This window comes from Coregonus lavaretus, assembly GCF_964263955.1.
Source record: "Coregonus lavaretus genome assembly, chromosome: 28".
Classification (NCBI taxonomy): Eukaryota; Metazoa; Chordata; class Actinopteri; order Salmoniformes; family Salmonidae; genus Coregonus; species Coregonus lavaretus.
In genome coordinates, this window is record NC_140015.1 from 22,756,334 (window position 1) to 23,044,691 (window position 288,358).

The following is a 288,358-nucleotide window of genomic DNA, read 5'->3' on the forward strand; positions in this document are numbered from 1 at the left end:
TGCAATGTTCCCATTTTCTCAAGAGTTCATATGGGGTAACTACTGAGTTGAAGACGTGATTGACACTACTATAGTACATTAATATGGTATGACAACACGCAGGCGTTATAACACATACAGAACAAGGTATTTTCTCCTGAATGTGGAATATGATACAATCATGTTCACAGTCCATCTCTCTCCTCATAATCGACATCTCTCTCTCACTCTACCTGCTCTAGTAATTCAGCTCTTCCAGAGAGATTTGGCCAAAATAAACCAATAAGACAATGCTCTGTCATTGTAAAGTGGGGGAACCCATTGGTAGTGTTGGGTGGGTATGCTTGACTTGGACTGAAAGAGGTGCCGGTACTCATTTTGGGTGCTGGTACTGTTTATATCTAGGTGCAGGAGCTCAAGCAGTAGAAAATCTGAGGTGCCGGTGCTCAGCTCCGGTAAGCTCCTGCCCAAGTCAAGCACTGATTATGTCAAGAAAATCTTAAATGAACAGACAAGCACTCTACTGATACAATTAGCTGTCAGATCAAATCACTTGTAGTGGTTTATCCTGAGGTACAGAATGTTTTTGTGCAATACTGAAAAGTGAATAGTTATCAGGAATTGCACTACTTCATAGATTAATCGACAGTGTAGCCTACTAAAAATAATGATTACCCACCTCTAAACGTCACATTCACCTCAGTTAATAATACATGAACATGCGAATCAGTGTGGAAAAAATCTGCCGGAAATAAACTAAGACATTGAATCCTTCACAATCCTACGTCATTTAGCCTAGAGTGCCATCACATTAGCGAGAGCTAGCCCAGTCTCAACCCCAGGTGAACTCTGACCCCTCTCTGTGGTGCAATGGCCCTCACTCTGCATGCTGTCACACCACATCACTGGTAGGACGCCAATTCAAGTGCATTAGGATACTTCAACATTACAGAGCAATCATACAGTTGACAGCGGCGTCTTGTGAAATAAGAATTAGCAGGGCATAATGATGTATTTGTAATGCTAATTGAAATACGATGTTTCGTTTCCTGATTGAATTGAATTGAATTCCAATTCAAGAATAGGCCAAATAACAGTGTATCTAATGCCCCAGCAGATTCTCATCCAGCTGACAGCCACAGCAGAAACACACCTCTCTAATCATGCATCATGCGTGCTACAGTAGGCTCACATTGGTTATGGTGACACAGCACCCATCTACAGCAGTCACATGTGCATAACATAACTTCTCTGAAAATCAATCAAAAGCACAAAATGAACACAAAACAAATCATAGGAGCAGACCAATGATGACATCAGAAAGGTTGTAGAAATCAGCTGTAGCGGGAGGGCGGGTGTCAGGGGGAGGGATCAGCATTGGGACCTGGAAGCTTTTAGTTTGAATTAGCACTCCACGAAGGACGAGGTGTTTGCTTGTTTGTTTATTTGTTAGATTTTTGTTTGTTGGGGGGTAATGTCTCTCTGTCTTTCTCTCTTTTTCTTTCTGTTAGTAGGGAGTGAAGCGACTGTACCCTCCTCTGTATAGGCTAGCCTGCAACATCAAAGATGAAAAAGGACCAATCAGTATTAAGGTGGCGACAGCTTGGTTGTTGAATTCTGTTTTTTCCACAAATTTCCTTCCTTTATTGGTTTTGTTAAAATGTCTGTGTATGAAGGACTTGGGATTAAATAGCATTTAATTGAGCTGGTTTAATCAAAGTAATAATAGTTATTGTTCAATAGAGAATGCATAAGTTGGGTATGTGTGTGTGTTATGAGGAGGGGTGGTCGAGGTGTTGGAGCTGGAGGATAAAGAACCTGGTAGTGATAAAGTATGAACGTGGTCTGAAATCATTTTGCTCTTTTTACCAGAGAGAAAAAACCCTTTCCTAGATATCATATTCTTCTTTTGTTATGCCACATGGAGAAGTGGGCCCCGCCCTCAAATGCAGTTTCCATGCATTAATTACATTAAGCAACAAATTGGAAAATACTGTGCTTGTTTCATGCTTTTGACTGTAGGAAAACATTCCTTATGGAATGGCTTTCCAGGCTACAACAATGTCATAGATCCAACCAAAGCGAATTAAGTTCAAAGGAGTTTAATCATAATTCTCTTTCAAGTCCAACCGTGGTGCCCACACCTTTCTGGATGTGTATTGCACCAGAGGATATTGCTCCCTAGGTTTATTGCAATGCTCTGGTTAACCAGGACAAACACACACACACACGCACGCACGCACACACACACATGTGCACACACACACACGTGCACACACACACACACACATATATCCCCTGTACTCTGAGCAATTCTGCTGCTTTTTGGACAACCTCCAAAGGCGAAGCCCCAAACCTTCAAAGGCTAATTTCCCTTCATTTAAGGGAACCCTCTTACTTGTATAAAACTTTCATCAGTATAAAAAAGCATTAGCACATTTTTTGCACGCCGGAAATCAGCAAAGAGAATTTTAAGCAACCTCGGAGGAACTAATTATTGAAAGGATTCTAAATGCAAAAATCGCTGTGCTCTCCTTCGGAACCATTAATCAAATAGGACTAAAGAATTAGTAACCAAACCAATTATTTTTTCTCAGCACTTCTGAATCTATTTCATGGTGTGTCTCTGCACTGTAAGTTCTGAACTCCTATTGTGTCAAGATGGTTAATTGACTACCAGGGTCTCGCACCTCACCAGCTTCCACCCCACCACAGTGATCCCCTCAACTTGCCCCACACACACAACCCAAGCTCAGACATGAAGGGCCAAATTCAGCCTGACTAAGAGTGGCAGAAAAGGGAAGGAAATTTGGAGGAAAAGAAGCACAGTTTTTAATTAAGTAAATGAAGAGGAAAAAAATTAATGTCTTAATTAATGAAAGCTTTTAGCTAGCAGCTGCACCGGGGAACTGTACGCTGTTTTTTATGTTGTTGAAAAATCGCATGCATGCCGGAATGGTAAATTTGAGTCATTTGTCTGGCAGAGAGCGCTCGTCCCATCAACCTTGTGGGCTGGAGGGGTGAGTGAGGGAACGCCCTCCCTCGAACCCTCCCTCCATCGCTCTCTTTCTCTTCCATGTCCCACGGCACACTGCTGCATGCGTTTGATGGTCGTTAATCTTTCAAATAAGTCTATCAGTCGCATGCCCTCATTGTAAAACAAAACATTGAGAAACTATCTCCCCATTATAGGATGGTCTTTTACTGATAGTATTTTCATCTTTGATGTTAGCTGCAAAAGCTAGCTAAAAACAGACATTAACGATTCAACTTCACCCCTTCAAGTTTAGAGTTTGGCTGAAAGAAAGAATGGAACAACTCATTTGGAGTTGAATAGTGGCAGGAATTGAATGATTATACTAGTGTATAAAATGCCCATGTGTTTGGATTGAATTAGTTGTAGTGATCATTCCCTATAAAATTAACATTGTATGAGGTGAGCTTGTGTGACATAACATGAAACAAATCCATTTCACTGAATTCACAATGACCACATGCCAGGGAATTCTGCTGCGCTCCACTAGGTCGTGCCAAACAGCATGACAAAGAGGGAATAAAGCCCACTGACTTGTCTTAGTTCAATGGTCTTTATCTCCGAGTGCTCCTGGAGCGACAGTACTGCGGCTGGTGGCCTCTGCTCTGTGTTAGTATGGCTAGCCAACAACAGGGTGCAGAGGAAAGTGAGAGTGGACTTACCATGGTCCCCACACTGTATGTAGCGGCAGGGCCGATTGTGTGGTGGTAGGGGTCTGCTGTTGCATAGACTCTGCCATAGCTGCAATGGAAAAGGCCAGGAGATTATGGTCATTGACGTAGAGTATATTTTCAATGCTTGTTTGATACTTGGCCCTAAAGTCAACACTTTCAAGTCTCTAAAACAATTATTTCCCTCTCTCTACCCCCTGGTTCAGAAAATGATACAAGGCTGAGTAGAAAAGGAGTTCAAAGGTGATTGGATCATTCTCTGTGAATACACATTGTCCTTTTCATTGTCACCTCTATTAGTTGGTAGGGATGGGTACTGAGGGGTGAGAGAAAGAGAAACAGAGAGAAAGAAAGAGAAAACAGAGAGAGATATAGGTGCTGGAGGGCTTGGACCCAGTCTGTGTGCGCTCTCTCACCCTGCTGTTGTTTACCCAAGCTGAACAGTGGGCTCACACCCCTGTCTTTTCATTGTTGCTGGTTTGGAACTAATCCTTCCAATTTCCTTCTGAGACAGGACAAGATGTGCGCCTTATTTATTTATTTACTCGACTTCACATATTCCTCTATTGACTTTTTTTTTCTTCAATGCTCGCTTGCAAATGAGGGTCTGTATGGAGCAGATAAGGCACTCCCAGCCAAGGACTGAGGGCATCAAATCAACCAGGAATAAAAACCAAGAGGCGAGAGGGAGAAATGTCATTTTCCTCAAGGAGACAAGACATACAGCCTACATGGCTTGAGCGGGGCGAGGAGGACATTATATAAGTTATATAAGATCTAAATATGGTGTGTCCCGTTTGAGTCCAACACCCAAGGTCAGTGAGCAGGACGTGGAGGGGGAAGGAGCTGGATGAGAAGGCTCCCTGGGGAGAAGATGGGAGAGGATGGGCTCTACCATGACATGGTCAGAGGTGGTCTCTGTGATACTCTTATCTACTGTGAGCACCAAACCCCAGAGGCCCACTAAGGCTAATCTATCTACAAAATGGGCTCTCACCAGAGTGGCATTGCTAACCACCTTGGGGTCAAACGGCCCCTCAGAACTTACGTCACGCGGCTTCACTACGCCGATTGGCCCCTGGCAGGGCCTCTGTAATACAAAGCAGGCCTGTGGGCACAAGCTTTTTGGAAAATGAATGTTTCATATTTTACGGGGATTTTACAAGCCTCTTATGATCCCTGTGACCTCCTTTCATGATTGGCTGATTGCTCCGCTGGTAAGTCTGATAAGGTATTGCTGAGACAAACCCCTATTGATCCAATGGGCATGACCGCTTATTCAAAAAGAAACAAACAGACAAGGGAAGCAAAACAAACCAAAACAAACAACTCGGGCGAATTACATTAAATCTCAGGGGGAAAATATAGGCAAGAGAAACAGGAATTAAATCACTCCCAGAGGAAAAAGCCGCTGTCCAATTTCTGCTTCCTCCGAGCACGGCTGCTCATAATTCGCAGCGCGGCGAGGCCAGATAAATCTTACATTATCGATATGATCTTCAGGCTCTCAGGCAGGGTGTACGTTATCACAAGTGACATGCTCAATCCCTCCCAGATTAGATTCCCAAACCAGCCCACATCCAGTCTGACAGCGACTTTGAAGGCCCGAATGAATCAGCCACGCCTCCTCAAACGGAGCACACCTGAACCCGAATGACATCAGTCAGAAGTGATAGAGTCCCTGCCCATCCATCCATCCCTCTCTCCCTTCCTCCTGCAGACCCCAGGCCATTCATAAATACAGTTGATATACCCGCTCACCCGTCAAAGGCAGAGAGGCATGGGATAGATCTTCTGTTCTTTTTTCATCTTGTCGAACAAGGTTACTTTTTTGTGTGCTTTAGCCTGAGGCCATAGTGGATCTCCTAATGGACAGTTCAATCTAAGGGAGGGTCACAACTCCAGAGAGAGTTTATCTTCACCCTTCTATGTGGGAGATACTTTGGAGATTGGGGAAAGGTTGAAGTCATTTGTCAGACCTTGTCACAACTTCTAATTTAATCCATCACAATATCAATGGTCTTTTCTTTTTTCAAGTAATATTAGTTATTCTATATGATGTATTATTGCAGCACGTGGAATGCACTCACCTGTCACTGTAGGCAGCAGCTGTGGTGGGCTGGGCGTATCTGTATGCAGCGTAACCCCCCTGTTGGAAACTCAGACAGTTAGACAACCCCCCACAACAGCATGTATATCACCAGTATAAACAAGAGGAGAAGAATAGCATTTACTAAAAGATCCAACATCGGGTTTGAAACATTGTCCATTGTTGGGAACATATCAGAACTGCATATTCTGTTCATTTTTCAAGTATTCATATGAAACCATTCAAAAAGTCACATTTCTTTAAATTGAAGAGTATGCACAGAGGCAACGCAAGGTGCAAGACTCCCAGAATACAGCCAGAGGGAGCTGTTTAATATTTGGTGGCTGAGGCAGCGGAGAATTAATGATCCCCTGTGAGACTGGGGAGGGGAGCCATGCGTTCCCTCTGGGGGACAGTGCGTGACAGGAGGTGAAAAACACGGTCCACATGAGACAGAAGAGAACAGTTGTGTGATAACGCTCCCCAAATTCAGTCCACATTCAGAATGGGGAAGCAGCACTGGCCTGCTGCATTATTGAAGAGACCCCTTTTTCTTTACACGTACCGTGTTGCACAGGAGCAAACCAAGACGTACAGTGCCTTCAGAAAGTATTCACACCTCTTGAGTTCTTACACATTTTGGTGTGTTAGAGCCTGAATTTAAAATGGATTAAATTGAGATGTTGTGTCACTGGCCTACACAAAGAGCCCTGGCCACAAGTGGAAGTTCAGACATTTTTACAAATTATTTTAAAATGAAAAGCTGAAATGTCGTCAGTCAATAAGTATTCAACCCCATTGTTATGGCAAGCCTAAATAAGTTCAGGAGTAGAAATGTGCTTAACAAGTCACATAATAAATAAGGACTCACTCTGTGTGAAATAATAGTGTTTAACATGATTTTTGAATGACTACCTCATCTCTGTACCACACACATACAAGCATCTGTAAAGTCCCTCAGTCGAGCAGTGAATTTCAAACACAGATTAATCCACAAAGACCAGGGAGGTTTTCCAATGCCTCGCAAAGAAGGGCACCTATTGGTAGTTGGGTAAAAATAAAAAAAGCAGACATTGAATATCCCTTTGAGCATGGTGAAGTTATTAATTACACTTTGGATGGTGTATCAATACACCCAGTCACTACAAAGATACAGGCGTCCTTCCCAGCTCAGTTGCCGGAGAGGAAGGTAACCTCTCAGGGATTTCACCACGAGGCCAATGGTGACTTTAAAACAGTTTGAGTTTAATGGCTGTAAAAGGAGAAAACTGAGGATGGATCAACAACATTGTAGTTAATCCATAATACTAACCTAATTGACAGAGTGAAAAGAAGGAAGCCTGTACAGAATAAAAAATATTCCAAAACACGCATCCTGTTTGCAATAAGGCACTAAAGTAAAACTTCAAAGAAATGAACTTTATGTCCTGAATACAAAGCGTTAAGTTTGGGGCAAATCCAACACAATACATCACTGAGTACCACCATATTTTCAAGCATAGTGGTGGCTGCATCATGTTATGGGCATGCTTGTCATCGGCAAGGACTAGGGAGTTTTCTAAGATAAAAAGAAACGGAATAGAGCTAAGCACAGGCAAAATCCTTCCAACAGACACTGGGAGACAAATTCACTTTTCAGCAGGACAATAACCTAAAAGTTGCTTACCAAGATGACATTGAATGTTCCTGAGTGGTCCAGTTACAGTTTTGACTTAAATCAGATTGAAAATCAATGGCAAGACTTGAAAATGGCTGTCTAGCAATGGTCAACAACCAACTTGACAGATCTTGAATCATTGTAAAAGTAATTATGTGCAAATATTGTACAATCCAGGTGTGCAAAGCTCTTAGAGACTTACCCAGAAAGACCAAAGGAGATTCTAACATGTGTGAATACTTATGTAAATATATATTTCTATATTTCATTTTCAATAAATTAGCAAATAAAAACATGTTTTCACTTTGTCATTATGGGGTATTGTGTGTAGATCTGTGAGAAAAAAATATATTTAATCAATGTTCAATTCAGGCTGTAACACAACAAAATATGGAATAAGTCAAGGGGTCTGAATACTTTCTGAAGGCACTGTAACTGGGGCTTAGTGTTTTGAATGTCAGGACCTGTGTATTAATTTGCCAGAGTGGGAGAAGGAATTAAAAACTTGATTGAGGAGAGCAGTCATTACTCCAACTGAAAAATGAAGCTGTTCACCTACTGTTTTTCTATTAGCGCCAATGGAGCGTTGGCCCATCTCCATCCTACATCCTATGGTGGGTATATAGGTGATAGTGCTGAGAGTGCTTTTTGAGGTCGGTTTGGTTTCGGGTTTGATTATTAAAAAATAATCACGGTTTTCGTATATATATTTTTAAACATTAAATGCATTACATATTATGTTGGTTGAATGCTGTAACAACACAATATAAAACAATTAATAAAAGTCCCATGATGGTAGTGACTGCCCATTACTGCTTATCACTTACTAGCAATAATTTATTTACATTACTATTTACTTTAATGAAACATTTCAGTTGTTGTGTATATTACATTTTGTTTTATTAGATGACTTTATTATTTCATTCCAAGTCATCATCTCATCTCTATAGAGCTGCTGTCTGACAAAATCACTGTTTTAGTAGTTCTTCAAAGTAAATAAGGCATACTTTTATGACTGCTGAATACCAACTATTAATCACTTAGATAATGTATTTTCAGGTAGAGATGCCTCCCGAAGCTACTGCTCTCTATCCCTCTCAGTGCGCCCCACACAGACCAGACAAGTAGGTAGTTAATTACCACGTTTTCCACGATAATCTACGTCAAATATTGGCCTGTTGGAAACTACAACTCCCTACTACATCGCACAATATAGAGAAACTGGGCAAAGTGCACATTGAGCTCACAGAAAAAAATCTAAATAAACGAGATTTCAGTTAATCACTCAGCACTAATAGGTGGCTGTTAATAATACATGTTTTCATTTATTTTTTAACTTGGGGAGGGGGGGGTCCAAAGACGAGCTACACTACTGTGGCCAGGGCTCTTTGGGGAATCAGGTCAGAGGCGCTGGGTTTGAGTCATCCCTCCTGCCCATGGAGGCAGGAAGTCATGGCTAAGGCCAGGCAGAGGAGTTCCTGTGGGACGGCCATGCCCTGAGACCGTGCTGCTGATTACAGCAACAGAACCCAACAACACACAGCCACAATAAATCACTTGCACACATTGTCAAATCCTGCACACAACAGTCCAACACATTTGTTATTGTGTCTCGCCCCAGTGTGTGTGCATGCGTGTACACGTCACGTGTGTGCCTGAGTGTGTATGAATATCAATACACCATTCCTAATATACTCCCTGTGAAGCAGGGTCTCATGTTGTGGTTGGATAAGAGCGTCTGCTAAATGACTTAAATGTAAATGTAAATGTGGTATCATCCTGGATGCTCTTTTTAATGGCAAGTGCTTCAGGACTGTTGAAATGAATGGAATTTGCCTAGGTAATGACAGTGACAGACATGGCTACTGTCTTCTAAATGATAGTGGAGGACAGAGAGGCTTGTGGGACTTGCTGTTGTTGTCACAGGAGAAACTCTGGGTGCACTTGGGCAGTCTGAAGCCGTTCAGTGTCCGTGCAGTGGCCACTGCCAAAACTAATGTCAGTAAAGCACAGGGGGAAAGGCTGACGGCTTGAGCGATGGGGCGAGATACCCCGGGACTGGTCAGAGGGCACTGAGACCCAGGGCTTAGCTGGAGGTGAGGAGAGGAGGGAGGGAGGGAGGGAAGGAGGGAAGGAGGGAAGGAGGGAGGGGTTTGGAGCCAAACACCCAGGGCCGACATGACCGCTTTAAGCCACTTCTCCTCTACAATGTTCACTCTATGGCCGCTGGTGTCGCTAACAGCCACTCACAAACAGTGCTACGACATGGGGCTGTGTTTGAGCCATATATCATTGTGGAGTCCAGCACTTTTGTTCCCAGACACTGGCCCTTTGCTCATATGCAGACAGGGTGAAAGTAAGAGGCAATCAGTAGCACTGTTGTCTGGGCCTGCTGTCATCTCCCTATTGCAGAGGACAGGGAGGGAGAAAAAAAACTACAGATACAAACAACAAATTACATCCCCCATAAACGTTTGGACTGCTGTCAAACTGGGGCAGCGTGGTAATTTCAGCATTATCTCCACAGCGTCCCCCTTTTCTCTGTCAAGGGCAGCGTGCGTTGGGGCCGGCCTGACGCTGTGTGTGCTGTGGCCCCTGCCTGCATGGACAGCCCCAGAGGGAAGCTTAATCCCTTTATCTGCCTCCGCTCCTCTTATCTCTCACACCGTGATGGCTGGGAGGCACACAGGCCCACTAAGGCCCCACGATGGCCCCCTGGGCCAGACAGAGAGAGAGAGGGCTGTCCACGCCCAGACACACAGAGACAGACAGAGACAGACAGGCAGGCATGCATGCTCGCAAACACGCACGCGCACACACACACACACACTCACACAGACAGGCACATACACAAACACACAAACACACAGACAGGTACAGATATAGGGCGGAGACAAGCCACCTCCAAAAGCCATTTTAAGGGGAGAGACGACCCGACTTGACACGGGACACTGAGCTGGGGTCTGTCTGTTTGCCAAAGTCTGACATCATAGGAGAGAGAAGGAGAGGAGGGAGGAGCTGAGGGGGTTTTACATTTTGTTGTCGGGTTTCTTGGCACGGCAGACAGAGGCCTAATCGACGCGGGCTTGGCAGAGAGGCAGGGGGAACGCTGGGGGCTGGAGAGATCGCATTTTAGTCTCCAGGGCTGGCTGCTTTTGTCTGCTTTACTTCTGTTTCATCTGAGCACGCAGAGAGAGAAAGAGCCAACGGTACTTACATAGATTTCTGCTCCGTAGAAGCCATCCTGGTACACCACTCTGTGAAATGAGAGAGCAATGGGGGAGACGCGTTAGTTAATCTGGGTTATGGGTGGTTTTATATGCAGCCAGATTGGATCGGCACACTGATGTTTTGATCCTAGCCTATTTCCAATGAGAGCAAGTCAAGCAGACATTTGCATGGCGTAAAACAAGAATGATGGAAGTGGGCTCTGCACGTCTACAGGGTCAGCTCTTAGCAGCTGCAGCACACCACAAATAATGAATGACATATTTAGGGGGGGAAATGCATCCATTTCACAATTCCCATGCAATATTCTGCTCTGGTAAAAAAAAAAATATTCCATTCACTGCAGTGTTGTCAGGAGGCTACGGTGGAGGGGAGGAGGTAGAAGAGGAAGAGAAAGGGACGGGGGGATGAAAAGAGAGAGCTCAGCAGGGAAGGAGCTCGGTCATGTGATGCTAACATATAAATCACTGGGACGTCAGGAGAGGAAGTAGGGAGAGGAGAGGAGAGGAGAGGAGAGGAGAGGAGAGGAGAGGAGAGGAGAGGAGAGGAGAGGAGAGGAGAGGAGAGGAGAGGAGAGGAGAGGAGAGGAGAGCCCCAGAGTGGGTGGGAGGTGTAGAGGACCCAGAGTCCTAGGACCCGTCCTCATCACTGGAGCCCTCTCCTCCCCTCTCCTCTCTTCCCCTCTACTCTCCACTCATCGCCACAGACAGGCCCTGATCTAATCACAGATAGCCAGGCAGCCAGGCTAGGCCCAGGGTTCGCTAGACCTCTCCTCTCCCCTACACTCTCATTGCCACCCAGACACCCAGGCAGGCAGCCAGCCAGGCAGGCAGTGTGCTGATAAGAGAGGAGTGTGAGGCTGAATGCTTCACATCAACCAGGAGATCATCACAGTCCAGTGAGACCTGCCCAGTAATATGCTATCTCTGCTTTCTATAGCTACCTATGGCCTTGATATTCATCCTTTGCAACACACATATACATGTACACACACACACACACAGATAGACAGACATACACATTCTGCACTTATGCACAAATGCACACACATGAAATAACACAATTGTTTGCAAATGCAGCCACCAAACATTTGAGAGTAGAACTGTTATAATAGCATGGTTCATTGTTGATGTTGTCAGTAAAGTGTACTACAGGTCCACAGATACTCACGCTCCATAGGCTGGAATAGGTGGTGGAGGAGGTGCTGTGCGGAAGGTGTTGTACACAGCCCGCCCCCGGCCTCGCAAGTGGGCACCCCTATAGGCCACCGTAGCCCCTGTGGCCGGGTAAGGGAAACCTGTTACTGTGAAAAAAACACATAGGAAGGAGGACTTCAGAGAGATGGAATGTTGGCATTGCTTACATTACTGACAGAACACATTATATAGAGACATGTGGCAGTGGTTTCTCCTATGACAGAATACATTAGGGAAAGACAAGGAAACAATAGATATAATATTTTCTGGGTGCGCCTCATCGAGCACTCTCCCCTTCCCCAGCCACTGCTATGTGCCGTACTCAGCAAGGATCCACATTTGCTGTACGCATCCTTCCTGCCACCGCCTGCCACCGCCTCCCTCGCCACCCAAGGGTAGCCTAGAAACACAACCTGGTAATGGATGCAATCCCACTAGTTTCACACCGTGGCATTCACCTGGTTTAGGCAACAGTATGCTAGCTGAGGGGGAGGGGGAAGGTTGTTCTAGGTTGTTGTAGGTAGGTAAGGAACAGTGTTGTGTGGTGTTGTAGGACAGACAGACAGGTGGGAGGTGAAGGTTGCTGTGCAGCCATGCTGGATGTGCAGGCCCTGTGGGAGCATGGAGCAGATGGGCTGGACAGTGGGACCACTGAGACCCAAACCTCCGGCTGACCCCATCCCAAACCCCATCTGTGACCCCCCTCAGCCTATCACAGTCCCACACCTGTCCTCCAGCAGCAGTTACCAGCCAATGGTGATGGGGGATGGGTGGGGGTGTTGGGGGGAGGTGCCAGGGTCAGCGTTATAAATTCCATCGTTACAGATTAGAGGACAGGCTCTAGGCTGGGAGATCCCCAGATCTCTCCTTAACCTTCATCAGTCCAGTCACTGTCTGATTACGATCTGCAGCGCTGCATACAAACACCTCTCTCTCTCTCTCTCTCTCTCTCTCTCTCTCTCTCTCTCTCTCTTCTCTCTCTCTCTCTCTCTCTCTCTCTCCCTCTCTCTCTCTCTCTCTTCTCTCTCTCTCTCTCTCTCTCTCTCTCTCTCTCTCTCTCTCTCTCTCTCTCTCTCTCTCTCTCTCTCTCTCTCTCTCTCTCTCTCTCTCTCTCTCTCTCTCGCCATGATTAACCTGGCAAAAATACAACACCTCCCCCCTCTCTCTCTCTCTGTCTCAACATGATTAACCTGGCCCTGTGTTAAGGTTCCTCCTGCTCTCGCCCCAGAATCCCCCTCTCCTCTCCTCTTCCAATGGACACTAAACACAGTGGAATCACACGTAGTGATTTTACAGTAAGTCTGCAATGGAGTTATATGATACCTCGTATACAGTGAGGGAAAAAAGTATTTGATCCCCTGCTGATTTTATATGTTTGCCCACTGACAAAGAAATGATGAGTCTATAATTTTAATGGTAGGTTTATTTGAACAGTGAGAGACAGAATAACAACAACAAAATCCAGAAAAACGCATGTCAAAATTTTTTATGAATTGATTGCATTTTAATGAGGGAAATACGACTGGAATGGGCTACAAGACCATCGCCAAGCAGCTTGGTGAGAAGGTGACAACAGTTGGTGCGATTATTCGCAAATGGAAGAAACACAAAAGACCTGTCAATCTCCCTCGGCCTGGGGCTCCAAGCAAGATCTCACCTCGTGGAGTTGCAATGATCATGAGAATGGTGAGGAATCAGCCCAGAACTACACGGGAGGATCTTGTCAATGATCTCAAGGCAGCTGGGACCATAGTCACCAAGAAAACAATTGGTAACACACTACGCCATGAAGGACTGAAATCCTGCAGCGCCCGCAAGGTCCCCCTGCTCAAGAAAGCACATATACATGCCCGTCTGAAGTTTGCCAATGAACATCTGAATGATTCAGAGGAGAACTGGGTGAAAGTGTTGTGGTCAGATGAGACCAAAATGGAGCTCTTTGGCATCAACTCAACTCGCAGTGTTTGGAGGAGGAGGAATGCTGCCTATGACCCAAGAACACCATCCCCACCGTCAAACATGGAGGTGGAAACATTATGCTTTGGGGGTGTTTTTCTGCTAAGGGGACAGGACAACTTCACCGCATCAAAGGGACGATGGACAGGGCCATGTACCGTCAAATCTTGGGTGAGAACCTCCTTCCCTCAGCCAGGGCATTGAAAATGGGTCGTGGATGGGTATTCCAGCATGACAATGACCCAAAACACACAGCCAAGGCAACAAAGGAGTGGCTCAAGAAGAAGCACATTAAGGTCCTGGAGTGGCCTAGCCAGTCTCCAGACCTTAATCCCATAGAAAATCTGTGGAGGAAGCTGAAGGTTCGAGTTGCCAAACGTCAGCCTCAAAACCTTAATGACTTGGAGAAGATCTGCAAAGAGGAGTGGGACAAAATCCCTCCTGAGATGTGTGCAAACCTGGTGGCCAACTACAAAAAACGTCTGACCTCTGTGATTGCCAACAAGGGTTTTGCCACCAAGTACTAAGTCATGTTTTGCAGAGGGGTCAAATACTTATTTCCCTCATTAAAATGCAAATCAATTTATAACATTTTTGACATGCAGTTTTCTGGATTTTGTTGTTGTTATTCTGTCTCTCACTGTTCAAATAAACCTACCATTAAAATTATAGACTGATCATTTCTTTGTCAGTGGGCAAACGTACAAAATCAGCAGGGGATCAAATACTTTTTTCCCTCACTGTAGAACCACTCCTATAGACCGGTATAGGATTTAGCCTGGGGGACAATGGCCATTACGGCTGGCTGTATGTAATGTAATGTAGTGTTAACCCTGCAGGTGGATGGGATTGGGAAGCGTCCTAATGAACAGTACACACCAGCAACCCTGCTGACAGGGAGACAGATTAGTGGTGGTTTTAAAAACACGGACAGCCAGGTTTAATGTCTGACGCCATTAACATCTCCCTCCATTAGGGGCTCCACACATATTCAACTCCTGTATCTCATTTGGGCGGGAAACGCCCCCTATTTCCTCCCGAGCAGCCAGGGCACTTTGTTTGCTGCCGAACCAGCAGCAATAAACTGGTAAGACTCACAAGGTGGCCCTTTTGCTTTGGTGATTTATAATGCTGACCTTGACATTTAAATTAGTCTCTTTTTGGAGAGTCTGACATATAAGCTCAGTTGCTAAAGGGCAAAAACAATCCTCTTTGATATTTTCAGGAGTTATTTTTTTCTCCCTTGTACAAATCGCTAGCATTTTTAGGGCTCCAAATCTTCTATTTCCTTCTTTAGGGTGGGTGGGGGGGGGGGGGGGGGGGGGGTTGTTTGCAATCTGCGTGCTATGATATATGATATAGTGAATGTAAACTCATAAGGAGTTGGCGATAGGCTACACTGCTTCAATAATAACCCATAAATCAAAAGTTGTTGTCACACTTTGGTAAACCCATGCAAAGCAACAACAGCTACAGCGGCGTATGGGAGCACAAACCTGGTCTAGCCACCAAAGTCAAACACCTTTCTGAGAGAGAGAGGATGGATGGCTGGGGGAAAATCGGAGTAATGTGCTGGAGGGCGGCAGGGTCACACCGCACCTCATATGTCATACGTGTCAAGCTGAGGGAGCTCAATACCTTTACACAGCCAGCCAGCCAGTCGGACCTAACCTCTCCTAATCCTGCTCTGTGCAAATGATTGGGTCAAAGCCAGCCTTGACATTTTTTTTCACAATGTTGATCTCTTTAATGCTTCCTGCTCAAATAAGTCAGTGGAATGAGCACTTAATCCAAGCACTGGGGACCCAAAACAGCTTAATCTATTCAAGTCACTGGAGCTTAATTATCCCCTCAACAATGAGAGGATCTGTCCAGATATATTAATATGACAATTAGCCTTTCTATTCTGTCATTTACTCAGCTGGTGGCTTTCAGACGGTCCACACCAAACTTCACCTTTGGAAGTGAAAACATCAGGAGCTCTACTCATCTCCTTCTATCCCCTTATGAATTAGTAGCAGAGAGAAGAAGTGGCTCTCTGACTCGTACAGTGCTTGTTTGAAATGGATTCCCTGGTTCAGTTAGTGTAGGCAGGCAGAGCGACTTGGTAGCTGTCAAATGTGCTGAAATTGACACACCATGCTATAGAAAAGACTAGGAAATACACCATTGAAATACAACCTACCATCATTCATGAGTTGAGGTATTACATAATATTCATATTTTCATAGTAATATACATTCCTCCCTGGAGATGTATTTAGACGAAAATACAACAAAATATCCCCCATACTAGACAATGCTATCTGTCTCTGCCCTAATATCTCTCACCCTCTACCCCCCCCCCACCCCCTATCCCCCCAGTCCATTTGAGTGGGAACCCAATGCGCCTGCTGTTCACAGGACCCCCTCCACAGCCCCCTTACGGAGGGCTCCAGGGAAGGCTTGGGTTGCAGTGGGAGAGGAGGCAGGAGGCAGCAGAGGACACGGGTCTGGGGGTACACACTACAGGGCTGGGGCTGGCGCCGCCACTACCCCAGTCACCGCCACGCAGCCTCCTATCAGTAGGAGGAGCCAGTGTACCCTGCAAGAGGTTAAGAGCAGGGAGCCTGCGTGAAGCTCTCATCCGTCATTCTCCTGAATGGGTTTTGAGGACAATAAACCTGTAGCGCCAGGACGAATGGAGACGGAGTGCGCTGTCACCACACCACGATTTATTGCTCCCAATTTCACTGATCTCCTGCACAGAAATGAGGACTGATAAACAGTGATTAATCACCTTTACATCCCATTTCACTCCCACCCAAAGTATATTAAATGTAGCCATGATTATTCAAGAATACCTCCATGGATGGAACCACTAAAATGTGTTTCTTCTTTCGGGGTCAGCTGTTGTTTAAAGGCAGACCTGTTGGCTCCCAGTTAGGGCTTTTTGTTACAGAAATGTATCTCTTATTTATGTTTCCCATGTCCCCAGCTGGCAAGCATATGTTGTCGTTTAGGCTTGGCAAACTTCAGCGCCATGTCAAGACGACTTGAGAAATTAGCAGCCAATAAATCACCATCGCCCCCCGCTTCCCCTGCCTTGAATGGTGGACCACACTCCCTCTGATTTATTACATGATTTGGGCTAGTGTGTTTGTGTGTGTGTTTATCTGTGTGTGTGTGTTTGTGTGTGTGTGTGTTTGTGTGTGTGTGTATGTGCATGTGTGCTGCATAGGTCAGAATATGTGTGTATAGGAATGTGTGAATCTATAAATGAAAAAATGTGAGTGTTGTGAATATATAAACATATCTTGGTGTGTATTCATTTGTATGGGATCTGCATGATTTTGAATGCATCTGAGTATTTCATGAGGAGTGTGTTTGTGTGTGTGTATTGGGAAAGGGATGGTGGTGTGTGTGTGTGTGTGTGTGGGGGGGGGGGGGGTGTAGTTGTCAAGGGAAGATGGTGTTGTTGGAACCGGGGGAGTGTTGGGGGGAGGGTAAGGGGGTTGAGGAGGAGGGTGAGAGGGTCTGGAGATGAAATGAAAATGATAGATGACTGCTTTCTGTCATGGACAGTTATTTAGAGGTTCGCCGTAAAGCTGTCCGGGGAATGAACAGATTTTAGTCTAATGAGCAGAAAGGAAAGCCGTTAAAGTGGTGCGATGTGCTCAGCACTTCTTCCAAATGAAATAGTACCATTTCCCCCTCATTAAAATGCAAAGGGTTCATATAACATACAGCAATAAAAGTGGCAGGGAGAGAGATAGGGAAAACCCCACTGAGCTTGTCTCATTCCTCCATTACCCTGACCATGAGGAATACCAGCCTTCGACATGGAAGGTGCCAAAAATATCGCTCACTCAATCTCCCTTATTTGGTTAGGTCTGTAAAAGTCAATCTGGTGCACTTGGCAAATCCATCCACGGCAGCAGCCTCCCCAATCTGATAACAGTTGCTGGGGCGGCTTGGTCTTAAAATCATTTTTTCGGCTTTACAGTGCACACCCCACAAACAATTGCTCAGGCTGCCTCCACTCTCTCTGTGAGGCTTGGATCATCCACTTCTTATCTGGCCCACAGTTCTATTCCAGATCCACTTTGATTTACAGAGAATTTTGTGTTGGAAGCAGGTTGAGACTGAGCCAGGTTCTAATAAAACCAGTGGGTAGACGTGGATTGGGTCTGTGTGATAGAAGCACTGCTAGAGTGTAGTAGAGCTATTATTATTATTATTATTATTATTAGCTAGAGTGGTGCTAGACTAGAGGAGTGGAGTAGAGAAGGATCTCCTACCGGCATACAGTTCAGGACCATAGACAGCTCCCACCACAGGGTTCAGCTTCCAGCCTATGGGGAGAGAGATAGAGAGACACAGAGAGAGAGAGATTGAGAGAAGAGAGAGAGAGATAGAGAGAGAGGAGAGTGTGTATGGGTTAAGCAGGGTTAAACAAAGTAAGAGAACCCCAAACTCGTGAATATTGTCCTTCATCTACAGTATCTGAACAAAGTTGTAGCTTAGACAAGAGGCAGATCTTACCATTTGTGTACGGGTTGGCCACTTTTTTGTTTGTCATCACTCTTGCTGTTGCATTGTTCACCTGTTCCCCCCAAAAACAAAATGGTGCCATAGTTATAAAATACCCATCCAAAAGGCAGGCCAAATGACTGGCAGAGAAATACCACACAAATTCAGTCTGAATTATGCAAATGACCATAGAAGTTCACAGGACTGGAGAGGTTCAATTAGCCAGAGGAGACAATGGCCTTGAATCACCTTTACATGAATGTATTCATCATTTACATTTTCTTTTGAGATGATTCTATTACTGTAGCAAGTGGGAAAGCATGCACCAATTATCTACGGATATGAAAGAGAAAAAGCCAAAAGCAACACAGGTAATTGGTTGGATAAACAAACGTATTCAAAAGAAAAACAAAAAGACATACCACTTAGATTCCCTCCATTTTGACCTGATGGGAATGACTGAATAGTGACCTTAATTTATAGTAAACAAGACCAACATGAAAAGTAAACAAAACAAAAAAAACAGGCAAGACCAATTGATGTCAACAGGGTGTGTTGGTAGGTAGGTAGGTCTTCTTTATCCAGATGTGACAGTGAGGTCCTTATGGGATGATGAGAGCATGCATTCCCTCTCCAGTCATAATGATGGACAACTGGCACGTCCATCTTGACATGTATGGATCTCTGGTTCCACTGAGTGCTTCCGACACATACCATTATGCATGCACGCACACACACACACACGCACACACACACACGACACACACACACACACAGCGGGCACATGCTTATATGCAGTTCTCTTGTGGGACAAAGGTGAGAGCAGGGGCAAGGGAGAGGTCAGCAGGCAGGAGGTAGAAGAAGAAGAAGAAGAAGAAGAAAGGAAACAGGAAATAAGGAAAAGCACCTCTATTTTGCGTCCCTCTACGATTGTACCGTTTAGTTTCTCCCGTGCACGGTCGGCATCTGTGCTCGTTTCAAAAGTTACAAACCCAAAGCCCTAAGAGAGAGCCACGTGTGTCACCAGGCCAGTAAGACAGACAGGGACAGGAAGGTAGACAGGATGGGTAAAAGATAGGGTAGGAGGGGGATTAAGGACACACAGAGAGGAAGGAGAGAGGGGGAAGGAGAGAAGGAGAAGAAGAGAGAGAAGACAGGACTAGGTGAGCAGCAGGAAGTAGAGTTGTATATAAGCAGTGTTATTAATTCTGTGGTTGTTAGCGAGACGTCAGGAGCAGCAAACAGAGAGATCCAAGGAGAGGTAACGATAACACAGCCTCACACACAGACACACCAACACTAACAAACCTGCCTGTTTTACCCAATTAAACACCACAAACCACCTCTGGAGAATGTCACTGAGCATCGCAGGCATTACACTCTGTTACACAACATTATAGTCTAATCATTATTGTGAAGACTTCAACAGTATCCTTAGGAAAAACAACCCCCAACCTCCACTGGAATTAGATGAAGTTGAGCAAGGAAGGAATATTCATAAATTCTTCAAGCAATTTAGTTTAATTTGATCATCAACCATTTATAATCCATTACAATAGCCAAAGTATGCTCTGTAGCAATTAAATTAAGCCATATGTTGGCTCTTTTTCTTAGACATATCATTATATTAGCATTCATCATTGTATTAGCTGTGTCTAAAATCTGATGGGGGCATTTACCATACTATCAAGGTATTGGTTGGTAATAAAGGTAGCTATACATATCACCAACAACATCTGTACATTAATAAATCACATGCTACCTCTAAGGAGGTGGAAGAAAAAACACTGGCTTTACAATGGGGATATCTCCTTTAAACGCACACCAAAATACCCTCCTCCCCATCCCCCATCCTCCACCCCCACGTGCCCCCTCCCCTGAGGCCTTTGTCACCAGCTTGAGTTATGGGGAGTGGGAGACTAGGCCTGAGATCCATCACCAGCCTTAAGATATGCTGGCCCAACAAGTCCCAGTCCTTTAGTTTCTATATATACATATAGAGGGATGGGAGGGAGAGGGAGCCACGGCCAGGCTGATAATTGCTTGAAGATATATAATACATGTGAGAGATGGAGAGCATTGTGATCTTGTATGCATACAAAGGATCTGCGAGCTCCTATTCCGAGCATAAATAACACGGTAGCTGTCCTTGGGGAGAGAGAGATAAAGAAATAATTTCAAAAAGGAATTGAGGGCAAAATTAATCCTTTGGACATTTCGCCTGACTATGGTTGGCCCCTCTATCTTTTTTTTTATCATGCACAAATAATTAGCTTACACGGAGGGAGAGTGGAGCCACCATTTTTCAAAGGAGACAAACATATTGAATGCAAATTGCCAAAGCTTCATAGAAAATAGATTGTTTATTAATGGCCTGCTAGGTTCATTATATAGCGCGCAGGGTGCAGGAGAGAGGCATCATGGGTAATGGCTTTGTAGGGCACAAACAATAAATGCTTCTTACGGCGGAGGAGGCAGCTTTATCCGGTGCTCAATCTTGTCTGGCTGTGGGGGCTGAGTTGGAGCAGAGTATAGGTTACCAGATGGGGGCTGGGTGCATACCTTACACAGACCCCAAACTACCAGGTGGGAGTGGGAATCGATCCCATTCATGGTTGAACACCCAGCTAGAGGAGGCTGTCTAATTTATGAATGGAATGCTCTGGAGCTTGGCACAGATGCTTAAATAAACAGTGGATGACTAGCACTGGGCAGTTTACACCAGAGGATGTTATATAGGACATGGTATAGAGCTACTGTACATGTATAGACACTGAGCCAGTTTTGGCGGTGATGGTTCTATTTTTGCTAAAGCACTTGATATTTGATCTGGGTTGACTATTAGACTCTCAAAACTAGAGGTCTGTATTCCTGGTCCGGAGAGCTACAGTACTGGATTAAGTGCATTTTGAAACAGCTCAATCACAGATTGATTGATTGACAGGGGTAATGATTCCCCAACTGAGCACAAAGCTAGAACAACAACCAAAGAGGCAGCAGAGAGAGGAGTGAATGCCTGAACGCAGCTCTCCAGCTCTCCAGGACCAGGCTTAGAGAGCACTAGTCTGAGCCAATGTACACACGGCACTAATGCCATCATTACTAAACAGAAGAAGTACATGGTAATGAAGCAGCTGGGGTTCTAGTTCACTTACTTTGGATCCTCGCTCATTAAAGATAATCTCCACATCTAGAATCTTTCCAAATTGCTGCGGTGAGAAAGGAGACAAGAGAGGAGAGATGAAGTTATGAAAAGAGTCAGAAAATGGTTATTGTTGCCTTGCCTTTAATGTTACAATTGTTATGCAATGATGTCAAATATATATTGTGAGCTTATCAAATTATATATATTTTTTATGCAAAATTAAGGTACTGTGTTATCTGTGTTATTTCTATTTCATGAAATCAATGATGTAAACAACTGTTAAAACAAATATTGTAAACACAGTAGAGTTAGAGTAACAGAAGATATTTCACACAGAGAAAAGCTACATCAACATATGGCAAGGTGGTTGTTTGTAAGGTTGTGATGTGAAGCAGCTCCTGAGGAAAACTCATTTTCTCAAATCCCTGAAACTGGGCTTTGACATGAAGAGATAGACCAGCAGGGCTTCTGCCTGCCCAACAAACAGGTGGCTTTCTTTCTATCTACACAGGTTCCTGCCATTTTCTCTCTCTTTCGCCTCCTCTCCTTTTCTCGCTCTTTGTTGGTGGAGTGTGTGTTGTTTTCCCAGTGAACAGGACTCGAGGGATGGTCCCAAGGGGTTAACATGCTCAAGCCTTTCGATTTAACAGGCTCGACTTCGGATCATTAGAAAACAGAGGAATGAAAGCCAATCGTAAGTTCCCCCTAATGAGTGGAGTGAGAGCCACTTTTAATTGCTGTCTACAATGGCCGTATTATTTCATTAAAAGTAATTACCCTGTCAAGCGGTCCGCATCGCCTTCATTTGGGCACAACAGGGAAGAAATAGGCCTTCCATGTGGTTGGCGCTCAATGGGAATGGATGGATCATTTTGACTGAGCCACTAATAGGGGTTAGGAAGAACCGGCTATTATCTGCCTGCTCCGGCCATAGGAGAGTGAGGAGAGTGATGAAGGGAGTGGGTCTGGTGGAGAAGCAGGGTTTATGGGCTGGCAAAACACATATGACATCCTTCATCCCCAAGGGTCAAGTGCTGACCCCCACAACGCCTGAGAAAAAAAGTCAGAGTTATTTATGACCTTCCCAACAGGCAACGGGCCACAAACTCAAGTACATCTTGTTCATCTGGGATTGCAATTCTACATAGGCCACCTCTCCACATCTGCCTCGTATGGCGCTCAGCTCCATTGATTCCAATGGTAGCGCATTACCGCACCCGGCTCCATCACACACAGAGGCATTTACATCCCAGCGTGGTGCCCCTCTTTGCATGAGATGACAATGCTTCCCCATGCAATGTGCAGATGCTAATTGTTTTAACCAAGAGTAATGGGCTTGTGGCGTCGATTAATTAGTTTCTGGGGAAGTCATCTTTCCCACATGGCACCGGGGATCTCAGCCACTCCGCTCCCACACTATCCTCCCTCCCTACACCCCTCCACGCCCCAGCTCAGCCCCAGCTCAGCGCAAACAGCTGCATCAGCACCACCGCCAATAAACAATGGCATCAATCGGAGGGGTCTCAGGAGACAGAGACAGAGCTGGGGGACTGACGTCACCTCCTTCCTCACCCCCAGATCAGCCATAGTAAACAATCAACATATCAATAAGGAAATTAGAAAAATCATAGGCGCTAGTTAATATTTGTATCTCGTGAACTCTTTTTTATGAGGCCTCGCTCGTTCGCTCCACTTCCTATCTGAGATGCAAATGCATTTCTACACTGTGATCAACTGGAATGCAGAGCTATCAACCACGGATAGGGTACCGTATGTATCCCTGCTTCTGATAGGCTACAACACTTGAATGCTGTGAGGAGGCTAGCTATCATTAACATAATACAGCATGGTGTAGTAGTGTAGAGTGTTGCTACTGTCTGGGAGTAGCAGAGTAGGGGCTGGTGAGATAGACTGGAGCTCAGTGTGAAAGCATGGGGGCCAGAGGTCTGATTGCCCAGAGATGTTTCTTCATTGAATGCCCTTGTCAAGCAGCCGAGAAGGAGTACTGTTAAAGAACCCAGGAGCAGAAGGAGGAGGACGCCCTCAAGCAGCACAGCATGGTGTGCTGCGCTACCCGAGCTAGCGCTAGCTTTGAGTGTTTTCCTTTCACTCCTCTAATCGCCCGCTCTCTCAAATATCACACTTTTCTAATCACTGATTAAGGTCCGCAGCAGTCGCCTTAATGAGGCTTTCATTCTGCGCCTCATTAGTGACTCAGAGGGTCATCCTTTGCACCCTTAACCCCTATGGAGGGGTAGGGTAACTCTCAGACCCTCCCTCCTTGTTTAGGGGCTAGCTAGCGTCTGTGTTAGCTCTCTGCTGGTGGCTGATGGAGGGTCCATGCTAAGCGTGCAAGTCACTGGAAAGCTAGAGAGAGGGGCTCTTCACACCGTGTGGGAGCAGATGGAGCTCCTGGGGGCTTGGCAGCAGCACTCGGTTCGGCTGCGCTGCGCTGGGTTCCACTGCTCCACCATTGGCACATGCACCATCTCACCGTTACCTTTCCCTTTCGCTTTCCTCTGCCTGCCTGTATGTCTGCAGGCTCTGCTCATGTGTAACGGTAATGGTGTATTGAGCCCCTGGCGGCAGGACAGCCATTAGAGCCAGAGGGATGGGGCTGCACACCACTGATCACACACACACAGAGTCATTGTGGAGGCCATGTCCAGGGGTGGAGCCGGAGCTGAGCGGGCACGTTAATACAGCACAGACATGCTATCTCCTCTCCCAACCAGCAACAGGCTCTGCCCACAACCATCAATCCCAGGACCCAGCCATCGACTGCCCGGAAAGTTAGGGAGGGGAGGGCTGCTTGGAGGGCCACTGCACACACGTCGGCCGGGCACACAAAGCCTCCGAGCTAATTACTGAGGCAATTTGGATTCCACAGGACCTGCTCCAGAGCTGGAAACAATAAACCCAACAATCAGACAGCACAGGAAGGAGAGAGTGAGAGAGAGAGAGAAAGAGAGAGAGAGAGAGAGAGAGAGAGAGAGAGAGAGAGAGAGAGAGCGAGAGAGAGAGAGAGAGAGAGAGAGAGAGAGAGAGAGAGAGAGAGAGAGAGAGAGAGAGAGGGAGAGGGAGAGGGAGAGGGAGAGGGAGAGGGAGAAGGGGAGAGAGCAGCCGTGTTGTCCAGTAATTTATTACGCCGTATCCAGGGCTCTCCTGTAATTAATATCATCAGTTTGACGTCGTCTCCATAATGATGAAAATTAACGCCTGTAGCTTATAATGACCTAAATTAGCGTGCAACATTCAAATTATATTTTTGGGCAATGCTCCCGATTCGGATCCATTATAATTCTATACTTTTTTTGTTGTGTTAATTTTTAGGACTGGTGTGAAATGCGAGACAGAGAAGTTACACTTCCAGGGAAAAGAGAGTACACCTGTTCAGGGATCAGGATGAATGTGTGTCTGGACTTTCTAGAGAGAGAGAGAGAGAGAGACAATACACACTCCAGGCAGGTACCATGACATGCGTGGGTGGGTAAAGAATGGTTTCTCCCAGTGAGTCTAGGGAGAGGGAAGGGATCTCACCCCAAACATTTGCCGCAGGTCGGGGTCGCGGAAGCGGAAGGGGATGTTGGAGACGTGTAACCTCTTGGGCTGCTGCTTCTCCGAGGAGTCCGAAAGCTGCAGCTGGAGCTGCAGGGAGACCTCTGATTGCGTCACGTCATCTGTCTGCCAGAGCGAAACAAACAGCAGAAAGACACAAGCAGCTCATTAGTTCCTACTACTGTACCTTCGGGTCACATGTTGAGGGGGAAGAGAGACAGAGGGGGACCGGCTAACTAACTTAGCTATTTTTAAATCCTGCGAGAAGCAGAATACGATAAACAGCTGATGAGTTATGGTTTAAAACCTGAGGTCATGCATTACAAATCTGCTTATTAATCTCTTGCACTTAGCTTCTGGAGCCACAGGAAAGAAAGATTGAGGGGTTTGACAGAAAGGCATGGATATATATCCTAGCGCTTCTGACACATCTAGACTTGAGACACATTATTGGTGGTGTTTGCTCAGTGCCGTAGGAGTGCAGAGGCCCAGAGCTCCTACGTTGTTGTCTCCATCATTATACGAATGCAATGCTGACATTGTGATATAAATGACATGTCTGATGTCTATGACAAATCCGACTTGTTTCTCCCTCAGACAAGAGTGATGAATTTCAACACGGCTGCTGGCTTGTTTACTCAAACCGACCCAGTTTTAGAGGAAGAGGGTTTCACAAGATTTGTTTTCTGTAAAAAACTTAACTGGTCATCAGAACCATTTATCCTCTCCATGGAAGGATCATTAGGGACCAACTCTGTCTGCATAACAACAAATTGGATCATTTAAATGTGTTTACCAAAATTAAAACCCAGACATCTTACAGACACTTCTGGTGTTATGAAATAAATGAAAAAACGATGAGAGGAGGGAGAAAAAAGAGAGAGAGAAAGAAAAAGAAAATGAGAGAGGGAACAGTAAGGAGCGAGGCCTGGTTTAGAGAGAGAGATGGTACAATAAGGAGCGAGGCCTGGTTTAGAGAGAGAGAGGGTACAATAAGGAGCGAGGCCTGGTTTAGAGAGAGAGAGGGTACAATAAGGAGCGAGGCCTGGTTTAGAGAGAGAGAGGGTACAATAAGGAGCGAGGCCTGGTTTAGAGAGAGAGAGGGTACAATAAGGAGCGAGGCCTGGTTTAGAGAGAGAGAGGGTACAATAAGGAGCGAGGCCTGGTTTAGAGAGAGAGAGGGTACAATAAGGAGCGAGGCCTGGTTTAGAGAGAGAGAGGGTACAATAAGGAGCGAGGCCTGGTTTAGAGAGAGAGAGGGTACAATAAGGAGCGAGGCCTGGTTTAGAGAGAGAGAGGGTACAATAAGGAGCGAGGCCTGGTTTAGAGAGAGAGAGGGTACAATAAGGAGCGAGGCCTGGCTTAGAGTGAGAGAGAGGGTTGAATATGTTTGAATATGATATGTAAACTCCAAGGTCCCCAGCGATGTGCTCCATGAGCAATGGCAAACACTCCATATTACACTGGCTGGCTGGAGTCACATACACAGACACCCCCCGAGTACACACACACGCACACACACCCACACAGATGGAGAGAGAGAGAGAGAGAGAGAGAGAGTGAGAGTGAGAGTGAGAGTGAGAGTGAGAGTGAGAGTGAGAGAGAGAGAGAGAGAGAGAGAGAGAGAGAGAGAGAGAGAGAGAGAGAGAGAGAGAGAGAGAGAGAGAGAGAGAGAGAGAGAGAGAGAGCGAGAGAGAGAAGGGGAAATAAGATAGTGAAGGACGAGAGGAACTTTAGATCTAGAAACAAAAAAGGCAGACAGACATGCACGTACAGACACACACACACACGGACACACACAGACATCTCTCCACCCTCCAACAACCCGCACCCTGCTCCAAGGCCGTCGGGTGGCTGCAGACCCCTGGGTGATACATCTCCCGCCATTTAGGAAATGGGCTAGGGATTTATTCATTATAATTCATCATCACAGTATTATCATTATCATCATGATCGTAATGATGATCGCCTTTATTATTCTCATTATCATAATCACAATCTCCACTGTAATGGCCCTCATTTATTTGCTTTTATGGCCCATTCGGAGATGGTGACATACATTGTTAACACTGACAGTTGTTTGATTCAAGGTCCCACTTAGTCTCCCCTCCAGCCATCCAGGTAGGGCACGGTGGTGATGGCAGGTCTGAAAGTCCTGTGTTCAGTGATGTTCAGTGATGTTTAGTGATGTTCAGAGGTTATCATGTGGAGAAGGGCACAGGAGCCAGTGGAGGGGTGAGCTGGGTTAGCTAGCTAACTCCAGTATCAGGCTGGTAGAGTAGTGGAGGGGTGAGCTGGGCTAGCTAGCTCCAGTATCAGGCTGGTAGAGTAGTGGAGATGAGCTGGCCTAGCTAGCTCCAGTATCTGGCTGGTAGAGTAGTGGAGGGGTGAGCTGGGCTAGCTAGCTAGCGCCAGTATCAGGCTGGTAGAGTAGTGGAGGGGTGAGCTGGGCTCGCTAGCTAGCTCCAGTATCAGGCTGGTAGAGTAGTGGAGGGGTGAGCTGGGCTAGCTAGCTAGCTCCAGTATCAGGCTGGTGGAGTAGTGGAGGGGTGAGCTGGGCTAGCTAGCTAGCTAGCTCCAGTATCAGGCTGGTAGAGTAGTGGAGGAGTGAGCTGGGCTAGCTAGCTAGCTCCAGTATCAGGCTGGTAGAGTAGTGGAGGGGTGAGCTGGACTAGCTAGCTCCAGTATCAGGCTGGTAGAGTAGTGGAGGGGTGAGCTGGGCTAGCTAGCTAGCTCCAGTATCAGGCTGGTAGAGTAGTGGAGGGGTGAGCTGGGCTAGCTAGCTCCAGTATCAGGCTGGTAGAGTAGTGGAGGGGTGAGCTGGGCTAGCTAGCTAGCTCCAGTATCAGGCTGGTAGAGTAGTGGAGGGGTGAGCTGGGCTAGCTAGCTCCAGTATCAGGCTGGTAGAGTAGTGGGTGACAGAGTGAAAAGGGAGGAGGGAGGAAGGGGGTCCTCAGTGTTCCATGTCCTCCTGTGCTAGAGGTTAATAGCCTGAGTAGCCATATTGGGTCCCAGGGTGACACACGGCAGACAGATGCCTGACTACTGTGGAGGGTGACAAGGCATTAGAGACCACGGGTCAATCTGTTTCATCGGTCACACATGACACTATCGACCTTTACCGTATGTTACCAGACTACACAACGACTGACTCACTATCCGGACTGGTTGAGAGAAGGTGAGATGGTTTCAGTGTAAAATAATGACATGCGTATTACCATAGGACAGGGGTCTACAACCTTTTCTTGCCCAGGGACCCTTTCCCAGGCAACCGGCGACCCAGGGACCCCCATCATTCGCTAGGAAATAAATAAATTTCACGTCTTGTCTTATCATCTGGGTAATGATAAAGGCAAGGAAAAGTTATCAACATTTAAAATTAATAGATTTGGTAGATAGTTTTTCATTATTTTGACCTCCCCACATTATAATTGGAAGAGGAAGTGTAAACTCTTGTGTGTAAACTTGTTGTGTGTATGTACTGACATGTATGTGTACTGATAGATGCACACACACGCACACTACATGTTGTTTTTAAATGTATGTAACTTTATTTGTCGGACCCCAGTAAGACTAGCTGTCGCAATTGGCGTCGGCTAATGGGGATCCTAATAAATCAAATCAAATCAAAAACTCTAACATAGCCTATTAGCTACAAAAGGTAACTCTAAACACATTTTCGCTAAGAGCAGTTGTTTAGCTGGTTAAACAAAGGTTAGCCATGTGTTGGCAAAAATGAATGCCCAAGACAAGAAAGCTTACCAGCAGTCAGTGGCACTTGCCACAATGGTAACCTATTCGCGGGTGCTTTTTCAAAGCCTATGTCAGATACTCCAATGAGTGGCTCCGATGAGTGTAATTTGCTCAATATTAGGAGTTGAAGAATAATGTTGACATCATTAGAAATGTGATATTCTCATCTGTTCTACTTTTTGTATGTAATTTAAAATGTATTTATTCTGTTGTTGCTAGCGATATTCATAAAAACATTGGGGGGAAAAATCCACTTAATTTAAAAATATATATTTCCACGGACCCCCTGCAATACCTCGGATCCCCGGTTTAATACTCCTGCCATAGGAGACCACGTTCAGTGGCACTTTACCGTCCCGGCGGCTGCTGTCACAGTCATGGCGAGGGAGGCTGCTGGGGGGAGGATGATGCAACCCCCGGCGTCATCCGCCACCCGCTGCCTGCCGCTACCGCCCCCGCCAAGCGTAGCTGTCATCTCAGGTGGCGAGTCACCCACCCTGCTTCCTGTTCACTCATTCCTCTAACAGACTCCCTCGCCGTTATTTGCAAATCACTTGCAAAGTGCTGTGCTCAGCACATCCCCCCTCCTCTCAGTGGTATTACAAGCACATAATTGAAACTATCTGATTGGAACGCTGCCAAGCAGGTAGATTACATCCGATTAAGTGGGGGGGATACCGAGTCGTCGCTCACAAGAATTATAATGCCTTCCTTTAATTCATTCCCCCCCCCACCACCCAATCCTCCATTGTTTGTTTCCTCTTCTATAAAGAAACTGCAAACACATCCCTTCTTCAGTCACCTGAAATAGCAGGGGGTGAGAGAGAGGTAGAGTAGAGCCCCTCCTCCTCCATCCATCCCTCCCCTCCTCCCTCCCTCCCCCTGGCCTGCTATTCATTTAGATAACACAGACATTCCCTTTAACTGGGTCCTATATACACTCATCATCTAGGCCCTGAGAGCCATAGGCTGCTAGAATCTCTTGCGAATCGCAAAATCTCTCTAAGAAAGATCGTCTGAGTGAGTGTGCGTGCTCTTCCATGTGCTTGAATTGTATGTGTGTCTGCATATGTATAGCCCATGTGTCTGTGTTATCACAAGCTCCCAGAATCCACTTTGGATAGTCCTCATGCAGCTGACACAGACTTAGAGAAATCTGGAATTGAGTGCAGTCCAAACGACACTGCCTTAATTTGTTATCTGAATAAAAATAATGATTACTCATGAAATCCAAACCCAACCTCTGACTATTTGAATGGCGCTTGCTAGATAACGAGCTCTGCTTTTTTTAAACAGAACTTGCTGGCAGCCCTCTTCTACAGTCCTATTCTCTCTCTCTCTGAGGATTTGGAGAAAGTTTGGCTGCCTCTTTCTATCCTCAAGTCACCCTCTTTCATGTGAGTGTCGTTTGAACATGGGAGTCCCAGAGCAGGCCCCAGAGGTCTGAGTCTGGACAACAACACCTCCCTGGAGTAGAGCAGGACTGACTGGAAAGATGAGGACAGAGAAGAGAGGCGATCTCTCATTAAACACACACTGCCAACCCTCTGCCGGGAATTCACACAGAATCCATACATTTCATTCTCTTCTCTTCATGACTCTTTAAAAGTCTATACGTTTTCAGAGACAGGCAGAGTAAAGCACTGAGGAGTGGGAGCCCAGTGAGTGCTGATCTGCTCCCCAATCTGTGTTTCTGCAGGGTGTCCTAATCAAAGACACCCGCGCCCTTCTGTGGCACCCAAAGCAAACAGGCTGGGTCTGTCATTAAAGCAGGGGAGCGCAGCACGGAGCAGCAGTGGTGGTGGGGGGGGCACAGCGGTGGGGAGCGCTCCCCTACACCAGCCGCCCCAGGGATTAGCCAGCCACTCTGTTTACAGCCCACTAATCTGATCCCTCTCTCCTCACTGGCAGAGAGAGATGGAGAGAGAAGGAGAGAGAGAGGGGTAGAGAGAAAGAGAGAGTGGGGAAAAGAAGGGGAGGGAAAGGGAGAGGAAGAAAGATAGTGAGAGAGAGGAAGGGAGCCGTGAAGGAAAGCAGGGCCGCCTCTCATCTCTCCATGGCCACGTCACTTGGCTTTCTTCACATCGGGCGGACAGATGAAATGAAATCAAATATAAAATGGCGAGAGCACGGAAGGCGGAGGAGTGAGTGGTGTGGGGGAATGAGAGGCAGCGATACGGCGGGGTACTGAGCAGGGGAGTGGAACCTCCTGCAAAGTCTCTCCTTACTCACTGAACACACTCCAGTGTATCTGCGTAGCTGCCATTAAGAGTCAGCCATGACGACGGAGTCACACACATCTTCAAATCAAACATGATTTCATTACAAAGCAATACTACAGTTATAAACATGGCCTTGCTGTATCTGTACCTGGACATCACAGCTGCTTTTTCCACCCATTATCCATGGTGCTTCAGTGTTTCTATGGCTAGGAAAATTGAGTTGTTAATGATCTTTTTTATGGGTGACTTGAATCCCTCAGGGGGGCAGCCTTGACCCCCAGCTGACCTATCCCAGCGAGTGTTTTCATGTGAGAGGAAGAGAGGAAGAGAGGGAGGAAAGGAAGAAAGGCTGGACTGAAGTCAGATTTTCTATTTTTATCAGGAGTTAGAGAGAGGGAGAACAGACTTCCGCTAAACCCTCCTCTCTGATCCTCGACCACCTCTAGAAAGGGTGAATCCCAGGTTATGGCATATTTTATATATGAAATATATTATGTATACTTTCACTTCATTTAAACCACATGTCAAAGCCTACCTAGTGGGCTCACATTGCTATAGTGTTTGCTCTGTCCTATTTGTCCAAAGTATAGGCTGCTGAATATGCTGATCTCAACATATTGAACTATGACAAAAACTAGCTGTCATATGTAGAATTTTATATATTTAACTATGGAAAGTATCTGTGTAATATTCTGTATTTGACATATCAAATTCTGAAAAAATACCACGTACTTCAAGATGTTTTAACCACATGGAAAAATAGCGATGTAATGTGCTGAATTCAACATATTTTACTGTGGAGAAATAGCTGTTTAATATGCTGAATTTGACATATTTTGCTATGGTAAAATAGCTGTGTAGTATGCTGAATTTGACATATCTTACTATGGAATAATAGCTGTATGCTGAATTCCCCATATTTAACTCTGAGAAAGTGTCTGTGGATAACCCTGGCTTAGCGGATGCTCCTCAGGAGGCAGTGCAATATGTTGAGGGACATTCTCAGAGGTTTATATACATTTACAGCTAATTAGCTAATTTGACCAATTAGGCAGGGCTTTTTGGCTGGCCTTGCCCAGGCCCCTGCAGGCATAGAGTGCATCTTTCCCTCCTATCCTTTCCACTAACTCCAAAACCAAATGGATCAGGAGGAGGGCTTGTACCCCTTTCACAGAGACTAAATGATTAATGTGTACAGAATGTTGAATCTCATTGGTGGAAATAAATAAAACACCTCAGGTTTCCACGTTTTCCAGAGAGCTTCTCAAAAATGCACTTTCATTTCGCCACAGCGTTTACAATTAAGTTCAATCAACTCCAACTCACGCAGAATCAGCTCCACGCTTTGACATCTTTATGTATTTTCTGACATCAAAGTCTACTCCTGCACCATTGAACACTCTGGGTAGTTGTGTAACGTTAACGTTAACGTTACCTAACCTAACGAGCCGTTGCACAACCTTATGACCGTAAAATGTAATATTCCATCACTTGCGGTCTTCCTGCTTCCAAGCCTTTATTAACAATCCTACTGTTAATTGTCTTAAGGCGAAGGTTCCTTAAACACCTCCGGTCATCAACCTAATTTAAGATAATGCCAGGTGTGTATTGTGTTGTTGAGCGGTACTGACCGGTACAGTCGTGTTGGCGGTGATGGCGGGCGTGTTGTTGTCGGTGCCGGGCGGCTCACTGTGCGTCTGTGTGGGGGTGTAGAGGGTCATGGTGTGCTCGGGCACCCTGCTCTGCCCAGTGTAGTCCTGTGTGGGGAGGGGGTGGGGCGCTGCAAACTCGGCCGGGATGCCATTCTGTGGAGGAGGCGGGTACTGGGCAGGGGTGTACGGCTGGGCCATGGCTTCTGGGGGGTTGGTGGCCTCTTGGTTACCCTGTTAAGACAAAGAGGAGAAGACAGAGTTACATTAATTGTTCCACATCACTCGTGATTAAAGTTACATTGTTAGAACAGCGGAGTACGTTGTTAGTAGTACTAGAGAACAACGCAGCATGAAAGCCATGCTGGTTTCCCCAGTGCTTTGGAAGTAGCTGGGGAGATGAAGAGTTGTCCTGCAAACTAAGTATCTCAGGGAAATATCTATTATATCATATTTCCCCCCCAGATTAGAGGATTCCTTGATCATTATTAATTAACATAGTTTATGGTGTAGAGCATGGTTCTCTGGTGGTGGGGCAGGAGCGAGGGGGAAACTAAATTGCACTCATGGCAAAGCGCAAGAGGAAAGATCAATTAATTGATACAATTTTGATTAGAGCCTTTGATTCAAATGACAGGTCGGTTATAGGAGCAGCCAATTCCTTTCTGTGTTCCACTTTTCTTCTTTGAACATCTACTACCTGCATCTTACTTGATATATCTGTCCTGTCCTTGGCTCTTCTTTCTCAGCCCCTCCCTCACTCATATCCCTCTCTCATTCTGTCCTACTTGTCTTGTTCTGTCTCTGTGCTCCTAAGTGACTTAAGTGATAGATGGTTGGTAGAGACGTGGCAGGCACTTTGCAAACCCCTTCTCTCATGCTGGTGCACATTGTTAAGCAGAGCAATGATAGGACTACAGGAGAGCATGTCTTATTGTTCCACTACATTGAGCCCTGCTGGAACAGATACCAGATCTTTACATTAAAAAACCCACAATTGTGTTTTAAAAAAGGTGAGACAATAACGCCAGAATCCAATAACACATTCCCACCAAATATCCTCAATCAAATTTGAAGATACAGATCACACGAGCTGAACGCATAACTCCTCCGATAAGAGAAGACAAAGAGGCTTATGGGTAAGGGGAAAAACAATAACAGTAAACAGATAGAGAAGTTTCTGTCTCTTCCTTTACAAGCCTTAACTGGCTAGGGATGGAGAGAGGAGAGATAAATGCTTTTTATTCCTTTTTTCTCACTTGTGTGCATTGCTGTTTGGCCTCCATGTTGCAGGCAGGCTTCCACAGACAGCCGTAACTAGTTGGGCTGGAGGAGAGGAGAGGAGGCCTGTGCTTTAATGAGGGATTGGAGCCGTGCAGCACAGCGCTGTAAATGTTTTGGAAAAAATGCTACACTGATGTGTTGCCAAACAAACCACAGTCCAAACCACTTGGCCAATTAAGGAAATGCCTCCATTATCTAAATGAAAAAAGAGAGGCCCTTCAGCCTTGAGAGATGAGGAGGATTGACCAGCTTCCAGAGAGGCCACAGTCTCAAGGCCTGCGCCCTTAACTCCTCCCTGACCTCACCTACCCTGCCTACCTCCATCTCTCTCTCTTTACCTCCCCTCTCGTTCCCCCCGTCTCTTTCTTCCCTCTCTCTTCGTGCTGAAACTTTTTAAATATCTCCCCCTGTGCTCTACTTCTCCTCTCCCTCTAGTCATGGTGTTATATAACCCACTTGCATTGCAGGGCATCCTTATTCAAGGCGACTCTTGATGTCGGCAATTTTAAACTTTTAAGCACCCATTTCAAGGAAGGGGGGTGGTTAGCTACCTAAAAAACGGAAGCTTCTCATGGCACAGCAGCAGCTGAGACCTTTCACATAGTGGTCTAACATCAACAAATCAATTTGGAGAGAAAGCTTGAGTCCAGATGACAATAAGGCATGTATGAGAAACAGTTTTCACACCATAAGGGAGATCAAAGCTGCATTAAAGCATTCTGTTAGACATGGCGAGGCACAGAGCACCAGTGTATTTGTGTCACGCCTATTGTTCTTGAAGCATAAAACAAGGGCATGGGACTGAAACGAGCCATGTGACACACAACACTGGGTAACAGCCTGAAGCTGGGAGGGAGAGCGAGAGCGAGAGTGAGAGAGAGAGAGAGAGAGAGAGAGAGAGAGAGAGAGAGAGAGAGAGAGAGAGAGAGAGAGAGAGAGAGAGAGAGAGAGAGAGAGAGAGAGAGAGAGAGAGAGAGAGAGAGAGAGAGAGAGAGAGAGAGAGAGAGAGAGAGAGAGAGAGAGAGAGAGAGAGAGAGAGAGTAGAGAGAGACATAGCAACCAAAGTGTTGTACTGCACTATACAGCACCACAGCACTGTTTCAAAGGGCAGCAAACCAAAAGCAAGGAGTGGGGGGCTATGGGGGGTGAGTAGAGAACGGGGCTCATTAGTGAAACACAAAGTAACACTGGCTCTCGTATGATCTTCCCCTTCTCTCTGATGTATGTGACAAACAAGTTATTCAACTAGAAATGAACTCGGAGAGAAAAAAGGGCCCATGCAAATCAGCAGGAGTAGCGTTGGTCCCTCTGCGACCACACGCCCTTTTAGCTGGTGCTGGCTTAGCATCATCATGATAATCCACAGTGCCTGATGAAAACCCCAACACCATATAAACCATAAAGCTCTCAGGCGCAGGTCGCAGTTCCCATCTCTCCCATCTCTCATGGCTCTGAGGGGGAGACGTTAAGTTATGGCTGGAGAAAAACTGTTCCTGGTCGTTTGTGTGGTGTTATCAGGCCCCGGGCGGCAGGCAGCGTTCGTCCACCTTCAGGCGTGTTAACGATGGGCGAGCAGGTCCCTCCGTTGTAATTCAGCGCCCCCGCACAAGGCCAGGCGGTGGGAGTTAGCTAAACCCCTCCTCCATCGACAGGACCAAGGGGAATACAGGAATCCAGACAAAACGGCCAGCCTGTATCGATCTCCTATCTTTCTCTCGCTCATGCTATCTCTTACTCCCACCTCTCTCTCTCTCCATCTCTCTCTCCTTTACCGCTCCACCCCTATTACAGAAGAGCACAATAAAAAACACTCTCTTTAATCTTAAGCACTCTCCCAGTGTAAAATTGGATTGAAACCCTTACTTAAGGAAATCACTTTTGGTAGCAGAGTTTTTGTTTTTACAGTCAGCATTAGGCAGCACTGTCTAAGGTGCACGGGGCGAGGAGGTTGGGCAGGCCCAAATGGCTTGGACTTCCAGACCTGATCGTCTAGAGAGAAACACAGGGCAATAGACAGGTGGAGAGAGATGCTACTGTAACTGCTAACTGGTGTTAGCTCCTTTGATGATGGAAGCTCCATTCTATCTCCATGGATACCATGGGTAGAGCTCTTGGCCAGTGGCCAACAATCTCTGATCCTCTTCAGCAAAGCTGCTGGGGACTTGCTCTCTGAGTCGGCCAGGCAGAGATGGGCTGATCACATACAGTAGCTGGGGAGAACTCATATCAGCAGAGTGGTGTCAGTTCCTGTACTGTGAATGGGAGGTCAGAGGGCAAAGCTAAGGCTAAAGACAGTAGGCGACTAATTGTGTTGCATTGAATCCAGGGGGAAATCACTCAAATGGGAGCCACTGATGATATCAGCTATGGACGTGTGATTGAGTGGGCAGCTTTATAGCTTTTACTCAGACACACCGAGTCAGCCTCTCGGACTCATTTGTTAGGGACTGGAAGACCTTAAAAGGTCTCTACCACACAGGTTAATCTGTCACCAGATCCAACATTAGACCTGTTACAATATTAGATGATCCATTTGAGATGTTGAGCTACAAGAATACCAGGTGAATATTGAGAAAATTTTCATTTCTGGGTAATTCAGCACATATTTGTGTTCTGTAGCCTAAATTAGTTACTGAACTAGCATGTTGACAGGAACCCTTTAAAATGTTTCAAGTTTACAGAACTTATCCAGTGCAGTGAGTCCAAAGGAGAGGAAGGGAAAGAGTGTGGAGTGTTTTCTAGCGACAGCACAGCTCCAAGACATAGAGAAGAGAAGCACTCATCTCACTTTAATGACTGCCTCACTGAGAGGAAGGCCAACTTGTGACAAATCCCATTGGGCCATTGCAGCAGAAAACAGAGTGGGGACAAACGGAGAGTGTCACGTAGCTCAACAGTGGCCAACGTAGAGCATGCAACACAAACAAAACACAGCAAGGACTTTCAGCGCATAAAAGCCCATTGTTGTTTTCAACCCCGCTACTGACACCCAGCTAATTGAACTCCAACAAACAGACAGGCAGAAAAGGCAGGCAGGCCAGTGAGGCAGGCCTGGGATGATTTTGAACATCAAGCAACTGGCGTTAGTTTTGTCTTAACAGGCACACATAAATAAAGCTTGAGTCTAGCTAGGTCCATTTTAATTTGGCAAAGCCATATTATCGTGCACCAACACTCCGTTAGCGTTAGCAGTGTTAGCAGCGCTAGCATCTCACCAGAGGCTGCAGCCAGCCAGGGAGAGCCTGTTAATTACAACCACCTGCCACCCATTCAAGGTGAGTCAGACAAGCCCAACTCGGAGGCAGAGGTAAACAACAACAACAAACAAATCCTCCAGTTGGGTTTCTCGTGATGAAGCAGATTTCCGGGCGCACCGGCTCGCTTTTCCCCCTCATTGTCTGCCAATTACAGCGAAACTTTGGGAGAGAGAGAGGGGAGAGAGCATGGAGAGGTGGAGATGCAGCGGCCCAATTTAATGCAGATTTGAAGCACCTGAGAAAAGCCTTTGCATCCCCCTAGCTACCCCCAGTGTTCTTCCACACCACTCTTCAGCAGGTTTGGGATTCCAAATAGCCTAGGCACGGCATTATTATTTCCCTTCATATTTCCTCTCTTGCCAACTCTCATCTCTCAGTTTTTCCACCTCATTTGTGGAAAAATCTATCCATGAAGATAAATACTGCATCTACACTCGGCCCCCTGGAGTGAATTGAGATTTTTTGCACGCCGTGTTTTTTTTCTTCAAGAGCCTTAATCGTTTTCACTTATGTTTCAATCCCTCTAACATGATTTTTCCTAATTATTGGGAGCACTTATTTGTGATTCATGCCGTGTTCACATGCTAGTCGGAACTAGGAAACTCAGAAATTTCCAACTTACTAACTGGTTGAATGCAGCACGTGTATAACTTGCAACCAGTTAGCAAGTCAGAAATTTCAGAGTTTCCTAGTTCCAACTAGCATGTGAACGCGGCTTCACCCTCGGACAGGGTATTAAAGGGAGAGTTAATTTCCCTCTATCCCTTGTTGATTTATTTATTACTTTGCTGCCGCACCGCACAACACCACACTCCGAGTCTCAGCCTGTGCCGATCGAGATGGGACTGCTCTTAGCTTCTGCTGTGCTGCGACTAGCAAGTGTTACTATACCTCAGAGACGACTGGAGCGCCACTTAATAAACAGAGCAGACAGAGGATCACTTTGAACTCCTGTGACATGTAATGAACCTGTCTGTCTCCTCCTCACCCACCCACCCACCCGCCCGCCGTAGCAGCCATGCATGGATCTGATCTGTCTGGGGCTGGAGAACGGCGCATTAAAAAGCTCCTAATAAACCAAGAGGCTCTTTAAAAACAACTATCATTTACAGATGATCAGACCCGCCATGCTTTCCCCACACCATAAAAGCAGATAATTGCCTCTTTCAATGTTGTTGCCTTTTTGTTGTGTAACAGATATTTACATCAGGGACTAATTATTCCAGACTTGTTGTCAGAATTTAAATAGACATGTGGGCTGTGTGTCGTTTTTTAAATCAACTAAGCCCGCAGGCGTTGCTTTTGACCTGATCAAATGTACTACAATAAATCTCAGTCCGATACACGATAGTCTTTTCCCCCTCTCAATCGTCCTTCTCATGTATCAAATTACATGAACAGATTGATATTGGTATACTTTTATTACACATGTTCTAAATTGATAAGACTCATCAATTTCTAGAAATTGCCATTGATCACTGAGATAAAGAACTATCTGAAATGAAAATTGATGATTGAACAGTTGATCAGGCACATTCTTTTGATTCTGGTCATACACATGTGAATCAATTCTCGTACCGTGTCGATCCACTGATCTACACTAGATCTAATTTAGCCGGCAAATTAGTATTTTTCTACTGTAATTCAACACTGATGAAGTGACACCAACATTTGGTTAGGAAGCAGCTGAGTGTCATTGTGATGTGGTCTCTCTTTGAGGGTTATGATAAGAGGCCAGAGTGCCTCATAAGGGACAAATGCCAGCGCTTAAACATGCAGGAATCTCAACATGACATTCGTTGACCGCTGTGACAATGGCAAACATATGCAAATGAGACAGTGTCACTCTCATTATGACCCTGTCACTGAGACACTGACACCTCCTACTGTAGAGAGAGATAGAGAGAGAGAGGGGGGAGAGCAAACACAGAAATAGAAAGATCCTAATACCGGGAAGCAAACAGGTAAAATGCACCATTTACACTGTCTAACTCTTTTCTTCCTTTACTCAGATCTGTTCTTCCTCCCTTTGTAATCCTTCTCTTTGGTTTCCCTTTGCCTCGGTGGGTTTCTCTTTGCTCTGTGGCGGAGGGCACGGGGAGCCATATTCTTTGAAGTGAACATGCCTACTGCTCTCCGCTGTAGCCCAAGCTCATCTAATCAGCAGCTAATTCCAGTTATTAAGATTTGAGAGATAACTTTGATTCATCACAGTCCATCTACCCCAATCGGTTAATCACTGTCGTGCTAAGCTCTTTTTTAGTCCTCCTTTTGTTTCCAGCCCCTCTGGCACTCGGTGATGGGAGAAAAGGAGAGGAGATATTAACAATATTAATGACCCGTGATCCTCGTCTCCTTAATGAGAAGGGTTATTAACTGTGATTATCTGTGATGAAATGGTGGTGATTCTTGAAAGCTTGGGAAAACTTGTACTATCGCTTGTCTGCTGATTTGCTCGTCTGATGTTGAAAAAGGGAAGAGGTGAGCGTGGTGCAGAGTTAGTGTGATGCAGTGGGGAGGAGAGGAGCGAGGGAAGGAGAGAACGGAGATGGAGACGCAGAGGAGGCTGGAAGGGATTTTAAGAGGGGTTCAAATCAGGGAACCGAGGATGGTCCTATTACAGACACATCTAAGACGCTCAAATCGGAGAGCTCTTCCACTCCAGATACATATGTATTTCACTGTTTAATAGGCCGCAGACAGAGACAGCTTTTCCAACTCAGGAAATGTGTCTGCTGAAAACTCTGTCACGTCTTTTGTCCCAAATTCTCTCCCCTCTTCGGGGCTAACTAGTGGGTGCACTCCCCAGACACACGTCTGCAGGTTGACATTGCTGAATGGCTGTTTAAATGCCTATACCGCTCTGCCAGATCCCTGATACAGCATTCCAGATTTTTCTCTTTCCAATTATAGGGAAGTAGTGGAGGGAGCTGGTGAAGAGAAGGAGTCTCTGTCAGCTCCATATGATTCCCTCTAAAGGGGGGAGGGAACCAGGGTGTCTACTAAATCATTGATGTGCAGTAAGACTGTTTCATTGTAGATGGGTTAGCAGCAGACAGCTAACAATGCTGAATTATTCATCCCTGTCCCGTGAAGAGAAGACCAAGACTAGGATAAGGCTCTGCTGCTCCTCCTCTCACTCCCCCCTCCCCTGGGACAGATTGGGGGAGAGAGACATGGAGGAGGAAGAGCAGACCACTGCACAGCGTGCTGCTAACTGACCACTTTAGACACCTCTCTTTAGCTCGGCTAACTCCTGCATGGAGCTGTGGCTGCTGCTGGTGCTTCAGTCTCCTTTCCACTCACAGTGTCAAGCTACAACTACACTGATAACCACAGAGGATTCTCATGTTATACAGAGAAAAAACACCCCCATTCGTAATGGAAAGCTTCAATGGTTACAGAAGTAGTTAGAGTAATAATGCTATTTAAAACAGACAAGGGGCCTGTTGGCTGTCCTCATCTGTTGGGTGTTGTTTAAAGGTGATGTTTTAAAGTTACAAACACTCCTAAAGTGATCCATCCCTAAAAGGCTGGCAAAGGTGAATTACAATCACCATCTAAAACCTGGCAGTGTATGGCCGAAACACCTGATGGGGCCATTTTAGATAATAATCCTGTTTAGACAGCCCAGTGCACCTTTCAGAGAGGGGAGATTGGATTGTTTGCATTAGTGACCTGTGGAGGAAGTAGAGGCAGTGTGGGGAAAAGCAATAGCCCAATAGCCCCTAGCCTTTATTAGATTCAATTCAGTCTTTCATAAACAATACCTTACTTTTCAAAAAGAAGGAAAAAATCTACTTAGTGTGGGTAACCCAGCACTTCCCGGACACACTCCATTTATTTTCCCCAATTAAATCTCTTTAATTGGATTGAGGGCTGGCACCTGGTTTACACTCTGTCAACCACGCAATCCACAGTAATTGATGCTGGAGCAGAGCAGAGCAGAGCCGTGGCGCGGTGCATTGTGTGTGTGGGAGGGAGGCCGACAGATGGGGGAGGGATTTAGAACATGTCTCAATACTCCACAATTTCACTGTGATCAATTTATCAATGGCTTTTCTCCCCTCTCCTCCTCGAAAAAAAGCCCACACCACTGCTAAGATGGGAAATGCCTTCACACACGCCCACGCACACACACACATACACACACACGTATGCATTCACACAAATGCATTGCACGCGCACATTCACACCCATACTGTGCATGTACACACACCCACACATTAACCCTCACACACATGCTAATAAAGTACATTAACTCTCACACACATGCTAATAAAGTACATTAACCCTCACACACATGCTAATAAAGTACATTAACCCTCACACACATGCTAATAAAGAACATTAACATTAACATACAGTACATGCACACCTACACAAACTCAGATCTGCCCTGAATACAAATGCACGCGCCCAAACATCGTACAGAGATACAAATCGGAGAAATGCATCCAGTTCAGTGACAGCACCTTAAAGACACTCTGAAACTCTCCGTCCCTGAATTATAACTCTACAACTATATGGATTCCAGGGAGAAAGAGAGAGAGGGAGAGGAAGAGAGAGAACGGGAGAGAGAGGAAGAGAGGGGGAGTGAAAGTGAGAGAGAGAGAGAGAGAGAGAGAGAGAGAGAGAGAGAGAGAGAGAGAGAGAGAGAGAGAGAGATAAAGAGGTAGAGAGAAGAGCCACCACAGTAAATAAAAACACAATTTCTTCCAGTGACATGCCCATTCTGTTGGAGGCCTGACTCTAATTATTCTAAGCACTTTGAAGGATGGCTTTCCACTGCATTAATCTACATATCCCACTCCCCCATCCACAGTCCATGCACTTCTAACTACCCAACGACGCCCCGCAAGTCTTCCTAAAACCAGGAGATATGAGATTGACTTTGTTCAGTCAGGTGAGGGGAAAATGTCCTTTAGCATGTATTTTGTCTTTCCTGTGATTTCAGTCTATAACACTTCTTGTATGTTTCAGTTGAAAATGGACTCCAAAAACAACTCCACACCACATCCTAATGAAAACAGCAGCAGTACCCAAAATAAATCAGTGTTGTCTCATTATGTAAAGCCCGAGCTAGAAGGAGAATGTGGTTTGTTTTCCTCTGGGCTCACCTCTCTCTCGCAGCTCATTTGGAAGCGAAATCAATCGATAAATCACCCGAGACCATCAATCAATCAATGAACCTATCAATATTCACCGGATCAGACCCCTCCCCTGCGAGAGGCCATCTTCAGTAAGAATATGTCAGGCAAATGGGCTTTTAACATAATAGCTCTGTCCGCTCCTGCTGAGTGCAAGATTGATGTGATGCAACGTATACATGTTGACACAAGCTGTAATGGTGATACACAGCTGGCCCCATGTTTCTCAGTAACAGAACCAGGGCACACATCTGATAGAAAAGCCCATTACGGTAAAAAAGTGGAACGGCTTAGATTCTTGATACGATAAGTGTATATTTGTCCAAATTACACACAGACAGATCAAAACTCTATTTCAAACAACATTGCTCACTGATTAAGGCTGAATTTTTGTTTTGATACATTTAAAACTTATCGACTTTATAAAGAAGTGCCCTCCGGTGCCTTAAAAAAAGTTTGATAAGGAGCAGGGGAGAGAATGCAATCTCTCTTCATCAATTAGTGCAGTGTTCTGGCAGAGTGGTTAGCAGAGCAGAGCAGCGACGCCTCCAGCATATCCCTCCCTCATCCGCTGTGGGGCATCATGGGTAATGCGGCCACAGGAGGAAGAGAGAGCGTCTCCATAAAAGGTGAATTGTGGGACATTCTCATTCCAGTAAGTGATGAGGCAGCCTATAGAGAGGAGGTCAGAGACCTGGCAGTGTGGTGCCAGGACAACAACATCTCCCTCAACGTCAGCAAGACAAAGGAGCTGATCGTGGACCACAGGAAACGGAGGGGCGAGCACACCCCCATCCACATCGATGGGGCTGTAGTGGAGCGGGTCGAGAGCTTCAAGTTCCTCGGTGTCCACATCACTAAGGAATTAACATGGTCCACACACACCCACACAGTTGTGAAGAGGGCACGACAGCGCCTCTTCCCCATCAGGAGGCTGAAAAGATTTGGCAAGGGCCCTCAGATCCTACAATGCTTTAAGAGCATATTGACTGGCTACATCACCGCTTGGTACGGCAACTGCAAGGCACCAGACAGCAAGGCGCTACAGAGGGTGGTGTGTACGGCCCAGTACATCACTGGGGCCGAGCTCCCTGCCATCCAGGACCTCTATACCAGGCGGTGTCAGAGGACGGCCCAAATAATTGTCAAAGACTCCAGCCACCCAAGCCATAGACTGTTCTCTCTGCTACCGTATGGCAAGCGGTACCAGTGCACCAAGTCCCTGAACAGCTTCTACCCCCAAGCCATAAGACTGCTAAACAAGACCACTAAATAGCTAATCAAATGGCTACCAGTACTACCTGCATTGACCCTTTTTTGCATTAAATATCTTGCACTGACTCTATCCACACACTCACACATTCTTACACTTACACCCCAACACACATATACACACATATACACACACACTCACACAAAACATGCGCACACACACACACAAAACATACGCACACATGCATACTGAAGCCACACACACACTCACCACTGCTCCTGTCTATTATCTATCCTGTTGCCCAGTCACTTTACTCCTATATACAGTGCCTTCAGAAAGTGATCACAACCCTTGACTTTTTCCACATTTTGTTGTGTTACAGCAGCGTTTCCCAAGGGGTAAACGTTTTCTTTTTTGTCCTAACACTACACAGCTGAGTCAAATGATCAAAGCTTGATGATTAGTTGATTACTTGAATCAGCTGTGTAGTGCTTGGGCAAAAAACTAAACATGCACCCCTTGGGATTCCGAGGACCGAGGGATACCCTGTGTTACAATTTAGATTTTGTGTAACTGATCTACACACAATATCCCATAATCTCAAAGTTGAATTATGTTTTCAGAATTTTTTTTACAAATTAAATTTTTAGTTTTTAACATGATTTTTGAATGACTACGTCATCTTTGTACCCCACATATACAATTATCTGTAAGGTCCCCCAGTCGAGCAATGAATTTCAAACACAGATTCAACCACAAAGACCAGGGAGGCTTTCAAATGCCTTGAAAAAAAGAGCATATATTGTACAATCCAGGTGTGCAAAGCTCTTAGAGACTTACCCAGAAAGACTCACAGCTGTAATCACTGCAAAATGTAATTCTAACATGTATTGACTCAGGCATGTGAATATTTCTGTAAATGAGATATTTCTGTAATTAATTTTCAATAAATGTGCAAACATGTCAAAAAACATTATGGGGTATTGTGTGTAGATGGGTGAGATTTTTTTTTATTGTATCCATTTTGAATTCAGGCTTAAACACAACAAAATGTGGAATAAGTCAAGGGGTATTAATACTTTCTGAAGGCACTGTATATTTACATAGCTACCTCAATTATCTCGTACCCCTGTACATCAACTCGGTAATGGTGCTCCCAGTATATACAGTGGCTTGCGAAAGTATTCACCCCCCTTGGCATTTTTCCTATTTTGTTGCCTTACAACCTGGAATTAAAATTGATTTTTGGGGGGTTTGCATCATTTGATTTACACAACCTGCCTACCACTTTGAAGATGCAAAATATTTTGTCTTGTGAAACAAACAAGAAATAAGACAAAAAAAAACAGAAAACTTGAGCGTGCATAACTATTCACCCCCCCAAAGTCAATACTTTGTAGAGCCACCTTTTGCAATAATTACAGCTGCAAGTCTCTTGGGGTATGTCTCTATAAGCTTGGCACATATAGCCACTGGGATTTTTGCCCATTCTTCAAGGCAAAACTGCTCCAGCTCCTTCAAGTTGGATGGGTTCCGCTGGTGTGCACCAATCTTTAAGTCATACCACAGATTCTCAATTGGATTGAGGTCTGGGCTTTGACTAGGCCATTCCAATACATTTAAATGTTTCCCCTTAAACCACTCAAGTGTTGCTTTAGCAGTATGCTTAGGGTCATTGTCCTGCTGGAAGGTGAACCTCCGTCCCAGTCTGAAATCTCTGGAAGACTGAAACAGGTTTCCCTCATGAATTTCCCTGTATTTAGCGCCATCCATCATTCCTTCAATTCTGACCAGTTTCCCAGTCCCTGCCAATGAAAAACATCCCCACAGTTGACGTGTACCTATGATGAAAATTACAGGCCTCTCTCATCTTTTTAAGTGGGAGAACTTGCACAATTGGTGGCTGACTAAATACTTTTTTCCCCCACTGTATATGCACACACCACTTTTCCATTATTTATTTGTTATACTTTTTTGAAACAAGTTATTTTTTTCATTTCACTTCACCAATTTTGACTATTTTGTGTATGTCCATTACATGAAATCCAAATAAAAATCAATTTGGCCCTGTGTAGCTCAGTTGGTAGCGCATGGCGCTTGCAACGCCAGGGTTGTGGATTCGATTCCCACGGGAGGCCAGTATGAAATAAAAATGTATGCACTCACTACTGTAAGTCGCTCTGGATAAGAGCGTCTGCTAAATAACTTAAATTTAAATTTAAATTACAGGTTGTAATGCAACAAAATAGGAAAAACACAAAGGGGGATGAATACTTTTGCAAGGCACTGTAGCCATATTGTTTTTACTCATTATTGTTATTTGTTATTCACTGTGTATTCATTCCTCGTCTCACTATTTCAATTTGTTAAAAAAAATGTATCTTTATCTTTAACTCTGCATTGTTGGAAAAGGACCCGTAAGTAAGCATTTCATTGTTAGTCTACACCTGTTGTTTACGAAGCATGTGACAAATAAAATTTGATTTGATTTGATTTTGATTTGATGCTGCAGACACATTGACACTGGCATGGTTAACCATACCATTTAGTACAAACACCTTCTCCTCAATACCATACCATAACGGCAAGGTGTGACAATTCAACACCAAGACCAATAACATCTATCACAACCTACATTTAATTTCTCCACATTTTTGATAAGATGAGATTTTGTCTGATGTTCTCCCTTTAATGTAAAGATACTAGTCTAGATCTCTTAGAGCCATCCTCACACAGATCACACTGCTCTCTCCTGACCGTGCTTTGAGAAGAGGTTTTTCAGACGGAGTGGGGGAGGATGCCACAGCACAGACACAGTCCCCTCTCTTCCTTTGGGGATCCAGAGCGTTGTCTGCTCTTATCAGCAAGGCATGGCCCAGGGCTGATTGGCACAGGGCTGATTGGCACAGACCTGAGGAGGCACATGTAGGAGGCTCACTCTCCTTCCCTGGAGGAAACACTACCTAATACCCTCCCAGCAAACAGCTTAGTGGACCAGCACACACACTAACAAACACTGTGTCTTTGTGTGTGTGTACAGTGCCTTCAGAAAGTATTCACACCCCTTGACTTTATTCACATTTTGTTGTGTTACAGCCTGAATTGAAAATGTATTAAATTTAGATTTATTGTCACTGGCCAACACACAATACCCCATAATGTCAAAGTGGAATTATGCTTTTCGAAATTGTTACAAATTAATAAAAAATGTAAAGCTGAAATGTCTTTAGTCAATAAGTATTCAACCCCTTTGTTATGGCAAGACTAACTTCAGGAGTATAACTTTGCTTAACAAGTCACATAATAAGTTGCATGGACTCACTCTGTGTGCAATAATAGTGTTTAACATTATTTTTGGATGACTATCTGTACCCCACACATACAATTACAGTATCTGTAAGGTCCCTCAATCGAGTAGTGAATTTCAAACGCAGATTAATCCACAAAGACCAGGGAGGTTTTCCAATGCCTCACAAAGAAGGGCACCGATTGGTAGATGGGTAGAAAAAAAGCAGACATTGAATATCCCTTTCAGCATGGTAAAGTTATTAATTACATTTTGGATGGTGTATCAATACACCCAGTCACTACAAAGATACAGGCGTCCTTCCTAACTCAGTTGCCGGAGAGGAAGGAAACCGCTCAGGGATTTCACCATGAGGCCAATGGTGACTTTAAAACAGTTACAGAGTTGAATGGTTGTGATAGGAGAAAACTGAGGATAGACCAACAACATTGTAGTTACTCTACAATAATAACCTAATTGAGAGAGTGAAAAGAAGGAAGCCTGTACAGAATAAAAATATTCCAAAACATGCATCCTGTTTGTAACAAGGCACTAAAGTAATACTGCAAAATGTGGCAAAGCAATTAACTTTTTGTTCTGAATACAAAGTGTTACGTTTGGGGCAAATCCAATACAACACATTACTGAGTACCTCTCTCCATATTTTCTAGCATAGCGGTGGCTGCATCATGTTATGGGTTGCTTGTAATCATTAAGGACTGGGGAGTTTTTCAGGATAAAAAAAGAAATGGAATGGAGCTAAGCACAGGGAAAATCCTAGAGGAAAACCTGGTTCAGTCTGCTTTCCAGCAGACACTGGGAGATGAATTGACCTTTCAGCAGGACAATAACTTAAAACACAAGGCCAAATCTACACTGGAGTTGCTTACCAAGAAGACAGTGAATGTTCCTGAGTGGCCGAGTTACAGTTTTGACTTAAATCTACTTGAAAATCTATGGCAAGACCTTAAAATTGTTTTCTAGCGATGATCAACAGCCAATTTGACAGAGCTTGAAGAATTTTGAAAAGAATAATGGGCAAATTTTGCACAATCCAGGTGTGGAAAGCTCTTAGTGACTTACCTAGAAAGACTCACAGCTGTAATCACTGCCAAAGGTGCTTCTACAAGGTATTGACACAGGGGTGTGTATTTAATTGTAATTTTCAAAACACATGCTAAAATGTCTAAAAACATGTTTTCACTTTGTCATTAAGGGGTATTGTCTGTAGATGGGTGAGAAAAAAATAATATTTAATCCATTTTGAATTCAGGCTGTAACACAACAAAATGTGGAATACATCAAGGGGTATGAATACTTTCTGAAGGCACTGGATGTGTATGTGGGTGAGTGTGTGTGTGGGGGGGGGTGTTTGTGTATGTGAGTGTGTGAGTGTGTTTGTGTGTGTGTCGCCGGGCCTGCTCTGAGACTTATCACAGGGTGAGAGAGAGAGTGATGCTGGGAAATGAGTGTAGCTGCGGCGGGGCGAGGCCGAGGGTCAGCGTTCTACCCGCCTGCAGACACCAGCCACAGGGGCTATCCATTACTCCCTGCTAATTGGAGTTTCCCTTCGGGTCAGCCGAGCTCACTGTAGTCCCTCCGCCGTGATGGGCCCCATATTATTTCTAACACTATGTCATTCCTGATGTCCTTTTTACCCCCTCTCCTCTCCTCCTTTAAGAAGAAGGGGATTAGGGAAGGAGTGCTAGCCGATCTCCCTCCACCACCACCACAGCTGGTTAATAAGAAAAGTCTGTGTCTCCTCCCTGGACCATTCATCACGTCAGATGGTAATATCTTCAAAGGTCAGGCTGAGTCATAAAGAAAAAAGAGCCTTGGCTAAACTTTCCTGAGGATTTTTTGAGGGTCTAATCACCAATCACCAAATCTGAAGTGTCTCCTTTGATTGGCTTGTGATGGGTTTCTTTCAAAGTGATTGATTACCTTAAAAGGGATTACATTCTGCCTGGTCTGTACTGAAAACGTAGGTCTTAATGCAATGTTTCAAATAACAGAGGATTGCTGACTTTCAGGTGTAAGAAAAATACATGACAGAATGGTGGAAAATAAGAACAGAACACAACACAGGAATAGATAGGGTACATTACATTTACATCATTTATCAGACGCTCTTATCCAGAGTGAGTGCATACATTATTTTGTTATTTTTCATACTGGCCCCCTGTGGGAATCGAACCCACAACCCTGGCGTTGCGAATGCCATGCTCTACCAACTGAGCTACATCCCTGCCCCGACACTGGGCCAATTGTGCACCGTCCCATGGGTCTCCCGGTCACGGCCGGCTATGACAGAGCGTGGATTCGAACCAGGATCTCTAGTGGCACAGCTAGCACCGTGATGCAGTGCCTTAGACCACTGCGCCACTCGGGAGGTGTGTCTAGGACAGACTGCAAAAAACAACAATTTGCTGTTTACACCAACACAAGCGTTAACAAAAATGATAAAAAGAGGCGAGAAGAGGAGAAGAGATAGTTAGAAAGAAAAATAAGAGAAGATAGAAGGGAAATAAAGCAGTAGAGGAGATAAACACTGCTCCTGTCTGACAAGTGTCACACTTGCGCTTCGATCCAGCCTTCCTCCTGCGCTAATGACTGTCAACATGACAAGCAGGGCAGTCTGAAGGGGGAGAAAATTACTCGCTGAAAAGCAATTGACTGACCGCCATCATTTCTCAGGGAACCAGTGACCTGTGAATATTTCATTATGGGGAAAGTCGTGCGGCCCATACAAATGGGTCCGGGGGCCCGGGGATGTGGCTGGCCCTGCCGTCCCCTGGCTAAGACCAGGCAATGAAGGGGGAACCTGGTGGCCATGCTGGTCTGTTTCTGCCTGCCTGCCTGGTAGTCTTTTCATTACCACTAGACAGTACTTATTTCAATACAAAGACAGGGGGTATATTTACACAGATGAAATGGGAGGCCATAGTTACAGTTTCAATAGTCGGTGTTGATGTGGTATATTAGGGGATTGGATGTGGAGTGTGTTAGGATAATACAGGTACTATGTCTACTGAGGTGATATTTGCTTGTCTTTGAGAGGGGAGAGAGAGCGAGGTAGAGAATAGAGAGATAGAGAGAGAGAGAGATAGAGAGATAGAGAGAGAGAGAGAGAGAGAGAGAGAGAGAGAGAGAGAGAGAGAGAGAGAGAGAGAGAGAGAGAGAGAGAGAGAGAGAGAGAGAGAGAGAGAGAGAGAGAGAGAGATGAGGGGTAGAGAGGAAAAAGTCTCATAGATGCCAACAGGTCTAACCCAGACGTTCTTTTACCCTCTGAGTGACATTCATCTTACATTGAGGGAACATCAGAGGTCTTCGAGTGGAGAGGGGCAGGAAGAAAAGAGAAGATGAGAAAATATGAAAGAAAATCAATCCAGCACCAGCTTGATTGATCGGTGGAGTTTTAGACAATTTCATCAGGAGACTCCACTAACCAGAGATGACACGACCCATATTGGAGGGAGAATGCATTGTGGAGATTGATACCCACATTAGAGGCATCAGGTCGGATAAACGCAGGCTCTGGCAGTAAATACACTGGGCCCGTGTGCCCCCTCAATGACGACTTAATGCCACAGAAATCCAGGCTGCCCACACTTTTCTTTACAAACTTTGACTGGACTGGATAATTGAGTCAATTAAGTACACCATAATCCTTAGCAGGGATCTGTGTCCTCAGCAGAAACATAACAGAGAAAGTTTGGGGTTTGTGTTATAGAGAGAACTTGAGATTTTCTCTATTTATCAAAAGGTCTTAGGAAAGAGGCTTACTTGTGATTCCAATCCAGGTCCTTGTGTTAAACATACATTTATGCTCTTCATCAAATACTTTAAGTATTGAAAATATACATATCCGTGTGAATCACTTACAAATTATACATCCCAGAAATTCACAATGCTCTACTCACAGCTGCCCTCAAAATGTATATTGAAATACATCTAAAATACATACTAACTTCCCTTCATTCTCAAGTCTACCAAGAAAAGAGCAAAATGGACTGATTGTACAACATCTATTTCCAACAATCCTGCTCTAATGAAAGAAACTCTACATTCACCAAGGTAGGTATATATGTCAAGACAGATAGAGTGGGGAGAAAATGGACAGGGTGAAATGGGGGAGCGGTAGAGAAGGACAGGGGGAATACTGCTGATCCAGAAGATCAGGCCAGAAAGCATGAAATACTACAGAAGAAGAAGAAAGGGACAAAAGGAGCCACCAGGGCCTGATCACATAGGGCTGACAGGAAGTAATGGAGAGTCACAGAGGGTCAAATGACTGATCCAGGGTCATTGGACAAAGTTACAATTTTGCCGCCTAGTAAATATTTCAGCAGCGCTTGGTCGTATAATGTAGGGCTCCCTGACACCCTCTAAAATACAATAGATAGACACCTGTAATAAAACACTCTCCACACAAACACACATATTATCCGGTGCACACACAAGAACCCTCTTTAAGACACACACACACACACACTGTGGAAAATTCTCAGCTCCAGATTCCAAATAAATACCATCACAGAGAGCTGTCACATAATCATTCTTTTGCCTTTAGCTAAATCACTCTAATATGGTGGGTGGCACAGAGCAGAAGTTACCTTAAGCAGGAGGAAGAGCGTGACCGTGACTGTTGGTGACATTTGCACTGATCCGCGTTTCAACTCTCTAATGCAACAAAAAGGCGTCTCTGATTCCTGTCTCATATCTAGTTTTAAATGAAAGCCCCAAAGATCCTGAAGGATTTTACAGCGTGACAGTGATAGATGAATAAATAAAGATAAACTTTGTATGCTCCAGCACATCAGACTGGCACTTCTCCAAATGAGAACTGGAGTGGCCCATTGATGTGGCACCAGGGCTGGTGTGACAGGGCACATGGATGCGATCCATATTTCATTGGCTGAACATCACTTGCACCAGCTAGTGAAATCAAATCCAACTCAACCCCTTTGTTGACTACCCAGGGAGGCCCTTCCGTTCGGTACATCACCATGAGTAACTAGTCAAAACACAGAGCCTGTCTCTGTTCCAGAACTTCTCCACTGAGGCCCCTGCTGTATACTTCGCTGCTGTTTACTCTGGCCCCAGAGCGGGTTACATGAGGTATTTTCCCCCTCTTACAGTGAGAGAGAGGAGGTATGGGGTGGGGGAGGAGTGTGGTGCGTTGGTGCCAGCTTTGGGATACAGTACATCTCTCATCCTATGCTCTACATTACTGCATGTCTGCAATAAAGTTGATTAAAGCACTGGTGCAGACGTGAACCTTTCACCCTCTCTGCCTTTCATCAGTGGCCTTCCCCTCTCCGCTATACTGTGCTGTGTAGACACACAGCCTTAACTATGAAGGCTATATTACAGTGTCCTCAAAGGATAATCAGAATCTCACCATGGGTAGAATAGGGGGCTTGGGGATGGGGATGGGGGTTGGAGGTTGGGAGAGGTTGCGTGGCAGCGTCTCATTTATCAAACACCTCCAGGATAGGATATCCTGCACCCCCTCCACCCCACCCACCCACCACCTTACAACGCCTTGCATGAGAAACTTCTCCTGCCTCCTCAGTGAGACCCTCTTTCAGAATGCATCGATGGATCCTGGTGCAAAGTCCTTGTGACAAAATTGCGTGACATGTAATGAGCTCGAATATAATCTTCACTACGGCCATTAGAAAGGCCCTGGGGTCCTCCGTAGTCTCGGTGAGTCTGTGTGAAAAGTAGTGCTATATACCTTGACGTGCACCATGTGAACTCTTGACCGCCATTCCCATCTACATGTTCCCCGCTCTCCCCCTCCAACACGTCTCTCTCAGTTCCCTCATCCCCAGCCATTCACCCACTCTGAAACAACTATAATGGCCACAATGACTTATTGGACTGGATTCAATAGGTTCTTTGAGAAAGGGGAAAACTGTTGTGCTCAGAAGGAATCAATCAGTGCTTTTCAGCGTAATTCAATTCTATTCACAAAGGGCCAGGGAGGCAATCTTAAAATGGAAATGCCACTTTGCTAGGGGCGAAGGGGAAGCAAGGAGGAGATGTGCGTAAGGAATAGTTTGCATGGTAAAACACTGCAGCTTTCAATCATGCTGCCATATATTACAAGCCATTACAGTATTTGTGCTGAGTGCAACAAAACTGGCTTAAGTGGGTTATCGTTTTCAGCCTTGCCAAATAATCATGGTGATATAGTGGGGATCTTGTACTGTCGCTAGTGGATCTCACACACCTCCCTCTCCCCTCATCCACACAGGCAGGCATACACTGCTGCTGCCGCTCTACCACTGCTGTGGCTTGTGAACATTTAACTTGCTCAGCTGACATTTTGCAAACTACAGTCATTTAAAGTGGCTACGATGGACATATGACACTCTCAGAAAAAAAGGTTCTAAAAGGGTTCTTCGACTGTCCCCATAGGAGAACCCTTTTTGGTTCCAGGTATAACCCTTTTTGGTTCGAGGTAGAACCCTTTTGGGTTCTATGTAGAAACCTCTGTGGAAAGGGTTCTACATGGAACCCAAAAGGGTTCTACCTGGAACCAAAAAGGTTTCTTCAAAGGGTTCTCCTATGGGGACAGCCAAAGAACCCTTTTAGGTTCTAGATAGCACCTTTTGTTCAAATAATGTAGATCATTTTTAAATGACTTTCTGCTTCTATCCAGAACCTCTGTTTAGTTTCTAGAACATAAAAACTGACCACGTTTTGGGAAAAACCGAGGCTTCAAAAGCTGTTTGATAAAAATAACATTTACATTTGACATTTTAGACATTTAGCAGACAGTCTTATCCAGAGCCACTTACAATTAGTGCATTCATCTTAAGATAGCTAGTCTACGTGGGACAACCACATATCACAGTCGTATTAAGTACATTTTCCCTTAATAAAGTGGTTATCAGCAAAGTCAGTGCTATTAGGAAAAGACAAGTGCAGGTAATTATTCTTTGTGTGTGTGTGTGTGTTTGTTGGGGTGGGGGGGGATACTCTTTGGTGGAGCCAGTTACTGTGACCAGCATCACAGGAGCAGAACACCTGCTGATACGGTATGAACAGGTGGAGCCAGTTACTGTGACCAGCATCACAGGAGAAGAACACCTGCTGATACGGTATGAACAGGTGGAGCCAGTTACTGTGACCAGCATCACAGGAGCAGAACACCTGCTGATACGGTATGAACAGGTGGAGCCAGTTACTGTGACCAGCATCACAGGAGCAGAACACCTGCTGATACGGTATGAACAGGTGGAGCCAGTTACTGTGACCAGCATCACAGGAGCAGAACACCTGCTGATACGGTATGAACAGGTGGAGCCAGTTACTGTGACCAGCATCACAGGAGCAGAACACCTGCTGATACGGTATGAACAGGTGGAGCCAGTTACTGTGACCAGCATCACAGGAGCAGAACACCTGCTGATACGGTATGAACAGGTGGAGCCAGTTACTGTGACCAGCATCACAGGAGCAGAACACCTGCTGATACGGTATGAACAGGTGGAGCCAGTTACTGTGACCAGCATCATTTTGAAACACAGTTAATTTAATGGCATTCACCTCTGTGGGAATAGATGTGAGCTTTAGAACATATTTCACAAACAAATGTTGCTCTTAAAAAAAAGGCTGCAATGGATTTGGTGCTTCTAACACCTCAGCAGTTTTAAGTATCATGTGAAAAATGCAATGTAACACAGAGCTGTCATGACAACTGTGGGATATTTAAAGGCACTTACGGTGCTGTACTGTCAATGTTATCTGTCTAAATAATTCTGAAGTAGCCACATGGTTTGTGGGTAAAGTGGGTAAAGCCAGAACGGCTAACTCTGCCTGTGTAGAATACGAGTGATCCGGGCCCGTTCGTTCCTCCCAGCAAACAGGATGTCCCTTATCTCTAGAGCTAAAATGTGGTTGAGGCTCCGGTCAGCTTCCTTAACCGCTATCTGGTTGTCCCTCCTGCGCCTCTCAGCTTTCACCCCCCCTCTCCATCTGCTGCTCTGGGAAGGCTCAGTTTCTCCAACCCACACTGGCCGCAGTCAGTACAGGATGGAATGGAGATGGAGTGGAGAGGGGTTTTGGGGGTTTTAGTAAATGTAGACAGGGGACATTGTTAGAGGCAAACCCACAGGACTGTACTGGGGCCCGGCTCTGTCTTGGCACAGAGGCTGGGTTCTGGATGCTGAATCATTCATGGAGTCGGTCTACGCCCCATGCAGATGTGCCTGCGGCCAAGGGCTCCCCTGCTTCCCGCAGCCCAATATGATAATGGAGGAGGCCCACCCTCCAGTAAGGCTGTCGATCATATCTTATGAACAGCATTGATGAATAATCCTCTCGAATGAGGAAGGAGCTCTCCTCACTTTAGGATGGAACACATTAGATTCCAATGCAAGGACTAAGACTTGCATAGACCCAAAGCTCTAAATGTGTTTCGCTGTATTAGACTTACATTCAATCAAACATGCACTGCAGTACATTTCATCGATCCTGTGCCATAAAAAATGCACATTTCAAGTACTGCAATTAATCAAACCAATTTAACTGGGTGAAATGAAGCAAAGCAAATTTTACATGTATGCAGTGCAGAAACAATGTGATTTTCCCCTTGTGCAGGTTTGATTGAACCCCTAAGTTTGTGTAGGGAAAAAGCTTCACTCTTTTACGACACCTATCTGAAAGTGAGGCACCATTATCTGTCAAGGACTGTTTACATGTAATGTGCACCTGAAGATAAAACCAGCGCTGCTTCTCTTTCATCTAGCGTAACAACAAGCATGTCACTATTGTTGTCTGCTCACATTTCCTGATCAAAGTGGCTCAGTTCCCAGACACTCAAATCACACTCATACTTCAGTCTACTAGTTGAACTCTCCGTTGATGAAATCAATACTTCTCTTTGATTTCGGCTGAAAATGACACATCTCTAAACACCACAACAGTCAGATGACAAGAACACATAAAACTGTATTTAACCCCTCGCGTTGTGAATAGATATGTTGGTGGAATGGCGTTAATGTGGGGTGTTCGTTACCAATTAACGTTTATTGTGTATGCCAATAAGTTTTGTGTATTTCATAACTAAAATGTTGTATTTGAAAGGGAACAACTCATTTGATCTATTCTTATATAAGAACAGTAAGACTCTACTCTCTCATGTACAATGCTTTCAGAAAGTATTCACACCCCTTTACTTTACATTTTGTTGTGTTACAGCCTGAATTTAAAATTGATTACATTGAGATTTTGTGCACTGATATACACACATTACCCTATAATGTCAAAGCAGATTTTTTTTGTAGAACATTTTAGAAATTTATAAAAAATGTAAATTTGAAATGTCTTCAGTCAAAAAGTATTCAACCCTTTGTTATGGAAAGACTAAATTAGTTCACGAGTAAAAATCGCATAACAAATCGCATAATAAATTGCATGGACTCCGTGTTCAATGGTTAACATGATTAACATAATTTTGTATAACTACCCCATCTCTGTACCCCACACATACAATTATCTGTAAGGTCCTGTCACAGTTTCGGCCGAGACTGCTCCTCCTCCTGATTCGGGCAGGCTTCGGCGTTCGCCGTCCCCGGAGTACTAGCTGCCACCGTTGTATGTTTCGTGGTGTGATTGCTTTAGTCTGTCTTGTACACCTGTGTCTGTTTGTGTTCTGATTACGTGTCCTATAAGTTCCCTGTTTTGTATTAGTTAGATTGTGTGTTGTTGTTTGCCTGTCGTGCGGAGCTGCGTGTTTGCGCTCTGTTAGTTTTGTTTATTGTTTTACGCATGTTGCGTAATTCCCTCGCCTCCGTTTGTTTTCGAGGTCGTGTATTGTTTTGTTGCACTTTGGACTAGTAAAGTCTTTTTGGACGAATCCTCTGTGTCCTGCGCCTGACTCCTCCACCACATCCACATCGGTACTTTTGACAGAACAACACACAACTATGGAGTCAGCAGGAGCAGCGGCGGCACCCAAGTCGCTGGAAGAGCGGATCAGCTATCAAGACACCATGATCCGGCAACTTGGGGCCGCCATGGACGAGGTGTCCAACACTCTGCGCCGGTTGGTGACTGGAGAGGTGCCTACGCCTTCTTACTCCATCCCATCACCAACGGCCAGTCCTCCTCTCTCAGCACCGGAACCCAGTGGCATTCGGCTCTCGCTCCCGAGGGCATATGACGGTTCTGCAGCCGGGTGTCAGGGGTTCCTCCTGCAGGTGGAACTCTACCTGGCTACCATACACCCAGCGCCCTCGGGATACGAGAGCGTCTCCGCCCTCATCTCCTGTCTATCCGGCAAGGCGTTGGAGTGGGCCAACGCCGAATGGAGGGGAATAGACGCCGCTACCATCACCTACGCGGAGTTCTCCCGCCGCTTCAGGGCTGTCTTCGATCACCCACCTGAAGGGAAAGCGGCGGGGGAGCGTCTGTTCCACCTCCGACAGGGGAAGAGGAGCGCACAGGAGTTCGCACTGGAGTTCCGGACGCTAGCGGCGGATGCGGGGTGGAATGAGAGGGCCCTCATCGACCATTACCGGTGCAGCCTACGAGAGGACGTTCGTCGTGAGCTGGCCTGCAGGGACACCAACCTATCATTCGACCAGTTGGTGGACATTTCCATACGTCTCGACACCCTGCTGGCTACCCGCGGACGTCCCGAGTGGGGGCCGACCATTCCACCCTCCAGCACCTCCGAGCCGATTCCCATGGAGCTCGGGGGTGCTGGCGCTAGAGAGAGGAGGAGAGAGAACCCGAGGGGGGCCACCCCCTGCACCAACTGTGGCCGTGGAGGACACACCGCGGCCAGGTGCTGGGGAGGGTCTCCTGGGAGAGGGGACAACAGGTCACGCACTGGGGAGTCATTTCAGGTGAGTAGGCGCCCCACTTACCCAGAGCTTTCTGTTGGTCACATGAGTATTCCTGTGAGATTTCCACAGGTGGCACCTCATTCCCAGCATAAGGCGCTAGTAGATTCAGGCGCAGCTGGGAATTTTATTGATCGGGCATTTTGTTATAGGTTTGGAATTCCCCTTCGGCCGGTAGAAGCCCCCTTTCCTGTCCACGCCTTAGACAGCCGGCCGTTGGGGTCGGGGCTGATCAGAGAAGTCACAGCACCACTTACTATGACGACGCAGGGGGGTCATGAGGAGATCATTCAGTTTTATCTGATTGACTCTCCTGCCTACCCCGTGGTGTTGGGGCTTCCCTGGTTAAGCACCCATGATCCTACCATTGCGTGGCAACAGAGGGCTCTTATGGAGTGGTCTGCCCAGTGTGTAGGGAGATGTCTAGGTGTTTCCTTAGGGGCGACCTCGGTTGAGAGTCCGAACCAAGTGCCCGCAATGCGCATTCCCCCTGAGTATGAGGACTTAGCACTCGTGTTCAGCAAGACGAGGGCAACACGGCTACCACCTCATAGACAGGGGGACTGTGCGATAAATCTCCAAACAGGAGCGGCTCTTCCGCGGAGCCGTGTGTATCCCCTGTCTCAAGAGGAGACAGCGGCTATGGAGACTTACATAGCCGAGTCCTTGGCACAGGGATACATACGGTCCTCCACTTCCCCGGTTTCCTCGAGTTTCTTCTTTGTGAAGAAGAAGGACGGGGGTTTGCGCCCGTGTATTGATTACCGTAGTCTCAATCAGATCACGGTTAAGTACAGTTACCCTCTTCCACTGATTGCGACTATGACGGAGTCATTACGCGGAGCGCAGTTCTTCACAAAGTTGGATCTCAGGAGCGCGTACAATCTGGTGCGCATTAGGGAGAGGGATGAATGGAAAAAGGCATTTAGCACCACCTCGGGTCATTACGAGTATCTCGTCATGCCATACGGGCTAATGAATGCTCCTTCAGTCTTCCAATCCTTTGTTGACGAGATTTTCCGGGACATGCATGGGCAGGGTGTGGTAGTGTACATCGACGACATCCTAGTGTACTCTTCTACACGAGCCGAGCATGTAGCCCTGGTGCGCCGAGTGTTGAGAAGACTGTTGGAGCATGACTTGTATGTCAAGGCAGAGAAATGCCTGTTCTTCCAGGAGTCCGTCTCCTTTTTGGGTTATCGGTTGTCCGCGTCTGGTGTGGAGATAGAGGTAGACCGTGTGTCGGCCGTGCGTAATTGGCAAACTCCAACCACTGTAAAAGAGGTGCAGCAGTTCTTGGGTTTTGCTAATTACTACCGGAGGTTTATTCGGGGCTTTGGACAGGTTGCAGCGCCCATTACGTCCCTGTTAAAGGGGGGTCCGGTTCGTCTGCAGTGGTCAGCTGAGGCGGACAGGGCATTTGTCAAACTGAAGAACCTGTTCACCTCGGCCCCGGTGCTGGCGCATCCGGATCCCTCTTTACCATTCCAAGTAGAGGTAGACGCGTCCGAGACCGGTATTGGGGCAGTCCTGTCACAACGGTCCGGCACGCCACCTAAGCTCCGCCCCTGTGCGCTCTACTCTAAGAAACTCAGCTCGGCGGAGCGCAATTATGACGTTGGGGACAGGGAGCTGTTAGCTGTAGTCCAGGCCCTAAAGGTGTGGAGGCATTGGCTTGAGGGGGCTCAACACCCTTTCCTCATTCTGACCGATCACCGTAACCTGGAGTACATCCGGGCAGCTAGGAGATTGAACCCTCGTCAGGCTAGGTGGAACATGTTCCTGACCCGGTTTGTTTTTAAGATCACATACATCCCAGGGTCCCAGAACGGTAAGGCAGACGCCCTGTCCCGGCGGTATGACACAGAGGAGAGGTCCATTGAGCCCACTTCCATACTGCCGGAGTCTTGTCTGGTGGCTCCGGTGGTATGGGAGGTCGATACGGAAATCGAGCGGGCACTGCGTGCCGACCCTACTCCCCCCGAGTGTCCTGTGGGGTGGAAGTACGTTCCGCTCGAGGTTCGTGATCGTCTTATTTATTGGGCTCATACATCACCCTCCTCTGGACATCCAGGTATTGGCCGGACAGTGCACTGCCTTAGCGTGAAATACTGGTGGCCAACGTTAGCTAAGGATGTGAGGGTTTATGTCTCCTCCTGCTCGGTGTGCGCCCAGTGTAAGGCGCCTAGACATTTGCCCAGGGGTAAGTTACATCCCCTGCCCGTTCCACAACGACCATGGTCCCACCTCTCGGTGGATTTTGTGACCGACCTACCCCCTTCCCAGGGGAATACCACCATTTTGGTCGTTGTGGATCGGTTTTCCAAGGCCTGTCGTCTCCTCCCAATGCCGGGTCTCCCTACTGCCCTACAGACCACCGAGGCCCTATTTACCCACGTGTTCCGGCACTATGGGGTCCCCGAGGATATTGTGTCTGACCGAGGTCCCCAGTTTACCTCCAGAGTCTGGGGGGCGTTCATGGAACGCTTGGGGGTCTCGGTGAGCCTTACCTCGGGGTACCACCCAGAGAGCAATGGGCAGGTTGAACGAGTCAACCAGGATGTGGGTAGGTTTTTGAGGTCCTATTGCCGGGACCGGCCGGAGGAGTGGTCCAGGTATATCCCCTGGGCCGAGATGGCCCAGAACTCTCTCCGCCACTCCTCCACCGGTTTAACACCTTTCCAGTGTGTTTTAGGGTATCAGCCGGTCCTGGCACCGTGGCACGAGAGCCAGATCGAGGCCCCTGCGGTGGACGAGTGGATTCGGCGCTCAGAGGAGACGTGGGACGCTGCCCATGTCCATCTGCAGCGGGCCATCCGTCAACAAAAGGCGAGCGCCGATCGCCACCGCAGTGAGGGACCGGTGTACGCACCGGGAGATCGAGTCTGGCTCTCGACTCGAAACCTGCCCCTCCGCCTGCCCTGCCGGAAGCTGGGTCGGCGGTTTGTGGGGCCCTTCAAAGTCCTGAGAAGATTGAACGAGGTGTGTTACAGGTTACAACTGCCTATTGAATACAAAAATATTAACCCCTCGTTCCATGTGTCTCTTCTCAGGCCGGTGGTAGCTGGCCCACTCCAAGAAGATGAGATAGGAGAGACCCCTCCGCCCCCTTTGGACATCGAGGGGGCCCCGGCGTACAGGGTCCGGACCATCTTGGACTCGAGGCGCCGGATGAGTGGTCTCCAGTATCTCGTGGAGTGGGAGGGTACGGTCCGGAGGAACGGTGCTGGGTGCCTAGGAGGGACATCCTCGATCCATCCCTCCTGACTGAGTTCCACCGTGGGCATCCCACGCGCCCGGGTCCGCGTCCTCCTGGCCGTCCCCGAGGCCGGGGTCGGCGCACGCCGCGCGTCAAGGGGGGGGTACTGTCACGGTTTCGGCCGAGACTGCTCCTCCTCCTGATTCAGGCAGGCTTCGGCGTTCGCCGTCCCCGGAGTACTAGCTGCCACCGTTGTATGTTTCGTGGTGTGATTGCTTTAGTCTGTCTTGTACACCTGTGTCTGTTTGTGTTCTGATTACGTGTCCTATAAGTTCCCTGTTTTGTATTAGTTAGATTGTGTGTTGTTGTTTGCCTGTCGTGCGGAGCTGCGTGTTTGCGCTCTGTTAGTTTTGTTTATTGTTTTACGCATGTTGCGTAATTCCCTCGCCTCCGTTTGTTTTCGAGGTCGTGTATTGTTTTGTTGCACTTTGGACTAGTAAAGTCTTTTTGGACGAATCCTCTGTGTTCTGCGCCTGACTCCTCCACCACATCCACATCGGTACTTTTGACAGGTCCCTCAATCAAGTAATGAATTTCAAGCACAGATTCAACCACAAAGACCAGGGTGGTTTTTCAATGCCTCGCAAAGAAGGGCAACGATTGGTAGATGTGTAAAAAATACACACACAAAAGAACAGACGCTGAATATCCCTTTGAGCATGGAAGTTATTCATTAGGCTTTGGATGGTGTATCAATACACCCAGTCACTAAAAATATACATGTGTCCTTCCTAACTCAGTTGCCAGAGAGGAAGGAAACTGCTCAGGGATTTCACCATGAGGCCAATGGTGATTTTAAAACAGTTACAGAGTTTAATGGCTGTGATATGAGAACTGAAGATTTATTAACATCATTGTAGTTACTCCACAATACTAAAATAAATGACAGAGTGAAAAGAAGGAAGCCTGTACAGACTACAATTATTCCTAAACATGCAACAAGGCATGTGGCAAAGAAATTAACTTTTTGTCCTGAATACAAAGCGTTATGTTTGGGGCAAATCCAACACAACACATTACTGAGTACCACTCTTCATATTTTCAAGCATGGTGGTGGCTGCATCATGTTATGGGTATACTTGTCATCGGCATGGACTAGGGAGTGTTTTAGGAAAAAAAGAAACGGAATACAGCTATAAGCACAGGCAAAATCCTAGAGGAAAACCTGGTTCAGTCTGCTTTCCAGACACTGGGAGACACTGGGAGACAAATTCACCTTTCAGCAGGAAAATAACATAAAACACATGGCCAAATATACACTGGGGTTGCTTACCAAGAAAATGGCTGTCTAGCAATGATCAACAATCAACTTGACAGAGCTTGAAGGATTTTATTGTACAATCCAGGTGTGCAAAGCTGTTAGAGACTTACCAAAAAAGACTCACAGCTGTAATTGCTGCCAAAGGTGCTTCTACAAAGTATTGACGCAGGGGTGTGTATTTAATTTTCATTTTCAATACATTTGCAAAAATGTCTAAAAACATGTTTTCACTTTGTCATTATGGGGTATTGTGTGTAGATGGGTGAGAAAAAATAATATTTAATCAATTTTGAATTCAGGCTGTAACACAACAAAATGTGGAATAAGTCAAGGGGTATGAATACTTTCTGAATGCACTGTATTTTCATAATGTCTCAAATTATTTATTTTGGGTGAAATGGAAAAGGTAAACAAATACATCATTTCTACACTGGCAATCTTGATTGTGATTTCGCTGAATAACTCAACCAAAACTCACCAGAACACGGCAGCGGATAAAAAGGACGACATTCCATTTGTGAGATTGTTTTGATGCAGTGCTTATCGGCCTCATTCAACGCTGAGACTGCTGCTGCATTGGCAATGCTAATCGACATGTGAATGAGGCGAGGGAGGGAAGTGGATTCACCGAGTGTATTGCTCTCCTCGCTGTAGCCCCTCCACTCTCAGAATAGCCCCCAGCTTTATCTTCAACTGCTTTGTGAGTGCTTGCCTGTAGCTTCAGCCTTCTGTATTTTTGCAAAAGGGACAACAAAACACTTGTTTCTTAGGCGTTGGGGAAAAGCCTGAATCTGAGAGGATTACAGTCACAATGGGGATCTCAGCAGTCTCTCACATACGCCGAGACACACACTCTTTCTCGCAGTGGTTGCCCGAGTGGGAATGAACTGCTCTACAAAGGCCAGGGCCTTGGCAAGGTAATTAACCCAGGGTGCTTGTTTCACATGGCAGAGTCCATTAAGTGCCATGTCACATTGATGTCAGGGTAAAGGGAGCAGGCACATACACACACACACATGCACACACAAACACACACACACGCACATGCATGCACACACACACAGTCCGAGGACGGACCAAAAGCAGAATGAGTAGTGGAGATAAGTGAGAGAGAAAGAGAAATAGAAACAGGAGAGGGTGAAATGGCAGGCTGCTAGGCCTCTCTAATCAGTAGTAGTCCCATTCCCCTCCAGGTTTGGCCATCGATCGGCAAGCAGGCAGCTCTACCAGCCCGGCCCAGCCCGGTGATGAGAGAAGAGGCAGGGGGAGAATGGATGTGATACCCTTATAAAGGCTCTAATTGCCCTGTCTTGGCTACCACCCCCCCCAGCTGTCCTAGCAAAATGGCCCCACACTGATGGACCCACAGTTCTGCTGGCACAGCATGGAAATGGTCTCTGATTTAAGGCCATTAGGCCCAGATGACCGCACAGAGCCATCAGAGAGAGAAGGCCAGGCTAGGCCACAACAGCAGCGTGGGTAGTAGGCATTAGCTAAAGAAGGAAGTGGGCACACTCATCTCCCTAAACCGCGACAATGAACAAACCACCAGGGCAGTGGGACTTTAACACACACACTCCTCTCAGAGTAGCGCTAGGTCTCAGATAACATTGTCCCCACTGAAGTGACTTCCACACACCCTAACTGAGGTTTATCTCCCACTTAACAGATGAGCCAGAGGAAACAAGAGAGCCACTCAGGGATGGAGTAGAGAGGATAGGAGCTATATAAAGATGGAGAGAGAGAGAGAGAGAGAGAGAGAGAGAGAGAGAGAGAGAGAGAGAGAGAGAGAGAGAGAGAGAGAGAGAGAGAGAGAGAGGGGGAGGGAAAGACAAAGCGGCCAAGTGAAACCATTCTAGCAGGAGTGGCATCGTTAGTGTTGCCGACATAGAAGGCGGTGGAGGCTGGGGTTGGGGGAGGAGGTGAGGGGGAGGGGAGGGGGAGGGGGAGGAGAGAGAGAAAGGGGAAATGAGGGCAGGCAGGTTTCTCCATCTCCCCTTAAAGCTGCATATGTAACTTTTTGGGCGACCCGACCAAATGCATGTAGAATTATGAGTTATAGGTCTTTCATTCTCATTGAAAGCAAGTCTAAGAAGTGGTAGATTATGTTCTATGTGCACTATTTCTATGCTTTCCGTTCTTAAGTTTTGTACACCAGCTTCAAACAGCTGAAAATACAATATTTTTGGTTAAGGAAAATATATTTCACAGCGGTTTAGATGGTACAATGATTCTGTCTACTATACTTGCTTTTTTTGTCACATAAACTGAAATTAGGCGAACTATTAGAATTTTTGCAACCAGGAAATGGCGAAGTGATTTCTGCATATTGCACCTTTAAGATGAGCGGTGGGCCATGGCGGAGCGTGCTGATGGATGGGTCTGCGCCCTCGGTTCTTTGAGCTACCAACATGACACACCGCCCAGAGCAGAGCAGCGAGAGACGCAATTAAATCAGGGGACTGACTGGACTGAGGCTCAGACAGACAGACAGACAGCCAGACCACACCACACCGCCCGGACTGACTGGACACTGTGCTGATTTGTGTACTGTCCTCAAGAATAGGGCCATGTATTTTTAATCAATGTCAAAGTGATGTAGTGCGTGTTTGCCTAAAAAATCCCCTGACAAACACTAATGCAGAAACACTAACCCCTAGAGGAGCTCGCAGCAGGCTGACACACACTGGACCCAGCCTTCCAGAGACTGACCTGAACATCTTACCTCAGTCTTACTTTAAGTCTACAACACAAAGAAAAATTCCCCAACCTATTAATTTTTTTGCACTATACGATACAGAAGATGGAATGCAATTCACCCAACCAATTAAGATTTGAATTATATTACAATATTAAATAGTTTAAAAAAAAAATCTAAATCATAATAATACAGTGGGGCTTCAGGCTGATAATTAGAGATTGGTGGATCCATTGCCATCCCTCAGGGCAGACACATGCTGACGTTCCTGCAGGTCATCTGGTATTGGGAATCATTCCTGAAGCATAAACAAGCCAGGGAGATAGGCTGGCTGCCCTCCAAAAGGCTGTCTCCTCACTTTACAGGCCTCTTTTCCCCTTTCAGCTAATTCAGCCCCAAATATCGACCAGCAGACAATGCCCAGTCAAAATCAGAGAGAGAGAGAGAGAAACGGGTGGAGAGAGAAGAGGGAAAGAGAGGAGGGGGAGGGAGAGAGACAGAGAGAGAAAGGAAGGAGGGAAGATGGGGTGAAGGTAGGAAATAGAAGCCAAAGAGGTAAGATACTGTATGTAGGTAAGTTGCAAAAAAGGTTAAGTATAAGTGTATTCCACTCACATGACCAGGGTCTGACACAACTCAAGGGGGAGACGGGAGACACAGAGAGAAAGGGAGGTAGAATGGGAGAGAGAAAAAGGGAGATCATACCTTGTTTCTCCTGCCTGCGAACAGACAGTTGACAGTGAAAACCATGGTACGAAAGATCATTAAGCCAAAGACCATTGACCTAGGGAGGATGCTCACTGATCCCTCACTGAAACATGGTGCATTAAAGGGCTTCTGGATGATTGCTTCAGAGTTATGGGACTACAGTACACGGACAGGCACAGGCAGAGCTGTGGGCGTAAATGAATTCAGAGCCACAGCTCTGTGAGAAGACATTATTCTCTTAACTTCGCTGGCGCTTTTATTGGTACATAAGACCGTTTACAGTCTTGGCCCCCATTTGGAACCAGTCACGTAATCTGACAACGAGTTCAATTTGATAATGATAAACATGATAGAATTATCACAGTCCAGATGCCAAACCACTCTCCTTTATCACAAGGAAATTGTCAAGCGCAATCTATATAAAAAGGTGTTATAAACAGGTGTGTTATAAACAGAAGACTTGAGAACGACCCCTGAACTCACTGGAGCCCTGTGATGGACAGGAGGGCCATCCATATTGAGGCGTCCTCGTGCCTCTGACGAGGACGCCTCGTCAGGTGGCCAGTCAACAGCCAGGCTCTGCATAGTTTAACACACTATAAAATATTAATTTGCTAAGTGGTACAGCATTTTGCCCTTTGAGAGGCTCATGCATTGTTTAGGCTGCCGAGAGGAGGAGGGAGGTGGGAGGTGTTGGTGGTGGTGGTGGGAGGAGGAGGAGCAGAAGTGCTCAGTAATGGGGCCAAACAGGAGTGTTGATTTATGCACACAGTCCCAGAGAGAGGGAAGGAAAGGAGATGTGTGTCACCAGTGCTCTACCTTAATACCAGTCCTGCTACCTCTACGCTAAGCCCCAGCTGCCTACCTGTGTCCACTCGGACCACATTGGATCGCAAAGTGGTCAAGAAACTTTGAGGGCTTATAGTGGATTGAGCAAACCCTTATCATTCTAGGAACTGATCATTGTGTCGTTTTCCAGAGCACTTTTTTCGTGGTATCTTTCCCATAATGAGTTATTAATATCATAATAGGTGAAGTAGGTTAGTCACAATGGTCCATCAGGAACCACACAGTACAGTACTGTAGTTTAGGCTCAGGTTATGAAAAACACTTTCTCAACTCTGCCACACGATACCACATCAGCCCTCTGCATGGTGCTCTGATCAGGGCTATAGCAAATGAAAGGTACTGCATTTATCCACCCGTACGAATAATGAGCATTCATTTTCAACTAATTGAAAATAACTTCAGGCTAATTTACCCTAGGGCTCGGACCATATCCGCAAGTGCTAAATTACTGCCAATTGACTGTGGGCTGATGGTTGCAAGACGAACCAAGCTGAAAGCAAGACCCTAGAGGACTGGCACGAGGCTTGGAGAATGGCACCTCTGGTCGAGCCCCATGACATTCTGGATAAGACATGGGTGGAGGTGTCACATTCTTCAAACTCCTAGTCCCGTACTACTAATATGATGCAGTATCACTTCCCTCCCTCTTATTTTCCCAGCCACAACCCACACTAATGCCTGGGCCAGCAGAGGTCACAGCATTCCCGGCAAACACAGCCCAATCGTTAACCTCGTTACATTGCGCATGATATACTTTGCAAGCGGGGGCCAAGGGTTTATCCATTATGAATGAGACCCATATTACTCCGGACATTAGCAATGTATGAGCTGGGCTTTAGAAACACAAGGTCTGGGCTTTTTCTGCCTCCTTGTTCTTCCCCTAGCACTCCTTCCTTCCCTTCCTCCCATCCACTAACACAGTGCTGTTGCTGGCTGGCTGTTCTCTCTTCCTTGCCACGTGCTCCGGCTCGAACACTGCCTGACTGGCTCCCATCTCCATCGCAACCTGCCCTACAGTAACTCTTCCCTGACAGCTCGTCTGGGTTGGGCCCCGCCTGTCCGATCCCAAGCTCCTCTTCTCAAAGGCTGGGACTTTGAAAAGGCAGGGCCCTGCCTGGGGCTGCAGCAGTCCACTGATCTCTGGTTTTGCTCACTCTCTCCATCACTCCCCGCGCTAACCCAGCCGACCCTACCCACCATCACTGGCATAGCCCTGTCTCTTTCAGTCTGATCTCGCATTATCTAATACCTTTGTGATGGTATATGATCTTTCAAAGTCCCCCAACTGACATTTTTATGAAATGCCACAAAAAAAACACAGAAAAAACATGAAGAGAGCAGCTCCTTATTCATCTTGATAACATATGATATATGAACACAGATCAAAATACACTTTTCATAAAACTGTGAATATGGTGTTTGTAGGGTAGAAAGTGGCACTGTCGGGGGGCAGCACAGTAACAAAGAGGCAGTAATAAACCATTTTCAGAGCCTATTGCCAGCTGAATCAGAAAACGAAATGATACATGCATATACCCCTCCCCCATCTACCACACGCACCAGCACTAACAAACAACTAATCAATTCCGTGGGAGCGTTAGTGAGGGAGTGGTGGTAATGGCGAAGGCCTCTATACTGCTTAGCTCGGTGATTCTGATCGTGAGGGGAGGGTGAGGTGGGCTGGGGAGATGGAGCATGTGCTAGTGCTCTCCATGGAGCTCTGGACTCCCCAGGGCTGCACCCCTCCCTCCTCTCCCCCTCCCTTCCCTCTCTATTGCGGGGGAACAAGATTACAGAGGCCCCCGGGGAGAGCCCATCTCCCAGCGTGCATCAGGATACCCTGCTGTTCGCCTGAACAAGAGACGCACTTCAAAATGTCTTGCTGCTCTGATCCAGCATTTGCCATGCTTTTAAAATGATCACAACAGCGGCTCAAACGATTAACCCTGACCAAGTGGCTCTAGGTTAGAATGGAAAATTGCCCGTGATGACCAGCAACATCTCTGGACACTGGGGAGACGAGACGAGATGTAAAGTCTGGTTCAGAGCAGTAATGACTGTGAAACCGCAGACTGAGCCATTAACGGACAAGGTAAAGTATGACCACTCATCCCTTGTCGTCCTCCATGTAAAAGGTAATAAATACAATCTGGTTGGTTTCAGCCACAACAAATGGCGGAGGACAGGAAGGATCGCAGTGTGGCGAGGGGAGCAGCGGAGCGACGAGAGGCCTGAACGAGGCCTATTATGACAGGAAGCTCCACTCATCAGCCATTCAGGGCGCTGTAAGAGGAGACATAAATCAATGGCATGCCAATTATGACACCACACTGAGCCGTGTGAGTGCAGGGAATTAGCCGCGCAAATCAGAGGATCAGGTTTAGTTAGATGGGCTCCTCTGGAGTGGAGGGGAGAAGAGAGAGAACCACCACAGGGAGGATGGTGGAAGGAGAGAGAGATGGAGAAAGAAACGGAGAGAGAGAGAGATGGAGGGAGGGAGAAAATAGAGGACAGAAGAAGGAAGAAGAGAGAAGGCAGACATCTGATGAAATGTGAAGAAGTTACTAAAAAAAATCGACCCTATCAAATCCATTCCTCTGCCTGTAGAGTTGGGGTATAAAACTAGCTACATCTGGGTAGAAGAAAGGTAAAGGGGCACTGTAAGCCCATTAACCAGTCTTCACTAAGCCTGAGAGGAGGAGTGAGGTGTCTGTGCTATGAGACCACAGCCGCCGCACGTCAACAACACTTCTCATATCTTACACTTTCACACAGAGATCTCTCCAGAATATACAAATTAATGTTCACCTGACCTCCCCCTGCAATCACGCAGGCGTCTCTGCCGATTGGGGGGAACCTGCACGCAGCATGCATGTTCTACACAGGTCGTGGCTTTGGGCCTGAACACGGAACACGCCGCCCCAACACCACTGAGCACAGCTGTATCCCAGAACTTTGATTCTGATTAAACAGAAACAGAACAGCCTATTAAAGTAATTCACATATATCTAAAGTATGCAGAGAGATGTATGCAGGGGGATGTATGCAGGGAGATGTGCACCAAAGGGTGTGCAGCATGCACAGTAATGTAGTGCATATCCTAAAGAAAGATCAGCAGACAGCACTTGAAAGAGCATATCTTGCAAAAGCTTATATATATTATTTATCACTCAGACATCAAAAAGGAGACTTTGTAATGACCTTTTTTAACATTTATATTCAAAGGTAATGCAGTTTCTGAAAGTGCAAATCTACCCAAAAGCGACTGTCCATTATTATACACGAGACAGGGCATGAAATAGTTATCTCTATCTGGGCCAAATGTATGTTTTATATAACACACACTATCATACACCATATTGATGTACTGTATATTATATCATAATGTCATAAAATATACACTACAATAAAACACGTAAGGCTTCATGAATGTTTCAGAGTTCAGTGTGATGGTAATATTAGTGGGACTGTGGTGTGATCTACACTGTTCAGTGTGATGGTAATTCTAGCAGGATTGTGGTGTGATCTACACTGTTCAGTGTGATGGTAATTCTAGCAGGATTGTGGTGTGATCTACACTGTTCAGTGTGATGGTAATTCTAGCAGGATTGTGGTGTGATCTACACTGTTCAGTGTGATGGTAATTCTAGCAGGATTGTGGTGTGATCTACACTCTTCAGTGTGATGGTAATACTAGTGGGACTGTGGTGTGATCTACACTGTTCAGTGTGATGGTAATTCTAGCAGGATTGTGGTGTGATCTACACTGTTCAGTGTGATGGTAATACTAGTGGGACTGTGGTGTGATTTACACAGTTCAGATGGAGAACAACAGAAAGTCCAGTATAGGAAACAGATATTTCTATTTTTAATTTTAGGAGAAACTCAACTATTATTAGTAAATCAAGCAGGAAACTAGATATGCTCATAATACAGCATTAACATGATCCGGTCTTGTCCACGGCTACGATGAGACATAAACAGTAGAGAATTTCAATACTCGGAAACACAAACATTAGCATATATTGAAGTATAGATTGTGTGTCAGCGATGCGATAGAGATGCATCCTCTGTGTGTCTAATCCCTCATCACCTCCACAAAATGAAGTACACACTCCGCAGCAGGAGAAGTGTAATTCTGGACAGCCATGTATCTGATATCCTCAGTGTGCCGGTCTCAGGTTGCGCATACACACACACACACACACACACACACACACACACACACACACACACACACACACACACACACACACACACACACACACACACACACACACACACACACACACACACACACATACACACACACACACACACACACACACACACACACACAAACACAATACAGACACAAACACACAATACACACACTCTCAGTCTACTGTGACTGTGTGGTAACCAATGCCTGCCTGGCTGTCAACCCTCTGTAATTTGGGGCACAATTCATCGAATGACAGATGAATGTTTTAATTGTACGCTGACCTTGATGAAATGAATGGATTGCTATTTCAATTAGGAGTCCAAGGGGTGATGTGGGGAGAGTGTGTGTGTGTGTGTGTGTGTAGCTCAGTTGGTAGAGCATGGCGTTTGCAACGCCAGGGTTGTGGGTTCGATTCCCACGGGGGGCCAGGGGGGCCAGTATGAAAATGTATGCACTCACTAACTGTAAGTCGCTCTGGATAAGAGCGTCTGCTAAATGACTAAAATGTAACATTTAAATGTTTGTGTGTGTGATGGTGCTGGTGGAAGTCTTTATCCACAGGTCTTTGGCTACTGAGTAGTCAGATTGTGTGTGTTAAATGTCCTAGTAGAAATATATATCTTAGAGCCTTAGTGGCGGTTTTCATACTGCCAAGCTGAAAATCCCTACTCTTCGTACAATCCTCAGCTGTTTACCAAGTCTAATTCCGAAGATGTACATGCAGTAGAAATTGAAGAGAGAACCTAATCTGTGCGTGGGCGCCACGGTATGCTTGCTCAGTATGGCTATTCATGGCTGGGACATGAACACCAAATCCCTAGAGAATACAGCTGCCACGATGAGATGTGTTTTTACAGGGATTTTGGTTTGGGATTTTTTGAATTGGATATGGGACCTATTGTCAAAAATAGTACTGAGGGTTTTTTGTTGAAAAAAAAAATGTTGTGGGGGAAAATTAACTCAATATACTTAAAAATTACTAAAACCAAATCAAAATTGTGTAGAAATGATAATGCACCTACATTCATACAGTTTCTTGACTGTGTCCATAAAATCATCAAAATAAAAGCTAGACAGTCAGGGGAGCATAGAAAATTCCAAAAACGATGGATAGAGGACTATCTTTTGCCAATTTTGCCAGTGAGAAAATATAACCCATTTTCAGTGCGGCCCTCAGGACATCGCTAAAGAGTGATTGCCCCCCTGCCCCGTCAAAATGAGTTTGACACCCCTGCTCTACGTTGTTGTCGCTCTCCACTGTACCTGAACACTGTCAACAATACCTCAGCATGGTGCAGTGGCTAGTAAAGTAGAGGTGGGTGGGGTTATATAAACAGAAATGATTCCCTTCATATTGGTGTTGGCAGAGCAGTCTCTCTCTCCCTTCCCCTTCTCTTCCTCGCTGCAGGTCTTACTGAGAGCGCTCTAATTTTTTTCTTCTATCCTTCACAAAAGGCTTAGAGAGTGGTCTCTTTAACACGTTAACAATGGGTTCTCCATGCCTGTAAATGCTGCTGGAGGATTCCTGTTTAGCTTGACCATGGGGGAAGCCTCTCTATCTATATAATGCTCAGCCATTCTAACTCAACATCCAGTTACCGACCATACCTGCTCATATGCAAGTCCATGAGTCTGAGGCGCCGACCTTTAGAATGGTACGCTGCCATTGTAAAACACCAGGCCCCAGATGGACTATGCCCTCAGCCAAATAACAGCGGCTGCTCATGTGTGAACCAGCCTAACTTCCTGCATCGGCTCGCCAGATCCCAATGCCTTAGAGGGCCAAGCGAGCATTCTACAGCCTGTTTAACAGTAGCTTCACAACAATCCCCCTGTCGCTCCATTCTCTCCGAGGGATTTTTCAACGGTCTGGATTTCGTTGTTGATTGCCTCTGAACGTGGTGTTGATTAAAATGTCAGCATTGTTCAGCCTTTCTTGTTTTCTCTTTCTTGTAGATCCTGGGAGTACAAACAGCTCAATAGGCTGCGTGTGAAAGTCTTCTCCCCCAGCGTCTGACGAGGGACGGTGCTGGAGAGAGAGGGCCTAGCGCACCGTGCGGGGCTCCTGGAATCCAATAAAGTGCTTTATTCCAGGGTTGGACTGGGCTGGGGCTGACGTGGAGCTAATCTTTGATCTGAACTAGGAAGCGGAGGGCTCTGGAGTGAGCCGCGCTGGCCCATTATTTATGGGAACATCAAAGGCCTGCGCTGATCACACTTGTGTCTCTTATCTGGCAAAGAAGAAACAGGCACAACAACTAAAAGTGACTGGAGGAAAGCATAATAAGGTGCATGTGTAGAAAGGTAGGGATGGAAGGGGCTCAGGGGGAGATCCCCAGATTAGGATTGATAAGACTGGGGTATGTGGGCCATCCGCCTGGGAACACCGCCCGCGGCTACGTCCGAGAACATATCGGACCTCAAGCGGATCAGAGCCGCTACTCCCCTCCTCTCTCCATTCCCATGGAAGTGAGATTTCCAATGTCAGGGAACCCCACTCCCTCCCTACCCCATCCTCCTGTCTCCCCCCCTGCCTCTCTCCCACTACCACCACCACCACCTCCACATCGCATCAGAAATGTGACTGGCCTCAAACTGCTGACTTGCTCACAGTCCATTGGGTTTCCTCTCCTTATCAAATTACAGCCACCTCAATAACCCACTCGCTGCAGCATGCCGGAAGAAATGAGGTTTCTCCACTGCCCGCTCCTGGCACTGCTCTCCTTCTCCTTCCCCCGCTTTCTTTCTTTCCTATTTTTCTTGAAAAAAATTACCGCAGATAGGGGGGAGGTGCATGTGTAGATTTGAGTGTGCGTATGAGTGTGTAGTGTTTGTGTGTGTGTGTGTGTGTTTGTGTGATGGCCCGTCGGCTGCACATTGCTGATTTGCAGACGTGGGCCATTGTCCAGATGGTAGGCGCCTGCCTTCTAGGGGACGTTTTTACTTCCACCCCGACGACTGCTCAGTCATGGCAGCCTGCTGAGACCCCAGCATCCCCCTCGCCTAGCGCATAGCGCCCAGGGGCCAGGGCTATCTGTCCTGGGTCACTGCCCCCTCTGTGCCACCAGTACCCAAACACCAAATACTGTACTGTACCTCCATCCCCCCCAGTGTAGAGCCTCTCCCTGCCTTCTCCATATAACAACAAGACTTCACCCGGTATTTACAGTTCCTCCCATGTGATGAGAGCTTTGGGAGACCGTCGAAACGGACCACGCAAGGTCATCCGTCTCACTCTGGCTTGTTGTGCGGCACCGAGCTGCAGTTATTACAAAGTCACAATGAAAAGACTCATCCCTTGGTCAGCTGTCTAACAGTCTGATGGATGTCATTTAACCTTCCATTGCAGCTGCTTCCAGCTTTATCCACCAGTAAATACACCACAGAGGAATGTTGAAAATAAATCCCCATAATGCCCCAGCTCCCATTTTCTCTTATCTCTCCATGAAGGTGACACATCGCCTTCTAACAGTTAATTGATATATTTTTTACATCAACAGCAATCATGTTTGCTTCTAATTGGCCCAGATTTATGTATGCAAATTAGGGTTGGGGCTACATTTACAGGAACCCGGTGCAGGGTCCCCTCTTCCTCGAATATGAATTAACATCAATATTTATCTTACTCCAATTATGTAATTTCCTCTGCATTCACATGCTAATTGTTTCAATTAGCATTAAATAAGAGCCCCAGTTCAGAGGGAATAACCTGCTGGTGAGCACTTACACTGATGCAGTGAGTAGTCACCTGCTCTCACACACACAGAGAGGGGGAGAGGGGGAACAAGAGGAGAGGAGAGGAGAGAGATCAAAAAGAGAAAGAGTGATTTCTTTCTCCAGATAAAACTCTTCTAACACTCTGATTTTATAGTTTTCAGCTTCTGTTCGAGGGGCTCTCCGGTAAACAAAATCGAAAAGACAGGTACAAATAAAAATAAACGTTGGACCTAAATAATTTGATGAACTCGCAAACAATGGCGTGTGCGGCGTGTAACATGAAAGCTTAACCGAGTGCCAGTGCCAGTTACCAGAGAGGCTGGCTTCGACATGATCTGCCTTCACCAAGTTTATTGGAGATGACGTGTGTGTGTCAGTGACAGTGAATGTCCATGTTGAGGGGGAGTAGATTAGATCAAGTCCCCTGTGAAAGAGCCTTGTCTGCTTCCATTGAGCATTCTGTCTCATTAAAGACAGAGGTATGCCTGGCCAATAAGCAGGTGTGCTGACATCAGAGGCATGTTGGGAATACCGGAGGTGATTGTAAAAACCTATAGAGTATTCTTCAAACACAAACCCTATTTGACTGACTTACAGGTATCATGGTGTATCCGTGGGTAAAGTCTTACATGAAGATCAAGTGAGTGATGACTGCGAACCTCAGGTCCACTGGTTCTACATATAGTACCAGGCTTGGTGCTCAGTCCCCTATGGGATGTTCTGTCTTTGTGTGAACAGACTGGTAGAGGGAGAGAGAGTGAGAAGATGTGATTGAAGATGGAACAGACCTCACTGGTTACAGCCACTACTTCTCCAGCCCAAACAAGAGGCCAAAGCTTACCCAATAAAGGAGTGGAGCTCACTACTTTAATTGAGTTGGGAAGTGCCATGGCCCTGGAAACCCACTCAAACTCTCCTCATCGAATCACCCCGCAACTTAGGGAAGTGAATTAGACCTTCATTGAAAAACTAAAACAGAGGGCTGCCGTATACAGTGTGGTCAAAACAACAGGGATAATTAAATAAATGAAAAAGTTAATAAATCATGTTTTCCCTATTCTACCACTCCTGGGCAATATCAATTTGTTTGAAATGCGAAGCTACAATTTGCCAGCCAACATCACACTTTGAGTGTAGAATAATGCATGTGAAACATAGACCAAATCAACAGCAGCAGCCAACGCCCTCAGCTAACTTACTCTATGCTGTAACTTAGAGAGTCCTTTTCCCTATATCGTGGTGGGCATAGCTCTCTGAGGGAAAAGCCCCTTCACACAAATCACACAAAAAATATGAATCTAAAATCCTGCAGCCTTTGATCTGCCTTCATACAGTATAATCAGAGGAGCCCATGACCTTTGCAGATACAGTAGTACAATACTTCACTACAACAAGGCCTTCTGGGGGTTTAGTAGTACAGTTTCACACACAGCAGTGCATCAGCTTGATGTAATGTAGTTACCATCTCTTCATCTCCTTCTCTTCATCTCTGCCTAATGGTACTGCCTGGACCCCCCCATAAAGAGCCTGAAACTTCATCTAGCACCAGTGGGAAAAAAATGCATGGCGAAAATCATCAGAAGCATTGTTTACAGACCAAATGAAAGTTAAAATTTAAATTCTCAAATGAGTGTTGCTAGCGCAGCCATCTATAAATCTAGCAGAAGCTCGGCTGCTGTCTTAAAGTGTATGGAGGGATCTAGGCTCTGAAGGAAAGGCAGGTGGAGATGGATACGGTGGCACACTGGCTGTCTTACGCACACAAACTTCCCTCGTAAAGTATGTTGAGGAATGGAGAATTTATGAGGCACAGATATCTCACTGCTGGCCTATCATTTCCATGGCACTGTCACCGTAATTCTCTGCAAAACTGCCCAAACCCATAGATAAAAATGGCCATCGCAGTCAGAGATGAAAGAGAGAGGAAAAAGGAGAAAAGAGAGGAGGGGAGAGAGTGAGTGAGAGAGAGAGAGAGAGAGGTTGGTGCTTGCCTTATCTATCTGAATGACCTACTATCTCACAGGTTGGAAAATACACAAGCAGAAAAATACACAAGCTCCATAAACAAGTGGGGAGTTGTGAATACTAGAAAATGTCCTGTCTATTTTGCTTACAAGGAATGTGAGGAATTTTGGTCAATTGGAAGATGAAGCAAATTGCTGTTTGTACAGCATAAGCTGTCTCCATCTTTCCCCCACTACCGGCACAACTCCTCGGCTTCACAATGTCTTTTACCTCTGAGATATGTGTGTGTTACAGAGGCGATTTGGGGAGCTTTTAGAACACTATCATAGAGTAGGTGGAGTACACTAGAGTGTATTAGAGAGGGCAGTGCTGCCCTGCGAGATTGGATTCTCACCCATGAAATGTAAGCACACAGAAAACTCTCGGCAGCAACAACCTCCAATTTACGCAGCAATTTTCCACTCGCTCTCGACAGAGCTAAATCGCATTTGTCTCCCTCGCATTGATACCACTCTGCCCTAGAATTGCATTCACATTCAGTTAATTAGCACTTCCTCTCCAAGCACCAGAAAGAGCAATCATTGGAAAAAATGAGCAGAGTAATTTATTACAGTTTATTACAGTTCATTGAGGGAGCCAGAATGCCGAGGATATTAGACTGATTACTCACGTTAGCGCTGATAGTGGTCTGGCTGACAAAAAAAGTTATTTACATTACAAAAACAGTTGGCTTGGTAAATTAGGCCTTTCTCCGCACTACAATATCTCCTCTGACTGTGCTGTTTCAACGTTTTCTTGGTAAAAGCGGTGTCTTTCAGCCTTTACTACCCTCTTTGAAAACCTTAATTACTACTCATTACTTGCTATTGCTAAATGCTAACAATGTGGAGTTACAATTCCGAGTCATTAAATTAGAAGCAAAGGTCTGAACAGTGGTGAGAAATGGGAAATATCTGCTGGTTCAGAGAGAGTGACTCCATAGTAGCTTAGCTCTCCTAACATGAATAGCATAAAGTAGAGAGTAGCCGTGAGGGAGATGACAGCTGGTACTGACCCCACCTCCAAGAGTCCCCTTGGAGACATGTAGCACATGATCACTCCTATATTCTCCCAAGGACATGCTGCACTAATATGGAACTCAGACACACACAGACTCTCTCTCTCACTCACATACTCATTTACATTAATCTGAATCGCATATGAAAACCTACATGGGTGCATTTATACATACATAAATGCATGTGCAAAATACCTATAGAGCATATGCACGTAGGCTTACACACACAAATACACACACACACATACATACACACACACACACACACACATACATACACACACACACACACACACACACACACATACACACACACACACACACACACACACACACACACACACACACACAGGGCGCGTGGAGGCAGTAATTTGTAAGTTAAATTTTTTAAGGCACCACAGCAGTGGTCCTGTGGGACCTAATAAAACCTCCTAAGCACATGGGGAGGAACCCCGAGGCAATGCTCTTTCCCACACAGCTCACCTTGATAGATGATTGGAGAGAAACACAGAGGCGTACTCCACTAACAAACTGCTGCAAGACAAAACAACCAGATTTAGGCTCCCAACGAAATGGAGACAGACGGGGAAGGAGGCCACTGATTTGGGGGAAATTACACACGCTTCTTCACACCTTTTGAGGTGATTATCCACCTAGTGGAGAGTAATGAACTTCATTCCTGTTCAGTTGCCCGCCAGGAAAGAAGAAGAGTGTGAGAATATGTTTTGTTTATTTAACACATAGCAGGAAGGTGTATAACGGCCCACTTGTTATTCTAATAACCATCTAATGGTGATTTGTTCTGTATGTGAGTGTTGACAGGAGGGGCAGAGATGTGATCGGAATTAAAGGTATTACTTCATATTAACTTTAGGCTTTAAAAAAGAATGTGGAGTAACTGAAAATTCAGTCCCACCTCTGAAATATATATAAAAAACACAATAAAAGGGCTCATTTGATTTGAAGAAACAAAAGCAATTATAAATGTGCCTGCTAGAGGTCATCTAGTTGGTATGTGCTGGGTGGTACCCTCCTCCCCCTCACTTTCATTTCCAAATACCTTTGGACATTTTCACAGAGAATTTAAAATCAATTTCAAGCCCCATTTAATTTTATACACCAGTATATGCTGAACCACAACAGTATAGTTCAAATATTGATCTTCTTTAGAGGATGACCCCTGGTGCCTTTTAATAGTAATATATACAGTTACCTGCTTCAAAATGAGAAGCTAGCCACGGCAATATTGCAAGTCGAGGCGGAAATAAATATAAAAAATCACTGAGAACTACTAAAAAGTGTCTCTGATAAGATAAATTATTTCCTCAAGCTGCAGTCCCACATCACACACTGGTGCTCGAGCAAGACTGATAATGACCTTTTGAAAAACAAAATTTCAGTGTTTGCCTAGAGAACTATTTTTCACGAGCCCCGTCTAACTGACAGAGGAAAAACAGCCTAGCGGGACGGGAAGGAGCACGAGGCGGAAAGGAGGAAACGGTAATAATCCTTCACTACTGCCATTAAGCAGGGTGGTGATAAAAAGGTGGTGGCTTTAATGGCTGTTGATGGCTGATTCACTTGTATGGTCACTCTGTTAACTCAGCACACAGGATATTATGTCTCATTTGAGAGGATCCAGCTGAGAGGAGGAGGCTTGAAGGACAGTATGAGAGTGACTCTACATTATAAACATAATAATCACAGCTGGCTAAGTTACTGCAGTAAAGAAATAATTGGAGTCAAGCTGCTTGGGCTGCTTAAGCATTTTACTGAGCCATTCAGAGAAACAGAAAACCTCAGGATAGATTCTATTTCAGTAAAAAGAGTCACCCTTACAAACATAGTTCTAATGGATTTTCACAGTGGGGTTATCATCCTCCCCGTTTGATCCCTGTGTGTGTGTGTGTGTGTGTGTGTGTGTGTGTGTGTGTGTGTGTGTGTGTGTGTGTGTGTGTGTGTGTGAAAGAGAGGGAGATAGAGAGAGCTCTCGCAGTGTTAAGACAGGGAGGTGTTGTGTCTCGTCTCTCGTCTCTTTCCCCTCTCGCTGCCCCCTCAGCCTGCTCCGCTCGCGGTCTCTCTTTAGCTAAAGGAGCGCTCAAGCGGACGTAATGGTGGCGATTGCAAAACCAAGCGGATATTCTTGAGCTGTATTAAATCTCTGCATAGAGAATGAGGCCACTGAGATACAAGGTTGACAACACTCAAGTTCACTTCCCTTTTTGATCACTGGCCTATTTCTGAACCCTGGCTGAACGGAAATACTCCTATGATATTTCAGAAGATTACAAAACAAAATAGTTGTAAAATGCACTTGGTGGCATGTATTGGTGTTGCCCCCAATAAAACATTAAAATACTGCATTATACTTTCATTAAATGAGGAGAAAAATGATGTTATGATCCCGGGACAGATCTGGGATCAGTTTTCCTGAGACAGTAAATATTTTACATGAATAGTGATTAAAAGCTCAATTAAATTGTGACATGCTATAAAAAAAAAATCTGGAAGAATACTGGAGGGTGAAGACATCCACAACTGGCACTTTGTTTTCAGGAAGTGGAGTATATTAGCATCAGAAGCACTGTGCATGCTAATCGCATGACACTGTAGGCTATGCATATAGTAAGCTTGGGCAACTCCAGGCTAATGCGTACCATTAATGACTGGGATGTTTAGCATTATTGGCAAAATGTAAATATACATTTATTAATGCACTGCACCCCACTCTAATGTTAAGTATGCATTCTCCTGTGAATCATCGTGAATCAACATAAATCCTTACCCCCAAAAAAACAGTACACTCAAACCCCCACAATACGGCTTTATGCATGTGTAAATCTATTTAACTGTTTGTGGCATTCTTCTTTGTGGGGAGGAAATGTAATTTAGTTCCATTTCCAGCGGTCTAACAGAGTAAGTCGGTAGGTAGCCTTAAGAGAACCACTAGCCACAGGGAGGGAGTGTGGCGTGACTGGCATCCCCTCTGAAGAACTAGCCCTCACTCTGCTCAGCTCACACACCAAATGAAATTTCAACATAAACGACTGAGCTGTGATTTACAATTCTCCTCCAGAGCGGCGAGGAAAAGTGAGAAAACATTTCAATCAGTCCCCTCCGCTTTTGTTCTGCTGTTATGAATTTGCTGTTTAAGGGACAAAACAGCTGAATGGCAGAGAGAGAGAGAGAGAGAGAGAGAGAGAGAGAGAGAGCCTGTATGAATAATCTTAGGCAAAATACACAATGAAACGTATTCCCTGCCAATGAAATAGGGTTTGAAGTTTTTGAATTGAGCTTGATTGAATCAAAGTGAATTGCGTCGCATCGAATTGACTGCATTAAGGAGTCAAGCCCAGCTTTCTTGGTGACAAAATGAAATCATTTCAAATGCTATGAATGCATTTCGAATTTATGAAACAGAAGTTGAAAATATAAAATATAAAATAACTTGTCAATGAATATAAAAAGAGGAGAAAGGTGTTGTAAACAGCCTTCACTTCTGCAGGCCTTCTTGTAATCTTCAAAGAATACCGGGTCCAGCTTCAACAGGAACCATTTAACGATAAAGGCCATTTACAGTGAGGGTCTCATTCAGCGTCGCGCCAAAAGAGACAACCATTCTCAGTTAACCTTTCCCGCTGAGGTCAGTGGAGGGGGAGAACCCAGCCCTCCTGCCTCCTCCACACTCTCATTCCAAAGCCCAAAGAGGCTGTGGCTCATTTCTCAAACCCATCTCCCATGCACCCACACAGCCCATGTAGGAACTGAAACCTATTAGGCCCCCAGTTACAGACAGCGTCTCCATTTACAGCTGTCAATAGTACAGCTTGGCCTACAATAATTATCCCCTAGAAAGGCCCTGTCTCTTCACCGTTAGAATTAGCCCTATCCCCGGAGACCTGGAACCTGAATCCCCATACTGTCAGATACTGTCCCCCCGTCCCCCCGGGTATAACAGCCTCTCACTGGCGAGGCAGTGGAGGATCAAGGCCTGAACCGAGGGGGAGGGATAGAGGGATGGATAGATAGATAAAGTGTGCGTGGTGTATTCCCAGTTTTCACCAAATCCCTTCCTCCCCGGCCTCTGTCTTCCCTCCACTCCCGGCTGTGTAGAAGGGATCACACTGTCGACGCAGGCAGGAGTCGGTTACACTGAGAGAAGAAAGATCAGTGGCACGCTGCTGTGGAGGAGGACACAGACCTCCCCTGGGCTGCCTGCCTGGTACACCACCGGCAGAGGAACAGGTGAAACCAGAAACCAGACGATCTCTCCCCATCTACAGACTCCTGAGTGGCGCAGCGGTCTAAGGCACTGCATCGCAGTGCTAACTGTGCCACTAGAGATCCTGGTTCGAATCCAGGCTCTGACGCAGCCGGCCGCGACCGGAGACTCATGGGCGGCGCACAATTGGCCCAGCGTCGTCCAGGGTAGGGGAGGGAATGGCCGGCAGGGATGTAGCTCAGTTGATAGAGCATGGCGTTTGCAACGCCAGGGTTGTGGGTTCGATTCCCACGGGGGGGCCAGTATAAAAAAAAAATGTATTCACTAACTGTAAGTCGCTCTGGATAAGAGCGTCTGCTAAATGACGTAAATGTAATGTAAATGTACACACGCATGAAAGCTCCCCTTAAAGGTTGACTAACCATTTAAGATGCTATTCAAAAAACGGGTGAGGGGAAATTAATAACGCAAAACACCCACAGGAACAATCAATATATATAACAATAAGGGTCAATATCAACACAGCAGAATGTAATGTAGTCCCCTGTAGCTCAGTTGGTAGAGCATGGCACTTGCAATGCCAGGGTTGTGGGTTCGTTTCCCACGGGGGGCCAGTATGAAAATGTATGCACTAAGTGTAAGTCGCTCTGGATAAGAGCGTCTGCTAAATGACGTAAATGTAAAATCCAATTACAAATCAAAGAAAGCAATTTCAGAAATGTGAGATCTCCAGATATGGCAGCAGGCTCAAACAGAGGGTCATATAAGACATAAAAACAACAGCTGATTTCCTCCAGAGCCTTAAGAAACTCCCTCTTTTTAATTGAACTGCTTCCTACTTAGATAATAGAGTTGCATTTACGACCACAGCCAGATGCCCACCCAAAGCCTGCTAAATAGAAAATCCATGAGATACCAACTGAGGCCCAGCAACTGTACAAGCCACGACTAAATACTGTGGGTTCACCTATCCCATCCCACCATTTGTAAACAACCATACTGTAATTCATTAATTCATATCTGACACCATAACTCATGGAATATTCTACTGTAAATACTGATCGACGGAGGAAAAAGATGACATCATCTCCGCAGACAGACGGGCAGCTTTTCACATGTAGTAGAGTCCCAAAATACCCTCTGAATTACAGCAGCGAGCGGTAGCATGATACTGCCATTCTGTAATCACAATAGCCGCATTTCTCTCATTACACCACGGGGAGTCTCTTCTTGTGTTAATGTAAACAAACATTTAGCAAAGATTAATATGCACAGCAACCCACTACAAAGAGCATCAAAGCCGCCTGCTGAGGTACAACAACACAGTGAAACTGCCGCAACGCAAAACAGGAAAAGGTATTGGTTCAGTAATCTTTTATGTAGTAAAACTCTGTACGCCTGTGATATCATACAGCTTCATGTTCCAACATAATACCCAAAGCACTCCAAGTCATTTTAATGCGGTCTCCCCTTTTTTGAATTCAAACAAACTGCTAGGGAAAAGGCTTTCACCTCAATCTATTCTCCTTATAGTCTCTGTGTGTTTCTTCCCTCACACAGGCGGCCGGTGCGTCTGGGCCGAGGTGCAGAGAGAAAGAGAGGTGCAAAGGATGCAATGACCTGTAGCCGTCTGAAAAGGAGCGATGGCCACGCATCAAATGAGGGGTCAGCACAGAGAAAAGGGGGAGAGGGGAGGGCTAGAGGCTGAATCTTGATTCAATTAATGGGTAATTTCCCGAACAATACTGCAGGGGTAGGATCGGCCCGGTGTGCCCCACATAACAAGGGAATGTGAATAATTAAATCATGTAAAAGCTTTGATATTTTGTGAAAACATCCTTTTTGAATGTTCTATTAATTCTGAGGTGTTACTCCATTTAATAAGGATATGGATTGAACAGGGCAGAAAAGTTATTTGTTTGAAGCAGGGACTAACATTATATGCCCCACATGTGACATACAATAAGTAATATATAATTTTTTACTAGAGTCAGTCACAAATCATATGGAGAGATACAGTACAGTATTCTTGTGTTTCAGAAAATGATGTTGTCGTTGTAGACCAGCCTCTCTATTTCCGTAAGTCAGTTATAGCAGTGGTAAAATTGAAGAAATTCTCAATTGTCATACATATCACACTTTGTTTCATACACAAATATAGACCCCAACCCCCATACACACCCATGCAAAAATATGGACACACACACACACACACACACACATTCCTGAGGCCATGAATAAAAGCAGTATTTCCTTGGGGAATCCTAGCCCTGGCTTCTCCACATGAAATGTGTGCTAGTGGCACCTAGCCGTCCACATGCCTGTCCCCCTCTGACGGCCTAGCCGTCGGGGTGGGCCCGAGCTGGACAGATGGGTGGGAGGGGAGAGGGCCATTACCCTGATGGGGGAGCAGGTTTTAAAGGGGGAAGCAGGAGGCTCCATCCTGCCAGCTTTAACATTATTTGCTTCAATCAATGCAGTAACACACTGTTTACTGCAACACAGGCTAGCGGTAGTAAAAACACAATTGAACAGGCGACCACCCCCCTTCACTGAATGAAAATGTTTTGAATAATTCAAGAGATGCACATGGGCCTGCTCTTAACAGTCACCTTGTTGGGTTGTTGTTTTCCTCTGCAGAGTCAATTACAGTCTCTTAAGATTTCACAAAGCAAGAGGGATCAGTGAAAAGGAATCAATTCAACAAAAAATCTATACTTCATATAATGACTCAAACAAATATCAATGCAGATGATCATGACAGAAAAGTAAGAGTGAAAGAGTTGCTTAATATATTACCCTCTCACAAAATGCACATGTGTGAGTGACTGTGTGTAAAAAAACTTCTCAGTGAAAAGTGTTGACACACAATGGAAAGTGACAGGACAGTATGACCATGAAATGAGCAGTACAATATGCAGTGTTACAGTCACAGCAAAATGAGTCATGAAGCCGTGATCTAAACAAACATGTCGTATCCCAGTCTCACGTCACTAATTCATGAATTCCCTTGTTCAAATCTGTACGGGGTGGATTAGAAGAAAAGAAAAGAAAGGAGGAAATTAAGGCTGAAAAGGAGAAAAGAGAAGAGATGACCCCTGGTTTGTGTTGGAAGGGTCAGGGTCGGGGTTGGGGAAGTACTCGGGGAAACACAATGCTATCACGTGCTGCCGAGCGAACGGAGGAATGAAAGAGATGGAGAGAGAGAGCGCGACAGAAAGAGAAAGAGAGAGAGGGAGGGAGATGGAGCGACTTACCTGGTGTAGGTAGAGGAAGGCAGGGGGACAGTGGAGGGAGTGAGGTAGCATCCCAGAGCCGGAGAGAAGCAGACAGCCTGAGTTGGCCATGGAGCTCAGCGTGTGGTAACGGGATGCTTTGCGCATTTAGCAGGAAGATCCTTCGCTCTCTTTCCTCGCTACTCTGTCTCTTGCTCTCTCTTGCTCGCTCTCTCGCTGTCACTCTCTCCCACTCTCTCTCTCTCTCTCTCTCGCTCTCGCTCTCCTTCTGGCACAGCGTACCACTCTCTTTTTTTCTCTCTCCAGCCCTGGTCTTCCTTCTCTCTTGTTGTGGTCTTTTATTCCCTCCTTTTCAATTACAATTTTCTCTCTCTGCTTTTGTGTCTCTATTGCAGTAGGTAACCACGGTAGCCAGCAGCACACTGACAATGTGCATGTGCCACCTCTCTCTCTCTCTCTCTCTCTCTCTCTCTCTCTCTCTCTCTCTCTCTCTTGTCCCCAGAGCGACTCTGTTTACTTTGGAAGCGATAAAAGCCAACATAAGCATTCAGACACAGAAGGGGAGGTTCTGTGCAAACCAGGGAGTGGGAGGGAGAGGGGGTTGTAGAGTCGACAGGGTGGGAGATGGGGTTATAAAAGCGGTGGGGTAGTGTTGGGGGGGGGGGGGGGGGGCCGTGTGAATAATAGGGGGGATGAAATGACATTAGAACAGCAGCTGATCCTGGGCATTACCACCTCACGGGATGCTGCGTACAGCCTTTTAATTGCAGACTCCCCCCTCAGAGCCTAATGCTGTCCACAGTCTCCCTCCATCTGCGCCAGAGCTGCGCTCAAGGACACATACAACATGTATGGCAAATATTAATTCACAGCATCCATAGAAGTCTGGCAAATGTATTCACAAAGCCCCGTTATTAGCTCTAGCTCCAGCCGTGACATCTCTCTTCATCTGTGAGCGTTTGCTGAGCATAAAGCAGTAAATATACATCCACCCTGACAGAGAGAGTCTATCGATAAATGATTTATGCTACAAATCTAAAGTCCCTTTTTAATCTTTTTTCCCTTCTTCTGTAGAAACAACAAGGGGCTTGATATAAAATGCAATGGAGCTCACATAAAGGCTGTGTGATGTTAGCCTTCAAACATAACCCATTTATGACACAGGGGTAGCTACAATAATATAATTGTGAATTTGGTCACTTTCCCACCCAGACACAGACAGACCATCATAATCACGTCCTGCTGTGGGAGACGACGCATGTCCACTGTGCCGAATTAACTCACTCTGGGACACTCCATTCAGATTCAATCAGCCCCATTCAGATAGCATGCAGGGGGGAAATTACACCAGGAAGGAGTTCAACTAACCCCTACTTCCTATTCATTAGCCCTAGACACTGGGACAGAGCACAGATTGCAGACAGATTAGGGAATACCCATAAGTGACACAACACAATGTGTAATAATGTAATAACATTGTGTCATTCTTGGCTGTTTTTTTACATCTAATTGTTGAGCTGAACAGAATGGAGGGAGAAGTTGGTCCTTTGCTAAATGAGCAATCAGCCTGATCTTAATTGAGACTTGGACAAGGCTGAGGCTGCCTGCACACGTTTTGTTCATGTCCAAGAGCCTGTGTTAAGTACAAGCAGTCGGCCAGTATTACCGCTGTATGCCACTGTACTGTTTAACCCCCTCTGATGAGATGACTTGGCTAGAGCCAGCAGGTGCTGCTACTGCTGCAGAGAGAGACAAATAGCTTCTCTCTCTCTCTCTCTCTCTCTCTCTCTCTCTCTCTCTCTCTCTCTCTCTCTCTCTCTCTCTCTCTCTCTCTCTCTCTCTCTCTCTCTCTCTCTCTCTCTCTCTCTCTCTCTCTCTCTCTCTCTCTCTCTCTCTCTCTCTCTCTCTCTCTCTCTCTCTCTCGCTCTCTCTGTTAATAATTCAAATTAGCTGTGTTAGATCACTCCCTTCAAAGAGAGAGTTGCTGGAATGTTCTCCACTGTGCCTTTCTTTGAGTCATGTAGAATCAAAGCTATCAAAATGTGCTGGAGATATCCTCAGTTAACTTCAGGCTTGATCCGCGGGCCTATTCTTCCAATGAAAAAAAAGAAACAATTGCTGTGACTGCTGGTAGAATACAGGAGCTGACTTCCAACATCCAACACACAATAACCACCATCATCACTGTCTTCTACCACCTCCTCCTCATCATCATCATCACCATGATCACCATTTCCACTGTGGCAACCTGATAATAATCACAATAACCATTATTATCACCATCACCATCCCCCTGTCATGTGTTTCTCCAGTGTGTTTCTAGCTGGCCCAGCTATGTGATTACTCCTCTGAGACAGGACTTACATAGAGGTGGGGGAGATGAGAGGCACAGGAGATTCAATCAGCTGATTTGAGGCATTACTGCTCTTAAAGCAGGTGATAATATCCCTTCAAAATATAACAGTGACACATCGGACAATAGATAAAATACAAACAGGAAATATGTTACAAATTTGGTGATTTTATTGTCATTTTTCGTGGACAGTGTGGTTTTAATGTAGTCTGTAAAGGGGGGAAAGCAGCAGTGATAGCAGTAAGACGCCATCCCAGCGCTCCCAACCCAGTCAGCAATAATCAGAAGCAATAGAGGCAGTGGCTAATGTGGCCCAAACAATTGGAGGCACATGCCTGTTTTCCACTGTTTACCGTATTGCCATGATCAGTAGTGACTACTAGCAATAATCATCATAAGAGATGACTGTTTATATATTTACCTCTGCTCTCTCTGTCAGCCTACTGCAGGGTTTCACTATGGACACAGCTCCCCCATCAGGAGGACAGAGAGAAACATACAGGAAACTAGTTTGTATAATATTGCTTTCAACGCATAATAGGAACATGATATGACCAAATGTAGACATGTTGATACATATTCAAAGATATTTTATCACTTGTTGTCACTGAAAATATTGATATATTCAGTTAACTGATGTTCCAAAAAGATCACTGATCTCAGAGTATGTTATTAGGTCCAGAGTAGTCTCTCTGTGACCCAACACCCCTTCACTCCCCTCCTCTTTCCGAGGAGACCTCTGGTGATCCTTTGAAATGAAAACAAAGCAGCAGCAGTGTTTTGTGCTGGGTAGATTTACTGAAGAGGCAGCGGGGGCCTTTGGAAGGGGCACCCTTGGAGTGCCCCTCTGACAAGCCTTCCTCATTATCTTGCATCGCCATGGCGCCTCGGAACCCCTCAGTAGATGAGGGGGCACGCGGACGCCATGATCAGCGTGTACTCAGGGCGTGCGGCGAGGCGAGGGTGGTGCTCTTGCTATAGGTCCACTGATTAAACCGCAGGCCCAGAGCGCCTGGGATCCCCACTAATTAAAGGTTGTGTCATAGCTGCCTAACATAACAAACTTCTGACTGCTGCTCCCTCTGGTTTTTCATAACAAGGACATTTTACAGACTTCCCCAACCACTCTCCCCGCCCCACCACTCTCATTTCGCCTGGCATCCCTGGCAGAGTCTTACGCCAGTTGGTTCAGGATGGGAACGGGGCGCCAGGAGGACAAGGCGGGCGTGTGTTTAACCTGCCTCTTACCCGTCTCAGCGTGCCAGGCTCTTTGTGGAAGAGTCAGCGCTCCTTTGTCTGGGCTCATAATTAAGGCAACAAGGTATCCACTCTCCCGTTCATTATTTCTTAACTTTGTGTGCAGGTCGGAGTCATTAGGAAGGCTGTGCCACGGGGGGCTGCTGGTGCGATCACACAGACAGAACACGGAGACATGAAGGAACAGGATTTGCTAGTCTTTCTTGCACCAAATTAGCCGCGTTTGTCTCTCACTTGTCTTTTAAATGTCAATAGCCGGCTACAGTTAAAGTATTGGTTTTGGCTCCCCAAAGCTGTCAAGTCCTAATAACATTGATGAAAGGATAGTTATGGGTTAGAGAAGGGGTGGGTGAGTTTGTCTGTCAGATCTAAGCCATTGTCAGACACTAGGATATGCTGTTGCTGTAGCCCCTTGATACAGGCTTCAGGATCTGGTAGCCACCACTGTAAATGGATTCTGAAACAGTGCTTGGCTTTTATATGATGTCATTCATCCTCATATGTTTTCACCCGCCGCATTTCACAATCACGACTTTCTTTATTGCAAACTAATGCACCCAGTGCTGGGATCAGCAGGTTGCGTCCGGCCATCACTCACCTGCCTGGGAGAGGTCAGGCTTTTTGGACTTTTGAGCACTCTTCCGTCTTGCTGCGACACTGCAGAAAGCCTGAGGACTTACCATGCTTCCCACACAGAGCTGCCGTATATCACCTCACCCTCCCCCGTCACCACCCCCACCACCACCCCCACCACCACCACCCCCTCTGGCTCTCAGAGAAAATGAAAGAGAGAGAGAGACGGAGGCTCACAGCAGACAGTCAACGTCAATACTAGGAAGCTTTTACTGGCTTCTCCTCCTCTCCTCTCTGTCTCCGGGCTAGGAAGTGCCCCAGCTAAGAGCGGGTGATAGCCTAGATCAGAACAGTGGGAGGGTGAAAGGTGGGAGGAACACAAGTGAGGGTTTTGTTCAGGCACAGGAGGGGTCAGCAAACAGGGACGGGTCAGGCTCGGTTAGCCCTGCAAGGCCCGGTGAACCGGAGAGAGGGAGATGGAGAGAGAGAGCTGACAGGGCAAAGGGACGGCCATGCAAGGAAATCACATCACATCGATGATTAAATATTTACTGGCCCTCAGAGAGACGCTCTAGGGGATGTTGTCACGTAGTGCATGCCTTGGTTTCACTGCTTAGTACGACAACCATGTCCTATCAAGGCGTCACTATCTGACAAAAAAAATGTAACGCACGCCTAACTGAAATTTCAGTAGGGTACTTTTGATTGAAAGCAAATAACAAGTAATACAAATAGAGTCATTACACATGGAATGCATTGAGCAATGAAACGTAAAATTATTCAGAACATTAGTCTCCTTATGACATTTTCAAACTCCCTGACCTTCCTGGACAACGCTACTGTAGCAACCGTTAACATAGCGGCCGAAGGCCCGAGGCAAGGTCAATTACAACGATTGGTGCGCTGACTCCAAGAGCATTCCATTTGGAACAGATTGGTCATGCCCAGTAATGTCCCCTATCCAGCAGGCATACCTCTCACCATCACTCTTTAACCGACAGCAGAGAGAGAAACTCCAGATGGGTTTCCATCTCTGCTGTGCTGTGCCACCGTCTCCCTCTCCCTGAGGGGTCAGGGGTTCAAACCCTGGCCACCACGTCTTCCTCAGAGGATCACAGGGAGACGGCTGATACATCAATACCGCCTCACCTCGCACTCCGCCTCAGATGCACATATCATAACAGAGTGTATGAAACCAGAGGTGTGACTGTGTGTGGTGTAAATACAGAGCGCCTGCTAGGCTGCCAGCCTCTGTCTGGCCGACGGTGCCCAGAGCTCCTGCTGTTGTAACCGGAGAGGCACCCACGCCGCACACACACCCTTTTAAATTCTCTCCACTTCACTGCCATCAAAACATACCTTTGGGGACATATGCACAGACACAGATTTACTGTGGACTTTGGTGGAACCGCAGGAGGAGGAGAAAGCCAATAGGTTTCAGAGATTCTGCCCAAAGGAGATGTGAGTGTAATATCTCTGTGTGGAAGTCTATGTCATGAATGTAATATCATGCTTCTTTTCCACTAAACCCAAATACTGAGGTATATCTGTTCAATATTTCACAAACGTCCTGCCTCCGTGCCAAACTGTTGAGGGCACGATGGAGAGGATATTCCATCAGAGAATTTCAAAATGTCAAACTCTGAAAGGCAGGAAAAAGAAAAAAATGGAAGAATAAAACGCTCCAAATAGGTAAATGTGAGCACAATACCACCTGAGAGAGGGAATACATTTGTGGGCCATGCATATCCATTGTGATCAGTCTTGGTCATGTTTCCATATTGCTCGTGCAGAGTCACTCTTGTTTCTGCTTTTTTCCCCCGTGCTAATGCTATCAGTCACCTGCTGTAGCAGGACTGATAGAGAGTTGTCTGTTGCCATTGTCATTACAGCAGGGGAGAACGCGGCAGAGGCAGAGCCGAGCCCACCAACTGGAGTAACCTTTCATTGAGACGGAGGGAGGGAGGCATCCACACAGAGACACCACCTCCGTCTACTTGACATAACCCTATTACTGCTCCCTTAATTTTTCTGCCTTGACAACACGGAGCGAAAGAAACAGTTAAAAGAATGAATGAACAAAAGCTGCATTTCGTGGGGAGGGATGGAGGGATGGAGGGAAATGAGAGGGGGAGATGATGGGGAGGTAGGCAGCGGAGGAGAGGCGAGACAGAGAGAGACAGAGTCCATGGAGCAGTGCATTCTGGGTACCCTATACTGCCCTACCAAGCAAAAAGTCAGTAACTGCTCATAGCATGGAACTGAGAAAAATGGCTTCAAAGTTTTTTAATTGTCCAGCCATATGAATTCTAAGGAGATCATTGGAGATATAGTGATCTGTTGTCTTACTATGAGTTAATTTTTTATTCATGTTGACCTTGACTTCTGACATGACCTTTGACCCTTAAACGGCAGTTACTGCCTTCTTCCTTGGCATGATATGTTACAAATTGCAGGGTAATACCAAAGCAAAGAGCAGTATCTGCCATTTTCATTTGTTAGTTTACTATACTTCTCATTTATGCTATTAATGAAAGAGCAGTGTAATTAACAGAGTTGAAACTGCATCCTTTGTGTGTCTTCCACTAAGATACCAGTTGCATTTACATGGAGATGTAGGTTCTGCGTCAGTCACATTACATACTGTGTTTTACAAGTAGCCCATGTCTTGTTATAAGAATAAATGTGAAAAGCAGCACTGCAATTGTTTGAATTACATTAAATGAGTACCTATCTTGTATTATATAATTATGTATTGGAACATGACAGAAGTATGACGTAGGGTAATATTAATTATAAAACATTAACATGAGATTGCAAATTACATTATTTTTATATATATTTTTTAATGACACTTACATAGACAATTTTGAATAAATAACAGCTTTAAGAATTAATTTTAAACATATTTACATTTTCATGTTCATAAGAGGACACAAAAGACACTTAGCTACAATTGATAAAATGCTGAATAGTTACATTTAATTTTTAATTAATATTTTTAATTTCATTTTTAAGTAAAACTTCTTCAGTGCTCTTCCATTTCACTCCTCACACTAACATTCAACTAAAATATATAGAGCAAATAATCAGGGACATGCATCCTAATGATTCTATTCTGTCATGGATGATAATAATTAATACTGACATTTTGTGGTGTGCAAACATATGATCATAATCCTTTTCAGTTATTCTATTCTATAATATAGGATATAATCAATGTGATTTTATCTTGTGCAAACATTATCATGTTAATTTTCACTGTCATAAATCAGTTCATCTATTCATTTCATACCTGCTCCCAAAAAGGCTCTTAAATTTGCATCTTTATTTACAGATCTAATATTAAGATCATAAGAATAGCACTCTTAATAGCCCTAATGCTTATTTAGATTGCATGGATGGACATTGACAGGAATAACACCTAGTATTGACATTGTCGTATGCACCCTCACATGGCAACTTTGATCCGCACAGATACTATAATCATCTACTTGGTGGAAGTAATTTTGGCAAAACAGTTTTTTCCCGCATTCATGTAATGATGGCACTGAAGCAGACACGTTGAGCACACATTTGGCATGCAAAAGCTTGTTGTACTAATTACTTACGCCAACAACAAAGGTGACGGATAACATTTTGGATTTTAACTTTCCTGACTGTGACAGTCACTCAATACTGGAATATAAAAGAAAACCAGAAACCTTGGACATGTGAGTAGATATATTATTAATGAGGTAGCAATGCTGTGTGTGTGCTTAACCGGAAAACGAGGGTGCGTGGCTTTTGACAATTCAGTATGGGGTGCATGTCCAACAGACTGTCAGCTGACTAGAGATTGTGTGTGTGTGTGTGTGTGTGTGTGTGTGTGGTGTAACGTTACTGATTCAAATAACCCATTATTAATTATAGGGATAATAGATTGACGCTAGTATAAATTGCTGATCTCCTCTTATGGGAGCAGGTAGCACAAATCTATTGCTTCATGTTAATGCTAGCTACGTAGGTTTTGACATTTTGGTAGGGGCACGTCAGTTCTAGCTAGGTGGCTGTCACTGGCTTGAAATCGTGTGTGGTGTACTGATTCAAAGAAACCATCAGATGACATTTTAGAATATAAATCATTATAGGACTAATAGATTGAAGTTAGTATCAATTGCTGATCTCCACTTATGGGAGCAGGTAGCATTGTTAGTCTATGCTCGCTAGCTAGTTAGCTAGCTTAGCTTGCGAGCTAGCTAATTAATTATGTTCTCAGATCTACTTAGCTAGGTAGTTCTTACCAGTGTCTGAGTTTCGGCGTTTCAGAGCAAGTTCAACCATCATTTTCCCCCAGCAATGCTGTGCCATGATGTTGTGTCCCTAGATTAGCTATGTGTGTGTGTCAGTGTCATACAGGTTCGATTGTATCACTATCAGAATAAAATGATATGATACCAAGGTAAAAGGCAGTAACTGCAGCCAAGGGCAGGTTGAAACCAAGCTAAAAGGCAGTAAGTTCAGTTACTGCCATTTACCTTGGTTTCACAGTAACCTTTTGCAGTTACTGCTAATGTGACCCCCATTTTCTCCAAAACATAATACAATAGAGGCAGGATACTTGTCCACATGATTAAGCGTGTATTTAATGTTACCACAGATACAGTACTATTACAATTTAATGTTTAACTCATTTTCGACCAAATTAGCAGTTACTGCCTTTTTGCTTGGTAGGGCAGTATACTATCTCTCCAGCAGCACACATCAATTATATGGAGGTGGCCTTCTTTGATTTCTCCTCCACCTAGCTGATCATTCCCCTGCTCTGCCCGGTGACACACACACTGACTCCCTCTAAAGGCTGCTTTACCTGCTACTGTTTTCAATTAAAGGGATTTGGTTCTGTATATGACACTGATTATATGAGAGTATATGTCAGCTTTACACAAATCTCATAGTTGAAAGGATATTTGACCAAAACACACAGCTTTGCTTAAAAGTTGATATTTCAATCTTTAATGTTTGTTTTATTCCATCTGTAAGGGGATGTAGTTGTATTCTAATAATAGTGATGTACTGTAAGGTATACCAATGTTTCCTTTTCCCTTTAATCTTTCCAAACACTTCCAAACAACCTTTCCAATTTTACAGGCCGTCTGTTTGTATACACCAGGATCAAAGCCAGATGTAGGCTGAGCAAAGCCCTGCACAAAATTATGTTTCACAAAATAACTACATGACTGGCAAAATAACTAACTCTGGAATAGCTGATAAATGCTGCCGGATAAGAACGTCTAAAAACATCAGATATTCCGTCAAATATGAGATCAAAATCTAGATAGAGTGCTATCTGATAAAAAAGGGTTGTTTGAGTAGTTTGATTTGGTCAAGGAATTTGCTAGACCCATCTACTGTGCTTCCAGGCAGCCTGCCTCACCTTAGTGTGGAGACCCCGTGCAGCGACCCTTGTCACCTGGACTGATCTCTCTCTCCCGCCTCTGATCTGGCCTGCAGCAGTGGCAGCCAGCGGCGGGTGCCGGTTCACCGCGTGACTGCGGTAGCTGTCTGTGTGGCGAGATTAAAGGGTCCATATCGATCCGCACTGCGCTCATGCATTTTGTATGAGGGAGACATTGTCAAAGAGGCAACTCGGATTTAAAAAAGGGTCGAGGGAGAGTTCCAGAAAATATGCTGAACTCTGTGAAAAATCCCCTAATGTTGAAGTGTTATGTATGTAAACTCCCTTTAATTTAGTAAATTGCCCATGAACTCTCATCAACCGTAGAGATATTAGTCGTTTTTCAATGCTTTTATTTTTCATTTGTTGCTTGCAATGATGCATTTATGGTTAAAAATGAGAGAGAAAAACAAGTCAAAAAAGAGAACAGGAACTGTCAGTTAGAGACAGTCTAATGGCGGCACTGAGTCTGTTGGAGAATGGGAACTGTCAGTTAGAGACAGTCTAATGGCGGCACTGAGTCTGTTGGAGAATGGGAACTGTCAGTTAGAGACAGTCTAATGGTGGCACTGAGTCTGTTGGAGAATGGGAACTGTCAGTTAGAGACAGTCTAATGGCGGCACTGAGTCTGTTGGAGAATAGGAACTGTCAGTTAGAGACAGTCTAATGGCGGCACTGAGTCTGTTGGAGAATAGGAACTGTCAGTTAGAGACAGTCTAATGGTGGCACTGAGTCTGTTGGAGAATAGGAACTGTCAGTTAGAGACAGTCTAATGGCGGCACTGAGTCTGTTGGAGAATAGGAACTGTCAGTTAGAGACAGTCTAATGGGCGGCACTAAGTCTGTTGGAGAATGGGAACTGTCAGTTAGAGACAGTCTAATGGCGGCACTGAGTCTGTTGGAGAATGGGAACTGTCAGTTAGAGACAGTCTAATGGCGGCACTGAGTCTGTTGGAGAATGGGAACTGTCAGTTAGAGACAGTCTAATGGCGGCACTGAGTCTGTTGGAGAATGGGAACTGTCAGTTAGAGACAGTCTAATGGCGGCACTAAGTCTGTTGGAGAATGGGAACTGTCAGTTAGAGACAGTCTAATGGCGGCACTGAGTCTGTTGGAGAATGGGAACTGTCAGTTAGAGACAGTCTAACGGTGGCACTGAGTCTGTTGGAGAATGGGAACTGTCAGTTAGAGACAGTCTAATGGTGGCACTGAGTCTGTTGGAGAATGGGAACTGTCAGTTAGAGACAGTCTAATGGTGGCACTGAGTCTGTTGGAGAATGGGAACTGTCAGTTAGAGACAGTCTAATGGTGGCACTGAGTCTGTTGGAGAATGCTCAAGTAGAGTGTCAATTATGTAGGATGTGTGGCTAGTATGCGCATTATAAAGTCATCCCACCCAGCAACACCAGGAGTATACCAGGAGTATACAGTACTACCATTCTCTTCTTTGAGATCTAGAAATCCTTTCTTGCAGCATGCAAAGATTTGACTTTAAAATAAGTTGTTTGGGGCCAACTGACCTAACCAAAGTTGTCAAAATCGACTATTTAAAATTCTCATACGGATTTTCAAATCACAAGCTGTTCTTTATCAAAGGTCTTTACCTTTACACATAAACAATTATGTAGATGAATTATCCTGAAATGCCCAACATTAAAACAAAAAAATTAGCTTGCAGATATGGGCCTTTCATAGTTGTTGATCTGTACATCCCAGGAATAACTAATGCTTGCATCTTGCTTTAATGAACAATTTTATAGTTTTTACAGTCAGCAGTTCCCTAATGCCACTGATTATTACTCTAACATCTTCTATGCTGGTTCTCCATGCATACATATATGAAGCATGGCCATGTTCTGGCAAAATGCCTGTGTAAAAGCCTTTATATTTATCATAATATCCCCACAGCACACGTCGATCTCACCTGAACCTCTGTGATAACAAGACAGATTAATCAATGCATGATATTCACATTGTGGGAGAGAGGGAGGGAGAAGAGATACTATCAGTGAACAACCAGGATGATTCAAACACACAGGGTTGTGTCTGTGACACACTGATCTCTGGGTGTAAAACAGGGCCTTCTGTTCTCACTGGCAGCTGATATGAAACTGAGCCACTGATATAGACCATCTATCAGAGGGCTCATTCATGCTTCTCTTTCCTAGCATGTCATAGGGACGTATCCAGTCACGCTGTAACTATGGTAAACACAGACACCTGCACACAAACGCGCCTTTGCACGTACGCACACAGGCGCACACACACAGACACACACACACACACACACAGACAGACACATATACACACACACGGTCTGATATAATGTCCTGGGGGAGCATTAGCACATATATCAAGGTAAAGTTACACATGAAGAGATAGACAAGAGGGGATTAATGGGCCTTTTACAGCATCAACAATCAAAGCATTTAGTAGATTGTACACCACCACGTTCTGGGAGCTGGATCTGGCTAATCTACAAATGGCTTCTTGTTATTAAACTGCTAATTCAGAGGATTAAGGGATCCATGAGAACACAATCCCCTTTACTGGGTTTTCCTTGGATGCTGAAGTTAGCTTAAATATTAATTAAGCACACACACACATGTGCACCCATATGCGCACATACTCCTACTTGCATGCTTGTCCAGACACAGACATACACAGATACTGTATATACACAGACACAAGGTTCACATGCTCTATCTGTCTCACACACACACACACACACGCACTTACGCACACACCTGTTTTCATATACAGTACAGCAGACTTCCCTATCTAACTGATTAATCCTTTCATTCTTTTTTGGTTGGTTCTCACCGTCATTCTTCCTCTTCCTGGGTCCCAAAACCTAATTTGAAGACTGAGTCTCTGTATCATGAATCACCGTGAGGAAGAGCTCTTAGGTAATGGCATTCAACATGATAGCAACCATTTTTCCAGATAAACAGACAAACTACACCTCTTCTACAGTAAATTGCAAATAAGAACAGTATATCAATGATAACTTGAGAATTCATCATGTGTTAATGGAGATTTTCTGTTATTGATTCTGGTACAATAATATACAACTTATGCATACAGTCTCCTCAGCTTCAGCTAATGTTTTCAGGCCTTTCGAGTTTTATTATTCAGAAATTAAGGTACATTTCAATATCTAAGTTATCTATAAAATGTTATGAACGGCACCTTTGAATGTACATTTCCCTGTTGGGTTCCGGTGGTCTAAGACAGGCTGTAAATTTACACAGAGCATCACTGTAAAAGTCAAAGAGTCAAAGCTGCAGCAGAAGCCAATGGAAAGGCACTGGAGCATTATGAAGAACTACTCCCCGAGGATTACAATACCTGACTTTTACACTGAAATAAGCACTGTAATTTATACTAACCTTTTTAGATCAGTATGAATGTGCTGTCCGTGTAATTTTAACTGAGGTCCTCAGCAGGTTTCCGGTGTAGAAATACAGACTCTGAAACCTGAATAGGTCCCCTGTGTTTTAATCAATGGGAGATACCACATATACAGTACTATTACAATACTAAACAAATACTGTAACACACCATTACTATTACTGCTTTATAAAAAAATATGTTTTATATTAAAACTTCCCTAACAATACTTCCAACACAGTCGATAATACTAATACAACTACTGACACTAATACCATTGCTACTAATGACAATAACAAAAATAGAAACCTATTTGAACTGTGACGAGTGTTTCAGGATTACAATTTGACTCCTAATGGGTTCTCCTGTAACGCTTTAATTCACTACCTATGCGATATCAATTCCATTATAATCTCATTAAACTACTGCACACTGAGGTGATTTCAAATGAATGTGAAACAGCCAACCGTACACTCCTTCCTAATTGAGCAATAATTTTAACTCATTATTATTGCCCATTATTAAATTAATGAACTTAATGGACTTATTTTCCAAATTGCAAAGACCCCTGGCAACATGTTTTTAATTCCATTAGCCGACATTTAGGAAGAAATTAGACACACAGAGGTGTGTATGCAATTAGCCTACCGCTGTGTGCCCATCTTATAGTGATTCCATGATGACCACTCTCACCATGCAAGACATGATGTTTCAATCTCCATATAAAAAAATTATAAACACTCCTGTCACTAGGTGTATCATATGTAGCCTACGTCCCGTTAACATTTGACAGTTTTTGAGTAACATTTTCACGAGTGGTTTAGGTGAAATTTGACCTTATAGAAAATACATGAATCATTGATAGCCACCTGACAAATTTGCAGAAAAGAAGAAAGCGAAGTATCTGCATAAATGCTAGAGGGCAATCGATACCCCACCAACCATAAATGACACGTGTTGATATGGTTATTGAATTCTGTATTTAATAAAACCATACTCCTGCGCTCACTGTCAAAATTCCACAGCTCCACTGTCGATAGTGTTAGATGAGAAGAGGGTTGTACAGTGATTTGTGTTCATCACAGCATGAGAAAAAGAACAAGAGAACTGGCCAGTGTGTCAGCACCACATCAATCAGTAATCACATTTCTGTTCTCTCCCCCTCTACACTGAAGGACAAAGGCACCACACAGACTCCTCAAAACCACACAGCGTCCTAACTTATCACATCAACAATTTAACACTCATATTAGATTTGAAGTATCCCCAAACCTAAGACTGTTTTTTTTCTCAACAGAAAGTCATCTAAGGGAAGGGCAGACAAATAGTTATTATGAGTTATTATAACGTCAACAAATTATTATCATTGTCAAATTATGCTTCGCAATGCAACTCAAATTAATTTAAATACTATTAAATGTACTGTAACCATATTGTATAAAAAAGTAATTTACGGTGAACTGCTTCGCTTTTTGTTTCTCCAACAACACAATAAAATGCATGTCCTTAAATCCTCAAAGTCTGAGGTTGACATTTGAAAACAAACAGCCCATAGGCTAAGAATGGGACCGTGGCATTGTAATTTGTTGAAGAAGATAGAATATGCAATTATATTGTAGGAAGTGTCTCAACTTTGTTTACTGTAAACATTGACAGTATCTCTACATCGTAGTGATAAAAAACAGCTGCATAATTTAAAACATCAGAGACCAAATGCTCCTCTGAGGTACAGAATAAGCACTACATGATATCCTATGAATATCAATGGGTATAAAACATTCTGCTCCCCTGAGAGACCAGCATTGTATTCAATAGTAAACCACTAGTTATAACTCATATAGATTTCAAACTGTCTCAATGCCTCTGTTTTTCCCCCTGCATTTTGCTGCACTCCAATGCAAAAGCAGCACGAAATGTCAGAACCACAGTACACTAAAGGGCTTTTAAACCAAGTTAGTGCATTCTGTACATAACCCATGCCATTAAGAATGGGGTCTGAATGAGAGAGACAGAAAGAGTCGACCTTGTGCAACCTAGGGGCTAAGGTAACTACACTTACACTACAGTATTCACTGCTCATTTGGAAGTCTTTAGTTGTCAACAGAATCTATTTTTAGACCAAGTCAAGTCTTATTGGGTGCAGGTCGTAAAATATTTAACCAGTATAGAGATCTGGCAAGCCATTGGTTTAAAAAGAAACACTGCTTTCAGACTAGGCTTCTATATATCTATTCAGAGAGAACCAGTGGTGATTTGTCTGCTCAGTAAAAATAATAGAGCAACCAAAGATTTGGCAAAACCGTTAAAGTGATTTGGTGGGATTGCCAGTTGAACCATAAAGTGCAATGAAAAATGACAAGCACAGTTTAAACTGTGTGACTGCCTTTATACTATTCCGAAACATGTATACACTTATATATTTTGGGGCAAAAAAATAGCTGTGTCTACAGCGTCACATTATACAGCATTTCAATGAGAATTATTTATCAGCTGAACCTCAGTCATATTTATGGGCTCCTCTGCACAGATGAACAGAGCCACCTCCACACTACTGAATATTTCTCTTTCTACTCTACTTTAACGGGGGCTTTGGCCAGCACACATCAAGGCTGTTGGGCATATGAAAAGACAATGGCCACTGGTGCAGGCTGCTGGGTCACTTCATGGGCAGAATGGACACATATGATATCCCAATCCTATCACACATGTAATTACATGTGACTAATGTGATTTACAAAACACATAAAGACAAACACACACATATTGTGCACGCGTGATTTCAATTTGATTTGTGTTTGTTTGTCTTTATGTGTTCTGTAGACACACACACACACACACACACACACACACACACACACACACACACACACTATCCCCTTTTAAATTCTCTCCACTTCACTGCCATATATATATAGAGTATAGAGTCCAATACTGACATGGGGTGAAATGAAGTACCTGTCCTCATCATCCAGGGCCTGTGTGTGCCTGACCTGAAGAGAGGAGGGGTAGGGGAGGTAGGCCCGGGGCATGGCCAGAGGAGGCAGGCTGAGAGAGTAAAGAGCCATCCACTGAGACTTATAAAGTCCCAACTACAATTTACAGGGAATGCTGAAATAGTAGTGGCCACTGGCGGGTCATGCTGTCGAAGGCACTCTTTTATTTGCTTCATTCCCTTTGACACCGCCTCTCGATTAGGGTCATAAATCCCTTGAAATCGGTCAATAACCTATAACACTAATGCCACTCTCCTGACATTAATTTTACTGCCTGGGTGCCACACTGTTTCTTAACCCTTTGCACGTGGCAGAGGATTTTATACTGGCCTGGATTGATTGAGAAGAGTATATAACAAGCTTTATATAGTGTGTTTGTGCTTCTATATAAAATAACATGAATATGGAGAGGGTCAAGACAGGAGAATATTCTGTTCAATAGCTTGTTTTATTGGATGTTCTCTAATATGTAAAGTTAGCAGGATATCACAGACGTAAGATAACCCTCAAGCAACTGGTAACTCTAAGTCTGCATATTATTTTGTTTGAATTTTATGAGTACATAACCTGATAATTCTATTTGAATTAGTGTATATGAAAGAGTGGAAACACCACCCAAATAACATATTTTTTTCGGGCCGAGAGAAGGGGGAGAAGTGAAGTGAATTCCTTATCACGCGTGGCAAGTTGCCAGTGGATATGTTTTTGCCATTCTCACTGGGGCCTCTCCTCCAATCATTTTTGTGTGTGGGAACTGACACTTCAGGGCATATCCATGCCACAGACGTGTTAGTGATGTGCATGCCTTCTGTTCCAACACTGGTGGCAGGATGAAGAATCGCCATATGAGACATACTCATGGAATTACCCAAAGTGCAACAGGGAAAAACAAGAGGAATTTATGAGGCACATGCGCTACTCGAACGAATTGTATGTATAAAACATACATTCTGAACACAAACGGAAAGGGATTTCAAAATAAGCTTTATGGTGTACCCGTATGTTCGTATGTGCCGGGAATGAGTTATTTCATGATCAGACAGACTGCGGTAAAAGGTTTAGACTCTGATCAGACAGACTGCGGTAAAAGGTTTAGACTCTGATCAGACAGACTGCGGTAAAGGGGTTAGACTCTGATCAGACAGACTGCGGTAAAGGGGTTAGACTCTGATCAGACAGACTGCGGTAAAAGGTTTAGACTCTGATCAGACAGACTGCGGTAAAGGGGTTAGACTCTGATCAGACAGACTGCGGTAAAGGGGTTAGACTCTGATCAGACAGACTGCGGTAAAGTGGTTAGACTCTGACTGTGTCTCGTTTTAAATGACTGAATCCTCTAAATTGCCCAGAAATAAATCCTGTCTCACTCTTAAGTCTAGCTGACACACAGTATGAGCCCAAAGCCTATGAGTTATCTTTCCAATCAGTGTTCAATCATCCATGATGTCTTATCTTATTGATCAGCCTTAAGTATATTGTGTAAGACATCATAAAAGGGGGCAAAATGGTTGAACCTTTGTTCCAGTGTCTCTATAGATCATCTTTTTTTTGTTAAGTTGGTGCCATAAGCCTCCCTCAATATTTCATTCTCCTAGTCCTTGAGCACAGCGGGGGGTGAGCCGATGCTGCAGGTGAAATGGGGGCTGGGCTTTGGCGTCGTGTATTATTCTCCAGAATACGCTGCGAGGTACAATCTAACACATTCGTGTTCATTCACTGACTCAAGGCCAGGAAACTAATGTACAGTATATCATCCTATCTGATGTAATATTACCATGCTAACGTCTTTGCTAGCGTCTAACATATGTGCATTAGCCAGTTTCCATTTTACTACCGAGCTGGCTCCTCTGCTGTTCATTGTTTCCAGGCAGTTGTTAAAGCTGCAGTTCCTCTCTGTCTTTCTCTATCTCAGCCTCGTGAAAAAAAAGCCCCTTGAACGATCTGGCCTTTAATCACTAAAACAGATTTTATTTTTCCTCTCTCTGGAATGGCTGGAGCTGAACTGACGTGTACCCTCCACAGCACCGAGGCAAAATGGCCGTCCCAGTAACGCCTCACCAGCCCCTGGACAACCTGAGGCATGGCCATCCAATCCCACATCATTAAGGCTAGAGTCCTTTATTGTGTTGGAAGGCATTAAACGGTGCGCTGGCTATAGCCCTGAAGTCACACTCCACTAGGAGAAAACAGCAGAAAAATAACAGCACAGCTGGATAATGACTTTTCCCTGGGAGGCTGACCATGTGTATGAAAGTGTTAATGATAGCAGGTACAATAAGCGAGCGCAAGGCTTTTACTGCGTCCAGATATATTTCCCCCATGTAGGTGTTTTTCTGTAGTTTAAGAAGAGCCCCCCATTCCTCCCCCCTCTCTTCCTCTCCCTCCATCCCTCTCCCCCTCCATCCTCTTCCTTCTACAGTATCTAATCTCCTTATCAGCTGTACAGCTAATATCAAAGAGGACTGCGATGTGAAAATCCTGCGAGTAAAACCCGCTGTCGGAGTCTAATTACAATTAGCTGGGCTCTAGACCCATTAGGCCCGAGGGGGAAGAGTGCAAAAGCGCAGAAAATTAAAGCTACTGATCGCTAATGATCCCACAGACTAAAGGAATGGGTTCAGATTTGGGATCTCTGAAATGTACCTCGTCTCTTCAGTCTAAAGGCTGATCTCCAGGCCTTCTGCAGTCTTTCAAATGCTCTGAGGGAATGTGCAAGTACGATGTTTCCACAAAGTTTTGGAGGCTGAAAGTTGTTCAACTGTTGGATTAACACAGCCTTTATTGTCTTGATGTTAAATAAGACAAACCATATCCTGCTAAAAACAATGAGAATGTAGATGAGAATACTTTCTTCGCAAAGCTTTATAGCACACCAAAGTTCATGCCGTTTATAGCATGCCATGACACTAGCCCATGTCTGTGTGCCATGTGAGCAGTAAAATGTGCCTATGAAAGTTAATGAATGGTTATTAACAGCCATTATCCCATGTTACGAGTAACTTCATATTGATTTATGTACCTCACATCTTCACAAGTTCCCTTCAACTGAAGCACTACTAAAATTCACCTTAAAAAGGAAATACCTCTCGTTTGATGATGTAAGCCCCAAGTTCTTCCTGGCGGCTGTGTTTTGGACTATCCGGGGCAGGGAGATAGAAGCGTCCAGAGTTATTAGGGCATCAGGTAAGTGTGTGGCGACAGCGACAGCGGCCTGGGATGGGGGTGGAGGGAGAGGCGGCTAGCACCAGCTAATGAAAGCGTCTCAGGGAGTACTAAAGAGTCTACGTGACACTACTCCTAATTCGTCTGTCTGAGGACACAGATCAATTAATACATTAACAAACGATCACAGACACTTCATCTTGCAATATGAAACCAGCAGCCTGGACTTGCTGCCCGGCCTCCTGTCCTGAATGGCTGATCAGCTCAGCTTCCATACACTGCAATCCTCCATGCATCTCAATAGCCTCCGCTAGTCAGACAGATAAAGACCCCAAACAGTAGTTTGTTCTGATTTCTTTTTCAGATTCCTGATAGACTTTTCTTTGCATTCTGACAAAACATAGTAACACTAACTTTTCATAATGGATTCATTAAAATACTGAATCACAAACATTGGGACAGAGTATTCCCAGAGTTTATTTTATTTAATTTATATCTAATACAACCAATCACCTCTTGGCTCAGCAACGTGATGCCTCGCCCCAACACATTAGGCATTGTCTAGAGCCAATCTTTATCCCGAAGTTACGGATCTGACTTGCTGACTTCCCTTACCTACCTTGTTCTAACATGCCAGAGGCTATCCATGGAACCCCATGTTGTTTCAAACACACAAACAACCATTAAAATAGGTGAAACATACTGAAAGATTCAGTGGATTCAGTGGCGGGGACTGGCACTGCCACTACAGTCATTTTGATCATCCTGTTGCAGGAGAACTTTCCTGCAATGCAGGAAATGTAAAACTTGTAGTGTATTTGAGGTCACTTTGACATTTGTGACTTGATTTGCCCTAACAAAAAATGTATCAACCCCTACAAAAATGTCCATGAATTATAATCCACATAATAATTCCCATTTCCTGTTGCTGCAGGATTATTTTCCTGCTATAGCAAACTGGCTCAAATTAAGATCCTACATCTGTAGCATGAGTGAGTGTGTTGGGGGTGTGTTGGGGAAGTCAACAATAAACCAATTCTCCATGCCAGCCAAGGCAGCCATATATCCACTCTGCTCTCCCCCCATTACCAGGCTCTCTGCTCAGCAGCCAGGGCCCTGCCCTGCTCAATTATTCATGGCATTCAGGGGAGGACAGAAACATGCATATTTTCTCCCCTCCTCACCTCCTCTTCTAATGCAAAGGTTTAAACGAGTGGAGAGAATGATATACAGGCCACCCCTCCATTCCTCCATCTCTCCATTCTACCATCTCTCCATTCCTCAATCGTCCATCTCTAGGATTATTCCGGTTTGCTCCACCTCTAGTGACAGAGGTGGAGGTGGTGGTTGGGGTGAGGAGGGCAGTAATTAACACTGACCAGACGGTCTGTTGCTGTTTGGAGACTTTACTTCTGGGAGGAGGAGGAGATGGCGGTGGGTGGAACCCAGGAGTACGCTGCATAACCAGGGCCTGTCTTTGGATACACATTCATCTATATCAGGGGGCAACAGGGAAATGTAAGCCAAAGGTAATTGCCCCGGATAAGAACATCTGCTTGGTGAATAAATATTCTAATGAGGGGAGCTCGCAGGTTCCCCAGACTGATCCAGTGCTGACAGGCCTCCTGAGGGACGACAGGTAATGCTCAACACCTGCACCTCAAACAGGAGAGAGACGCTCCCTCCCTCCCCTGCCACAGTAACTAAATGCTGGGCGACAACAACACACACCACAGCATCGTGTAAATCTTCCCTCAGATTAACTGGGTTAGATAAAGATCACAGAAGTGCCAGCCAGGCCCCCTCTGTGCCACACTGTCCTTGCCCAGGCAGGCCACCACACTGCTGCCACCCACCACCGCCCAGCATGCAGCAGTGTGGCCGTCGCACAGGAAGGGAACGGCTAAGATGTGGCGATGGAAGAGGAGGGGTAGTTAGGAGAGATTGAGCAAGGGAGCCCCGTGGCACACACACACCTTCAAAGAGGCCTGCTCGCTCAAAGACATGGAGATGCCTTTCCCAATTAGCATCAAACCCCTGTTAGCACGTAGCAATTCACAGGAACACTTAATTGCTTTGACTGCTGGGTAGGCATGTGTCAGCCAGTTGTACTCTACCTAAACTGCAGTACTATAGAGGGAGTAGGGAGTAGGGGAGCAGCTAGGGCTCCACTATATGTCATGTTTTTGATATATAACATTCTGTATTATTCATGCACTTGGCTGTTGCTTTTTATGGAAAATAACAAATAATTCTGAGGCTCAGAATGGACTGTACTGGAGGCTGGTAGAGTCGAGTAGCTTCCTCCACAGCCGATTCTCCCATCCCTGAAATCCAAAACTGACAATTGATAGCCACAAGCACGCTCTGCGTTCCCACTATGCACCAGAAGCAACCCAAATTCCACCACAGCTTTATGATCAGAATGCCAAAAATTGGAGGGAAAGTATTTCTTTCAAATCATTAAGTTTGCTGTGACTTGGTACGGATGGTAGTGACAAAAAGCAGAGAAGGTGTGTAAATTGATATGGATTGCAAGGAGCTGCAATCTGCATTACTGTAAACATCTCAATGTAGAAGGGAGGAATAGCAGAGGGTATTGAGTTGGGATTGTTGTGGTGGGGAGGGAACAGAAAACCACACAGCAGACACAACTGATCTGACTAATCACCAATGATCTCATACACAATTAATTAGCGCCTCTGGATAAAGCACTGTACATACTGTATGTTTTATATTACTTATTTATGGTAAAAATATTTTGGAGTGGAATAAAAAAGGACTAAGCTATGGGTGAAAAAATGGGAAATAAAACCCCTTTAAAATACGTTCAAAGAAGATATCCGTTAACAGTGAATCCAAAATGTGGCCCCCGAAAGTGCCAGTTCCAGCCCCAGCCCCAACAGTTTGAGGAACTGCTCAAAACAAACAGATATTGCTTCAAATGGTCCATACATGCCGGTTGGTTTAATTGTTAACTACGTCTGCAGAATATGAACAGAGGGAGAATTATGGTAAGGTGAAAATAACATCCAGTTAAATACATCTTTGGTGAGGAGGTTGAATAAATCTTGGGTGAAAAGGGAGAGAAGTTGCAGGCCTCTATAGAATATGGTTAAACAATCCAGTGCTCTCCCATCAATAAAACAACACATGAAAGTTGAATAACCATCAGCTCTGTTCATGCATTTGGGAGGTGTGACACACATACCCCACCATAAGAAGAAGAGAAATGGAACCATTGTAGATGTGTGCAAACACATTGCGACCAACTGCAACAAAACTGCACTAATGAAATCACCACCAACCGGGTAGTTTTGCAACGTTCCTAACACATCTATACATACAGGCACATACACACACACACACACACACACCAATGCATCTCTGAGCATTCACACACACACTCTACCTCCCTCTGCAGTTTGAGGCAACACTATGGTAAACAAAAAGAGAGCAATTCTCCGTGGTACAGTACTTACCCAAAAATACATCATCATTTTGGACGTGGGACAGGTGAGGGTGCAGGCACGGCGGAGTGTGGGGCTCAGCAGTGGGACAAGTCCAGCCAGTTTTGAGTGTCAGGAAGAGAGGCGAGTCCGACCGTTTGGAACGAGCGCTTTACTGGTCCCTCTTCCACTGGGGCAGCCCTCCCTCTCAACTGTTCAATGGGGCTCGACTAGCTTTCCCCTCTTCTCTTCTCTCTCTGGCAGCTGCTTCCTTTTCAAAATACCCCTTTTTCCTCTTCTTTCAGCCCCACAGAGAAGAAGCAGACAGGAGAGAGAGGAAAGAAAGCTTGGGAGGTGTTGTAACCTCTTTTTTCTTTTGATACTCTTGCCTCTCCACACCACTCACTTCGACTTCTCTCTCTCTCTCTCTCTCTCTCTCTCTCTCTCTCTCTCTCTCTCTCTCTCTCTCTCTCTCGTTCTATCCTGCTCTCGCTCTCTCTCTCTCTCTCTCTCTCTCTCTCTCTCTCTCTCTCTCTCTCTCTCTACTCCCTCTCCCACTCAGTTTTCTCTCACTCTGTCTTGGCTTGTGCTGTCTCTTATTGGTGAATGTGGAATCAGTCAGCACATCGCGGAGGCTCAACTAGAGCAGGAGAAGCCTGCGCTTGACAGCTGCCTCCAGCATTCCTCCACTGGAGCCGTGTTCCTCTGCATAGAGGAGTGCTGTGCTGTGCGCCGAACAAACCGGGATCTCACAGACGGTACTGTAAAATTCAGCATCCCAGGGAGGGGGATGGAGGTGGTGGGGGATGCAGGGTGGGGGTGGGGGTTGGTGGGGGGCTGGTGATGGAGAGAGCAACAGGGTGGGGGGAAGGAAGAGGGCTTTCTGTTGATGATGATGCTATTGATGGTGGCGGGTTATCTGAGGCGGGAGTGAGAAGATCACTCTCCTCTTTTCACTTTCTGACTGACTGAGACGATGTACTTAAGTTATGGCAGCTTTAGCTGTCTGAGGAGCAGAGAGAAAACACTGTAGAGAGCACCAATTTAGACTGAATGGACTGAAAGTATGCCAAGGGGAACTAGGAGGATCAGCTTATTCTCACTCTTCTGTACTTTTCTGCAAAGGTTGTGTGTGTGTGTGTGTGTGTGTGTGTGTCTATCTTGTTTCAGCTAGGATCAACCAGAAAGTGGAGTGGTCAAGAAAAACCAAGGGGGTTCAGATGGACCAAAGTAGTAATATGCAGTAGCATGGCATTATGAAAGATGAATTTGGTTAGGGGTGTGAACGAAGCTCTGTGCTGTGCGGTGGGTGGGTGTGCTGAGAGACCTCCATTACATTACATGCTTTAGTGTGTTCTCCATCTGGCGGCTGTTAAGGGGAGAGAAGGGAGGGAGGAGGCTCGCCTATCTTTTAGACAGCATTGTAACAATGAGCCTGCCTCAGCAAATTTCTAAACATATCATCAATACACGACTGGGAGCTAACGCTTTTAATATTAACCCTGTGGCAACCAGGGCAGACTGTGGAGAGCTGGAGTGGTTTCTGTGGCTTCCTCCAGTGCTGGATCATCCAATAAAATATGTCCTGCGGGATGAGCTAATTTGTTGTAGGATCCTAAAGAACATTTGCCAGCCATAGAGAACATTGTGGTAATGAACAGAAGAGATATATTCAGGTTATGTTACCCATCAGTAATTGCCACATAAGGAGGCTGAGTTAAATTTGCAGTTTGCAGCTGGCTTTGAGCGAATTGCGTACACAAGGGGCCTTGTTCATATGGCGTTACTGTCATCTTAAATTTATCAGCAGTTTTTTTTCTTACCCCTTTTGTTTACAAATAAAAACGAGGAATTGATCGTTGAAATGTAAAACACCAGACGGTTATTTTAGGAACTCAAAATATCCTGTCAAACATTTGTAATTTAAAAAAAAATGCATGGCAGTTATACTGCCGGTTAATTTTAGACATAACTATATTATTTTACTTCTATAAAATAGCTCATGCAAAAGTAATGCATTTCTCACTACTTTGTTATTTTCTTATTGCTAGATCACAAGAGAGCCTCTCCACCACTGTGTACACACGATCTCTTATTGTGGGCATTAACATACAAGTCATCCATATCTTTTTACATGTCCACCAGACTCAATGGATTTACATTAGCAATCACAGTGGGTAAGCGCCCCACTACTCCATCAATCTCTGATGGGAAATAAAAATGAAATGCACTTCTCAGGCAACTCGGATTAAGGATCATGCTTTTATCAAATACTGAAGTCTATTTCAAGTCCTCCTCATAAATAACTGAGGGGAAGGAGAGAGAGAGAGAAGGAGCGAAGAGAGAAAGGGAGGGAGCAAAAGGAGAGACAGAGAGAAAGATGGAGGGAGGGAGGGAGGAGGGGGAATGAGACAGGCAGAGGGGGAGAGAGAGAGAGAGAAAGATGGAGGGGGAATGAGACAGGCAGAGGGGGAGAGAGAGAGTGCATCACGGACTGAAGCTAATACGCAGAGCACTTGGGGTTTCAGGGATTAGAAAAAAAGGTAGAATGGAGAAAATAAAATGAGAATTTGAAGGAATCAAATAATCCCCATGTCTCCTTTCCAGGGATCTCCAGCCCTCAATTACCGATGGAAATAGAAATAGAAAGGGAATTGGGAAGAAGATGGAGCGTCTGGGCCTAGACATGTTGTTTTTCTCCTCTCCTACTTCTATTCTCTCACCAGCTCCATTTTTCCATCCTCTATAGTGTTTACCAGGATGCTAGTGACTTTCCCGCCCATTTAGATTTCCCACCAACGTCTAGACTCCCCCAGGGGACTCGGCTGTCCATTATGGAGCCAAGAGCCTAAAGCTTTCAGAGAGAAAGGAGGAAGTAAAGGACTTAAATGCACTTCCTTCAGCCCTAAAATGGCCACCCTCAGCTCAGCTCAGGATCTCCCCCCTCTTAAAGGAAAAATCCACCCAATTATCTTTTCGTATTTTTTTCATTAGTCCACTGTTGCTACAGATGATGCAAAAACGCATCATCATGATGATGCGGCAAGTGACACTTTGCTTCTTGAAAGTCCAATATCTTGAAACCTTGACTGCTGACATGCGAAATAATGTGGGACTGTATCAACAGTGGACTAATTAAAAAATACCAATACATATTTCATGGTAATCCCAGTGCCTGTTAGCAGGAATAACCCCATATCTGCTGTTGGACCATGCCCTGTTCTTCTCATCCGATCATATAGAGACCTTTACAGTGAGAGCATTGAGCTGTGGTCCCCTGAGCACTCAGCCCAGGCCCCAGCCAGCACGGGGTCCTAAGGGTCTCGGTATATACTAGACATGGTTCTCTCACCCCAGCCCCATCCCCATTTCTCAATTAGTTGAGTCTATGGTGGCTGGTCTCAGCTGCTTCAGCTAATGGGCTTTGTGCTGGTTGACCCAAAGACAGGAAGAAAGGATTCTCCATCCTGTGTCTCGTAGAAGGACTGTCTTTAATGAAACTTCACTTTAAAGCGTTTCAAGAACAGCTGGTAAGGATCCACAGATGTACTTGATCCACATGTAGATATTGATATTTCTATATGTGGAGGATCAGGCTCATAACTAAGACTTCTGAACAGGTGGAACCATCCTCAAAGGTTTTAGCGCTGGGGAAATAGGCCACTGCAGAAAGAAGGATTTTAAGGAAATATACTTTAAAAGTATATCTCCTGAGATTCTCTGAAAAACGTCAGTGGGTGCTCTACTTTCGAATTGCAGCAAAACATATTGTCAATCCCAATATATGAACTAGTCTTTCAAAATGAAAGAAAATACCCAACATCAAACACATACAGTACACATACACTGAGTACAGCAAACACAGCAACACACACAGACTGTACTGTATAGTCTATCTAATGTTAATAATGCAGTGTTTACGTGGCGTCTGGGCTGTGTACTGGCAGTGTTCAGCAACAGAAACTAGGGGTTGTGTCAGACCGAGGAGTGCCATGCTGATATCACTCTGGGGCCAGACCTGGTGTGTCTGTCTGTGTGAGGGGCAGGCACACTGAGTACCGTAGCGCACACTGCCAGCCACACCTTGCTGTCACAGTGTGAACGGCAACACAATACAACAAAACACAGCTCGTAATGAACAAGTGGTCCTCAGTGTTCCTCTGGCCTCAGAGCAAAGCACTGCAGAGTCAGGTCAACACCACAACAAGCAGCAGCGGAACAGACAGCAGGAACGACATGGAGAAAAGCTACACGACAGGGTGGCTATTATCTTCATTACCTACCTACCTGTGTGTGAGTGAGTGAGTGAATGAGTGAGTGAGTGAGTGAGTGAGTGAGTGAGTGAGTGAGTGAGTGAGTGAGTGAGTGAGTGAGTGAGTGAGTGAGAGAGAGAGAGAGAGAGAGAGAGAGAGAGAGAGAGAGAGAGAGAGAGAGAGAGAGAGAGAGAGAGAGAGAGAGAGAGAGAGAGAGAGAGAGAGAGAGAGAGAGAGAGAGACAAATCGTTTATAGTATTGTAAATGCAACTTACAATACTACAATTGTAAAATAGGTATACTTAGTGAAATTCAGAAACTGTGAATATTTTGTAGGATAAATATTGACCTGTTAGTGATATTTGAAAGTATGAAGCCTCAGTATTATTGTTAGTGACTGGTGACCCCTGAGAAACGGTTGTGTTTTTCCACTCTCCCCATTGGCCAAGAACAATAGAGACACATGTCCAGTGCATAAAACCGCCTTTAAAATGTAAATGAAAGCCACCTCCCAGACAGGTAGGCTGTTTGATGACTTCCTCATCCTTCAAGGCTTCACCTCAGCACAAGCCACCATACTCTGAATCATTTATTAAACTTTTTTTCCTTTTGTATGTACCCTCATTTTTTGTTTTACATTACTTTTACATACCATGCTGACTTTTTGTGGTGACCACATAGGACCACATCCATACAGATAATAGGATTCCAATTGGACACATGGTGTAGCAAACTGTTAGAAACACACACTTGGAATGAAAATGATCTCCAGCATTGTGTTTGCCCTGGAGCCATAATATTTGGTTCATAGTTCTCTCATGAGGATGGCTCTAGAATCCCTCACTTCCACAGTTTTGGATTCCTGCCATTTTGGTAACAAAAACAAGCCAATCCCGAGTGGCGCAGTAGCTCCTGAGTGGCGCAGTGGTCTAAGGCACTGCATTGCAGTGCTAGCTGTGCTACTAGAGATCCTGGTTCGAATCCAGGCTCTGTCGTAGCCGGCTGCGACCGGGAAACCCATGGGGCGGCGCACAATTGGCCCAGCGTCGTCCAGGGTAGGGGAGGGAATGGCCGGCAGGGATGTAGCTCAGTTGGTAGAGCATGGCGTTTGCAACGCCAGGGTTGTGGGTTCGATTCCCACGGGGGCCAGTATGAAAAATAAAAAATAATGGATAAGAGCGTCTGCTAAATGACTAAAATGTAATATACTGTGCAGTCATGCAATTTATTTGCGCTCATAACTTACAGAAGCATGATAGATCTGTCCAATTGTACGCATACATAATAACGTTGTAACTGAATAGAAAATCAATTAACTTATAACGTATAACAAGTTACCCAATCTTGAGTTGGCCAACATTTCTTAGCCCTGTGTGACACTACCGAAAGCCTGTATGCCAACTGACATCAGCAGATTCCATAGAACGATTATATCTAAGTCTAAACCGACATTACATTTTCTTTTGACAGAAAGGGGTAAATACTTATCATTAATTCTTAACCCAAGCATCAACTTGTACTCTCAAGCCCTTAATTATAATCTTGTAATTTTCGCTTAGGCTATCTGCATGAAACTACATTTCATGAATTATTTAGCTGGTTATGCTCTTTTTTCCAAAGGAAACTAGACTCTCTCTATAAGAACCTCAAAGGCAGAGAAAAAAATAACCACATATGCCTTCACCTCTGTATCTAGGGCCAGAGAAGACTTTGTTGACATCTTCACTTGTGCTCACATGGGGCTTTCTTAGCTTTAGCTCAAACCTTGAGAGGAACCAAAGCCTTTCAAAATAATGAAATAAAACATAAGACTTAGATGTGGTGGGGATTCCTTGACTTAAAACATACTGTGCAGGACTTTCATATCATGGAACATATAAAAACTTCAGATAACAAGATGTCAACAGTAGGGGCATCAAACCCAGCCACAAGAGACTGCAGGCAGAGATTCATCCACCTGAATTCTCCCCTGCACCACAGAGCCACGTGAGGCGCTCAGTACAAAATGGAGGTAAGTGTAAGCAGTAAGTGTGATGTGTGGGGCCAGAGCTGCTCTTACCAGTCTTGTGAAGAGGGGAACTCCTAAATGCCAGAGGTGCTCGTTGAGCAGCCCGCTGTACACGACGTTCCCGAAGACAGCAATGCTTCCTGATTTACACAATGTGTTTCCTACAGGGACACAAACAGAGAGGAGAGAAAACACAGGCATTAAAATGGACAACAACCACAAGGCACTAAACTTCAGCAATGTACTAGGCTTTATTATCAAGATTGGAAAATTAAATCATAGGAAATCATTGCACAGCCACAGGAATTGAAATAAAAGAAAGAAAGAAATATAATAGAGAACACCACATTGATTGTTATGAATATTGATTTCAGAGGTTTATGATGAACAGGGAAACGTAGCTGCTGTGAAATCGATAGCACAAGTAGATGTGTTCCAACTGCAGATGATGGAACCTCCAGCTAGCCTAATGAGATGCTTACAGTGATAACATCAGTGTGTAATGATCAGAGGTGTGCTGAAGGAAACATCTGTTATAGAAAGTCTGTACCAAGCTGCCCATGACTATACCCTATACAGTATGTTACATACAGCTCTGGTTAGTCCTTGTTCCATCGACACAGGAAATCAAACTCCTTGACCCTCGAACTCCCGTTCCCTCCATCCTCCACCCCCCTTAGTCACATTACCACCCCCATTAGCACAATCTCCATGTGGGGACAGTCAGCGGCACCGCCACACGCCTGATGCCCAGACCACAACATTGGCACACTGTCAAGCCTGTATGAGACATGTAACCCCAGCCCTCAGCCCTCCTCCTCCAGCCCTGGCCACAGTGACACGGCTGCTGTGTATGAAGAGCTTCTGCCTGGAGAGAAGAGAAGCGCTCTTAGTTAGGCCCCTGCAGCAGCTGAAAAGCCAGCCCACACACTAACACTAAGGTCCCCACAACATATGATTTACACATACAGTATACACTATTACACGTCCCCAAGTATGATGAATGCAGCTTATAGAGAGCCAGCCACAGGAAAACACAGGTCCCCATTGTAATATTCTGCACAAAGGAATTCTGCAAAGGGGAGGTGGGGGAAACTGGAAGTAGTGCTGACAAGCAACACATGCATTATTTAAAAACAAAAGTAAAAAATGCCCATTAAAGTGTCAGTGGTGCTCTCGGCGGGTGGCGGTGGAGGTGGCTAGGGCGCGGTGTGTGTATTACTGTTATTAATGGACCAGGCGTGGGGGGCATTGCTACACTGTGATTGCTTTGCTGTTGCCATCCAGGGTTCACACTCATTCTTTCACCCATTCTTTTTCAAGAGCATGTGTGCAAGTGTGTGTCTGTGAGTGAGTGAGTGAGTGAGTGAGTGAGTGAGTGAGTGAGTGTGTGAGTGTGAGAGTGAGAGTGAGAGTCTGAGTGTGAGTGAGAGAGAGAGAGAGAGAGAGGGCGAGAGATACACTGCAGGCCGGGAGCAGCGTCAATGAGCTCCTACTGCTAATTAAGAGAGAGGGACCTTCCCCAGCGAGTAGCAGCACAAGTGCTTCTATCATCCTCTGATACAGTGTCATGTTCTTCCTAAATACAGTGTGCTGGGGATGGGGTGGACATATTGGAATAAGTACATAGCACTTCACTATGCAGCATGAGATAAAGGGGTCACTGTTACTGACAGTATGATGTAACTCCACATGTTGTAATTATTACTACAGTCAACCTTTAACTGCCTCAGTCTTCAAGACATGTTACAGTATTACATTTGGAGTACAGAAAGATGATGTAATACTTGTCTGAGAAGAAAGAAGACGACATTGTGGTCATGTGACTGAGTGTTGGCTCTCTCTTCAGTTCTGACACCACTTCACTACAGAGGAACAGACATGTTGTCTTCCAACACTGATTTAAAGTGTAGGGAAAATAAAGCAATTAAGCAATCAATACAATATCCCTCTTGCTACATATTCATCAACAGAGGAAGGCTCGAGGCAGTTTATGTCACATTCTTCTCTGTAACTGCCTCTGAAATGCAGCCAGAAAGTAAGGTACTAAAAAGACATTTGATTTCAAATCAGCATAGTTGCACTATTTAAAAAGAGCATTTAGAGCATTTCTTCCATTTAATAACATTTGTGCATTCTTTAATCTGGTGACATTTGGTTATTGGTCTGTCTGTGATAAATAGTTGATATTCTGTTTTGACTGTTAAGCCCATGTCTTTTTTCTGTTAGGTCCTCTCAGCAGTTGTGTGCTTCTATCTTATCTGCAGACTCAACAGTATCGAGGCCAACCTCTGATTAATTATTAAATGTGTGATTAAAATGTAGAGGAGGAGGGGGGTGTAGGAGAGAGGCAGGCAGGGAGGGGTTGCATTGCAGCCTGTATCCTCTCTACAGCATCGTTGACAGTCTCCACAATGTTATTATCCAGACCTTCAAATTACATTTTTCGTAGCTATCTTTATATATATATTTTCTACATATCAGAATAGGGCATTTGACAGAGCGTAATGGCCAAATCACAAGGCACATGTGATGGTGTGGGGTGGTGGGTATTGTTTTATTAAGTGAGTGATGCCGTCTCTTCGACTGTCTCTGGCGTGATCCTCCTCTGGATCGGTATGTGACTCACCCTTTTATCTAAGTCAGTGGGGCGCAGAGTCACACACACCAGAAAGACATCATGAGGGATTCCCTGTCAGACTACAAGTAGCATCAGCCATGTGTAGCTTACTTCACCAAATGAGGACCCCAAAAACAAAATCCCCTAAAAATGTGTACCTCTCCCTGTAAACCATATGCAGTGCATGCAGTGTAGTGGTAGTCATTTGTAGCACAATACAAAGCATTGAATGAAGAAAAGAAAATGGAACGAAAATGTATCTGTGTCAATTATTGTGAAAAGTTTTTGCAACAATTTAGGTGTTGGGTGAGATTCATTTTTTTAAATGAACCAAATGTGCAGTGTTTATCTGCCTATGAGTGTGTGAGTTTGTGTGTGTGAGTTTGTGTGTGCGTCCTTCCCTGGCCACTGCTCTCACATGTGCTCCCCTGACAATGCAGATGAAGGTGGGGAGCTGGAGCACAGAGCTCCAGAGTGATGCAGCTCAGAGCTTGTTGTTTCTAGCGACAAGGCACATTGCTGCAATGCAATAAGGGCAAACAACACTTTTAATAATTCAGGGCATGATACCGTGAGGGGGGGTGGGTGAGGGAGAGATGCCTTAGAGTACCGCAGAATGGCTCATTTAGCCCCTGCCACGCATTATTAAAGTTGTATCGAACCCCCTTCTGAGTCCTTCCTCAAGTCTTTTCCCCAATTCCTCATTCCAAAAGCCTGCGAGGTAACCAATAAGCGCTAGCAACATTTATAAACAACAAAGTACCCTGCACCTTGGAGGAGGTAAACAATGGTGTTCCTCTTAATCTCTTTTTTCCCCTGTCTCCGTGCTCTCCATGAGTCCTCAGGTCCAGAATTTGTCATTGCTTTATCCTTTTTGAACTGTAGTACACGGAGCCTTCTCATTCCGGATTATTTTCTGCCTGAGCTATGCCCATGGATGCATAAAAATGTGGGGAATGAACCTTGCATGGAATCAGTTGGAGTAATAAAATAGTGCTCCTGTGGCAATGATGGACGTATGATATTATTGCTCTGGACATGTTCAAAGAGCGCTAATAGTACTAAATAAGGAAGAAGATTTCTGCTCCAATGTGCTTTCCCTATTCTACATTAAAATAAATTCACACTGAGATGGATAGGCTTGTCTACTCTGTACACTACAAAATTGCTCCAAAATAATACAGTTGGATTCAGACTAAAAGCAATGCATTGGAGAATTTTAAACAAAACATGTTTTCCTTTTTTCATGTCAATCACATAAAATAAGTATTACAAAATGCTAATTGCTACCATGTAATTACTAATTAAATGCCAGAGAACAATGCACAGGCTATAAAATAATCAGATAGTGACAGGTGCAGTATACACTGCTGCAGGGTCCTCTTAAGTCATAACAAATGTTTCCTGAGAGTGCAACAGACACTGCCACATATGTAAAATGCAGCAAACCAGCGAGCAAAAAAGAAAACTGCCCATGGAAGTCAGCGGCGTTATGGTGGACATAGAGTTTGATGATATACCTTGTAAATCAGTGCAGCTAGTGGAATAGCCAGCCAGTCAGCCAGTCAGTCAGTGGGCCTCTTTCTTTCTCTCTCTTTCTCTTCTCTCTCTTTTTCTCTCATTCTCTCTCTTTTTCTCTCTCTCTGCCTGCCATTTTAGTTGCTCTAAACACAGGTCCCATTTTCTTCAAAGATATGTAAATTAGCCACGTTGGGCTCCTGTTGTTGTGGAGGCTGTAGGGCTGATCTGGTCTGATCCAAACAGTGAAACCCACCTACGTACTGAACTGTACCACAGGCCTCCCACCACCCTCCCTCCCTCCTCTAGGAACCCAGCAGTCGGAAGAAAGAACGAGGTCCCTGAGGTATCCCTCCTCTCATAACACCATCCCTGCTAATAGAGCAGTCATTACATTCAAAGTGAACAATTATTTTAATACCATAACATATTAAAAAAAGAAAAACAAATAAAGGCAGATATATAGGCTGCATATACTGTAGCTTGTATAGCGCCGATGAACATTGATCGGAGCTAATGTAGTTATTCTGTCATATTGAGGTCGTAGGGCCAGCGGAGGGAGGGAGGCTCCAGTTGTAGCGTGTTCTCCTCAGATAGCTCCAGCTACAGTAAATGGTCTGTCCGGACAGCCATCTCCTCTCCTTTTCCTTCCCCTTTGCTCTCCTCTCCTCTCCTCTCTTCTCCTCTCCCATCCTCTCTTTTCCTCTCCCGTCCTCTCCTCTCCCGTCTTCTCCTCTCCTCTCCCGTCCTCTCCTTTCCTTTCCTCTCCCCTCCTCTCCACTCACCCCTTCTCTCCTCTCCTCTCCTCTCCCATCCTCTCTTCTACTCTCCTCTCCCGTCTTCTACACTCCTCTCCTCTCCTCTCCCGTCTTCTCCTCTCCTCTCCTCTCCTCTCCTCTCCTCTCCTCTCCTCTCCTCTCCTCTCCTCTCCTCTCCTCTCCTCTCCTCTCCTCTCCTCTCCTCTCCTCTCTTCTCCTCCTCTCTCCTCTCCTCTCACCCCTTCTCCCCTCCTCTCCTCTCCCATTCTCTCCTCTCCTGTCCTTGTGCATTATGAATGGAGCCATGTTCAGTCACGGACTCGCTGCACTTTCTGAACTTTCTCTGAGTGAGTTCTACTGGCTCCCCTACTCTTTAATCATTCCCCATTAGAGCAGAGGCCTGTTGACTTCCAGTATGGAGATGAATAAGGCTGTGGCACCAGCATCTGCCGTATCTGGCTGCAGGCAGGAAGGAAGGCTGGGGGATTCAAAGCACTAATAACAAGCCTGGGCCCCAGACCCAGACACAGCTGATGAAGAGCACTGGATCTGGGGAGGAGGACGAGGAGGGGGAGGAGAGTGTCTTTGATGGTGGATGACATCAGTGTCATCAGCACTGGAACTGTTATTGATTTAGTAGCCTTCAAAACTATTACTGACAACATCACCATCATCATCAACATTATCACCCTTTGTCATCTGAGGATAAGAATTTACTTGGCAGCCAACAATAAAATGAATAAATAAATACATTTACTATTACAGTGAAACGATAAAGCATGAAATATTTGATTAGCATTCTTGAGGTCCTGGCAATTGGAGAGAACTGAGAGAGACAACAATGGATGGAGATGCAGCACATCGCTCTATGTCTCCACTGTAGCCTGTGTTAAGGTGGACTGGTCCACCCAGTAGAATGGAGTTATGATGAAGGGCCTTTAGGATTACATCAGACTATTGATTGCTAGCAGCACTGAGAGACGTGGTTTACCATCGTTATAAACAACCTTTTTGTGAAGTACAGTTTGGGGCAACAAATTATTTTATTTAGTAGATTTTTGGATTTGACTGTTGAATAATTAATGGTTACACAACCCTTGGCACGGGGAGTGAGAAAACCCCCACAAAGAGTACATTTCAAATGCTATCATATACAGCCCTGCATACTTGAACGCTTTCTCTTTCCAATAGATTTTTTCCCACTCAACCTACATCGGCTCTGCTTTGTCAACATCAGTTGAGTGAGAAGTCCCGAGGGCCAGCCAATCTCCTGTAATCTGCCAGACTTTTCTTCCATGTCTGGCACACTTGTTTTCCTATATCCCTCTAAGTGTTATTGAGTCTGCAAACTCTGACATTGTTTTATCAATTTGGATCCAGTATCTGGGTGAAATGTACAGTTGGGCTGTTTTGAATTACATGAGCTGTGGTGAATATTATGCCAGATGTATTCCTCACCCAAATGCTCTGTATTAATTGACGGATAAATGACAGAATGATGGTTATGTAAACAATTGCATGTATTTTCATTTGCCCAATCACATCAGATCTTTTCACATCAGATCTTTTTCAGAGCTGATCTGATTAGTCAAAAGACCAATTAGTGAAAAGAAGATCAGAATTGGGCTACCTGTGTAAACGCAGCCTATTTGGTCTATTTATGTCCTTGTCAGGGGCTGATGACAAGCGTCTGTTTAAGAGACCTTGTGGCCAAAGGTGGATAGCATCAGTAATCCTGCACTGAGGAAATACTCGAGCAGCAGCTCACACAGTGGGGGAGGTGGAGGAGGAGGAGGTGGAGGAGTTGGGGGGTCTATAAAATTTCAAAGCAGATCGATTAGCCTGACCTCATACCATATCCATGTTCTGCAGCGAGGGAGGGAGCCATACAGGGTCAAAACAAGTCAAGGGACAAAACAAAGCGCACCTAATTATATTTTTCAGATATCTGGCATCCATTACTTTTTAATAATGATAGAATAAATCATATTTTGACCTATTTTGTGGGAAAATTTGCATTATTGCCATTCCCACTTGTACCGAAGACAAACTGTGAATGCTACAGTGCCGCAGCAGTCGTTCGCTTCCTGAAAAATAAAAAATTATCACCAGGGATGATGGCTCTCACATCGTGTTCCACATTCGTGTTGTCTAGTAACGGCTTTATAAAGACCATGGCCCACTCAACTGCACCCCAGAGGCAGAAGCTTACTAACTGAAGAGAAACCAGGTCAACTGATAGGGGAATTGTATTGTTATCTTTATATGTGTGCCGCAGATACAGTGGCGGAACTCTTGTTAGAGTTCCAAAGCAATCAGGCTGGGTTATCGACACGGGAGGAGCAGCGCTAACCTACAGTAATCCACTCCATGTTTGCTAATGAACGGCTGCGCGGCTTGGTGCCCTGGCTATAGCTATGCTACGGATGGAGACTGAAGATGGAGAGAGCTCCAGAAAAAACAGGAACAGGGGAGAGGGTGGAGGGACAGGGGTCGGGGTCATGGGAGGGGGAGGGGGAGGAGGGGGGATGTTGCCCTGGCTTAACATCTCATCATGAGACCCCTTGGCTGGGCCCGGCCGGGGAGGGGAGGGAGGGAGGGGAGGCTTGCTGCTGCTTGCTGGCGATGCAGAGTCTGTTTGCTGTGCATCCATCAACCTCTGTGTCCTGCAGAGGAGGCGATCGATACTCACCACAAAAGCTCATTGATGACAGACAGCTCTTGACAAACATATAGCATTTTTTCTGTCTAGTATAGCAATAATCTCCAAGGTCAGTGTGAGTCATTCAAGATGGTGGTGACACAAGGATCTCATGCGAAGTGCCGTGAAACGGCTTCTTACGGGCTGAAACAACGGGATTGCGCTGATGTTTTTTAGTCTTTGTTTTACTTCTTGGCACATTGTTAGGCTCCACATTATAAAGAGAAGGAGAGGCACTGTGAACATCACAATTGGCAAAACTGTCAAAACCCCAAGGACACTCCACAGACCAGAAAGCTAATGGCTCCAGATCATTGGTTGCTGTTGCTTTGAACGTGACATTCTGTAAACCATCGGAACCCGCCACTGTTGATCTAAAAGGAATTTATACCTTTCAAAATACACATTTGTCTCACACCAAATATAATATACATACAGTAACAGTCAAAAGTTTGGACACACCTACTCATTCAAGGGTTTTTCTTTATTTTTACTATTTTCTACATTGTAGAATAATAATGAAGACATCAAAACTATGAAATAACACATATGGAATCATGTAGTAACCAGAAAAGTGTTAAACAAATAAAATATATATATTTTATATATTAGATTCTTCAAAGTAGCCACCCTTTGCCTAGATGACATCTTTGCACACTCTTGGCATTCTCTCAACCAGCTTCATGAGGAATGGTTTTCCAACAGTCTTGAAGGAGATCCCACATATGCTGAGCACTTGTTGGCTGCTTTTCCTTCACTCTGCGGTCCAACTCATCCCAAACCATCTCAATTGGGTTGAGGTCGGGTGATTGTGGAGGCCAGGTCATCTGATGCAGCACTCCATCACTCTCCTTCTTGGTCAAGTAGCCCTTACACAGCATGGAGGTGTGTTTTGGGTCATTGTCCTGTTGAAAAACAAATTATAGTCCCACTAAGGGCAACCCAGATGGGATGGCGTCTCACAAAGACATGGCGGTTGGAACCAAAAATCTCCAATTTGGACTCATCAGACCAAAGGACAGATTTCCACCGGTCTAATGTCCATTGCTTGTGTTTCTTGGCCCAAGCAAGTCTCTTCTTCTTATTGGTGTCCTTTAGTAGTGGTTTCTTTGCAGCAATTCGACAATGAAGGCCTGATTCACGCAGTCTCCTCTGAACAGTTGATGTTGAGATGTGTCTGTGACTTGAACTCTGTGAAGCATTTATTATTGTTAGATTATAGGAGTAACTCTGGTAACCCTAAAACATTCTTCCCCATCTCAAGCTCAACAGTCTGAGTTATTTGGAGCTCCTGTGCACACTGCCTTCATACTGTATCATAGGCCTGCAATATAATAGGCTAATAGCCACACCACACCAAACCTTCACAAAAGTTTCTCAACTTTATTAGGGTAATATCAAAAGTAAGTCAAGCCATTGTTTATAGGCAAAATACTAGTAGGATATCATATTGCGGCAAACACAACATTACAGTTGGAACCTAATTTGGCGAAAGAAAATGGCTCAAAAGAATTAAACAAAAACTTCTGAACTGGTTTAAACCTTCACAAAAGGTTTGAACAGGCTATATTGCAGCAATAACCAAGAAAGGCTAGTGCCTACCATACCCAACAAATGACAGCAATAGGTTGATTATATTTATTTTACAACTACTTATAACCAATCTTAACCTAAACATAGAGCACACAATTTTACGACATTTAGCATATTTAAAGAACTGGTTTAGATTAATAAATAAGTCTACAATAAGTTCCAAAATGTCATCATATAGTTCCTGAATAGCGAGTTGCACAATAGCCTGCTTTGGCCGCGCCAACATTATTCTCATCTTTGTCCAATACAATATTAAAACTTGTCCATACGGAGGACATTCCCCTTGTAGCAGGGCTCCAGACTAGCATTTTCCCCTGGTGCCACTGGTGCCACTAAGTTTTTCAGTTGGTGGCAACAGCCCATGATTTGGTCGCACCAATTATTTTTGTGGCATCACTTCCATAGAAAAAATTAGTAGGCTTATCATCTTATGATGTCATTCACAGTGCTTTATTAAAAAGTGTAATAGACTACTGAGATGGTATTGAAGAAATAAGTTATTTCATCATAATGAGCAACCTAATCCAGTGATTGTCATGCATTTTGGGTCGACAATGTTAAATTAGAGGTCCAGAATTTGCAGATTTTTTTTTTCAATATAGATTTGACTGCATCTTTATGTTCTCTAATATCATAGACTCATTTATTTCTGGCTAATTCACCACCTGAGTAAGTGGAAACTCAAAACACATTAGCTAGCTCACTAACTCTAAAGATAATACCCACTCATAGTAGCAATGTATTAATCTAACTGCACATTTGGATTTTAAAATTGTATACAATCAGAACACTTTTCTTTCTCCCGGAGCATTTTCTTCCCCCAGGAAAGGAGAGAGAGAGCGGCTGGCTTGACACAGCAGCAGGCCCCAGCAAAGCAGGTACAGGGGCAAGCATGCAGACACTTTCATTACAGGAATCATGAGGATAATGTACTTCACTGTTTGGCCAAATCATGGTTTTAGCCTCCTAGAAAATAGGACGTTTTTAGTGAGGGGAATGAATGTGCAGTCCGCACCGATGCAACCAATACATTTTTTTACTCCCACAGCCAGGTGTCCAAAGGTTGGAAAATGTGACTAAATGGTCGCAGTCTGGAGCCCTGCCTTGTGGGATTTTCTGCCTTGAGGCATACTCTTTAACTTTCGTTTTACTTCAATGAAAAGGGCCTCCATCTTCGCAATCAACAGTAGCCTAGGCCAAGGCTCCTCTCTCTGTCCTTTTTTATAGCCTTTTTTCACTTTCACTTACTTAGCTAGCATCGAATGCAGCTAGCTAGTTTAGCCTACTCAAACACCTGGCTCAAACAGAGAGGGATGCTATGTTAGCGAACTGGCTATGTCTATCCAACACTGGAACTCTTTCAAGTCAAGGTAAGCTTTTGGGTTTATAAATGTATTGCCACCAGGTCCCACCAGTGTAACTGCTAAACTGCTTGCTGCTGTCTGTACACTGTACACCTTGATTCTCTCGACCTGTGCACCTACGTTGTAAACTTTCATTCATAGGCTAGGTTGTGCAACCTCATGATGGGTACAGGGAAAATTTGAGTATCATGTAGTAGCCTAAACCTATCGATGTTACATTGAGCTGGGTGAATGGAGTATGAATGACAGTCATCCAATATGCTGTTATAGAAATAACGGCATCTTAAACGGCACTGACCGCCACTGCCCCATACACACACCCATTGTGCTGACACAGAGCAGTGGAGATACAGATTTTGAGCCAACCTGTCACTCAATCATTTGAACTTTTTTCTATTTTTAAATAGGCACATAAAACTAAAACTGAGGGGGCTCCAATTTGAACTGAGGGGGCTAAGCCCAATTTTTGCACCCTCGTGGAGCCGGGTACGATTCCACTATACCATAGTTATTATGGGGACTCAGACGGATAGAGAGAGAGCCACACATACATAACATGGGGACCTACAGGTGTTAAGATGGAGACGTCCAGTCATAATAGGAGGCCAGGCTTCCCCCCCAGGCCATCCTGCCAGCTGGCCGGAGTGAGTGAGAGTGATACACGAGCGAGGCAGCCCCATTAGTGCTGCCTGGTGGTGAGCTGAGCTGAGCGCTAGCTAGGAGCGGTGCGCGGGCCGGGCAGGCTAGCTCAGATAATTAAAGGCAAACCCAGGCAGGCAGGCAGAGCGGGGGCTCCCAGATTTATGCAGCTCAGTAATGCACACACTAAAGTCAGCCCGCCATCCAAAGGCACACTTTACTGCCAATCTTATGAAGCATTAGCTACCTCACCATGCTGATGTATTCCATCATTCTTTCACTCTCTCTCTCCTACTCTCTCTCCAGCCTCTCCTTCCCGTCCCCAACCCCACCTTTTTTTCCTTCTCTTAATTCTGCCAATTTACATTGTAGGGCTTTTGCTTCTTTAGTCACATGGAGTTAGGAGCCAATTGCAATGGAAACCTGTGGAAGGGGAATGAAATTGAATGCCAGAGCGCCTACATTCCTTGATAATTCATACTAACTTTTTCAATAGGTAGATGTATATAGTTATTTTTTAACAACTATGTGTGAAATAATGCTGTTTCCTACAGCAGTAAGTAATTTTGACAAGCAATGTGAATACTGTCAAAAAGTCAATAGTATGATCTTACAAATGAAGCTCCCAAGAGCCAATCTTCAAAATGAAGTAAGGTGCATGTGAGGCTATGGTCTATCAAACCTGTCAGCCAGTATATCCATATCCTGTAGGTTCCTAAGATCTGAATGGTTCACACTGCCCACTACATTGGAGTATGCCTGGGCACTAATGTGGTCTCCAGTCCCACACAACCAGACTGATCAAGCATCAGAGGCCCTTTGACCGTGGATGGCTCCAGTCAAACAGAGATAGAGACAGAGAATGGGGAGTGAGAGATGGGAGAAACAGAGAGAGAGAGAGAGCAGGGAAGGGTGGTGCACAATAGCCACTCCCCTATCAGCTCCTATTCCATCAACCATCTCCACAGATTAGACACACAGACATATCAGATGGACAATAGTTAGATAGTCCAACAGAAAAAACAATCATAGAGACAGAATGAGAGACAGGCTGACCAGTCCTCCAGAGGGGCACCAATGAAAAGGCAGGGATGGGCAGACAGGCATACAGTAAATCATGAAGAAGCTAGTCAACGGTGTAGCTCTATGGAGTATGGTGGCCGGGTCGGGGAGAGTTAGCCGCAGTGTGCATCAGCTAGCGTAATCAATGCTGACAGGCAGACAACCCGTTTATAGGAAAAGGAAAAAAAGCATCAAGAAAATCCTGCTCTTGTCTATCCCCAATTGAATTACAGCTGTGATCTGAGAGGGCCAGGATAATATCCTTTGACGAGAGGGACCGCTGTATATCTGGACAGTGTGTCCCCCAGGTCTCACATCCCACAACTTTGCCCATCTACTTGTATTTGTTCCCCGTGCTTCTAGTTAAAGCACTGCAGCAGCCCACCAAATGGAGAGAGGGGAGTGGGGGCAGGGGGAGCAGAAGGGGGTAGCTGGGAGAGGTACTGCTGGGAGAGGGCAGGGCGTAGATCGCATGACCCCTGTGATGTTGGCTGAATACTAATGTTGCACAAAGTTCCCCAGCAAAAGATATAGGGAACAAAGTGCATGAAGGAGTGAGTGGGGAAGAGACAAACAAAAAGTCACATTCATGCACGTATGCACACACACACAACACACACACATACATACATACATACATACATACATACATACAGTATCTCACAAAAGTGAGTACACCCCTCACATTTTTGTAAATATTTTAGTATATATTTTCATGTGACAACACTGAAGAAATTACACTTTGCTACAATGTAAAGTAGTGAGTGTACAGCTTGAATAACATTGTACATTTTCTGTCCCCTCAAAATAACTCAACACACAGCCATTAATGTCTAAACCACTGGCAACAAAAGTGAGTACACCCCTAAGTGAAAATGTCAAAATTGGGCCCAAAGTGTCAATATTTTCCAGCACTGCCTTAACCCTCTTGGGCATGGAGTTCACCAGAGCTTCACAGGTTGCCACTGGAGTCCTCTTCCACTCCTCCATGACGACATCACGGAGCTGGTGGATGTTAGAGACCTTGCACTCCTCCACCTTCCGTTTCAGGATGCCCCACAGATGCTCAATAGAGTTTAGGTCTGGAGACATGCTTGGCCAGTCCATCACCTTTACCCTCAGCTTCTTTAGCAAGGCAGTGGTCATCTTGGAGGTGTGTTTGGGGTCGTTATCATGTTGGAATACTGCCCTGCGGCCCAGTCTCCGAAGGGAGGGGATCATGCTCTGCTTCAGTATGTCACAGTACATGTTGGCATTCATGGTTCCCTCAATGAACTGTAGCTCCCCAGTGCCGGCAGCACTCATGCAGCCCCAGACCATGACACTCCCACCACCATGCTTGACTGTAGGCAAGACACACTTGCCTTTGTACTCCTCACCTGGTTGCCACCACACACGCTTGACACCATCTGAACCAAATAAGTTTATCTTGGTCTCATCAGACCACAGGACATGGTTCCAGTAATCCATGTCCTTAGTCTGCTTGTCTTCAGCAAACTGTTTGCGGGCTTTCTTGTGCATCATCTTTAGAAGAGGCTTCCTTCTGGGATGCCAGCCATGCAGACCAATTTGATGCAGTGTGCGGCGTATGGTCTGAGCACTGACAGGCTGACCCCCCACCCCTTCAACCTCTGCAGCAATGCTGGCAGCACTCATACGTCTATTTCCCAAAGACAACCACTGGATATGACGCTGAGCACGTGCACTCAACTTCTTTGGTCGACCATGGCGAGGCCTGTTCTGAGTGGAACCTGTCCTGTTAAACCGCTGTATGGTCTTGGCCACCGTGCTGCAGCTCAGTTTCAGGGTCTTGGCAAGAGCAACAATTATTTTTTTCAGATCCTCAGAGAGTTCTTTGCCATGAGGTGCCATGTTGAACTTCCAGTGACCAGTATGAGGGAGTGTGAGAGCGATGACACCTAATTTAACACACCTGCTCCCCATTCACACCTGAGACCTTGTAACACTAACGAGTCACATGACACCGGGGAGGGAAAATGGCTAATTGGGCCCAATTGGACATTTTCACTTAGGGGTGTACTCACTTTTGTTGCCAGCGGTTTAGACATTAATGGCTGTGTTTTGAGTTATTTTGAGGGGACAGCAAATGTACACTGTTATACAAGCTGTACACTCACTACTTGTAGCAAAGTGTCATTTCTTCAGTGTTGTCACATGAAAATAAATACTCAAATATTTACAAAAATGTGAGGGGTGTACTCACTTTTGTGAGATACTGTACATAAATAACACACATAGCATCCCCTTCCCAAACAAACACATACACACAGAGAACACCATGAAACCCACAGGAAAACATGTCCACCAAAAGAGACCCTTTGGGCACCCTCCAAGTTGACATGAATTTGGATGAGCCAGGTCTGGTTCCATCCAGTTTGGCCAAACACACTGCATCGTCATCTCACTCAATGTGCCTCAACCAACAGCCAAGAACCACAACTCAGGTGACATCCAAACATCCCCATTTTGTGGGCTGATTGCAATCAAATCAACATGACAGTAACAAAGTATATCTTTGTTGTCTTGCACCCAGACACATGGATCACTAACCACACTAACCACTGTATAGAATACCTGAGCAGAACCTATCACAGTGAGTGAAGCCCAACAAAAACGGTTGTATCTCTGTTGGAGACTCTCTCTCAGTGGCCAGGCAGTCAGGGAAGGGGAAATGATGCATTAGTATCAAGGATTTACTGTCACATATGGCTGTCATCACATGGAGGTGCATTAATATGATATACACCTCCAATCCTCAGGTCCCACTGAATGTCTTTAAAACTCTGCATTAAGCCAAATCCCTGCAGAGGACCGGTGACTGTCATTTGGGGATTGAAAGGTGGTATTTCTCCAGTCACAATTGCTCATTACTGTTGCTACTCAACTCAATGGTATTCCCAGGCAGTAAGGATGTCTTTGTAGGACTCATTTTGCGGACAGAATGCTCAACTCAGTAGGCTATTCAGCTATCTTTTCAGGACATTCCTGTATAATAATGTTGAAAACAGGATTGCGAGGCAGGATTCTACATGATTGGCCTCATTATTATCTATTTCTTCAGTCAACACCTCAGTGCTGGAAATTGATGACATACTATAACAGGTTTGATACAGTACCTGCACAAAATGGAATCCTCGAGGACAAGGAATATTGGTGGACCTGAGATACTTGGAAAGGAAATAATGGTCACCTGTTTTAAAACTTTCATTGAGTGTGAATAAAAATATTATTTGTAATATTATTTGTATTCACACTCAATGAAAGTGTTAAAACAGGTGACCATTTTGAGTTGGACGAGCCATTTAGCACTGAGCTGCTAACCCGTTCGCATTAAAGGGGACAGGCTGATATGAATTAGCCAATTGAGCACATGCTGCATAGCAAATCCCACACATTTCTGTACGCCATTGATTTCATTTGACCATTATCGTCAGAGGTTGTGACCAAAATTAGATGACAGTCGGCAGCTAATTATCCCGCTTCAGAAAACTCCTGCCACCACTCGGCTCGCAAGCTGGTCATGTTACTGCCTGGCTCCGTGTGGAAGGAGAAGCATCCTGTTAGTTCCACTGGAGATATAATATCATTCACTGTATGAGGAAAACAAACAAGGAAACAGAGCTAAACAGGACCTGGATGGCCTCCGTCTCAAAGCTCAGCTGGAACAAAGACTGTTGACTGTTTTCATGTGAACTTCTCTCTTGACCATATGAGAATACCACTGAAATAACAAACCCTTAACCATACTGTGCATCCCCCCATTCAAACCAATGACCATGAGATAATGTGTTATGATGAAGCCTGGCAAATTAGCTGGGATACTACACTGAGGGTCAAAAATGTCATTTGATCTTTAGATTGGAGATGATTGGTGTGGAGATGTCAGCTGACATGGGTCAGAGAGGAAGAGGAGGAGGAGGTGAAGGAAGAAGAGGAGGCAGTTAGGGTTCAGAGGTCAGCCTGACAGCTCAGTGTCAGATTGACTAATTACCCAGGAGGCACTGCCTCCACAGGAAGGACCAGACCAGCTCACTGCTCGGCTCACACTCAGGGCCAGACTCCACTGCACGCGTGCACACACACACACTACACACACACACACACTACACACACACACACAGAATCCCTGGAACCTCTGATCCATGACCCTGGAAGTTGTCTGAGAGGAAGACCCCAGCAGGCAGTAGGTGCCAGCAGCTTCATTCAGCCAGCTCTCAGTAAACAATCTCTGGTGTTTCTGTGAGCGATGGGCACGTCGTTTGTTTTGCTAATGGGTGTTTTTCTCCTTCACACTCCACGGGGAGTGCTATCTAATGAGCCGCCCACCCGTGCTCTCTCCCTCCCGCAGCCAGTGTGCCCTGAGTGTGTGGCTTTAACCCCGGTGCAGGGGAGGATGGATCACAGAGCCCCCAGACTGCCAGGGCCACGGAACACTCACACACAAAATGTACACACACACACACACACACACATGCACACACACACTTTCTGTCTCTCACAAACAAAACGACACAAACCCATAAAAACACTTTCACAAATACACAACCAAAAGTCCATTTAGGTAAGCTAAGCTTACACAAATCATCATATTATTCACATTCACCTATTAACAAACACAAGTACGTACAGATCTTTAGCTATACTGTACCTACACGTGTCCTTTGAGCCCCCTGGGTACATGTGTACCCATCTCTAATACCCGTTCACTAATTCATCAGAGTTGTGTTAAATATACATGTGAAGCCATAAGGCCAGGGCATTAGCTTCTTAGCGTCCTATCACACAGAGTATGTCAGGGAATGTGCTAGACAAGGGGCTGAAAGGCAATGATCAAAGATGGGATCTAATTATATGAATGTTAATGTTTCCTCAGTATCATACGCTTTGTTAATTAGTCCAAATGTACAGGGAAACACTGGTGCAGCTGGAGTAGAAACCCAGTTGGTAAGATACCAAGATACAGTAACCAGCTGGACCACTTTGGAAGTGGGTGTTTACATGTATGTATTCTTCATTTTGCTAAACATGGGCTACTGCAAGTATTTCTGCCTCTCAAAAAGGAAATTGAGGTCAACAAGTGTAAAAACAACATCTTAGCGAACATACTCCCATTTGCTACTTCCAGAACTCTCCATCTCTACCACCTTCCAGAGCATTATGTTAGTTACTGGATGCAGAGACCATGCTTTATTTAGATGAGCGTGACATCTCCTAAAATGCCTGTAAATGTGAGAACCATCTGGCTTCATCAGGAAACAGGTGGATCTCCTGAGTGAAGATGCTCCCTCACCTTCCATCTCCGCACCAATGAGGAAATACATCAATTGTGAATGGTGCTACGGAGGAACTCACCACATCACACCGCCTCAGAAACATCCCACATAATCAATCTACTTTACATAAATATGGAAGTGCTGGTTTTTCTCTGCTACGCACAATTACGATTGTATTGTTATTTTATCCCACTGAGAAAGACACATCTCACAAAGAGGAATAATGTAGAAAATCTACCCCATGTTACTCAAATAGCCAGAACCGGTGCAATTCCATGGTAACGGAATTACGCTAAGACTCAGATGTATCACTTTAAAATGTATACCAAACCAAACAAAAATGATTTCCAAGTTTAATAAACCATAGCACTTTATGTAGGTAGAACTGTGTATATACAAAGTTTGGTATTGAGGGATATTTTACCGTATTTCTGTTACCAAACTTTGCATCTACAAACAGTTTTTTTTTTATTGTGTAAATTGTTCAAAGTAGTCATCGTGCATAGAGTTGTATGGTTTGTTAAACTTTGAAATCAATGGTTTTTGTTTGGCATACGTTTTAAAGTGAAAAACTGTAGTCTCAGCATAATACCATTACCATGGAATTTCCCTCCTACTGAGGGTGTTCATTAAAAGATGGCAGCCCACCAGGACTCCCAACTTGGCCATATCCATGTGTCAGATTATGTACAGTATAGCCTATATATCCCTGCAACCATTAAGACTGAGCGGATATAGATGTCAGGAGGAGCGGTGTGGGGAGAGAGGAAGAGAGAGGAAGAGAGGGGAAGGGAGAGGAAGAGAGGGGAAGGGAGAGGAAGAGAGAGGAAGGGAGAGGAAGAGGGAGGAAGAGAGGGGAAGAGAGGGGAAGGGAGAGGAAGAGAGAGGAAGGGAGAGGAAGAGAGAGGAAGAGAGGGGAAGAGGGGAAGAGAGGGGGAGAGAGGAAGGGAGGGGGAGAGAGGAAGGGAGAGGAAGAGAGGGGAAGGGAGTGGAAGAGAGAGGAAGAGAGGGGAAGGGAGAGGAAGGGAGAGGAAGAGAGAGGAAGGGAGAGGAAGAGAGAGGAAGAGAGGGGGAGAGGGGAAGAGAGGGGAAGAGAGGAAGGGAGAGGAAGAGAGGGGAAGGGAGAGGAAGAGAGAGGAAGGGAGAGGAAGAGAGGGGAAGAGAGGGGAAGGGAGAGGAAGAGAGAGGAAGAGAGGGGAAGAGAGGGGAATAGAGGGGGAGAGAGGAAGCGAGGGGGAGAGAGGAAGAGAGGGGAAGAGAGGAAGAGAGGGGAAGGGAAGGGAAGAGAGGGGAAGAGAGGGGGAGAGAGGAAGAGAGGGGAAGAGAGGAAGAGAGGGGGAGAGAGGAAGAGAGGGGAAGAGAGGGGGAGAGGGGGAGAGAGGAAGAGAGGGGAAGAGAGAGGAAGGGAGAGGAAGGGAGAGGAAGAGAGAGGAAGAGAGGGGAAGAGAGGAAGAGAGGGGGAGAGAGGGGGAGAGGGGAAGGGAGAGGAAGAGAGAGGAAGAGAGAGGAGGGGAAGGGAGAGGAAGAGAGAGGAAGGGAGAGGAAGAGAGAGGAAGAGAGAGGGGGAGAGGGGAAGAGAGGGGGAGAGAGGAAGACAGAGGAAGAGAGGGGAAGAGAGGAAGAGAGGGGGAGAGAGGAAGAGAGAGGAAGGGAGAGGAAGGGAGAGGAGGAGAGGGGAAGAGAGGGGAAGGGAGGGGGAGAGAGGAAGAGAGGGGGAGAGAGGAAGGGAGGGGGAGAGAGGAAGAGAGGGGAAGAGAGGGGGAGAGAGGAAGAGAGGGGAAGGGAGGGGAAGGGAGGGGAAGAGAGGGGAAGAGAGGGGGAGAGAGGAAGAGAAAGGAAGAGAGGGGAAGGGAGAGGAAGAGAGGGGAAGGGAGAGGAAGAGAGAGGAAGGGAGAGGAAGAGAGAGGAAGAGAGGGGGAGAGAGGGGGAGAGAGGAAGAGAGGGGAAGGGAGGGGGAGAGAGGGGAAGAGAGGAAGGGAGGAGAAGGGAGAGGAAGAGAGAGGAAGGGAGAGGAAGAGAGGGGAAGGGAGAGGAAGAGAGAGGAAGAGAGAGGAAGAGAGGGGAAGAGAGGGGAGAGAGTGGGAGAGAGGAAGAGAGGGGAAGAGAGGGGGAAAGAGGGGGGGAGAGAGGAAGAGAGAGGAAGAGAGGGGAAGGGAGGGGAAGAGAGGGGAAGAGAGGGGGAGAGAGGAAGAGAGAGGGAGAAAGGAAGAGAGAGGAAGAGAGGGGAAGAGAGGGGAAGGGAGAGGAAGAGAGGGGGAGAGAGGAAGAGAGAGGAAGAGAGAGGAACAGCTTCCCAGGGACTGGTTAGATATACAGCCCTTCTGTAAACAGTGGCACAAAGGAAGGAGGGCTTCTTTCTGGACCATATGCTCCTGTTCCACTGAGGTGGGAGCTTTTGAATGGGAGATGAGGGCCGGAGACACAGGCACTCCAAGTAGAGCAGGTGTGCAGCTGAAGCGTTCAATCACACACACATCACTGTTTACCCTCCGTAGAGTCATAAAGAAACATACTCGCTCCTCGCTACTCGCTGCTTCACTGTGTAGCGCTTTGTCCAGATTGGCCACCTCTGTTGGGTTCCACAACACTTTGTTGAGTTAGATTCACTCAGTGCTACTTTGTAAAAGCAGTAATGCACTAGTCCAACTCTATGACTTTGACCAGTTGATTGGACACCATTGGAGAGAAGGGACTGTGTAATTTAATTGTTTTTGTACTAAGTTGTATCATTTTGGAGTGGTACAAACACGGCGATCAGTTTCCCTGATTAATCACTTTCATTAACTACTACTGCTACTTTACTGCTGCCACTCAGCTGATATTAAACATTGGAGCCTCCAACTCATGCAGAGCACTACAAGGAGACTGCACAGGATAGGACTGGTGTACTGTGCACACAAACCACACACCTATGTACAAATACATCAAAATACAGACATGTAGCGGGTGCATGCGGGTGCACACACACACACACACACACACACACACACACAAACGCACACATTAATGCATCCCTCCCCTCATCTCTACAGAGACCGTGTGCAGTATTAGAGAAACCCCAGTCTGCTGACAGCCCTATCCATCATCGTGCCTAGCCAGACAGACAGTTGAGCACGGCCTCACACAGCACACAGCACACAGTCCCACATTTACATTTGACCACCTTCATTAAATTCGGCAAAGGTAGGACTAATTTAGACTCTCGCAGGCAACTTGATCTATTCATAAAAATATATATAAAACATCTCCAAGAATTGTCCTTTAATGGAATTAAAAGTAAAGGGCATAGTAGTTGAGTGATTGAGTTACTCTCATGACAAGCTGGGTGTGTGTCGTTATATTAAGCCGATAGTTCTCCTTGAGGGCGAGAGAGTGGATCATCTTCATAATCATTGCCTATTCATGGACCTTAGAGGAGGAGGGTTGGTAACCTTAACCTTAAAGTCAGCCCATCAAATAACCTCAAATCTTTTGAACAATGATTCTACTCTGCTGCCCACAGTATAACGTCACCTCTATCTCAGACCTCTTGCATGTTAAAAGCACAACAGTACACATTTAACAAGCTAGACACTGACCCTGAGATAGAATAATATCTTCCTCCTCTGTTGGCCTGTGACTGTGGCAGAGTGTGTCTTTAACATCAACCAGTCTTCCTCTGTAACTTCAACCAGTGTTTCTTAGTGGCAAACTAAAGCTCTGTAACAAATGAAATGTCTCCTCTTGGAAAACACAGCTCCACTCTGCCATGCGTGCACTCTGTCGTCGAGCTGAATGCACAATGCCACAGTGTTAAAATAATCCAGCCCAACCCAGTGTGCACTGTGCAGTGTGATTCTCGTCAAATATTTTCCACCTATTCTCCCCTGAATAATAGTTAAGTGTGGCCTCACAGTACGGTATAATAGGTCCTCTAGTGAGACATGCTATGACACAGTGTAATTACTACTGAACAACACAGATGCTAAGAATAGATGCTACGTTTTCACCCTTTTTCTCTCCTTCAAGCATGTATTAATTATACAGCTAAAATACTCTAGCGGTGCTTCCTGTATCACAAACTTCTCAAACGCAAGTGAACTGAATTAGACAATCCATATGGCTGATTGTTGAAAGTCATGGTCATGTTTGAAGGATGCTAACATAGCAAAAAAAACACCAGCAACAAAAATAACCTCCTTGTGTGAGTCACTATCAGTGAGAAGGGATGTGGAACATGTGGGCTCACTCCAATCTCACTCCAATTCAGTGATAAAACAGGGATGGTGGAGGCCTCTGAGATTACGATATGAGAGATAGTTTGTGTGTGTGTGTGTGTGTGTGTGTGTGTGTGTGTGTGTGTGTGTGTGTGTGTGTGTGTGTATGAGACACGGATAGAGAAAGTATTTCTTTAACTGCCGGATGAGTTATCACTTCTTTCACTACTTCAAACAGCATCTGACAGCAACAGAACCTTCCTTCCTTCCATCCAGCTCCTATCCACAGGCCCATCAGCCCAGGGAGAATCAGCCTAAAATGGAGGCTGTGTGTACCAACACTGACTGCTAGTGGGGACAAACTCCAGACACATAGTTACTTCAGAGGGAAGACCTACTCTACTCCAGTTATTTAAAGCAGGTTGGAGAGAGCAGAGAGAGCAGAGACCAGTTTAACAACCACTCAGGCTTGGTTTGAACTCCTAACCTTCTGTTGTTAGGACAGATGCTCTGAGACCTGACCAGGGTAAAACATGCATAGTGTGAAGAGAATCACAAGAACAATCTGGTCATTGCTACAGACGTGTTTTCTCGTTCTCACTACAATATATCTGGATGTTGTTTACATGGTGATAGAGTGTTCTTAGATTGCCATTGGATTGGCATGTGTTGATGTGTGATCATTGAGATTAGATATACAGTATATGATCATCACATCTGGTTACAATGCCATGGAGCGTACAGTTATGAATATAACTACTGTTCCCTGAAGGAGGGAACAAGGTATAACATACTATGGGGAGTCAACGACCAATCATATTCACGCCCAACGGGCCAATGGATGCCGAGCCCGCCCTCGGAAGCCCCGCCTTCCTGGCTATAATACCGGGGCACGCATCCATTTCCTCAACTCAGTACCGCTCTTCAGAGAGCCCATGTGCAGGGCCAAAATACGTTATACCTCGTTCCCTCCTGCAGGTAACAGTAGTTATATTCATAACTGTACATTCCCTTTCAGTCGGTCACACACTATGGGAACATACAATCACGACCCAAGCCGGCTCAGAGGGTCCCAAATTAGGATGCCCATAGCAGCCCAAGCACACACAGGTTCCACCGGTTCCAAAAAAGGGTTACAGAAGCAAACTTTTCCCCTAATACTTACCCAAGAAGCCTGAACTGTCAGAGCCCCATATAGGGAACCAGAACCTGCTGCAACTTGGTCAAATGAAATCAATGGCGTAAAGAAATGTGTGGGGGTCCCCTTTAATGTGAACGGGTTAGCGGCTCAGTGCTAAATGGCTAAAAGGAATTCGCTCTTGAGCATGACCTCGTCCAACTCAAAATGGTCACCTGTTTTAACACTTTAATTGAGTGTGAATACAAATAATATAAAAAATAATATTTATATTCACACTCAATGAAAGTTTTAAAACAGGTGACCATTATTTCCTTGCCAAGTATCTCAGGTCCACCAATATTCCTTGTCCTTGAGGATTCCATTTTGACACGCTGCCACTGCAACCCAAGTCCATAGAACCTACAGTTCAAAGAACAATATTTACCTTGCAAGCCTGAAATGTCAGAACTCATAAAAGTCAAAAATAATAGAACACCTGTCGTGACTTGGTAAAGCGCACACGCGCACTGTCACTAGTGTAACACAGTTTCTCTAGACCCCTCTTCAAGGTCAAAGTTAGGGCCCCCTTCCCCCCTCCCAAAAAATAATAAAAGTATAGACTACCAATCACTGTCCATGATGCTGAAATTGCGACATGTCTATGCTATACACGGTGTCGCAATGCTGACATTTTTTTTACTGCTGGCTGGTGGCAATAATGTAATTATTTGTTTAGTAAATGAAGCTGGAAATTCAAACATTGCAGATTGTAAAATAAATAAAACTAAGCTAACATATGGAATTGTTTTAAGATGGTCATACCATGGATCATTTAGCTATTTGGTTTTGAATTTTAGGACCCCTTTAGGTATTCCCTAAATTATTTGATCAAATATTGAATGTGGCCTTTACTACTATAGCCTGTAGAAATGCATTGAATAACACATTCATAAATGGCAAAAAATACAGAAAATAAATAAATCATAAGGAATAAGGTTTGGAAGTGTCTGTCCTATATCTGGGAGATATAAGAAAGCTCAGGAAATATATATATATATATATATATATATATATATTTACACATATTTAACCCCATCTTTTTTGGAGCACAAAACTACCTCCAAACTTCCATTTGTTTGTATGGGTTACCTTCAGGCGAGTCCAGTGACACTTGTGGGGGTTGTAGAGCAAAACAGAGAACACCATCGTGTTCGTGAGAGTCACCCCTTTCCATAGTGGGGTCATGTAGCTCAAACGGTTTGGATGCTACAGACAGAAGTTGGCACATCAGCGTTACCGACTTCAGACGAGTCCCGTGGGGGTCGTAGAGTGGTCATAATAGTTTGTAGACTAAACCGTTCGGACGCTACAGATGTTTTCGTGAGAAGACCAATTTTCTGGATGTCTCATGATCTGACAAACACTGCTGTAGCTCGGCCACCTTCCACTCTAGCTTAAACTGACAGATTTTGATGGGTATTTTTTTCTTATGTTACTTAGATTGACGCACGGGTGCGTCAATAGACTCTTAGGGATTAAACAGTCTTGAATGATGCATGCCAAGATATACCAGAGATAAGGGACTGTTTATATTGCAACCACACAACTCAAACGCCGGTTCACCAGTATGAAAGAAATCGCAAATCAGTTGTTTTTGTTCAAGCCCTCAAGAACTGTTGTCTGCTAAAGATGATAATCTGTTTGCATCCGCCAATTTATTGGCTCTCCAGTATCCAGACGACCTGTCCCCAGAGCTTCATATAGAGTTAATCTCTTTCCGTACCGTTTTGAAGCCGTCAATTAAGGAGAATGAGAGGCTCAATTAAAGATGTTACAAAACTGCTGTATTTGAATCACAACTCCCTTCTCCCAGTTTCCCTGTAACTGTCACTTCTGTGGAGAGATCGTTTTCTAAACTAAAACTCATAAAGAACTACCTAAGAAGCATTGGGCTCTCGGTCTGATATGCACTTTTGAATACCTGAGTAAGCGTCACTCACTGCACTGGCGCCGCCGTAGCCTTGACCAGAGCATTTGTTCACTGATATCCCCTTATACTTTCAATCATCTTCTTTTTTATTTTTCACTTTTTCAGTCACATTCCTGAAGCCCAAGAAACAAACACTTAACTTCCTAGTACATATGGAAATTAAAAAAGGTTTATGAATGAATTTTTGGAGGGTTATTGTCAAAATGATTTATTCAATAAATAACAAATAGACATCGATGACAGGTGAATGGGCTCCCAGAGCTTGTGGGCCCCACCTTTTTTTAAATTATTTTTTTATTTCACCTTTATTTAACCAGGTAAGCCAGTTGAGAACAAGTTCTCATTTACAACTGCGATCTGGCCAAGCACTAACAGACACCTAAATCGGAGCCGAATCTTGCAGTCTTCGTGAGCCCCGGTATTATAGCCAGGAAGGCGGGGCTTCTGAGGTCGTGATTGCAGTTTTCTTCCGGTGACTTCCCATAGTATGTTATACCGAGTGACCAACTGAAAGGGAACTTTGTTAATCCACATAGCCTAAATTCCTGACAGTTTAAAATGAACATTTCAACCTTTAGCTTGGTAAAAGAGAGACAGAAACAGGGAATTTAACTGAGATAAATGGAGTGAATTCCAAAGACGGGAAAGAGAGAAAAGACGTAAGGAGACATAGAGAGAGAGAGAGAGAGAGGGGGAGAGAGAGAGAGAGAGAGAGAGAGAGAGAGAGAGAGGGGGGAGAGAGAGAGAGAGAGAGAGAGAGAGAGAGAGAGAGAGAGAAACGGAGTCAAACACAAAAGCGTGGCCCTCCTGGGTTGGATGTTGACACCAGTGAGGGATTACTGAAGGGAGGAGCATGACCATATGGCTGCATGGCAAAGTGGAACCCACAGGGAGACAGCGGGCACATTAGCTTGCATGGGGCCTTCCATCGCTTCCTCTGCAGTGCGGTTTGCGGGACGCACAGGAACATTCACAATGACATCAGGTGCTCTCACCTCTACTGTGGCTCCTGGATCCCAACTGACACCCCTGGCAAAAGGCCAGGAGAAGAAAAATCACCTGCTCCGGCTCCGCGAACACAGAGTTACTTATGCCATTCAATAATGACACGGAGACTGACGTAAAAACAACAAGTCAGCGCAGCGGCTGCTTGGCCAAGAGAGGGGGGGAAGGCAGGAGAGTGAAGGCTTTCACCGGGTGCTCGACGTCGCTGGCCCTTTTCAAACAACAGTGGAGAGAGTCATAATAGCATAGCGTTTCACACCAAAAGCGCCACTGTCGTTAAATCAATAAGTCATTACCTTTAATGGGATAAGCACTTTGAAAACTAATTGAAAACAGCTCCATTTACTCCAGCCAGACCCTTAATGCAAACAATACTGTTGTTGCGGCTGCCGGGAGAAAAAAAAACAAGGGAAAAGAAAACCATTTGGAGTGGCTGGGGATCCCATATGTGGTCATTTGGTGAACTGTTTCACCCTCAAAGCCCCTCTTTTCTCAAGCTCTTGAAACCAATACAGCCATTTAACCAGATTGGAAATAGCCCTGTAAAATTAGAAAGCGAAAAGGACTGGGAAATGGCACTGGACAATGGTGGATGCATTCAACTTGGGAGAGTATTCAAACATGGGGCAGAAAAAAATCCCAAACTTCTTACTTAGCAAGGTAATACGATTAAGTCTGAGTGGTTCTTAAGTGATTTGTTGTTGGGGATTTCACCAACTGACTAATCTGTCGCCATACCAAATGTGTCAATTTTGGAACATTTCACTAGTGTCCAGACCCCATTGAGTAATAGCGAGTATCAAAAGTGTGTTGTGGCGGTTTTGGAGAGTATTGATTTATATTAGAGGAAATGGTTGTGTGAGTTCAATCTCAATCAAAAGCTTTTGTGGCAGCCAGCCAGCTAGCCAGCTAGCCAGCTCTGTAACTGGGTAAAACACACTGTACGAAACTTAAGGCAAGACCCCCAAAAAAGCCTCAGTGAAAACACATGGTGGAAAAGCAACACAAAATACATTCTAATTTCCACCTGTCCTCTTAGCCATGATAGCTACTGTAATACAGATACAATGGGTTTGGTATCGTAGTTATGGTGATACATATTTAGACTCCCAAAGACCCCATCAGTAATTTTAGCCCCAAGGGACTGTGTCTGATCAGTGGTGTGTTTATGTTGCTCCATGGATCACATGGACTGATAACTACATTACCCATTAGGCTATTGGAGTGAGTGGGATCGTGTCCGCAGACTGACACTATGGATTAGCTAACAGGTGGGAGAAGTGGGGCTAGTGACCCCAGGTTAGCCAGCCATGGAATTTTCCACTGATCCCCCCACACACAACACACATCACACACTCCTCTCTTTTCTTCTTGGACTGACATGCTCACATAAATGGGTGAATCAACGTACCAACGTATGAACGGACAGGGCACCATCTGGTAGATCCCAGCTGTAATGCAGCAGATCAATTACACTTGACTTTCACTGGACTGACCGGTACGACTGACCGGGACGACTGACCGGGACCAGACGACTGGCTAATGTCCTGTGAACTGTTTATGCCTGACTCCGGACACTGGTCAGACATGTCACAGTCCGAGTGTAAAACACCCATCTAGGGTCAAGTAAGGCCAAGGGGCTCACATGACACGTGTCACTTCCTGTTCTCATGGGCTTCCACAGGAAGTAGAACATGCCATGGGAGGGGGGGTGCTTTCGTTCATTCGTTCGACACTTGTTGTTCTATCCTTGAACGAGGTGCTCACACTAAATTGGCTGTGCAAATGGCTAATGTGTATAATGGAATTGAGAGTTGCCCTGCATAAGGGCGTCTTCTAAGCAAATAAATAATTTAATGCAAATCCCAGCATCGTTCCTCCTGCCAATTAAGCTAACCCGTTTTAGCTGTAAGTGATTTTATTACATTAGCATGCCGTAGCTCTGAATGCATTAGGGAGGGTTTAATCAGTCTGTAATCAAATTAGAGCGCAAGACAGAAGGAGGAAGTGCCGCACTTCCAAAAAGCACCTTGCTGCACACGCACCTACTGGTCTCAGCTGAGAATTCAATATTTTAAATGCTTTTCATACATGCGTCATACATAGCCGTAGCCATAACACGTTATATACCTCAAACACAGACATGCCCACGCACACACCCACACAGCCACATACCTGTGTTTGCACACACACAAACACACACTGCACAGAACATTCCTTGTGCTTAAATACATATTGCTAACATACAGACCTCATTATACAGTATGTCTTGCCTTGTGTGTCTATTATTAATAATGAATGAACAAACCTAAAGATGATGAATGCGTCTTCTTTTTGCTCCGACATATTCACATATTATCTGGTGCAGAATGCCACTGAATTCAGTAACATCCTTTGTAATCATGCATGTACATTATAGCTGTAGGTTTGGCACTGCCTCAAGCCTCTCCAGTGTTCTTTACTATTCATGCTATATAAACAGGTTCCATATTCAACTTCCTGTTTAAGCAATAAGGCACAAGAGGCAGTGCTGTATCATGAATAAAGTCACAGGTAAATGGAGTTGTTCAAAATAAGGATATTCTTAATGACAGTAAGGAACACCCATTGGTTACATGGGGATCCTTTAACATGTCAATGTCACTATGTCACAATGTCAACTAGGCTACCGGTCAATTGGTCCCAGTGGAAATTAACTGTCACATATATTAACATTACAACTAGTATCATCATTACAATTGTTTCATCACATTCAAAGCAGGGGATTTGCAGATGATCTATCTATGGCTAATTCATACATTCAATTTGGAGGAAATTCACTGAGAAGTAGTTGTGCGTAAGCTGTCAACCCCAAACTGGAGCAGCCTTGCAGAGCTTGATCCATCTGCCTCCCCGAGTTAGAAATCTGAGGACTGCCAAAAGTGATACCTTATCTTCTTGTTTTCAGCCTTTTGTTGTTTCTTTTACTTATTGGAAGTGTGGGGGGGTTTGCCCTGAAGGGGGGAAGAGTGAAGACGGTCTTTAAAGATTCATCAGGAAGGGCTGACGGATGGTACTGAAGCTTGACAAACAGACAGACAGACAGATAGCGTCAGTCTCACTCTCATGAAGGAGATGATACTATACTGGATGTTGGAGATGAGTTCACTCATGTTGTTCACCTCCCTCCTTCCTTCCTTCCCTCCCTCCATCTCTCCCTCTTTCTACTGTACAGCAGAGTACACACGCACAGTTACACAAATCAACTACTCACACATGCGCTGTATATTTGTACACACGTGCACACACACACAACATTACACACTAACCGGGGAGAGTTCAAGTGGCCTCCCTCCTTCCTGCTTTGCCTTGATACATTAAATGAGAGGAAGAAATCTCACATCTTGAGACGCTTATCATCTTGTGTCAAAAATGTGGTGTATAGAGTTCATCCTCTTGGCCTAATTAACTGTTGCCTCTACTGTCAGCCTATAACAGCTCTAGCACTAATGATGATCTTTACAAGGAGGGGAATATACAGAGTTCTCTTTAACCTGGCATATAGGATGACATTTCTCTTCCCCATGAGAGAAGAGAAATGGAATGAACAACTTAAAATGGCCGCAAGTGAGGGAGAAAGATAACTGCAGACAATCTATATTCTCTACAAGAACTGTAGGCTTTACTGGATGTACTCTGCCACATCCATATACTGTATATATTTTTTAACTGACCGTAAAAGCCTGTCTTTTCATCCTTTGTAGTCGAACAACAGTAATACAATATTAAAGGGAAACTTTACCGCTAGACACTATTTGGGGTGTTTTTCCAGTCTCCCTACATAATTCTGATTGATGAGAGGGTGTTTCAGACATAATTATCCACTATATGTTTTTATTTTTGCGCCAGAAGAGTTCAACCAATGACGTCATTGGTTGATTGAGCATGCTGTCTGATCTAAAAATGAATGGTCATATTTGTTTTTGCAATTATTGTGGCCTTTGTGTTTTGCCGATTGCACGATCACGCTAGCAGCGAGTAGATATTGTTGTCCTTGTTCAATAGAGCCATTGGACTTGGCTCAACAATGTTCCTATTTGCCAGGACATTGCAGGATATCTAGGTTGACTCATTTTCCCTATCTTTGTAAAGACTACAGCCTGACAGAAGCCTTACATCCTTGTTCCCACCCTCGAAGGCAGGCTTTTCAAAATGGGGGCGGTAGTAGTTTACAGGTTCACAGGACCTATGTTACCGTGCACTGTCTATTCGAGATCGCTAAATAATTAGCTACAATGGCTGCTTCTGATGATTCCTCTTTCCAAGAAGAGCTGGACGACTAAACATTTTTTGACATTCTTTTACATAGGAACATGCAGCCCTATATATTTGAGCGAGAATACACTGAAGAGGAGTTCAGACAGAGAGAAAAAGAATTGCGAGACCAGCAAGCAGCGGTGGCAGACTAGACCAGCTGGACCAGGACTCAGGAGGGCAAATTACAAATGAGTAAGTTGTTTTGCTGTCGGTAGCTAGCTAGCAATATAACCTCTCTTTTTACATGAGGCAGTGTTGCTCAGTACAGTACAATTTGTTGATCGATTCGGACATAACAGGGCTTGCTAGTACCACTACAAGTCAAGATAGCCATGTTTAGCTAGCTGTGTTTGTTATACCTAAAATGTACTGTAGTCTAATGTTATAGCTAGTTAGCTAACTAGCCTAGCTAGCCTCAATGCCTCTCATTATGAGCAAAACTGGAGAAATGTTTTGATGATGATGGCAGAGAGTAAAGGAATGACTTTGGCTTTATGGCTCATATTAGTCTTGGAGTAACTATACCTGCGTGTTGTAGCTAACGTGTGTCTGTGAGATGTCTGGTATTTCTACACATGCTGCTACAGTAGGAATACAGACAGTACACAACGATTGCCCATGAATGTCTAATAGTGTTTTCGTCTTTCTTTCACAGACACAAAGACGTTGATGACTCTCAAGAGGAGATGTGAAAGGTCCCATATCAACAATCTTCCCTTGTATCAAAGTGACTCTGAATACCTCACTGCACCACCCAAACACACCATACTGCATTGTAGAACTGTAGTATTTATTATAAGCGTTAGTGGTATATTGTATATATGTCATACATTGCCATAACTGTTCCTGCATACTGCTGTGTAAACTCACCTCAGTCTCCTGAACAAATACACTTTGTCTTGAATACAAGCCATGTCTACTTATTTGCTACATTGACAGACTAATCTACTGTTTTATTGAAACATGTTTATTTGCCAACAAATTAAAGTTTAAATGATACACCAACTCCCTGCATCATTGGTTTTAGAAGTAAGATTGAAGCTAGTTTATCCAAATACATTTCATGAATATCACAATGAATTGATCCAGAAGTTGAAGTCAACACTTGGTTTCTGATGCAGCTGGAATCATTTAGTCACTTGTCAGTACACTTTTAAAAATATTATAATAACACCATTATATACAGCATGTACAACAGCTAGCAATATCTATACCACAATGCAGTTGTGAGCGTACTAGGCATTCTATATTATACTATAACATCAGTCTAACTGAATATGGATGTTGTGTTGGTTGAATCCTGCTGCCTCCACTCAGGACTCCTGGCCTTGCAGTTTGTGGAGTTGTTGGGAAGAGGGCAAGGCAGAAGAGGAGGAAGAAGAAAAAATCAATCGGTAGCGTCTCAATTAATCTGCGGAGTGGCGGATTGATTGCGGCCCTAAACTGGGTAAACAGGATTGTCTATTTAAAGGGCATGATCCCTTAATCATCACTTTAGCTCAAATAGACCAGGATGGTCACATCCGCTATCCCTGGATACCAGGAGCTCCCCTCTGGCCCCCAACCTGCCCCCTATCCTCTCCCCTCCCCTGACCCACGTTCCGCCTCAACCCTTATGGTGGTCAGGGCACATGGCCTGAAGCACTCGCCTCAAATTGCAGACATGGGACTCAACCAGCAGACTGACCAGTACAGCACAGAGGTTGATGCCGAGGCCTAGTTTGACAAGCCTAGGAAATGGCCACCTCCAGGTGTGAGTACAAAAACACTTAATATTACGTCTCACTCAGCTCGCCATGAGGACCATATTACAGGTTCTGGAGCACAGAGGACACATACATGCCAAAGTGTATGAAAACTCTTGCCTTTCCTTGAATTACAATGGGAGTTATTTTATGGTGGCGGCGGCAGCGGCAGCGCTGTGCTGTGTGGAGCCGGGAGGACCTGAGTGTGTAGAGGAGTTTCAGCCTCTCATGAAAAGACAAGACAGCAGCAGCCAGATGGATGGATGCTGCACATCTCTCTCAGTGTAGTCATCATCATAGCAGGTCTATGTTTCCCTCCCTCCCTTGCTTTCTCCCTCCCTCACATTCTCCCCACCCCCCTCTCTCCCTCTCTTCCCCCCCCCCCCTCTCTCTCTCTCTCTCTTTCTCTCCCTCTCCCGCCTCTCTCCCTCTCTTCCCCCCTCTCTCTCTCCCGCCTCCCCCCCCCCCTCTCTGCCCCCCCCCCTCCCTCTCTTCCCCCCCTTCTCTCTCTCTCTCTCTCTCTCCCCCCTCCTCTCTGTCTCATTGTGTGGAGGCTCCACCAGCAGATCTTCCACCAGGCAGGCTCAATTCCTCCAGTCTGATTGAAGAAGCTCTCCTCTCCTCCTCCTCACCGGTTTGATTTACTTAGGCTATCTGTGAGGATTGGGGTGGAAGCCTCCTTATTAAGAGGAGACTGTCTGAACGGTTCCTCTGACTGATTGTGCAATTGAAAGAGAGGCACGTGAGCGGAGATACAACAGCTATCGCTATCTCGCTCTGACACACAAACACACACACAAACACACACATAAACACGCACATAAACGCACACACGGCCAGACCCCAGTGGTTTATGTATGAGGCCTAGCAGGCACATGTCTGTCAGGATGAGGAGGAGACAGTAGCTCAGTAGCTCCTGTCCAGTAAACCTGCAAGATCCCATATCTATAAAAGGCCCTTAAATCGCTCCCCAGTGGCAACTAGCTCCCATTCCATTTGTGCCTCCTTCACATGCACATCCACGCACTGACACGTGAAATAAAACATACACACAGATATGCTTTCAAAAACTCTTCTGTACGTATGTATCTGCACAAAGACAATTGCACATTTCCAGATGAAACACACGTGCACACACTCACAGACATTCTCCCCAACCACTCATGAACACCCCCACACGAGAGAGATAGAGAGAAACACGCTCAAAGAGGAGAAACAATGCTTGAGGGAGTGAGGCGAACAGTGAGAGAGAAAGAGAGAGAGAAAGAGAGAGAGATTCCGGTTTCTGTAGTCACCCAGCCCTGCGGTCACGTCGACTACCCCGTGTGACTACAAAATGCAGCAAATTCCACCACGCTCACTTCATCTGAGAGACCAAATAAAGCCAGAGAACAAGAAATCTGGTTATGGAGGAGAGGGAGCAAACTAATTCATCAAATTATCTCTGCCCATTGACGGCTGTCTGTGGCTGGAGGCCCAGGCTTTCCCATATGCAGCACTGAATACATTTGTGCTGAAGACACCTCTTTAAACAAAACTTCTCCTTCCTCCCCGCATTACTCTGATACCATTGTCTCCAATACACGTCATGGCTACTTGATGACCCCAATTTGCTTCAGTCTCTGTATTGTAATAAACAATCATTTTTTTCTTGTCTCTCTCATAAGCCGGTGATTTTCCTCACAATCCAATACCCCAGACATTGTTTTAGCCACAACTGATATAAATGGATTGTTGGGTATAACTATGATTGTATTTGGAATGATTGGTAAGGATACAATAGGGGTATCAATAATGCTCCATATGATTCAGGGTCTACTGTATATATAGGGTCTACTGTATATATAGACCCTGAATCGTATGGAGCATTATTGATACCCCTATTGTATCCTTACCAATGATTCCAAATACAATCATTATATATATATATATATATATATATATATAAATATATATATATATATATATGCATTCAGACCCCTTGACTTTATCCACATTTTGTTACGTTACAGCTTTATTCTAAAATTGATTAAATTGTTTTCTTCCCTCATCAATCTACACACAATACCCCATAATGACAAAGTGAAAACAGGTTTTTAGAAATGTTAGCAAATGTATATAGATTTTAATTTTAATTTTAAATACCTTATTTACATTTACAAGTACTCAGTCAGACCCTTTGCTATGAGACTCAAAATTGAGCTCAGGTGCATCCTGTTTTCATTGATCATCCTTGAGATGTTTCTACAACTTGATTGAAGTCCACCTATGGTAAATTCAATTGATTGGACATGATTTGGAAAGGCCCACACCTGTCTATATAAGGTCCCACAGTGCATGTCAGAGCAAAAACTAAGCCATGAGGTCAAAGGAATTATCCGTAGAGCTCCGAGACAGGATTGTGTCGAGGCACAGATCTGGGGAAGGGTACCAAAACGTTTCTGCAGCATTTAAGGTCCCCAAGAACACAGTGGCCTCCATCATTCTTAAATGGAAGATGTTTGGAACCACCAAGATTCTTCCTAGAGCTGGCCGCCTGGCCAAACTGAGCAATCGGGGGAGAAGGGCCTTGGTCAGGGAGGTGACCAAGAACCCGATGGTCACTTTGACAGAGATCTAGAGTTCCTCTGTGGAGATGGGAGAACCTTCCAGAAGGACAACCATCTCTGCAGCACTCCACCAATCAGGCCTTTATGGTAGTGGTCAGACGGAAGCCACTCCTCAGTAAAAGGCATATCTCAAATATAAAATATATTTTGATTTGTTTAACACTTTTTGGTTATTACATGATTCCATATGTGTTATTTCATAGTTTTGATGTCTTCACTATTATTCTACAATGTAGAAAATAGTAAAAATAAAGAAAAACCATTATAATAACACATATGGAATCATGTAGTAACCAAAAAAGTGTTAAACAAATCAAAACATATTTTATATTTGAGATTCTTCAAATAGCCACCCTTTGCCTTGATGACAGCTTTGCACACATGAGGTAGTCACCAGAAATGCATTTCAATTAACAGACGTAACTTCTTAAAAGTTAATTTGTGGAATTTCTTTCCTTCTTAATGCGTTTGAGCCAATCAGTTGTGTTGTGACAAGGTAGGGGTGGTATACAGAAGATAGCCCTATTTGGTAAAAGACCAAGTCCATATTATGGCAAGAACAGCGCAAATAAGCAAAGAGAAACAACAGTCTATCATTACTTTAGGACATGAAGGTCAGTCAATACGGAACATTTCAAGAACATTTGCAAAAACCATGAAGCGCTATGATGAAACTGGCTCTCATTAGGACCGCCACAGGAATTGAAGACCCAGAGTTACCTCTGCTGCAGAGGACAAGTTCATTAGAGTTACCAGCCTCAGAAATTGCAGCCCAAATAAATGCTTCACAGAGTTCAAATTTACATTTACGTCATTTAGCAGACGCTCTTATCCAGAGCGACTTACAGTTAGTGCATACATTATTCTTTTTAATACCCCATGGGAATCGAACCCACAACCCTGGCGTTGCAAACGCCATGCTCTACCAACTGAGCTACCTCCCTGCCGGCCATTCCCTCCCCGCCGGCCATTCCCTCCCCTACCCTGGACCAATTGTGCGCCGCCCCATTGGTCTCCCGGTTGCGGCCGGCTACAGCAGAGCCTGGATTCGAACCAGGATCTCTAGTGGCACAGCTAGCACTGCGATGCAGTGCCTTAGACCACTGCGCCACTCGGGAGACAAATAACAGACACATCTCAACATCAACTGTTCAGAGGAGACTGTGTGAATCAGGCCTTCATGGTCGAATTGTTGCAAAGAAACCACTACTAAAGGATACCAATAAGAAGACGAGACTTGCTTGGGCGAAGAAACACGAGCAATGGACATTAGACCGGTGGAAATATGTCCTTTGGTCTGGAGTCCAAATTTGAGATTTTTGGTTCCAACCGCCGTTTCTTTGTGAGACGCGGTGTGGGTGAACGGATGATCTCCGCATGTGTCTTTCCCACCGTAAAGCATGGAGGAGGAGATGTTATGGTGTGGGGGTGCTTTGCTGGTGACACTGTCTGTGATTTATTTAGAATTCAAGGCACACTTAACCAGCATGGCTACCACAGCATTCTGCAGCGATACGCCATCCTATCTGGTTTGGGCTTAGTGGGACTATCATTTGTTTTTCAACAGGACAATGACCCAACACACCTTCAGGCTGTAAGGGCTATTTTACCAAGAAGGAGAGTGATGGAGTGCTGCATCAGATGACCTGGTCTCCACAATCCCCCAACCTCAACCCAATTGAGATGGTTTGGGATGAGTCGGACCGCAGAGTGAAGGAAAAGCAGCCAACAAGTGCTCAGAATATTTGGGAACTCCTTCAAGACTGTTGGAAAAGCATTCCAGGTGAAGCTGGTTGAGAGAGTGCCAAGAGTGTGCAAAGCTGTCATCAAGGCAAAGGGTGGCTATTTTAATTGTTTAACACTTTTTTGTTTACTACATGATTCCATATGTGTTATTTCATAGTTTTGATATCGTCACTATTATTCTACAATGTAAAAAATTGTAAAAATAAAGAAAAACCCTTGAATGAGTAGGTGTGTCCAACCTTTTGACTGGTAGTGTATATATACAGGTAACTGCCAAAATAAAGGAAACACCAAAGGAAACATAAAGTGTCTTAATAGGGCGATGGGCCACCACAAGCCAGAACAGCTTCAATGCAACTTGGCATATATTCTACAAGTGTCTGGAACTCTATTGGAGGGATGTGACACCATCCTTCCACAATAAACTCCATCATTCAGTGTTTTGTTGATGGTGATAGAAAATGCTGTCTCAGGCACTACTCCAGAATCTCCCATAAGTGTTCAATTGGGTTGAGATCTGGTGACTGAGACGGCCATGGCATATGGTTTACAAAATTTTTATGCTCATCAAATCATTCAGTGACCACTCGTGCCCTGTGGATGGGGGCATTGTCATCCAATAGGGGCATAGCCATGGTAGCCAAAATAATGGCCTGCCCAGCATTTTTATACATGACCCTAAACATGATGGGACGTTAATTGCTTAATTAACTCAGGAACCACACCTGTGTGTAAGCACCTGCTTTCAATACACTTTGTATCCCTCATTTAGTCAAGTGTTTCCATTATTTGAGCAGTTACCTGTATATTCTCAAGAGATAATTAAATTAAGGGGCTGCCATATGAAGAATGGTATTAGACTGACTGACCACAACATGACAGATAAAGGCACACACAAACATTTACATTCATACGCCCCTTAAAGATGAACCTTCAACTTAATCAATTCACTCAATTATTTCATAATTCCAAGAAATTAATATTCTAAATTTTTCTGCCCAGATTACGACTACATAAATAAAATGCCTGCGTAATTCATATTTATACTTTTTTTGTTGATGAATAATGTTGTCTGTTAATTCTAATAAATTGGGTTCTAATGATCAAACAGAATTACAATTTATGACAGTTATGGTTCCTTCCTATGATCCTGTGAATTAATAATGAGCAGCTATTGATTGGTTGCCTTAAAAAAGGGAAACCGGTTAATTCCATAAGTGCTATAGTGTAGATTGGTGTGCGTGCTCACCCTCCCTCTCTCTCTCTCTCTCTCTCTCTCTCTCTCTCTCTCTCTCTCTCTCTCTCTCTCTCTCTCTCTCTCTCTCTCTCTCTCTCTCTCTCTCTCTCTCTCTCTCTCTCTCTCTCTCTCTCTCTCTCTCTCTCAGTAAGGCCAGGGGCAGGGTCTTTCCTGTAATTCCATTAATGCTGCTCCTGTGGCGGCCCGCGGCCCTGTCCTCCCTGAGGAGAACTTAGAACCTCTCCGACTGTGTGTGTGGGCCTTTGAGTCTCTGCTACTGTACAGTAATGGTGCCACCTGGACAAAAGACTCTGGGCTACAATGATCAGTGATTACAGTGAATACCTAAGTGTCAGTATGCGGTTGTGAAGCACTGGGTAGTGAGTAAGTATGATGACAGAACACAATGGGTTATTTCAGTGGTGTGTGTGGCGGTGGGGGGATAAGCTGGTCCATGCTGTGGCAGGCAGTGTGATGGGCTCTGTGATGGGCTGGAGCTAGCTCTCTACCTCTCTCTACCTCTCAACCTGGGTTGGTGTACTGTACAGATGACTTTGTTACAGGCTTCCTGTCATGAGCTGTGCTGGTGAGAGGGAGGGAGGAGCCTGAGAGAAGAGACTTTGTAAAAAACGAGAGCGCTCATAATCACAAGAACACAAACACTTACCATGCCCATTCAGCCGGCGCTGACAGACAGCGAGATAAGCACCAGATCTCATCTACAGAAGAACCCACTGGGTTTCCCCTTTCGTCAACAGGGACAGACAAGACAGAGCCAAGCTCAGTTGAAGAAGACTGGGTGACTTCATCTCACCCATTTCCTCCTACTCTGAGGGTGTGTGGAGAGTGAGGGGTGAGAGGGGTGAGAGGGCGGAGGGAAGAGGGCAGGTCAAGCGTGGGCTCACCCAATAAACCCACCCACCCCTGATCACCCTCTCCTCCCTTCCTCCCTCCACCACCTACCTCTGAGTGCATAAATCTAGCCTGGCTGACAGTTGCAATCAACAAGGGCCGTAGTGAACCATGCGTAATGGGCGGGTAAGACAGGGGCGTAGGGGAGCAGCAGGATTTACGGCAACAATTATAGCCACCATACAGTGAGCTGCCTGGGGTGGGGGTGGATCTGGAGGGGCCGTGGCCTGCAGTGGCCGGGGGCGTGGCGCTGGAGTGGAATGATGCAGGTACGTCTCATGATAACCCCGTAGAGTGTCACTGGCCGCCGGAGCCTGCATCGGAGAGGTAATACGTTTGAATCTTGAGCAGAACATTGTATTGGTTGAGTCTCCCGAGACAGTGGGGATGGCGGAGAAGCCTGGCGGCTGGGCTGGAGAGGGATAGCGAGGGGCAGGAGGAGCAGTGTAAAAGATGTGTGAGATTAATAACGGTGAGTGTAGGGAGATGGCCCTAAACCCATGGATAATGCCATGCAGAGTTACTGCTACACTGTGAGAGGGGCTGGCGGTGAGTTATAGCGCAGCAAGGGGGAATTTCAGTATGAGAGGACCGACAACCCCTCCTCCAATCCATCCTATTCCCTCTTAAACACATAAGGTATTACAAACAGCAAGCAAAAGACCAACCAGTGATATTCACTACAATCCTTCAATTGGATCTAGACAGCCAGGCTTCCTTTCTAAGTGAGCTCAGATCTATCCATATATTTGCCTGACCTACTCCCCTATAATCCATGTAAACATGGAGCTCTATATGCATCACTCCATAACAAATTGGCCTACACCCCATTGGACATGACCTGAGGAGGGACGTGGGCCTGGCAGTGGCATGGCGAAGCCTTTTAACGATCACTCATTTTAATCAACACGCGTGACCTTTTAAAAGCCATTATGACAAACAGATCACCCATGAAAGCCAGTGACCCGGTGGGTGCCCCCCACACACACCCCCTCAGCCCCCACACACACCCCTTCCCTGACAGCTCAGCCAATGAGTGAGTTTACAGAAGAGGACGACCACTCCACCACCAGCTAATGACTAATACTACTGGTCACAGCTGGGGTTAAAAGGCAAGTCCTTCTTTAGGTAGCAGAGGCTTATCCACTCAAAATGGCTAACGTTACTCATTAATGCCACTTTGTTGTTAGAAGTAGCCTTTTTTTTGCAGAGAATAGGAGATAAAATATTTGCGGAAGAAATGAAAAATACTCTTTAGTGTGTCATTATAAAAGACAGACAGAGGACAGAGACACATAGGCTCCTGTATTTGCATGGACAGTTTCAACCATATTACTGTTTAATAACGAACACATTCATTATATTGAAATTACACTCACTGCAAAGCAAAAAGTAGTGCTACTGACCACAGAAGAAAAAACACCAAACCTTTTTAAAAGGGTGCAATGTCAGTTAGGTTCACTGAAAAGTTTCTATCAACTTGAGGGAAATTGTAATTAGACACAAAAAATACTCTGAATAATCAAATCAGGTTTTGTATTGGGGGCCTTTGGAATGAAATTAACTCAGTTCATTTAGTGGTGTATCTCTGAACCTATTTTCTGCCTCTAAAATGTGTTGCCGGAACACCAGTCCCCTAAGACTTGATAGGAATCTAATTAACATGGATCAATATTACTCTGAAATGTCTCTCTGTCTCTCTCTCAAGCTGGCTGCTCGTGTCTCCATTGCTTTCCTGTCTGAAACGCAGATGAAATTCATTTCTCTGAATGTGCCCTGTCTGAGCAGGTCAACACGCTTACCAGGCCCTCCCTCTGGCCCCAGGGGCCCCGAAACCGCCCTTGCTCATATTAAGTCAGATCTGCAGTGGCCAAACTCACACCATCCAGTCAATAAACAGATCAAATGGAACCTATGCGACAAAAACATTTATTTTCTTCTTTCTCCGCCGAAGCGAATCGGTCTCCTACGCAAACGTCCACAAATGCCACCGAGGCTTTCAACCTAACGCGCTTGTTTGGACCCTGTCACAGGGGCAACGCTGTCACCACCGCCCAACTCCTGGGGGAACACCGATTTGTTTTCTCTTCTCTTTTCTCTCTTTCACATTTTATCCCCACTCCTGCAGAGGGAAAGGAGATCCACCCCTTTATTCTGCTGAACCACCATAGCAGGAAAAGAGACAGGGAGATGGATCATGGAGAGGGGAGTGGAACGCCCTGCCTGCTGCAACGGATGGATAGAAAAGATATGTATATGGTAAAAGAGTGATGACGGAGCAAGCAGAATCCGGCAGAGCAGCCTTACACAGCACGACCCGGCCAAGGGAACCAGAAGTGCTGATTCAAGAGTTGGGCCTGAGATTTGGTGCAGGGAGAATAGGATCCCAGCCATGTGTTGTATATAGATCAATAGTTGGCCTTTTCTACACATGACGGTTCAGATTAATTACGACTTGAGATCGCTCCCCATAAATCATACGGAGTATAAAATAATCTAGTAAAATATTATATATATGGACGGCACCAGCAGCCCTATGTACAACCCCATTATCGCCTATCTTCAGAGTGGAGGGAGAATGAGATAAAACATGAGACTCCTTATAAAACCTTTTCTCTACACTGGAGCATAAATAATTACTTAGCCAGTAAAATAGAGGTGACGCAGGGCCGTTGAGAAAGAGACAGAGAGAAGATATGGCCATTGTTTAAATGGAAGTTCAAATCCACTGTAAAATGGGGATTTGAGTGGTGAAAACCTCTGTGATGCTCGCACAAACAGACGAGTGAACATAAAGGCTGTCTATCAGCCAGATAGGTTAGTTTGAGCCGCCTGCACCCCAACTGGACACACATCCTCTCTGTTATAGATCTGGGGAGGAGAACAGGGACAGGCCCTCCATCAAGAGTCAACACCTGTCAACATGCCCACTGGAACAGAGTGTGTGTGTGTTTGAAGCATGTGTGTGAAGCCTGTGCGTGCATGTGCCAGTGTGCACATCTGTTGCATGCTTCCCGGTCTAAACAGTTTGAGTATATATCATGAAGACATTTTATGATGTTTTTCTTCGTTTTGGTGTTCGGAAGGTTTTTTTCGGCTGTTCGTGCACACACATTTGTTTCTTGAGGCAAGTCGAAGTTCAGTAGCCGAAGTCTACGCCCCTTCGTTGGTGATTGGTCAACAGTACTACTCCTAGTAGGAGTGGGAACATGAAGTGTTTGATGTCTTTCAACTAGAGACGATTCGTTTTCATGCACATTTTACTACAAGATGTAAAACATCTCCTCTGCAAAACCGTCAAAATTAATCACAGATTTCTTGATTTATCTTAGATTAATTTGGACTATTTTGAGGAAGTGTTATGGCTATGTTGTTGCTATGGTGGCTCAAGATGGACAGACAAAAGTAATATTGCCATTTTTCAAGCAAAGGTCTTTAGGGAGGATGCGAGCACAGACGTTCACTTTGCCTAACCGAGTTCTACTAGGAGCAAACCGAACCTATGTATGCGGATGCCTTAAGATAGCTCAGCAGGGAACCCAGTGTGCTCCACCTCGATGAGGTATCCTGCAGTTCAGTGTGATGGTAATCCCCCGAGAGGCCCTCGCTCTGCAAGACACACTTACCTATTTATGAAGGGCCATCATGGCATGAATTAAGCCTTCCATCTTCTTTCTCATTTAAAACACAAAAATGCTCACACTTAAGTACACACGCACACAGGAACACACACACACACACACACACACACACACACACACGCACACACACACACACACACACACACACACACACACACACACACACACACACACACACACACACACACACACAAGTAAACTCACACACACGTCGTGTTGAAGTCTACTATGTCTATACCAGAGACAACAATGTAGTCCAGGGAAAATACACAGCCACGGTCTTTGTTTGTGTTTGATCATGTAGACACATCTAATGCTACATTATATAGGAGTATGTTCAGACCAAACAATTCAGTGCCATGTGTTTACTCCAGTGGTATTTGCCTCACCGATTAGAGTTCCTTTATAGTGTGCTATAGTTTAGCGATATTTGCTGGTAGAATGTCAGCCAAAACTCAATCAACAATGGCATAGTAGTGTGATATCTTGCAGGTATTCACTAGCCATTACTCATTTGATAAAAAAGTGAGACTGTTTTCCCACTAAGCTTCCGATGATTCAACGCTGTCTGCATAACCAGCTGCATTGTTAACAAAAGCCTCAGTCATAATAATGATTTCTTTGTGTCAGTTACCACCACACCCAAACTCATGCATTTGTGATGTACACCCAAAAATGTGAGGGCCTTTCATTTTCTCTGAGTTTGATGCATCAGGGGGATTGTAAAACATTTATTAGTCATGGTTTCCGTCCTGATGAGCAGAGATTCAAGCGCCAAATTTTTTTTTTAAGCAAAGATAAGAAAAAGTGTGGAGAAACAGAGAACATGGACTCCTGCCTAAGCTCCCATTCTCCCAGGACAATAGGGTGGACTTAACAATCTTCAACGGAGGAAGAAAGTAATTATGTCTTTACATAACAGCCACATGTTGTCCTCTCTTTGTGATTCTCTTAAGCGTCTCACAGAACAGATAAAAGCACCCAGGCATCAATCAGGCAACATCCTATCAAGAGCCTCTGGGTATGGTTGGTTTGATTTGTTCCAGACCCATTGTTCTAGGAGAAGAAGATACTCTTATTTCTAGAATCTAAGCATCCCACCAATACCCCCCTACACCCCCTCCACTATCTACTCCCTCCTACCTCCTCTCTTAACTGGGAGTCTGTGCAGATCTGGTGCGTTCAGCACATTCCTCCACAGTGGATATTTGAAATGTCAGGACATTTACTCTGCTTATGTGGTGGTAGATCAGGACTCCATACCGCCAGGCACATTCCCCAGCCTTACCACATGTATTATTCATCCTGGGATGTATACAGGGCCAGTGCACTTGACTTTGTCAACGTTCTGTAAACACATGCACTAAATTATTGAGGTGTCTAAAGTAGGGTCTGTTGCTGGCGGGGGCTGGCGGGCAGGCATGCAGGCAGGCGGATGGCGGGCCCCGTGCCATGACAGTTTGGATGGGCAGTAACGAGGCGCTGTGTAAGCACCCCTGGACTTGTATAAAAAATGCACGAGCTGCCATCTCCCTCTCGGCCCCACCCCTCACCACCCCACAACGAGTTCCACATGCCAATTCAGGCCGTCATCTGTCTGGCGGACATCACTGTCACCTCCATCAGGAAGGAAGGGACAATACAGACACAGACCCATTGTCACCAGGACAGCCATTCCCATCATTCCCTGACATTGATTGCTACATCCTGACAATGATGGTCATCCCTGTCACACTGACGGTCATATTCTGAGACAAGCAGGCATGTTGAGGTTATTCCAGGTCGTTTACAGCTTACAAATAATATCAACTGACAAAGGCAGCAGAGTTGATAAGCTATCATACCAGATTGATTGCTAGATGTAGTCTATGCATGGTCAGACAAGTATTAGTAATCTGGTGCCATGGAGATGCTGGTAAATTTTTCTGGACGATAACATTCCAGACGACTGTTTGTTAAGTAGATATTCAATAAGATTTGTTAAAACGGTACACAATCCAATAAATAGTCATTTCCTGTTGGTCTAATTGGTCCCAGGAGGCCTTTAGTCTTAATCTATTATGAATAGACCCACAGGACCTGGGCTTTATTGGATTTATGACAGTTGGGAGAAAAGATACAAAAGGTATTATTTATTCACATCTTTTTTAATTAAGCTTTGTGATCTCTGGCACTGTGGACCCATTCTAAGGAAGATTTCACCCACAATAGAAACTAATGCTACATCATTTTGAAATTAATACGTATAGTGAAGAGGCCTTTTTAACAGATAATTAGACATCGGAAACTCTACAGGACAACGATACACATGTAAAATGTTTCACAACTACTTCCAAAGCATCCACTACACATGGACTAATGGATAGTACACATGAACATTATGTCTTGCCTTTCCAATCCACAATACGACTTTCACCAAAAATAAAACAATGATATAATAAATCAAATCTTCTCTTCATCCTCTATACGAGCGCCAGTGATAGCCGGAGCACTTCCCCAGGAGACAGTGCTGCTGCTACAGCTCCCAAAGGCTCCACCTCACCCTCTCATCCACCCTGGTTTGCATGAGTGAGGAGCAGAAGTCTAGGCAATTAGAGCCACACCTCCTATCCTCCTTGGCTGCTAAACTCACATAGAGCAGGCCTGTGCCTCCCTGCCCCAGCGCCACAAAGTCCCAAAGGTGCACCATTTAAAGCAAAAACACTATTAACTCCGACACAATTAGGGCCGGACATTAAGCCAATTTGTTTTGTTAAAGGCTGGGAATCATAATAGATGTGTTTTTAAAGGGGTAGTTAAGTAGTTTTCCACATCCATCTGGGAGGGCATTATAATTTCAAAAGCATCTGGGAGATCAGGGCTGAAGACTGGCTCAGATTATTGCATTGGTTTTCTAAAAACATGACAAATGGAAATAACTTATATTTGTTCAACTTCAGGTGGAACATTGGCCTCTGCTTACTCCATTGCCATTCTGGAATTCCAGCTCCATTCTAGAGCACAATGCTGTGTTCCAGATGGGGAGGTGGGTGTTGGAGATGACTCTCTGAGAATTGTCAACAGCTGCTGAAACTATGGATCAAGAAATCAGTGTTACTTTATCAGCACGTACATTTCTAATGGGTTTGTAAACTGATAACTGTTTTGATGGAGGACAGATGGTTTTACCATGATTGGGTAATTATAGGACTGGTCAATGGTTGATAAAACAAATACAATATATATACAAAAGCATGTGGACACCACTTCAAATGGGTGGATTCGGTTATTTCAGCCACACCCGTTGCTGACAGGTGTATAAAATTGACTACACAGCCATTCAATCTCCATAGACAAACATTGGCAGCAGAATGGCCTTACTGAAGAGCTCAGTGACTTTCAACGTGGCACTGTCATAGGATGCCACCTTCCCAACAAGTCAGTTTGTCAAATTTCTGCCCTGCTAGAGCTGCCCTGGTCAACTGTAAGTGCTGTTATTGTGAAGTGGAAAAATCAAGGAGCAACAAAGGCTCAGCCATGAAGTGGTAGGCCACACAAGCTCACAGAACGGGACCGGCGAGTGCTGAAGCACGTAGCACGTAGCACGTAAAAATCGTCTGTCATCGGTTGCAACACTCACTACCGAGTTCCAAAACTGCCTCTGGAAAACAACGTCAGCACAAGAACTGTTCGTCGGGAGCTTCATGAAATGGGTTTCCATGGCCGAGCAGCCGCACACAAGCCTAAGATCACCATGCGCAATGCCAAGCGTCGGCTGGAGTGGTGTAAAGCTCGCCGCCATTGGACTCTGAAGCAGTGGAAACGTGTTCTCTGGAGTGATGAATCACACTTCACCATCTGGCAGTCCAACGGATGAATCTGGGTTTGGTGGATGCAAGGAGAACGCTACCTGCCTGAATGCATAGTGCAACTGCAGAGTTTGGTGGAGGAGGAATAATGGTCTGGGGCTGTTTTTCATGGTTCGGACTAGGACCCTTAGTTCCAGTGAACAGAAATCTTAATGATTCTGTGCTTCCAACTTTGTGGCTACAGTTTGGGGAAGGCCCTTTCCTGTTTCAGCATGACAATGCCCCCCTTGGACAAAGCGAGGTCCATACAGAAATGGTTTACATTTACATTACATTTTAGTCATTTAGCAGACGCTCTTATCCAGAGCGACTTACAGTTAGTGAGTACATACATATTTGTATTTATTTTTCATACTGGCCCCCCACGGGAATCGAACCCACAACCCTGGCGTTGCAAACACCATGCTCTACCAACATCCCTGCCGGCCATTCCCTCCCCTACCCTGGACGACGCTGGGCCAATTGTGCGCCGCCCCATGTGTCTCCCGGTCACGGCCGGCTACGACAGAGCCTGGATTCGAACCAGGATCTCTAGTGGCCACTGCGCCACTCGGGTTTCTGCTCTGACATGCACTGTCAACTGTGAGACCTTATATAGACAGGTGTGTGCCTTTCCAAATCATGTCCAATCAATTGAATTTACCACAGGTGGACTCCAATCAAGTTGTAGAAACATCAAGGATGATCAATGGAAACTGGATGCACCTAAGCTCAAAGTGAAGGGTCTGAATACGTATGTAAATAAGGTATTTCCGTTTATAAATTTTTAATTGTGCAAAAGATTCTAGAAACCTGTTTTCATTTTGTCATTATGGGGTATTGTGTGTAGATTGATTTTTTTTAATTATTTTTTTTAATCCATTTTAGAATGAGGCTGTAACGTAACAAAATATGGAAAAAGTCAAGAGGTCTGAATACTTTGCGAATGCACTGTATATACACATACATATTTATATATATATACAGGTTTGTCGAGATCGGTGTAGAAGAACTTGACTGGCCTGCACAGAGCCCTGACCTCAACCCCATCTAACACCTTCGGGATGAATTGGAACGCCGACTGCGAGCTGGGCCTAATCGCCCAACATCAGTGCCCGACCTCACTAATGCTCTTATGGCTGAATGGAAGCAAGTCCCCGCAGCAATATTTCAACATCAAGTGGAAAGCCTTCCTGGAAGAGCGGAGAACTGTTATAGCAGCAAAGGGGGGACCAATGAGATGTTTGACGAGCAGGTATCCACATACTTTTGGTCATGTAGTGTAGGTCTCCGAAAAAAAATAGTAATATTTATTTGCATACATTCCAGCGAGGTAGATGTAATTGTGTGCACTAGTTACATCATTCACTTAAGTCTATAAATACATTAGTACACACACACACACACACACACACACACACACACACACACACACACACACACACACACACAGGGAAGCAAACAAAGGCCAGCAGATGCTCCCGCCACAATGATCAGTGACCTCCCAGGCTTGCGACACTGTGCTAAATGAGCAACTTTCCTCTGCGGAGTAGTCAATAACCACACAGCCACAACGATCGTGTCAGCGTCCAGCCTGGCTAACACCCCCCGTAATTAATGAGTTCATGTCTCCTGGGGTCCTCGGCTCCTCGGCTTAGAGAGAGAGAGGGAGACAGCACAAGACATATATAGTAATCTATTACATGTGCTATCCAGAGGTCACTGCCCTCGCAGCAGGAAACCGCCCGGAGCCTTTGACTGTGGCCATTTCACAAAATACATTTTTGGGGGGTTGAAAACCATGCCCGTTGGCCGTGGTGTCAATCAAACACAATTTGATTTATATCAATCAGCATTAGAAGACAGTGGATCTATAAGCGAGAGGATGGAGTGTTCAGTAGCAACATTAGTCAGAGTGCACATGATCTATGGATGAGTCATAGAGTCTGTCTGCGTTGCTGCTGAGAAGGGCCGGCCTACACAGAGGAAGGTCCCAAACCGTTCAGTTTGATAGGGCATGACTCAGTCAGTTTGATAGAGCATGGCCCGGTCAGTTTGATAGAGCTTGGCTCAGTCAGTTTAATAGAGCATGGCTTGGTCAGTTTGATAAGGGATGGCTCGGTCAGTTTGATACAGCATGGCTCAGTCAGTTTGATAGGGCATTGCTCGGTCAGTTTGATAGAGCATGGCGCGGTCAGTTTGATAGGGCATGGCTCGGTCAGTTTAATAGAGCATGGATCGGTCAGTTTGATAGGGCATGGCTCAGTCAGTTTGATAGGGCATGGCTCAGTAAGTTTGATAGGGCATGGCTCAGTCAGTTTGATAGAGCATGGCTCAGTTAGTTTGTTAGGGAATGGCTCGGTCAGTTTGATAGGGCATGGCTCAGTCAGTTTGATAGGGCATGGCTCAGTCAGTTTGATAGGGCATGGCTCGTCAGTTGGATAGGGCATAGCTCAGTCAGTTTGATAGAGCTTGGCTCAGTCAGTTTAATAGAGCATGGCTTGGTCAGTTTGATAAGGCATGGCTCGTCAGTTTGATACAGCATGGCTCAGTCAGTTTGATAGGGCATGGCTCAGTCAGTTTGATAGGGCATGGCTCGTCAGTTGGATAGGGCATAGCTCAGTCAGTTTGATAGAGCTTGGCTCAGTCAGTTTAATAGAGCATGGTTTGGTCAGTTTGATAAGACATGGCTCGGTCAGTTTGATACAGCATGGCTCAGTCAGTTTGATAGGGCATTGCTCGGTCAGTTTGATAGGGCATGGCTCGGTCAGTTTTATAGGGCATGGCTCGGTCAGTTTAATAGAGCATGGATCGGTCAGTTTGATAGAGCATGGCTCAGTCAGTTTGATAGGGCATGGCTCAATCAGTTTGATAGGGCATGGCTCGTCAGTTGGATAGGGCATAGCTCAGTCAGTTTGATAGATCTTGGCTCAGTCAGTTTAATAGAGCATGGCTTGGTCAGTTTGATACAGCATGGCTCAGTCAGTTTGATAGGGCATTGCTCGGTCAGTTTGATAGAGTATGGCTCGGTCAGTTTGATAGGGCATGGCTCGGTCAGTTTGATATGGCATGGCTCGGTCAGTTTAATAGAGCATGGATCGGTCAGTTTGATAGGGCATGGCTCAGTCAGTTTGATAGGGCATGGCTCAGTCAGTTTGATAGGGCATGGCTCAGTCAGTTTGATAGGGCATGGCTCGGTCAGTTTGATAGGGCATGGCTCGTCAGTTTGATAAGGCATAGCTCAGTCAGTTTGATAGAGCTTGGCTCAGTCAGTTTGATTGTGCATGGCTCTGTCAGTTTGATAGAGCATGGCTCGTCAGTTTGATAGATCATGGCTCAGTCAGTTTGATAGAGCATGGCTCGGTCAGTTTGATAGGGCATTGCTCGGTCAGTTTGATAGAGCATGGCTCGGTCAGTTTGATAGGGCATTGCTCGGTCAGTTTGATAGAGCATGGCTCGGTCAGTTTGATAGGGCATGGCTCGGTCAGTTTGATAGGGCATGGCTCGGTCAGTTTGATATGGCACGGCTCGGTCAGTTTGATAGGGCACGGCTCGGTCAGTTTGATAGAGCATGGCTCGGTCAGTTTGATAGAGCATGGCTTAGTCAGTTTGATAGAGCATGGCTCGGTCAGTTTGATAGGGCTTGGCTCAGTCAGTTTGATAGAGCATGGCTCGGTCAGTTTGATAGAGCATGGCTCGTCCGTTTGATAGGGCATGGCTTAGTCAGTTCGATAGAGCATGGCTCGGTCAGTTTGATAGAGTATGGCTCGGCCAGTTTGATAGAGCATGGCTCGGTCAGTTTGATAGAGCATGGCTCGGTCCGTTTGATAGGGCATGGATCGTTCAGTTTGATAGAGCATGGCTCGGTCAGTTTGATAGAGCATGGCTCGGTCAGTTTGATAGAGCATGGCTCAGTCTGTTTGATAGGGCATGGCTCAGTCAGTTTGATAGGGCATGGCTCGTCAGTTGGATAGGGCATAGCTCAGTCAGTTTGATAGAGCTTGGCTCAGTCAGTTTAATAGAGCATGGCTTGGTCAGTTTGATAAGGCATGGCTCGTCAGTTTGATACAGCATGGCTCAGTCAGTTTGATAGGGCATTGCCCGGTCAGTTTGATAGAGCATGGCTCGGTCAGTTTGATAGTGCATGGCTCGTCAGTTTGATAGGGCATGGCTTGGTCAGTTTGATAGACCAGGGCTCGGTCAGTTTGATAAAGCATGGCTCGGTCAGTTTGATAGGGCATGGCTCAGTCAGTTTGATAGAGCATGGCTCGTCCGTTTGATAGGGCATGGCTTAGTCAGTTCGATAGAGCATGGCTCGGTCAGTTTGATAGAGCATGGCTCGGTCAGTTTGATAGAGCATGGCTCGTCCGTTTGATAGGGCATGGCTTAGTCAGTTCGATAGAGCATGGCTTGGTCAGTTTGATAGAGCATGGCTCGATCAGTTTGATAGGGCATGGCTTAGTCAGTTTGATAGAGCATGGCTCGGTCAGTTTGATAGAGCATGGCTCGGCCAGTTTGATAGAGCATGGCTCGGTCAGTTTGATAGGGCATTGCTCAGTCAGTTTGATAGAGTATGGCTCGGTCAGTTTGATAGAGCATGGCTCGATCAGTTTGATAGGGCAGAGCTCAGTCAGTTTGATAGAGCTTGGCTCAGTCAGTTTGATAGGGCATTGCTCGGTCAGTTTGATAGAGTATGGCTCGATCAGTTTGATAGAGCATGGCTCGGCCAGTTTGATAGAGCATGGCTCGGTCAGTTTGATAGGGCATTGCTCGGTCAGTTTGATAGAGTATGGCTCAGTCAGTTTGATAGGGCATGGCTCAATCAGTTTGATAGGGCATGGCTCGTCAGTTGGATAGGGCATAGCTCAGTCAGTTTGATAGATCTTGGCTCAGTCAGTTTAATAGAGCATGGCTTGGTCAGTTTGATACAGCATGGCTCAGTCAGTTTGATAGGGCATTGCTCGGTCAGTTTGATAGAGTATGGCTCGGTCAGTTTGATAGGGCATGGCTCGGTCAGTTTGATATGGCATGGCTCGGTCAGTTTAATAGAGCATGGATTGGTCAGTTTGATAGGGCATGGCTCAGTCAGTTTGATAGGGCATGGCTCAGTCAGTTTGATAGGGCATGGCTCAGTCAGTTTGATAGGGCATGGCTCGGTCAGTTTGATAGGGCATGGCTCGTCAGTTTGATAAGGCATAGCTCAGTCAGTTTGATAGAGCTTGGCTCAGTCAGTTTGATTGTGCATGGCTCGGTCAGTTTGATAGAGCATGGCTCGTCAGTTTGATAGATCATGGCTCAGTCAGTTTGATAGAGCATGGCTCGGTCAGTTTGATAGGGCATTGCTCGGTCAGTTTGATAGAGCATGGCTCGGTCAGTTTGATAGGGCATTGCTCGGTCAGTTTGATAGAGCATGGCTCGGTCAGTTTGATAGGGCATGGCTCGGTCAGTTTGATAGGGCATGGCTCGGTCAGTTTGATATGGCACGGCTCGGTCAGTTTGATAGGGCACGGCTCGGTCAGTTTGATAGAGCATGGCTCGGTCAGTTTGATAGAGCATGGCTTAGTCAGTTTGATAGAGCATGGCTCGGTCAGTTTGATAGGGCTTGGCTCAGTCAGTTTGATAGAGCATGGCTCGGTCAGTTTGATAGAGCATGGCTCGTCCGTTTGATAGGGCATGGCTTAGTCAGTTCGATAGAGCATGGCTCGGTCAGTTTGATAGAGCATGGCTCGGCCAGTTTGATAGAGCATGGCTCGGTCAGTTTGATAGAGCATGGCTCGGTCCGTTTGATAGGGCATGGATCGTTCAGTTTGATAGAGCATGGCTCGGTCAGTTTGATAGAGCATGGCTCGGTCAGTTTGATAGAGCATGGCTCAATCTGTTTGATAGGGCATGGCTCAGTCAGTTTGATAGGGCATGGCTCGTCAGTTGGATAGGGCATAGCTCAGTCAGTTTGATAGAGCTTGGCTCAGTCAGTTTAATAGAGCATGGCTTGGTCAGTTTGATAAGGCATGGCTCGTCAGTTTGATACAGCATGGCTCAGTCAGTTTGATAGGGCATTGCCCGGTCAGTTTGATAGAGCATGGCTCGGTCAGTTTGATAGTGCATGGCTCGTCAGTTTGATAGGGCATGGCTTGGTCAGTTTGATAGAGCAGGGCTCGGTCAGTTTGATAAAGCATGGCTCGGTCAGTTTGATAGGGCATGGCTCAGTCAGTTTGATAGAGCATGGCTCGTCCGTTTGATAGGGCATGGCTTAGTCAGTTCGATAGAGCATGGCTCGGTCAGTTTGATAGAGCATGGCTCGGTCAGTTTGATAGAGCATGGCTCGTCCGTTTGATAGGGCATGGCTTAGTCAGTTCGATAGAGCATGGCTTGGTCAGTTTGATAGAGCATGGCTCGATCAGTTTGATAGGGCATGGCTTAGTCAGTTCGATAGAGCATGGCTCGGTCAGTTTGATAGAGCATGGCTCGGTCAGTTTGATAGAGCATGGCTCGGTCAGTTTGATAGGGCATTGCTCGGTCAGTTTGATAGAGTATGGCTCGGTCAGTTTGATAGAGCATGGCTCGATCAGTTTGATAGGGCATAGCTCAGTCAGTTTGATAGAGCTTGGCTCAGTCAGTTTAATAGAGCATGGCTTGGTCAGTTTGATACAGCATGGCTCAGTCAGTTTGATAGGGCATTGCTCGGTCAGTTTGATAGAGTATGGCTCGGTCAGTTTCATAGGGCATGGCTCGGTCAGTTTGATATGGCATGGCTCGGTCAGTTTAATAGAGCATGGATCGGTCAGTTTGATAGGGCATGGCTCAGTCAGTTTGATAGGGCATGGCTCAGTCAGTTTGATAGGGCATGGCTCAGTCAGTTTGATAGGGCATGGCTCGGTCAGTTTGATAGGGCATGGCTCGTCAGTTTGATAAGGCATACCTCAGTCAGTTTGATAGAGCTTGGCTCAGTCAATTTGATTGTGCATGGCTCGGTCAGTTTGATAGAGCATGGCTCGTCAGTTTGATAGATCATGGCTCAGTCAGTTTGATAGAGCATGGCTCGGTCAGTTTGATAGGGCATTGCTCGTTCAGTTTGATAGAGCATGGCTCGGTCAGTTTGATAGGGCATTGCTCGGTCAGTTTGATAGAGCATGGCTCGGTCAGTTTGATAGGGCATGGCTCGGTCAGTTTGATAGGGCATGGCTCGGTCAGTTTGATATGGCACGGCTCGGTCAGTTTGATAGGGCACGGCTCGGTCAGTTTGATAGAGCATGGCTCGGTCAGTTTGATAGAGCATGGCTTAGTCAGTTTGATAGAGCATGGCTCGGTCAGTTTGATAGGGCTTGGCTCAGTCAGTTTGATAGAGCATGGCTCGGTCAGTTTGATAGAGCATGGCTCGTCCGTTTGATAGGGCATGGCTTAGTCAGTTCGATAGAGCATGGCTCGGTCAGTTTGATAGAGCATGGCTCGGCCAGTTTGATAGAGCATGGCTCGGTCAGTTTGATAGAGCATGGCTCGGTCCGTTTGATAGGGCATGGATCGTTCAGTTTGATAGAGCATGACTCGGTCAGTTTGATAGAGCATGGCTCGGTCAGTTTGATAGAGCATGGCTCAGTCTGTTTGATAGGGCATGGCTCAGTCAGTTTGATAGGGCATGGCTCGTCAGTTGGATAGGGCATAGCTCAGTCAGTTTGATAGAGCTTGGCTCAGTCAGTTTAATAGAGCATGGCTTGGTCAGTTTGATAAGGCATGGCTCGTCAGTTTGATACAGCATGGCTCAGTCAGTTTGATAGGGCATTGCCCGGTCAGTTTGATAGAGCATGGCTCGGTCAGTTTGATAGTGCATGGCTCGGTCAGTTTGATAGGGCATGGCTTGGTCAGTTTGATAGAGCAGGGCTCGGTCAGTTTGATAAAGCATGGCTCGGTTAGTTTGATAGGGCATGGCTCAGTCAGTTTGATAGAGCATGGCTCGTCCGTTTGATAGGGCATGGCTTAGTCAGTTCGATAGAGCATGGCTCGGTCAGTTTGATAGAGCATGGCTCGGTCAGTTTGATAGAGCATGGCTCGTCCGTTTGATAGGGCATGGCTTAGTCAGTTCGATAGAGCATGGCTCGGTCAGTTTGATAGAGCATGGCTCGATCAGTTTGATAGGGCATGGCTTAGTCAGTTCGATAGAGCATGGCTCGGTCAGTTTGATAGAGCATGGCTCGGCCAGTTTGATAGAGCATGGCTCGGTCCGTTTGATAGGGCATGGATCGTTCAGTTTGATAGAGCATGACTCGGTCCGTTTGATAGAGCATGGCTCGGTCAGTTTGATAGAGCATGGCTCAGTCTGTTTGATAGGGCATGGCTCAGTCAGTTTGATAGGGCATGGCTCGTCAGTTGGATAGGGCATAGCTCAGTCAGTTTGATAGAGCTTGGCTCAGTCAGTTTAATAGAGCATGGCTTGGTCAGTTTGATAAGGCATGGCTCGTCAGTTTGATACAGCATGGCTCAGTCAGTTTGATAGGGCATTGCCCGGTCAGTTTGATAGAGCATGGCTCGGTCAGTTTGATAGTGCATGGCTCGGTCAGTTTGATAGGGCATGGCTTGGTCAGTTTGATAGAGCAGGGCTCGGTCAGTTTGATAAAGCATGGCTCGGTCAGTTTGATAGGGCATGGCTCAGTCAGTTTGATAGAGCATGGCTCGTCCGTTTGATAGGGCATGGCTTAGTCAGTTCGATAGAGCATGGCTCGGTCAGTTTGATAGAGCATGGCTCGGTCAGTTTGATAGAGCATGGCTCGTCCGTTTGATAGGGCATGGCTTAGTCAGTTCGATAGAGCATGGCTCGGTCAGTTTGATAGAGCATGGCTCGATCAGTTTGATAGGGCATGGCTTAGTCAGTTCGATAGAGCATGGCTCGGTCAGTTTGATAGAGCATGGCTCGGCCAGTTTGATAGAGCATGGCTCGGTCCGTTTGATAGGGCATGGCTCGTTCAGTTTGATAGAGCATGGCTCGTTCAGTTTGATAGAGCATGGCTCGGTCAGTTTGATAGAGCATGGCTCAGTCAGTTTGATAGGGCATGGCTCAGTCTGTTTGATAGGGCATGGCTCTGTCCGTTTGATAGGGCATGGCTTAGTCAGTTTGATAGAGCATGGCTCAGTCAGTTTGATAGAGCATGGCTCAGTCATTTTGATAGGGCATGACTCGGCCGTTCCATTTCTGTCTCCCTCTTTGTCTTCCTTCTCTCTCGGCACCAATCTCTCTCCCTCCTCTACCCCATCAGGGGCATGGCATTTCTAACCCCCAGACCCTCTACGGAAGCCTCATATCACCTCTCTGGAAAACAAGTCACATCTCTAGGTGGGGAGATCCCTCCCTGACCGTCCTTTCAGACAGAGTGGGTGCTGGTAGTGGTGGTGGTGGTGGTAATGGGGTGTCTCAGCTCTCCCTTCACTCACACCCTGCTGTTTTTTCAGCTTTGCACTGAGTCAGTATAAAACTAACTCCAGACAAAAAACAACACACCCTGATCCCCGAGCGTTCAGCTTTATTGATCCCAAACCAGCCCAACCAGGAAAAAGTACACAGCACATCTGTATCAATCTGTGTATTTCTGTAAGTTGTGCATATTGAGCATCTATGTTGTCTGTCTGGGGGTAGCGTTTTAATCAAGGCCCGCACATCAGATTCATGGAGAAATTTGATAAACGTCTCGTATTCGCATCTAAATCTTGCCAAGTCATGATTTCGGATCAGAGCAATGGGAAATGAAGAATTAGAGTGGAGACGGAAAGTGCATACAGCTTTTTTGAAGTAATCTCTTTAAAAAATGACTTTTAATCCGAATTAAAACCGTCCGCAACCTTTTTCTGTGATGATTTCATTAGTGGGGAATCAAGGTGTCATCGGTTTTGAGGCATGGTCGTCCAAACTTTCTCCTGCAGGTGTATCATGGGTGGCTTAGCTTTGTGATTCTAGAGCAGCAGCTGGTAGAGGTACTAGTCAGTCACTGATAAGACAGGTCTCATGCAATATTCAGTTTGCCTATTTCTCAATTGAATTTGCACACCGTTAATCTTTAATTAAGCATTCCCAACAAAGACTAATTGACACCCCCTGAGATAACAGATTTAAGGATATATAATTGAGTCCACCACCCATACCTCTCTGTGGTGAGTAGGAATGCACAGAAACACACACAACTGCCAGTGTATGCACATACACATTCTCACACACAGGGAAGAGCAAAAATTACTAAATACAATTACAAAATACAGATACAAAATACCATTAAGATCAATGTATAAAGAAATTATAAATACTTGTATTTTGTATTTGCAAATGTATTTAATTAAAATATATGTATTTAGTATTTTAAAATACAAAAATAAATTTGCAAGTAGCCGGCCTGAACAGCAACCACATTCTCAGTAACGGTTACAAAGACGTTTTACTTGCTATGACTGTGATATGTTGTAATTTATCTACCTATTTGAGAGTGTCTGCTAAATGACCAAAATGTATATGTGAAAATGAACATAACAAAATCAACTGCAAAGCACACTGGGTATTGTTTTGGGACGGATCTCATTAGAATAATACTCAGCATGCTTCGCAATTTTTACATATACATTTATATTTAGTTCATTTATCACTCTTTTATCACACCATAGTGCTATCAGACTTCTGATACCAATGCAGGGTGAAAGGGGGGCCACAAAATGTGAACCGCTATAACAAAAAAAATTGTATATTGAAAATACAAATAACAGTGTTTTGAAAATACAAAATACAAAATACATTGGAGTGTAGTTCAGCCCAGTGTAATTCAAATGACAAAATATGTATTTCAAATACATGGAAGATAAATAATGCCCATCTCTGCTCACACACATTCACTGGATGCACACACGTTCATGGCCTACATACAGACCCTGCAAAGTTACATTTGAGGAAAACACAGGCGAGAGCCTAGGGCAAGGTATAACAAGGGCAAGCAATGGAAAGATCAACTTGGTAATACACTCTCTCATTGTGTACACAAAGCATACCTTCATTTTTCATTACGCTAAAATGACTGGTGCGCAGCAACCTCAGACAGCAAAGTTTCATATCAAACCTAGATTGGTTGTTTTCTTGTTCCTTTTGACATTGTCACAGTCCTAGAATAATATTGATGGTGAAATTATTCTATTTATTAAGTAATCTTTGTGAGGCAGCTTTTCAATAGCATGCCGGTTCCATAACCGACCAAAGTGGCACTTTGCGGGCACATTGAACCGTGTCAATGCTAAGCGAGGCTGACACATTGGGAGATGAAAGTCTTGTCATTCATTTGCCAGTGACAACCTGTGTATGCTAATGTCCAAGCATCTTTAGCTCAAAGAGGGGGATGGCTCTGCTGTCTGCACACAGCAAGACCTGGGAGACCAGTGCAGCCACACGGTCATGGGTTAGTTAAGGTCTGGTGATACTAAAGGAACCAAGGTAATGGGAAAGTTATATAGACTAACAAACAGATCAACACCTTCTGACCAGGTTCTGGTCCTGTAGTCTTGCTGAGGATGAACAGATCTAGTCCTGGACACTTGGTAACCCTGCCAACCACTAGATCCCATAAACGTTGGGTCTCAATGGAATGCACCTTTGAGGGTTATTGACATACAGTTAGCTTTTCAAGTGTTCACAGAGGCTATTTAGAAGGCAATAATTGCATAGTATGGATCTCTGTTTACTCAATGAATACTTGAAGGGAAAAGGGATTGATGCATTAGACTGCTCTATGGTATAATTAGTGATTAATGCAAAGCTCCGGTTTTGCAGTGAACATTGAACCAGCCTCAGCCACCAAGAACAGAAAGCCATTTGCTGTTTAATTCTTTGGGGCCTTGGATTTTATTATAATAGAAGTCTATCTATTTGAGTTTAGGTAGTGCGGCTAAAATGTCAAAAGTGGCAACGAAAATCCATCACAATCTCTACACATATGTGGTATGTTGGCTATATCATATATATTCCCTATTCTGTAAACTAGTTCATTTGAACCGCTGCTTGTTACTTTGGTTCAGGGAGATCTATATTTGATGTTGTGATCAGATGTATGACATTAGACACCTGACATGCTGATATTAGTTCCCCGGCAGCTGTCACAGGTGTGTCTGAATGATTGACTCCTAGCAGATCTGCTCTCAGATTAATATTTCACCTTCCTTAATAGAAAAACAGATGTTCTACACCTGCCTATACTGGGGAATAGGCTACTAGTAATGTATGCAGTACTTACAGCTAACAAAATTTAGCATTAAATATGCATCTGACAGATGCCCCACAATCAAGTTTCACAAGTCTATAACGGAATATTGACAGATCTCATTTGAGCAGGGTAGACTGACCTCATTGGGGGGAACTAATACAACTTCTTGCACATTCAACCGGAAATATGCTCTGGCTGTATTTCAGTGTAAGGCGGGCAGCACTCTGGATGCCCTTTAAAGCGTTGACCTCTTCAGGGAGTAAAGGCTCCTATGTGATTAATACAGCTAGGCATTTATTGGCTCGCCAAGGCACTTTTACCAATAGGTCACCTGCTTGACCTCGGCGCAAGCGTGGGGATCGAAACCAAGTGGACAGGAACCTATATGGCTCAGGGTGGTAACAGCAGGCAAATGCTAAAAGGGTGGTCAAACTCCTATCCCTCCCACACCTATACTATGGATATATGAAGACTAACACACACACACACACACACACACACACACACACACACACACACACACACACACACACACACACACACCAATACACACACAATGCTCTTTACTCTCGCTCACATTCACTGAGACCCACCCACACAACACACAAAGCCCAGGGCACAAAAGGTTTCTGCGATCGGAGCACAAACAAACTCATTTGTTACCTGCCACACGGCACCTTCCAACTAACACACACACACAGACAAACACATGTACGCAGGCACGCACACACACACACACACAAACGCTAAGTCAAGCAACTTTTGCCCTGTGAGCAACAATGGATCAGACTGGTTATCAGATCCTCTACAGATGAAACACATCTACATTGAAATAACAATTAAATTGTCCATTAGATATCAAACATTTATTTTAATACCTGTTGATACATTTCAACAGGGACATTAGTTCAGGCTTAATCATTGTCAACATTGGTGCTACAGACCAGTTGTGGAAAAGGTACCCAATATTCATACTTGAGTAAAAGTAAAGATACCTTAATAGAAAATGACTCAAGTAAATGTGAAAGTCACCCAGTAAAATACTACTTGAGTAAAAGTCTAAAAGTATTTGATTTTAAGTATACTTAAGTATCAAAAGTAAATGAAATTGCTCAAATATACTTTAGTATCAAAAGTAAAAGTACAATTATAAATAATTTCAAATTCCTTATAGTAGTTTCCTGCAGTCAAATGACCAAATCGCCCTCTAGTGGCCTCATGGGTGGAATGTTATTAGTATTTGTCATAATTTCATAATTAATCAACATTATTTCAAACCCTCCGAAAATCCAGTGTTTCTATGTCAAACGGTTTTGCTATATTTCAGTCTTCTGTGATGTATAGAAAGTGTAATATTGGGATTCAAACTCAAAATGGAATACATTTCAACTCTATATCTGACATGGTACAGGGTCTTCTTTTTTAAGCCCATACCCATGTGTGTGAGGTATATACTTTTGTTTCAAAGTCAATTTGTGACCCTGATTTAGCCCACTGCAGTAGAAAGGTTGTTAAGCAAACCAGACAACATATTTAATTGTATTAATTGTTTACGGATAGCAAGGGGCACACTCCAACACTCAGACATAATTTACAAACAAAGCATTTGTGTTTAGTGAGTCCACCAGATCAGAGACACTAGGGATGACCAGGGATGTTCTCTTGATAAGTGCGTGAATTGGACAATGTTCCTGTCCTGCTAAGCATTTGAAATATAACAAGTACTTTTGGGTGTCAGGGAAAATGTATGGAGTAAAAGTACATTATTTTCTCTAGGAATGTAGTGGAGTACAAGTAAAAGTTGTAAAAAATATGAATATTAAGGTAAAGTACAGATACCCCAAAAAACTACTTAAGTACTACTAAAAGTATTTTTACACCACTGCTATAGACTTAAGTTACTTTTGGACTGAGTGGCATTGAACTAAAATGTAAAATGTAAAAGCAAGAGAACGTTTTGATTCCGATACCTAGACAATTATGACAGAGAGAGAAATTGTAAACAAATACTTTAAAACCTTTTTTCTCATTTGAGTGTCAAATACTTACTGTGAGAAATAATTTCCTCATTTACAGTGGCATTTAGAGCCAAATATATATCTCATTCTCAATTATCCTTCAAGGATTCCGTGCAAAACATTATGAAGACAAACATGGAATTAAATAATGGTAGCCTACTCACTAGCATACAGTGGGGAGAACAAGTATTTGATACACTGCCGATTTTGCAGGTTTTCCTACTTACAACGCATGTAGAGGTCTGTAATTTTTATCATAGGTACACTTCAACTGTGAGAAACGGAATCTAAAACAAAAATCCAGAAAAAAACATTGTATGATTTTAAAGTAATTAATTTGCATTTTATTGCATGACATAAGTATTTGATCACCTACCAACCAGTAAGAATTCCGGCTCTCACAGACCTGTTAGTTTTTCTTTAAGAAGCCCTCCTGTTCTCCACTCATTACCTGTATTAACTGCACCTGTTTGAACTCGTTACCTGTATAAAAGACACCTGTCCACACACTCAATCAAACAGACTCCAACCTCTCCACAATGGCCAAGACCAGAGAGCTGGGTAAGGACATCAGGAATAAAATTGTAGACCTACACAAGGCTGCATGGGCTACAGGACAATAGGCAAGCAGCTTGGTGAGAAGGCAACAACTGTTGGCGCAATTATTAGAAAATGGAAGAAGTTCAAGATGACGGTCAATCACCCTCGGTCTGGGGCTCCATGCAAGATCTCACCTCGTGGGGCATCAATGATCATGAGGAAGGTGAGGGATCAGCCCATAACTACACGGCAGTACCTGGTCAATGACCTGAAGAGAGCTGGGACCACAGTCTCAAAGAAAACCATTAGTAACACACTACGCCGTCATGGATTAAAATCCTGCAGCGCACGCAAGGTCCCCCTGCTCAAGCCAGCGCATGTCCAGGCCCGTCTGAAGTTTGCCAATGACCATCTGGATGATCCAGAGGAGGAATGGGAGAAGGTCATGTGGTCTGATGAGACAAAAATATAGCTTTTTGGTCTAAACTCCACTCGCCGTGTTTGGAGGAAGAAGAAGGATGAGTACAACCCCAAGAACACCATCCCAACCGTGAAGCATGGAGATGGAAACATCATTCTTTGGGGATGCTTTTCTGCAAAGGGGACAGGACGACTGCACCGTATTGAGGGGAGGATGGATGGGGCCATGTATCGCGAGATCTTGGCCAACAACCTCCTTCCCTCAGTAAGAGCATTGAAGATGGGTCGTGGCTGGGTCTTCCAGCATGACAACGACCCGAAACACACAGCCAGGGCAACTAAGTTGTTTCTCCGTAAGAAGCATCTCAAGGTCCTGGAGTGGCCTAGCCAGTCTCCAGACCTGAACCCAATAGAAAATCTTTGGAGGGAGCTGAAAGTCCGTATTGCCCAGCGACAGCCCCGAAACCTGAAGGATCTGGAGAAGGTCTGTATGGAGGAGTGGGCCAAAATCCCTGCTGCAGTGTGTGCAAACCTGGTCAAGACCTACAGGAAACATATGATCTCTGTAATTGCAAACAAAGGTTTCTGTACCAAATATTAAGTTCTGCTTTTCTGATGTATCAAATACTTATGTCATGCAATAAAATGCAAATTAATTACTTAAAAATCATACAATGTGATTTTCTGGATTTTTGTTTTAGATTCCGTCTCTCACAGTTGAAGTGTACCTACTCTTATATGTTGAGTCAGGGTGTGTGTATTCTTTGTTTGTGCATATTCTATGTGGGTTTTCTAGGATGTGTAGTTCTATGTTGGCCGGTGTGGTTCCCAATCAGAGGCAGCTGTCGCTCGTTGTCTCTGATTGGGGACCATACTTAGGCAGCCTTTTGGCACTAGTGGGTTGTGGGATCTTGTTCCGTGTAAGGTATGTTTTGTGTTCTACCTTGGACTTCACATTTCGTTTAGTTTGTTGTTTTGTCGTGTTGTTTATTAAGTTAAAATAAACATATACGCATATCACGCTGCGCCTTGGTCCGTCCCGTCAATCAACGAACGTGACAGAAGATCCCACCAGACCTGGACCAAGCAGTGTGCCGAGGAGGAGCAGAGAGGATGGACTTGGCAGGAGATAAGAGAGGATCTGGCAAGAAAGATGGAGGCCCTGATCAGGGTGGAGAGGCAACCCCAATAATTTTTTTGGGGGGGGCACACGGTGTGGACGACGAGGCAGCAGGAGGCCGCGACAGGGCGGATCTGCTGGTTAGGAGAGGAGGCCACCAGATTACGGGGGCTATTGGTTCAGAGGGAGCAGAAGGAAGGTGTAGAGGCACGGCGAGAGGAGCTGGTTAGGCAGCAGAAGGAGCGGGGGTTAATCAAGGAACCCAGTCCTGCTCCTCGCACCAAGCAAGTGGTGCGTGTCGCCAGTCCGGTCCGGCCCGTTCCTGCTCCCCGCACCAAGCCAGTGGTGCGCGTCTCCAGCCCGGCCCGGCCTGTTCCTGCTCCTCGTACCAAGCCAGTGGTGCGCGTCTCCAGCCCGGCCCGGCCTGTTCCTGCTTCTCGTACCAAGCCAGTGGTGCGCGTCGTCAGCCCGGCCCGGCCTGTTCCTGCTCCTCGCACCAAGCCAGTGGTGGGCGTCGCCAGCCCGGCCCGACCTGTTCCTGCTTCTCGTACCAAGCCAGTGGTGCGCGTCGCCAGCCCGGCCCGGCCTGTTCCCGCTCCTCGCACCAAGACAGTGGTGCGCGTCGCCAGTCCGGCCCGGCCCGTTCCTGCCCCTCGCACCAAGCCTGTGGTGCGTTTGTCCAGTCCGGCACGGCCCGTGCCCGTTCCACCGGTGCCTGGTCCGGCACCGGTCAGCTGCTCCACTCCGGAGACAGAGCAGTCCGCTCGACCGGTGCCTGATCTAGTTCCGGTCAGCTGTTCCACTCCGGAGCCAGAGCAGTCCGCTCCACCGGTGCCTGATCCAGCTCCGGTCAGCTGCTCCACTCCGGAGCCAGAGCAGTCCACTCCACCGGTGCCTGATCTAGTTCCGGTCAGCTGTTCCACTCCGGAGCCAGAGCAGTCCGCTCCACCGGTGCCTGATCCAGCTCCGGTCAGCTGCGCCACTCCGGAGCCAGAGCAGTCCGCTCCACCGGGGTCCAGTCCTGCTCCGGTCAGCGGCTCCACTCCGGAGCCAGAGCAGTCCGCTCCACCGGTGCCCAGTCCAGCTCTGGTCAGCGGCACCAGTCCAGACCATGACATCAGCCCCTCTCCAGGTTCGGGGTCTCCCACACCAGGGTCCAGACAGGGCCTGGAGTATCGTGGGAGGAAGGAGAGGGGAAGTAGCGCGCCGAGGTCCAGACCAGACCAGGGGCGCAACAGGGAGGCGGAGAGTGAGAGGTCGTCACGCCCCGAGCCGGATCCGCCTCCGAGGCGGAATGCCCACCCGGCCCCTACCCTGTTATGTTTATGTTGTGCGGTCGGAGTCCGCACCTTTGGGGGGGGGGGGTACTGTCACGCCCTGACTCAGGGGACTCTTATATGTTGAGTCAGGGTGTGTGTATTTTTTGTTTGTGCATATTCTATGTGGGTTTTCTAGGATGTGTAGTTCTATGTTCGCCGGTGTGGTTCCCAATCAGAGGCAGCTGTCGCTCGTTGTCTCTGATTGGGGACCATACTTAGGCAGCCTTTTGGCACTAGTGGGTTGTGGGATCTTGTTCCGTGTAAGGTATGTTTTGTGTTCTACCTTGGACTTCACGTTTCGTTTAGTTTGTTGTTTTGTCGTGTTGTTTATTAAGTTAAAATAAACATGTACGCATATCACGCTGCGCCTTGGTCCGTCCCGTCAATCAACGAACGTGACAGTAGGAAAACCTGCAAAATCGGCAGTGTATCAAATACTTGTTCTCCCCACTGTATATGACATGTACAACCCTGGTATGGTGTACATGTACTGTAAAAAACAGCCGTATGTCTACCTAGCCACTTAATCATACTGTTGCATGCACACACACACATGCACACACGCACTCATTCTCACACACATTTTCCGAGACCAAAGGAAGAGCTGACTGCAACATTTTACTCCACTTCAAAAAAGTAGCCGGTGTCAAAATGATAAATGAGGGATCATGAGGGAGAGCTGCATACTTACATTAGACTGCACAGGAGCTTCAGGAGCTCCAACACTATGGACAAACCATGCAATAGTTTCACAGCTATACCTCTTCAGTACAGGGAAAAGCCTTCTGCACAATATGAGGATTTTACACATAACAATGAATGATAGAGATTAATCAAATGAAATTCGTATTATGAAATTAGTAGAATCTGCATCCCGGGGGTATTGATGCTAAGATACATACATAACCTGATGAGGGAAATGCTGTGTTCCTGGTACAGGTGTTTGCTGGTGAAAGTTTGATTAGTTATTTCCCTAAGGTGACTGCAGCACATACACATGCGCACACACACACACACACACACACACACACACACACACACACACACACACACACACACACACACACACACACACTCACACACACACACACACACACACACACACACATGCACCTATGCACGTACATACAAACACACACACACAGAGATGTATATGGATAGCATCAGAGAAGCCATTAAACTGTCAACAGCGAAAAATGTGGGGATTTTTTTAACCATCATTTATAACATCATTTCAGCATCACTTCTAAAATGGCTGAGGGAAGATTGATGGGTGGCGATAGCTGGTTAATATGCGTGATTTGAATGATACCATGCCTGGTTGTTTGTTGTGAGGGGGTTTGGGCTTATACTGCAACAGCAGGTCTCGGTAGAAAAGAAAAAACATACATTCCAATAAAACAGCTATTGACATGTATGCATCACTGTCAGTGTTGTTTTTGTACATTATGATTTCAAATGACCGTGGGTTAGTAAACATATTCATTTTTCATATTCACTTTTTTACTATACCACTTTGTATGACCTTCTAAAAAAGGACTCAATCAAACAGACAGGAGTTCATTCATTCTCCACTTCAATATTTCTTCACTACATTTCCGGAAGATTGGAAGAAAACACACACATACAAACTGTTTATTTAGAGTAACAGTATCACCGATAACACAGGGAGACTAGACCATGAGAAGTTACTGCACATGCACTGTCCATGTCCTTAGATCAATTACAATGTAATTACACTAGCAGACAGAAATACAACCTGGGCTGATGCTCTGTCTTTCCTGATAAGTGATAGATAAGCACCTGAGGGATGGAGAAGAGGAGACCTGGGCTGGAATACATCTCAGAGACATCCATAAATTACACTGTGGAGACCATTCCTTCAAGTGCCTTCTAACACTAGGTACCTTCTTTCTAACGCTATGTACCTTCCTTCTAACACTACAGGTCAGAGGGGTAACACACTTATCCAAGCCTCTCTGACATCCAGCTGGCCGTGGAAGAAGAGAAAACAGTGTCAAGTAGTTGTTTTGCTGTGCTACCACAAAAATTCATTCCTCATTATGAGCTCCCCCGTTGTGCCTGATTAGTTGGCATTCTGGCTGCCTCCAGACCTGTGCTAACCAATTAGTCAGTTCAATTTTGAGCCTCTGATCTAGTCTAAGCTTATCAAGAGTCACTGAGTAGAGGAACTTAAATGTGTGACATCAATGTAGATGTGCGACTGTTCCTTGGTCAGGGGGAGAGAGGGGAGCAGCGTGGCGGGTTCTGACTGCAGAGAGAGAGAAGCAGCATACAAAGACAAAGAGATCAGCGATAAGACAGAGAAGTGCACCCATATCGACTGCTGTCAGTTAGGAGCATGTTAAGGAGTGTATTAGGGATTATAGGGGATTAGTCATATCAGATCACTGGAGGGTTATCAGCGGTCACAGCAGCTCCTGCAGGGAGGAGTTCCCTGTTACCTCCCAGCCACTCCAAAATGAGCCTCTGATGCCTTTCCTACCAAGCCTACTGCACACTGCAGAGAAATGCAAAAGATGAACACATACAGTCGCAGGATTTATGAGTTTGGAAAAGCAATTAAGCTTGTGATTTTTATTAGAGGCTTGATTGAGTGCACCCCAGTCTCTGGGTGCTACCTAGGTTGAGCCCCTCTCAGGAGAACGAAACGGGGGCCCCACTCCAAAAATTACCATGATTTAAGATGCAAAACCAACACACATTAAAACAGCTCAGAGCTTATTGCATGCTCGCTTCCACACAAAACCAATTTAGTTTCCATTGATCGCTTTTCAAGCAATTAGATTTCCATTGATGGGAAAAGTAAAGGGTGCTTGTATGAAACGCGGAGGGTCAGTAGTTGGCCGCTGTGATTTGAACATTTATTCAAGCCATTTGACCACCTCCTCTAACCCCTGACAGATGGCTGGCTGGCTCCCTGCCCTCCGCCCCACCCCCTGCTTCCGGACAACAAATAATTCACCCGCCATGAAAAAACGCCTGGTGTCAGATTATATATCCGTCTTTATTTCCGATATTGCCTCTTTGTTTCTGCAAACTTGGCTGATTTTCTAAATTGTGGAGTATTGACTGTTTCAGAGCCTGACCAAGCGAGTCTGATGTAACACATTGGAGGTAATGATATCCCAGCCACGGAAGGGAGAAGCAGTGGCTGCATGGGGCAGAACTGGACTCTGGCCAGACCCTAGAACCATTAGTCCCACCCAGAGGCTTGGTTCTGTTCCGGCATGACAGGCTCACTATCACCATAACGGTAACCCAACTCAACCAGGGTTGCCACCAGATCACTCCCCCTGTGCCCAACACAGGGAGATTCCATCTTGAATCACTTCCATTCAGACATTCAAGGTCATTCCCCACTTTTCTGTGGGTTTTCTAAACATATCTCATTTTCAACTGTCACAGAGAGCAGTGGTAGCAGTGGCTATAAACCTGAACTGTGTGTTAAATAACGGTTCAATATTCAAAATACCCGGCAAAGGCCAATGGGTGAAAGTAGATTCAAGAAATAAAACAGGGAACACTGAATGGCATTAATGTGAAAGTAGGGAGTAATTCCCAGCATGCTCCCAGAGGAAATCCACCTTTCGCCAAAGCTGGGGATTTTGACAAATGCCTTTCTCAACACGAGCAAAGGAGACAAATGTTACATTTAAACAGAAATACTTAATTTCCACTTTTGGTGACTTGCGGCAGATATCATTAATCAACAGAGGCCTACCACGCTCAGTGAGCCTGCTAAGAACCAGATGATCACCCTCTTCCACTCAATCCATCAACTATGATTGGAGAAAGAAAAGGTTCAAAAATGTTGAGTCGCGCCCACGCTGGAAGAGTAATTACCCCTGTGCCAGTTGCTGAGGTGTTCCAGTGACACCTCAACCCTCTGTTTAGCATGCACCAGATTACTCATGGCGTGTCAACATACTTCCAGTGACAGAGCTAGCATCTCCACCTTACTAGGCTCCTCTCGCTCACTGCTCACTGTCGTCTCAGGAAGAAGAAGATAAATAGAACATTATGAGCCTCCCAACTTCTAATGAGCAAACTTATCACCGGATCGGCCGAAGATAATGCCCTTCATGTTTCAAGGGAGCAGCATATGGAGAATTTACAAAGATAATTTTAATGTTTAGCCTGATATCAACAAAGTTCATCAACATTCACTACTTAATGTGACCATATAACAGTTTTGAAATGTGTAAAGAAATGTTCACATTTCTAGGTAACTTTCTAGGTAAGATGATGTTTTTTCTACTTCTGTAAAGTTGGGTAAAAATATATAGAGAAATGTGTGTTGTGATGAGTAAAAATATATAGAGAAATGTGTGTTGTGATGATAGAACCCGAGGGTTGTTTGAAAAGGACCAACATGCAGAGACAATAACAATAAAGCAAACAGGCCTTTGCACCAGTGCTTCTTGCCTCCCTAGTGATACATGCCAGAGACAACAGCTTCATTTCAACCTCAACACTTTTACTGCAGTGTCCAAGGCATTCATTGTGTCAATGTATCAATGCACCGCCATGCTAGTCACTCTCCACTGCGACAACTCTCAATTTCTCCTATGATAGAAGTCCTGAGAGGTAGCATGCTTTAGCTTCCACTGAGCCCACCTTCCACAAGCATTTCGCTACACCTGCAATAACATCTGCTAAACACATGTATGTGACAAATAGCATTTGATTTGATTTGTGATCTGACTTTGGTCTTTGGAGACCACTGGTGTGTGAGGGGACGGGTCAGAGGGCCAGATGTGTGATTGAATCCTTCATAGCGGGACGAATGAGGGGGTTGGATTTCTCTTCGCTGTGATTCTGCTGTGGCAGCACGCTCCTCCCTCAGCGAAGAGATCCATCTCCTCATTCACTTTCAAAGGCAGCTAGGTGTATTATGACACGATCCAACACTCAAAACAACAAGAGTCCTCTGATACCTCTACATATAGGCCATGAACCAGAGAGAAAATACATTTACAAATTTCAGACCATGCCAGTTGTTGTCATTCAATACACCAGCCAAAACAAACAATAGCCTATTCAGAGGCTATTCTCTATCAGTTCACTTTCATTATCAAGCTCACAATGTAAACAGGAAGCTTTCCATGTTGGCAGCGGCTTCCCCTGGTAAAGCTGTGTGTGGTAGAGCCTGACTCTAACATGGGTGGGGGGCGCTGGATAGGGGGCAGGGGGCACCAGGCAGGTCAGAGCGCTGGACTGTGATTAACACTGACATCAGGGAGGTGGTGGCCCGGGGTGGTAAGGGCACAAAGCGACACAGGCATCACACGGGCACCATAGGAGATCCACCTGGTCAGGGGAGTCCCGCAGAGAGGGGAGCCACATCACACACCACCTACATCTGTGGGGGGTCAGGGGGCGTAAAGGCCAACTGTTCAGAGAACATGGCAGAAAGAGAGACAGAGTACAGATCTCTACCCTACATTCTCAGTTCTATCTGTTATGATGAGGAACACTAGTTTGGGTGAAATGACATGTTTTTATTGTGTGCTTAAAATGATATAGCTTAATATTCAATTTTCTATATCCAGAGGAAGTTGCACCTCTTTTGCATTCACGGCACCACTGTCTGCAGTGTTATGACAGCAGATCTTCTGAGCTCATGCATCTTACACATGAGTAATGATCCTCCAACTTAAAAATAACACCAGTATTCTTACGCAGAGGAAGAAGACAGTGGAGCGGATATCCACAGGCAAGTTTCTTCTTATCCTCAGGGAAGTCAGAATGAAATGTGCTTTTATCATGTGTCATAAGCACTGCTCATGCACCCCACCAACCCACCCCCCTACTTCCACCCCCCTCGCTCATATCCATGTTGAACCCCCCGTCAAAAAATATTGGCAAACGTTGTAATTACGTGTGGAGTATCTCACAGCCCTTACATGGCTCGGGGGTTCAATCAGTGGCGGGCCTGATATTCCAGCTTTATCATATTTTAGTTTTATTCAAGGACGGTGGCAGCAGCAGGCCTCCAGTCAGACATCATTGAAACGAGGGGAGGAAGGAGGAAGATGTAGAGCTTCTATGCCCCGCTCCTTGTAATCAAGCCCTTACTCCTGTGTGCTTTGCCCATTTTTCAAAGTGAAATATACTCGCAATCTGTATCGTAATACGTCACCAGTCGCTCCTTCATCCAGCCCAAAGCCTAGGGGTAATTAGGCATGAGAAAGTGTGCTTTTGAGATGAGGAAGAACCGAGCATTAAGGCTGTTCTTGTAACACAACTGAGCCATGGATGTTGCCTGGCGTTTATGCAAAACATTCAATTAACAGGTTTACATGATGAGGCACATTAAATTGTCACACTCTTATATTCGCTCTGCATTATTCCATCATTTGGCGCTCGGGCAATGTATTCTGTTTGACTCTCTGCATTATCTGTTCAGCTGAATTCCATGTGAATGTGATATGTGGCTGGTTGGATTGGGAGGGGGAGAATGGTGAGAAAGCGGCGCCGGGGGACTGATGGAGAAGTTGATGTATGATCCCTGGTGGCTGGGCTTATTTGAGGCGTGGAGCTGGGCAGGTGATTCAGAGGCGCCGGCTCTTTAAACAGTGTAATGAGCCAGAGAGGATGCTGCCTCTCTCTCCTTCCCTCCATTCCTCTCTCTCTCTCTCTCTCTCTCTCTCAACGCACTGCTCCACATCAGTCGGCTGGGGCTGGGGGTTTTACGAGGGTCAGTCCTCACCCTGCCTGGCCACGCTGCTCTCAGGAAGTCCCTGCTGCTGCCTCTGCTGCTGGGCTCTCTAGGGAATACCTCGCCAGACGGCGCTTTGCCACGCAGAGTGGAGCGGTGCCGAGCCCAGTGCATGCACTCACGCTGTCACACAACGGCAGAGGTAAAGGGTCCAACGAGCATTACCACAGAGCAGGACACAAAGGCAGCATGGCAGAGGAGGACCCCCTCCGGCAGGCACACTGACACACACCGGGGAAGGCTGGTGTGTGTGTGTGTATTTAAGCATAATGTAAATGTGTGAGCACATAATTAGTGTAGGTGTGCATGAAAGTATAAGCGTGTGTGTTTGAGTACCTGTGTGCTGTGTTTTATGTGATGTTCAGCATACTAAGGCCCCTCACAGCATCACACAGGCAGGCACCCAGATGGGGGTACGGAGAGGAGAGGGGAGGTCTACGACACACAGCTTTTCATTGATGCTGATAATACATAAATGCATGCACACATGGATGCTGCTCGTAAATAGACAAACACATACATCAATTTCCAAATCTAACGCATTTGAAATTCAAATGCCTGAGTCTCATTTCTCTCGCCATAATCTAAAAGGAGGACTGCGAAGAAAGAACAAATTATGTTTGGAATTTAAGATGATGTATTTGGTTTGTGGCGTGTTGTTGTTGTTTTTCCCCTCTCCTGTAAATCACACGTGTGTGGAGGGACTGAGGCTGTATCCCAGGGCTTGTTGCTGGTGACAGGTTCAGTGTTTCAGGACTTCACTCCTTTTCAATGACACTTCTGAATTGAGAAGCAGAGGGAGAGAAAATAGGTTTCTGGTGGAGGTTGAATTAAAGAGGCTCTCTCTCCCTCTCTTTTTTTCGGTGGCGTTTAAAATCAATTCATTCAGTGGACTGCTGACACAGCCAGGCCCGGAGAGCCTAGGATTTATGGCTCCCTCTAATGGGCATGCTCTGAACCAAAGCCCTGCCGTCAGCACAATCCAGCTAGCCGCCCGCCCGCCGCCTGCTCCCTCGCTCCTCACTTTTAAAGACGCAGGCACCCCCCTCCTCCTCTCCCCCATCCCCTCCACTGTGGAGGAGCTCTTACGGCCATGCGAGGGGGCTGAGGAAAACACTGCCAGCGGTAACACAGGAGGAATTTAAAAAATCTGTGAAATCGAAAGTATTAATCACAAAGTAAGCTAATTACATGTGAGTGAGAGACCAAGAGGACGATGGAGAGAAAAAAAGAGAGAGAATGGAACAGAGGAAGAGATACATAAAATACCGTACAATTACATTTTGAATTTAGAAATGTATTGGGTGTTTGCTTTGAAAGGACCATCATTTTACACAGTTTGAATGGCATTTTCTGATGAAAACTGATGCATTGTTATTGGTAAGGTATATTTAGAGTTGAAAATAATTTCAAATGTAAAACCTTGTCTGCCGGGCTCTAACGTCAATAAGAAGCCCTCGGTGCTGTCTATCTACCAATTCCACAAGTGGTATTTCTTGTGGAGTGGTCTATAATTTGGTTCTTTATCCATTAACTTGTCTGACTTGTGGGGTGTATGTGGTCGGTATATATTCATATATTCATAACCTAGTATAGTGTCAGAGTGTCAGAAACAATTTATGACTGAAGGAAAAAGAGGATTGAAAACACTAGCCCATGAGCCCAGCCAGTGGGAGATGTATAAAGCAGATCATTGCCTGAATTGTGATGACTAGCACAAGTCATTCCCTCAACCCTGTCCATCATCAACACAGTGTTACATCCAGGCGTGTGTGTGAGTGTCTGTGATAGAGAGAAGCGCTGTATATAAAATAGAAAGAGATGGAGAATCAGAACCCAATAGAAAAAAGGAAGAGAGGTAGAAATAATATGAGATGTGAGGAAATGTGTTGATGTACAGTGGTGGTATCAGAGCAGAATAGATGGTGTTCTGCCGTGGGGCCTGAGGAGGAGAGAGTCCCTGTATAACCTACAAGTTCTCAATGTTTTCAATGTTCATCTGCCAGTACAGTGATACCAGAGAGAGAAATAACAACCTTCACAGCAGCCCCACAGCTCCTGATCCACATCTACCGGATAAAGTAATCCTTCTACCCCCCCCCCCCCCCGTCCCCTTTACTCCAACCCCCCCCCCCTTTACTCCAACCCCCCCCCCCCCCCCCCCCCCCCAAAAAAAAAAGAAACAACATTGTAAAGTGGTTATCCCACTGGCTATAAGGTGAATGCACCTATTTGTAAGTCGCTCTGGATAAGAGCGTCTGCTAAATGACGTAAATGTAATGTAAATGTACCACTAGCTAACTTTCCTATGAGGTGAATGTATTATTGGCACTGAGTTACTCCTCATGTTACTCCTATTCCCCAGCTAACACTACAGTTAGCCATAACTGACCATTTGGCCGGCTTCATTATGAAGCCATGCATGGAGAAGCCAGCTCAGTCTCTAGCCGTCACATTCAATTTCAAAATACAATTCACCCCCCAAATCTCCACCGTTTCTCCCTTAGTTATGCTCAACCTTCTCCTTGTTTCATAAAATATGATGTGATTAAAATAGATTACACACCTTGTTAGCGGAGCGTTTCATATTTGATACGGCGGTGCTTTGAGACAGCCAACCTCGTCCATGATTCAAAGCGATTGTGGCCTTGTTCTGTGGCTATTTGTTTAATAAGCCCTACTACATCAGTGGACCTTTTAAGTGAACAGACTCCCCTGCAGCAAAGGCAAAGATCAATACCCACACCTGGGAAAAAATCACAGCCAAGGATTTTCTATCCAGGCTCCTTTTATACAGTGAAATAAGAGCAGGAAGATAATCACTGTGGCTGTAACAATCATAGCTGCGAAAACAGACAGAGGGGAACTGGCCTATTTGTGAAGGAATCACACAGGTCAGCCACGCAGAGTGAGATGTTGAGGAACGGTTAGACCACCACGGGCTAAATTCCTCACACCAAGCCTAGCTAACGTTGAATGAGTTACTATGGGAGGCCTACTATATTATCTCTTGAAGGAATATTAGAAATACAAGGAGAAAGTCTTTGTGGCTAAATGAACTCATTGTTATCTCCATCTCCTCTGCCTGCTGATTGAAAGCTTCTAGTGTGATGGCTGATTGGAGAAGCCTTCCATTGTACCAACATAGCACACTGGGACTTCACATCCAGGAGTAATATTGAGTCATATTTTCTAGAAATGAGTGAAAAGAAGCTCTTCAGAGGTCTGCAGACACACAGAGAAGAACAAAGTGTGCAGGAGGGAAAAAATCTAATATTGTAGTCAATGAGCTCTGTTTGACAAGGGGCGAGACTCGAGCTGCCTTGAAAACAAATTTTCTTTATTCCTATATTGTGATTATATAAGCAAGTCTAACTAGAGGCCAAGGTAAATTAGAGCAAATTAGCACCATATTGCCTGTTTAAGCAGAGGCAAATGAACAGGCACTAGAACTCCAGTGTTTATTTCATAAATCATTAGAATGTTGCACCTGTTGAGAATGCAAATAGATTAGGCTATTTGATTAAAATCTTATAGCAAAACATTTGGGGAGCCTTTTTGTTTATACTTGTTTTTTTTATCAGCGTAAAGCTTCATTTTGGCTCCTGTTTCGTGTGTGAGCAGAGTTAGCAGCATTGTGTGAGGGCAGTCTGGGGGGAACAACACAACACCCAGCAGCTAGCACAGGGGCACGGGAGGTCCATCATTACCACACCACACCGCTGATCACCGCAATAATATAGAACTATAACCAAGCAATTAGACTAATGAAAAAAAGCACTCTTTATCCCAGTGTGATGTGGTGAGGTGCGATGGGCGCTCCTCTTGGGCCTCACCAGTGGAGGCTAGGTTGTGGAGTGGAAAGGAGGTAATGGCAGAGAGAGAAGAGAGAGAGAGAGGCAGGGGGGGGGGGTGAGGAGAGGAGGTAATGGCAGAGAGAGAGAGAGAGAGAGAGAGAGAGAGAAAGAGAGAGGCAGGGGAGGTGAGGAGAGGAGAGGAGGTTATGGCAGAGAGAGAGAGAGAGGCAGGGGAGGGGAGGAGAGAGAATGTAATGGCAGAGAGAGCGAGAGAGAGAGACAGGGGAGGGGAGGAGATAGAATGTAATGGCAGAGAGAGAGAGAGACAGGGGAGGGGAGGAGATAGAATGTAATGGCAGAGAGAGAAAGAGAGACAGGGGAGGGGAGGAGAGAGAATGTAATGGCAGAGAGAGAGAGAGACAGGGGAGGGGAGGAGAGAGAATGTAATGGCAGAGAGAGAAAGAGAGACAGAGGAGGGGAGGAGAGAGAATGTAATGGCAGAGAGAGAGAGAGACAGGGGAGGGGAGGAGAGAGAATGTAATGGCAGAGAGAGAAAGAGACAGGGGAGGGGAGGAGAGAGGAGGCCCATTGATCCTCAATGCCACCTGCTGTATGGCTCCTGCGAGGCCAGCCAGGGGAGCAGGGAAAACACACATGGGTACCTGCCTGGGCCACGGCCATATGGATGAAAGCCTTGTGGAGGAGCCGAGCTAGTCTTCCGCTATCTAACCACATCAGGTTGATTGACTGTCTTGAAGTTGGTGTTTTAATGACAGAGGATACACACATGCTGAGAAACAGGTACAGAGAGAACGAGTGTGGGTGTTTGTTTGTGTTTGTGTAATAGAGAGAGTATACAGTAAGAGTGTGTGTGTATGTGTTTGTGTGTGTGTGTGTGTGTAATAGAGAGACAGAGCAAGTGTGTGTGTGTTAGAGAGAGAGAGGTAGAGGGACGTACCTGCCCAGCTGGGGGTCTCCATGTACAGGTAATGCCGGATGGGCCAAAGCTGGGTGATTCACTCACTGCTGACACAGGTACTAACGAACCCTGTAGATACAAGGCAACACATCCTCAGTTTAGACAGGAGGACCAAGGCAGACAGTTACATACATTTACATTTCTCAGACATTTTCAATGAGTCAAATGTTTATTTGTTTGCGCGTGTCCCTGCCTGCCTGATTGCGTGCATGTGTGTGTGTGTGTTGTTTCAGTGTGTAAGTGCTCTCCTACTGTGAATGTTTCTGCTGAGCTGTGTATCTGAGCAGGCCTCAGGTTGGCTGGGGCCCAGCAGCCCAGCCGGTGAACCACCGAGAAAGCTGCATTGATTTCATCCCCCCAGATATCCCATCTCGCTGAGCCCGCCTTCTCACCCCGCCCCCCTCCCAATTAAGCATTTGCAGGGAGCCATGCCAACACAATTTGTCATTTATCAAAAGTAATTAAAATCAATTTCTTCTCTCTTGTTGATTGGGAATTGACTAATTGTTGAGACTGTACAAATGGGGATAAATAAAACAGGGAATGGATGAATTTTACATAAACTTGGAGGAAAACATAAAGGCAGTAAAATGAGTCCTCGACATCTGGCTCTGTGATTCCTCTCAACATGATTATGACTGCAAAAACTGAACCAGTTGTTCACGCCGTTCTGATATACAACAACTCATAGCCAGTAAATAATATATTAGAAACAACATATTGACTAACTGAATTAAAGGGGTGTCAGAGTTCTGCTGCTAGAAATAGAGAGGGGCTGGTAAGAACAACTATGGCTGGTTTTCTGTCAAGACGAGACATATCCCACTGGGCACAGACATCAATTCAACATCTATTCCACGTTGGTTCAACGTAATTTCATTAAAATGACGTGGAAACAATGTTGATTCAACCAGTGTGTGCCCAGTGGGATGTTTCCTCGGATGGACCAAAAAATATACTTAATTTGGTAAATATCAACATTTCAGCCCGATATTCATTAAAAAAAACACAAGATAGCAGGCGAGGCAACCTGGGGAGGGAAAAAAAAGTTGAACACCAAAGACCATTCAGCAGCAAAGGTTAGAGTTCGTCTGTTCAGTGAAACCAAGCAATACCATTTCAACATTATCGGTAACAACCCCTGAATGCACCATTACCTTCTATAAGGGCAGAATTAAATGTCAGAATTGATTTGGGGAGGGAGGGCTGAGATATAAGCGGGCAGCTATGGCGGCCATTTTGTTCCGGCGCGGCCCTGTATTTGGTCTCCCTGGATCATTAGCAGACGAAGCAGAGAGAAGAGCTGGAAACACATGAAGGAGGTGTGGGCACCCGTCACAACTGTCTCCAGTGACAGGGGATTAAATAAAAAACAGGGAAGAGAAGAAGAGTGAGAGAATACAAAATGAAAAAGGAACCATGCACGCAGAATGCCAGAGGAGTTGTTTAAATTTCCCACTGCTTTGTAAATAAGTTAGTTAGCTACACAAATACCTGGCTTTGTTCTGAGCGGATCACTTTTCTAACCAATGCTTCTTTCGGTGCCAACAAATGGAGCCGTTGCTTCAATGAGACGATTTGATTATCCCTTTGAAGGCTGCAGTTGGACAAGCAATTCTATCATTGCCTGGGAACACAGAAATAATTGGGCAACAGTGGGAAAAGTGTGATATTCACACCTCTACTGAGACTGAACCATGCCTGGAATATCTAATGGAGCCTTTCACTCTCTCCTGTCTTGTTTAGATTCCCATTCATCATGAAAAACTCAATTACTTATGTTCCCTAACATGCATGGTTATTAATGTTCTAATTATGCTTCTCCATCTAATCTTTTGCCTTGCAATTTGGGTGATATACTGTATGTGTGAACAACATGGCAGGTCCCATAGAAGTGAGAGCTGAATTAGGAATTGTTGTGCTATAAAGCACATTCCCTTGGGAGCCATCGGCGCGATAGAGAGAGCCTGTCATTGGTTGTCTATACATGGGGATTTATGTAAGCCCACTGAGCATGTGTATGCATATGTGTTCTCCCTAAGTATGTCATGTATGCACAGGGCTGAATAATCAGTTAATACAGTTACATACTAATATTATATAGCTAACAGCTCATAGCATTCCAACATGATTACATGATTTAATCAAACCCCAAACTAGCCCCCTATCGCTTCCTCTGGTTCCTATTAAGTCGGCCCTGACAGCTTTAGAGGGGTGAAATAATTTGGGAGGTGTTGAAGATGCCTGTGAGAGCCTTGGGGAGCCCCTGCAGAGTGGCTGTGGAGGCCTTGTACTGCCTGCAGCCATGACTGTTCTTCAAGGCTTCTCCTCTGAGCATTTTTACAACAGCACAAATTAGGAGGAAGGAATGCCTCTGTCAGTGCAGCCCAGACAGACAACTTCGGCAGAAACTTGGATGACAATGAAGAAACGGAGGGAGTCATAAACTGCGGAAAATAAGCTCTCACTTTCAAACGTTTACGGCAGCTCAAATATCTAATGATACCTCTCATAGCTTTTAATCTTTAATGTGAAAAATTAATCATCCCATTCATTATTTTAATAGCTGTCATTTTTCTCTCCCTAAAGTGATGATTTATAACCATTAAGCCCCGCGTCAGCTTGTGTGAGAGGGATTTATAGTAATGTTTGCACCAGGTAGCCTCCAACCATATTTCATTACTCTGACAAGCCATTAAAATGCCCTGATGATTAAACAACAGCTCTGAGGTCAGTGTGTATGGCTGTTAACTTACACTGTATACTCCAGGCTGGGGATTGAGACAAACCCACAGCCTCTCTCTTCTCTCTCTCCCTTCAGACTGTGTGTGAATGTATGGATGTTATGGATCTCATTCTATACAGCGGGGGGTGAGAGATTCGCTACCACTGAGGGAGATCAGTATAAAGATACGCCAGAGATACAAAGGTATTGCTGTGTTACTGGGAGACTACAGCCGTGGTGCTTTTTGCTAAAGAGGTTTTGCACCATGAATGACAATAGGTAGATATTTTAAAGGAACAGTGGAAGCAAAACATTGAGTCATTTGTTTATTTGGTGATGGAGACATGGTTGCGCTTTTGAGTGGCGTAGACCTAACTCGCCCATGTTACTTGGGAAAAAGCAGCCCACAAAATGGATCCCCTTTGGATCTAGGAGGGGAGGGGATGGGAGGAGAGGAGAGGAGAGGAGTGAACAGCAGGCCTTGAAGAGCTAGCTGGGGGAGGATTTACCTCCCCTGCATGTACTATCATACATACACGTCTAATATCCAGGGTCCAGCGGTCACAATTGATCATGGATGCTGTGTCTGACACTGACTGACAGTGGCTGTAATTGCTATGTTTGCTTTGGGAGTAGAGCAGGGGAACGGAGCAGGGCTGAGCGGTCCAAACACACTGGGCTCCCTCCTCACTGCATTACTACAACCCAAAACCCCAGGAGCCCCACTCTGGACATTACATCATAGATTGGACTACACATGGCTGAGGACAAGGGGAAGGAGTCTGATACTGGATGTGTGAAAAGCATACAAGGACATTGTCAAAACTTTGGTTGTGATGTTGGATGACTCCATTTTTGATACACGTTTATCTAACAAAATCTCATATTGTACATTTTTTTTATCAGATGCCATTTAAAATCCTGTGTTGATATCTTTATGTCTAGGCTACATACAGTGAGGGAAAAAAGTATTTGATCCCCTGCTGATTTTGTTTGTTTGCCCACTGACAAAGAAATGATCAGTCTATAAATGTAATGGTAGGTTTATTTGAACAGTGAGAGACAGAATAACAACAAAAAAATCCAGAGAAAGGTATGTCAAAAATGTTATAAATTGATTTGCATTTTAATGAGGGAAATAAGTATTTGACCCCCTCTCAATCAGAAAGATTTCTGGCTCCCAGGTGTCTTTTATACAGGTAACGAGCTGAGATTAGGAGCACACTCTTAAAGGGAGTGCTCCTAATCTCAGTTTGTTACCTCTATAAAAGACACCTGTCCACAGAAGCAATCAATCAATCAGATTCCAAACTCTCCACCATGGCCAAGACCAAAGAGCTCTCCAAGGATGTCAGGGACAAGATTGTAGACCTACACAAGGCTGGAATGGGCTACAAGACCATCGCCAAGTAGCTTGGTGAGAAGGTGACAACAGTTGGTGCGATTATTCGCAAATGGAAGAAACACAAAATAACTGTCAATCTCCCTCGGCCTGGGGCTCCATGCAAGATCTCACCTCGTGGAGTTGCAATGATCATAAGAACGGTGAGGAATCAGCCCAGAACTACACGGGAGGATCTTGTCAATGATCTCAAGGCAGCTGGGACCATAGTCACCTTGAAAACAATTGGTAACACACTATGCCGTGAAGGACTGAAATCCTGCAGTGCCCGCAAGGTCCCCCTGCTCAAGAAAGCATATATACAGGCCCGTCTGAAGTTTGGCAATGAACATCTGAATGATTCAGAGGAGAACTGGGTGAAAGTGTTGTGGTCAGATGAGACCAAAATGGAGCTCTTTGGCATCAACTCAACTCGCCGTGTTTGGAGGAGGAGGAATACTGCCTATGACCCCAAGAACACCATCCCCACCGTCAAACATGGAGGTGGAAACATTATGCTTTGGGGGTGTTTTCTGCTAAGGGGACAGGACAACTTCACTGCATCAAAGGGACGATGGATGGGGACATGTACCATCAAATCTTGGGTGAGAACCTCCTTCCCTCAGCCAGAGCATTGAAAATGGGTCGTGGATGGGTATTCCATCATGACAATGACCCAAAACACACGGCCAAGGCAACAAAGGAGTGGCTCAAGAAGAAGCACATTAAGGTCCTGGAGTGGCCTAGCCAGTCTCCAGACCTTAATCCCATAGAAAATCTGTGGAGGGAGCTGAAGGTTTGAGTTGCCAAACGTCAGGCTCGAAACCTTCATGACTTGGAGAAGATCTGCAAAGAGGAGTGGGACAAAATCCCTCCTGAGATGTGTGCAAACCTGGTGGCCAACTACAAGAAACGTCTGACCTCTGTGATTGCCAACAAGAGTTTTGCCACCAAGTACTAAGTCATGTTTTGCAGATGGGTCAAATACTTATTTCCCTCATTAAAATGCAAATCAATTTATAACATTTTTGACATGCGTTTTTCTGGATTTTTTTGTTGTTATTCTGTCTCTCACTGTTCAAATAAACCTACCATTAAAATTATAGACTGATCATGTCTTTGTCAGTGGGCAAACGTACAAAATCAGCAGGGGATCAAATACTTTTTTCTCTCACTGTACATGGCAGTCATGTTTTCAGAGAATAGTTTTTGTCTATCAGTTCTCTCATTTAATGTCTGTGGTACATGTGCTGTACGTCTAGCTCTCTAGATCCCTTTACAGCAGTGGTATTCAAAGTCGGGGTCGCTGGGGAACTGCAGTGGGGTCACCCCCAAAAAACATTATTTAATGGGAAAATATACAAATGTTTATTGAGAACGATACAATTATATAGAGTAAATGTTTTTATTGGTTTCTTTTCATTTTGATAAGAGATTAACATGTAATGAATTGAAGGTTATTTATTGATGTAAAAATATTTTCTGGTTGTATCATTAGATTTGGCGTGGGGTGGGGTCGCGAGAAATTCTTGCAAAAAAGTTTGAATATCACTGGTTTGCAGCCTATAGCATAGTATACATGTAGAAGAGAATATATCAGCTCCTCTCAAATGAGTTAGAGAAAAATACTGTTGTTTTGTCCCTAATGAATAGCAGAGAATTGCATCTAATTTGTAATGGTTAATTACCACTGCAAATTCAACAGTGGTAAACAATGAAAAATGTTGGTAAAACATGAACACTTTTGTCTACGTGCAACAGGATGTTTAGCACCCAGCTGTGAATACTTGGGGAAATGGTACTTGTAATGCAGAGTATTTTATTTTGCAACTTTGCAAGTTTTTCATCTATCGGCAAGGCACATGAAATCCCAGCTGGTCAGACTCTACATTTTACATTTTATATTTTAGGCTCTAGGCTCCTGATGCTTGGCTTTAGTCATGAAACAAACCACTGCTGAAATTAAAGCAGTTTAGAAGGCTGCCAAGATTCCACTCAAACAAGTTAGTGATTAAAAACACATGTCAAAATAATATTTGTGTGAGAACCCAAATTCTTCTTGAAATTCTAATGTTCCCGGCAATGACTTCAAAGGGGAAATTAAATATTAAGGCTATTATCTAAGACTCTCTTAATGTTATCTAAGGTTAGGTTATTTATATAATGCTGACCTTCACAACAATTGTACGTAATTAGAGTCCAATTTTGGAGGAGGAACATGATCAAGGGGGAACTGATCCGGTATGTAGCCTCACAACCTATGTGACATCCTCCATTAATTTCATACAGTGAGGGAAAAAAGTATTTGATCCCCTGCTGATTTTGTACGTTTACACACTGACAAAGACATGATCAGTCTATAATTTTAATGGTAGGCTTATTTGAACAGTGAGAGACAGAATAACAACAACAAAATCCAGAAAAACGCATGTCAAAAATGTTATCAATTGATTTGCATTTTAATGAGGGAAATAAGTATTTGACCCATCTGCAAAACATGACTTAGTACTTGGTGGCAAAACTCTTGTTGGCAATCACAGAGGTCAGACGTTTCTTGTAGTTGGCCACCAGGTTTGCACACATCTCAGGAGGGATTTTGTTCTACTCCTCTTTGCAGATCTTCTCCAAGTCATTAAGGTTTCGAGGCTGACGTTTGGCAACTCGAACTTTCAGCTCCCTCCACAGATTTTCTATGGGATTAAGGTCTGGAGACTTGCTAGGCCACTCCAGGACCTTAATGTGCTTCTTCTTGAGCCACTTTTTCGTTGCCTTGGCCGTGTGTTTTGGGTCATTGTCATGCTGGAATACCCATCCACGACCCATTTTCAATGCTCTGGCTGAGGGAAGGAGGTTCTAATCCAAGGTTTGACGGTACATGGCCCCGTCCATCGTCCCTTTGATGCGGTGAAGTTGTCCTGTCCCCTTAGCAGAAAAACACCCCCAAAGCATAATGTTTCCACCTCCATGTTTGACGGTGGGGATGGTGTTCTTGGGGTCATAGGCAGCATTCCTCCTCCTCCAAACACGGCGAGTTGAGTTGGTGCCAAAGAGCTCCATTTTGGTCTCATCTGACCACAACACTTTCACCCAGTTCTCCTCTGAATCATTCAGATGTTCATTGGCAAACAGACGGCCCTGTATATGTGCTTTCTTGAGCAGGGGGACCTTGCGGGCGCTGCAGGATTTCGGTCCTTCACAGCTTAGTGTGTTACCAATTGTTTTCTTGGTGACAATGGTCCCAGCTGCCTTGAGATCATTGACAAGATCCTCCTGTGTAGTTCTGGGCTGATTTCTCACCGTTATCATGATCATTGCAACTCCACTAGGTGAGATCTTGCATGGAGCCCCAGGCCGAGGGAGATTGACAGTTCTTTTGTGTTTCTTCCATTTGCGAATAATCGCACCAACTGTTGTCACCTTCTCACCAAGCTGCTTGGCGATGGTCTTGTAGCCCATTCCAGCCTTGTGTAGGTCTACAATCTTGTCCCTGACATCCTTGGAGAGCTCTTTGGTCTTGGCCATGGTGGAGAGTTTGGAATCTGATTGATTGATTGCTTCTGTGGACAGGTGTCTTTTATAGAGGTAACAAACTGAGATTAGGAGCACTCCCTTTAAGAGTGTGCTCCTAATCTCAGCTCGTTACCTGTATAAAAGACACCTGGGAGCCAGAAATCTTTCTGATTGAGAGGGGGTCAAATACTTATTTCCCTCATTAAAATGCAAATCAATTTATAACATTTTTGACATGCGTTTTTTCTGGATTTTTTTGTTGTTATTCTGTCTCTCACTGTTCAAATAAACCTACCATTAAAAGTATAGACCGATCATTTCTTTGTCAGTGGGCAAACGTACAAAATCAGCAGGGGATCAAATACTTTTTTCCCTCACTGTACTCCTTTGTTGATGACATTTTGCATAGAATGTTCTGCATACGATATGTAATATGTAACATCCTGCATTTCTCTGCTACTGGCAGTCTCTATCTGGCATGATATTCACAGACTAGGCCTGGTGCACCAACTTCATAATGATTACTTTCACCTTGTAGCTGGAGATTTGCTGTTTTGAATGTAAAATATCATTCCAGCCACTGCACCAGATACCATAACCTCAATCACTACTGTTTACCCATCTGTAAAATGGTAAATAACGAAGCATTTGAGCGAGGTTAGTGTAGCCGGAAAGCGAGTTGAAAGCCTGGGCTCTGATAAATTTGTCTGAAAAATGCTCCTGGAGTATTTGTTGTCGACTGTGCATCAGTGAGGAGCTGGCCTGGGATTTGAGTCTTGCTGAAGCCAAGCAAAGCATGCCAGATCACTAATTGCACAATTTAAAACCAAAGTCCCTGGCAGCTTGTCGTTTGCAACAGAGGGAAGAGCCATTGCTTAATCAGTGAGCTCAACACAGATCTACACAGCTCTCTGTTAAGATACTAGAGATGTATGATGGAGAGTCCCTCCAAGCTCTGAGTCAATACCAAGAGCTAAGACAATATATATACAGTAACTGGTGTCAACTCCGTATTGACGCCCTGGTGTCAACTCCATAATGACAGCCTAGAACGTACTTCTAGGTGGTTATGGCTGTAGAATGACTGAGATGATGCACATGAATCGATAGCAGCTAATCAGGTTGGCATCAGGTGATTGGCTGAGTGTTCATTAAGGGTTGTTATGGAAACTGGTAATCACCTGAAGGTAGAAAGTAACGATTTTCATAACCCTCTAAATACTGTAGATGGTTTATGAGCTCATAGGAGTCATAATCTGATCAGAATAATGATGTAGTTATTTTTCGTAACGGACATAGACATTGATCATTTCTGAGGTGGTGAGATCTAAAACTCTGTCTATGTCACGCCCTGGCTCTGGGGACTCTTATATGTTGAGCCAGGGTGTGGATTTTTCTATGTTATAGTTTTCTATGTTGTGTTCTAGTTCGTGTATATCTATGTTGGCCAGGGTGGTTCCCAATCAGAGGCAGCTGTAGCTTGTTGTCTCTGATTGGGGACCATACTTAGGCAGCCTGTTTGGCACAATTTATTGTGGGATCTTGTTCTGTATAGTTTTGTGTTGGTGAACCTTTAGACTTCACGTATCGTTTTGTTGTTTTGTTGTTGGTGTAAAGTACTCATTAAAAGATGTACGCCTATCACGCTGCACCTTGGTCTGCCTCTTACAACGATCGTGACAGAAGATCCCACCTCGACTGGATCAAGCAGCGTGACGAGGAGAGAGGATGGACCTGGGAGGAGATGAGTGAGAGTCTGGCAAGAGGGATGGAGGCCATGAGCACGGGGGAGAGACAAGCCCAAAAACATTTTAGGGGGGGGGGCTCACGCCGTGGACGACGAGGCAGCAGGAGGCCGCGATAGAGCGGTTCAGCCGGTTAGCAGAGGAGGCCGCTAGGTTACGGGGGCCACTGGTCACGAGGGAGAAGGAGAGTGTGGAGGCACGGCGAGAGGAACTGAGTAGGCAGCAGAGGGAGCAGAGGTTTATGAGGAAACCCAGTCCTGCTCCTCGCACCAAGAAAGTGGTGTGTGTCACCAGTCCGGTCCGGCCCGTTCCTGATTCCCGCACAAGGCCAGTGGTGTGTGTTCCCAGTACGGTCAGGCCTGTTCCTGCTCCCCGCACTAAGCCTGTGGTGCGCGTCGCCAGCCCGATCCGGCCTGTTCCTGCTCCCCGCACCAAGCCAATGGTGCGCGTCGTCAGTCCGGTCCGGCCCGTTCCTGCTCCCCGCACCAAGCCAGTGGTGCGCGTCGTCAGCCCGGTCCGGCCCGTTCCTGCTCCCCGCACCAAGCCAGTGGTGCGCGTCGTCAGTCCGGCATGGTCCGTGCCTGTTCCACCGGTGTCTGGTCCGGCACCGGTCAGCTGCTCCACGCCGGAGCCAGAGCAATCCGCTCCACCGGTGTTCAGTCCAGCTCCGGTCCAGCGGGGCCGGTCCAGACCAGGGGCGCTACGGGGGGGTAGAGATAGAGGGGCGGTGGATAGATCCGCCTCCGAGGCGGAATGCCCACCCGGCCCCTACCCTCTTGTGTTTGTGTGGCGCGGTCGCAGTCCACGCCTTTGGGGGGGGGGGGGGTACTGTCACGCCCTGGCTCTGGGGACTCTTATATGTTGAGCCAGGGTGTGGATTTTTCTATGTTATAGTTTTCTATGTTGTGTTCTAGTTCGTGTATATCTATGTTGGCCAGGGTGGTTCCCAATCAGAGGCAGCTGTAGCTTGTTGTCTCTGATTGGAGACCATACTTAGGCAGCCTGTTTGGCACAGTTTATTGTGGGATCTTGTTCTGTATAGGTTTGTGTTGGTGAACCTTTAGACTTCACGTATCGTTTTGTTGTTTTGTTGTTGGTGTAAAGTACTCATTAAAAGATGTACGCCTATCACGCTGCGCCTTGGTCTGCCTCTTACAACGATCATGACAGTCTAGGGCCTTATCAAAATCAGTACTGGCGGTTTCCAGTTAGGCCACAATAAAATATGTGTTGCACTATACAAATGCTTTTTTGGATTAATTTGATCCATAAAACAATGTTTTGGGGATAACAGTTTAAATATGCTTCTTTGCCGCTTTCTTCAAAAGGGCCCCTGGAGTTAAATGAATTCCAGTAAGCCAAACAAATATACTTCTCTGTAAGAATGCTTAGAAGTCTGTAAATCTAAGTGCTAAATGCATTACTGTGGTACACTGTTCCTGCAACTTCATTGTCGAGACAAACTGTTAACACTTGTAGCAACACTGGCTACTGGAGTTGAAAGTGTTCTGGCGGTGAGGACATTAGCTAGCTGTGAAAGAGAGAGTGACAGGCAAGCCAAGGCACACACTATTTTCCATGAGAAGAGTTTAACTAGCACTAGTAAGGCTACTCCAATTGCCCTATAGAGGCAGACATACTGCCACTCTGTTGTTCAGATGGACTTCTGCTCTGCTCTGAGCTGGGCCTAACGACATAACACACTCCATCAGCGACAGAGCTGGAGAAACACTGTCCCTCATGCATCACACACACGCATGCGTGCACGCCCTCACACAAGCACACATACACACAGCCTCACGCACAGAAAACAGCCCCGCAGTCAATTCCTCAGTGAAGCAACATCCGTCTCATTTTCACTCTGTCCTCTCTCTCTCTCTCTCTCTCTCTCTCTCTCTCTCTCTCTCTCTCTCTCTCTCTCTCTCTCTCTCTCTCATCTCTCTCTCTCTCTCTCTCCTCTCTCTCTCTCTCTCTCTCTCTCTCTCTCTCTCTCTCTCTCTCTCTCTCTCTCTCTCTCTCTCTCTCTCTCTCTCTCTCTCTCTCAACAAGAGTGATGCGGCACTGAGGGCCTTGAATTAAAAAGCCAATATGTAAAACTATAGAGGGATGCCATTTTGAAAAAGTGTTTCATCAATGGGAATCATATTAACATGATAAAGGACAGATTGGGAGGCGAGGGGCATTGATTCAGATGACGCTCCTCCAGTCCACGCCGCCATGTCCACTTCAGACATGTTAATGAATCACAACATAACGGAGGGAGGAGAGAGAGAGAGAGAGAGAGAGAGAGAGAGAGAGAGAGAGAGAGAGAGAGAGAGAGAGAGAGAGAGAGAGAGAGAGAGAGGGAGGGAGGGAGGGAGACAGAGAGAGAGAGAGAGAGAGAGAGAGAGAGAGAGAGAGAGAGAGAGAGAGAGAGAGAGAGAGAAGGGTGGGTTCAAAGGAGCAGAGGAAGAGAGGGGAGGTGGAGAGGTATGTAGCATCACTTAGGTAGGGGGCATTTCTGGACACTGGGTTTGATGTTAGGCAGTCAGGAGAGAGGGCTGCTGACATGGCCGTTCTGAGTTAACTGAACCAAAGTCTGGTGTAAAGAGGTGTGGCTGTGGCAGAGTGTTACAGAGACTACCCTACATCCCCTGTTGACCAGGACTACACACAGGCTGCCTGGGGGAGCCAGCATCCAAGGGTTCACACACACACACACACATACACAGCATGGGCTGCGACACAAAAGTGACAAGTCCATCGCTGCCAGGCCAAACAGGTGAATTACTTATCAGAGAACACACGGTAGACAGAGAGAGAGAGAGAGAGAGAGAGAGAGAGGCCACAACACACAGACAGCTGGGTCATTATCAACTCACCTTCAATTAACTGTCCTTGGCACACAGAACTCCAACCAGCTATGAGACATATTCATACCAAATAAACCCATTCAAAAGGACTCCTCACTAAGGTGGATCCTTTTGAGGAGCCCAAATAAAACTGTGTCAAAATAAAATACGTTCTTCATCAAAGGACGGAATCAAACGGATTATGTTCAATTGCTTGCCATGCTACAGAGAGGAGGGACTGGAAGAAGAAGAAGAAGAAGAAGAAGAAGAAGAAGAAGAAGAAGAAGAAGAAGAAGAAGAAGAAGAAGAAGAAGAAGAAGAAGAAGAAGAAGAAGATCTCGAAAAGGAGTGCTGGGAGAGGAGGAGGCCTCCTTCGGAGTGTGATGGCGCAGCACCTTTGTTAAATATGAATAATTAAGTGGGAAAATGAAAGTGTTTCATCTTCATTAGGATCAGAAAATAGGACTATGATACATAATTGAGTGTAGTTCCATTTTAATAGAATGAACAGAAGTCATTTGGTATTGGAATGTGCAGGGGTGATTTAGCCAAAAGAAAGTGTATTATTAGGTTTAATAGAATACCTACACATGATCAATGCCATGAGTGGAGCTGGTAGTTTGTCTCGGCTTCTCCAGATGATTAGCGTAATAGAATAATGGCCTGATGAATTCACGTTGCTCCGGCATTGATTACAGAGAGCGCCACACATTTTTCATGACGAGTGCAGCTACACAGACCATTCATTACGCCTCTAATACATGTGACATAACAGCTGCATGACACATTATGCAGGATGTAGACTGACTTTGCAATGGTTGGAACATGCTCTGCCAAATCAGGATTAGGGCAGCAGGTACCCTAGCGGTTAGAGTGTTGGGCTAATAACCGAAAAGTCAATGGTTCGAAAACCCGAGCTGACAAAGTGAAAAATATATCGATGTACCCTTGAGCAAGGCACTTAAACATAATTGCTCCAGGGGCACCGTACAACTATGGCTTACCCTGTAAAAACAACACATTTCACTGCACCTACATATCTGGTGTATGTGACAATAATATACACTACCGTTCAAAAGTTTGGGGTCACTTAGAAATGTCCTTGTTTTCCATTAAAACATACATGAAATTAGTTTGAATAGGAAATATAGCAAAATGCATAGGAAATGTAGTCATTGACAAGGTTAGAAATAATGATTTTTAATTGAAATAATAATTGTGTCCTTCAAACTTTGCTTTTGTCAAAGAATCCTCCATTTGCAGCAATTACAGCCTTGCAGACCTTTGGTATTCTAGTTGTCAATTTGTTGAGGTAATCTGAAGAGATTTCACCCCATGCTTCCTGAAGCACCTCCCACATGTTGGATTGGCTTGATGGGCACTTCTTACGTACCATACGGTCAAGCTGCTCACACAACAGCTCAATAGGGTTGAGATCCGGTGACTGCGCTGGCCACTCCATTATAGACAGAATACCAGCTGACTGTTTCTTCCCTAAATAGTTCTTGCATAGTTTGGAGCTGTGCTTTGGGTCATTGTCCTGTTGTAGGAGGAAATTGGCTCCAATCAAGCGCCGTCCACAGGGTATGGCATGGAGTTGCAAAATGGAGTGATAGCCTTTCTTCTTCAAGATCCCTTTTACCCTGTACAAATCTCCCACTTTACCACCACCAAAGCACCCCCAGACCATCACTTTGCCTCCAAAATGCTTGACAGATGGCATCAAGCACTCCTCCAGCATCTTTTCAATTGGTCTGCGTCTCACAAATGTTCTTCTTTGTGATCCGAACACCTCAAACTTCGATTTGTCTGTCCATAACACTTTTTTCCAATCTTCCTCTGTCCAGTGTCTGTGTTATTTTGCCCATCTTAATATTTTCTTTTTATTGGCCAGTCTGAGATATGGCTTTCCCTTTGCAACTCTGCCTTGAAGGTCAGCATCCCGGAGTCGCCTCTTCACTGTTGACGTTGAGACTGGTGTTTTGCGGGTACTATTTAATGAAGCTGCCAGTTAAGGACCTGTGAGGCGTCTGTTTCTCAAACTAGACACTCTAATGTATTTGTCCTCTTGCTCAGTTGTGCACCGGGGCCTCCCACTCCTCTTTCTATTCTGGTTAGAGACAGTTTGAGCTGTTCTGTGAAGGGAGTAGTACACAGCGTTGTACGAGATCTTCAGTTTCTTGGCAATTTCTCGCGTGGAATAGCCTTCATTTCTCAGAACAAGAATAGACTGACGAGTTTCAGAAGAAAGTTCATTGTTTCTGGCCATTTTGAGCCTGTAATCGAACCCACAATTGCTGATGCTCCAGATACTCAACTAGTCTCAAGAAGGCCAGTTTTATTGCTTCTTTAATCAGCACAACAGTTTTCAGCTGTGCTAACATAATTGCAAAAGGGTCAATTAGCCTTTTAAAATGATAAACTTGGATTAGCAAACACAACGTGCCATTGGAACACAGGACTGATGGTTGCTGATAATGGGCCTCTGTACGCTTATGTAGATATACCATAACAAATCAGCCGTTTCCAGCTACAATAGCCATTTACAACATTAACAATGTCTACACTGTATTTATGATCAATTTGATGTTATTTTAATGGACGAAAACAAGGACATTTCTAAGTGACCCCAACATTTTGAACGGTAGTTTATATTTTTCTTTTTTTTATGTAATGGTCTTGCCCAGTGAGACTGAGGATTATGCTAAATGGCATTAAGTGCAGAGGTGGTGCACAGTGGAACAAACATCTAGCATACAGCTGCTGTGCAGCTATAGCTTGGACGGATATTCAGGGCCTTCCAGGAAAACATTAAAGAGTTTAACTCCAGTAGCAATGTGACCCCTGAGGTGTGCTGTACACAAACAACACAGCCATTTTATAAACATGAACCCATGACAGCGTACTGCCAGTCAGTCCATATTCAGGGGATGGCTGTCTAGCAGAAAGAGAAGGGTCTTTATCACTTCAAAGGCGACCGTCCCTCCGGCGTCTTTGGGTTTCCGTGACTGGTAATAATAATATAATAATATGCCATTTAGCAGACGCTTTTATCCAAAGCGACTTACAGTCATGCGTGCATACATTTTTTTTTTTTTTGTGTATGGGTGGTCCCGGGGATCGAACCCACTACCTTGGCGTTACAAGCGCCGTGCTCTACCAGCTGAGCTACAGAGGACCACCGGTGCTCCGCTCCCCCGCTCCCCCGCTCCCTCGCACGCCCCTCTTTTGCTGCATTTGTCCAATCTTGGAAAGCCCGGAGTCAGGAAACACAAGGTCTTTTCAAAGTTAGTCAACAGGCCTTTGATGGCCAGCCAACGGAGTCAGCAACCCTGTGACAAGGTGCCGGGCCATTATCATTCAATAGACAGGCGGGATTTTGCATATTTAACAGGAAATTTCACTTTGCTTTTTTGACACGGGGCATTATGCAGGGTCTCTGTACATTAAACCCATCAGCACCTTGCCAATTTGTTGTTTGGGTTTTTTCATTTAGGTGGATTTTTGTTTGTGCTATGCACAGTACATTCAAAACATGCAGAGAAAAAAAATGGTTTGTCTGTTTGTAAATTGAACAAACGGTTTAAGTTAAATGTTTTCTTTCTTTTCTCATATTTTGCTATGAACCTCATAAAGAAAGAACATAAAACTGTCCCATTCTATTATCTTCTATAATAGTGGAACCAATATAGGTAGAACATTGAATTCAGACAAAGGCATATTATTAGCTTGGTCAGTGTCAAGAGCAGCAGCAAGTCTGTAAAGATCCATGTCTGACATTCTGATAGGGACACCTCACCCCACCACCACAGTGTCTCCATGTCCATTCTGATAGGGACACCTCACCTAATCACCACAGTGTCTCCATGTCCATTCTGATAGGGACACCTCACCCCACCACCACAGTGTCTCCATGTCCATTCTGATAGGGACACCTCACCTAATCACCACAGTGTCTCCATGTCCATTCTGATAGGGACACCTCACCTCATCACCACAGTGTCTCCATGTCCATTCTGATAGGGACACCTCACCTCATCACCACAGTGTCTCCATGTCCATTCTGATAGGGACACCTCACCTAATCACCACAGTGTCTCCATGTCCATTCTGATAGGGACACCTCACCCCACCACCACAGTGTCTCCATGTCCATTCTGATAGGGACACCTCACCCCACCACCACAGTGTCTCCATGTCCATTCTGATAGGGACACCTCACCTCATCACCACAGTGTCTCCATGTCCATTCTGATAGGGACACCTCACCTAATCACCACAGTGTCTCCATGTCCATTCTGATAGGGACACCTCACCTCATCACCACAGTGTCTCCATGTCCATTCTGATAGGGACACCTCACCTCATCACCACAGTGTCTCCATGTCCATTCTGATAGGGACACCTCACCTCATCACCACAGTGTCTCCATGTCCATTCTGATAGGGACACCTCACCTCATCACCACAGTGTCTCCATGTCCATTCTGATAGGTACACCTCACCTCACCATACACAGTTCCAACAGTCCACATAGTGTTACAACTTTCACTTCATACTTGTATTAACAGTATATTTTGAATGTACTGAATGCACAGTACACTCTCCTATTGCTCTGATGGCTAACTAGAGCTGGAGCTGCTGCTGTTGGGACTGTGGTGGTTGGGGACTGTTCCTGTTCAGAGGATTCCACAGTGGAGCAGCCACCCCTAATGAGTGACAGGCGTTCCCCCTTCTCTCCCCCCTCTGTTGGCTGGCACCCCTTTGTCCCCTACCTCCCTCCACTCCCTTGGCACGGGCAGCCCATGCAGAGTCCCCCAGCAGCCCCCAGGAGGGCAGCTCCAGAGGACCAGAGGACCAGAGTCCCACGGCGAGCTGCTAATGATCCATATGATGGCCAGGGCCAGACATTGTTTAGGCTACATTACCTAGAGAGGGCCAAACAACCATTTGCAATGTCACTTGATAATGGCCCAAAAAGCAAATCTTGCAGACCTTCATTCTTCACAAGGGTAATTAATTTGCCTCTGCGTCAGGGCACTTCGTCTCTCTCCACATCTCTCTTTCTGCCCTCCTTATACTCCCGAAAAGATTTCCAATTGCTGGCAGACAATGGTTTCAGAAGGCAGTAAAAGGCCATTGATCTATTTGAAAATACCCGTCCCCATGCTGCGAATTGCATCTTGCTGTGTTGCGTTAAGCAATTCCACATTTTAATGGGCAGACTATTGATGGCTGATGCCAAAAGAGTATGGTATTGACGCACTCAAACGTATCCACAATGAGGTCTAGGGGGGATAGCACCAGCTCAGCACAATAAAGAAAGAAAGGGGCATCAAACTGAAAAAGAAGAGTTGCATAATGTTGCAGAGCTCTCATAAAACGTAACTGTAATGTGTGCCTGGCGATTGACCTTCATAATCGATGGTAGATCCAAAAGTATGCAGCAGAGCTGCTGCCAATAAACATGTTGAATCCATACCGGTTGGGCCAGACTACATAGTAATTGCCAATTAGGAACATGTGCATTATTATATGTAATTAGGTGTTGATTAAAATTGCAACATTGCTTGCAACAGTTCCAATGAGAATGATCATAGCTGACTTATGTCCACTTTCATTACCCAGACAACATCAGGAGCACAACCAGATCAAGACAAGACTTCTGCTCATTTCTGCAGTTCCTTTGCACGTTATACTGTGCATGTAAAAAAGTAACGATCTTTGGATGAGATAGAGACAAGAAGAGAGACAAGACAAATGTTTGTGCTTACATCAAATGTCCTCAGACGAGAGACAACCCAACCACACCAATAAAGAGATCAATGCTAACGTAATCTCTCCCACCACAGTGGCACCCGCTTGCTGTTTCTCAGAGCCAAAACGAAAGAGGAAAGTTACCCAGAAAGACTTAAATAAATCAACTTCAATTCAGTCGTATTTTCTTGCCACTAAGGCAGACTTCACAGACACGCTCCAAACATCTATGCTGTATAAATGCTGCACAAAAAAAACAGTTTGTATGCTATGTATTCAACAATGCTGAATAGAAACAGACAAGGTCCTAAACTGAGAGGATTACCTAACACAGTCGTTTAATAGAGTGTGTGTGAGTGTGTGTGTGTATGACTCATCTGTGCCAGGGTCAGTGTGAATGCCCACTGGTTGTGCCAGGGTGCACAGGGCAGGCTGGGAGTGGAGCGGAGCAGAGCCGGCCCAGTCAAAGGTGCTTTGGGGGATAAGCCGGGTGCCCTGTCTCAAATGGGGACACTTCACTGGGTAAAGCCTTCCTTACAAAGAACACTTGTTCCCCACTCTGAATCTTCATATCTCCATCCAAGCAGAACTAAGGGTGCTGCTCACCAAGATACAAAAGGGACAAACTCACACACATGCGCTCTCGAACAGCTCCAAACACACACACATGCGCATGCACACACACGCACATGCATGCAGTCGGGCACATGCATACACAGTCACACACACACATGCATGCAGTCGGGCACATGCATACACAGTCACACACACACATTCATGCAGTCGGACACACACACACACAGACAGGCACAAGACTGCTCCCTCCTGGCCACACCCTGTGGCTGCACAGTGTTGCGTGCTCATCACAAAGAGACAGAGTGAGGCTGGATATCATCCATCTACAGTTATAATTTCACTAATGCTCACTCAAATGTCAATGCCTTGAATGACAAAGGATTCTTAATCCTTCATACAAATGTACAGCCCAAAGGCTGTGGGATAGGTAGCGTGTGAGGCCTCTACGGAGGGCTGCATGACAGAGCATATATTACAGATGTCTCGTGTCTGGGCTTTATGGCAGCCTTCTAAAGGACCCAGCTGATATTTAAAACAATGGGCAGAGTGAAAGTCCAACAGTGATGAAGTGGCCCTTTGTATTGTCCTTGGGAGAAACATACAGCTGTGAACACTCCACTGCACATAGAGAGACTGTGTTGATACTTTACACAATGTGTAAACAGTTAGAACTTATTTAGGTGATTAGAGAATGACTGTCTATCATCCCATCTCCACATGAAGTTACTGTACATCATTAGGTCAGGTTAAGGGAGTCAGTAGTAGTGGTCCTCTGTAGCTCAGCTGGTAGAGCACGGCGCTTGTAACGCCAAGGTAGTGGGTTCGATCCCCGGGACCACACGTACACAAAAAAATGTATGCACGCATGACTGTAAGTCGCTTTGGATAAAAGCGTCTGCTAAATGGCATATTATTATAGTAGTAGGTTAGGAACTTGGTAGGCTGACACACACACACACACAGGGACCACTTCTCCCCTCTAGCATTAGCCCCTCATCAGAAGGGATAGCTCCTGCAGTTTCGGCACCAATTTGACTGCATGTCATAATCAAATCCCTTTAAAATGGGAACAATTCAGCTATTGCCTGGCGTAATCAAATTAGCCCAAGTCTTTTTGGATTTTCAATTATCTCCAGTCGGAAGAGCACTTTATCCGGAGTTCTGGCTCTGCTCTGCACGGTGACAGGGGCTGACAGCAGCATCCTCACAATTACAGGAAGTCCAGGCTAATGTGATGACAAGCTTGCCTGCCTCCGTTACTTAACCTTTCATTTGTGCCGGGGCTCCTCTGCGACCCCTCCACCGCCATCATCAGACAGAGCCCGACGCCAGGCCCACTGGGCTGGCCAGCCCAAAGCAAACCTCTCCGCTAGGCTAGCCCCGCTCCTCCAGGCTCGCCGACTGTGTTGTGTTTACTGCAGCACTGCAACAACAGGAGAGTCCAGAGAAAGAAGGCACAACCCTGATCCTTTGGAGTAGAAACTACTCATAGTATTCTAAAACTTCACTACTGAGAATGTATGAGTTTCACTAGTGTTGAACGCCTCTTAGTATCAGAAGTGACATGTAGATATTTTAAGGAAAGACAGAGGAATATCTACAATGGTATGACTAATACTAGCTACCTACTAAGTAGCTTGAATCAATGCTGACCTTTTCCTGGTGTGAATTATTATAGTTTAATTCAACACTAATTCAACCCAGGGACTACAGATGAAAATCTAGCTAAATCTGGTGCAATGGCATGTTGCACATGATCCCTGACTAATAAACGAATAAATAAATAAATAAGTGTTTTCACTTAATTCAACACTGTGTATTAATAATATTGTTATTAAATTTGTAACACTCATAATAATCTCAATGTGATTAAATGAGTGATTTGCATTCAAATCATACTTCCTTGTTTGAACGGTACTCTGTGTGTTGAAAAGCAGATGTTCTGGGGATAGCTGGGAAAAGCTTGAGCGCCAAATAAATGAATAAATACATTTTTTATCCATCAGCCAAAAGAGGGAAATAAACTAATGTAAGGACGAGGAGTATGACAGAACGAGAACAAAAAAAGCTATATTGTCCTGTTTCAAACAAGTGGAGAGAGAAGTGAGAATTAGCCGGTAATTAATTTGTCAGTCTGTATCTCAAAGCCATGTGTGTTCTTCTTAAGATTAAGAGGGGGTTTTAATAAACAGGGATTCTGCCTATTTCCTCCTGAAACAATTAGGTGGGTGTTTATTCAGTGGAAAGCTAAGGACGTGTGGCTGATGCAGGCGTTGGTTGGGGAAGTCACTCACTGCATTGTTTACTGTTAATTTCCTCAGATGATTGAGGAGCATTACGTATTATTCTGTACGTAAATCCGAGGCACACATTTAGTATGATATGTTATGAATTACAATTCGTATTACATGTTATAAATTTGCTAAATGTACATTATGTTACAATTTAGCAAAACGTACTATATGTTATGAATTTGCAAAACATATAATACAGTATGTTACGAATTCTAGCTAGGTGCCTAAGTGGTTAACGTTAGCTAGCTGGCTAACGTTAGCTAGGCTAGGGGTTAGGGTTAGGGGTATGGTTAAGATTAGGGTTAAGTTTAGGAGTTAGGTTAAAGGGTTAGTGGAAGGGTTAGCTAAAAGGGTTAAGGTAAGGGTTACTTTCGTTTTTCCTTAAGTAACCATCTGTCTTATGTAACCATACCGAACATAACATATCATACTAATTTGAGTGTCCCGGATTTACTTTTACTATGTTACATCTAGTCAATGAGACCAGGCTGCCCAACCATGTGGAAGAGAAATCTAACATCGGAATTAATTATGTAAAATACAATAGATTAGTCCAGTTCTACTGAAACACTGGATATACCTGTAGGAGCAACATGCATTATGTTGATGTAAAAAAAAATTGCTAAATAACATGACACTACATTTAGTGACAATCTTAGTAATAGTAACCTAATAATAGCCCAACTATGCATACACTGAAATTCATACTGTATGTATGTTATTCCAACAATAACTGGAGACCAAAATATTGTGTTACATTTTGTAATATCTATGTAATATCTGTTATGAGGAAGAGAAATGAGCAAAGTTGGAATACAAAAAGCACATTTTCTTAGATACACATGTATAGGCTACACACGGTCAAAACTATTACATTCCTAAGAGCAAAATAGTTCATTTTATTAAGTGCAGTTGAATTAACGCAATTACATTTTACATTTTACATAATCTTTCTATTTAGATCTGCGGCTAATAATATAATATAAAAAACTGTATCTATATCCCTTATTCTCATAGACACAGTGCAAGGGTGTGTTTCTTTTTCAGTTTGAGCACGATAGATACATCTCCAAGCCACTGCCGCCATCTGCTGGACACTGTGACCTAATGGAATAGAATGGCGTGAGCGAGAATGAAAATCCAGCCATAGACCTCATTTAAGACAATGCTGCACCTCCTGGAAGAAGCTTTGACGTCTTCCTGTGGTAATGAAAACTGTAAGATTGTGATTAGCCAATGTAATTTAGTCATCGGCTGCATTATTGAATCTTACTGCTTTTGAGACATGTTTTTGATGCATGTGATGAGGGGGTTGGAGTGTGACTGATAATCTAGCAACACAGAGAAAGGCTGTGCAAAGGAGCTCTTGCTTACTTGTATTGTTGTGGCTGGATCAATCATGTGTTGAACCTTCTATTTTTCCTTCTACTATTCTAGTAGGATAGTGTTAGAAAATATATGTGATAACATCTGTACTAAATGTGTACTAATTCCCATAGTATATTTTAGGCCTAGTTGACATATTTTAAAATGGTTTGTTAATGAATTATACATTCCAACATAGACTAATGTGTAAAAAAAGAAAATAAACATTTAGTACATGTACATATGTTTAGTTAAATCAATATATTGTGACTCTTCATGGGGAAACCATTCATATACCCAAGTAGCATACAGCCAACAATGCTTCACTTTTTAGATATACTCGGCTGGAACATGGCATAGTACAAGTATGCAGCTTGGTCTGTTTTGTATGATATTCAGACCCAAAACTGCAACCAAGGCTTTGCCCACAAGATGTCTCTGCACTGACAGGAATGTTGTGGTCTCACACAAATCCTCCTGTCCTCAACCGACGCCAGCCCAGACAGCCCAAGCTGCAGTCCTGCTCAGCCTCCCGCCAGAGCCCCAGAACCACTTTGTCCCTCTCTAGAAACAGTCAAAAGCAAACATGTCACATCGGGATCTATAATGCGACCCTCGCTGCACATACAGCATCATGCAGGCATTGACACAAGCCCAGCGAGGAGCAGTGTCCAAAATGGCACACTAACACACACTGTTTCCTGTGTCCTTCACTAAAATGACCTAAATCAATTGTCAAGCAACACAACGGGATAAGAGCTCCCTTCTGGAGCGTGACCTTAACACTTCTCCTCTAGTCAGTCGGAAAAAGACCCAGCTGTAGAAGATATTAAATCAGACAGACAGAGAGAGAGAGAGAGAGAGAGAGAGAGAGAGAGAGAGAGAGAGAGAGAGAGAGAGAGAGAGAGAGAGAGAGAGAGAGAGAGAGAGAGAGAGAGAGAGAGAGAGAGCGAGGGGGAGGAAGAAGAAGAAGAAGAAGAGAGTGAGAATGAGAAAGAGAGAGAGAGACAGAGACCGAGACAGAGAGAGACAGAGACCAAGAGAGAGAGACAGAGACCAAGAGAGAGAGAGAGAGAGAGAGAGAGAGACTGAGAGAGAGACTGAGAGAGAGAAAGACAGAGAGAGAGACAGAGAGAGAGAGAGAGAGAGAGAGAGAGAGAGAGAGAGAGAGAGAGAGAGGAACAGTGAATAATAAATGGGGGAGATGAACACCATTGGAAACAATAGTGGCCCCGGTGGCCATTCTGCAGCTGTTCACATCACTCCCAGCATGCTGCTCACTCCTGGGCAGCTGATGCTTTATATCCTCTAACACACACACACCGCTGGGCCAGCGGAGAGCCAGGCCACACAGCCAATAAAAGAAATATGAGCAGTCAATAGCACACATACAACAATTATTTTCCCATAAGCACAAGGGTACACACTCATCCTAAATAAGACAACAACACAAATGCACACACTATAACTTACACAAGAACATACAGACATGCACAATCTCAGCTTCTCTTTGTCTCTCCCCCTCCCTCCCTCCTCCACTCCCTCTCCATCTCCCCCTCGGCAGAACTGACTAAAAGTAATTATACATGTTTAATAACTTCAAGGACTATAAAAAACGCTGTCGGGGGAGCATGGAAGTCCAGTTTAACGACGGCGATGAAAAAAGAGGGGCAGAGAGAGAAAGAGAGAGAGACGGAGTGAGATAGACAGAGTGAGAGAATAGACTTGAGGAAGGAAGGAATTGAGGCCTCGGAACATCCAGGGAAATGCATTACATGCCCGTCTCGGATTTCAATGGGGGAGTAAACTCTATTGGTATTAGAATAGCTGAATGTCTCTCTCCTCACTAGACGGACCACTCCACTCACTCCTCTCATCCTAGGATAGACTGTAGAAGACCCTGCTAGCTGTAGTTCAATCTACCCACTAAAGCCCAGCCGCGCCATCCAGGCCCATATTCCTCAGGAGTATAGTCTTTAAAAGTCAAACAGACAATGGCGATGAGGGAAAACCTGTTTCCGAGGCACTGGACTGAAGAAAATCCCTCGTAGCTTGTATCCAGCATGAGACAAGCACTTGTGGGCCGACATGTATTCGTTTGAATTCCAGGAGACAGAGATGGGTGAGGAGACCAAAGCCATGGTTTCTGCTGTGACGCTGTGAGAAACACAGGCTGCTGAGGAGAGATCTGATTTTGTTGCTGTTTGAAACCGCCAGTGATCCGGGGGATATTTCCCACTTTGACAAATTCTGCTCTGCTCTGATTCAGTGCTGTTCTGCCTACTTTGTGTGCAGCATTGCATGAAAAGTCACTGAATAACTTTGGTCGGGTTCTCAGAGCCGCTTATACAGTGAAAAGTCTCCCTATGTTAAGGTGATGGAAACACATAATGGACAGACAGCTCGCCCTAGCTTTATGACCTTGGCTAGGAATCTCATAATGTTGTTCCAGAACATCTTCTATCCTGACCATAGAAAGAGAATGAACAGCACAACACTGTCTGACCTTATTCTGCCAGATGACAAATCTAAAGTAAATATTATATTCAAATATTATATTCAATACAACTAAATCTCATATAATATATAATGGCATAACAGAAAACGATGAATGCCTTATTCCTTCTATGTGTAGGGCTCTGTCCTTGGCTAGTGGCTAGCAGCCATGTTGTTCCTCTATCTTTCTGACCTTGACCAGGTTGCACTGACCTGTCTAACCGGGCCCAGGCTGGCTGAGGCGTCCGGTCTGCTGGCCAGTGTTGTATGGAGGTGCCTGCTGCCCCGCCGGGCCGTGGGAGGAGGGTGTGAGGGGACACTGCTGGGCCGAAAGGACATTCCTTGGCCTCAGGCAAAGCCCAGCGCAGTGCTGCAGCGCTCCACACACGCAGAGAGGAAGAATACGGAGGAACACAGAGCCACCGGCCACACCCGTTTACACACATACAGTATGTGCACTAGCAACACACTGAAGCACAACACATTCATGTATATGAAGAATTAAACAAAAAGGTACATGATGTATGTAGCCTACAATAGACACACATACATGCACAATCACTGAGCTAGGGAAACATACTGCCATGTGTCTCTCCCGCTGCTACTTCCGGCAGTCTGAGCCAAGGCCCACAGCCTCCCAGCTCTAGTAGGAGAAAGGAGCCAGGGACGGGACCCGCCTGCCAGCCCGCCCACACCCAGCCCCTCCAGCACCATACTGCCCCTGACACAAACCCACTCAACCCAGGGACCAACCAGCTAGTAACATACACTAGCACCGATGTCTGGGATAATTGGGATACTATCCACGGATAGGTGAAATAGCCTTATCCACACACACCAACATGTATTATAGCCTGCTATACACACAGAGACAGAACATATAGAACATCATAGACACTTCTGTCATTTCTAGTATTTAAGTACTGGTGTGTCAGTATGAAGCAACAACATGTCCTTATGGATTATACATTGTTCTATTCTATTCTAATACAGACATACAGTGGGGAGAACAAGTATTTGATACACTGCCGATTTTGCAGGTTTTCCTACTTACAAAGCATGTAGAGGTCTGTCATTTTTATCATAGGTACACTTCAACTGTGAGAGACGGAATCTAAAACAAAAATCCAGAAAATCACATTGTATGATTTTTAAGTAATTAATTTGCATTTTATTGCATGACATAAGTATTTGATACATCAGAAAAGCAGAACTTAATATTTGGTACAGAAACCTTTGTTTGCAATTACAGAGATAATATGTTTCCTGTAGGTCTTGACCAGGTTTGCACACACTGCAGCAGGGATTTTGGCCCACTCACATTGTATGATTTTTAAGTAATTAATTTGCATTTTATTGCATGACATAAGTATTTGATCACCTACCAACCAGTAAGAATTCCGTCTCTCACAGACCTGTTAGTTTTTCTTTAAGAAGCCCTCCTGTTCTCCACTCATTACCTGTATTAACTGCACCTGTTTGAACTCGTTACCTGTGTAAAAGACACCTGTCCACACACTCAATCAAACAGACTCCAACCTCTCCACAATGGCCAAGACCAGAGAGCTGTGTAAGGACATCAGGAATAAAATTGTAGACCTGCGCAAGGCTGGGATGGGCTACAGGACAATAGGCAAGCAGCTTGGTGAGAAGGCAACAACTGTTGGCGCAATTATTAGAAAATGGAAGAAGTTCAAGATGACGGTCAATCACCCTTATCAAATCAAATCAAATCAAATTTTATTGGTCACATGCGCCGAATACAACAGGTGCAGACATTACAGTGAAATGCTTACTTACAGCCCTTAACCAACAGTGCATTTATTTTAAACAAAAAAGTAAGAATAAAACAACAACAAAAAAGTGTTGAGAAAAAAAGAGCAGAAGTAAAAAATAAAGTGACAGTAGGGAGGCTATATATACAATAGAATAAAGTGACAGTAGGGAGGCTATATATACAGGGGGGTACCGTTGCATAGTCAATGTGCGGGGGCACCGGCTAGTTGAGGTAGTTGAGGTAATATGTACATGTGGGTAGAGTTAAAGTGACTATGCATAAATACTTAACAGAGTAGCAGCAGCGTAAAAAGGATGGGGTGGGGGGGGCAGTGCAAATAGTCCGGGTAGCCATGATTAGCTGTTCAGGAGTCTTATGGCTTGGGGGTAGAAGCTGTTGAGAAGTCTTTTGGACCTAGACTTGGCACTCCGGTACCGCTTGCCGTGCGGTAGCAGAGAGAACAGTCTATGACTAGGGTGACTGGAGTCTTTGACAATTTTGAGGGCCTTCCTCTGACACCGCCTGGTATAGAGGTCCTGGATGGCAGGGAGCTTTGCCCCAGTGATGTACTGGGCCGTACGCACTACCCTCTGTAGTGCCTTGCGGTCAGAGGCCAAGCAGTTGCCATACCAGGCGGTGATGCAACCAGTCAGGATGCTCTCGATGGTGCAGCTGTAGAATTTTTTGAGGATCTGAGGACCCATGCCAAATCTTTTTAGTCTCCTGAGGGGGAATAGGCTTTGTCGTGCCCTCTTCACGACTGTCTTGGTGTGTTTGGACCATGATAGTTCGTTGGTGATGTGGACACCAAGGAACTTGAAGCTCTCAACCTGTTCCACTACAGCCCCGTCGATGAGAATGGGGGCGTGCTCAGTCCTCTTTTTTTTCCTGTAGTCCACAATCATCTCCTTTGTCTTGGTCACGTTGAGGGAGAGGTTGTTGTCCTGGCACCACACGGCCAGATCTCTGACCTCCTCCCTATAGGCTGTCTCATCGTTGTCGGTGATCAGGCCTACCACTGTTGTGTCGTCGGCAAACTTAATGATGGTGTTGGAGTCGTGCCTGGCCATGCAGTCATGGGTGAACAGAGAGTACAGGAGGGGACTGAGCACGCACCCCTGAGGGGCCCCCGTGTTGAGGATCAGTGTGGCAGATGTGTTGTTACCTACCCTTACCACCTGGGGGCGGCCCGTCAGGAAGTCCAGGATCCAGTTGCAGAGGGAGGTGTTTAGTCCCAGGATCCTTAGCTTAGTGATGAGCTTTGAGGGCACTATGGTGTTGAATGCTGAGCTGTAGTCAATGAATAGCATTCTCACGTAGGTGTTCCTCTTGTCCAGGTGGGAAAGGGCAGTGTGGAGTGCGATAGAGATTGCATCATCTGTGGATCTGTTGGGGCGGTATGCAAATTGGAGTGGGTCTAGGGTTTCTGGGATTATGCTGTTGATGTGAGCCATGACCAGTCTTTCAAAGCACTTCATGGCTACAGACGTCAGTGCCACGGGTCGGTAGTCATTTAGGCAGGTTATCTTAGAGTTCTTGGGCACGGGGACTATGGTGGTCTGCTTGAAACATGTTGGTATTACAGACTCAGTCAGGGACATGTTGAAAATGTCAGTGAAGACACTTGCCAGTTGGTCAGCACATGCTCGGAGTACACGTCCTGGTAATCCGTCTGGCCCTGCGGCCTTGTGAATGTTGACCTGCTTAAAAGTCTTACTCACATCGGCTACGGAGAGCGTGATCACATAGTCGTCCGGAACAGCTGGTGCTCTCATGCATGCTTCAGTGTTGCTTGCCTCGAAGCGAGCATAGAAGTGGTTTAGCTCGTCTGGTAGGCTTGTGTCACTGGGCAGCTCGCGGCTGTGCTTCCCTTTGTAGTCTGTAATAGTTTTCAAGCCCTGCCACATCCGACGAGCGTCAGAGCCAGTGTAGTATGATTCAATCTTAGACCTGTATTGACTCTTTGCCTGTTTGATGGTTCGTCGGAGGTCATAGCGGGATTTCTTATAAGCGTCCGGGTTAGAGTCCCGTTCCTTGAAAGCGGCAGCTCTACCCTTTAGCTCAGTGCGGATGTTTCCTGTAATCCATGGCTTCTGGTTGGGGTATGTACGTACGGTCACTGTGGGGACGACATCATCGATGCACTTATTGATGAAGCCAGTGACTGATGTGGTGTACTCCTCAATGCTGTCTGAAGAATCCCTGAACATGTTCCAGTCTGTGCTAGCAAAACAGTCCTGTAGCTTAGCATCTGCGTCATCTGACCACTTTTTTATTAGCCGAGTCACTGGTGCTTCCTGCTTCAGTTTTTGCTTATAAGCAGGAATCAGGAGGATAGAGTTATGGTCAGATTTGCCAAATGGAGGGCGAGGGAGAGCTTTGTATGCGTCTCTGTGTGTGGAGTAAAGGTGGTCTAGAGTTTTTTCCCCTCTGGTTGCACATTTAACATGCTGGTAGAAATGAGGTAGAACGGATTTAAGTTTCCCTGCATTAAAGTCCCCTGCTACTAGGAGCGCTGCATCTGGATGAGCGTTTTCCTGTTGATTAATGGCCTTGTACAACTCATTCAGTGCAATCTTAATGCCAGCATTGGTTTGTGGTGGTAAATAGACAGCTATGAAAAGTATAGATGAAAACTCTCTTGGTAAATAGTGTGGTCTACAGCTTATCATAAGATACTCTACCTCAGGCGAGCAAAACCTTGAGACTTCCTTAGTATTTGATTTTGTGCACCAGCTGTTGTTTACAAAAATACAGAGACCGCCACCCCTCGTCTTACCCGAGTCTGCCGTTCTGTCCTGCCGATGTAGCGTATAGCCTGCTAGCTGAATGTTGTCATTGTTGTCATTCAGCCACGACTCCGTGAAACATAAGATATTACAGTTTTTAATGTCCCGTTGGTAGGATAACCGTAATCTTAAATCGTCCATTTTATTATCCAAAGCTTGAACGTTGGCTAATAGGATTGATGGGAGAGGCAGTTTACTCGTTCGCCGTCGGATCTTTACAAGGCACCCCGATCTACGTCCACGGTATCTCCGTCTCTTCCTCACGCGAATGACGGGGATCTGGGCCTTGTCTGGAGTCTGTAGAATATCCTTCGCGAACGCCTCGTTGAAGAAAAAGGGTTCGTCCAACGCGAGGTGAGTAATCGCTGTCCTGATATCCAGAAGCTCTCTTTGGTTATAAGAGACGATGGCATAAACATTATGTACAAAATAAATTACAAATAACGCGGAAAAACACACATAATAGTACAATTGGTTAGAGGGCTGTAAAACGGCAGCCATCTTCTTCCGGCGCTGTTCTCATAAACCCCTTAGTCTGGGGCTCCATGCAAGATCTCACCTCGTGGGGCATCAATGATCATGAGGAAGGTGAGGGATCAGCCCAGAACTACACGGCAGGACCTGGTCAATGACCTGAAGAGAGCTGGGACCACAGTCTCAAAGAAAACCATTAGTAACACACTACGCCGTCATGGATTAAAATCCTGCAGCGCACGCAAGGTCCCCCTGCTCAAGCCAGCGTATGTCCAGGCCCGTCTGAAGTTTGCCAATGACCATCTGGATGATCCAGAGGAGGAATGGGAGAAGGTCATGTGGTCTGATGAGACAAAAATATAGCTTTTTGGTCTAAACTCCACTCGCCGTGTTTGGAGGAAGAAGAAGGATGAGGTCAACCCCAAGAACACCATCCCAACCGTGAAGCATGGAGGTGGAAACATCATTCTTTGGGGATGCTTTTCTGCAAAGGGGACAGGACGACTGCACCGTATTGAGGGGAGGATGGATGGGGCCATGTATCGCGAGATCTTGGCCAACAACCTCCTTCCCTCAGTAAGAACATTGAAGATGGGTCGTGGCTGGGTCTTCCAGCATGACAACGACCCGAAATACACAGCCAGGGCAACTAAGGAGTGGCTCCGTAAGAAGCATCTCAAGGTCCTGGAGTGGCCTAGCCAGTCTCCAGACCTGAACCCAATAGAAAATCTTTGGAGGGAGCTGAAAGTCCGTATTGCCCAGCGACAGCCCCGAAACCTGAAGGATCTGGAGAAGGTCTGTATGGAGGAGTGGGCCAAAATCCCTGGTCAAGACCTACAGGAAATGTATGATCTCTGTAATTGCAAACAAAGGTTTCTGTACCAAATATTAAGTTCTGCTTTTCTGATGTATCAAATACTTATGTCATGCAATAAAATGCAAATTAATTACTTAAAAATCATACAATGTGATTTTCTGGATTTTTGTTTTAGATTCCGTCTCTCACAGTTGAAGTGTACCTATGATAAAAATGACAGACCTCTACATGTTTTGTAAGTAGGAAAACCTGCAAAATCGGCAGTGTATCAAATACTTGTTCTCCCCACTGTATCTATACCCATAGACTTACTGCTGGTGGTAGAGGTGATCGTGCTGAGTGACAGAGGACTATTCTCCATCAGGGAGACGTTGCCTTGGCCGTAGAACATGGCATTCCCTCCAGGCCCACAGGAGACTACTGGCTCACTGCTCTCTCACTCTATGTGTTTTTGTGTCTGTGCGCGTGTGTGTGTGTGTGTGTGTGTGTGTGTGTGTGTGTGTGTGTGTGTGTGTGTGTGTGTGCGTGTGTGCGTGCTTGCGTGCGTGTATTTTTTTCATTTGGCACGGTTCAGGTATAGTTGGACTCGCTGGTAACATTTGAGCTCCCAAGGAAAAGGTGATGATGTGTGATGAAATGAAAGCCAGTATAGAGTCATAATACTCTGAGTCAGAAAAGTCCCTAGTTCAAACCTATACTGATACCGCAGTCAATGACAGGCTCCTATTCTCAGTGGAGACGTAATGAGATGGGACATGTAAAGCTATTGTTTCCTGTAACCTGGGTCTCTCTGATCATTAGACACATGCAGAAAGGCACGCAGCGTTCATTTGACGTCAATGACCCGGCTGCCTCGTCGTCTATTTCAGGGCTTTCGCAGGAAGGATGGCTGTGACAGGTTGACAGCGCTGTGCCTTAGGAAAGACAATTCCAATCACCAGTGCCATTCAGATAGCGCCATTCAGAATAGAAAGAGAAACAATGGAATAATTGAAGTCTATCATGTACTGTCATGTAAAACAACCTTTGGGCTAATTGTTTTCTATTAGTCGGGAGACAATAGGAGTTTGGGAAGCGCCTGGTGCCTCACTAACTGGCTCTCAAACACTACTATGGCAGAAACCCCTTTGTTACTCGCTCACACACAGCTTCCAATGATTCAACACATCAAACCCCAGCAGCAGTAATGTAATTCATATCATAACACGAATGAGAACTGATGCTTGATTTTTTTCTCTCCCATAGCTAAAGAGTACATTGAGTCAATTTGCTGAATTATTCAAAGGATTAGCTACAGTTGAAGTCGGAAGTTTACATACACCTTAGCCAAATACATTTAAACTCAGTTTTTCAGAATTCCTGACATTTAATCCTAGTAGAAATTCCCTGTCTTAGGTCAGTTAGGATCACCACTTTATTTTAAGAATGTGAAATGTCAGAGTAATAGTTGAGAGAATGATTTAATTCAGCTTCTATTTCTTTCATCACATTCCCAGTGGGTCAGAAGTTTACATACACTCAATTAGTATTTGGTAGCATTGCCTTTAAATTGTTTAACTTGGGTCAAACATTTCGGGTAGCCTTCCACAAGCTTCCCACAAAAAGTTGGGTGAATTTTGGCCCATTCTTCCTGACAGACCTGGTGTAAATGAGTCAGGTTTGTAGGCCTCCTTGCTTGCACACACTTTTTCAGTTCTGCCCACAAATTTCCTATAGGATTGAGGTCAGGGCTTTGTGATGGTCTCTTTGGAAGTATGCTTGGGGTCTTTGTCCATTTGGAAGACCCATTTGCGACCAAGCTTTAACTTCCTGACTGATGTCTTGAGATGTTGCTTCAATATATCCACATAATTTTCCTTCCTCATGATGCCATCTATTTTGTGAAGTGCACCAGTCCCTCGTGCAGCAAAGCACCCCCACAGCATGATGCTGCCACCCAGTGCTTCACGGTTGGGATGGTGTTCTTCGGCTTGCAAGCAACCCCCTTTTTCCTCCAAACACAACGATGTTCATTATGGCCAAACAGTTCTATTTTTGTTTAATCAGACCAGAGGACATTTCTATAAAAAGTACGATCTTTGTCCCCATGTGCAGTTTTATGGCGGTTCTGGAGCAGTGGTTTCTTCCTTGCTGAGCGGCCTTTCAGGTTATGTCGATATAGGACTCATTTTACTGTGGATATAGATACTTTTGTACCTGTTTTCTCCAGCATCTTCACAAGGTCCTTTGCTGTTGTTCTGGGACTGATTTGCACTTTTCGCACCAAAGTACGTTCATCTCTAGGAGACAGAACACATCTCCTTCCGGAGTGGTATGACGGCTGTGTGGTCCCATGGTGTTTATACTTGCGTACTATTGTTTGAACAGATGAACGTGGTACCTTCAGGCTTTTGGAAATTGCTCCCAAGGATGAACCAGACTTGTGGAGGTCTACACATTTTTTTCTGAGGTCTTGGCTGATTTATTTTGATTTTCCCATGATGTCAAGCAAAGAGGCACTGAGTTTTAAGGTAGGCCTTGAAATACATCCACAGGTACACCTCCAATTTACTCAAATTATGTCAATTAGCCTATCAGAAGCTTCTAAAGCCATGACATCATTTTCTGGAATTTTCCAAGCTGTTTAAAGGCACAGTCAACTTAGTGTATGTAAACTTCTGACCCACTGGAATTGTGATACAGTAAATTCTAAGTGAAATAATCTGTCTGTAAACAATTGTTGGAAGAAGGCATTGTGGAGTCACGTGTCTAGATGGCATGTACAGTATGAGAGTGGCTCTGGCTCGCCACTGAACCATTTTATTCTTAGCATCCTATTCCCATATAAGAATATTGTCTATTTCCAGTTTGGAATATTGATTTGACATGATGAAGCCGACCCTAGAATTAACTTCCTACCGGCTGCTGCCATCATCAAAGAGAAAAACTGCATCTGACATCCTAATAATTCCGCCGAATTCTCCATATTTCATATGGCCTGTCGATATGAGGGTTGACATTTAAATGAACATTCTCATGCACGGCCAAGGTCTAATTTGATCAATGCATAACAAGAATCCCCACTTATAGCGATGTGCATGCCTCCCTACATCTGTCACCATGGTGAATGGAGACCTCCACATGACCTGCTCAACAAAGCCATCTGAGCCTCCCACTACCACACTCACCACTTCAACCAGCATGGCTGCAGGCACCTACCTGTGTGTGAGTACAGACACAGCAGAGGACTGAAATTGACATTTGATGGAAAATACTTTAAATACATGTAACGGTCCAAGGGTCTATGGTAACACTTTTTAGACACACTTGTACATAAAACACACCTATTCCTCTACATTCTGGCATACACGTACACACACACCTATAATATATAATATATAATATAATATTATTACTATATTATTGTGTGTCTAACATAAACACAAAAGGGCACACACAAACCTATACCCTCACACATACTCCTATACAACGCCCTCACACATTCCTGGTTACGTGTGAGACATTTACATTTTAGTCATTTAGCAGACGCTCTTATCCAGAGCGACTTACAGTTAGTGAGTGCATACATTTTCATACTGGCCCCCCGTGGGAAACGAACCCACAACCCTGGCGTTGCAAGCGCCATGCTCTACCAACTGAGCTACAGGGGACCCTACACACTGAGACGCCCTCACACATTCCTGCCAGTGAGAGCCCTAGTCTGGGAGACAGATCCACAGCGTTTAACTCCTGGTTCCTGTGAATGGCTATAGGTCACTACAGTTTCATCTCCTCAGTGCAGACACACAGAGGTCGCCAGGTGGCTTTTATTGGACTTTTACGTGAGGAGAAATAGGAGATTTTCCTAGGCAGGCTAAATCCTTCCCCTGGGCTGGGAGATAGCCCAGCGAAAACCATATAGGCAGGTCAATAAGAGCCCCGATGCCAAATCTCCTTAAAGTCGCTCTTTATTCATGAATATGTGCTGAAACAATCTTTTGGGGGTTTAAGAGGAGATTGCATGCAGAAAACTGGCCGTCCTAATCCACTTTGGTTAGCGTCTTGAATGGAAATTAAAATGAGCCCAACAGCAGGGCGGACGATATTCCACCCTTGGCTGTTTTGCTACATTTCAGTCGCTCGTATGGCTTTTCTCAAACCACCACTAGAAATAGAATAGTTACCATGATAAAATTAGTTGTGGTTTTAACCCCTTACACTCGTGGGAATTGGCCTATATGGATAGGGCTAAACTGAAATGTTTCTTACAGAAGAAATATGGAAAGCTTATGCATGGTAGCAATTAAAAGGGAACAGTTTGGAGATTATAGGACAATTATTAGACTAAAGGTAAGGACACAACAGTTCAAGCTCACTTGTATTTGTTTTGTTAGGAACACTGCCCTGCATCCCCACATTTACACAATTACTGTTGTTGTTTACGCGATCCAAAAACGGCCCATTATAAATCACAATCTGGGTCAGGTGGGCATAATTTGAAAGCTTGTGTAATGAATACTCAGGGAGAAAAAGGTGTAGATTCACACGCAGAGCGCGGCAGGTGTTTATTACGCCTTCGCAGAAGGCAGGAATCGTGGTCACAGGCAGGCAATGGTCATACACAGGTAGGCAAACAGGCAGGTAAAACAAAACTAGGACTGAAGGCTAAAACTGGTTCTCACAAACGAGCTAGGAAAAGGCTTAGTAGAGTCAAAACGAACAATACCTCACAAGGCACAAACAGAAAGAACTGAACTAAATAAGGAGCTGATGAGACCAGGTGAGTAACTAACACAGGTGAAATCAATGAACAAAAATGAAAGACAGGGCTACGTTCAAGAACACAAAGAAACAGGGCTACATTCAAGAACACAAGGTGAACTAAGAAAATAAATACAGAACCTTACAGCTTGCTCTATTGCCAACATGACTAGCTAAATTATAAAATACGATCTTAAAGGCTTTCACAAGGTAATTCATAGAAGTAGATTGTAATTTTGGTGTGCATTAAATGGAGTCATGAGTGCATTCAAATGCGTGGTCCGCAGAAAATGTTCTTCACAATACATCAAACATCTGCTCATTCTGTTCAGAACAACCCAGGGTATGACTCCATGTCATCTTGTAACTGTACATCAAACATAGTCATCATAAACATTGACACTGTATATTATGATATGGAAATGTGAAGAGTATGAAATTAAAGCAGTATTTATTATAATCCTCAACATCTCATCTTTCAAACTACATCGAGTCCTTGTAATTGACAGCATTTCCCTCACTCAGACAACATTTTTGCAAAAGTTGCCCAATTACTGGGAGGGATGGGGGCCACTTCTGTCACACGTGGTGCTCAAGTTCAGAACGTCTGTCAGTCAAAACCCATACAGCACTGTGAAGCGCAGAGCCAGAGCTCTGAAGTCATGTATAGCATGTTACTGTACAGCCACTGCGTTCCAATGTAGCCGTTTATCAGTGCCCAAATCTTCCATTTTCAACCCGTATACCGCTATGAGTGTAAAGGGCTACAAGCAGTATGACCAGGAATCCTGGCACTCTGCACAATGGTCTGCACAGTAACATCGCTATTAAATACTAATTGTGCTAGTGTGCCAACGTGTGCATGAAGCGTGTGTACATGCCTTTGATTGAGTATGTGCACACTTGGGTGTAGGTGAGTGTGTGTTTACTTCTATGTGTTAGTGTGTGCATATGTGAGCGTGCCCACCGGCTCTGCAATTTGACCCATTGAGAGCTGAGGAACGGCACACACCTGGGCCCAGATTCATAAAACACTTCTTACACAAAAACTTAAGAAGCTTCTTAAGGAAAAACATAAGAAGTTCATAAGATAGTTCGTAAGTGCAATTCCTCAACAATATCTTAAGATTTAATGATTTTCTTACGAACTTCTCAAATAGCTTCTTACTAATCTTCTTAAGATGTTTGTTGCTAGGCAACCGATTTAGCTAGCTATCTAGCTAGCAATGGCAATCATGTTAGCATATTTCATACTGAGATTACTGTTCTAAAACATGTTCTTGGGTTTAAAATAATCAATACTGAAACTTTCAGATGAAGTTTGTAAGTGAAATAAACATGTTCAATTGCTCTCATGAGTTTATTCTCTCACTGCCCTGAGTTTAAGAGGGTTTAGCTATCTTGGAATTAAGAACATTTCCAATAACTTTATTTTCAAGAATCTAATTTCTTCTTAACTTTTTGCTTAAGGAGAAACATAAGAAATAGCGCAATACATTTTTCAAAAACTTTGCTTAACTTTCTTCATAAGTCTATAGTTAAGAAAAAAATGGCAGTTAAGAAGACATTTCTTCTTAAGAAGGTTTTGTGAATCTGGGCCGTGGTCTCTCTGTGTGTGTGTGTGTGTGTGTGTGTGTGTTGGTAATGGTTTGAAGGCAGGTGATTATACATCATGACCCTGGGTATAAGGAGCACAGTGGGTCCAATCTGCTGCTCACCACCGCCCACTCTCTCTAACACACACACACACACGCTGGCAGGCATCACACAAATACCCACACACACATACAGGTATCACACACCCACAAACACACACAGATACAATGGGGGAAAAAATTATTTAGTCAGCCACCAATTGTGCAAGTTCTCCCACTTAAAAAGATGAGAGAGGCCTGTAATTTTCATCATAGGTACACGTCAACTATGACAGACAAATTGAGAAAAAAAATTCCAGAAAATCACATTGTAGGATTTTTTATGAATTTATTTGCAAATTATGGTGGAAAATAAGTAGATTTCTGGCTCTCACAGACCTGTAACTTCTTCTTTAAGAGGATCCTCTGTCCTCCACTCGTTACCTGTATTAATGGCACCTGTTTGAACTTGTTATCAGTATAAAAGACACCTGTCCACAACCTCAAACAGTCACACTCCAAACTCCACTATGGCCAAGACCAAAGAGCTGTCAAAGGACACCAGAAACAAAATTGTAGACCTGCACCAGGCTGGGAAGACTGAATCTGCAATAGGTAAGCAGCTTGGTTTGAAGAAATCAACTGTGGGAGCAATTATTAGGAAATGGAAGACATACAAGACCACTGATAATCTCCCTAGATCTGGGGCTCCACGCAAGATCTCACCCCGTGGGGTCAAAATGATCACAAGAACGGTGAGCAAAAATCCCAGAACCACACGGGGGGACCTAGTGAATGACCTGCAGAGAGCTGGGACCAAAGTAACAAAGCCTACCATCAGTAACACACTACGCCGCCAGGGACTCAAATCCTGCAGTGCAGACGTGTCCCCCTGCTTAAGCCAGGCCCGTCTGAAGATTGCTAGAGTACATTTGGATGATCCAGAAGAGGATTGGGAGAATGTCATATGGTCAGATGAAACCAAAATATAAGTTTTTGGTAAAAACTCAACTCGTCGTGTTTGGAGGACAAAGAATGCTGAGTTGCATCCAAAGAACACCATACCTACTGTGAAGCATGGGGGTGGAAACATCATGCTTTGGGGCTGTTTTTCTGCAAAGGGACCAGGATGACTGATCCGTGTAAAGGAAAGAATGAATGGGGCCATGTATCGTGAGATTTTAAGTGAAAACCTCCTTCCATCAGCAAGGGCATTGAAGATGAAACGTGGCTGGGTCTTTCAGCATGACAATGATCCCAAACACACCGCCCGGGCAACGAAGGAGTGGCTTCGTAAGAAGCATTTCAAGGTCCTGGAGTGGCCTAGCCAGTCTCCAGATCTCAACCCCATAGAAAATCTTTGGAGGGAGTTGAAAGTCCGTGTTGCCCAGCGACAGCCCCAAAACATCACTGCTCTAGAGGAGATCTGCATGGAGGAATGGGCCAAAATACCAGCAACAGTGTGTGAAAACCTTGTGAAGACTTACAGAAAACGTTTGACCTGTGTCATTGCCAACAAAGGGTATATAACAAAGTATTGAGTAACTTTTGTTATTGACCAAATACTTATTTTCCACCATAATTTGCAAATAAATTCATTAAAAATCCTACAATGTGATTTTCTGGATCTTTTTTTCTCATTTTGTCTGTCATAGTTGACGTGTACCTATGATGAAAATTACAGGCCTCTCTCATATTCTTAAGTGGAAGAACTTGCACAATTGGTGGCTGACTAAATACTTTTTTTCCCCACTGTATGTGCACGCACACACACACACACACACACACACACACACACACACACACACACACACACACACGCACGCGTGTCTCTCTACTCGCTCTCCCTCTCTCTCTCTTTCTATTTCTCTCTCTCTTCACCAGGCAGCTCTGTCCATTCCCTCTGTTTTACACACATAATGAAACGGCGTCCTGCTCCTACACACTCCTCCTCCCCCTCCACACGTCCTCCTAATGAGATAAATTAGCGCCTTGCAACAGATGCATGGAATATACACTAATGGCTACCATCTGTCACTCATCTCTAGGAGACAGAGAGAGAATACAGCACTGAAATCTGATCACCAGCCCCAGGCACAGCTAGGCCGAGAGAGAGAGAGAGAGAGAGAGAGAGAGAGAGAGAGAGAGAGAGAGAGAGAGAGAGAGAGAGAGAGAGAGAGAGAGAGAGAGCGAAAGAGAGAGAGAGAGAGAGAGAGAGAGAGAGAGAGAGAGAGAGAGAGAGAGAGAGAGAGAGAGAGAGAGAGAGAGAGAGAGAGAGAGAGAGAGAGGGGAGAAAGAAGAAGAAGAAGAAGAAGAAGAAGAAGAAGAAGAAGAAGAAGAGAGTGAGAATGGAGGCAAACAGGAGGGACATAAGAAATGTGTCACAATGTGGAGGGCCAGGCACTAGAGGCTTAGTGTAAGAGAAAGGGACGACAGTACACAAAGTCAGCCTAATGTCAACCTTTCTCTCAATGGTTATCAGAGATATTTTTATTTTAAATAAATAATAAGCCATTTAGCAGACACTTTTATCCAAAGCAACTTACAGTCATGCATGATTTTTTTTTTGTGTGTGTATGGGTGGTCCCGGGGATCGAACCCACTACCTTGGCGTTACAAGCGCCATGCTCTACCAGCTGAGCTACAGAGGACCACTACAGAAGACTGAAACAAACTCCCCCTTGACTCCCAGTAATTCCCTGTGTAGCGCTGGCAGCAAGCATGGTGTTTTGCTGTTTAGCAGACAGCCATTCTCAGTACACACCACCTTCTCGCTCCGCTGTATTAAAGTCAGAGTTTCATATCTTCAGCTAATGTTGCTGCTACACTGCCATTGTGCAAATAGTCACAAATCCATTTATAGAAAATAATCTGGGGGTGAGCACTAATATATTTCAGCCTCGTTCCTTAGCCATGCAGTGCATTAGCGCGCTGCTTATGATGAAAGCGAGGGAAGACAATAAGAAACAAAGGATGATGAAAAACACAGAAGCAACATATCTCGGTAAACTGCAGTGAGAGAAATGAATGACCCTGGGAAGCTACCTTATACAATTGTCTATGAGAACAGATGGACTACACCCAGACTGCATGGACTTGGCCATCATTCTTTTTAACTGGAAGAAGTAATGACAACAAGTGGAAATTAATTACTAGTTGTTCTAAGGAAGATCATGGGAGATGAGATTGGAAAAGTTTTCTCACTTGTTTTATAGATTAATACAGAGATATGTGGCGAGTGTTGTTTATTCCAATGAAACATTGATTTTATAATCATTTTATGTACATACATAAAAGTATGGACTCCAACATATTCCCACAAAGATGAGGAGAAATTATTAATGTCATAATATCGCAAATAATGATCACCAAAAAATGTGATTACCCTAATGTTATTGAAGGAGCTTTGGGTTTGCAGAGCATGCATTCATTTGATAATGGCCACAGTCACCCATCACTCTGCACAACATAAACTAGCAATCACACCGCATCAACATTCCCTATGAAGCTATCTTATAAACGTTACAGGCCTAATGAAAAAGTAGCAAATATCTCCTGCAGCCTCTCATAAAGACCCTAGTGAAATCCTCAAATCAGGCTATAAACAACATCCCAGGCAGAAATGAGCAAACACTGTTACACTTTTAGAACTTGGCTTTGACTTTGTTACAATTTCCAATTAAGCAGTAATGAAGATATTTTGGTCTGTATTGCTCGGTACCCCTGACAACATTATAACACAATGTTCAGCAAGCATAGGAACCCATGACGTCAACACAACCCTCATTAAAGCAACATACCAACGGTGCAGAACAGTAGCACACTCTCTCTACCCACTCCACAAAACACAAACATTTCTCTCTATTTTTCACCAAAATCTCACCGATTTGAATTGAGGACATTAAAAAGGGAGAAAATAGCCCATCACTGCACACAGGAAATGATAACGCTGCCTCAACCTTGTATGCAAATATTATATTTCAAGCCAGCAGCAGCAGAGAGAGAGAGGGGAGAGAGAGAGGCGTGCAGGCAGCAGCTCTGACTGTGTCTTATTGAGCAGATTCTCCTGAGCTTAATAAAGCACACCATCAGTATCTCTCTGCTCATTTGCATGGCCAGTGTTAGCTAGCCTAGCACGGCAACAGCTCCCTCCGACAATCCATTAGTTCTGCGAGGATGTTCAGTATAGCCATGCAAATAAGTGTGAAATTGCACTGTAATCAGTCATGTAAATGACACAGGATTTCTATCTAGGCATCATCGTTCCCCGCACTCGTTTATGAAATACTTGTGAGGGAAGGAGCCAGGGACGAGAAAACAACATAAAAAACAATGAAAGAAGTGCTTCTGTTTTGACAGAGACAGAGAAGAAAAAAATCATTAGCATGACATGAGCCAGACAAGCTTTGATACTCTACTCAGAATTTAACTCCCTCAAACCCTTCTCCCATTGAAATGATCATTTAAATATTCAGACAATGATCAAAACTGTTCCCCTAGGTAAGCCTTAAGAGTCACACTCACTAGGAGTCTTCCTGTGTAAAGACTTCTCCCCTCCCCTCCCCTTTGATGACAAGAAAGAGACAGAGGATGGGTGGCAGCCCACAAACCAGATGAGAGAGTGCTTAACACGTCTGTATGCCTGTACTGTGAGACGTACAGTACTTAACAGCCTGTTCAAAAAAGTTATATATGGAATGTCTGGAAAAATACACTATTGGATAAGGCAGCCATTGGAAAAATAATTACACCGAATTTCATTCCTACATAACACAAATGTTGGTAGCACTTTATTTTCCAGTATAGATTTATAATATGTCAATAAATACCTTGATAAAACAGGAACTATTTAGCAAAATATAATTCAATATATATATATATATATATATATATATATATATTAAACATTTCTGTGTACAGTTTCACAAGATCACGAAAGGGGAAAATATCTCTATCAAATATCATGTTAATTAAGACAAGCCATATTTTCAAGACTTGTGTTGGCATAATAGAACAAGCTGTAAAAAAAGGAAGATTGACTTCCCATATATGCAGTAGTCAGCCAGTGGGACTGGTTCCATTAGAGTTGCTGATGTGACTGGAATCAGATGCAGACTGCACTCATTGTATAGTCGTCTATATGAATAAGCTGATAGGAGTGAGCGACACATCGACCATCCACTCACTTTCACACAGTTCCCAATGATTCATTTTGAATATCGTGCTGTGAAATACAGCCAAACTGGATAATGTTCTGTGTGTGTGTGTGTGTGTGTGTGTGTGTGTGTGTGTGTGTGTGTGTGTGTGTGTGTGTGTGTGTGTGTGTGTGAGTGTGTGTGTATGTGTGTATGTGTGTATGTGTGTGTGTGTGTGTGTGTGTGTGTGTGTAAGAGGGAGAGAGAAAGAGCAAGAATATAATGAAGAAGAGGAGGAAGAGGAAGTATCAGGAATCTGGCTCAAATGCAATCTCAGTACAACTAGCTCATTGAGCTGACAGCCATCAGTAAATCTGTGTGGAGAAAGAAGGAGTCCCTGTGGTCAAGCAGACAGAGGGAGAAAGAAAGAGAGAAGGGAGAAGACAGAGAGAACAGAGAGAGAGACCCAGCACACAGAGACACAGAGACAGAGAGAGAGACCCAGCACACAGAGACACAGAGACAGAGAGAGAGACCCAGCACACAGAGACAAAGAGACAGAGAGAGAGACCCAGCACACAGAGACACAGAGACAGAGAGAGAGACCCAGCACACAGAGACACAGAGACAGATTGGATGAACACTGAGGAGCTCAAACAGACAGATGGGCTCATTTATGACTGACTGTGTGTTATGAAACATTATATTAGTGTCAGTGAAATCAAAATAACATTTTGGGTGTAAACGTGGAGCCTGGAACTGCCAACAGATCCCCATGTGGTCCAATACATTCATATAATGATCCCCATATGGCCCAGGATGCAGTGCCGTGGAAAACAGTTGTGTTGTCGAACGGCTGCATATTTGTTGTTTATTGTGCTGTTTGAGGTACGGTAAATTGCATGCAGCCGTATACGTTGCCAATCGCATCCCACCTGCCGAAGTCAAATTAAGCCATCAAATCAATATCAAGAGTCTGGAGGAAAATGAAGGCTATTACCAGGCTATTGAATTTTATTTGTTCTCTATTCAAAATGAAAGGCTATTGACAGGCTGTTTTATTTAGTTCTCTATTCAACCACTCTCTGGTTAAAGTGGGGGAGCGGTTGTGTCTGCATTTTAACTGCCGGCCCCTTTAATGCTGGGCTATAGAGCCACTTTATGATCCCTCACAGGGGACTTGTGTATGTGGGGAGTGTATTGTGGCTGGCTGAACCCGACTGAATACACACTGGGAATGTTTTGTTGTCAAATAATGAGAGAGTGTTGGGGTCTTACCTCACTGAGAGGCACAGCAAAGATTAGACATATCTCAGCACAGAACGATTGGTGAAATGTATCAGTGTCAGTGTGCACCAATCCAGGGTGGCTTTTTCCCCCTGTTCATGGTGGTTTCTCATTTGGAACCTGTAAACCAGTTGTCATGTGTATTTTCCACTCGGATAGTGATAGCTTTCAGCAGTGGCTCACAATCACCCCACGTCTCATGGCTCCGGCACAAATGCTCATCGGGTTGTCTAGCCTGCATGGGAGATGGAATCAGACCAATGACCACTGAAGAAAGGCAGGAGATGTGACAATTCAGTGGACGGTAACAGTGGACAGCGTAATTCAACCATTATAATTCAACTACATTTCAGTTCTATGCAACTACTACAGTGCCAGGGTCTCACACATAAAAGTCAAACAAGCTTAATGGAGAAATAACATGGTTAAAATAAACCAACCATTCCCCAGCGTAAACACCATCACTGAGACCAATTAACCAAGCCAGAGAGCATTTTGTGAAAGTAGCTCTGCATTTTTGAGTTATCATTAGTATGGTCATGGATAATAAGAGTATTCAACATTTTCCTCGCTATATCTTTCATGGAGCAAAAATCTCTCATGCCTACATATCATGAGGTTGACTTTAGTCAGCTAGCTATATGTAGAGAACATAGCTGTTCTATAGTAATGCACAGGAGTAGGGGATTTTTATATCCAGGCCACGTCAGTTGAGAGGCCACGTCTCAGCCAGAAGATTTTGATCCCTCTCGTAGCGGCTAGCTAAATTAGCATGCAGAAGACAGGACTCAAAGGTGCCCTAGCCCTTAACTCAATCTCTCTCTCCCTCCTTTTTCTCCCCTTGCTCAGGTAAAAGTAATGGATTGTGGCTGCAGCTCCAGCCTTCCACCCCTCCCTTCCCCTCACGCCGGGCAGGGAGGCAGGCAGACAGGCAGGGAGGGAGGGAGGGACGCAAACAGGCAGGGAGGGAGGGAGATAGACAGGCAGGGAGGGAGGGAGGGAGGCAGGGAGGGAGGGAGGGAGGGACGCAAACAGGCAGGGAGGGAGGAAGGGAGATAGACAGGCAGGGAGGGAGGGAGGGAGGGAGGGAGATAGACAGGCAGGGAGGGAGGCAGGGAGGCAGGCAGGGCCGGAGGGCATGTTACTGAGCTCTGGTTCCTCCACAGCAACACTCACTAACTCTAAGGCCAGCTGTCCGAGCATACGCACTTAGCGCTCCAGGATGGCCAGGCAGCCTTAACCGAAAGGTGCCACCCCCCTCCACACTCTTAAACAGATTGCCGCTCTCGCCACCTCAAGCTGAATACCAATGAATGAAGGGGTTGATTACCAAAATGAATGACGGGTAGCAAAAGAACAAAAAAAATAAAAAAAATAAACAACAGCAGCAGCAATTTCAAACAGCACTTTTAGGGAATGGATGCAATTAGGCTGCAAACACTCAACGGATGTAGACAGGGCTAGAAACACTGAGTAGGTTTTAGAGACATGTACTCCAGGAGTTTTAAGCATGCAGTTGTTAGAGGGGCCAGGCTGATTGAAATTCATTGGCAACATCTGCATGCAGCGCACCACATGGACGGGGGATCAGAGTTTGGAGGTCTCTGAACATCAGTTATAATTAACAAAACATTCCTGTGTACATGTGCTTTGGGGCACATGGGTAACCAATGGCAACCATGGTAGGGCTGGGGTTAAGAGGACGAACCAGGGGGCATCAGTACCATTATGGCTCCACCTGGAATATAGACGACGGCAGGAAGGCAACGCCAGCCGCTACCCAGCTACCCAGAACCAACCTGTAATATTACATCTCCCTATTCTATCTTCCTATTATATTGTACTGTACAACATGAATATGACACTGACAGTTATCTACGAATGTCATCTCGGTGAACAATTAATAGAACAGCGGGAACGTGAGGTCAGATATAATTAACAGATATGCAGTGCCAGGTATAATTGCTCAAGTCTCAAGCAAAGTAATTCAATCACTGAAAGGGAGAGACAATGGCAGAGCTTCTCCTCATCTCCCTCTAAGAGGCTGGTGCAGGTAGCTGGTGGTGGAGGTAGGTGGTGGTGGTGGTGGTGGAGGTAGTTGGTGGTGGTGGAGGTAGCTGGTGGTGGTGGTGGAGATGGTGGTGGTGGTGGTGGTAGGTGGTGGTGGTTGTGGTGGTGGAGGTGGTGGAGGTAGCTGGTGGTGGTAGAGGTAGGTGGTGGTGGTGGAGATAGCTGGTGGTGGTGAAGGTAGGTGGTGGTGGATGTAGGTGGAGGTGGTGGTGGTTGTGGTGGTGTTGGTGGTGGAGGTGGTGGAGGTAGGTGATGGTGGTTGTGGTGGTGGAGGTGGTGGAGGTAGCTGGTGGTGGTGGAGGTAGGTGGTGGTTGTGGTGGTGGAGGTAGGTGGTGGTGGTGGAGATAGCTGGTGGTGGTGGAGGTAGGTGGTGGTGGTGGAGGTGGCTGGTGGTGGTGGAGGTAGGTGGTGGTGATTGTGGTTGTGGTGGTGGTGGTGGTGGAGGTAGGTGGTGGTGGTGGTGTAGATAGCTGGTATTTATGCTGCGATGCTCCTCTCTGTAACACCGCCTCAGGGACAGATCTAACACACACCCAGCCATCAGAAGAAGAGGAAGAAACACTGGGATGGCTCTGAATCGGACGGCGGAAAGAGCTGACGTTCCGAATGTTATTTGCACTCAAAGTGAAAGCGCTCATCGGTTCCCCTGAGTCTAGGGAAAATCCTTCATCTGGGGCTTTTTTCCCTGTGAACCTCACAGAAGTTCAGACAGCATCTTAAGGTACGGTGCGGAGATCCTCTCATTATGATACATGCGGTAGGCGAGCCTATCAGACAGAGAGGTGGTGGAGAGCAGTGTTAAGGAAGTAGTAGAGGCATTATCAGTCTATATTTCACGTGTCACTGGGGGACCGATGCGTCCCCATTTCGTCCTCTGGGTACCATTAATTGAACGAATGAATGAATGAATGGTTAAGTTTACAATCTTAGAAAAAAGGGATCGAAAAGGGTTTTTCAGCTGTCCCCATAGGATAACCCTTTTTGGTTCCAAGTAGAACCCTTTTAGGTTCCATGTAGAACCATCTGTGGTAAGGGTTCTACATGGAACCCAAAAGAGTTCTAGCTGGAACCAAAAGGGTTCTTTCTACCTGGAACCAAAAAGGGTTATTGAAAGGGTTCTCCTACGGGGACAGCCAAATAACCATTTTAGGTTCTAGATAGCACCTTTTTTTCTAAGAGTGTAAGGTAACACATGAGGAGTCTGGTTTGACAAGGGGATTATCATGTAGGATTTGTAATGAATTTATTTGCAAATTATGGTGGAAAATAAGTATTTGGTCAATAACAAAAGTTTCTCAATACTTTGTTATATACCCTTTGTTGGCAATGACACAGGTCAAACGTTTTCTGTAAGTCTTCACAAGGTTTTCACACACTGTTGCTGGTATTTTGGCCCATTCCTCCATGCAGATCTCCTCTAGAGCAGTGATGTTTTGGGGCTGTCGCTGGGCAACACGGACTTTCAACTCCCTCCAAAGATTTTCTATGGGGTTGAGATCTGGAGACTGACTAGGCCACTCCAGGACCTTGAAATGCTTCTTACGAAGCCACTCCTTCGTTGCCCGGGCGGTGTGTTTGGGATCATTGTCATGCTGAAAGACCCAGCCACGTTTCATCTTCAATGCCCTTGCTGATGGAAGGAGGTTTTCACTTAAAATCTCACGATACATGGCCCCATTCATTTTTTCCTTTACACGGATCAGTCGTCCTGGTCCCTTTGCAGAAAAACAGCCCCAAAGCATGATGTTTCCACCCCCATGCTTCACAGTAGGTATGGTGTTCTTTGGATGCAACTCAGCATTCTTTGTCCTCCAAACACGACGAGTTGAGTTTTTACCAAAAACTTCTATTTTGGTTTCATCTGACCATATGACATTCTCCCAATCCTCTTCTGGATCATCCAAATGCACTCTAGCAAACTTCAGACGGGCCTGGACATGTACTGGCTTAAGCAGGGGGACACGTCTGGCACTGCAGGATTTGAGTCCCTGGTGGCGTAGTGTGTTACTGATGGTAGGCTTTGTTACTTTGGTCCCAGCTCTCTGCAGGTCATTCACTAGGTCCCCCCGTGTGGTTCTGGGATTTTTGCTCACCGTTCTTGTGATCATTTTGACCCCACGGGGTGAGATCTTGCGTGGAGCCCCAGATTGAGGGAGATTATCAGTGGTCTTGTATGTCTTCCATTTCCTAATAATTGCTCCCACAGTTGATTTCTTCAAACCAAGCTGCTTACCTATTGCAGATTCAGTCTTCCCAGCCTGGTGCAGGTATACAATTTTGTTTCTGGTGTCCTTTGACAGCTCTTTGGTCTTGGCCATAGTGGAGTTTGGAGAGTGACTGTTTGAGGTTGTGGACAGGTGTCTTTTATACTGATAACAAGTTCAAACAGGTGCCATTAATACAGGTAACGAGTGGAGGACAGAGGATCCTCTTAAAGAAGAAGTTACAGGTCTGTGAGAGCCAGAAATCTTGCTTGTTTGTAGGTGACCAAATACTTATTTTCCACCATAATTTGCAAATAAATTCATTAAAAATCCTACAATGTGATTTTCTGGAGAAAAAAATTCTCAATTTGTCTGTCATAGTTGACGTGTACCTATGATGAAAATTACAGGCCTCTCTCAACTTTTTAAGTGGGAGAACTTGCACAATTGGTGGCTGACTAAATACTTTTTCCCCCCACTGTATGCTTTGAACCAATCTGACACTGAGGTCAAAGTACTGTATCTGTGAAGATTTGTAAAGCACTTTACAGTGCACGTTCCATTCCAGACATTTAAAAACGTTTGAAATGAAAATGGTTCCCAATTAAAGCCGCACAGCCGTGTAAGTGCTTCTTGTTTTTTTTTTTGTAACCAGTTGAAACATTTCTCCCTGGGAAAACCTCTAAAACAGACCTGTTTTCTGCCTGTACTGTGATTGTGAGCTCCGATAAAAGCAGCCTTGACTGGCCTGAGCTCAAGCCATTTTGCCAGCCATTTGGGGAGATGAAAATGCAAAGCTAAAAATACTAGCTACACATTCCAAAAGGCAAGAGAAATGCATATATACACCAACTAGCAACAACCCTTTCTCTTTGACTGCTGGGGAGAAAAAGCTTTTTGACACAACCCTTTACAGTTAGATATACCTTCTCCACCACAGTGTGTATGGTCATGTTATAGCCACCTAAGAAATACCAGCAGCAGCTTTTTATTCCAGTGAATCATCAAGGCTAATGACCATACCTGGTTAAGTTCAAATACCCCATCAGGATTTGCTAACATAATAAGTGTACTGTGCTAGCATTACAGTACTATATTTATCTACTGGTGCTGTGGCCTTGAGGATATATGGGTATCTTGTCTGTTGGATCACCTGTTGAAGAGCATCAATTTCAACAGGGGGCCAGAGGTCGTGGTCCTGGCTGGGTGTTTGATTGGCAGGTGGGGAGCCACGATGCCCACAGTCCTGCCCCAGTGGAGCGCTGAGCGCTAGCGTCTGGGCTTGGGAGGGCCACAGTGCTGCTGACTAACAGAGTGTGTCTTCTGACAGTCAGTGTGTCTGACTGATAGGATCACCCCAGGAGGCTCTTCCAGGGCCTTTACAAAGTGCCTCTGATAGGCCAGGCCCATAGCTTTACCGCCAGGCCCCTCCGACAAATTAAATTCAAGCCCCGCTAATGTATAGAGTAATCATAGAGTGAGGTGTTGATACATTTTTCAGCAGGGTTACCATGGGCACGACTGAAAGCTTTGCGTGGAATCAGAGACGGGCAGGAGCGGGGAGGGGAAAAATAGCTGGCTGTAACCTTAGCACGCCACTGAAATCCTCCACTTCTAAGCCAAGGACTCATATGAAAGAACAACAATAACATGCCATTATGAGATGTAACATTTTGCAGCAACCTGTGTTTCCAGGGGGAAATTTGAAAGAAAAGCAATTTCACATTAAACTATCTGACACAGAGCAGGTCATGGAGTGGTGGTGAGGAGGTGGGAGATGGAGAAGGGGGAGGTGGGCGCTCAGACCACCCGTAACAGCCACTGGCCAACCAGAGCGAGACACACATCCCCTCCGCCGAGTTAAAAGGGCTGGAGTGGATGAAATTTCAAAGCCTCCCCTGCAGACAAGCACTCCGCTTTGCACACATCAGTGCTGAGATGCTCAAATATTCCACTCCACAGTTGCAGCCTGGTTCTCTTCCCTGTACCGCTCTGTACCGCCGTATCAGACATGGCAGAACTGTGATTAATGAGACAGGAAAAATACCTCTCTCTTTTCTCCCATTGTGTTTTTATAAATTCAATGAAGCTAAAACTGTACTTAATTAAAAATGTGTCTCAGCGTCTTATTTCCCATGATGCTCAGCAGCAGGCAATAGGAAAATGAAAGGCAATTGGAGATAAGAGAGGATGACCAACAATGTAAAGTTTTCCTGCTAGGGTTGATTAGCCAGCTAGTTGATAGGATACATCATAGGATACATTTTAGAAACTGAACACAAAGCATAGCTAGCTACACTCTTCTCTGCATGCACAAGAACACAATCATCTGAACGTCATAGTGCAGTCCTACTTCATGTCACTCTTCTCTTCCTCTAATTTATAATAATTTGTTATGAATATACTGTATGTGTAGTAACACTGTAAATACTCTAGTAAGAACATTGCATTGACATATTGATCCATGATTGTAATTTAGTAACTGCTTTGTAATTTGATGGAGTTGATCCGTTGGCAACTGATGAACAATTCCTATGCCATTTGTGCAATAATCAACATTGATCAATATAACATCTTAAAACAAGGTATAAGCAAATTCATGACCTTGGTCTGTGTGTGATTCCTATGGGGAAGCCTCCAAAGTAGTGGGTCAGTTTTCTTACATTCCATATTTAGGCCTAGTTGTCAGAACAGAAGACCAAGAGGCTGGATCAGTAGGGATGGATCATTTGACATTATGACACACCTTATAGGATATATATTCTCTTCCTTTCCACATCTCTCTAACATCTGGCCTGCTGGTGTCAGATTCCTCCATCCACTACCACCATTATAGTACTATCACCCCCCGCTCTCTCCGCCCTCTCTGTGCTTGCTAGCTAGCTACTACTACTACTATACGGCTCTTGGCACGCCTAGGAGATCTGTGTCACAATCACTGAGTAATTACAGTGACTAATGTAAGGACCATTCTCGTCTCTAACCTCAGACACTCCATCAAGATCTGACTGGGAAGAAATGAATCGGCACTGTGATGGACGTTACGTTCTGTTTGAACCCTGACAAAACATATACTCTTTAGAACCAAAGCTTTCTTTTCTCACAATTCCCTGGTGGGGGATCGTTTGCAGCTCAGAAACAGAGAGTAGCGCTCAGGTTCTTTGCCCTTGTCATTGCATCTGCACTGACCTCTAAAACAATGGACAACAAAGATCATATCACGAAACCAATACTAGCACCGACGGCCTTTGCACAAATTGATTTAGCCACCCAGAACTCACTCCCATCTCAATGAGGTGGCAGGATGCTCACAGCATACATCACTGTCACACAAGCACCCTCTAGTGAAATGTGATTTTTATCTTTAGGATTTTTTTTGTTCAGTATGTACCAGTTGGTGTCTAGCTCTGTGATAAGTGGTGGTGAGTGATGTGAAAATAAACGGTTAGCGCATTACGCTAATATTGAGCTCTCACCGCATTTAGGTGCTATCACACAGAAAGGGTGACACGGCTGTGGTCCCCTGTATTTAAGGAGGGATGGGGAGAGGGAGCGAGTGCAGGGTCCTGTGTTATATGGCTCATAGATCACTAATGTGTGGGTGAGAGTTGTCTCCGGCTGCCGGCTTGGCGGGGATGAAGCACAGATACTTTATGGCACAACTGTCAGACATAAGCATGCGACCGAGGCTACAATGAGGAGAAGCCGACTAAAAATAAAAGATACGCTTTTCCGAGGGGCCCCGGAGACAATAGTTTCATACATTCCGTTGTGTACAGTGTGATCAAGAACCAGTACAAAGTGTCTAACCGGAGCTATAAAGCACAAGACCCAGATAAATGAAGCAAAGAAAGCCAGGCTAACTCAGAAGCACCCTCTGTAAAGCGAAGAATGACATGATAAATGCTCCAGCGTGTTAAATACGGCAGGATAGTCTGTTCTATCCTCCTTCCGACTGACAACCTCTGTTGCACCCTTAATTACAGCCAAGCACAATACAGTACTGTGTCAATTATCATGTGCTTTAACTCGTCTGGCTATTTTTACCACAGAGTTCCACTCAGAACTTTTTACCTTCTTTTTATTGCTATTCTGCTCAGATCTTGTGGCTGAATTCCATTCCACAGACAGAGCTCTACAAACAGAAGGGGTTTAAGGATTCAGATTGGTGGAGGGGAACCTAATCTTCTGTAATTGGTGGAATGGTTCTCATTTTCATCGGCTCACTTTAGAAAGCGGCGCTCGTCGACAGCCTGCTATCGTTCCAGGGATTTGAGGTGACTATTAATTTTCATAAGGGCCAGAAAAGGCAGGGCTGCCTGGATGTGAACACACATATTAGACCTGATCATCATTAATCAGACCAATACTATATCACTGAGCACCAGCCGGGTCACGGAAATCGACAAATAACACAAGGACGCACAAACCTCTTTCATACATCACATTTGCAACAGCCACTGTTTAGCATGGTGAGATAATCCATTCTGGGGTTCATCATGTGAAAATGGGACTAAAATGGTAATGCTCTGCCAGCCAATAGCATCCTCTGCCTCAACAGATGCCTAGCTTCTGGATTTTGCTTAATTGCTATCTTCAGATCAATCTATTTCCAACTGTCAACTGAATCTACAACAGAATGTTCCTTGCATTTTGTCAGCTGAATATCCAGTGAATTTCCTTACATTAGAAAGCAGAGGTTTTCTGTTAGTCGTCATTGTATGTACATGTAGTGAATTACACTAAGGCCTTTTGTTATCCAGGCCTGAGAGAAAGGTGTTGTTGTGCTGACATACATCGGTCTACATGGCCAACTCTGTGTCCACCCCTGCTGACCTGTGTGCCCATTAGCCTTGGCATAGTGGTGGGGCACTGGTACTGTCTATCTCAGCCCCACACAGAGAACACCCACTCTTCATCTGGTCCACATACACACATCACACACACACACGCACACGGGACAGAAGGTGGGTATGGACACTAGCACACTGACCTCTACTACACATTTATGATACAAATACACTGCACACGTTTGGTGAACGCATAAACTGTACACAAACACTTGCATACATAGTCCCACATGTAGGACTACTGTGTACAAACCTATGCAAACAAACATGGATATTCCTGCACTCCCATGTGGCCACGCATGTACAAATAAACATAGCTACAAACAGACTGAAAACACACACACATATGTTCACCCCACAGGAGGTTGGTGGCACCTTAATAGGGGAGGACGGGCTCGTGGTAATGGCTGGAGCGGAATCAGTGGAATGGTATCAAATACATCAAACACATGGTTTCCAGGTGTTTGATGCCATTCCATTTACTCCGTTCTAGCCATTATTATGAGCCGTCCTCCCCTCAGCAGCCTCCACTGGTTCACCCATAAATAAACACACACACAGAATAAAAATACACTCACATATGATCGCCCATAGAGAATACAGACTTGTCTGAAAACACACACATACACAAATCTTATCATTCTTAAAACTTTTATCGTACACATATCCACTGTTCAAATGACAACAGTGGACCACTCTCTGTAGTGGTAACAGGAACACAGTCAGAAACAGCAAAGCCTCAATAACAAAACAGAACAGTCAGTCAATATGGAAAGTGAGAAGTTTAGGTAAAAGAGAGACCCTGGTGATCAGTGTGCTGACCGCTCCACACTAACTGTCAACAATATCCCAATCATTCACACACAGAACCATCTACCACATCAAGACCCTCTTCTACCATCCTCAGAGAAACCCCTACACAGCACTAGCTACTTCTCTCACAGCACTATTTATCCTCTCTTCCCTCCTTCCTTCTTTCGCTCCCTCTCTCTGTCTCTCCTCCTTTCTCTCTGTCGCAGCCCCTACGTTCTCAGCGCCGCGGTCGAGAACATAAAAGGGTTGAGAATAAAAGACAAACCGACGTTGGGAAAGATGGAGATGGAAAATTAGCATGAGAATACTCACAGTGGGTTGGAGCGGGGCTGGAGCGTGGCGGTGGTCCTCTCTCTGTCAGATACAACCTGCACACAAGATTGAGAAAAAAAGAAAACTAGGCTGTGAAAGCGGCAAAGAGAGAGGAGGAGAAAAGAGGAGGAGGAGGGAGGAGGGGGCACATCATCCAACGCACGCACCACACAAGATAAAATAAAGAAATAAAGAATTCCTCGAGGAAGGTAGAAAAAAAACAGAGCGCAGAGGAGGAGAGATGGGAAATAAAGAAGAGAGGGGGGCGTGAAGAGGTTGGCTGTCTTAGGGAAATATAAAAAGAGACAGACACATGCGGAGCGCTCCGGTGCGCGATCCTATCTGACAGGTCTGAGCTGCAGTCCGCCTACCTCCTTAACGCCCTCACTTTTCCACAGCGCTGTGCAGTGTGCTGTGCTCCTCTCTGCTCTGCTCTCCTCTACCCAGGCCACAGCCATGGACTGGTCCTCAAGCTGATGCTACGGGAGATTCAGCACAGGGGAGCTATCGCACTCATCGCAATACGTTAGCATCACACACTGAGGATTGCTCACGGATCACCCTCCCAACTCCACCCCACGCACCTCAATCCCACCCACCCACCACACCCCCCTCCCTCCCCTTCTCAACACCCCCTCCCCTCAATTGTGAAAAGAGAGAAAGAGAGAGCGAGAATACAGCCTGCTTCAAATGAATGAGAACATTCCCAGTGGCATTGAGGCAATTACAGAGGCTGGCACTGTTTTCTTTTTACCCCTCACCCTTTCGCTCTCGCTCTCACTCTCTCTCTTCCCTCTCTATCAGGCTGGTACAGTGTATGTTTTCTCTCTCTGTCGTCTCTCTGTGCTCCAGACATATGCCTCTATTAATGTAGCTTCTGTCACTTCAGCTGCTTGGTCAGATTACTCCGTCTCTGCTTCCCCTGTGTTCTACCAACATTGAGTGCCTACGCGTCCGCCCGCTTGCCTAGCAGCCTGCCATCTTGCCCGCCTGCCCACCTGCCTGCCTGCCCGCTACACATTTCACTTGGCCAAACACTTCCCTGAGTCTCCAGGCCACCCTGACACAGACCTCACCAGACCTCACCAGACCCCACCGCTGCCACACCTTCCTGTCTGATGCTAGGAGGGAGGAACAACTCACAGTTATCATAATCCCTCCAGCCTTATCACACCTCGCCTGGTGTGACAGAGGTTTATTAAGAGGCTAGTTGGTAGTGGAACACCACAACTTAAAATCAGCACACGCACACAAACACACAGAACACACACACACACAGCATCCCCCACCTCCCTCATCTACCAACCTCCACACTTTATCTCCCCTCAATTAACATCTTTAGTGTGAGCTGCTATTATCTTAACCACACACAGCGCTGATGTTCCTGGGAGGAGGAGAGAGGACAGTATTAGCAGAGCAGCAGAGAGGACAGTGGTGGTGATGGTGTCGGTGGTGGTGGTGGTGGTGACTGCTCACTGGTGTTTGATCATGTTTATTTTCTCATACCTCTCATATGCATTGCTACGCTATCAAATCATTCAACATGAATGGCACTATAAAAAACAATAGACCTGCCAGCCAGCTGCTGTAGAATTCCTATAAATTCAAAGGCCTTTGTAAAATGCAGTCATTGAAGCATGGGGTAAAATTGCCAAGTACTGGATGTGCTTTAGGCTTACCTCACTGCCCTACAGCTCGTTTCCTTGTCTTAATGTCTTGTATACTCTATTCTATCTGTTTGCCTGCCCTCGCCCGCCTCCATTCCGCCCTAAGACACCATCAAAGTGCTCATTAAGCCATCAAAGTGCCCACTTTGTCCTTGCTTCTCTCAGTGACAACCACAAAGTGGGTGACGTGGTCCCAGAGCACCTCTAACGATAGAGGTGGGGCGGACGTCTGGCTGTTGTGGCCGATGGCTCCAAGCCCTGGCCCAGACCAGACCATTAGGAGTATTCTATTACTGTTGGGTTAACCTGTCACGATTGGCCGTGGCTCTCTCTTTATAGTCAGACTGCTCTGAAAGGGCAGGGGATAAAACTCTATCAGCGGGACAAACGATCCCACGCTCCTTCATTTATCACACGCCCAGGGATCCCCCCGTGGCGGGGTGGCGAGCAGCGGCGGCGGTGGCCAGTGGCCAGAGTCTGCGGGGGTATCCTTCACTCTGGTTACCATGGGGACCCCCACAGGGCCTACGCAGTGCTGGGCTGGGAGGACAGAGGCGGACAGACCAGCCCCATTCCACACAAAGACTTCCATTCTTAATCACAGGATGACTCAGGTAATAGCAGCCTGCAAACCACGTAGCAGAGCTGCCAGCTAACACACTGGCCAGCACATGTGGTTTAGTCTGCAGCATACACACAAACACAAACACAAACACACACACACACACACACACACACACACACACACACACACACACACACACACAGCTCAGGGTAGTGATTAAGAAACGAGACTAGTGATCAGTAGGTTACAGAGGTCAATCGTTCATGGGGTCACATAGCTAGTGCCCCTTCAGCTAGGTACTTAGCCTCAATTGTGTTAGGTATACACTGAACTGGGAGAGTGGACAAAATGTCAAACTCAACTTCACCCTTTACAAAGGTTCAAAGCAAAGACACGACAGTGAACGCTTTGGTTATTTAAAAATTCATAATGTAATGGCACAGGCCCTGTTCAATCTGCACACATCCCCCTGCAGCAAACACGCCTCTCCTCCTTTTTTCATGGGATCTATCAAGGGAGGGCAACAATTAAATGACTTTAATTTGATTAGGAGATAATGTGTCCCACTTAATGGAAAGGACAGACTTCACAACACACCCAGATTAGTTTGGTGGATGCCTGCTTATAAATAAAGACAGGCCCTCCTTTCATCAGTTAAGTCTGATGTTCAGATGCAGTTTAATGGTTGGGGGGGGAGGGATGAGAAGAGGTGTGTTCTCTACAAAAAGAGGGAGTCTGGAAATATGGGGTCAGGAGAGGTACAGTGAGGGAAAAAAGTATTTGATCCCCTGCTGATTTTGTACGTTTGCCCACTGACAAAGACATGATCAGTCTACAATTTTAATGGTAGGTTTATTTGAACAGTGAGAGACAGAATAACAACAACAAAATCCAGAAAAACGCATGTAAAAAATTTTATAAATTGATTTACATTTTAATGAGGGAAATAAGTATTTGACCCCTCTGCAAAACATGACTTTGTACTTGGTGGCAAAACCCTTGTTGGCAATCACAGAGGTCAGACGTTTCTTGTAGTTGGCCACCAGGTTTGCACACATCTCAGGAGGGAGTTTGTCCCACTCCTCTTTGCAGATCTTCTCCAAGTCATTAAGGTTTCGAGGCTGACGTTTGGCAACTCGAACCTTCAGCTCCCTCCACAGATTTTCTATGGGATTAAGGTCTGGAGACTGGCTAGGCCACTGCAGGACCTTAATGTGCTTCTTCTTGAGCCACTACTTTGTTGCCTTGGCCGTGTGTTTTGGGTCATTGTCATGCTGGAATACCCATCCACAACCCATTTTCAATGCCCTGGCTGAGGGAAGGAAGTTCTCACCCAAGATTTGACGGTACATGGCCCCGTCCATCGTCCCTTTGATGCGGTGAAGTTGTCCTGTCCCCTTAGCAGAAAAACACCCCCAAAGCATAATGTTTCCACCTCCATGTTTGACGGTGGGGATAGTGTTCTTGGGGTCATAGGCAGCATTCCTCCTCCTCCAAACACGGCGAGTTGAGTTGATGCCAAAGAGCTCGATTTTGGTCTCATCTGACCACAACACTTTCACCCAGTTCTCCTCTGAATCATTCAGATGTTAATTGGCAAACTTCAGACGGCCCTGTATATGTGCTTTCTTGAGCAGGGGGACCTTGCGGGCGCTGCAGGATTTCAGTCCTTCACGGCGTAGTGAGTTACCAATTGTTTTCTTGGTGACTATTGTCCCAGCTGCCTTGAGATCATTGACAAGATCCTCCCGTGTAGTTCTGGGCTGATTCCTCACCGTTCTCATGATCATTGCAACTCCATGAGGTGAGATCTTGCATGGAGCCCCAGGCCGAGGGAGATTGACAGTTATTTTGTGTTTCTTCCATTTGCGAATAATCGCACCAACTGTTGTCACCTTCTCACCAAGCTGCTTGGAGATGGTCTTGTAGCCCATTCCAGCCTTGTGTAGGTCTACAATCTTGTCCCTGACATCCTTGGAGAGCTCTTTGGTCTTGGCCATGGTGGAGAGTTTGGAATCTGATTGATTGATTGCTTCTGTGGACAGGTGTCTTTTATACAGGTAAAAAACGGAGATTAGGAGCACTCCCTTTAAGAGTGTGCTCCTAATCTCAGCTCGTTACCTGTATAAAAGACACCTGGGAGCCAGACATCTTTCTGATTGAGAGGGGGTCAAATACTTATTTCCCTCATTAAAATGCAAATCAATTTATAACATTTTTGACATGCATTTTTCTGGATTTTTTTGTTGTTATTCTGTCTCTCACTGTTCAAATAAACCTACCATTAAAATTATAGACTGATCATTTCTTTGTCAGTGGGCAAACGTACAAAATCAGCAGGGGATCAAATACTTTTTTCCCTCACTGTATAGGCATGCATGGCTTAAGATTTGGTATTAGCATGACACAATCAACGCAAGTCATTATTAGCCATCCATGAAAGGTAAAGTGGTGTGAGCTACATAGTAGAGGGCAGGTGGCCTGTTGTCACAACATTACAAACCATTTATTGTCTTGCATTCCTTTGTGTATTGCTATTCAATACTGCAACTCAATTTACAGACAGTGTCTGGTTTCATCATATAGCTGATGTAACGTTTACTGATAATGATTTACCATTTACTATGTCTGATAGGCTATACTCTATAGCCGAACTCTGTGGCCCCTAAATACTTCAGTACAACAGCTGATAGACAGAAATACATTGTGAATAACCTACATATTGATCTCCATATTACAAGGAAGTGTTTTCAGTAGGCCTAACCCAGGCTGTCCCCCGCTAACGCTGGTGTGAGTCAAGAACTAGCATTATTTAGGCCTACTTACTACAAATTGTTTGGCGCGTTCATATTTTCCTCATACAGGCCTACTTAGTCATTAATTTCTCCAAAACGTATATATTGTTGTTCTTTTGCTAGTATAATGTGTATTTACTGTGCACAAGTCTAATCATGTGTCGAGGTTTGGTCAAGTAATTGCGCATTTCAGTTTCATATTTAAATGCAGTAATTTACCTGATTGCAATCCTCCAAGTGGATGCGATGTTCAGGTGCACATGAACACTCGCTCCAATTGGTTATTTCCATAATAGTAATGTTTTTTTTGTTTGTAATTTGCGCGTCAAGCTCCATGTCTGACATGTCTGTGCATAACTGTAAGTCGCTCTGGATAAGAGCCTCTGCTAAATTATTAAAATGTAAAATGTCATGTATTTCAATATGATTGAAACGATAAATACATACATTTACATTTTAGTCATTTAGCAGACGCTCTTATCCAGAGCGACTTACAGTTAGTGCATACATTATTTTATCGAACCCACAACCCTGGCGTTGCAAACGCCATGCTCTACCAACTGAGCTACATCCCCTGCCGGCCATTCCCTCCCCTACCCTGGACGACGCTGGGCCAATTGGTCGCGGCCGGCTACGACAGAGCCTGGATTCAAACCAGGATCTCTAGTGGCACAGCTAGCACTGTGATGCAGTGCCTTAGACCACTGCGCCACTCTGGGCCATACTAATCTGTACTAGCAGATAGATGGTACCTCAATATCCCGTTACAACAATACCGACCACTAATGGAATGACACAAAATGTCACTCTACATTGTGTACACGGTAGCCCGCCCCACTCAATAAATGGAACCCCAAAGATTAGTGGTCAGATCCCAAAACATGATTCATACTAATCTGACAAGCAGATAGATGACGTCACATTCCGTCAAAATTGTAATGACCGGTCTAATAGTACCGTAACCAAAGTTACTACATTTTAGTCATTTAGCAGATGCTCTTATCCAGAGCGACTTACAGTTAGTGAGTACATACATTATTTTATTAAATTTTTTCATAATGGCCCCCCGTGGGAAACGAACCCACAACCCTGGCGTTGCAAACACCATGCTCTACCAACTGAGCTACATCCCTGCCGGCCATTCCCTCCCCTACCCTGGACGACTTGTGCGCCGCCCCATGGGTCTCCCGGTCGCGGCCGGCTACGACAGAGCCTGGATTCAAACCAGGATCTCTACTGGCACAGCTAGCACTGCGATGCAGTGCCTTAGACCACTGCGCTCGGGAGACAAAGTGCTATTATCCCTCATCATTCCGCCTCAACCCAGTTATTCACTGGTGGGCAGATCAATACATGCCTTCTACTGTACTGAACATGTCAGTCAGGAGTCATGATAGAATATGTCCTTCTATCAGAAGCGGACCTGAAAGAGACCTGTCTCTTCAGTCCTGCATTCCTCTCTCTTAGCTCAAGTCCTCCCCTCAGCCACGCTGAGTACAGACTGAGCCAAAGAGTTAGAAGACATATCCAAGAGATAGAAACTGATAAATGGAGACGGTGACGACCACGACACCGCTGCACAGATATCCTCTACCCCTGTTCCTCTGAAAAGGGCAGTAGAAGCCGCTACTCCACGAGTGGAGTGGGCTCTTATAACCTGATGCAATTGTCACCCCGCTGCCTCATAAGCTGTCTCAATGCCTTCGCAAAGCCAATGAGACAGACGCTGTTTCGATAGTGGTCTACCTAGTGCAGCCACACCGTGACACACAAACAGCTGAGGCGATGACCTAATCGCTGCTGTGCGCTCAACGTAACACGCCAAAGCGCGCACTGGGCACAGGCGATGGAGCCTTTCCTCTCTCCTCTCCCCATGGGGAGGGGGAGAAAAAGCCCACAGCTCCACGGTCTGTGATCTATATGAGCTCTTAATGTGCTAGCTGTGCCACTAGAGATCCTGGTTCGAGTCCAGGCTCTGTCACAGCCGGCCGCGACCGGGAGAACCATGGGCGGCACACAATTGGTCCAGCATCGTCCAAGGTAGGGGAGGGTTTGGCCGGCAGGGATGTGGGTTCGTTTCCCACGGGGGGCCAGTGTGAAAAAAAAACAAAAAACTAAACTAACAAAAACACATGTACAGTGAGGGAAGAAAGTATTTGATCCCCTGCTGATTTTGTACGTTTGCCCACTGACAAAGAAATGATCAGTCTATAATTTTAATGGTAGGTTTATTTGAACAGTGAGAGACAGAATAACAACAAAAAAATCCAGAAAAATGCATGTCAAAAATGTTATAAATTGATTTGCATTTTAATGAGGGAAATAAGTATTTGACCCCCTCTCAATCAGAAAGATTTCTGGCTCCCAGGTGTCTTTTATACAGGTAACGATCTGAGATTAGGAGCACACTCTTAAAGGGAGTGCTCCTAATCTCAGCTTGTTACCTGTATAAAAGACACCTGTCCACAGAAGCAATCAATCAATCAGATTCCAAACTCTCCACCATGGCCAAGACCAAAGAGCTCTCCAAGGATGTCAGGGACAAGATTGTAGACCTACACAAGGCTGGAATGGGCTACAAAACCATCGCCAAGCAGCTTGGTGAGAAGGTGACAACAGTTGGTGCGATTATTCGCAAATGGAAGAAACACAAAAGAACTGTCAATCTCCCTCGGCCTGGGGCTCCATGCAAGATCTCACCTCGTGGAGAATGATCATGAGAATGGTGAGGAATCAGCCCAGAACTACACAGGAGGATCTTGTCAATGATCTCAAGGCAGCTGGGACCATAGTCACCAAGAAAATAATTGGTAACACACTAAGCCGTGAAGGACTGAAATCCTGCAGCGCCCGCAAGGTCCCCCTGCTCAAGAAAGCACATATACAGGGCCGTCTGAAGTTTGCCAATGAACATCTGAATGATTCAGAGGAGAACTGGGTGAAAGTGTTGTGGTCAGATGAGACCAAAATCGAGCTCTTTGGCATCAACTCAACTCGCCGTGTTTGGAGGAGGAGGAATGCTGCCTATGACCCCAAGAACACCATCCCCACCGTCAAACATGGAGGTGGAAACATTATGCTTTGGGGGTGTTTTTCTGCTAAGGGGACAGGACAACTTCACCGCATCAAAGGGACGATGGACGGGGCCATGTACCGTCAAATCTTGCGTGAGAACCTCCTTCCCTCAGCCAGGGCATTGAAAATTGGTTGTGGATGGGTATTCCAGCATGGCAATGACCCAAAACACACAGCCAAGGCAACAAAGGAGTGGCTCAAGAAGAAGCACATTAATGTCCTGAAGTGGCCTAGCCAGACACCAGACCTTAATCCCATAGAAAATCTGTGACGGGAGCTGAAGGTTCGAGTTGCCAAACGTCAGCCTCGAAACCCTAATGACTTGGAGAAGATCTGCAAAGAGGAGTGGAACAAAATCCCTCCTGAGATGTGTGCAAACCTGGTGGCCAACTACAAGAAACGTCTGACCTCTGTGATTGCCAACAAGGTTTTTGCCACCAAGTACTAAGTCATGTTTTGCAGAGGGGTCAAATACTTATTTCCCTCATTTAAATGCAAATCAATTGAAAACATTTTTGACATGCGTTTTTCTGGATATTTTTGTTGTTATTCTGTCTCTCACTGTTCAAATAAACCTACCATTAAAATTATAGACTGATCATGTCTTTGTCAGTGGGCAAACGTACAAAATCAGCAGGGGATCAAATACTTTTTTCCCTCACTGTATGCATTCACTAATTGTAAGTCGCTCTGGATAAGAGCGTCTCCTAAATGACTAAAATGTAAAATGTAAATGTTAATAACCTTCAAGATAAATGCCGGGTTAGGATGTAACACCGCTCTGCTCAATTCGCCATTAATGGCAAGGCAGTCGGGTCTCTTCGAAAGAGCACACAAATCACTGACACGCTTAGCAGTAGTCAAAGCGAGCAACAGTGCCGTCTTCATAGACAGCATCTTGAGGGGTATTTGATTCAATGGCTCGAACGGCGACTCACAGAGAGCTTCGAGTACCAAAGCCAAAATATCAGAGGAAGTGAAATCGCCGCTGCAAACACCTTAATGGTGGCGGACGCTGCTTATCAAACATAAACTGCAGGAACGAGAGTACACTCTCAACCCAACAGTTCATGGGGTCTACATTCTCTGTGACACACCACTGTGAAAAAACGTTCCATTTACTGGCATACACCCTGGAAGTGGAACCGGCACGTGAACCCTGTATGGTCCTGATTACTGAATTAGATAACCCATGGCGCTCTAGCCTGTCCCTCTCAGGAGCCAAGCCTTCAGTGGTTGGCCGATTATGGGCAATCGCCCTATCGAGCCTCCCGCCTGAGACAACGCGTCCCGTCGATGTGGAATTGGCCAAGGTGGCGCAATCAACATCTGACTCATCTCCGCGAACCATGGAGCCCCTGGGCGATCGGGGGCCACCAATATTATTGACAGCCCGCCTGATCTCACCCTGGCTAACAGTGGGAGAATGCAGGACAGCTGTGGGAATGCATACAGGAGAACTCTCGGCCACGGTCAGTGCGCAAACGTGTCCCTCCCCAGTGGCGGTTCGTCCTGCTCCCTCAGAGAGAACCATAGAGGACAATGCGCGTACACGCGTGACGCGAATAAGTCCACCTCGGCTCTCCCGAACTGTTCCCAAATGTGGAGAACAATGTCCGGGTGCAGACGCCACTCGTGGTCTCAAGGACCGAAGGCGCTCGTGAGCCCACAGCCACAATTCCTCCGCCGACCGGTGGAGTGCAGGAGACCTGACTCCTCCCTGGCGATTTATGTAGGCTACTGTGGTCCGGATGTCTGACGAGACCAACACATCGCAACCCCGAAGGGTAGACGCGAAGTGGGTCAGAACCAGTCGAACCGTTTCCAACTCCAAGAGGTTGATCTGGCGACTCGAAAGAGGCCACACCCCTCCTATCGCTTGGGTCTGACATGTCCCTCCTCATCCAGTCAGAGAAGCATCTGTAAACACTGGAATATAGGAGGACACTTTGCCTATCGGGACTCTCCAATAGTTCAGATCTGCACTGAGCGAGAGAGGAACCACCACCAACCGATGACGTTGACGCACTGGGTCTAGTCTTAGTTGGGCGAACCATCACTGCATCCTGCGCATGCGCAGGAGTCCCAGCGGGACCACGAAATGGGCTGACGACATGAGACCCAAGAGTGACATGACTGACAGCGCCGTTACCGTGTGATTCGGACAAAACCGTCTCAGGGCTAGCAACAGGGCTACCCTTCGAGGATCCGAAATTCGAGCCCTCATCATTACAGTGTCTAGCTGTATCCCCAGGTAGACAATCTGATGACTGGGCGTTCTTTTTCCAATTCACAGCGAATCCCAGACGCATGAGATGAATCACTGTCTGTGTCATGTGAGTGAACGCCAGCTCTGCTGACGGGGCGAGAACGAGTAGGTCGTCTAGGTAGGCTAGTAGCCTTATTCCCTGACGACGCAACGGTTCCAATGCCGCCTACACACTTGGAAAACTTTCTGTGACGCGGCTGCACCGGCACATGAAAGTACGCGTCCTTTAGGTCTATGCTCGTACAAAAGTCTCCTTCCGGGACACATTCCAGTAGACGTTTTGTCATGAGCATTCGGAAGGGCCGTTTAGCTACACTCTCGTTGAGAATGCGTAAATCCAATATCGGCCTCATTCCCCACATCTTTTTGGGCACCAGGAAATAGGGCAAATATAGGCCTTTGTTCCTTTGCTCCCGGGGAACTACTGTGACCGCCTCCTTCGCCAAAAGTTCCGTAATCTCTGAAACCAGAACGGCCACTTTTTCGGGCGTTTTCATCACCGTCTCCACCACACCCCTGAATGGGGGAGGGGTACGATGGAATTAGATGGCATAACCCTTCTGCAACGTCTGGTCTAGCCAGCGTGAGAGGGTACAGCTTCGCCGCCACTCCCAGCAATGCAGAGAAAGCGGAAGAGTGCGCAGCTGTGGTACATTCAGTAGGAAGGACCTGTATTCCTCGATGGCCCTCGCCGCCGCTGTTCCCCAGCACTGAGGTGGTGGAACAGCCCAAGGCGGGCCTCCCAAGAAAGGGAGAGGAAACATCAGCGCGTTCTGAGAGAAACGGGGGCGCCAATACGTTGGTTAAACTCGTAACCGTAGTGTTCCGGCCCTCCTGAACGCAGCACGGGTCTGAACTGCACTGACTGAGGCGTTAGCCTGAGATAGAGTGCCATCCCCAAATAGCGGTCACGTCATCATGCCATTATCTGGCTGAGACTGCAGCCTGCTATGTGAGACACTCACTACAGCACTCCTAGGAGTCTGTAAAGTGAGGTCTTTATGAGGTAACACAAGGCAGCGCCTTGATACCTTTTTAATACCTACCTCATGTGTGCGCTCAGCAACGCACCCATGGTGGGCTGAGCTGCACTCAGAGTGGTGAGAGAGAGAGAGAGAGTGAGGAAGGTCGAACGCTCTCGGATGTATTATGTAAAAGGGGCTCTTTTTTGACAAAGTCAGGTGGAGCCAACTCTTTATTACACACATCAACAAAAACATTCTCCTCCATCCCCTCAACAGAAGGGTGGGGGGGAATAGCAGGCGCAGTCGAACTCGTCACGTGCGCCGTCTCTTCTGGTTGCCCTTAGGCTGCCAGGTCGACACTCTGATGACTTCCCTCGCCGGCGGCATCGTCTGGGCCTCAGGTGTTGCTGGGGGGGCGGAGCCCTCTCTCCTGCTGCTTGAAGCCGCCGTCTGGCGCCGGGCACGACGCCCCGCAGTAGAGCCTGCTCTACTCGCGGCGGTGGAGGTGGATGGCTTCTGGGTCACGTGGCCTAACCTCCCTGCCATTGGCAGGTGTCTGGCCAGCTGCTTCCTCTCCTCGTCAAGTTTAGTGAAACGCTCCGTCGCCTCTTTGACGGCGACCCGTCGTCAAAGAAGGGGGCGTTCAAGAGCGATGCTCTGTTGGCTTCCTTCATGGTCGTCAGTGACAACCACAGGTGTCGTTCCGCGACCATCGAAGTGGCCATGGACCTCCCCGCGCAGACAGCCAATGCCTGTGTTAGGTGGAAAATAGCGCCAGAAATCCTGGATGCCTCTTCCACCTCCTCCCTGTCTAGCTCAGTCTTACCCGTGGTTAAACGGGACAGAGAGGCCGCTAGGAGGGCAATGTTATTTGCTGCTGCTACAGCTTGGGCTCCCAACGTAAAGGACTTCTCTACCAGCTGTGCTGTGAGGCGGTCCTTTTGCGTCGGCAAGGTGGCCTTTTTGGAAGAGGGCCAGGGACTCGAACCCGGCACGAGATACGCAGCCAGGGCGCTCTCTAGCCTCGGGATTCCCTTAGTGAAGCCCTGATGCCTTCCCTCCACTCTGGTGAATGGGAGGTACGCTTTGGCCGGCGAACACGCCGCCAGAGGCGCCTCCCATGAGCCCTCAACGTACTTTGCCAGTGAGGGCATTGCTGGAGCCAGAGGCTCTGCCGCCCTCCTTGGCCGAGAATAGGGGCCACCCTCCATCATATCCACTTCCGGTGTGGAGGGAATGGGGGGCAGCGCTATCTCTAAGCGTCGAGCAGCCCTCTCAATGAGTCCAGGAAAGTCTGAACGCAGAGAGGCTGCAGCGAAGGACAGGGCTACTGATCTCTCAGAGCCCGTGTCGTCATCGCCCAGGGAACTACAAGCCCTCTCGCTTTCCAAAGGAAAGGGGGTCTTGAACGTTTGGGTCAGAGGGACGGATTGTTCCATGGGAATATCCGTCTCATCCCCATAATCCCTGTCCTCTCCAGAGGAAGCAGAGGCTAGCACCGATAGCACATCCTCCAGAGGAATATCCTCCCTAAAGAACGCCCAGCGCTGCTTCCTCTCCTTCAAAGAAAGGAGGGCGCAGCTGGCGCAAATAGGGGTATCGCTGATGCCGTCCTTGGCGTGCTGTGAACCCAAACACACGAAACAAAGGTCGTGGGAGTCCGCAGCCGCCATGGAGGAACAGCGGCATTGAGCTCTGAAAAGAGCTTTTGGGGGTGGAACATTTCCTGGTGTGCTCATTTAGGACGACGTCGATGAACTGGAAAATCGACTGCGTTTCGTCGTCCTGAGTCTTCATCTCTTCTTGGCTTCTTCAGTCTAGTCCAGTCGCTGAAGATAATATGAGGCTGATTGAGGGGAAGCGTCCCCTTATATAGGGACACCTGTACTCCTATTGGCTGCAGGTGTGTGCATAATTTTGTCTCAGGCTGTTTGCTGCCTAGGCAGCAGGGTAAACCAATAGGAGCAGAGCTCCCCTATGGGGCGGAGCTCCACGATATAGAACAGGCCTGTAGCCTATAGAAAACGCTTGTAATCTAACGCCTGCCTTAGACCACTCGTAAAAATAGAATCACATGGTTTATCCGTCTCTCTGTGACTGCCGATAACTTCAGAACAAAGTTTACTGCAAATACAAAGTTGCCAATGTCTTTGCAATTGATACAAACAAGAGACGTTTAAAAAGATTCTTCAAGTAAAAAATACAAACAGTAGGCAAGAGGCCTATTTCAATCATATTGAAATACATAACATTGTACATGTTATTTTTTTGTCATTTAACAGAAGCTTATCCAGAGTGACTTACAGTTCATTCATCTTAAGATAGCTAGGTGGAACAACCACATATCTCAGTCATATTAAGTACATTTTCCCTCAACAAAGTAGGTATCAGCAAAGTCAATGCTAGTAAAGGGGGGGAAAGTCAAGTGCGAGTGTTAGTTCACAAAAGGCATTGGAAGATGGGCAGGGACTCTGCTGTCCTAGCTTCAGGGGGAAGCTGGTTCCATCACTGGGGTGCCAGGACAGAGAAGAGATTTGACTGGGCTGAGGCGGAGCTGAGGTGGCAGAATGGAGTACTCGGGTTGGGGTGTAGGATATGAGCATAGCCTGAAGGTAGGGAGGGGCAGTTCCTCTTGCTGCTCTGTAGGCAAGTACCATGATCTTGTAGTGGATGCATTTCATGTTCAATCAATTGAGTTCTATTTTTCTACTTGTAGGCCACTGTCTGTATTTGTCTCAATATACACTTAGTATACAAAACATGTCCATGACATAGACTGACCAGGTGAATCCAGGTGAAAGCTATGATCCCTTATTGATGGCACTTGTTAAATCCACTTCAATCAGTGTAGATGAAGGGGAGGAGACAGGTTAAAGAAGGACTTTTAAACACTGAGACAATTGAGACATGGGCAAGACAAAAAAACGACACACTTAGCGACCGTTCTCTCTACATGGTGTTTTGGGAAATGCGTGTTACATCTTCGGCCTTTGTAGGAAAGATGCATCGTTAAAACACTCGTAAGCCTATCGGGGAACCGGGCCCTGGTTGGTTCTCCAACATGCTATAGTTTGTTTGGCAGGGTAGACCTGATTGAGGCTGTGTATTTTGTAAATATTTTTGTAGATCCATGTAAATATCCATCAGATTTGATCTTTCCTGTACCACCTTTTCACTGTGAATGAATTTGACACTATTTTGCAGCTGATCCTGCTGCCTCCTGCTACTTACTGCACTTAAAGATCAAATCAGTGTTTGGGGATACAGTCCCACTGTCCGGCCCAACACCTTTGTTATTGTTTTTGTTTTGTTGCTGAAAACGGAGGAGTAAAAAACGGAGGAGTAAAATAAAAAACAGTACATATTCTGCTGTTCTTTCACACATGCAATGATGTCAGAGAAAAAAAAACAGTGTTCGATGTTTGCAGTAACTTCTCTGTTGTTGTAATATCCCAAACAGACGTGGCAGTTTCACCAGTTAAGGATTTCAGGTTTAAGGATGCTCTAACATCTGGTCCATACGGCAACTAACTCTGTATCCCCTAAAATACTCAAATAAAACAGCTGTTATACAGAAATAGGTTGTGAAGAACATAAATATTGATCTACATATTTCACAAGTGTTTTCAATTGTTTCTGTGGGCCCAGCCCAGGCTGCCACCCTCTAACGTTGGCATCTGCACTCTGACAATCTGCCTGTGGACTCCCACTGTCCATCCCAGTACGACACTTTCTGAGCTTCCAGCGAAAACAGGAAGCATGAGAGATGAGGACATTTGGAGACAGTCCTTGAGTTTGGGGTCATTGTTTGGAGTGTGTACAGCGCTCTGTCATTCACGGCACGCCACACACTCCCAAGCGCTCCATTTGCGGTGGCCCGTTCCCCGCTGTGTGAAGAAAGAAGGGTATAATCTCCCAGCAGTATTCTGGGTGGTGAATCTAGCGGCTTTGTCTGCGCATACCAATGGCAAACTTTCTCTCTCGCTCTCTCTCGCTCTCTCAGGTGATAAATGAAAAGATGCAACTGATGTTGCCGGGGTCTGGGAACCCCCGGTGGAGGGATACGTACACATCCTCCATCAGTAGAGTTATCACTATGACTAGTAGACCTACTACTACTGCTACCACCTCCAGTACAATCACACTGTGCCAGATTCAATCAAACCTATGCCACAACAATGTTAATGCAGTCTTTGTTGATACACCTGCTGCCCACGCACACAGGAAAACTGGAAGTGTATACCGCTACCTGTGATAAAGGTCTACAAGCTATTTTCACTGTACCTCAAACCATACTGCAATTCATTTGACGAGAGGAAACTAGAAATGTTTTTATGTGAATGGAAATATATTGCAGATATATTGAGTTGAGCCTACTGTCTCACGAAATGAACATGAAGAAAATAAGCAATCCTCCTGAGACTATAAGCATCTACATCCTGTTCACATCTTATGTAGACTTCCATCTCACTCAACATGGCTCCCGGTGTCTCTGTGTTTATTAGGGTGTCTACACCTACTGAAGATGCAGCATATCAAACAGCAGTCCCAGTATGTGAGAACCTAATGAAGCCACTAGAGAGGGGCATGTGGATGATGTGGTGTGAGACGCTCTAGCGCTGGGTCTCTGGGTCAGGTGACTTCCCTCCTAGCTATAGATGTATGTATGCGCCACTCATTTGTATATGCACTGCGGCGGCTCCTGGCTCTCTCTCTCTCTGCTGATTATCATTTCAGTGGTGGAGGGCAGGCGGGCGAGCGGGCCGGCCCAGTCAGAGCCCGGGGTGTGAGCCAGCCAAGCCGAGGGGAGGGGCCTGAGGTGGGCAGGGGAGATGAGGAGATTCAGGGCGTCTCTGTTCTCTCACTGGGGGATCCCCCACATCATTTAGCGCCTCATGTAGATCACTGCTGGTACCACCATAGCTCTCCGGGCCCCAGGAATTAATGTAGCAAGCAATGGCAGCAGTGATTTATTAAAATAACACCCTAATGAGAGAGGAGGCTGCTGCTTTCCCTACCTCCCCAGCTCTCCACAATATGTTCTGGAGACAGGAACTATGCCGTGCCATAATATGGGGAGAGGCTTCTGGAAAAGAAGGAGGGAGGAAGTGGGGAGTAAGCGAGCGCTGCACAAATTGTGGCGGCGGTCCTCACTGTCATTGCTTATTTATTTACCCTCTTTCCATTCGAGTCAGGCCTTGTATTACATTGATCCCTCCTGCCGCGTTTTGCCTTGTTGAACAAGCGCAAAGCCCCGTTAAGTGTCTGTGAAAGGCCTATGATTGTGTTTGCGGTGCCCCGGGTGTGCCGTGGCCAGCCGCTCCCCCCTATCTCCCCCGGACAGACGGGATTAGAGGCAGGGAGAGGGGCTGAATGATCCTCTAGGGGAGAACAGGCAGGCAGGGTCCGGGGCTTGCACCTTCCGCACTGCAAATGCACGCGCACACAGGCGTACCTCCCACTCACTGTTTAACGTTGAGCTTACCCTGCCCCCAGGACTAGACAGATTCATGGCCATCCACAGGCACAGCCACATGCAGAGAGGTACATATGCTTATCCACAGCCACAGACTGCTACACACATTAGCTACTGTAATTCCATGTGACTGTATTTTTGTAGTTGGGATAATGCGCTGTTTGAATAGTATACTGCACACAAGAGGTAATGAAACCATGACTCTGGTGTCATTTGAGGTATATTTAGGAAACTGTTTTTTAGGATCAGCTTCTCTACACTGTACCTACAATGGAGTCTTGAGGAGGGATATTGGCCTGTGTGCCTCTTCACTGTCTGTTTATTTGTAGAATAAATAAAGAGTTGATCAGATTCCCTTCTAGCTGTAGTAATACACTCCCTCTGAAGGAGCTCAATGTAGGAGTTGTTGTGGTCTACAGGTTGGCAAGCAGTTCTGCACCTGAAGCAACACACCCTCACATCCCATGTCTCTGTCAGCCCCATCAGATACAACACACCCTCACATCTATTTATTTTTATATTACCTTTATTTAACTAGGCAAGTCAGTTAAGAACAAATTCTTATTTACAATGACGGCCTACACCGGCCAAACCCAGACAACGCTGGGCCAATTGTGCGCCGCCCTATGGGACTCCCAATCACGGCCGGTTGTGATACAGCCTGGAATCGAACCAGGGGGTCTGTAGTGACACCTCAAGCACACAAGCGTTGAGATGCAGTGCCTTAGACCACTGCGCCACTCGGGAGTCTATGTCAGCCCCATCAGATACAACACACCCTCACATCCCCATGTCTCTGTCAGCCCCATCAGATACAACACACCCTCACATCCCCATGTCTCTGTCAGCCCCATCAGATACAACACACCCTCACATCCCCATGTCTCTGTCAGCCCCATCAGATACAACACACCCTCACATCCCCATGTCTCTGTCAGCCCCATCAGATACAACACACCCTCACATCCCCATGTATCTGTCACAGTGGCGATTTTAGCATGTAAATCTTGGTGGGGCAAACTCCCCATTTTGTTGTTGTTGATGCATGCCAGCAAAGCCACTACACAACACAACACTAAACAATACATTAATTGCACTATAACGGTGACAAACGGTGCACACAAATTGTTAGGGCCTACATAAAGCTGTCCCAACAGCAGAGCTTTCTTTTCAGCACCATGGAGTGAATCCTTACCACCGCTACACCTGGCTATCAGCGGAGCCTTGTCTGTCAGCGAAACAGTTAATTCAGCCTCATTTACTGACTTAAAAAAAAAACATAGCTGATATGGTTGACTTGCTTAAACAAATGTGGTTTCTACTGACAATTGAGATGTACAAACTATGGCATAAGGGAACGATGAGCTGATAAGAGGCAATCCGTAATTTCGATTAAGACATTAATGAGCGAGCTAGGACGGACGTAGTCAATATAACTATTTGTTCAGCACTTTTGAAATGTACAGCGACAGAATTCAGAACATGGGCCGTTCTTACAGTATTCTCCCTGTACACCAAGTCAGAACCGTAGGATAAATAAAGGGGGCATATAAGCAGACAATGAAAGCTCTTACAATATTCAATGATTACATTTCTCTAAAACAGGCTATAGGCTACTTGTGCACCACCAAGTCAGAACAGTAGGCTAAGTTATCAGGGGGAAAGGGACCAAATTATTAGGGTGAGGCACATGGGCTACTAACAGCTTACTACACAACATACACTTAGTATTACTTTCTTAGCTACAGTATACATATCTCCCTGGCATATTATATTATTTATGCAGCAGCCTACAAGACATTTTTAGACTCACCTTGTTGTGCTGTGCTCACTTGAACAGGAAGGTGGCGCAGTGGTCCTTCTTGTGGGCAAATTTCGTCATCAAACTTTGTCATCAAAGTCTGGCATTCTCTGGATTTATGGTGCTTTCAAGACAGCTAGGAACTCTGAAAAAAACAAGGTCGAATCATGACATCAGTGATCTTCAGGTCGGAGCTCTAGAAAGAGGCCCAAGTTCCCGACTTGGAATTCCGAGTTGGATGACCGTTCAAAACTAGTTTTTTTCCCGAGTTCCCAGTTGTCTTGAACTCACTGAAGTCTGAGATTTCCTAGTTCCGAGTTTCTAGTTGTTTTGAACACGGCAGAAGTGATGCTGGATTGACAGCATGGCCAATGTATTCAACCTTTTCTGGCCCATGGTGTTGCATGTGAATGTTTATCCTTTTAAGCTTGGAAAAGAGACCCTTAAACCCAGACTTGGACCACACACCCACTCCACTGAATAGCATGCTAGTGATTGCTTTGCAACGCTTGCAATTAGCCACTGATTCCATCCAAACCACTCATTGTTGAATTGTTTATGTCCAATGGCTGATGAGCACCGATACGTTTTATCTATAATTTCTCTTCATTTGAAAAGGATGGAAAAGGATTTGCCAGTAGATTGTCGACTTGATTCATAATGATGACTGCTTGTCTAGCTTGCTAGCTAAGATTTTGAAAGTATAAAGTTGACATGCTCAGTCCAATCAAAGCTACGGTAGATATAATGTAATTTTATCTGTGGCTAATGACCTTGAGCCTTCTTGGATGGGCACTTCTAATGTAAATCTATGGCAGCACCCAAGGGGCTTGAATTTTCAAGCTTTCCCCATAGATTTTGCTGTGATGTAGTGTCCCCATGAGTGACAGAACACTGAGCCAATCAAGGCCAATCAACCCCTACGCTCCGTATTTTCTGCTGGCTGCCCCACCACCACAGAAAGCACTGATCTAGGCTGAAACACCTGCATTTTGGAGCTGCCTTACTCAAGAAAGCAAAAAAAGAGACCATGTTTTTATGCGGCTTTATTAACTCAATGATAATTAGTTTTTTACATTGTTTGCAAACTGATATATATATTTTTTTGCTAAACTGGTGGGGCTCAAAACAGTAGGGGCTCTGCATCTCACATGTAATACCTTTCATTTATTGCCAGTCCTTTGTGGTAATAGGTTATATTTGAATGAAGCAGAATGTTGTATTTAAAAGTGGTCTATAAAATGTATCAAGCCTTTGGTCCAAAGCGGACCTCGATCCTCTCTCTACTGGCAAATAAGCCTGAGAGCTCAAGTCAAACTGAAATTGGCAAGTCAACTAATGCAGAGATGAGAAAGTGAAAAATAGAGATGGGAGGGAAAGGCTCGAACATTTCACATTTTCTCAGGGAAAGTTTCCTTGCCCTTAATAGCTTGGAAGTGGTTATACAGCTAAATAATGCTGTAGAGATTCCACAATATGAGCTTTGAAGGAAGGAGTCACAGATTCATTAATAAAGAGAAGCTCGCTCAGAGAAGAACTTAAAGGAGAACTTACAATACAAAGATCAGAGTGACAAACGGGGCTACAATGCTGTATGTCCACAGCTCAATACCTTGACCTTTACCCACACCGTTCCGTCCTTGGATGACTGACTTCAGTAGACTGGCCAAACGAAGCACTCTATTGCTGTTTGGCTCGAGTCAAACACCTGAGCAGCTTATCACTCCCAAACATTTGACCGGCGTTGAGACCTCATGTTTATTCATAGTGGTTAGCCTGACCAGAGGAGCAGGATGGGGGAAGGAGAGCCAACCCAACGGTTCTTCCTTTCAATATCATTTAACATCTCATACATACAATAACAGGTCTCTTCAGATGCACACTAGCAAAGCAGAACTCCTAACTCAAGGAGACCAAGACAAAGGAGAGATAGACAGAGGAGAGAGAGCGAAAGAGACAACTCTGCTCTCTCTCTCACTAAAGGCTCTGCCTTGAGCTTGAACTTTGGTGGTGACGATGAAATGAAATAACTATGGGTTACCATAGTGATAACAGTGGAACACATAACTAAGTAGCGTGAGGGATAGGGAGCGTCTCGGGGGGCCCTCCAGCTTTTATGTGTCAGCTGCAACTCTCCATCATCAAAGACTCTTCTCCACTTTCAGCACCAAGACAGAAAGAAATTGGTGGATCATTAGTCTCCAGTGAAGAAGCAAGTCATCTATCAATTTTTGCGAGAGAGAGAGAGAGAGAGAGAGAGAGAGAGAGAGAGAGAGAGAGAGAGAGAGAGAGAGAGAGAGAGAGAGAGAGAGAGAGAGAGAGAGAGAGTGTGACACTCTGGCTCCGGGACTTTTGTATTTGAGCCAGGGTGTATTTTGTTATGTTTGGTTGGGTGTTTCTAAGTGTTGTATTTCTAGGTTTGGTCAATGACTCCCAATCGGAGGTAACGAGTGTCAGCTGTCGGCTCGTTATCTCTGATTTGGAGCCATATTTATTTCTGTATGTTTTCCTGTGGGGTTTGTGGGTTTTTGTTCCAAGTTCAGTCTTTGTCACTGTAGGACTTCACTTTCGTCGTTTGTTTTGTATTGACGTGCTTTTCTAATTAAAGTCATCATGTTCACTCGCAACGCTGCGCCTTGGTCTCCTGTTTTAGACGATCGTGACAGAAAAACCCACCAAAGAAAGACCAAGCAGCGTGTCCAGGAGCAAGGAGACTGGACATGGGAGGAGGCACCGGGCAAGGAGATAGAGAGGCTGGCGATGGCCCAGGTGGGCACATCGTGGTCCTGGGAGGACATGCTCGGAGGCAAGGGACCTTGGGGAAGGATCAAGGCCCTGGCGAGAGAGGAGCAACGGCGGCAGCAGGGCCATCGTCGGAGGGTCGTGAGTCAACCCCAGAAAATTTTTAGGGGGGGGCACACGGCATGGACGACGGGGCTGACGGAGGAGAAAAGGGGGAGTATCCAGGAGGCCACCAGGCCAGGGGTACACCGCCCTGTATGTCCTGTGCGGATGCCTCACACAGAGTGTGTGAGGGTAGGCATTCAGCCAGGACGGGTGGTGTCCGCTGTTCGCTCCAGGCCTCCTATCCGTCTCCACAGCCCGGTCCGGCCTGTTCCTGCCACCCGCACCAAGTCTACGGTGTGCGTCGCCAGCCCGGTCCGGCCTGTTCCTGCCACCCGCACCAAGTCTACGGTGCGCGTCGCCAGCCCGGTCCGGCCTGTTCCTGCCACCCGCACCAAGTCTACGGTGCGCGTCGCCAGCCCGGTCCGGCCTGTTCCTGCCACCCGCACCAAGTCTACGGTGCGCGTCGCCAGCCCGGTCCGGCCTGTTCCTGCCACCCGCACCAAGTCTACGGTGCGCGTCGCCAGCCCGGTCCGGCCTGTTCCTGCCACCCGCACCAAGTCTACGGTGCGCATCGCCCGGCCAGAGTCTGCCGTCTGCCCAACGGCGCCTGAACTGCCCGTCTGCCCAGCGGCGCCTGAACTGCCCGTCTGCCCAACGGCGCCTGAACTGCCCGTCGGCCCAACGGCGCTTGAACTGCCCGTCTGCCCAACGGCGCCTGAACTGCCTGTCTGCCCAACGCCGTCTGAACTGTCCGTCTGCCAAGCGCTGCATAAGCCGCCCGTCTGCCATGAGCCGTCAGAGCCGTCCGCCAGACCGGAGCTGCTAAAGCCTTCCGCCAGACAGGATCAGCCAGAGCCTTCCGCCAGACAGGATCAGCCAGAGCCTTCCGCCAGACAGGATCAGCCAGAGCCTTCCGCCAGACAGGATCAGCCAGAGCCTTCCGCCAGACAGGATCAGCCAGAGCCTTCCGCCAGACCGGATCAGCCAGAGCCTTCCGCCAGACAGGATCAGCCAGAGCCTTCGGCCAGACAGGATCAGCCAGATCCGTCAGCCTGCCATGAGCAGCCAGATTCGTCAGCCAGCCATGAGCAGCCAGATCCGTCGGCCAGCCATGAGCAGCCAGATCCGTCGGCCAGCCATGAGCAGCCAGATCCGTCGGCCAGCCATGAGCAGCCAGATCCGTCAGCCAGCCATGAGCAGCCAGATCCGTCAGCCAGCCATGAGCAGCCAGATCCGTCGGCCAGCCATGAGCAGCCAGATCCGTCGGCCAGCCATGAGCAGCCAGATCCGTCGGCCAGCCATGAGCAGCCAGATCCGTCAGCCAGCCATGAGCAGCCAGATCCGTCAGCCAGCCATGAGCAGCCAGATCCTTCAGCCAGCCATGAGCCGTTCAGCCAGGATCCGCCAGAGCCGTCCAGCCAGGATCCGCCAGAGCCAGCCAGCCAGGATCCGCCATTGAGTCAGGTGCTGCCCCTTATCCTGGTGCTGCCCCTTAGTCCGGTACTGCCCCTTAGTCCGGTGCTGCCCCTTAGTCTGGTGCTGCCCCTTAGTCCGGTGCTGCCCCTTAGTCCGGTGCTGCCCCTTAGTCCGGTGCTGCCTCTTAGTCCGGTGCTGCCCCTTAAACCGGTGGGGGTCATGTGGAGGAGGCTAGGGAAGCGGGTGGTGACTAAGGTGGGGTGGGGACCACGACCAGGGCCAGAACCGCCACCGTGGACAGACGCCCACCCAGACCCTCCCCTAGACTGTATGCAGGTGCGCCCGGAGTTCGCACCTTTAGGGGGGGGGTACTGTGACACTCTGGCTCCGGGACTTTTGTATTTGAGCCAGGGTGTATTTTGTTATGTTTGGTTGGGTGTTTCTAAGTGTTGTATTTCTAGGTTTGGTCAATGACTCCCAATCGGAGGTAACGAGTGTCAGCTGTCGGCTCGTTATCTCTGATTGGGAGCCATATTTATTTCTGTATGTTTTCCTGTGGGGTTTGTGGGTTTTTGTTCCAAGTTCAGTCTTTGTCACTGTAGGACTTCACTTTCGTCGTTTGTTTTGTATTGACGTGCTTTTCTAATTAAAGTCATCATGTTCACTCGCAACGCTGCGCCTTGGTCTCCTGTTTTAGACGATCGTGACAGAGAGAGAGAGAGAGAGAGCAATCTTCTTGACAAGTCTATATATTGGGGTGCTAACCTATATCCCTTCTGGGTACCTGAACAGGTACTGTGCCGGCAGCCTGACGGGCTCCTAGCTCTATGAAGTCACAGTCCTTTGCAACTCATCAATACGCTGAACCTTTCCTGCCGAGTACCTGTGCTCTCCAGTGTGACCCGCGCCTCCTTTATCTATTCTGTTTAAAGATACAGGCACGTTGAGGGAGCGGAGTGGCTTGATTACCTCCTGGGACACCTGCGATAGCTAGTTCCCCCTTTAAGTTTGCCAAGTGAGAAAGTCCTCAGAAGTTTGTTGACAGATCTCTCCCTGTGCTGGGACATCCATGGACACGGTAACCTTGGAGATCCAGAGGACAAATGGGAGTTGGGAAAGATCAAGTAGGCGGTGGGTTTTGTTTATGAGGAAAATGTAATGGGACATAACGTGCAGGGAGATAAATCTGGTTAATATAGAGGGTACAGGAAGTACACTGCTGTAGGACACTGCTAAATCATGTATAGAATGTGTGGGTTTTATGTGAAAGGGATAAATAGGCAATAGCAGAACAACAATAAAACCCTTTCATAACAATCAGACATACATTTAACTACCATTACTGTAGCTAACTATGTGATAACAGCGACTGTATCATAGTGCAAACAAAGTTGCAATATATTTTCAGGAAACTGCAAGAACATCATGTGATCATAATTTTCTAAACTTCATATTCAGGCATAAAGGAGGGTATAAAATAGCTATTTGTGTTGATCAGATGATGAATGTACGTCTCACTTTGATCTACTACACTACAGTCTAAATAACGTACACACATACAGTATGCTGAGGTATGACACATAGGTATTTCCTGAGGAGTCTTGTGGCCTTTGCGGGAGGCAGTTGGTGGTGTGTGGGTACTGAGCTTCACAGCTCAACAGGTAGAGAGGCCATCGATCACGGCGAGCGGCCATTACACACAGGCAGGGCCGGGGTGGATAATGCTCCTGCCGCTGCCGCCCGCGGGTCAAGCGTTTGGCTGGCTAGGGTAATCAAGCCGACAGTGGGCTCCCTGTCTGGGTGACGGATAACATCACCCCCCCCCCACACACACACATATACCAGGCTTCATCATGGCACCCTCTGGAGTACAGAGGAACAGGAGCTAACAGTGAGGCTGGGGAGGAGAGGAGAGGAGAGGAGAGGAGAGGAGAGGAGAGGAGAGGAGAGGAGAGGAGAGAGCAGGGGAAAGGATTCAGTGAGGAAGCAGAGCGTAGTAGAGCCAGACGCTGGCAGTGTGAGGGATGAGCTCCCTGTGCTATAGGAGGCCTTAATGAGCATTCGCTCTAAACCCCAGAGAGTCTCTCTGAATCTCTCTGACTCCCTCCCTTTCTCTCTCTCTTTCCCTCTCTCGTTGGCACAACTGCACACGGAGACACAAAATAACACTGAATGCAGATGCACATGTGTGGATATAGGCACACACAGACACAAACACGCACACACACACATGCACACACACACACGCACTGCCCGATTGTGTATTTGGCCCGTTATAATTCATTGTCACCTCTGTAGGGCACAGCGCCTACTAAATCGTGTCTGGTAATGAAACAACATTAACAGGGTACATGACACAGCTCCCCCAGCTGCTGGAGAGGAGAGAGAACACCACTATCTTGCTCCATTTAAATTCTGTTGCATTAAGTTAGTACAGTGAGGCAGCGAGAGATCCTAATAAACCAATAAACACAGAAGAGAGAAGTGCTGGAGCTACTGCTCAGATAATGGCCACTTTATGCGTTGGCCAAACACCTGTGGTAATAATGACATCGTCTACTTTATACCACATCATCTCAGTCGACTAATGTGCCTTTGATTCCCACTCACCTATCACTGCACACAGCTTTAGTTCTGGATGGAGGGGCAACACGCCGATGCAACCCTCGTATAAGCTGCTGCTGTGTGTAAAGCCTGTCGTTTTATCCCCTTTCCTAAAAAAGGCCCTATATTTTCCTCTAGGAAATTGCTGAATGACAAGGTATCCAGAGATCCTGATTTATGGCGTGACGTGCGCGAGGCCTGAAAAATGGAAAAATGATGAACAACGGGACAAAAACTGAGGGGGAACAAGTTGTAGAGGCGACGGAGGGGACTGCCATAAATCTGGGCCAGGGACAAGGCAGGAGATGAGCCGTCTGTGTGCAGAAGTAACCACATCTACACTTGCAGGTGTATTGTACAGTACAGTATGTCGGTAAATCATAGCCGTAGTCGATATATAAGTGAGGGGGACAAGTCCCCCCAATGTTCCAGTGGGTTATATTGTCTCCCCCAATACTTTTCCTCCAAATGTAGCTCTGACATTGTAGGCCTCCTGTAGCTCAGTTGGTAGAGCATGGCGCTTGCAATGCCAGGGTTGTGGGTTCGATTCCCACGGGGGGCCAATATGAAAAATGTATGCACTAACTGTAAGTCACTCTGGATAAGAGTGTCTGTAAAATGTAAAGTAATGCAGATCTTATTTTCTACACACACAATTCCTACCTGATGATCTTCACTGGTGTTTTCGTGAACTTTCCAAAACCTTTTGAATGCATTTCAGTCACTTTGTGATGCAAATAAAAAATGTAATCAAATCATTTCACATATGTTCTTATTAGCCTTATGAATATAGAAACATAGAAACTTGGTTGCAGTTTCTATCTGTGCTAGAATGGCCATAACATGAAAAAAGAAAATAGTGAATACCTTATTGAATGTCTAAAACCAGATCGAATAAAGGACCTATATATTTTTTAATAACTGCCTTGGCCTTGTGGTTAAAGAGTCCACCCTGAGATTGAAAGGTTGGTGGTTCGATGCCCAGTTGACAATGGGACCTGATGCCTCTCTGCTTGGCACTCAGCATTAAGGAGATAGACTGGGGGGGTAAGGTCCTGCGATAGATTAGCGTCCTGTCCAGGGGGTGTACTTGTACATCAAGCTGCTTCACTCTACAGAAGATAGGCTCTTACCCCTATGGGCCATTCTCGCTCAGACAAGGCTTACTTACTTACCTTCCAAGGCTTGTTTTATGCCTGGGCCATGTTATGGATAAAATCCTGTACAGACAGATTGGTATAAGATATCTGCTCCATTTATTTTTGCACATGTTGAGAATATTGACCAATAGAGCATCTTTGAATAGTCCTCTTCATGTGCACCTAAAAAAAAAAACAAGGGGCTTTTATGTTTTCATCTTTTGTGTTGTATATAAAGTGTCAAGCCAACCAAATAAAGTTTATTTCATTTTTATTTTAAATGCTTTGAGGCTGAAACTTTATTGGTAAACATTTTCACACCCATTGCATTTCCTATATTGTCCTTAAAACACCACTAAATGTTTTATTTCCTCTCTTTCTCTATGGTTTCTATAAACCTTCCAGAGAGGCCATGAGTAATGGAAAACCTTGTTAAAGGCCCAGTTCAGTCAAAATTCAGTATCATATCAAATGTTGTTTCATATTGTACAACAGCTGATCATTTCAGCTGTTATTTCCTGACAGTTGCTGGTCGAAAATACATTCAACACAGGACATTTTAATCATCAGGTTTTGCATGGGTGGAGTTGCGGTATAAGTTAATAGACCAGTTCCATACCTCTCTGCCAATAACATCTAGTTTTCAAGTTAGGCTACATATCCCTCCCATCAGGCCTTCTGCTCTGGTGAATTGATCCACACTGTGGTTAATGCACCACTTTGGTGCCCTTCCGCTCCCCACCCAGAGCACCCACAGACAGTCCTAGCGACATTCTTGCTTGAGAAATTGTTTTGGCAAAAAAAAGGTTTTGTTTATTTTTGACCACTTTAATGGACAACTACTTAATTGTTACCCAGAAATGATTTGATATTGAAAAAAACAAAAAAACAAAAAACTGCTGCATTGGGCCTTTAAAATGCAAGAAATTCATTTTGATGTATTTTTTTTTATTCTGGGGGAGGACGTGGCCAGCCGTACAGTACAGGAGTATAGAGGTAGACTAGAGAGAGGCTCCACCTATAAATTCACCATAAGCGATTAGACCTCTCCTTCCCAGCCTCCCCCAGAAAGTCTACCATCTTGGTGCTGCCCCAGTGCAGGCTAGCTAGGCCGCTACAGCTTGGCTGTTGGAAGGCATCCAGAGGCCCCGTATTACACACCACACTCTCATTAATTATTAAGCAGCGAGTCAGGCCTTAAATCATCCAGGTGGTCCCCAGCCTGCTGACCCTGCTACGCCTGGTGGAGGCAGAGGCAGCACAGTGTTTCATCACAGCTATGCCCCGCTGGACACCCTGCTGATTTAATGGGCTACAATTACACTGCTTCTGACACAATATACGGCAAACCTTTATAGATCTCCCTCCCACTAATGTTGCCATGGGCAAAGATACATTTATTCTGCCACCGAGCCGCTTGCCGCTTCACAGAACTAAATTGGATGTAGTGGTTAGATACAGCCCCACTCACATATAGGCTGATCGCTATATGTCACCTTACGTAACTCTTAACCCATATATAGCACCAAGGCCCTGTAGTGAAGAATGGGGAGGGAGGATGGGGGAGAGTCATGTGTTGTTTAAGTACCACAATATTAAAGAGGTAGATGGTAGTCATGGTAGAACCATTTGGTCCTCCTGCTATTTCTGTATGTTGCTGGTCTGATTAAGTCATGTATGGGGGCCCTGGAGGACAGAGCTGGGGCTGGGTTGTTGATGGTGACTGGAGTGGGCTACTAGGACACACCACAGCACAACCAAATCAAGCAAAGCTACAACTTAGAGACATCTCTCCTGAGAATACAGGTTGCTTTCCCTCCATCTTTGTGGCATGCTAACGCTAGCATGCTAATAAAGCACAATCACAGTTCCATAAAGGACTATGCTCAGCTGGTAGAGCACGGCGCTTGTAACGCCAAGGTAGTGGGTTCGATCCCCGGGACCACCCATACACAAAAAATGTATGCACGCATGACTGTAAGTCGCTTTGGATAAAAGCGTCTGCTAAATGGCATATTATTATTATTATTATTTATGAACTATTCATTTATATTGAGGTCATGTTATGACAGCCTAAATCTATCCATGCTAGTAGCATCCTTGACTTGCCTGTGTTTTGCAGCTGTGAAGCTATTGAAAGCTAAGCGTGTCCCGCAGATGCTAACTATGATAGTGTGGAGCCACCAGCAGCTAGTCTGGAGGTCATCTCCAACCTGGCCGCATAGACCAGACTTAACATAGTAAATCTAAATGTGTGCCCCTCCAATAAGTATGATATGTTATGTTTGGTATGGTTATGTAGGACAGTAGGTTACTTAAGCCAAAAATGAAAGTAAGGAGGTTGGTTGGCCGTATAACGCGAACGTCTAGCAAGCCAAAAGTTGTGTGTTCGAATCACATCAAGGACAACTTTAGCACTTCATCTAATTAGCAACTTTGCAACTACTTAGTACTTTACAACTACTTATTAGCATGTTACCTAACCCTTACCCTAACTCTAAACTTAACCCCTTACCCCTACCCCTAACCCTAACCCCTAACTCTATCCCTAACCTGTACCCCAACCCCTAGCCTAGATAACATTAGCTACCTAGCTAACGTTAGCCACAACAAATTGGAATTCATAACATATCATACGCATTGGCAATTCATAACATATTGCATGAATTGGAGTTCGTAACATATCATATGAATTGGAGGACGTAATTGTGAATGGATGATAGAGCTCCACAAAATAATGCATATCATACGAAACGTAACATATCATCCTAAATGGAGTGGAACAAATGTACAGTTACTATGTTACGTCGACCCTTGAGTCCAGGTTGAATTATCCAGAGGGGCAAAAGCATAGGTGTTTCTCGTTGGGCACTAGCAGTGATCGCTCACACAAAAAGGGCTTTGTCAGAGGTAATGATTCAGAGCCATGCAAGACACAGTGGGAAGGAAGAGGCCCCGTAATGCAGGAAGCCAGTGGGACTGGGCCTCTGAGACATGTGGGAGGCCTTTGTGCCAAAACACAATGGCCCCATTCCGCCACATTACCACCGAGAGAAACAGGGAGAGAAGGAGAGAAATAGAGAGAGAGAGCGAGAGAGAGAGAGAGAGATCTGGCCGGCCCTCTCCCACTCTCTGCTTGCTGATAAGATGAGTGTGTGTGTTTGCGAATGTGTTGGCGTTTTGGACATACGCGGGCGCTGTATGTTTGTGTTTGTGTCTGAGAGTATGTGTGTGTTTGTGTACTGTACACAGTAGGTGTCTATGTGGCAAGTGGGCATTTGTTTATTTATGTTTTGTTTTGTAATTTTCCTTCTCTGGTTTTTGTTTGTTCTCTTCCCTCCCTCTATCTCTCTTGTCCTCCCTCTATCTCTCCTGTCCTCCCTCTCCTCCCTTTGTTTGGTGGGCTGTGTGTTTGTTTGGGATTAGAGCAGTGTGTAGGCGCCTCCGGTGTTCTCCAGGGCTCTGGGCTGGCCCCTGGACCGACCAGGCAGAGAGAGACAGAGAGAGAGAGTGGCCCACTTACAGGCATGGGGCCCCTGTGCTGCACTGCACAGCCCCTGCACAGGAACTAGTGGGCCCAACCTGGCCCTTTGATTTAGCACCGTGGGTGGCAGGAGGCAGAGTTCCAAAAGGAACACAAAATCGCCTCGCTCGTCTGCCGGTTGGTTCCCACCTCACAGGGTTTTTCCATGCGTAGGCAACGCAGGTTTATTTTCGGGGGGATGTTTTGCTCTGCATCGGAAATGAATCCTGGTACATGTCGTGCTTCAAAAAGCTGCGAGCAGAAGTGAGCACTAGTGGGGTCTCCTGATAGCAAGCAAGTAATACACTATCATTCTATTCTATCCCATCAAGGTGCTTTAGCAGTGCAGCCGTGATCTTTTCAGTCTTCGGAGTGACAGGACAGCCACTCATTTGGGAACTGAAAATCACCAAGACGACACTCTCAGACACACACACACACACATCCCCGCCACCCGCCACCTGACACAAGAACATGGAGCTAGCACAGTGGAGCAGCCATGACAACGCTGCAGACAAGACAGACAGACAGACAGACAGACAGACAGACAGACAGACAGACAGACAGACAGACAGACAGACAGACAGACAGACAGACAGACAGACAGACAGGGTTAACTGCCTTCCTTTCACTCTGACTGCAGACAGACAGTCTGAGATGACAGCTTTAAAGGAACAACATTAAAGGGGAGGAATTTCACTTTAATCTGATTACCAGATGGCTGGAATCACCACATGGGGAATGCCACTGACTGGGGAGTGTGAAAATAAAAGGCAGAGATACATCAAGCACCCAGCTTTTGACAAACGTGATGATAAATTGATATTAACCGCTGGAAAGAAATGTGTATTGTACGTTAGCTGCTACTTTCTTTTTAAGAGCAGAAATGTTGAGCTTAGTATTAATACCATCCATCCAATAGATGTTATGAACTTGTATGGAAATTATCAAATGATTACCTGTATAAAGCTATTAGTTATATAGTTACTGGAGCAACATTTGTGTACTGTAGAGTAAATACAGGTTCTGATTTCACAGTACTGCTGTTTGTGACCGTGGCTGATTGGACAGGTGGCATTTTTGGAGCAGACATTTTTAAACCCTGTTGATTGGTCAGAATGAGGATGTCACATAGTGGCATCATATAACAGCTTGTTCCATATCTCATTAGCATAGAAAAAAAAGAATACTTCTGAAACATTTCAATCCTATCCCAAAATCAACAGGACTTGGAGCTTGTCACTCTCAAAGACCCTCTCCTCTATCTCCTGTTGACAAATACCCATATTGAACTAACAAGACTATTCGCTAAGCAACTCTTACCTCAGATCTCCTCCTTTCTCTTCCTTTTCTCCCATCCTTTCTTTCCTCTCTCCCTGTCTCTCAGCCTCTCTCTCTGCCTGGTTACAGTACAGTACTAACCCAAGGCCACCATGCTGATATTACTTACAACCCCAAGTCTTAACAAGCTAATTAAGGGGGCTGTTTTTAAAGTGCTCCGCGTTTGTTTATTTGTGTATCACCGAGCTCCCACAAATTACACAGACCAAAGGCTTGTCTGAACTTTTAATCTAATCACGCCCACCGCGGGCCCGTTTCCTGGTGTCAGTTTGCCTTAATGAGGCCTGGTCGGAGCCATGGCCATTAGTGGAGCTCAGTAGTGGAACAGCACAGTACAGTACAGCAGCACTATGCATGCAGGAAGGCAGGCAGACACCCTTGGTATGCTGCTAGTGGGGCTGCAGCACGGTGCCTGATCCCCACCAGTCCCCTGTGGACCCGCTAACCATAAAGGGGGTTAAAAAGGGCCCAGCTCACTGGAACATGGGTGACATCTGAATGCATATGCATGTGATATATAGTTATTTTCTTAAAATGGCTATCAAGCTGTGTAATTTGTTCAGTGGGGGATAGGCTATTCCATTATGCTGTCAGATAGATGTGGTAGTCATACGCTATCTGTAGTTCAGGAAGGCATTCACAACATAATGCTGAAATGCAGTGTCTGCTGATACAGTCTCGATGGTACCGTAATTAAGAATCTAAGCCCTGGGTTCACTAGAACATTTCCTAAATACCAAGTCAACATTGAAAGAGACAAATAGTATTCATGAGAATTTAGGAAATACAGTAAGCCTACTACATTGGGCTTGATAAGCTGATAAGTTGTTGTCGTAGACCATTTGTAAACAGAATAATGCTTATAATCCAATGCAAAATAAATGTGGTTAGCTATGTCTGGAACCAACTGTCCTTATACGACCATTTCACTTCTTATGCTATTACTGATGCATTTGAATGAGAGTTGTATAAAAAAAATATTCACCGATTTCTCTCCTTTGTCAGGTTATGCATCCACCTCTCTGATGATTTTGTTGATCCATTCTTTTCAAAAGCCTGAATGTTCAAACCGTCTCCTGAGTGGCGCAGTGGTCTAAGGCACTGCTTCGCAGTGCTAACTGTGCCACTAGAGATCCTGGTTCGAATCCAGGCTCTGTCGCAGCCGGCCGCGACCGGGAGACTCATGGGCGGCGCACAATTGGCCCAGCGTCGTCCAGGGTAGGGGAGGGAATGGCCGGCAGGGATGTAGCTCAGTTGATAGAGCATGGCGTTTGCAACGCCAGGGTTGTGGGTTCGATTCCCACGGGGGGCCAGTATAAAAACAAAAAAAAATTATTCACTAACTGTAAGTCGCTCTGGATAAGAGCGTCTGCTAAATGACTTAAATGTAATGTAAATGTTATCTCCACAAGGAAACTATAAGTGTGGAAGATGTGCTCAACGTAACAACACGGCAAACTGTAAATACTTCACACTCCCTCTTACTGGCTGAAAGTTCATCAATTGTATACAGTATGCTTACGCGCCTGTGTGGTAAAACCTATGTGTGCCAAACAAAAATATGTTTAAAAATAAGAATATCTGAACACAAAACAGCGATCTGCAAGGCAATATTAAATATGCTATGGCAAAACACTACTTAAAAGCCAAACACGGCCCACCATCCCCTTTGCGCTTTGTAGACCTGGAACATGTCACTTCCATTAGAGGTGGCAACCTTTATTTTTTATTATAAACTGGGTGGTTCAAGCCCTGAATGCTGATTGGCTGAAAGACGTGGTATATCAGATCTTATACCATGGGTATGACAAAATATACATTTTTACTCTTCTAATTATTTTGGTCACCAGTTTATAATAGCAATAAGATACCTCGGGGGTTTTTGGTAAATGGCCAATATACCACGGCTAAGAACAGCTTTGCGTCGTGCCTAAGAACAGCCCTTAGCCGTGGTATATTGGCCATATACCACACCCCGTCGGGTCTTATTGCTTAATTATACCATTGCATTGTTGAATACTTGTTTCTGATTGGCTTGAAGGGCATTCTAGAGTAGTGTTTCCCAACCCTGGTCATCGAGTACCCCCAACAGTACACATTTATTTTGCAACCCTGGACAAGCACATTCAACTTGTCAACTAATCATCAAGCCCTCAATGAGCTGAATGAGGTGTGTTTGTCCAGGGCTACAACAAAAATGTGTACTGTTGGAGGTACTGGAGGACCAGGGTTGGGAAACACTGTTCTAGAGCATGCATTATTTCCCTATAATGCACGCCGGTATGTCAGCACGGTAAAATTCAATGGCTATAGTTCATTCTTACACTTTCTGTTTGAGCTGCTTTTGAAAGCAAAATTCGAATTGAAAACATTATTGGCATTGTTGAATTCGATTTTCATAACAGCAAGCTAGGACTGATGGTTTGGTTAGCTAAACTAGCAATTCTGTTTGTTTGGTTACCAAGGCAACTACTGTAGCTATCTTGTAAACTTGCTAGCTACTTCAGTGGATGTTGAACACATTTCTACTGGCAAATTACCACATTTGTAGCGGCAAATTTGTTAAATTATAGCCATGATATACTAATCAACTCGGCACTATGCGTTCTCTGGAAAATAATGCAAGGTTAGTTCCACTCTGCTAGCCCGCCATTTTTCCATAGAACGCATAGACCATAATTGATTATCCCTTACTTATTATTTGGGGGAGTGCTTATATTTGTCCTATTACAAACAAGTGTGTAATGGAAATGTGTTTCTTGCATATCCCAACTCCCCCTGAGACACCTGCAGGGAGTGGGGTCACGGCCAGGGTCACCATTGTACAGCGCCCCTGGAGTAATTAGGGTTAAGTGCCTTGCTCAAGGGCACAGCGACAGATTTTTCACCTTGTCGGCTCCGGTGTTCCCAGCGACCTTTCGGTTACTGGCCACACGCTTTAACCTCGAATCTACCAACCTCCCTAAAATGCTCTCACAACGAGAGATGTTTAGGATTGATAGATCCATAAAAAACAATGGCTTTGGCACAACTCTTTATGTTATGATGAAGGCATAACTACCGAAACGTTAGCCTGCCTGGCTGCAAATAAAAAGGTGAAGTCTTTTTGTCTTTTTAAAAAACATTTTGGAGTGCCGCCGTTTCACAATGTTCTTGAACTTGGGATTTCATTTGAAGGTGCCAATTGTATTCCTTTTCCATGTAACTTTAATTAATTAAGATTTCAAGAAAATGTAGTCCACTTTCCACTTTCCTATTTTGAAGTGCTTTGAATTCAGCTCAGTGCATCAGTTTCTGTGTCATCAGCCCACTCACGGCTTGAATTATTCATAACAATATTTATTAGCACTCTGAGGTACAATTAGATGAATTGGGATTTAGAATTGGTTAGTCTGTGGAAGAGGGAACCATTTTTAACAACGTGGAACAGCTCTGCCAATGGATTTAGACAGGCATACTTCTTAAACATGATCAAAATAACACCATGGCATATTCATTCGCTTTTTTCTATCTATTTTGAGAGTGGTACTTATTATTCCATTAGTATCTTTGTTTCATTAGATAGTGCTAAATGGATTGGTGAATAAAAGAAAATGGAAAATAATATATTTGATAGCTTGCTAGATGGAAATGATAATTTAATTCATAGTTATGTGAATGTAAAGATAATGAAGACGATACCATAATGTTGAGATCAATCATGAGAAAATGAAGAAATCCATACCTCCTCCATTTACCTAAGTACAACCTACCTTCAACTCACATTACCGTCTACATGAAAAGGCTTAAGTAATTTCTAAAACCAGAACCAATTCAAAAATACAATGTTGAAGGCGAGGGGGAGAAGAGAATTGAGAATTTAGGAATTATAGCTTGAACTCTAAACTCATTATCTTGGGGCACACAATTGGAAAATGAAACCGTGACTAAGTTAATCTTGCTGTACAGGGAGGATTGGAGTTTTCTATGAAATACGTTGACCTTAACGCATGACCCATCTATCCAGCTCAATTGTTTTTTTCTCCACATCCCCAATTAAAGGAGCTTCCGTCTGGCCGTCTCTGTAATGGATGAAGCTAGCAGTTCTTCAACTCTGTGTTAATTAAGCATGAGTGCACTTCTCACTTCAACTTATGGTGGGTTCACAGTCCCTCCTCTTCCAGATAATACTCATAACTCTTCTGACTCATCCCTTCTTTCACCACCCTTCATCACTAAACAAACGAATCTCTCCCAATGTGTTTTCATCCCACCAACCTGTTTTAAGGAGGTACCTGGAAAATGTTATGTAACTCTCAAAGTCTCTGAGGAGAAGAGAAGCCTTGTGTGCAATCTGGCTGTGTTGTCAATTAAAAATGTGTTGGCACGTCTGGGGAGTGAAACTAATTAGAACTCATACAAAACAACTTTTATCTGTTATTTAAGAAACCTCCCCTGTACAGTGTGTGTGCATGTGTGCGTTTGCTTGTACGTGCGTGCATGAAAGGACAGAAAAAGAGCCAAAGTGAGAGTGTTTAATCTTGGTCTATTTTAGGAGTAAAAATCCTGAAGCGACGACAGCCTTTAGATGCAGGCCATCTGAGCACAGGGCCGACTAGGCCTCTTTGTAATCAATGAAACAGTGGTGGGTAAACACAAGATAAAGAGGCTGAGTGAGACACTGCCATGTCTGTTTTCCCATCTTGTCAGTTAGAATGGCTGTGTCCATTAAGGCAGTCGGCGCGACTTGCTGACAACATGTTTGGATGCCACCTGGACCCAGATGTGTCTCAGCGGTGGGTAAACTGAGAGAAAGATGGAGAGGAAGTCTAGGGTCATGTCTGTGCCAGCATATGTCCCCACCTGTCTGTCCTATTACTGACTCCCTGCTCTGTCGTCCAGAGACAGAGACAATAAGAGGGGTGTTATTCTTTATGAGCCAGAGACAAAAGCCCTGACAAAAACGTGGAAGCACCATAAAGTCCTTGGCAAATCAACAGTATTTTTCAATGTGTTTCCATTTGTTTTCTGCCATGCATTGAATACGATTGCCCTTTCCTGTGCCTGAATGCCAGAGTACATATTTTCATACAGTGTGGCTGGTTCAATGAGAGCGATCACTTGGGAGCACCGTTTTGTTCACTCAGACAATCGGAGGGCCTGTGCAGAACAGACCAGGGAGATTGGGACCATAAAGGAGGGAACAACGAACGAGCATGGAGACAACAAAAGCCATAACACTGAGATCCCATCTGTGGCCCTGCGGAGAACAATGTGTGACAAGCCTGGTCAGTGCTTCCAACTGATCACACGCCCTCAGCTGAATCACCAAGAGTACTGAGCCACACATATGCACATCACACCTCTCCATTCACCACGTTAAGCACAAGAGTAGCGAGCAATTATGGACCAAGGCCTCGACACTGTTGGGCTTCTCTCATCCTGTAAAGTTTTACTACAAAGCTTGACTGTGACAGAGGTCACAGAACAAGGCGAACACATACAGTACCTATTTAAATGATACACACTCTTTATGGCGCCTTCACCCGGGATTTACTGTTCTAACATAATGCAGACATTAGATGGAGTGTAGATACCACCCACATATCCAATTCAAGTCGCCCCTTGTTTAGAACCATTACCTATAAAATGACAATGTATTACATTTATGAGTCGTCCAAGAGAGAGGATGAAAATCATGATGTTAACATAGGGGGATATAGTGTCTGTAATAAATGTGTATCTAACATATGGAGATAGTAACACAAGGCCTCAATTCAAGCACATGAAAATGCAATACTAAGACGGGGTATACCGGTTGATCTATGATGTTCATTCACAGTTTTAATGTAGCGTGATGCCACCACACTTAAAAAGGGTTTAGGGCACGAATCAATCACAGACACTTTGAAAAATGAAAAGTATAATAAACTTTGACTTTTAATCTCCCCAACAATCTGAGCTGGGTCACCTCTTTGATTTGGGGGAGATTATCTTGCTTTTCAATCTCAGCTACCCCAAAGGGCTTTCTTGATCTTCCTCCAGCACGCTGACTGGCAGGGCCCTCTCTCCTCTCTGGAGGCCACCTGGGGAGGTGTAATTCCCTTCCCGTGGTCAGTCAGGGGACTAAGGACCCAGATGATGTTGTGGAGCAATCCAACCTGATTAGGAGCTGAGGAAAGGGATGAATGGCTGACTGGCTGACTGGCTGACTGACTGGCTGACTGACTGGCTGGCTGGCTGTGCTGTGTGGTTTGTTTCACACACCAGTGTGCATGTTTAAGGTGATCAGGGACACCACACTGCGTTACATAAAGCAAAACAAATGAGCAGCTGTGAATCAGGGGGCCAAGAGGGAGCATCAAACACTGTCTCCTCTCCCTCCTAGTGTGCCACAGCCTCACCCCCCGTGTTAGCTGGGTCGAGGCTAGGAGAAGGGACCCGGTTTTGCCCATTACTCATAAGGGTCCTGGTGTGTTTCCGATCCCCATTCACAACAGGGTTTTTGAGTGATCACACACCAAACACTCTTATCACACAGTGAACTGATTATAGCACACCATGAGGAGGCCTGGCTGGAGGCTCATGACCTTTACCATGGAGCTCCTGCTACTGGGACTGAACAATGCCATTAGTGAAGGTTATTGTGGTGCTAGCTGTTCTTAGGTCTGCTTCTACAGTATGTCATTGTGTAGCTGCTCTGATTTACATTTAAGTCATTATCCAGAGCAACTTACAGCAGCAATTAGGGTTAAGTACCTTGCTCAAGGGCACATTGACAGATTTTTCACCTAGTCGGCTCTGGGATTCGAACCAGCAACCTTTCAGTTACTGGCCCGAAGCTCTTAACCGCTAGGCTACCTGCCGCCCTTATATTGGTCTGCTTGTACTGTATGCTAATTCCCTATGACTGTTATTGGTATTCTATTTGAATGTATTCTTAAGGCCTCCTTTCCCAGGCTTTTTAAGGGCTTGTTACATCCCCTGGTATGTTTGTGCGTTTTCATAATGTTGTTCCTCCCTCAGCCTTTTCTGTAAGTGTGTGAGCATCTCCACATGGAGATTCCTCTGTGAGCATCCCGCCGATTAATTCGGCGGATTCCTCTTTAATATCCGATGCTGCCAATACATTTTAATGTGGCCTGAGATCTGGGAGAGAGACCTGTCCTTAAGACTCCCACTCCCTCTAGGCTGTCCCCTCTTGGTGTAATTGAAAAAGATGGATCTCACTGAGTGTTTTCACCATCGCAGCAGGGAGGAATTGGATGGGGAAATGTGTTCCGTATCACATGTAATGTATTTGTGAGCCAGAGGCTTGCACACAGTTGGTGAGAGCAACGTGTTCCCTTTGCCCATACTGAAAGGCAGCAAAACAGCAAAGGGAAAGGCATTTGCAATTTTATTGCTACTTTAATGGGTTTCTCTATCATTCAGGAATTGCACTTTCTAATGTGTAGGCCCATAGATATAAGGTTCAATGGACATGCGGCTGTAGTCGTCATTATTTATACATTCAAACGTTTTATTCAAGGGAAGGTTGAATAACATATTTTGTCAATATCCCCAATGTCACACAGAGTCAGAGGGGTTGATTATGTGTCTAATACCAGCAACAACAAATTAGTGGCTATCAGCAAAGAGCAATAAGCTAATCAGTAGTGTTACACTACCGCTGGGTCACAGATTCATACCTCTGGTTATAATCAACGTGCATTATTTTTCACGGAACATATAAACACTACAAATTCATGTTTTTTTTGCCATGCTAATGCTTTTGTCAATAATGATTTACGGTTAGACCAAAGTCTATGATGATTAGAACACAGAGCTCTAAAGCTGGATATTGTATGCTAGCTTGGTTTGAGGAGAAAACACTCTCACTGCTGTAATGTATGCTATTATATAATTCCCAGTAATGGCTAAAAGTAGGAGAACCGTGAGTAGGAGGAATGGAATGAGATGGCTACTGTTCTGGAGAGATTTACAGTATGTATGTTGTGACAGACACTTCAGTAAATAACTTGGTGTCATCTATTTTAACATTACTATGAAGTGATATTATATTTTATTGTGTTCTATTATATCATGTTAGAAACAATTGCACACAAATCTGGTTGTTTTTGGAATAGTAAAGTATTGTTTCCATTTGAGTGATGGAAGAGAAGACGATTCATATTGTGAGAGGATTTGATCATTAAGGCTGACTGTTTAGACATCTTTTGTGATCTTTTGTGTCAAATATGTTATTTTTTGCATTTGGATTGAGACCACATTGTAGTAACTCTCCGACAACAGAACTGACTGACTGTAACAAGTGTCAGTGTAATGCGGTGGATCGAAGTCAGGCGCAGGACACAGAACTCGAAGAAACGTACTCCACACAGGAAGGAACTAACCCGCTCACCAACGACACACAAAACGAAAAACAACCACGCACAAAACACATTGGGAGCCACTGGGTTAAATAGGGAAGGCGTAATTACAATAATGGGAAACAGGTGTGTGACAATAGACAACAGGTGCAACATAGAAACATAGAACATAGATCGGCAGTAGCTAGTATTCCGGTGACGACGAACGCCGCAGCCTGCCCGAGCAAGGAGGAGGGGCAGCCTCGGCAGAATCCGTGACACTGACAGGAATTCTTGTGTTGTGCAACTTATTTGTAAGAAAATGAATACTCAAACAGTATCTAAAGACATACTGAACAAAACAAGAAAACAATGGGAAAAAATAATGTACTAATAATGAACAAACCAACATGACAAGTTAATAACTTTCCAATCTGATTCTGACCAATCCCAATGAGTTTTAGAGCATTTAGAGCATGACTACTGAATGAAAATTCAATCCGATGTATCAGAGAATCTCATTTTATCAGACCAATGTAAAGGATCTAACAAGCAGTCTGATGTATCACTCACAACTCTCCCCAGCCTGTCTGAGCTGTGATGGACCTGTGCCTCTTCTAAGCCGGGAGCTGGAAAAGTTATATAATGATTTACCCTGGCTTCACTTTGTTCATTTACCGGCTTCTCTGCCTCCTCTGTGAGAAAATAACGTACTTTCTGACATGTAAGCAAGTCTAAATTTACTAGGTCTTTAGCCAGCATCTAAAAGTAGCTGGCAGACAATTAGCTGCTGATGGAATGCCAAACGCCTGACATGGCTTTGAGAGTGACAGACGAGCTATCTGAGAGAGAGAGAGAGAGAGAGAGAGAGGTAACCTGTGGACTGTCTAACAGCATCCTGCACATATTAGTCATTTAGCAGACACTCTTATCCAGAGCGACTTACAGTTAGTGAGTGCATACATTTTCATACTGCCCCCCCGTGGGAAACAAACCCACAACCCTGGCGTTGCGAGCGCCATGCTCTACCAGCTGAGCACATCTCTCCACTCCCTCCATCTCACTGCTTTCAAGTCTAAACTGTTTTCATAAACGGCAGCTCTATGGCCAGCCAACTGGAAGGAGAGGGGGATGTGAGAGAGGGAAAATCAAGATGTGGTGATAAATGAGAAAAAGATCAAGTGTGGATAAAAGAGACCAGCTTATCCCTCTGACTAAAATCGAGTGACAGCCAAAGACAGAGGACAAAACAAATACAGAATCACAACATGGAGCAGAAATGGAGCGTTGGAAGACTGATGGCGACATTGACTCTTTCACATTATTGATTTGACTCAAAGGAATGACCAATGTAGCCACTGTAATCTAGGTTGAATTATCAGGTATTAAATGCTACATGCAGTATATAACAGTTGATTTAAAAAAAATTGTATCCCAAAGTTAAAACCTATTCTAGATGTTTTGATTGTGTATCCTTATTAAACCACTAAAGAGATAGCTAGGCAGTGTGCTAACAATAATGGGAGCTGATGCTGGCTGATGCTGCAGACAGTAACATGAGTCTAGTTCCATTGCAATGTGAAGTAGAGTCAGGTACTCCACTGTAGCGTTAGCAGGCTATCATTAGACAGTAAAAGTGTCATGGGGAGGGCTGAGAATGGAGTGCATCTAATCAGGGCCAAGGAGTCTGTTCCTTTCACTTCCTCCATCCAGCCTCTCTCCCAGAGGATGCAGCTGTGCTGTGCCCCTCCACCACTTGTTAATTAATTACTGTGAATTAATGCTTTTCTGCCACCACAAATAAATACAAAGATTGTGGTAAGGCCTTGCTAATCAAGAGTGGCTTTTATTAAATACTGTGAAAATGTCAGCTGGTCACAGCTCAATTGGAGGGAACAATCTGATGCGGCTCCAGTCCAATCAGACATCATGTCGGCTGAGCTGCGATTAAATTGCCTGCATCTGTTCCACAGGGGCTGAAGATGTATTGTCTGTGTGCATGGTGGTGCTAGTGGTGGTGGTGGTGGTGGTAGGGGGGGTAGTGGTTTGTAACCCAGGCCAACCTCCACTGGAGCCCCCCGTCGGTTCAGCGTTTGAAGAATCCACATCAAATAAGATTATTGACCGCCAGGGCCTTTAATGTCCCACTAGAGAGCCTCTTTCTTTAGCTAGTCTTGCCTTGCCTCGGCCTGTCTGTCTGTCTGATCACCAGGAATTGGTTAACCAGTTGTTATACCTGCTAAAACACTATGGTGCCAACATTACAAAGTCAGCCAACACTTTCTGCTGGGCTGTAGTGAACAATAATGCAATAAGCCTTTGTACTGTAGTTTCATAACGTCTATTGTTGGACATTATGGTAGCAAATACACAAATCTGACCACTGTGCAGTTCTTCAGTGTGGTGAACAAGTGAGAGCGGTGACTTTAGGCCAGTCACTGAGGGAGGCTGAGACATGATAGGGTGAACAGGGGACCTTGTAATCTTGGACCTCAATCTGCTATATAAACACTCCAGCAAAGGCATGCTTTTTCTGATCTCATTGACATAGAAAATTGTCCTTGCCCAAGCCAATAGACTGCGGGTGAAGGTGCCAAGATACCAGGCTGGGTTTGTCGGGGTTTGAATATTTCATAGCCTAGTAACAATAACCATCAGATCAGACAAAAATACAACAAAAGGGGATTTGATCATTGTTTCTGATACAAATTTTACAAAGCATACAGCTTGTCCATGTGAAAACTACATTGTGTAACCTTTAAGTAACAACATTATAAAACCATTACATCTAAAGGTCACATAACAACCAGTAAAGATATGAAGAAAACACTCTCAAACACCAATGTGCAGTAATGCTTGTTGTTTGTTGACAGACTGAATTTGCAGTATTTCCTGCTGGCTCACTCCATCTTGAAACCTCTACGGAGATAAATGTAAATGAACTAATAACATGGAAGCGAAAATCACTTTGAAGTAGCCTGGGTTTACTTCGGAGGAGTTGTGCTTGGCTTGTAGTAAATTGCTTAAAGCTCACCGCAAACAAAGCATTATGCAAATTGCATGCAATTAATCATTGAGAGGGAGGTTCACATTTTTATGATTATTAATGGCCTTTGCCATGCTGTGGGGTCATCTCACCCCTCTGAAATATTTACATCATAAACAGCATGAATTATGGGGGTTACAGGAAGGGCGCTGCTTTAAAATACAGTTTCCTTTATTTTCATCAGCGGTCTCAGGACTAGCCTTCCTTCCACATAGCTCTCTATGCTAATGTCTGGAGGACTTTTAAGGATTCAAATCCCTCTCCGTTCCCTTTCTGGAAGCAGGGAGAGTAGCTTCCAGGTCATTAGCTACACTGTAAGATCAATAGGAGTTGTGCTGACATACACAATAATAATAATAGAGATGTAACTCTAATAAAAGAGAGATGTTACTTTTGGAGCTCGGAGAGAAGATAAACATGGAGGGATGGCTTGGATGGTTTCCCCTCCCACTACTGGTCCTACTGACCTTTGACAGCTTGCTTCCAGAAATAGGAGGCATGGAGGATGCTCTTCTCTATTGCACTGTGTTTCCTCCTACTAAGAGTGGGCAAGTTTGCTGTTTCACATGTATTTGTTGATATAAATCAATAACATTTTGACCTAATATCTATTATGTGGGCAGAGATGTTTACATTGTATATACCAGGTCTGCCCAACCCTGTTCCTGGATACCGTCCTGTAGGTTGATAAGGTTGATAAGATGAATCAGGTTAATGTATGTACTGTATATATAAAGGTATAAACATTGTTATTTTTTTATCTTGACTTCAGCCTGGTTTATCCAGCAATTAGAGGTCCTGAATATTCATGTGGTGTTAAGAATAATTTAATTATTCTATTCTATAAAATACAATTCAATTCTAATTATATTCTATATTCCATTATATGCTATCCTATTCTCTAAGACAGCCTCAGACTAGTGTTACCTCATCCAGTGTAGAGAGAAAGGAAATCGTCCTTGGAGCAGATCATCAGGGGAGAGAGGATGCCTCCACCTCCTGTTGTTTGTCCGGGATGCCAAGCTCACGGCACACTGTGCCAGGCCCCATGCTGGCACCCAGGCCGGCCGGAAAAGAAAGAGCTGTTGGCCGACTGAGGGCTTGCCAGAGCCAATGTGACGCCCATGCCAGGGAGAGCAACTGTGTCCAGCTTCTGCTAGCTAGCACCTCGCTCCCCTTCCCCATGGGCGCCAAGCAGATCTCAGGGGAAGGGTGCTACCATCAGGGGAGCACTGGTCCATCCGGGCTGCGCCGGCAGACACACATTTTGAGCACAGCCCCCCATGTGGCGGTGAGTGGGAGGTTGTGGCTAGGCAGACTAACATTTGGAACAGAGCTCCTAGCCCCAGCCTCTCATGTGGAGGGACACTGCTGTTCCACTGTGTATTCCTCTCTCTCTTATCACTCTTTAACATCGATGGCTAATTTAAGTCAAAGCTCTGCATGCTGCCTGTGAGCACTGAATAACGTGACCGCTTTCCATTTCATGTCTCCAGATTAGAGAGAATATCACATGAGGCACGTTTCAAGCAGTCTTTTTGCCAGTTCTTTCACAAACGCGCAAACTTGACATTAAAAAGTAGAGGAGGTGGTAAAATGAAGGCACTCCGCCATTTTCAAGTTGAACATCTTCACAGAGTGATTGCAATCTACAAAATGGTATTGTGACTTTTCTCTCTTATACAGGACAGCAAACTGTCAAATTACAAACGTACGTAAGTATTCCACTCAGTCTCACACTCAGAAAAGTATAATCATGTTTTTGTTACGCAGTGTAAGACTTATCAGCCGTTTATGTAATACCGCTTTGATTATTCCTAAACTAATTAATCCTAATCCTTTTTGTGATATGGCAGATGCATTTAGTACACACTGTGCTGTTGAATTACATGTTTTACTTTACCATAAAATAGTTGGTCATTCTTCTTTAAACTAAATCAGTTTAACTTGTTATGTTTTAACTCATGCACACCACCAGGTGTAACAAGTACTGCAAATATGAGTTATTTCTCTGCTCCTCAGTAGACCCACACCAAATGCTACTGCTCTTATTCTGTCTTTGGCTAGAGAGCCATTTGTTTGCCAATGTACAATAATGGTGGTGGAAGCAGGTGGAATATTGATGCAGCAGCTCACCCATATGGACCAAAGTCCAAAATTCACACTTACAAGCACATCTGGAGCAGAATCTCCATATTAATTGCCAGTTAATGTGTTTACACACAACAAGGATTAAACTGTGAGTGAAGTTGGTTGACCTGGGTGGGTATAGTCAGAGGAAAGGTGAATACTCAGTTTGACAGACAGAAGGGAGAGGATGTCCAAGACAAGTTCAGGCTGAGGCAAACAACTCATAAATAAACATGGCAGCTTTTCAACAACATCTGTTGGCACAATGTTGTTCTACTTGTGTTATATTACAGGCTGGCGCTCGACTATGGCTAACAATTCCAAAACAAAGATGGAAGAAATAACTACTTTAGCCCACTTTAAAGGTCAAATTGGTCAAGCCTCACTGTCTCCATCCCGTCACTCCCTGACACACACCCTGATTAGTGCGGTGATGTCTGACCCACACAAGGCATTTAAAGAAAACAGGCAGCACTTGTTCAGGGGTCAGGCAGGCCTCATTTAAGCTGAAATAGAAGATAGAGCCAGGCACCTGAGCCTTCCCCCTTTAGACACAGCTCCCCCATGGTCCTCCTAACACCTCCCAAAGACTGTCTCTCAGAGGGTTCAGATTAGAGAGGCATCCTAATGAGAGATTTAATGTATAGAGATAATTATGGGGAAAGGCGACATCTCTCTTAGGCCTAATGAGGGAGATAAGGGTTCTTCAGTGGCTCCTCCAGCAGCCCCTCCTCTCACCCTGTCACTGGATGGGCCTTCTAGTTGTCGCACACAATCAGCCAAGGCATGTCTAGACACATGCCAAGTGCAGACACTCCCTCAGACATATCCACACACAAACTGATAAATACACACACAGAGAGATACACACACACACAACCTAGAAACACACACACAAACACAGTCCAGTGTGTACTAGCCGACACCGGCGGCAACACTGCTAGCGAACGTCTCGTCTCCCTTTAATGCAATCCCTGATATCTCTGACGTTCCATAAATCAACCAC

The 288,358-nt window shown here is 45.2% G+C and overlaps 1 pseudogene across 1 annotated transcript; it reads right to left on the bottom strand.

The window, feature by feature from the left end:
- Positions 1–1,486: 1,486 nt before the first annotated feature.
- On the bottom strand, positions 1,487–188,782 carry LOC311103395 (RNA binding protein fox-1 homolog 3-like; annotated as a pseudogene). Its single transcript has 13 exons — positions 188,761–188,782; positions 113,807–113,916; positions 32,631–32,882; positions 25,007–25,150; positions 21,477–21,530; positions 19,229–19,321; positions 18,334–18,394; positions 18,090–18,143; positions 11,829–12,068; positions 10,648–10,687; positions 5,775–5,833; positions 3,676–3,754; positions 1,487–1,531 (listed from the first exon to the last, which is right to left on the bottom strand). The product of its transcript is annotated as an RNA binding protein fox-1 homolog 3-like (transcript).
- Between the last annotated feature and the right edge of the window lie 99,576 nt (positions 188,783–288,358).